The following is a 216,945-nucleotide window of genomic DNA, read 5'->3' as shown; positions in this document are numbered from 1 at the left end:
GGTCTCTTCATGACTCATTGAAAAGCACAGCTGCCCCTTTCCACTGCCCCTCAAAACTTCCTGTATCTTGGCCCTTCCATCTGGGGCCATTTCCTTTGATTTGGGTCTTCGGGGGACAGACTCTCTCAGTGTTTGGGTGAAAACTTTTTTGATTTGTAGTCTTTCAAGGATCTTATTCTAGTTTGACAGCAATGTCCTCTGAATACATTAAATATATCATTCATTCATTGTCTTCTGGTTTTCCTTCTCTGTTTTGAAGTCATCTGTTACTTTTATTGTTTCTCCTTTGAAAATCGCTTGTATTTGTTCTCTTGCTCTATTGAAGATTTCCTTAATTTTGACTTCTGTTTTCATAATTTTACTATTATGTGGTGTAGTCACACAACAGCCTAGCCAACTGTCCCCCCGTGTCTTTCCTTAAGGAAAGAAGAGCCTGTGAGGCTGTGCCTTTCTGGGTCTTTGTTCCATCCTTATGTTTACACCTTATGTCTCTGTCTGGTCCCCAAAACATGGTTTGCAGCCAAAGATGGATAAGATATCTCACAGGAGATACAACCTAAACCAGGCGGGACCGAGTGGGGACCCCCAATGAGCTGCCTTAGAAAAACATGGGAAGGGATCTTGCCTCCCCTTCTCCCTGCCTGGGAAAAGCTGTTGCCAGCTCTGGCTTTTCCCTGGCACCTGTTTGTGAGAGAAGTTACAAAAACAATAAAGATCAGTTCTCTCCACTTAACTCAACGGAACTGTTATAAAATAAGAGACTTGACCCTGAGAAGGTACATACCTTAATTAGGACATTGTGGGACCTCGTGCTTCAGCTGTTGACTGACAAAGAGTGATTGAGATAAATATTTTTCTGTTATGATGTGTGAGTTTCAGAAACCGTGTATGAAACAATGTTGCTTTCTCTTGTTTTTGTATACCTCTTCAATAAAAACCCCAATAAAAATCCTCTGAGACTGAGAGACCCCTGGCTTTCGGAGAGATTTAACTGCATTAAGTCTCTGTTTGTTTCTTTCTTAAAAACTTAACCCAAACCGCCCCTTCTCGCACCCTCACTGCCCGTGTTGCGCTGGACGCGACAATGTGGTTACCATTTTACTTATCCTGCTTTGGGTTCATTCTGCTTCTTAAATCTTTGGCTTGAAATCTTTTCTCCATTTAAAAAAGTCTCAGTTATTTCTTCTTCAAATATTGACTTCTTTGCATTCTCTTACATTTTCTTCTTATATTTCAACTACACACATTATGTTCCTAATACTGTTTTCCATGAGTCTCTTATATACTTCAATGATTTTTTAAAGAATTGTTTTATTTTTCAATTACAGTTGGCATACAGTATTATATTAGTTTCATGTGTACAACATACAACATAGTAATTAGACATTTATATAACTTATGAAGTGATCACCCCAGTAAGTCTAGTACCCATCCGACACCATACGTAGTTATTACAATATTACTGATTATATTTTTATGCTATACTATATATTCCCATAACTATTATGTAACTACTAATTTGTACTTCTTAATCCCTCTCTCTTTTTCACCCACTCCTTAACCCCCTTCCCAGCTGACAACCATCAAAATGTTCTCTGTATCTATGAGTTTTTCTTTATTTTGTTCTTTAGATTTCACATATAAGTGAAATCATATGGCATTTGTCTTTCTCTGTCTGACATATTTCACTTAGCATAATACCTTCTAGGTCCATCCATGTTGTTGCAGATGGCAAGATTTCATCAATTTTTATGGCTGAGTAATATTCCATTGTATATATGTACCACCTCTTCTTTTTTTAAAAACTTTTTTTATTAGTTTCATGTGCACAAAACAATGTAATAGTTAGACGTTTATCATTTATATCCCTCACACAGTGACAACACCCCTCTCCCCATCCACTTTCCCTCTGACATCGCACACAGCCATTACATTTCCTCTGTCTCTATTCCTAATGCGGTACTCTGCCTCTTGTAACTCTCTCTCTATATATATTAAAAATTGTAGTTGACATGCATTATTGTTCAGCTTCAGGTGTACAGTGCAGTGATCAGACATCTACATCATCCCTGAGGTGGTCTCCCTAATGAGACAAGTGTCCATTGGATACCCTATAAAACCTTTACAACATTATTGATTACCTTCCCCAAATTGACTTTCATAACCCCGTGGCAATCTTGAGTACCACCTCTTCTTTATCCATTCATCCACTGATGGACACCCATGCTACCTCCACATCTTGACCATTGTAAACAATGTTGCAATGAACATATAGATGCACACGTTCCTTCAAAGTAGCGTTTTGGGTTTCTTTTGGATAAATACCCAGAAGTGGGATTCCTGGGTCTTTCTTTGTCTCATGTTACAGTCTTTTTTTTACAGTCTATTCAGTCTGGTATAAGTATTGCTATTCCAGATTCTTTTGTTATTTCCATTTTCATGGAATATCTTTTACCATCTCTTCACTTTCAATCGGTGTGTGTCTTTCAGTCTGAAGTGAGTCTCTTGTAGGAAGCATATGCAAGGGTTTTGTTTTCTTATACATTCAGCCACCTTATCTTTTGATTGGAGCATTTAATGCATTTACATTTAAAGTAATTGTTGATAGATATGTAGCTATTGCCATTTTATTATTCACATTTTTAATCTTTTTTAAATTCTTCTTCAAAAAGTTCCTCTAACATTTTTTGTAATACTGGCTTGGTGGAAATGAACTCCTTTAGCTTTTTCTTGTCTGGGAAGCTGTTTTATCTGCCCTTCAATTCTAAATGATAGCTTTGCTGGGTAGAATAATCTTGGGTGTAGATCCTTGCTTTTCAGTACTTTGAATATTTCCTGCCAATCCCTTCTGGCCTGCAAGGTTTTTGTTGAGAAATCAGCCGAGTCTTATGGGAGCTCCCTTATAGGTAACTGACTGCTTTTCTCTTGCTGCTTTTAAGTCTTATGGGAGCTCCCTTATAGATAACTAACTGCTTTTCTCTTGCTGCTTTTAAGCTTCTCTCTTTGTCTTTAACCTTTTTCATTTTATTTATGATGTATGTTGGTGTGGGTCTCCCACTTTGGGTTCATCTTAGTTGAAACTCTCTGCACTTCCTGGCCTTGTATGTCTATTTCCTTCTCCAGGTTAGGGATGTTTTCAGTCATTATTTCTTCAAATAGGCTTTTAATTCCTTACTCTCTCTCTTCTCCTTCTGGTACCCAGATAATGCCTGGGTATCCCAGAGGCACTTTAAACTATCCTCAATTTTTTTTAAATTTTCTTTTTGTTTTACTGTTCTAATTGGGTGTTTTCTGCTACCTGATTTTCTAAATCACTGATTTGCTCCTCTGCTTCATCTAATCTACTGTTGAGTCCATCTAATGTATTGTTTATTTCAGTTATTATATTCTTTATTTCTGACTAGTTCTTTTATGTTTTTGACCTCCATTTTTATGTTTCCTGTCTCTTTGTTAAAGTTCCACTGAGTTCATCTACTCTTCCCCTAAGTTCACTGAGCATCTTTATAACCAGTATTTTGAATTCTGCATCCAGTAGATTGCTGCTCTCCATTTTGTTTAGTTCTTTTTCTGTTCTTTCATTTGGAACTAGTTTCTTTGTCTTCCCATTTTGACTGCCTCCCTGGGTTTGTTTCTATGTATTAGCTACGGCTACTATGCTCATGGTCTCAGTAAAGTGGCCTTATGTAGTAGGTGTGCTGTGGAGCCCAGTGCACAGTCTCCCTGGTCAACTGAGCTGGGTGCTCTGTGTCCCTTGTGTGGGTTGTGTGTGCCCTCCTGTTGTAGTTTAGCTTTGGTTGCATTTTACACATCAGTGGGAGAGATTAACCCTCAGCCTGATTGGTTGTGGGACTGGCTGTGACTACAGTGGAAGAGCTGTTGTGCAGGGGCTGACCATCTGGAGCAGGATTCACTTTAGCAGGGCTCTGGTGCCTGCCTAGTTTGCCCTTTGGGTGTGTTGCCTGCCAAGGGAGCTGGGTGGTTGTCCAGCTGAGTCTGAATCTAGCCACTGGGTATTCCAGCTTCAGGGATTCCTGGGAAGGGTCCCACCACAGGCCAAGTTCAGCTTCTGCCTGTGCCATGCCTGGGGCCACCTGGAAAGAGACACAAAGCAATCAGCAATGGCAGCCAACTGTGCTGGGCTTGGAGGTGCCTGAGAAAGGCCACGCCATGAACTGAGGCCAGCTGCAGCTAGTGCTGGGCTTGGAGCTGCTCAGCATGTGGTACAGGGTGCTCTGAGGACAGATACTGCTTATTTGGAGTTTGTGAACCTTTGAGAGATTTTAGGAAAGTCTGCAGGATGCGCCAAGACAGGCCATTTGTATGGAAAAGCCACTGGAAGTGATTTCAGTGGGCCATCAAGTTGGGCGGGTTGGGATCTCAATGAATCACTATGGCAGGGCAAATTGTGTTAGCCAGGTTGATGGAGACTCAGACATGGCAGCCACCTGGATATGCTGGGGTGAAGGGCTCAACAAAGAAACAATGGATTCTGCCAGCACTTCTGTCTGGGATAAGGCTGCCCCTCCAGCCGTCTCCCTCCAGCTGAACAATTAATCTCCTCCCCGTATGTCCCTGGAAGCTTTCCAGCTGCTGCCCCAGTGCTAGAGCTCAGAGTGAGTAAGTCGGTCAGTGAGTAAGTCCATGCATGAGCCCTTCAAGAGGATTGCCTGGGACTCCAGCCACCCTCATCTCACTCAGCCACAACTTCTCTTGGTTTTCACAGCCACAGTGTTGGGCACTTCTCTTCCCAGAATTGAAACCCTGGGCTGGGGAGCCCGATCTGAGGCTGGGACCACTAACTCCTCAGGAGTGACCTCTACAGATGAGACATCCTTCCCAATTTTTAACCACCACACATGGGTGTTGGGCCAGCCTTTTTCATGTCTCTGCCCTTTCTACTAGTCTTGAGATGGCTTCTTCTATGTGTCCTTAGTTGTAGGACTTCTATTCAGCTAGATTTCATGTGATTCTCAATGATGGTTGTTCTTTAGTTTAATTGTAATTTTGATGTGGTCATAGGAGGAGGCAAGCATAGCATTTACCTACTCTGCCATCTTGACTGGAAATCCAGTAGGTATTATTCTTACAATGACAAGACATGAATCATAAAAAACAGTTTTTTTCACAATATTTTTAAATCAGGTCCTAATACAGACTGCAGACAATCCACCAAAGAGGATGCAAAGACAGAAGTAATCTCACTCTTTGAAATAGCAAGGCAGTGACAACCCAGTGCACCACAACTAGTCCTCAAGTAAGAAGACCTCACCATTTATCACACATAGTTCATCTTAAATTCACCTGGTGATTGGAGTCACCACTTGTGTTTCCTAATTGACTCTATCCAAAGGAAAAATAATCTCTAATATTTTATAATAAAATGTAGGTTTGTAACTTAGAGCCAGATACCTGCTGAAGTCAGGTTCCTACTCTCCTTTGGAGACTGCAGCAAAGGGGCTCCATCTTCCTTGATTACAATTTAAAAGATATTCTGTGTAACTAGTTTGTGGAATTTCTCAATGAACATTTGATATTAAAATAACACTGTACATGAAATGTAATTTAAATTGACAGAGGTGGATCCCAGGTCTTAGGGAAAGACATTCTATATCTATGAAAAGCTGACAAAGTGTTAGATTTTTAAAAGATTATTACACCAAAGAAACAGAGAAAGAATTTATTAATACAAGTTTTCTTTCAAAATTCTCTAAAAGGTGAAAGAGGGGTAGGCTCTTTCCCATTTGGCACCATAAAATAGTTTTTTCCTTTTTCTAATTTACTCTGACATCTGAAGATGATTCAATGACACCTCTTCCTTCTGCTCTCCAATCTCACTCCTTACTTCAGCCACCTCTTCCTCCTCTTTGGTACTCTTTTCTATGATTTCCAGCTGCCTTTCTATCCTCAGTTTCTCATCCCTGTTTCCTTAACTCTGGGGACCTCCACACTGTGCCTAGATCCCCTCCTCACTGTGTTCTGGAAGCTCTCTGCAGTCTCTGAGCTGAAGCAGTTGTGGGGATGTCTCACTTAGATCCTGCCTCCAAATGCTGTCCTAGATTAGTATTTAGCATTTAAAAATTCTATTTTTAATTTCAATAATGTGATTTCTCATATTTTAACAGGTTCATGGCAAGGCATTACTGTGTTTCCCTGAAAATAAGACCTAGTCGGACAATCAGCTCTAATGCATTTTTTGAAGCAAAAATTAATATAAGACCCGATATGATATGATATGATATGATATGATATGATATGATATGATATGATATGATATGATATGATATGACATTACATTAAAGACCCGGTCTTATATTATAGTAAAATAAGATCAGGTCTTATATTAATTTTTCTCCAAAAGACACATTAGAGTTGATTGTCCAGCTAGGTCTTATTTTCAGGGAAACATGGTAATAAACAAATCATCTCATGTTAAAATAACCTTATCTTTTGAATTAGGTATCTATTGACTAAAATATAAAAATTCTAATGCAGAGGGAAAAAAAAGAAACTCAGGGTCAAGAGAAGCTTTCTGGTCACAACATTTTTATAACCACTTATCTTTTTCTCTAAACTTCCTGACCTAGCCTCAGGACCCTGGTCAGCCCTAAGTTCACTTCTTGGCCCACAGGGCAGCTCCGTGGATGATGGGTCTGTGGCTTCATATACCTGGAGCCTCTGAGTCCTGGTGAGCAGAAGGTGACCAAAGCCCATTGTAGGGACAAGTCATTTTCCCTGAAACAAAGGAAGATAGAAAATACTTCCAGGCCAGGGAATACTTAGTTAAAGTCCTTTTTGTTCTGTCAGTTTTCATATTTTGTCATTCATTGTTGAACTTGAACAATATCTAGACACAGAAATGCTACCCAGCATGTCCATGAGTACAGGGTTTGGACATTTACTTCTCCCAGTGATATTGGTCCCTGACCTCATTTAAGGTTTTATCATCTCCCACCAACAGACATAAAGGCTTTGGAAGTGTAGAGAGGGGGTCTCTGAAAAACACTTTTTTCTGTCCTTTCCAGACCAGTACTTGGAGAGACTAGGAAATTCATAGTTTGCAACAAGAATGGGGGATCCTTGGAAGTGAGCTTCATTTTGAGTCAAGGAAGAAGAATAACTTGCTGTCAAAGATAATTGCCTTGTACCCAAGCAAAGGGCCATAAAGAAGAGCTGGCAATAATGTCCCCAGATGCTGACAAGTGTACAGTGTTTATACCAGATTATTCATGAGGTCAACAAGTGAACGTTGGCCCCTCCTTATAGAGAAGACCTACAGCAGACCCTGGGCCAGAATTGGAAGGAACATACCTCTTCAAGTATATCTCTTCTATATTCTATGCCATGGTCCTTAAATGGCTGACATGAGTTAGCCCAGCCCATTACACTGTGCCATCAGATGGGTAGAGAATTATGAGACTGGTCTCTGACCATGGTCCTGTCTTCACAACACTGGAAAGGACTTAACACCCTGAATTTGCCCCTGCCTCTCTTTCCTGGTTGCACTTTTACAACTAGAACACAAAGCAATGATGCTGATAGACTCTGTTGCTGGCCTGTTTAGAGTGGCCATGGCCCCTGTGGAAGGCATATTCAGAGGTAGCGATCCAGGACAAAGGTCTGGGCCACCTAACCCAGGCTTGAAAGTGTCTGTGCCAGTCAGCTCCTCCATGTGCACATGGCAACCTCCCACTTCCCAGTATCAGCTTCAGGCCTGACCTTCTATGTTCATGAGGGTCAGCTTTGGGTCTCCCACCCAACACACAAGTGAACTATATTGAGGATACACGAGTACTGGGATGGGTTTGGCGAACATTGGGTCCTGCCTGGACATCTCTACACCCATTTCTTATACTTCTGCTGGCAGACCTTAGCCTTAGAAGCAGTAGTAGGCCCTATCTGACTCTGACCAGATTCCAGATTTAAAGACAGGACTTAAAGTCATTTAAACCTGGATCCCAATTCTGTTTGACAGACAAGAGTTGCACCTATTGAATCATAATATCAAAGACTTAACATTGTTTATGTGTGGGGCACAGTTCATTAAAATACCCCAGCCACTCATTGAAAAAATGAATAAACAAGTAAAAATAGTGATCTGCAGAGGTGGGAATTACTCATATTTGCCACATAATACTATCTAAAATGTCCAGTTTCCAAGAAAAAATTAGATATGCAGAGAAACAGGACAAAATGACCCATATACTGGAAAATAAGCAGGCACCAGAAAATACCTGGGAATAGATGCTGTATTACACATAAAAAGATTTCAAAATAGCTAAAAAGTAAAATTTAAATGAAAAATTTACTAGAGGGTCTCAACATATTTAAACTAGTAGAAGAAAGAATGAGCAAACTTGATGATAGATTGATAAATAGAAATTATGTAATCTTAAAACAGAGAGAAGAATGAGAAAAACAAAAGGAGACTCAGAGAAATGAGGGATACTGTTAAGTATACCAACATGTATAATGGGACTACCAGGAAGATGGAAGGGAAGGGACCTGAAAAAATATTTTTAGAAAATAATGACTAAAATATCCCAAATTTATTGAAAAACAATAACGCTGCACATTCAGGAAACTAAACAAGTTGCAAACATAAAAAGATCCACCATTAGATACATCATACACTGTTTCCCCCAAAATAAGACCTAGCTGGACAATCAGCTCTAATGTGCCTTTTGGAGCAAAACTTAATATAAGACCCGGTATTTTATATTATATTATATTATATTATATTATATTATATTATATTATATTATATTATATTATATTATATTATATTATATTATATTATATTACTGGGTCTTAGAGAAAAATAAGACCAGGTCTTATATTAATTTTTGCTCCAAAAGACGCATTAGAGTTGATTGTCTGGCTAGGTCTTATTTTCAGGGAAACACTGTATTAAAAATACTGAAAACCAAAAACAAAGGGATAACTTTTGTAAACAGTAAAAGAATAACCACTGCACCTGGCTTAGGTTGTCCCCCCCGTGAGGAAACTTACCCGTCATTGACTGACCAGCCATCCTTTGAGGCCAAACAGGGAGACATAAGGTGTAAGCACAAAGGTGAAGCAAAGTTCCTGAAAGGATCAGTCTCACAGACTCTCCTTTCTTTAGGGGTAGGTATGAGGGGACAGATGGTTAGGCTGCTGCGTGACAACACTGACTGGCACAGGGCTGGGTTAGATGGCCCAGACCCTTGTCCTAGATCATTTCCTCTTGTTGCTACCAGAACCAACTTGCAAGAAATATTAAAAGGAAGTTCTTCAGATGATAATTCAAATCCACATAAAAAAAAAATAGCACTGCAAGTAGTAGTTATATAATTGTAAAAGACAGTATGTATTCATATTTCTCATACCTCTTATTTGCTATAAAATGTAATTATGTAAAACAATGTGCATATAAAGTGTTGACAGGTCTAACATTTAGAAAAATGTTATAAAAGTAGTATATTTGTCAATAAGCACAAAAATGTGGGTGAAAGAAAAGCTGTATTGAGCTAAGAAAATAATTCCAGATGGTAACTGGAATCATCAGAATCAAATGAAAACAACCAAAAAATGATAAATAATGATATTAATATAATAAAGTCTATAAATATTTACTTGTTCTCCTTTTCTCAGCTTCTTTATAAATTATAACATTACATAAGATAACAATTATAACAATGTACTGTTGAGTTTATAGCATTTATAGATGTAATATGAGGTTTGCCAATTAAATTCACGAACTAATCCTAGAAAAAGTGCTACCTACCTCATTGTTGAATATCACTATGGTCACTTTCCAAGTACTCCCATTGGGAAGCTGTGCACCAAGGCCAGAGCCTAGTCCACCCTTCAAAGCAATTTTGGAACTCTTTTTCTGGAATGGCCATCAGAGCCGTTGTTATATTACCCTTGATGTCCTGAATGTCATCAAAATGTCTTACTTTCAAATTTTCCTTTCTTTGGGTAAAGAAATAAGTCATTGGGGGCCAGATCAGGTGAGTAGGGAAGGTGTTCCAATACAGTTTTTTGGTTCCTGACCAAAAACTCCCTCACAGACAGTGCCGTGTGAGCTGGTACATTGTCGTGATGCAAGATCCATGAATCAATGGCGAAAAGTTCAGGTCGTCCGTCTAACTTTTTGATGCAGCCTTTTCAGCACTTCCAAATAGTAAACTTGGTTAACTGTTTGTCCAGTTTGTTCAAATTCATAATGAATAATCCCTCTGATATAAAAAATGGTTAGCAACATCATTGCAACAAAGTTCGTGAACTTAATTGCCTGACCTCATATATGCTACTTACAGCAGAGATATGTTAGATTTAAAGATACAAATAGACTAAGTGTAAAAAGATAAAAAATATATTTCATGCAAAAATCACAATAAAACTGAAATGGCTATACTATACTAATCTCAGACAAAGTAGATTTCAAAACAAAAAATGTTATTATACATGAAGAAGTACACTGTATAGTGATAAAAGAGCCATTTCATCAAGAATACATAATAATTAAAGGTGGGTGAACCATTTTGTATTTCACCCACCAGGGTTTTAGTGTTATAATTGCATTATAATCCATATCTGCACTTGGTCTTGTCAGTCTTTGAAATTTTAGGCATTCTAGTGTGTGTGGTATTGTCTCATTATGGTTTTAATTTGCATTTCCCTAATAACTAATTTTGAATAGTTTTTCATTTACTTAATTGGCATATGTGTCTCTTCTTTGGTTGAAGGGTTCAAATCTTTCTTGGGAGGGGCGCTTTGCCTTTTTATTTAACTGTGAATGTTTTTATATATCTTGCAATAAAGCCATTAATCAGAAAACGGATATAATAATAAAACAATATATGCCTAATAGCAGAGCACCAAAAACATGAAGCAAAAATTGACAGAAATAAATGTAAAACTAAATAGTTAAACAATAATAGTTGGAGATTTTAATATCTCACTTTCAATAATGGATAGAACAACCAGGCAGAATATCAACAAAAAAATGGAAAACTTAACACTCTAAACCAATTAAACCTAACAGACATCTATAAAACAATTCTCCCAATAGCAGATTATATAACCTCAATGGCACATAGGAAATTCTCAAGGATAGACCATGAGCTAGGCAATAAAAATAAAAAAACTCAGTAAGTTAAAAGTATTGAAATAATACAGTGCATGTTCTCCAACCACAGTGGAATGAAATTGGAAATCAATAATATAGAATATGGAAAACTCACTGATATGTGGATATTAAACTACATACTCCTTAAAAAAAATCAATGGGCCAAAAAACAATTTAAAAATATTAGACAGTACTTTGAGTTGTTTGTGCTTCAAAATATACCACCAAATAAGTGAAAATATAACTCACACAATGGGAGAAAATAATTGCAAATCATGTATCTGACAAGGGATTAGTATCTAGAATATACAGAGAACTCACAATTCAATAATAAAAAGACAAATAACCCAATTAAAAATGGGCAAAGAGTGAGCTTTTTTTAGTTTAAATAAAAAATAAATTCTATTTTTCTGATATTAAAAAATTTTAAATGGGCAAAGGATTTTAACTGTCGTTTCTCCCAAGAAGTTATACAAATGGCCAACAAGCATAAGAAAAAATGCTCAGCATCATTGGCCATCAGGGAAATGCAAATCAAAACCATAATGAAATTCCACTTCATACCCACCAAGATAGCCAGAATAAAAAGTCAGAAAAGAAGTGTTGGTGAGGATGTAGAGAAATTGGATCCCTCATACTTGTACACTACTTGTGGGAATGTAAAATGTAAAAAAAACCAAAAACACCTGAAAAATAATCTGGTAGGTCCTCAAATGATAAAACAACATGAACATATGGTCCACCTTGTTCCACAACTGGTGTATAGCAAAGGTAAATGAAAACATATGTTCACACAAAAACTATGCGCAATGTTCACAGCAGCTCTATAATAGCCAAAAGGTGGAGAAAACTCAAATGCCCATCAACTGCTGAATGAGTAAACAAAATATGCTATATGCAAACAATGGAATATTCAGACATAAAAAGAAATGATATTTAAAAGGTACAAAAATGGATACAAAAAGATATTAAAATGGTACATTCCACAACATGGAATATACTTCGAAAATATTATGCTAAGTGAAAGAAGCCAGTTGTGAAAGACCACATATTACATGATTCTATTCACTTGAGATGTCCAGAATAGGTAAATACCTAGAGCCATAAGAGGTGAGTGATTGCTTAGGGTGGAGGGGAATATAGGACAGTGATAGGTAAAGAGTGTGAGGTTTCATTTTGAGGTGATGAAAATATTCTAAAATTGCCTGTGGTGATGGTTGCACATATCTGTGAATATACAAGCAACCCATATACTCTTTAAATGGGTGGATTGTATAGTATACAAACTATCTCAACAAAGCTTAAAAAAATTAATGTACAGATTTCCATGTGAACATAAGTTTTTATTACTTTGTAATAAATGCCCAGAGTGCAATTTCTAGGTCATATTATAGTTATCTCATTTTTGGTCTTTGGTGGAAATCATTCAGTCTTTCACCATTAAGTATTATGTTTGGTGGAGTTTCTTCCTACATGTTCTTTATCAAGTAGAAGAAGTTCCCCTCTATTCCTATTCTTCTGTGAGTTTTTATTATAAATGTTAGATTCTGTCAAATGCTTTATCTGCATTAATTGATATGATCATGTGATGTTTTAAGCATGTTAGTATAGAGGATTACATTGATTGGTTTTCAAGTATGAAACAACTCTTACATCCATGGTATAAACCCTACTTGTTCATGGTGTATAAATCTTTTTATACTTCATTGAATTCTATTTGCTATTATTTTGTTAAGGTCTTTTGTGACTACATTTATGACAGATATTGGTCAGTTTACTCTCTCTCTCTCTCTCTCTCTCTCTCTCTCTCTCTCTCTCTCTCTCTCTTTGTACTGTCTTTGGCTCTCAGATTAAGATAATATTATCTTATGAAATAAATTGAAAAGTGTTCCATCTTCGATTTTCTGGAAGAGAGTATATAAAATTCATGTTAATTCTTCTTTAAACATTTAGTAGAATTATTTAGTGAAATAATTTGTACCTAGGTATATTTTTTAGAAGGGTACTTTTACTTATGAGTTAAATTTACTTATTATATAGAACTATTCAGATTGCATTTCAAGGAATTGGTGTATATCATCTAAATTTTCAGACTTAAGTGTTTCAAAATGTTCAGTGTTTTGTATTCTTTTATGAGATGGTTAGATGTGACTACAAGAAGAGATTCAGGAGAGACTCAGAAAAAAACACAAGGTTTGTTATACTCATAAGTCCTATAGGCAGAAGGCATAGCATGCCATGCAGGGCCACATGGGAAAAATAACAGGATGGCCAAGAGGTAGCAGACAGGAGGGAAAGCCAGGTTTAGGTCATTGCCTTTACTGGAGTTTCTGCAGGAAAGGCAAGGCAGGGCAAAGTGAACAGTTTAAGATTGGCAGGTTTGAATAATTTCATCAGTCTTTGGGCCACAGGGGTAGTCCCTAGTTGCCTGGCACCTGGCACTAAGATGATTAAGTCAGAGAAATACTGACTCTTGTTATTTACAGGCCAGGTAGTGGAGTTATGGCTCTGTGTTGGTTCATTTGCATATCAATAGCATTCTCCCAGCTGCACCATTTGCAGTCTAAGAATTGGCCATCCCTAGGGAGGCAGTCTCTCCCTAGCCAGGAAGGTTTTTAAAGGATATCAAAACACCATAATATATAGCTTTGGTTTATCTACAAAAGTCTTAACTTCTTTATTTTTGAAGTACAGTTTTGCTGGATATAGTATTTTGGGTTGGCAGTTTATTCCTTTCAACACTTTGAATATACCATCCCACTCCCTTTTTATCTGCAAGATTTCTGCTGAGAAATCTGCTGGTAATCCCATAGGAGCTCCTTTGCACTGAGAAGTCACTATTCTCTTTCTGCATTCAAGATTCTACCTTTGCCTCTGACTTTTGAATGTTTGATTATAATGTGTCTCAGTGTGGATCTCTTTGGTTTAATCCTCGTTGGGGTTTGTTAAGCTTTCTGAATTTGTATGTCCATTTCATTACTCAAATTTAGGGAGTTTTTTACACTTATTTCATCATAGGCTCTCTGATCATTTCTCTCTCTCCTTCTGGGGCTCATATAATATGTATATTAACACTCTTACTGGTGACTCATAAGTTCACTATTCACTCTTAAATTTTTGCTCCTTTGACTCAATAATTTCAATTGACCTGTTGTCATTTGCTGATTTGTTCTTCTGTTTGATCAAGTATGTAGCTGAACTTCAGTTACTGTATTCTTCACCTCCAGAATTGGGTTCTTTTTTAAAAAAATAGATTCTATCTCTGCTGATATTGTCTTTTAAAAAAATTTTCTCCCACTCTTCCCTCCGATATTGTCATTTTGTTCATGCATCATTGTCTTAATTTTGTTTAGTTGTCTGCATTCTCTTTTAGCTCATTGAGCATCTTTAAGAAGCTTAATTTGAATTATTTTTCAGATAATTCATAAATCTCCATTTATTTAGAGTTGGTTTCTGGAGAATTAGCTTGTTCCTTTGATTAGGCCATGTTTCCTTGTTTCTTTGTAGCCTGTGACCTTTTGCTGAGATTTGGTCATTTGAAAAAAACCCTTTCTTCCAGTCTTTATGGACTGGCTTCATACAGAGGAAGACCTCCACTAATCAGCTTGACTACAGATTCTGAGGATATCTCAGATCTTTCACGGGGACTCATCTTTTCTGGAATAGCATGTGTAATTTCCAAGTTAAAGAGGTTTGCCTGTTTGTCCTCTTGAGACTTTTATCTATTGCTTTGCCTGGTGTTTGTATATGGTATTAGAGTCTCTTTGGAGCTGTAAGAAGCCACAGCACTTTCCTTTCTTCTCAGCAGCCCCTAACTTGGTGTCAAAACTGCCATTCCAGTTAGTGCTGTGGGTCAGGTGAGACAAAAAACAGTCATTCAGAACAGCCCCAAAAAGCCAGACCACCGGACACAAAGTCCATTTTTCTATTTCCCTCCTGAGGGAGAAGCTAAGAATTGGGGATTTTCTCCTGAACACACCTTGCTGTGCTGGGCAAGGGGGATGGCTAAGATGGGTAAATGTCACCAATTTCACTATCCACTCCAATGCATTTTTTATTGGCTTTGCACTCACCTGGGGTGCTGCAATCTCTTAACTGCTTTCTGGAGTCCTCCGAAAGCAATTTGATCCATATTTTGTTTCTTAGTCAAAGTGTCTGTGGGAGAATGCAGACCTGGAGCTTCCTAGTCCATCGTCTTGCTAATCTCATTCCCTTGGGTTCACAGTTGTTTTATTTCAGCTCTTGAAAAATGTTCTGCCTCTGGGGTTGCTCATGAGAAATCTGCTTTCATTTGATTTTTTTTCCTTTATTGGTATGCTGTCAATTTTTTCTCTAACCTCTTTTGATATTTTTCTTTGACTTTAGTTTTCAAAAGTTTAAGTATGATGTGTTTTGGTGTGAATTTCTTTGGTTTTATCCTTTTTTGAGTTCACTCAGATTCTTGAATCTATAGGTTTATGTCTGCTAAACTTGGAAAATTTCAATTAGTGTTTCAAAGACTTTGCATGCCCATATTTTTTCTCCTCTCCCTTCTAAACTCTGACATATGAATATTAGATCGTTTGTTATAGTCCCACAGGTACTTGAGGTTCTGTTCTTTTTTTTAGTCTCTTTTCTCTCTGTCATTAGTATTGAGTAATTTATATCACACTACCTTAAAGTTCATAGATATTATTCTCTATCCATTAAGTTCTGCTCTTGAGCTCACACAGTGAATTTTTAAATTTTAGGTTACTGTATGTTTTCAGTTCTAAAATTTCCATGTTTCTTCTTTACCTCTTCGTTTCTTTGCTGAGACTCTAGTTTTTATTTGGTTCGAACACTTTTGTAATTGCTCATTATTTTTATCATGGCCACTTTAAAAATCTTTGTCAGATTATGCTAACATCTCTGTCACCAACTTGTTGATGTTTGTTAATTGGCTTTTTTCCTGGTCCTTGATATGATAAAAGTCTTTTTTTGAATCGCAGACATTTGGGTATTATATTATGAAATTCTGGATCTTATTTGAACATTCTGTTTCATCTGGCTTGCTTTGATACTGCTCTGGCAAAGGACTAGGAGGTGTCACCTCATTGTAGCAATGTGGGGTAAAAGTCCAGCTTCCCCACTTGGCCACCCTAGACATCCAAGGAGGTAAGGGTTGCATTTTTATTGCTTGGTGGGGGTGGTATTTCTAGCTCCTCACTGGGCTTTCACCGATAAGATTCTGGCTTAGAGAGCTAAGAGTGCCTTTTTACTGCTCTCTATTTGGTCTCCAGCAATACCATGGGATGGGAATGTGGCCCAATTACAACGGAGCGGTGGTAAAAGTTATGACTGCACTAGGCCTCCTCTGATACCACCACAGCAGGGAGTGAGAGGGATGCTTTCTTCTACTACTGAATGGAAGTGGGGTATGTCCATGTTCTCCACAGTCTCCACTATTATTGCTGGGATGGTGGGGTGTTTATTACCAGTTGGCATGTCTGTATGTCCTAGCTCTTGGCCTCTGACACGACTCAGTAGGGTTTTATGACCCCTCTTTACAGTCTCACAAGGGTGAAAGTCTTGGCTGCCCACTCAACTTTTGGTGATGTGTGTAGAGATGTGATCATTTTTTTCCACATTGTTTGGCTGGAGTAGAGTAGTTATTGTCTAAGAATTTTCTGTCTTGCTAGAGTACCTCTTTCTTGGTCCTTTGGCTAAAGAAAGATGGCTTTTGTTAGGGTTTTCTAATATACCTTTGGTGTCTGTGTCTATTGGTGCTTCTGGCTTCCCAGCTTTTCAGCTCCAAGTCTGGGATATGTGAAGCAAAAAGAATCACCACATCATTCCTTGAGTCCTGAGATTCCCAGCTGGCCTATGTTCTCTTTATTGTTCAGAATCTTCTCATGTTTGTTTTATAGATAATGTACAGGGTTTTTAGACGTACTTAGTAGGGAAAGTAGGGAAAAGTATATCTGTGTACTACATCTTCTTAGAACAATTAGATTTTTAGGTTGAAAATTTTAGTTCATAATGCATAACTTAATTATTTTATCCAACAATATAGGCCAGTATTGTTACTGACAGTATGATTGATAAAAACAGAATTTCTTTGTAGTCTTTTTGTTTTGTTTTCTTTTTAAATCTCAATTCATCTTGGTGTTTTTACACAAAAATGTGTAAGAGAAACATTTAAAATTTTGAGTTGATCTGCACCATTAGGAACCATGTAGCAGGACATGAAACAACACAGTGGAATTTCTAGAGTTCAAAAGGCCAGTAGCAACTGTATAACTTGAAGTAGAATGGGGGTAGTAAAGCACACAAGTCTCTTGATTCTGTCCAATGCTCTCATAGACAGTTGTCTCTCAAAATAAAAATAAAAACATTTTTATAGCTTGTGGAAATCATATTCCTGAAACAACTGATTTTATAACCCAAAACATACTGACCTACAATACCAACTGAATTATATCTTTTTATTTTGAAAGCATAATTGCACCTTGATTTTGAAAAATATAACACTGACAGCTTTAAGAACTTTAGCATCTGTGGTATTTGGTAAAAGACCAGGACAATTGTCAGGCACCAAGATTAGAGCTATCCTGTGTGCTTTTTTAATTTCTCACTAAGAACATTTCTCACAGACCTTCCTAAGCTCCTACTCGCAAGCAAGGACCAGTCATTCAGTTTCTCAAGCCAGAAATTATCAAATCATCTTTGAACATTATGTCCCATCAGACACTCTTTCTAAAACATAGTAATCAGATTGGCCATTTTCTCCTCAGAAATATATAGTGATTTAATATCTAAAGGATCATATCCAAACTTTTATAGTCTCTGACAGCATTCAAAGTATCTGATAACCTAGTTCTAGATTATGTTCCCAATATTATTTCTTATTTTACCCTACCAGGAGCCCTCTACACCAGCAAGATTAGTTTCCCTACTGGTCCCTGCAGATGCTGTATTCACTCTCCCTCTGAGCTTTTTGCTCCTGTGGTACTCTGGTCCTTCCCTTCCCTTCCTTTCTACGAATCATGATTCCATCCATTCTTCAGATATGGATGATAAAACATTCTCTCAGTTCTTAGAACACAACCTTGGTCACTTCATCAGGATTCTATTAAGGAAGAAACCTGATCCTATACACACATATACACATATGACAATACATCATGACCAAGTAGGATTAATTACAGAAACACAACATTGGTTAAAAATTCCATCAATGTAATTCTCTATTAAAATTATAAACAGAAAAACCGTATGTTCATTTTAGTCAATGCAGAAAATGAATGACAAAATACTACCTCCATTTCTGATAAAAATTCACAGCACACTAGGAATACAAGGCAATGTACTTATATTGATAACAGATGTCCACAAATAAATTAAATATATCATGTGAAACGCAAAAAACTGAATGTCATCATTTGTACTCAAAATTGTACCGGCTTGTGCTAAGTAGAACTATAATGTAAGAAAATAAATTAGAAAAGATATTACAAGTAGAAAATAAAAATAATAAAACAGCCATTATTTACAGATAATTCTTTATGCAAAACATCCAAAATAATCTAATAACAAGTTATTAGGAAACATTGAATTTAACAAGGTTACTGGATATGAGGTCAATACATAAAAACCAATTGTATTTCTATGTACTAGTAACAAGTATTTGGAAAATGAAGTTTAAAAAATGCTATTTATACTAGTACAGTGAGTGCCTCATGTCCTCTCATGCCTCCTTGCCATTGCACAAAATTTTCCCCTTATGTGAACACCTGCTGAAGCCTACAATTTTACCCCAGTCTCTGTTCAGGCTTATGGCTCTTTTTTTTTGTGTGAAAAATTACAGTTTATTGGGGTGACAATAGTTAGTAAAGTTACATAGATTTCAGGTGTACAATTCTGTATTACATCATCTATAAATCCCATTGTGTGTTCACCACCCAGAGTCAGTTCTCCTTCCATCACCATATATTTGATCCCCCTTACCCTCTTCTCCCACCCCCTACCCCCCACCCCCCTTAACCTCTGGTAACCACTAAACTATTGTCTGTGTCTATGAGTTTCTGTTTCTCATTTGTTTGTCTTGTTCTTTTGTTGTTTTTGGTTTATATACCACATATCAGTGAAATCACATGGTTCTCTGCTTTTTCTGTCTGACTTATTTCGCTCAGCATTACACTCTCAAGATCCATCCATGTTGTCACAAATGTTCCTATATCATCTTTTCTTACCGCCGAATAGTATTCCACTGAGTATATATACCACAACTTCTTTATCTATGCATCTATCAAAGGACATTTTGGTTGTTTCCATGTCTTGGCCACCGTAAACAAAGCTGCAATGAACATTGGAGCACACGTGTCTTTATCTATAAATGTTTTCAGATTTTTTTGGTAGATACCCAGGAGAGGGATTGCTGGGTCATATGGCAATTCTCTTCGTAATTTTTTGAGGAACCTCCAAACACTGCCTTCCATAACGGCTGCACCAGTCTGCATTCCCACCACCAGTGTATGAGGGTTCCTTTTTCTCCACAGCCTCTCCAACACTTGTTACTATTTGTCTTGTTGATGATAGCCATTCTGACTGGGCTGAGGTGATATCTCATTGTGGTTTTGATTTGCATTTCTCTGATGATTAGTGATGTTGAGCATTTTTTCATATGTCTATTTGCCATTTGTATGTCCTCTTTGGAGAAATGTCTCTTCAAGTCCTCTGCCCATTTTTCAATTGGGTTGTTTGTTTTTTTGTTGTTGAGTTGCATGAGTTCCTTGTATATTCTGGATATTAACTCCTTATTGGAAACACTATTTGCAAAAATCTTCTCCCATTCAGTTGGTGGCCTCTTTATTTTGTCGATGGTTTCTTTTGTTGTGCAGAAGCTTTTAAGTTTCATATAGTCCCATTGGTTTATTTTAGCTTTTACTTCCATTGCCTTTGGGTCAAATTCATAAAATGCTCTTTGAACCCAAGGTCCATAAGTTTAGTACATATGTTTTCTTCTATGCAGTTTATTGTGTCAGGTCTTATGCTTAAGTCTTTGATCTATTTTGAGTTAACTTTGGTATATGGTGACAGATAGCAGTCCAGTTTCATTCTTTTGCACGTGGCTATCCAATTCTCCCAGCACCATTTATTGAAGAGGCTGTCTTTCCTCCATTGTACGTTTTTAGCTTCTTTGTCAAAAATTATCTGTCCATATTTATGTGGTTTTATTTCTGGGTTCTCAATTCTATTCCATTGGTCTATGTGTCTGTTTTTCTGCCAATACCATGCTGTTTTGATTATTGTAGCCCTGTAGTACAAGCCAAAGTCAGGGAGTGTGATACCTCCATTATTGTTCTTTTTTCTGAAGATTGCTTTGGCTATTTGGGGTCTTCTGTGGTTGCAAACAAATCTGGTGAGTTTTTCTTCTATTTCTTTAAAATATGCCATTGGGATTTTGATGGGAATTGCATTGAATCTGTATATTGCTTTGGGTAATATGGCCATTTTAACTATGTTGATTCTTCCAATCCATGAGCACGGAATGTCTTTCCATTTCTTTGTGTCTTCTTCAATTTCTTTCAAAAATATCTTATAGTTTTCAGCATATAGGTCTTTCACATCCTTGGTTAAGTTTGTTCCTAGGTATTTTATTCTTTTTGCTGCAATTGCAAAAGGAATTGTTTTTTTTATTTCTTTTTCTGAGATTTCATTGTTAGTGTACAGGAAAGCAATGGACTTTTGTACGTTGATTTTGTAGCCAGAAACTTTACTGTATTCGTTGATTGTTTCTAATAGCTTTTTGGTGGAGTCTTTAGGGTTTTCTATATATAGCATCATGTCATCTGCAAAGAGTGATAATTTAACTTCTTCATTCCCAATTTGGATGCCTTTTATTTCTTTCTCTTGCCTGATTGCTCTGGCAAGGACTTCCAACACTATGTTGAAAAGCAGAGGTGATAGGGGACAGCCCTGTCGTGTTCCTGAACGTAGAGCAAAGGGCTTCAGTTTTTCACCATTAATTATGAGATTAGCAGAGGGCTTGTCATACATGGCCTTTATTATATTAAGGTATTTTCCTTCTATACCTATTTTATTAAATGTTTTAATCATAAATAGATGTTGTATCTTGTCAAATGCTTTTTCTGCATCAATTGATATAATTATATGATTTTTGTACTTTATTTTGTTTATGTGATGTATCACATTGATGGATTTGCAGATGTTGAACCATCCTTGTGCCCTGGGGATGAACCCCACTTGGTCGTGATGAATAATCTTTTTAATGCATTGTTGTATTCGATTTGCCAGAATTTTATTTAGGATTTTTGCATCGGTGTTCATCAGAGATATTGGTCTGTAGTTTTCTTTTTTTGTGCTGTCCTTACCAGGTTTTGATATCAGGGTAATGTTGGTCTCATAAAATGAGTTAGGGAGTACTGTCTCTTCTTCAATTTTTTGGAAGAGTTTGAGCAGGATTGATATTAGATCCTCTTTGAAGGTTTGGTAGAATTCACTAGTGAAGCCATCTGGTCCCGGACTTTTCCTTTTGGGAAGGTTTTGAATGACTGATTCAATTTCGTTACTGGTGATCGGTCTGTTTAGATTTTCCAGTTCTTCATGGTTCAGCCTTGGAAGGCTATATGTTTCTAAGAACTTGTCCATTTCTTCTAGGTTATTGAACTTGGTGGCATATCGTCCCTCATAGTATTCTTGGATGATCCTTTGTATTTCTGTGGTGTCCGTGATAACTTGCCCTCTTTCGTTTCGGATTTTGTTAATTAGTGTCTTCTCTCTTTTTATCTTAGTAAGTCTAGCCAAGGGTTTGTCAATTTTGTTAATCTTTTCAAAGAACCAGCTCTTTGTCACATTAATTTTTTCTATTGTCTTTTTGTTCTCTATTTCATTTAGTTCTGCTCTAATTTTTGTTATTTCCTTTCTTGTGCTGACCTTGGGTTTTACTTGTTCTTCTTTTTTCTAGTTCTTTAAGGTGTAACATGAGGTTATTTATTTGGGAGTTTTCTTGTTTCTTGAGATAGGCCTGTAATTAGATAAATTTCCCTCTTAAAACTGCTTTTGCTGCATCCCAAAAATTTTAGTAGGATGCATTTTCATTGTCATTTGTTTCTATGTGTCTTTTGATCTCTCCTCTAACTTCTTCTTTGACCCAGTCGTTCTTTAAAAGTATGTTGTTTAATCTCCATGTATTTGTGTTTTTTCCTGATGTCTTTTTGCAGTTGATATCCAATTTCAAAGCCTTGTGATCAGAGAATATGCTTGGTATGATTTCAATCTTCTTAAATTTGCTGAGACTGATTTTATGTCCCAATATATGGTCAATCCTTGAGAATGTTCCGTGTACACTAGAAAAGAATGTATAGTCTGATGTTTTAGGATGAAGTGCTCTATAAATGTCAATTATGTCCATTTCATCTAATATGTCATTTAGGGCTGCTATTTCGTTATTTATTTTCTGTTTGGATGATCTAGCCATAGGCCATAGCTGTCAATGATGTATTTAAGTCCCCTAGTATAATTGTGTTTTGGTCAATTTCTCCCTTTAGTTCTGTTAGTAGTTGCTTGGTATATTTCGGTGCTCCTTGATTGGGGGCATAAATATTGATGACTGTTATGTCTTCTTGTTGTATAGTCCCCTTCACTATTATGAAATGTCCATCTTTGTCTCTTGTTATCTTTTTCACCTTGAAGTCTGTTTCATCTGATATCATTATGGCTACACCTGATTTTCTCTGGGTACCATTTGCTTGGAGTGTCAATTTCCACCCTTTCACTTTGAGTCTATGCTTGTCCTTGTAACTGAGATGTGTCTCTTGGAGACAGCATATGGTTGGGTTTAGTTTTTTGATCCAATCTGCTACTCTGTGCCTTTTTATTGGTGAGTTCAGTCCATTTACATTTAGGGTGATCATTGATACGTGAGGATTTCCTGTCATTCTACCTTCAGTTTTCTGGTAAGACTGTGTCTCCATTGTTTCTTTGCCTTTTTGTTGTTGTCTATTATTTCTGTGTGGTGGTATTCTATGATGTTTCCCTCTGGTTCTTCTTTTATTACAGTTCTGGATTTTTTTTTGAGTGGTTACCCTTAAGTTTATGTAAAAGAAAGTTTGATATTTAGAGTATTCCATTTTCTTCAGCACGCTTACTTTCTCCATTCCCGTATTCCAGTTCAGCCCTTTACTCTCCCCCTTTTTATGTTTCGGTTGCCACAAATTGTCCCTGTTGATGATGGTCGAATAGCCTCCTTTAGTATTTCTTGTAGTGCAGGTCGTGTATTAGAAAATTCCCTCAGCTTCTGTATGTCTGGAAAGGTCTTTATTCCTCCTTCATATCTAAAGGATATCTTTGCTGGATATATTATTCTTGGCTCATGATTTCTCTCTTTCAATAGTTTGAATATTTGGTTCCACTCCCTTCTGGCTTGTAGAGTTCCTTCTGAAAAATCTGATGATAATCTAATGGGCTTTCCTTTGTAAGTTACCGTCTTCTTTTCCCTGGCTGCCTTGAGGATTCTTTCTTTGTCGTTGATTTTAGACAGCTTCAATACAATGTGCCTTGGAGAAGGCCTGTTGGGATTGAGGTAATTAGGTGTTCTATTTGCTTCTTGGATTCGAGGGTCCAGTTCTGTCCACAAGTTTGGGAAGTTCTCATCGACAATTTGTTTGAATATATTCTCTGTTCCCTTCTCTCTTTCTTCTCCTTCTGGTATCCCCATTATTCTTATATTGCTCTTTCTGATGGAGTCAGAAAGTTCTTGTAGAGTTCTTTAATTTCTTTGAAGTCTCAAGTCTCTTTCTTCTTCCATCTGTGTAATTTCCAGGTTTCTATCTTCGATGTCACCGATTCTTTCCTCCATCTGGTCAACTCTACTACTTAAGCTGGTTATTTCATTCTTAATTTCTTCTATTGAGTTCTTAATCTCCAGAAATTCTATTTGGTTCTTTTTTAAAATTTCAATCTCTTTCGTAAAATGCTCATGCTGTTCTTTGATTGTGTTTCTGAGTTCATTTAACTGCCTTTCTGTGTTTTCTTGCATCTCATTGATTTTTTTCAGACTGCAATCTTGAATTCTCTGTCATATAAGTCACATATTTCTGTATCTTTAAGTGCCTTCTCTGGAGATTTTTCACTTTCTTTCTGAGCTATCTTGTTGCCTTGGTTATTCATGGCAATTACTGGTTTACTGTTTCTCTTCCTAGATATCTACAGGAGTGGCTTCTGCAACAGGTTGATAGGAAGCGGTCTTTCTTTTGTTTTCCAGTACTTGTTGGTAGAATGTTTTATTTTTTTCTCCGACTGCAGCTTATTTTTTTTCTCCCACACGGTAGTGCTATGTTTTATCTGCACTATTCCAGCTTCTCACAGAATGGGGGTATTCCCTGGGAGACATGCTTCTCCTCTGTTAATAGTTCATCTAGGTCACAGGGCGCAGTGTCTGTGTGGGTATGCGGAGAGCTTTTGATGTTCCAAAGCTCTTCCAGCTCCAGATTCAGAGCCCGTATGTTTCAGCAGTTCTGTTTACTCCTGCAGGGATCCGCCCAGATAGGTGGGGCCAGGGTCGGGGTGAGTTGTGACAGGTGGCCCAGAGCAATGGCGGCGACCACCACCACAGCCGGTCCTGCTTCCACAGCTTCCTCCCCTTTGCCGGAACTAGTTGGGCTGCGAATTTGTGTCTGCGGTCCACAGTTCTCAAAACAGCAAATTTTCTGTTGTTTTGATCTGACACTGCTACTGTTCTGCTCCTAGCACCGGGCAGGTGGGGGCGGGGCGAGCTCTGGGAGGGTAGGGAGGGGGCGGCTAGTCTCAGTGCCTAAGGCTTCCGTTCTCTGCTTGGCAGTGAGGGCTTAAACCACCTTTTTCAGCCTTCTTCCCTCAGTCTTTTCTCTGAGGTCTCTGCCGTGAGCGCTGGGTTCAGCTGTGTTATATGCTGCCCCCTCAGCCCTGTGGGCCATAAGCGGAGCCCTAGCAGTTCGAGTTCTTCCCTCTCCCGCAGCTGTGGTAGTTCCGGGAAGCAGCGAGCTCGGAGCACTGAGCTAGGTCTGCGTCCTGTGCCCACGGCTCCGTCTCTGCACTTCTCCCTTTCCTCCTCCCCCCACTCTCGCGAATCTCCCACCTGTAGGTGATTTCGGTAGTGGGCCTCTTCGTCTTGCCTGTCTGCTGTGCAGGGAGTCCTTTGTGGAGTTTTTGTTTGATTCGTTGTAAATTCCAGGGGAGCTTTACAGAGGCTCACCTCACACCGCCATTTTTCCGGAAGTATCCACTTAGGTTCTTGATGGTGTGGGCTGTTTCGACTCAACAGTTGCCATACAAAGGGGAGGGTGAAATAGGTGCAACCAGATTTAAAGCATTTACTAATTCAGCTGTGGGAGATGGTTGGGTCCCACCTGGGGAGAGTGTGGCTGATGCACAGTGTGGGTTTAGGTAGGCACAGGGGAAAGGTGGAACTCTCCTTTGCAATTCAACCCGACAAGTTTCAGAGGGGGGAGGTTTGGTGAAGTCAATGGTAAAGTTAGGGACAAATGAGAAATTGCTGACAGAAATAACTGTGGGATCATCATTTTTACCAGAGGTAGAGGCAGGCATCCAGTGGCAATCCAGCATTCAGACACCCCTCCCCCCCACCCCAGGATGCTAAGGTTTGAAAGCTTTGTATCATAATACTTCTGTGCTGAGGTTTCCCATTTACAAGGGTTAAAACAAGAAAAATCGGGAAGTACTGTATAGTGGAGGGTTAATAATATGGAATAATTAGAACATACAACCTTAAACACAGGGAAAGTGACCGGCTTGTCACAAGATAATTAAGGTCATAGCATAACTAGAAAAAAATGATAATTCTGAAGTTAACGTAAGGACTCTGTGTAGCAGGAGTTGACTTCATTGGCCCAGTCCTGGATTCTGGGAAGTGCCATCTGCTTCAAGTGCCATTTGCTTTTTGTCCAAGGGCCTCTCTGCTCTGGATAACTTTAATTTGAGGTCTCTGATAGGCTGGGGTGGTCAGTCAGTTAAATGAGGTGAAAGTGTGGGAGCCTTTTGAAATGAAAAACATAAAATTATGTATCAATACCTTTGAACGCTGCAACTCAGGCATTAGTTAGCAATGCCCATATGGTCCCTTCCCGCCAGGCTGGAGGGAGTGCTCATGGAGATGTCCTTTGTGAGCAGACAGTATCTCCAGGTCGCAGGCCCTGAAGTTCAGTGTCTTTGTCTCAGTGAGCAGGCTGTGGGAAGATTTCTCTATGAGCTTGCATTAATTTCAAGAATCTTTATAAGTTCTTTGCAATAAGTGAGGAGGTCTCCTTAATAAGGCAGGTTCGTACATTCCCTGATCTAGTCTCATAGATCTTATGATAACAATTTTAGAAGGGGACAATGGAAAGAACACAGTGCAGGCAAGTAGTTCAGTGCAGCTTCTCCTTGAAGTATTGTTTGAATGAGAGGCCCCTGTTTATAAACAGCTGTTAGGTTCTACTTGTTTAATTTGAGCCCCTCTAGCCACCAGGAGCCCTTTCCTGTAAGAATCTTCTTTCTTGGGGTCCACTCTATTTATAACAAGTAAACATTGCCCCTCCCAATAGACCAATAAGCCTTAGGGAAAAGATGTGAGAGAGGTTGGGATGATGTCCCCTCCCTCCTGACTTTCAGAGGACACCAGGAAAAGCCTCCCAATGTTCTCCTTCATTTAGAACAGAAGCAGCTGGCTCAATGCACCTGAGGGCCCAGCTGTGTCCCCACTGGTGATGGTGAGGTTGCACTGCCTGCCTGGAGACTCACTCATGCCTGATGTTCCTGGCTTTCAGTGTTCTGCTGGCCAGTTAGGACCGGGGCTCCAGCTGGCAGGACAGGCTCCAACTACAGGACAAAGTGGCACCTGTGAGCTCCCAGGAGCCACACCTCAGAAATCCCTCCCAGTGTCAGGTGGCCCGGAGTTGCCACCCAACAAGGTCTGGGACTGACCGGGAGCCATGGACACAGGTCCTCTGGACTGGTCAGCAGGGAGAGTGCGCCCTGCCTTGGGCCAGCTCCTGCCGACCTCACCGCTCGTTTTCACTGAGCCTCTTCATGTCCCGGAACCAGGCTCCAAATTGCTCCTCAGGCTCCAGTTTTTACTTCTGGTCAGCCTCCTGCAGCAGCATGATCTCTGCCATGCCTTTTTTGTTCCTGGGGCCAGAGGGAAGGACAGGGTGCCCGCAGAGCTTGAGTGGGGGGCTATAGGGTCTTTGTGGTGGGTGAGGAGTGGGGCGGGGATCGGTCCTGGGTCTGTGCACACATGGGAACACTCCCTTCCCCTAATTCCTTCCAGGCCCTACCTGTGCTCAGAGCTGGACATCAACAGCACCTTCTCCAGGAAGTTATCCTTAATGCTACCCCACTAACTTCGGCCACCAACCAGAGGGGTCTCCTACTTCTGTTATCAAAGTCTCCCATGAAAGGTAGGATGCAGGGGATAGAGCCCAGGAGCATTTTACCAGGGGTGTCTGTGATTCCCACGCCCCTACCCTGCCCCACAGGAAATGCCACAGGTGCTCACCTTCTTCTTTTTCTCAGTGTTGATTTCATTCCCCTGGAAGGCAGACAGCCAAAGTCCGTAAGAAAGAGCCCCGCAGCCATGACTAGCCCCCTGTGCCCACCCCTCCTAGTGTTACACTAGGGCCAGGACCCAGGAGGGCTAGGACACACAGAAGACAGGACTTGGACTCAGGCCAGACTCTGGGCTCCTGAGAAGAGGGGGCATGGATCCCTAAGATGGGCATCATGGCCCAGCTCCCAGGGACGACTGTGACAGAAGGAAAGCTGAGGACTCGGTACAGGGGCTGTCTCTTCCCAAAGGTCAATCCTGGTCACCCCAGCCCATGCCTCAGGTCACCCACCTCCAGATAATCCTCCATTTCAGTGTTCAGCATCTCCATGTCTGTAACAAATGTGCCAAGGAAGGGGGCACCCTGTGCCATTGGAGTGAGGGTGGGATGAGCCTCTGTGTTCAGGCGCCCAGATAGACCCTCCCCTTTAAGCATCTTGCCCTCAGCCTCCTGGCCCAACTGAGAGTTCTCAGGTGGAGCAGCCCAGGACCCTTAGAGCCTTCCCTCACTCTCCAAGAACACCAGACTCCTCCAGACCACAGCCCAGCGCTTGCTTTTGGCCAATGGCAGGGTCTGTGGTCCCGGGCCCAGCCCTACCCCATACCCATCCTGCACTCAATTCTTCCAGGCCCTCCTCCTGGTCACTTCTAGTGGAGGATTTCAGGCTCTGTGGCAACAGGAGGCAGGGCTGGAGGAGGAAGGTCCTCTTTCTTGACTTGGGGGCCTCCAGCTAGGAAAGCAGAGCCCCTGTCCTCTGACTCTGGAGTGCCCACCAGAAAGTCTCGCTAACTTTTTCTGCAGCCTCTTCTGATGAGCTCCCCGGTGGTTCCTCATCAGAGTGGCAAACTTGGAGGGCCACTTATGCCAGGGTCAAGGTTAGGATCAATGAGGCCATGCTCCCCTCACCCGTTTCCCCCAGCACCCCTTACCTCAGACCTTGGACATCTGACCCAAGTCAGCTGTACAGTGCTACTCTGACCTAAAGCATGCTCCAATTCCGGAAAAATCCCAGCTCCAACACTCACTCGGTGTGTGACTTCGGGCCTGGGGCCTGGCCTCCTGAGCCCTGTTTCCTCCTCCATCAAGTGTGAGAACTCCAGGTTGTCCAGAGGACGCAGTGTCATGTTACTATGACATTGTTCTCACCCTCACACGTCCAGGGGGAGCAGGGCAGAAAGCTGTGCACAGTGCTTTTCTCCCTGAACCCCATGACCTCCCTGTGAGGCCCACAGCACAGGATGGTCATCCCTCCACGTCCCACATGAGGGGACAGAGGTCCACAGAGGGGCAGCGGCTGGCTCAGGGTCCCACGGACGACAGGCCGCTTGCCCCTCCCATTTAGAGGCTCTGTCCCAGCTGCCCCACCCCACTGGAGTCTCTGCCCACTAGGCTCTACCCGAGGTCATGCCAAGCATTCACTTCTCCAAGGAACGCTTCCCAGACGTTCCCCTGAACAGCACTCTGTGTTCTTCCTCTCAGGAATGGGACCCCGAGGTGTCCCATTTGACTGGCAGGACAGGGCACTTCCTCATTTACATGAAACTTCTGAGGTCTGCTCAGGAAGAATCCACTAAGAATCCATCAGTTCCCCAGACACTTCTCGTAAGGCACCCAGGGACCTGTGTTATGGCTGACTGGGCACTGGGTAAGAATCCTGACTGTGACTGACTGAAAGGGGTGCTATAGAGACACAGTGGGAAGTCACAGCATGTACAAAGGTCTGTGTCTGGTCCAGCATCTGGGGCCCAAGGCCAAGCAGTCCTGTTGTTCTCCTGGCCCATGGGAATCCCCTGCAGTGCCCATCCCTGGGGTAGGCAGGGTACCCTCCGCTTGGAGATATGAAGACAGAAGGAACAGGGGGGACCTGGCTGAACAGCCTGGGCTGGTTTAGGGAAGAAAGGTACCCCACCCACATCATCCACCCAACAGCCTGGAAGAAGCTAGGGGCCAGCAGAATGGACCAGCATGGAAATTAGAGACCCGCTAAATCTGCCCAGCTCAGCATCCCCTCCTAGAATGGCTCAGCCGCCACCACTTTATGCCATGACTTGGGCTCCTGCCCCTAAAACTGCCTGTCCATGGATCCAACAGATCCCTCTTCCTGTGAATTGGGACAGATAGAGTGAAACTTTTCAGGGAAACTTTAAGTGACCAACTATCAAAGCCACATCCTGCCCTGTCCTGCTTCTCTGTCACCCCGCTCTCCTTCCAGACCTCCAGCCTCCACTCTACCTTGATGAGCTGTTCCCGGCTCAGGGAGTTGTCTTGGCTGTATAGTTTCTGAAATGTGCCCCAGCTCCTCCTGAGAAGAGGCGAAAGAGGGAAAAGAGGGAAAGACATCTTTAGGGATAATAGGAGGCAGAGAGGGTAAGTGCAAATTCCTTTAGAAAATCTCATATTTCAAATTGCCTGGGTGAGGGTTTTCACTGGGTTCCTCTGAGCTGGAAAAAACTGGGTGGGAACTCCCATGTTGGTCATCTGGACCTTTATTCCAATTTCTACTGAGCAGCTGTTTTCACCAGGTTTGGTTTCAACTGGGCATAGTGTTCTGTTGCAATTAACACTTGAAAATCTCCAATCTGGCCCAACTCAGGATCTGACATTTTAAGGAAACTAATTCCTGAAGCAAAACTGGTGGCCTGAGGTCCCAGGGAGGCTTAGAGACCCAGGCCACCAGCCCCGTCCGTCCCCAGCTTTGGCTGCCTCCCAGGACATACCAGCTGCTGAGGGAGCTATGGCACACATAGGAGAGATCCCCATCACCCTGCTCCTCCTATGGAGAGCCTACCCACCTGGACACTTTTCCCCTGTCTTCTTGAGACGGTAGATCAACACGCTCTGCAGAGCCGAGAGTATAGCATGCAGTGAGGACAAGTTCTTGAGGGTTCGGCACTCCTGGGGATGGGAAGCGATGAGCTGTAAGGTGGGGAGCTAGAGCTCTAGCTTCAGTCCCCTTCATCGTACATACCCTCTTGGGTGTGACACATGCTCAGGGAGGGCACATTTAGGACCCAAAAATCAACACCCACGGAGAGGTGGAGTTTAGCCCAACCCAAGGAAAGAGTCAGGTAGGAAGTGAGTCTCCCACCACCGGGACTGAAAGTCAAGGTCAACGTGTCCCTGGCAGAAAGGGCGTAGACACCATGCAGGGCCTTAGACCTCAGAGTTGAATCCTGAGGGCTGATGAAGGAGGAGAGACATTTTTCAAGGCTTTGAATACGGACGCCGCTGGGGCTCCCGTAACATACCCTGGCCACCTTTATCCAATACTCTACCACCCTGGCCCTTTCCTGGGCCATCATGTTTGGGTCCCCAAGGCAGGTGGTGATCACAAAGTTGGCCACACTGTTGAACTATGCGATGGTGGCCCCGACAGTGGGGGCCAGGTGCTCATTGCCAGGCTTTGTTCTCTGGGACCAGACTGAGCCCAGCCACTCATGGGGCACCACCATACTGAACAGCTCCTGGGGAGAAAGGGGAGTGTCACCCAGCCCTGTCACACTCCAGCTCAGTATCTATAATCCCCTGAAGTACCAGGCAGTGGTCACTAGTCAGAGCTGGAGCTCAGGAAGCTGAGGACGTGTCCTGAGCCTTTTGGGAGTCTCTGGAACTCATTCTCTGTCCACTGATGACCCAGGACCCAGAAACTTCTGGGGAAGGGAGAGATGCATCTTCCAGTATCCTGATCCTCTGTTCCAACTCCGCATTCAGTGTACACTTCCCTGTGGCACTACAGCCATCAGCTTTGTTTCTTTGTCTCCCTTGTGGTTAAGTACACATCCGGTGCCTAATAAGTGCTGGTGCTGCTGAGATTCATGGGCAGATGGAAGGGCCACCTATGGACCTGGCTGCACACAGTGAGCTCCATTCCCCCACCGAACAGGACAGGACCCGCCCACCTTCCTGTCTGTTCTGTCTCATGGAATTGGCCCAGCCACTCTGTCAGAAGGTCCTGTTAGTGTCCGCCTCTACTGTCCGCAGGTGGACAGCAAAGGCTTGGGGGTTAAGAAAGTGACCCATGTCCCACGGTGGTAAGTGCTGGAGTTGAGAACATAGGAGTCCAGGTCACAGAAAGGCCAGTCGGGGCAGCTGATGGCAGAGGCAAGGCCTGTCCCACCCCACCCTGAGAGCCCCACTGCTCACCATATCCATCAGTGTCAGTTCTTCTGCCACCAGTCATGGAGGGAAGGTCAGGGTGTTATGCTTCTTCCTTATCAGCTTTTTGGAGGTCACAGTCCAGGGGTAATCTGGTTCTGGTGATGACGCTGGCTCTGTTTTGGACTTTGGACCAGAGCTGGTGGTCCAGATGGCTGCTGCTCAAGAGTGGGCCCTGGAGCTGAAGGTGAAGTTGCTGCTTGCTCCAGGTCTGCAGGGTTTGATGGCAGTGACGCTGGCTCCAGCACTAGCACAGCTGGACCAGGCTCTAGTCCAAGAGCAGGCCCTTTCTCTGGCTCTGGAAGGTTCTGGAGCTCTGGAGGTGGTTGCGGAACAAGATAGAAAGACAGGCTCATGCACATGCCTGACGTTCACTGCCTTTCCAAAGACAGGAAAGGTGTCACTGCCTGTAATGGGACACAAGCCTGAGAACCTCCCCTCCCCAGATCATCTTCCCAGACTGCAGTCCCCTTACTTTTCTGCTCTGCCTCAGTCTGCTCTGAATGCCCCAGCTTGGCCCAAAGAAGATGGACGTGGCCCAGCAGGTGTGAGGAGGGAAAGTAGACCTGCACAAAGGCCTGCTTCAGCTCAGACCAGGGCAAAAGGAGGGGCTGGCCACAGTACTGCACCTGGTCCAGCCAGTTTCCCGCCGTCGAAGCAATGGCCCTCAGGGAAGGCAGTCGGGCAGCAGAGAGAGTCACCGTCCTGGTCTCCCCTTCCATGCTGCCTTCCCGTGGTCCCCTGGTTTGGGACTGGGCCTCTATGCCTGCCCCTGCCCATCTAGGGGACAGCCCCATCCCACCCCCGAACCCTGTGTGGCTGTCCTGGCCGGAACCAGGCCTGGTGATCCAAAAGGTTTAACACAGAGTCTGAGTGAGTCTCTTCTTCCCAATGACATTTCTCCTGAAGGTCCCTGACATTGGCCATCCCAACCCTCTGTGCACCTGGGCATCTGGACTGAGGATTGAGACAGACTGGTGAGCGGGCTGCTCACCAGACCTCCTGTTCTGAGCCCGTGATGGTGGTCAGAGAGAAGGGTGTAGAGAAGGGGCAGGTTGAATAGGACGGGATTGTGGTGGGGATGGGACTCTGGGGGACAACTCAGCCCAGCCTCCCTGCTAGTACTAGGGGTTCTGGGACCCCATCCACACTTCCCTTTGACTCCCATCCTCCTGTAGTGGAAGCCACCAGACCTCAGGTCTCTGTTCAGAATCAGAAGATGTGTGAGATCAGGGTTCTGCCAGGCCCTCCCCACCCACAGCCCACATTCTATAGACACAGGAAGAGGCGGTGGAGTCCACAGTACAAGCTCTCCTGGGTGAGAACATCTCCCGCATCTGTACCTTCATGGTCCTCCACCCTGCTTTCTCCAGAGAACAACAGATCATGGACCAGCTGCTTCCTAGGAGAGCACCTGCCCGTCGTCAGCACAGGGCTGCCTCTGCCCACTGGTAGCTGTGTGTCTTGACAGAGTCACGTCTCTCTGAGCTTCAGGTTCCTCCTCTGAAAACTGGGGTGGCACAGGAGAAACATCCTGGGATGCTCGTGGGACTGCTGTGGGACAAGCCATGGCAGGTGCGCACCTGCTGTTCAGCTCTGCAGAAAAGGCACTGGACGTGCTGCGCTTGTTCTCAGCAATGATTTCTCTCTCCGCCATGAAAGGTCACCTACCTCACCCATCAGTGGCCTGTGGCATTTCTGAGTTTGGAAATGCATGTGGAAAACAACCTGTCAAGGAGTTTGAGATTCTACCTAGCTGGTCCTGGCCCTTGTCCTTGGTGCAGCCAGATTAGGGATCTCTGGGGACGGCAGGGGGCCCCAGGCCTGCTCAGATATCTGGAATGGTTCTGATTGGAATTCACTTATTCAACAATGTGTATTAAGCACCTACTACAAGCAGGTACTTTTGGAGACTCTTAGCATAATGCAGTGAATGAACCAGGCAAAACCGCTGGGCCTCAGCTCTAGTCAGTGAGTCAGGCAGTCACACTAGACATCATTCGCAGGTCCTGTCCACCATCCATCAGATCCGATGCCATCAAGGTCTTGGAGGCATATTGCCATATAATGACCAGGGTAACATACTACTGGACCAAGTAAAATGTGAGTGGTTTTTGGGTCCAGAAGGAGAGCCTCCTATACACGGATATCCAACACAGGCATCCCCACATTTCCCTGGGAATGTATCAGGTTCCCAGCTTTGAGAAGAGAGCTGTGTTCAGACCTCTTTTCTTCCCAGTTCTGTGTCCTGGAGGGCCTGTCAGGACCTCCCCAGTCTCCCAACTGCACAGCAGGCCTGATGCTAGACATCACTTCCTGTGACATCATCAGGTGTAGGAGACAATACCGACAGCACCTGGGGGCTGGCATCACATGAGTCTGATGCACAAACTTTGAGGTGGAAGCATTACAAGAACGGGTGGGACGCAGCATGGGCCACCACCCAATACAGGCCTGGGGTCCAGCCATGTAAGTCACTGCCCATCTTGGCCTCATTTTCAGGCCTGAAATTGGAGGAAATTCAGACATTGTCAATCACTGTCATGAAACCCTCCAATGGTGTCCTGTTAAACTTAGAATCAGACCCTGTGCCTCACATGGCTCCCAGTGATTCCTGCGTCCTGGTACGAACGTTCCTGTGTGTTCACTAAGTGGTCTGTCACTGGCTTCTGAACAGCAGAATACAGCTGAGGTGATGGGGTATCACCTCCAAATTTAATTACATAAAGTCTGTCACTTCTGTCTTACTTGCATTCTGAAGTCCCTTCCCTTTTTCTCTCCTTCTGTTTCAATTTCTCTCTCCCTTTCTCTGTCATATCTTTGAAACTGGCAGAGCAAGTGCCAATGCTTTGAACTGCCTCATGTAGAGGCCCCATAGGAGAGAAATGAGAGAGTGCCCAGGTCAACAAGCAGAAACTCAAGATCTGAGTCCAAACTGCATCCTGACAGTAACCACACAAGTAAACTTGAGAGCAAATCTGTCCCAGTCAAGCCACATGAAATACAACCCCTGCTTCATAGAGACCTTGAGGCAGAGGAACCCAGCCAAACAAAGCCCAGATGCCTGGTTCACAGAAATTGTGATGTTAATATTTATACTTTATAGGTGCAAGGTTTGGGAGCAATGTTGTTCATACCTCAGTTTCTCCATCTGACAGTTGGCAATAATAAACATACCCTCTCTAATGTTACAGTGAGTATTAAAAAATCGATGTTTGAAAAATGGTTGGAACACTTGGCATATCACGGTTGCTGTATCTATATATTATAAGGAAGTTTTTAAATTTCTCCTTACACCTGAAGGTGGTGCCTAGCACCTGGCTGAATGTGAAAAGCGCTCTGTGACATACACTGAGTAAAGGATGACACGGTTGAGGGCCCTGCAAACGTCCAATCCTGCACTGGTCTCGCGGGGTACATGTGAGGAGCTGGGTCAGACGGTAAATGTGCAGGCGCCTTGTCATGCTTTAAGGCCAGAACTTCTCACAATCCTGGGGACTTCTGGAGCGATGAGACTCCCTGAATGGGTGGAGGTGGTTGTCAGGGTCAGCCAAGTCTTTCCAGGAATGCTGAGCTGTGGACAGAGCCTGCCTCAGCCCAGGGCCTGGAAGCTGACAAGAGGAGCAGACATGGCCCAGGAGGCTCAGACAGAACAGGCAGAGGCCAGGAGGAGAAGCTCGGGGTCCATGTAACCAGCTTCTCCTGCTGTGTGAAGGCGCTGGGCTGAGATATTTGAATGACTCCTTTTGACTCTAGAAATGCAACTTTTATTTGTTCAAAATTATACATGTGCATAATATTTAAAATAGTGAACCTCATTGCTCGGTGGGAGCTGCAGGGCTGTCTGTGCGGCCAGGACAAGGACCTTATGTCCCAGGCACTGTCTGTTCCCGGTTCCAAGACTACACTTACCTGTGTGCTGGGATCTGCTGCCTTGGAATAAACCTCAGCTTCTAAGGAAAGTTCAGAGAGAGGACAGTGGAGGGAGCTGCTGGCCACTTCACCCTCTGTAACTTAAAGCTACCTGCTGCCAGAATACTATTCAGTAAAAAAGAAGGACATTCTGACACATTACAACAAAGTGTATGAAACTTGAGGACACTGCGCTAAAGGAAATGAACCTGTCACAACACAAATATAGGATGATCCCTCTTATATGATATCCCGAGAGCAGTCACAGTCACAGAGATGAAAAGTGGAATGGAGGGTCCCAGAGGACGGGAGGAAAGGGGTATGGGGAGCAGGTGTTTCAGTTTTGTGAGATGAAAAGTTCTGGAGATGGTGGTGGTGATGGTTGTACAACAGTGTGAATGTACCTAGTACCACTGAACTGGACATTTCAAAATGATTAAGATGCTAAATTTTATGTTATGTGTACTTTACCAATTTTTAAATTTAAAAAGATTGCCTGCTTCTTCCCAGATGTTGTAGTCATTCTGACACCCATCTGGAAGGACATGTCCTGGATGTCCCTTGGGGGTTGGAGCTTGGGCAGCACAGCCCCTCCCATTGCCCTCCAAGGACACGGGAACTTCCCTGGGTGGCTCTGGGGGCAGCTGGAAACCACAGCCTGGGTTTCCAGGCTGCACTCTAACTGGGTCTGCCTCTGTGGACAGGCAGAGGACATCAGAAGGCCCTGGTCAAGCACCATGCCTTGGGTGTTAGCAGTGTGACCAGGAGAAAGCCCAAACTCAGCACCAACCATCTGTAGGACACCTGCCCCCAAGAATCAAAGGTGCACCCCAGATCTCAAGAGAATTGATGGTTTTCTCCTACTTGATGGTTCCATGGAGCACGACCATGGGATGCCAGGCAAAGGCCTTTGGAGGAAAAGCCCAGGAAGGGCCTTCCTGTCCTGGGACCTTGCTCCATTTGCTGACTTTCAGGGAATTCGGTCAGGTCATTACCTGGTCAAGACGTGGGACAGAGACAGACCCAGTCAGATCGTCCACTCGATAACCCAGTGGCCGCTTCTCCCAAGCTTCAAAGTCCGTGGGCACCTTGTGTTCATACCCTCCTCACAAGACACTGTTACTCACTCCCAAAGCAGAGCTCCTACTAATATATCCTAACACCCACCCCACTTATCCTTATACCATTGACAGAGACATTTATTTCTCTTGGTTGGACATTATGTGGAAATGAGTGATGGTGCCCATAGGACACAGATTGCTCTTTCAATGGCTTACCCACATGAAAAGGAGGGAACTCTTACTGGGTCTGAAGACTTTGCAGAAACATGTTCAGATACCAGAAGTGTGACACCTGTATCCGTGCAGTCAAAACAACCCCAACCCTACCACTACCTATCCCTACAGAACCCCCAATGGTACCCTACCCATACCTCTAATATTAACCCCTCACCTTCACTCCTAATCTCTCTCCCTAACTCTAACCCTACCCTTAATATTAACCCTTTAGCCTCACCCTTACCCTTAACCCCTTCCTACCCCTATCCTAACCCTTAACCCTATCTCTAGTCCTACCCCAAGCCCTAATATTAACCCATCATCCTCACCATCACCCTAACCCCTAAACTCTCACTCTAAAATTAACTCTAACCCTAAACCTAACCCTAATTATAAATCTAAACCTAACTCTAAGCCTAACGCTAAACCTACCCTAAAACAAATCCCTAACCTTAACCCTCTAACCCTAACCCCTGGCCCTTATCCTTAACCCTAAACCTAAGCCCCTAATCCTGAGCCTTTAACCCTGATCCTGTCCCTTAACCTTAACCCTAATTCTTATGCCCGAGCCCAAACCCCTAACCCCTATTTCTACTTCTCTACATTCTTCTCCCACATGCCCCACTCACGCACGCACACAGAAAGACTTTCTGCTAGAGACCATGAGTTGGGGGCCTGAGAAGGAACAGACAGCTGGAGTTGAGAAGAGGATCAAGAAAGTGGCTGGCGGTAGCTCTGTCATGGGGCAGGCGTGTTCACTCTCCCAGCAGCACGCTCACAGTCCCTTAGCTGGGGAGAGGGACAGATGCCAGTCTGATGGGCAGGGGGTCCCCAAGCCTCCCAAGGGCCTGCCTGGCTGGGGCCATCTGTAGAGCAGCCTGGAGAGGACAGGGTCTGGGATCCTGTGTCCACCTCTGTGGAGCTTGGAACTGGGATTAACAACCCTCCAAGTGTGGAGGGGCTAGAGGAGAGCAGGCCTCAGTGTCCTCCTCTACAAGCTGGGTGCATGGAGCGGTGACCTGAGGGTTCCACATGGTTGGAGAAGCGTCTGATGGACTTGGTCCTCCACCAATGGCCCAGTATGCCTGAGGTCCCTGGTGGACCTCCAAGCCGAGAATGGCTCAGGGACTTGTCGGACTGAGGATCTGGTATAGTTTAGAAAGTGGCTGAGCGTGGACCCTGAGTCTAGCCAGAATCCAGAACAGAATCGTCCTTGTTGAGCCTTGGGGTCCTCATTTGGAAGTAGGGCCAGGGTCATTGTCTAGGCTTGGTGAGTGAACTGGATACCCAGGCAAGGCCAGCAGGTGTAACTGGAGACAAGGGAGAATGGAAGTCCCTCTTACTGTAACTGGAGACAAAGGAGAATGGAAGTCCCTCTTACTGTCCCTGGTGCCTGCATGACCCCTCGTCTGCCTGCAGGGCCCAAGGAGCGGCTACCTGATGACACCCTGAGGTGTGTTTCCTGCCTGTGCTGCAGAGACAGCACTGACCACCAGGGGGCGGGCTGTGCCCACGGTGCTCAAGGGAGCGACTGGAGCCGGCAGGGACACCCCGGGGTCATTCTGTGCGTCCCCCTGCCTCCTACCAAACAGCACCTCTTCTCATTAGCATTCATCTCATAATATGAGCTGTTTAGAGGTGAGAAGGGGGCATCGAACCTTCTCATTTACTCATTCAGCTACTGGGCCCTAGGCACTCACTCTGTGCAGGGCTAGGGAAGGCCCTGGGGGCCACACTCCTGGGTGGTTCCTGACCTCTAGGAGCTCACAGTCTGGAGGGCAGATGGACAAAAGCAAGAAAACAAATGCATGTGAAGGAAAAGAACTAGTGCTGTGGTGAAAATAAAGTGGAAGTGAGGGGGAAGGGGGAGAGAGGGAGGATTGGGATGGAGGCAGGAGGAAAGGAGGAGAGAGGGAGGAGGGGAGAGAAGGGAAGGAAGGAAGGAGAAAGGAGAGAGAAGGAGGGAGAGATGAGGGAGGCGAGAGGAAGGAGGGAGGGAGGAGAAAGAAAGGCAATGGGAGGGAGGCAGGTGGGATCAAGGTCCCTCTCACTGCCCTTGGAGACTGCAGGCCTGCCCCTCTGCACCCCAGGGCCCAGGAAGCCCCTACCTGATGACACCCATGGGGGGGGTGTTTTGTTCTCTGGTTTCCTGCCTGGGTTTCAGTGACAGCACTGACTACCAGGGCATTAGTTGTCTGTTGTTGTATGACAAACAGCCCACACTTGGCGGCTTACAGCATTAATTACCTTAGTTTCTGTGACCAGGGGGGTCATGTGACATGAGATTTGGGAGTAGAGTTTGTGATGGAGCCAGTGCTACTAGCCAGGGCACTTGCTGAGGGCTCATCCAGGCCCCACCCTCACCAGGATGGGTTGGGGCAGCAGAGGTGGGGCCTGATCCATTCTGCTGCCCCAATTGCCTGGAAGAGGGTATTTGAGTGATTCTCCTTTCAAAGGCCAGTCTTCCTGATGCTAGGGACTGACGGGGACCACGGAGACCCCAACCCTTGAATGGAAGCAGAAGCAGGGAGACAGACCCCTCCAGTGCTCCATTCCCTAGGGAGATGCTAGCAGGTGGACAGCAGCCCTCCCAGCTCCACCATGGCCTCTCCTTGAGGGAGATTTCCTAGGCAGGGAAGGGACAGTGAGCACTTGTTTGTTTACTGCTTCAGGAGGACTTGCCCTTCTCGATGGAAGGGCTGGGCTTCCCGGTGTGGGCTGTGTGGGTGCCGCTCTGGGAACTTCTCCCTGTGGGTTCCTTTGGCTATGAGGCCTTCCTGTCTTCTCCTCCATCCTGGGCACCTAGATGGATCAGTCCTGGAGGATTTCCATCAGCTTCCATGCTTTGCGTTACAAGATGCTGAGGGACTATGTGTAGTTTAATGTGCCTGGATCGGACCTGCAGCACTGCCCACCTGGAGCCTCAGAACCCACTAAGGTAGAGCAAGAGGCCGAGGAGGACTAGGGGTGACTGCCATGACAAGGGACCAGGCTGGGCCACACAGACAGGGGCAGAGTAGCCTCAGCCCACTCAGTGGTAGCCTTCAGTCTTGGAACACTTCCTGGGATGTGGTTTTGTGGCTTCTCTTCAATGCAATGATTGTTTTCTGTCTTTGGAAAGTCACATAGAAAGGCAGTCATGTTGGTGAACATTCTTCTGCCTGTAGCTCCAGAGTTAGTGTCAGCTGCATTGCCAGCTCCAACACCAGCTCCAGCAGAAGTGCCAGAGCCATCACCAGCTCCAGAGCTAGAACCACAGCACCAGCTCGAGCAAGAGCCACCACTGGCTCCAGTGTCCCTCCCAGACTTAGAGACAGGGCCCATTCCAGAGTTACAGACTAGAACCAGCTCCAGCATGAACTCTGCCAACAAGTCCAGAACTAGCGCCAGCTCTAGCACGAGTTCTGTGCTGGTATGAGCACCAGCTCTAGTCCCAGCTTCAGCACAAATTCTAAAGCTAAAACCAGCTCTACCGCCAGCTCCAATGCTAATGCCAGCTCCATTGCCAGCTCCAGAAAAAGAGCCAAAGCCAGCTCGAGTACCAAACCCAACTCTAGGTTTGAAGCCAGCTCCAGAACCATCTCTAGGACTATCTCTGGAGCCAGAGCCAGCTCCACCAACTTTGCCAGAGCTAAAGAGAGCACCAGGTATTGAGCTAGGGCCGACTTGAACACCAGCTTTTACATCAGCTCTCAAGTTAGAGTCAGCTCTGACACCAACTCCAGAGATAGAGACTGCCATATCACCAACTCCTAAGCCAGCTCCAGCAATAGCTGTAGCACCATCTCCAAAACTAATTCCAAAGCTAGAACCAACATCAAGTTCTGAGCTAGAATCAACTCCAGCACCAACTCTAACACTAGCTCTAGAGCTAGAGTCTGCACCTGTGCCAGCTTCTGCATCAGCTCCAGAGCTAGAGGCAGCTCTGGCATGAGCTTGAGAGTGCCAGATCCTGAACTAGAACCAGCCTCAGTACCAGTTCTGGCACCTGCAGCAGTGTCAACTCCAGCACCAGCTTTATAACCAACCCCAGAGATAGATGCAGCTCTAACTAGCTAATTCCAATGGTGGCTTCAGCCCTGGCTCTAGCACCGGCTCTCACAGCAATTCCAGAGCTCCAGCACCAGATCCAAAGCTAGAGCACACTCAGCACCCACTCGGGACCTAGAGCCAGTACAGCACCAGTTCTTGCATCAGCTAAAGGTAGAACGAGACCCAGCTCCAGCTCCAGTACTTTTTAAACTTTTTCAGACAAACAACTTTTGCTTTGATTTTCTCTATTTTTTTTCTGTCCTCTAATACATTCACCTCTGCTCTAATATTTGTTTTTAAGGTTTACTTTGTTGTTTTTCTAGTTCACAAAGTGCATCTTCTAACTGACTCCTGGCAATAGCCAGCTTCAGGACCACCCTCTACAGTGTATGGCTGGCCAGGTAGCTAAACACTTAAGACAGAAGTGGCCCTAGGCAGCTGACACCTCCGTCCCAACCTGCCAGCCCAGAGGTCTCCCCACTTTACCTCTGTTCTGGCTATGCATGATGCCTGACTGTTGACAGGCTGACCTGGACTCCTGTGGTCCACCTGCTGCCTTAGGTGCCTCCTGTTCTCTGGGAATCAGAGGACTAGCTGACTTTAGCTAAGGTGCACTGCCCTCTACACTTCCGCCATCCCTTTGCAGGTATGGGTCATTGTCATCTATCCCCACAGGCAGCCAGAGGACCCACTCACCCACTTGATCTGATGACTACAATTCTCTTCTCATGTCTACAGCACTGGCCTGTGACCTTCCTAGGGGCTGTCCCCTGCCTCTCACCACTCTAGCCCTTGTTGAGCAGATGAAATCACAAAGATCCCATCAAGTGTTGCCTACCTCCCACCCCTCCCTTGGTGAGACCCACCCACCACACCTGGCTCTTCATCAGGTGAGAGGGTAGCTGAGTCCCACTGATGTTCTCTGGTGTCCCTGCAAGTGTCAGGCAGCAGGCCTTTATGAGACCACAGGCGATGGGGTCACTGGGAGGGGAGATTTCGGAGGAGGTGAGAGTGTGATTGAATTTTGTGTAAAACGCAAAAAAGAAAAAAGTTTACTGATCGTTACAATATTTGTTGTCACTAGCTGAAGCTACATTTAAATGTTAACGTACTGTTTTTACTACAGCCTGGGAACTATGGTTTTCCTCTTTCATTTCCTGTGTTAATTGAAATCAGATAGAGACTCATTCCTCATTCAGTAAAAAGTTTTTACAGGGTCATCTGCTTATTTCAGGTTGGAGAGGGAGAAGGGCCAGCTCCCCGTCCCTGGCTACTGAAGGACACCCCCAAGTCCCCCTTCCTCAGAGGACAGGTTCACTTCACTCCAGTGTTGTGAACCTGGGCCAGGAGCAGACACAGCCTCTCAGAACCCTGGGACTTAGAACTTGAAGGTACTTTCACAGGCGGAGCAACCACCACTGAAAGTGGGTGTCTTTCAAAATGGCACTTGGTAAAGCCACATCCTGACCCAGAACAGTGGTGGCCTTGCTACACTCTGGAAGAAGAGGGAATACTTTCTGCTTTTTTTATTGAGGTATCTTTGACTACCAATTGGGGAACTGTGCTTTTCAAGGTCAAACCCTGGGATTCCATCAGCACTAAGTGGGGAAAATTGTAGAAAAGATTAAAACATACAATGAGGAAAGGAAAAGCCCAGAGGAAGATTATTAGCAAAGGAACTGAGAGCAGGCAGGACTTCCCATCCTCAGTGCCCACCGAGGGCCCTGTGATTTGAATCCTCCCGGGAGACCCCACTACGACCACCCATCAGGTACACCGTGTTCACCCCTTCACCTGCCCTGATGAATGTGCTTTGGGTGTCATGGGGCATGAATCTTTCCTGTGGGGAGGGCTGAGAGATGCCGCCTGGCAGGCAGGGGAGAAGGGTGCTCGCAGGACAGATGTCCAAGGGCAGCAGGGACACAGTATTACTAGTTAAATACTGCAGTGCTTCCAACCCCAGAGGGAAACACACTGCCCTGAGCTCACCGGAGTGCCCTCTGGAGCTTCCCCCAGGATCGGGGCTCAAGGGCTAACAGCAGACTCAGCCGGGAGCCTCTGGGATACAGCCTCCAGCCAGCAGCCTGTCACTTATTTCAACAGCTCCAGAATATACAGCCTATAAAAGCAGGAGCCTGGTGACGCAGTTCCGAGTTATCTCCTCCTTCTGACAGCTACAAGTGTCACCTCTGCTGAGTGACTGTGCAGAGACACTGTTGAATGTGAGAGGGTGTGCAAGAAGCGGACATGGGATAGAGCAAAATGGAACAAGTGGTTGTTGAAACACAGTGATTGAGAAGGGGTTGATTATTGATGACTTAGTGGAACTCAGATGGTGCAGAGGTAGTGTGCAGTGCTTGTTGATTTGCACTGAGTGTGCAAGCACTGTCAAATGGCATACAGTGGCTGTGAAGAATGGGGAGCTGGAAGGAGCAGAATGGTGGAAAGAGGCTGGTAACCTGCCCAGTGTGTTCAGTGGCTTTTACACAGGGCGTGTGCAACGAGAACCTTTGAACAGCACACCAGGGTGTGAGAAGCATGTCTGACAGTGAGTCCTGAAATGCTGAGAGGCGTGTGCATTGGATGGAACAAGATGCAGATTGGTTGTTGAATTGCACATGGTGTGTAAAAGGTGACTGTGAATGGCAAACAATAGGTGTGCAAAGTGTGAGGGTGAGTGCAGAATGAGACATTGGCTTTTCAATTACACACAAATGTGCAGGAGTGATTAAATGGCAGTGGTGTGCAAATAGAAGTTGGTTGGTACAGGATGAGTGTGCAGAGGGTGGTCATTGAACCCAGGGAATGTGCAGAGTAAGTTTAGTCAGTGTGCCAAAACAGTGGTTCAAAAACAGTCAGGGGAGTGTGCAGAGGGACAAACAGCAAAACGAGGGGACAGGTGTGGATGCTAGGTGGGGCAGGTGAGTGACCCAAGGGCGGTCACTGGATTGCCCACAGCAATTGTGCAAGGAGATACTGCTGTGTCCAAGGGGGCATATAGGAATTGGGCGCTGGAGGGCAGTGGCTGCTGAGTTCCAGTGGACAAGCGTGGAGTCCTTATGTTGGTCATTTATGTACCCACACAGCCAGGCCAGGGCCGTTTGCCCAAATGCCAGTGTAGATGTTGTAGTGGTGTTTCTTACATGAGATTAACATTTAAACCAGCTCACTCTGACTAAAGCAGATGACCCTCCATAACATGGGCAGGCCTCGTGCAGTCAGCTGAGGCCTTAAGAGCAAGGACCAAGGTTTATGAAGCCATTCCACCTCTGGACGGTGACACAGAAACCCTGCCCAGTCCAGGCTTCAGACCCAAGACCGCAAGGCCTTTTCCCTTGGTCTCCAGTCTATCCTGCAGACTTCACTCAGCAGCCCCACCCCCTCTCCATACGTCTAGTGGTTCCATGGAGAACCACACCGTAACTACTGAGTGGCACACAGGTGGAGACTGCATGGTGCAAATATACGTGCAGAGGTTAAAATATAGAAGGAATAATTGATTTGCTTGGCAGAGATGTGCAAAGTTTGGGAGTTGAATGGGAGAATGGAATGTGCAGGGGTTGTTGAATCAGTTTGCAAAGTGACTCTGGATGGCCAACAGTAAGTCTGTAACTAGTGGTAGGTGGATGGTACAGAACGGGTGTGCGACGGATGGAAGAGGCCTGGGCTCCAGCTGGCCTGGGGTGGACCCTGGGCAGGGCCCTCACTGCTGGGAGCTGCGGGGGTGGCCCTGGAGTCTTGGGGGAAGGCAGTGCTGCAGCAAGCAGGAGAGAAATGCCCCAGGGCTCTCTCTGCCTTGCCAATAACAGGCAGCAGGATCCGAGTGTCCCGAGTGCAGTGCCTGTGGTGCCTGGGGCACTGACCAATGGCATCTCTGGCTCAGGATCTTGTCAGGGGGCCGCAGGCAAGTGGAGGAAAGGAGGGCTCTGGTGTGGGATACAGACACAGGCCCTGTGTATTTGGCCTGCCTTGGGCCCCAGTGTTTCCACCCTGCGTTCTGCTTCAGTGGGAGACCTGTGGACTTGGCAGGGGCATGGTGCTACTAGAGGGGCCAGCGAGACAAGCCGCTGCTCTGCGTGGGAAGTCTGTGGGCTTGGTGCTGGCCTTTGCTAAGGGAAGGCCAGGAGGCACCAGGAAAGCCCAGCTGCGTGCCGTGCCCCCACTCGAGTCCCCAGCATACTCCCAGCCTCCTTGCCGCAGGTCTGAGTTACCAACAGCTCCCCACCCACCCCGCACTGGATCCGAGTCCCCAGTGCCACTGGGCCTCATGAGGACAAGCAACCTGGACTCTCTGGACAGGTACTGAGGTCCCGGGATGCCAACAGGGTGGTACCAGACCCTTAAGAGCAGGAACCGAACCTGGGAGGCCAAGACAACAAGGCTCAGCGGGGAGGTGACATGTTCAGGCCACACAGGATGGAGCTTTATTTCTGGAAGGGACCCTGGAGCAGGGCGAATGCCTTCCACACCAGGACATGTCACGTGATCCTCACGCTACGCATTAAAGGGATGCAGTGGCGGCCACCAGCTCCTCCAGCTGCTGCAGGAGGTCCTCTGGCCGGGGGGAGAACACACTGGTGTCCAGTTTCTCAAAGTCAGGGTGGGCCACCACGGATGCCAGCACCTCAGCAATGCGGCTGATATCAAAAGCAGCCTGCTGGGGGCCCAGTCCAGTGCCCTTGTTGCCCTCCCTCTCACCAGGGCCTGTCTCTGTCGCTAGGAGGAGGAGTCTCCTTTCTGCAATGACCTTGAGAAAATGGTAAAATTCTTCAAAATTGATCCCGGAGCAGGACTTCATGATGACCTGGGACAGAGAGAAGCAGCCAATGAGCCACTGCTCACTTGCAGCTCCAGGTTTTTGCTGACTGTGGATGGTCCCACCTACAAAGGACCCCAAGCCATGGCCCTTGAGCATGGTGACAGACACCCCGGGGCTAGCCAGAGATGGATGCATCTCAGCCCCACAGCCTGGAAGCCCGTGATCTGCCTCAGCCCCAGACTGACCCTCACAGGCAGGCCTGGCCATCACCCCATCCCCTCCCCCCACTGCAGCCTTGTCCTTGGTGAGCTCCCCACCCCGTGGCCCTCTCCTGTCCCGGCAGACATCTCACCTGGCAGTGGTGGTGCCAGTCGGGCATTGTGTCCCTCCACTCGCTAACCTCCCGCTGTACGGCTCGGAGTTCCTGCTGCAGGAAATGCCACATGTTGGCCAGGTTACAGCCGTTGACCCAATTGTGGTTGATGGAGATAGTGTCCTCCTGGAAAGGACAAGTTGCAGGCTGTCCCTCAAGCCCACAGCAGGCACCGTCCCCTCCCATGTCCTGAGATCCTCCCAGCCCTCCTTGGTTTGGAAGGGTTGCTCCCACCTCCCCCTGCATGACAGCAGCGAGAGGGAGCCAAGGCTGAGATCCTGAATCCACAGCTAACCCAGAGCAGGCTCCCCGAGGGCCTAGGGGAGAAGACCAGGAAAGCAATGTGGGAGGGAGGGAATGGGGGTTGGGGGCCTTTAGCAGTGCTGTGTGTGGAAGTCAACATGCCCACACATGGCACCAGGTTTGCCATGGCCTGCCCTGTCCCACACCCAGGCTCTCCCAGAGGGAAACCTGCCCACTGTGGAGTCAGGAGGGGCGGACACAGCCCTCTCTGTGGGAAGCATGAAGGAAGGTGCCAAGGGCAGGCCGAGGGGCAGTCGGAAAGGGGTCAGGACCAGCCTGGTGGAGCCCCCTGGTGTGTCTCCCTGACTGCCTGGACTATGTCATGGGCATGTGGGGTGGGGTGGGGAGGGCCCACCCTACCAGATTGTGGACTTGGTGGTGCCACCCACTGGGCACAAACACCATCTCGCCTGCCTCCTGCGTGACCTCCAGCGGTGGGCTGCAGTGCTGGCGGCTGTCCAGGAGTGTGGAAGCAGTCACGTCGTAGGGCAGGCTGCCATAGCAGTCCCGCAAAGCTTCTTCTTGTCCTGGTGGGAAGAAGAACCACTTTTTCCTCCCGCAGATGTTGACAGACCAGCTGAAGGAGCGGAAGATGTCGGCATGGAACGGCGACCTGCGCAAGAGCCCTGCTGGTACCTTGTGGCCTGGGCATGGGCTTTGGCTCTTCCAAGTGGGCTGGCCATGCTCAGGCCTGAGGTTCCCAGCTCTCACACCTGCCTGAGAGCCACAGGGGTGAGCCAGACACCCCACCCCAGAATAGCAACAGTAACAGGAGGTGCTCAGGTTCTGGATGGAGCCACAGAGTAAAGAACGGAAGTGGGCTTGGAAATGCCAGACCTGGCAGCCAGCTCCATGGCTTGGCCAAGGGAACTGTCCCAGAGGTTCTTAGGAGAGGGGCTGGGGCCAGGGGACAGGAGGGTGGGGGAAAAGACGCGCGGTTACCAGGTGCCGGTGGGCCCCATGTAGATGAAGCGGTAGTCGTCCACATCCAGGCAGTCCCAGTACTCATTGAGCCAGTCAGACGAGAAGTACGTGGGCAGGGTGAACACGCCCTCAGCAGAGGAGTCCCTTCAGAGAGCATGTGACATGAGGATGCTGCCACCGCCACGTACCCGGGTCCAACTTGGTCACCAATGTGAGGTGACCTTACAGAGCCAGCACCAATGACCAGGCTGAGTGGGGCCACCTCACACCACCCAGCCTTAATAGGCCACCGGATGACTACAGCCCCGTGACCCCAGCTGAGCTCACCCAAATGACTGAACCAGTCACAGCAGATGAGATGGCTGTGGGGTGCTATGACAACCCATGCAGGCAGCAAACCAGGAGCTCTGGGTCCCTACCGCACCAGTTCCAGGATTTCAGACCCTGGCTGAGTTGGGATCCAAAAGTATCATCTGAATCACGCTGGTTTTCTGAAACTGTGGGCTACTTTGGCGTTTTCACCTGCACCAGTGACCTCAACTCTGCCGAGTGGATGCAAGGCCACAGGCCCAGGCACAAGGACGGCCATGACCACCAAGGTCCTTTTCACCCCCAGCCTCTCAAACCCTGGTGGGCCCCACAACCCAAGCATGGGCTCCCAAACACAGGAGCATATTAAACCAGCCCCAGGAAGAATGACAGGATGGAACAAGCTTCTGGACTCACTCGCATGGCAAGCCCGGTCAGAGGCCATGACCAGGTAAGCCCAGTGGCACCAAACCACTTGTACTTCCCCAAACACCACGCCTTTGTGCACTCAGCCTCCTGCTTACTCATCAAAACCCTGCTCAGATGGCACCTCCCCTGTGGCCACCACTGTTTGCCTGACTGGGGCTTGCTCTGCTCTTTTCATTTTAGAGTTGCTGGGAAAATACAGGACACTCAGTCAAAACCAAATTTGAAATAAACAATGAACAAGTTTCCAGCACAAGTATGTCCCATGCAATACTTGGGATATACTTTCACCAAAACACCCACTCGTTGCTTCTCTGAAGCCCATGCATGAGCATCGAGGCCTGAGTCCCTGAGGGCCAGGACGAGTGTCTGGTCACTCCTGATCCACTGGCTACGTAGCCAGCTCTGTGCTGAGCATGAAGGATTGTGGCGGGAGCACTGAGGACATGCTGTGGGTGCTGTGGGGGTGGGAGGCTAGTGCTGGTGTGGCTTGTGCACTCTAGCGCTGGTACTGGAATCAGATGGGCCTGAGTTCTAGTGTCACTTTACCTTTCTGAGCCTTAGTTTCCACATCGGCAAAAGAAGAATTCGATTGTTCACTCATTCATCCAACATTAAGTGAGCACCTAAGTGCCAGATGGTGGGAGTTGGGTTAGGATGGTCCCTGCTGATGAAAGGCACGCCCCTGGGTGGGGGAAACAGACACAAAATCTGAGGACCACCTCTGAGAGTGGGCACGACAGTGAGAGTGAGATGTTTCTGGAGTAGCATCGTTTGAGCTCCCCAGGTGGGAGTGTGCAGCAGGTAGAGACAGACTGAGAAAGCTCTCCTTAAAGAGTCAGTGTTGGCGCGGCAGTGATGAAGATTTTAGGCAGGTGGGACACAGGGCCTGCTGGAAAGAGCATTTGGACTTTACCGGCTAGCCAGGAGATTGGCAGCAGAACAGTCTGGACCTGGAGAAGTAGGGTTGGAAAAGGAAACCGGTCACAGGGGTATCTGAGAGGAGGGGCAAAGGCCGGGGTGCTGCCAGTTGGATGGGGGTGGAGCCTTCAGCTCTGGGCACATGTGACAAAGATGTAACCACAGCCCACCTGCGCCTCCACCAGGCCCACATTCCCGACAGCAGCCAACCTCGTGCAGGAACCATGAGAATGCCCACACTGCTGCAGAGAGTCAGAGTTTTTATACAGATTAGAATTCCTAAGTGGGGAAAAGGTGAGATCCTCTGTGTACACTCAGAGTTCACTCAGGTCTGGACAAAGCAGTGCTGCAGCCAGTGCCCACGCCTTTACCTGCACAAGTGCCAGTCTTTGAGGTAGAGACAGCCCCGGGAAGAGGAGTAGTCCTGTTGGATGAACTCTTTCCAGTAACTGATGTAGTCTCTGAGAGGCATGTGTTCTTTGGGGTTCGAGTTATATTCCTGGACCCCACAGTTTGCAACAGGTACAACCACATCTCCTGAAAGGGAGGGGTCAGTACAGACTTTTCTGTAAGTCCTCCAGCTTGTCCATTCTCTCTGACCCTGTCCACCCTCCAACTCATTGCTACACCATTTCCGCACGAATTCTTCTAAGGATCCACTCACGCCCAGCCTCCCCCAAGCCCTCAGTGGCTCCTCTCATTTGCGCCCTCTGTAGTCTGACCTAAGAGGCTCTAGCAGGGCGAGAGTCAGAGGAGCCTGCCTAAGTGCCGTGCTCGCGCTTGCTGTGTCCTTGCTCGAGCCCTCACGCTCAGTCCTTACCATAATTCTGAAGCAGATAATCGAAGTCGGGCTTCCCGCTGGGTGTCACCCAGTGCCTCCTGCTGCCCCAGCCCTCGGTGAAGGCGCTGGAGAAAACACAGGGAACATTGGGGAGCAGGTAACCCTTGAAGAAGTCGGCGTAGGAAAAGGAGTCTGGCTTCTCGATAAAGTCCACATGGTCCGGGGTCGGGAGGACCCTGCAGGGGAGACATCCCCGGAGGCCTCGGAAGTGGCTCTCTGCGAACATGCGCGTCTCCCTGTCCATCCCGGGCTAGGCTCCGCGTCCATGGGGTGCGGGGCAGCCAGGGACCGAGGGGGTGCCGAGGGTGGAGGGGCTGTCGGGGGTCGGGAAGGGAGGGAGGGGTCTGCCGAAGGCGGAGGGGCTGCCGGGGAGAGGAAGCTGCCTAGCGGCTGGGGGTGTCAAGTGTGTGGCCCCGCAAAGGGCGGGAGCCGGAACCGGGCCTCGGGATTCTCACCGCCTGACACTCGAACCTGGGAGGTGAAAAGGAAGTACTTTCTAAAACTACTTCCGGCGCAGACGCTGTGGCCACCTTCGCCTCAGCCTCCGCGCCGGCCGGAGCGAAACCGCGAGGCACACGTACTCAAGCGCGGTCGCTCGGACGCAAACAGTGGAACCAAGAAGCCGCGGGCGGAGTTCCTGCCGGAGCCCAAACCACAGAGCGCCGGGGCTTGAGCGCATGCGCTCAACACGGGCCCTCACCTGGCGCAGGCGCAAGCGCCGGTGCGGCACTGCACATCCGACCTAATTCTGGGCCCACCGAAGATCGTCACCCAGCGCCCGTGCCGAATCTTGCAGTCATCGCGCCTCAAGACTCAGGAAAGCGTAGTCCCTTGTCTGCGGCTGAGCCTGCGTCGCGGTGAGGACCCCTCCATTCCTGTGCCCCAGGGCCTGGGGTAGGTAGTGGGTTGTGCGCAGCAAGGACCAGAAACGGTGAAAGGCGGAGGAGGGAAGGACTATGAAGAAAATGAGTTTGGGAGAGTCCAATGTCCAGGTGGAGAGGGATCTGAGGTGGGAGAAAGGGTCAGAAGAGCCAAAGGTCGGGTACTGGGGGATGGTGGGGGCCTAGGGAGACGGTGGGGACTTGGAGGGACGTAATGGGGCCCAGGAGGGGGACCTGGAGGGGAAGCTAGGGGCCTAAAGGGATGGTGAGGACCTGGAGGGCATGGTGGGGGCCTGGGGTGATGGTGGGGACCCGGAGGGAGTGGTGGAGGAATAGGAAAGCCTGAAATGAAGGTGTGGAGATCGAGGCTGTGGATTTGAGCCAGCGTACACCGTAGGCCTAAAACGGGACATCTGAGTGGGAACGTGGTGGGGGTGACATGTCATGGTCTGAGCATATTGAAGAAGTCAGTGTCCTGCCCTCACAAACCTACCAGCATCAACATGGAAAGAAAAACACCAGATTCGTTACTGTGTGAACTTGGCAGATTACATACTTGTACGTAGGGAGTTGACAAGAAAGCAGAGTTGGGCAGAACTGCACACATCTCACCCACAGTAAAGTAGAAGAAAGAGCAAGACCTCTCTCATCACCTGAAGGGAAAGATAGATGTGGCTGTGGAGTCTGCACCTGGGGACAGACTCCTGACCCAGTCCTGGAGGTTTGAGTTTACAGCTCAGTTCCTATAGTGCTTCCCCAGAAGGAGAACAGGGAGGATCAGAAGTGGTAAAAGGCGGGGCAGGGGAGGACTAGGAGGAAAGTGAGTTTGGGAGAGTCTGAGGTCCAGTGGAGAGGGATCTAAGGTGGGAATAGGGAACAACAGAGAGATGAGATGGGACAGGACGGGGGTGGGAGTTGTTTGTGGCAAGTGGAGCAGCCAGAGGTATTATGGGATCTGTGTTCCATCAGCTCCTTTGTCTGTGTGGTCAAGGTGTGGCATTGTTCACTGGGCCAGCGTGGAGCAGAAAGTGAGAACACACTGGGAAGGCAAGATGGAGAAGCATAGCCACCCATAATCCCATCTGGAGATGAGCACATTTTACTTTCTGATGTAGAGCTCTCCTTCCAGGCATGCATTCATGTATTCATTCATTCATTCATTTCCTCTCCCTCTCTGGACACACATAGTTGTGGTGAATGCAGATCTGGGGGGGGGGGGGGTAGAAGGAAAAGTGTGGGCAAAGTGTTCATATTTATATAATTATCTAAAGATATGGGAAATATGGTCAAAGTTTGCCCCATGGGAGACATGAAATTCAGGTGGGTATTTCCTGGGAGGAGTCCAACTCCTGAAGTTGTGTGGTTGAGAGTAAATTTCTTAAGAAGGGAGGCTTGGGCCAGCAGGTCCACGTCCATATGCTCCCTGAGATTGTCATTTGGGGTGGGAGATGGGGTCTCCTTTCTTGAACACTGGCTGGCCCACGCATTTGTGCCATTTCCCCAGTCCACATGGTGGCCCTCTGGCGTTTGCAGCATCCCCACTGTATACACGGGGCTCTGACAGCAGAGTGGGAGCAGGGCTGTGTCCCTCAAAGGCCACTAGACGGCAGCCTTGGCATCACCTGAAAGCCTTGAGAATGTACACTGTTGGGCCCCACCCAGACCTCCTGCGTCACACAACCTGGGGCGGGCGCTGCTCTAAGCCCAGTCACTTCCCAGTGACACAACCCTCAGAAGGCCAAAGGGAAAACAGCAGAGGGGAGTTTAAAAGTCAGCACTTTGTAGGAAATGCAGTGAGAATTACGTAAAATCCCAGTTGTCTGCTCTGAGAAGTTAGAACGACAGTGCACACCCTGTGAATAGGCCATGTTGTTGCAACGAAACACCCCAAACAGCATGTTTGAACCTCCCAGGTCGAAAGTGGGCGCCTCTGAGGAGCAGGAGGTGAAGGTAATGGAAAAGGCGGGCCACGGCGCCTGGGCACACAGCTCCCACTGTTCTCGCTCTAAGCCTACTTGTGGTCAGGAGTTACTGGAAGGTGTGTAAAATGTTGCTGCTTCTGTCACTCTGGAAATTAACTAAAAATAGGTGTTTACTTGATATTGAGCCTCGCTGCAGGTACAGGTCTGATGCACGGGCTGAAAGAGATCCATTATACTGATTGCCGTGCATCGGCAGTGCTGTCCAGTGACCGGGAGCATCACTCTGGGGACGTCCCAGACGTCCTTGGGCCGCCCCAGCTCTGTTTGCAGTGTCCACACAGGTCTGTTAGTCTTTCACTGGGAGGTCTGGGTTCCAGATGACAGCAGGTGAGGATCGAGTAAGGACTCCAGAACTCAGCGTAGATCGGAGACCTGGGTCAGCATGTGGAAGGAAGAAAATGGTCCACGTGGCCAGTCAATGCTTCTGCTTGTGACTTGGGGACCACTCAGCACGTACTTCCTGGGTGTCTGGAATGTCCCGGCATTGTGCACAAGGCACCTTCCACGTGGTATTTGCTTCTCCAATGTGTAGACCGAGTTGGTCCGCACGTAAGCACATCCACGGGCTTCTTGGAGTGGTGACCACAGGTTTCTCCTGTTGCTTTTCCCTGATGTCAGTCAAACCTGAGTACTTTCTCAATTTTCTTACATATAGTAGTGAGAAGTGTTTGGATTCTCCTAATTTTTCTTTCCTTTTTCTTTTCTCCCATTTTGAATTTTAGAACATTTTAGAGCTGATGTTGTCCTTAGGTCTTTACTTATTTTAATGGTAAATAAACAGGCTCAGAAGGTGAAGTAACTTTTCCACAGTCATAAAGTTTGTGGCAGCTGGGGTTGGAAGGACAGCATACTCCCTTGGAGTCTGCAGTGCCAGGCTCAGTAATTCTGTGGGTATTTGTGCATAGGCTCCCTTAGTGCTCGGATGTGGTAACTTGGCTCAGGTGATTGTTAAAATTCAATTTCCATGCTAAACCCAGCTCTCAAAGTATTGGGCAGTGGTGAGCAAGGTGTGTCCCTCCCCACCCTCTTGAGGGGTGGGTGACAGTGTGTGGCCGGCACGGGGTGTCTGGGTAGTGGGGGCTGCTTTCAGCCCCGAGGACCAGGGTGTAGCCAGGTTCAGGGCTGACCAGGGCAGCGAGCACACTGCCGTAATGGAGACCCAAGGTGTTTGGCCCCCAGTGTTTGTCTTAGACTTGGAAACACTGAAAACCATGGTGACGCTGATGTCACTAGTCGTTCCCTAATTCTGAAAGTGGAGAACTTTCTCGTTTTTCACTGTCACTAGCATGGTAGGTGTGGGGGTCACGACAAGCTGGGGTCTGTCGCACCTGCTTCCTGTCCTGTGAGGCCAGCCCTGTCCAGCCGTGCTCTGCCTTGTGTCTGTGGGTGTCTCAGTGTGCTCATGTGAGTGCTTCTCACAAGGGAGGAAGGTCTGATGAAGACATGTGTGCTTTAGGGTTACCTCTGTCCCGCGTGAGCCATTGTCACAAAGGAAAGGCAGTGCCCAGCTGCTCTGCCCCACAGGGAGCACCCGCAAGGTCTGGTGTGTGCGGAGAGCTCACAGGTCAGGCCCCTCAAGAGGATGGCGCGGTCTCCTGTTCTGAAGGTCAGGGATCAGACAGCTGAGGAACTCCTCGCTGGCTTCCCAGTGTCTCGAGAGTGGGGACTTCCTGGCTCCTTCACAGAGCCTCCCAGTGAGAGTGTGAGGTTGTCGTTGGCTGCATTTTTAGTGTTGAGATTCCCCTGGGTCTGGCATTCATTGTCGTCCTGGCTAAGAAGACGATTCTTGGGGATCTGTCTCCTTGGAAAGATTTCTGACGCTGTCAGCCTCAGTTTCTCTGTGACCTGGGGCCATCATGCCCATCAAGGCCCGAGAAGGTGGCACCGGCCCTGCTGCTTCCTCATCCAGTCCTCCCACATTCTTCAAGTAGAAGGCTCACCTTCCCTTAGTCTTAATCTGCAGCAGTCTGCTTACTACATACTGCCTTTGCTCTTCAGTGTAAGTATGTGCAGTCTTACTGTTGCTTATTTCTAAGTGTTCTTCTGTCTGCTCACCCACACATACTTTTCTGGTATCTGAGCTATATTGTATTTCCTTAAATATCCAGATTCTAAGGCTGCTACTTTCTCAGAATTGACGCTCATGCAAAACACTTGACGATGTTAGTACTCTTGAAAGATTACTGGCCAGCCTGTCAGAGGACGTCTAGGGTTTATGCCACGACGTGCTGTGCGCATTCGTCCATGAAATGAAGTGAGTTGGACAGATGGTCTCTGTGGTCCCTCTAGCCCTGAAATCTTTATATATATTTATTACTTCTGAGTTCCATACCTTATTTTGCAATGGTGACGAAATTCTCACCCTTAATGTGCCAGATCTCTTTTTGGCTTGTCCTAACTTCATGTATTAGTAATCAGCCCAGCTGGTGATCTGGACTGGTTTGTGGGACCGAATAACCAGCTGTTTGGCGTGCATGCCTATCCCGGAGCTGCCGGCCTGCTCTTGATGTTTTGATGAAGGAAGTTTCCAGAATACATCCAAATATGTTAAATGTATTTGTCCTGGGGTGGAATAGAGTTGTTTTACTTTTACCTGGCACCTTAATTTTGTGTTCACTGGGCACATTCTTCTGTCTTCTCCTCTTCTTCATCGTCATGTTTGTGTATCTGCGTTTTTGTGGCCAGGTACTGTCTGTCGCTAACTCTGATCAGATGATGAAAACCAATGAGGCCAGACGATGGATTATGGACGGGTGATGTTCTAGTAATCATACGGGAAATAAAAGAGTCAGGGAAGCCGTAGACTCTTTGTATTCATACTTTGTAGGATTAAATGTGATCGTAATACTGTATGCAAGTGTATATTGGAGCCAGGTCCACTTCTGAGAGCCTTTGGTACATCAGTTCAGTTAAACCTTAGCACTGCAGTGTGGGAAAGGGGCAGTTTTGGCCCCACTGATAGATCAGGCAGTGGAGGCAAAGAGGCTAAGTAACTGGCCAGGGGTCATACACAAATGAGTGGCACCTCTTCTCGTCAGTGTGACAGCCTTGTGGTGGCTTGTTTTCTGGCTGGGCTCCTGTCTAAGGTAGTAATTTCAGGTGTTTGTGAAATTGTAGCACTCAGCCGAAATTCAGCTCTGGTATGCCTTTCATATGTACATTTATTATTAATTTGTAATAAAATTTATATTGTTAAACATTCAATGAACCTTTCATTGAAGTATTAGTACTGAAAAATGAACAAATCATACGAACAAAAAATGCACACATCTTGAATTATCACGAAATGAGTACACCCAGTACAAGAAATGGAACGTCACCAGGCACAGAGGTCCCCACAGGCCCCCTCTCTCCTACCTAATTATAACCAGCATTCTGACTTCCTATTTCTGAACTTTTCATATGCTTATTTTTTAAGTGAATTAAAAGTTGGGGAAAGTTTTGATATTCCCTAAAGTCGAGTAGAAACATCCTGGAGTGTTAGGAATTGACAGAGTGGGTTTCTGGAGTTTGCTTCTGAAATATTTCGTTTTATTAGGGAGAGATTCTGGTATGAAGACCCATACCCCAAGCAGCATGACCTTCCTGGTGCACGTCACTCAGGAACCGTGATGGCTCTGAGACTGGCAGGCTAGCAGTGAGCCCGCTGCTGCTTTTAGATATGGCGGCAGACAGGAGACCCTGGGTCAGAAAGAAAGGGTGTAACACATGGCACAGCAGGCTACATGTGTGTGTCTGTTCCCCTGTCCCCCAAGTTCCGAGGGCCTGAGCGCATGCTGCACACAGCGTCGGTTTGTGTCACAGCTCAGGAACCCTCCAATTTTTTAAGGGGGCTGCTAACAAACCTGCCTCACCCTTGCCTCCAAGCACACAGTATCCTGTTATCTAGGTGGACCAGAAGGGAGATACCATCTACAGCTACGAGAAAGGCAGTCTGCAACAGACGCTGACACTAGATGTGGAGAACTGCCTCCCAATAATGTCTGCCCCTTGTTTCCATATCATCTTGCCTTGGTGAACTTGCTTACGTCACTCCTTTAGCCACTGTAATAGTTTGGCTGGGACAAGATCTGCACAGTGTGTCTGATAGTGTCCACGCTGCCATCGGTGGGACTCCGAACAGTCGGGTGAGGCCAGCCTGCAGCCTCAGCTGGGCCAAGGGACCCTGCTGGACAAACACCATCGACCAGGAGTGTGTGTTCCGTTCATTCAGTCACAAAGTGTTCCTTGAGTTAGGATTATATGAATAAAATACTTGCCCTCTGAGAGCTTACAGTGACATAAACAAGCGGTCATCCTGCCACGTACAGGCATAGTGAATGTGCCAAGAATGCACTGCCTCACGAGGTGGGAGAAGGGAGAGGTAAGGGCTAGGTGGGCCCTCCCAGTCTGGAGAAAGAGTGGCCATGGCGATGTGGGGTGCTTTGGGGTGCCAGGTGCCATAGGCAGCAGACCCATTCGGCTGCTGCCATAGTCCTGACTGAGCCTGCAGCTCCATGAACTTTGGGGTCCCGTTTGCGTCAATTCCCTGCGTATTTGATGACACGTTGCTTTTTCTCATTCACTTATTTCTGAATAATTAGGAATCTCAGTTCTACACAAGCTCTTCGGGTGCAGGTTCCCCCTTTCTTGGTGTTCTCCCTTGTGTTGCTTGATGTCTTTAGAGTGTAGCTCTGTGAGGGGATCCGTAGGCTTCCACTGGGCTCCTAGCTCCAGGAGCCGGGGGCTGTAGCAGGCTCGGTCCTCTTGTCCTTGCAGCCCAGCATGGCATGGTGGCTTCAAACTTGTTGACCAAATGCAGAGTCCCTGTGGCCTCTAGCTCACACTTTTCAGTATTTTAAGAGATAATATTAGTTATTTGTTCTATTCTTATAAGGAAGTCACCTCATCGTTGAAGTGTGAGAGAGAGAAAGAGAGAAGTGGGAGGCGTGCCACAGGCAGGTGGACCTGCTTCGAAGAGCCTTAGCAGGCCTTGTTCAAGCCATGTCATGACCTGGGATTTGACTTTGTAGAAGGTCCTCATCCTTTCATGGCCTTGTATTCTTTATGAGAAGGTTGGACGAAATGTTCTGTAAGAGTTGTTCTGTCATTCATGACTTTTCAAACTGCATTGATAAATGCTAATTATAGATATGAATAGTACCCTTCGTTACTTATAACTATAGAAAAGAAAATATATACATATAACTACATAATTGTGTGGAACTCCGTAAGCATTATTTGTGATTACAAGAAGGGAAAAGTTTGTAGGGTTATTTTCTCTGAAATTCAGTTTACACAAGTTTCCAAAGGAGACTGTGTTAGTTTAGAAACTTGTAAAGAATGTTTTGTGACAAAGGTGATCACAGCCAAAGCGGTATCTGTGTGAAGGATCCTGGGGTGCTGGTTTCCAGCAATTTCCTTCCTTCAGTCATGTCCAGCTGTGGGCCCTGGTCTGAGTCGGGGTGCGCTGGTGGGCATAGAGCCCCGGGGGCCCTCCCCTCTCTAAATAGGACAAGGACTCTGTCCTGCCTGTCACCTGGGGATGTGTGAGCCCTTGCCAGGTAAGGACCCAGCTGCATGCCACTGTGTCTGGTGTGCTCTGAATCCAGACCATTCCCTCGCTGTTGGTGTACTAGTGTCTAATCCTAGTATGAAGACACATTTTAGCCTCACGCACCCACTAATTTGTCCCATCTTCTTTAGACGCAGAGTGACCTTGGCTGTGGTGCAAACCGACCCAGGAACCAGATGAGCAGAGACATCTGCGTGCACACCTGGCCTTGCTCCTACTATTTAGAACTCGAAAAGCGATGGATTCCTGGAAAACTTTCATTAACTTCTCTCTCACTAAAATTTATGACGGGTAAAACTGGAGATACTCTTGTCAACTTTCCCCTTTCTAGTATAATTGAGATCAAGAAAGAGGCTTCTCAGTTTATCTTCAGTTCTCTCACCATCCTGGAAAAGGACCATGTCAAGCACTGGTTCAGTTCCTTGCAGCCTGGCCGGAATGTTGTCTTTCACGTCATCGAGCACTTCTGGAGAGAGTTGCTGCTGTCTCAGCCGGGAGCTGCCATGGATGCGTCATCCTCCCACGTGACCAAGGGGCAGGCGCTGACTGGGCTAATGGCCTGTTCCCAGAAGCATCTGGAAGATGCAGCCACAGTCCTGCACCACCAGGGCGAGCAGCTGGACAGCATCGCGAGCGGCCTGGACAAGATAGAATGTGACCTGGACGTGGCTGACAGGTAGAGAAAACCGCGTCACCTTCCGTGGACCCTCGGGTGGCCGGGCTGTCTTCTGTCGTCCCGTATTTCGTGCACACCCCGCATTCTGAACACATGGGTATGCCTGTTGTGGATGGTTATGCTGGACTGGCTGCTCTGGGCATGCACCTGGTAAGGGCTGGCGTTCGACGAGGGTGCACTGTTGCCAGGTACCATTGAAGTATTCAGTGAGGGTCACCGCATTTAATCACCAGACAAGCCAAGAAGGACATGTTGTTCTTGACTTCATTTTACCAATGGGGAAACTGAGGCTGAGAGACCAGGGAATTTGTTCAAGGTCACACACGCTAAGTTTGTTAGCATAGTTTATTTTTTTCACAGCTGAAGAGCAGCCAGGTTTGAGCTGAAGTGTTCTGGTTCCAGAAGCTGCCACCTGAGCTGTTGTACCAGCCACTCTCAAACCTTCGGTCTCGGGCCCCTTCACTCTTAAAAATTGAGGACCCCAAAGAGTTTTTGTTTCTGGGGGTGATGTGTGCCAGTATTTACCATGTTTTGTTTTAAACTAAGAAATTAAAAAGTTATTCATTTAATAACTTTTAATAATTATAATAAACCCATGACATAGTAACATGAATAACTATTTTATGAAAAATAACTTTTACAAAGCAAAACATGTTTAGTGAAAAGAGTGGCACTGTTTGAGACTTTGCACATCACTCTAAAGTAAGGTTTAGTAAAAGACAGTGGATTCTCGTGACTGCTTCTGCAGCAAGTCCACTGTGCTGTCCTGTGTCACATGGCTTCTGGGGACCCCACTGTAGATTTGTGATAGGATGAGAGTGGCAAAGCCACAGTGTCACGGTGCTGTTAGGAGTAATTTCGACCTTCACACTCTGAGAAGTGCTGCCCTGGCGCTAAGACATGCAAAGTCTATCCGGGGTCTTAGAGTCTAGGAGAAATATCCTCTCCCCCACATACGGAGGGCTGCTGGGGGCTCAGGACAAGGAGGCATCCTCTTGGTGATGGGCCCTGAATGCAGCCTGCATCTCCCAGATCAGGGCTGTGTGGGTGGCATGGGTGGGAACCCTTGGCCCTGAGGGTCCCCAGTTGCACTCACCACCTGCTTCTGCTTCCTGAGCACATGCATGAAGGGCGTCCTGCAGCAGATGCAGGGGACAGAGCCCCAGATCTCAGCCTCAAGAGGGGTGCTTGTGGCAGATGACATGAAGGCACCATACCTTTGTCATTGTTCCTGTTGCTGACACAGACCATTTTCTACCTTCCTTGCACTTGGGGGCTCTTGTGACTGAGTGGTGGGCAGAGTGATGGGTCACTTCCAGGCCTGGTCCCTCCCTGTCACTTGCTTGCTGGTGCAGAAAATCCTCACAGGGGCTCTAAAGCCCGAGGGCAAAGCACAGAGACACCAGCAGAATGGAGTTGGGTCCTCAGGCGGCATCCCTGAGCGATGACAAGCCCTGGCTCCAGCCCACAAGTGGACTGGGACATGAACAAGAAACAAACCTCTCCTGGGCTAGGCCGTGAAGATTTCGGGGTTGTTCATCATGGCAGTCAGCCCTTGCAGACTAATGCGACATTCCTGCAGGAGAGGGAGGCAGCTGTCCTTGGAGAGCAGTGCATACAGAACCGACTTAGAATGTCCACTGCACTGGCGTGGAAGAATGCACACCACAGTAATGGAGCTCTAACTTTTAGTTAGCAAATTAGGAAACATTAAAATTACGTGGGAGTCCACAGAACCAACGTGCGGATAGTGAATACGCATTTTCATACATGGCTTATTAGGAACGTCGGTCGTTATAATCTTTTTGGAGGACAACTTGGCCATTTGTAAATCTTCTTTTGACAAAAGACAGAGTGAAAAGATGAACCTGAGGCTGGGAGAAAATATCTGTATACCCAGATTCCCAATAAAGGGTTAACATCCAGCTAGTTAAGGAGGTTCTATGACAAAATGAGAAAAAGACAATTCAATATAAAAATGGCAAAGGATGTTGATTGGAGTTTAGGCTAAGCTGCTATAACAGACATCCAAAAATAACTGTGCCTGTGCATGGGTGTGTGTCTCCGTCTCCACCCGCCCCCCCATTGTGTGTGTCTCCCTCTCCACCCCTAACCCACCTCATGTATGTGTCTCCCTCTCCACCCCCCCACCCCCCCTGTGTGTGTCTCCCTCTCCACCCCCCACCCCCCCCCCCGTGTGTGTGTCTCCCTCTCCACCCCACCCCCCCCACTCTCACCCCCGGCAGGTGGAGAGCTCTCTTGTGGGTCGACAGTGTCACCAGACCCTGTTACCACGTGGCTGCAGCAGGACCTGCAGGTGCCACACTGGCTCTCCCAGGGAGGCCAGGGCTGCATCTTGGAGTTGCTCATAGGCTGTGCTCACACCCTGCGGGCAGGACTTAGTCACAGCGCCACACTCCGGAGCAGGGAGGCTGGATGGTCCTGAGAGATGACCCCGTATTACACAGGGGAAGGAAGGAGAGTGACCCGGGGTCAGCAGCTATCTGTGCCTCCCAGAAGAGAAATGCCACACACCAGTGGCCTTTGAAAGGGGTCCAGCATCCTATAATTCGGGAGGCACATTAAAGAACATGTGTAGGATGCGGGATGATGCGACCCATCGTGCAGGGGTGCACAGACTCCATGGCCAAGCCTTTCCCCGTTCGGGTGTGTGTCCCTGTGGAGCTCGGGCACAAATGCACAGCATGTGTGGACACGAGCAGCCTGCAGGGTCGTGGACCAGGGTGAGCAGCTGTAGTCAGTGGCTTCTGGGGGGGCCGGGGGGGGGGGCCTCTTCAGCTCTATTTCAGGCACAAAGTGCACTAATTCTTTCATGCTAAACTGCTGTAGAGATCTGCATGTACTTTTGGATAGGCTCATTTCAAAGCAGTGCTAGAAAAACAAAAGCAAGTTGCAAATAGTTGTGTACAGCAGGATTATATAAGAGGTTTTAAGTCTGCAAAAAAGTGCCATAGGAAAACGAGAGTGAAAATAGGACACATGACCAGGCAGGGCACTGCCAGCCTGGGCTGCTGGAGGCTGTGCCACAGCCTGGGGGTCCCAAGCCCTCTGCTCTCATTTCTCCCTCACACCTGGGGAAAGTTCTGCCATTATTTCTTTGATAATTTCTTCCCCTCCGTTTTAAAATGTGTTTCTTTTGGTGGTTATCTGACTTCCGGGGCTTATCTTCTAACAGCATTCTCATTTTTCTGCCTCCTTGTCCTTTAGTTTTACTTTACATTTCTTGTATTTTATCACCTTACCCTTCTATTGTTCTTATATTTTTAATTTCCAAGAATTATTTTTTGTTCTCTAAACATTCTTGCTGCTGTTTTGGGACATCCTGTGCTTGTAGGAGGTTATGGGCAGTCTCCTGGTTTATTGTGGAGAATCCTTCTCCCCTCTCAGCACATGCCGCTCCCCTCCCGCCCCCACCCCCACCCCGATGCACAGACCCCCTCCAGTGGGCTCCCTCTTGATCTGCTTCTGGGAGAAGTGGGATCCCCGCATCACGGGTGGATCAGGTTGGGGGCCCTCACCTGCTCTTCTGTGCCCGGCCCAACCTCACCCATTTTCAGAGATTCCTGGCACCACCCATTTTCCAGCTGGGGTTCTGAAGTGCAGCCTGTCACATCTCAGCGGCTCCCAGGGCTGCCTTAACAGTTTACTTTCTTGCATTTGCTAAGTCTGTTCTTGAGTTTCCAAAATGATGCTGCTGTCTTTTCTCTTTGCGCTTGGGGAAAAATGTGTTTTCAGTTTGCCATCTGTGATATTGTGGTTTATAGTACGAAATATATATTTGGTCTTCATTCCCAGTTCCTGGCACAGAGCTCGTAAAACCCTCGGAATTTCCTGTGTTGAGAGCCTTCAAGGTGTCTTTTGTTATGTTAATGAAGGATTTTGGAAAACCCCTAACGATGGGGTCTGGTCTCCAGGGAAATCAACCAATGATTAGAGGGTGGAACTTTCAGTCCCACTCCCTGGGGGGCAAAGGGAGGCGGAGAGGGGTGGAGGTTGAACCAATCACTAATGGCCAGTGATTTAATCAACAGTGCCTGTGTAATGAAGCCTCAATAAAAACCCTAAAGGACGTATTCAGAGAGCTTCTGGGTTGGTGAACATGTGAAGATGCTGGGAGAGTGGTGGGCTTAGAGAGGACGTAGAAACCCCTCGCTCATACCTCACGCTGTGTGTCTCTTCTTTCAGGCTGTTCTGAGTTATATTCTTTATAATGAACTGTTGATCTTGTAAGTAACATGTTTCTCTGAGTTCTCTGAGCTGCTCCAGCAAATTAATGGACCTGAGGAGGAGGTTGTGGGAACCTCTTATTTATACTAGTCAGTCAGAAGCACAGGTGACACCTGGACTTGGAATTGGGGTCTGAACGGGATGGGAGTGGGATCTTGTGGGGCTCAGACCTTAACCTGTGGGGTCTGATGCTGTCTCTAGGTAGGCAGTGTGAGAACTGAGTTCATTGTTTAGAGGTGGGAAGAACCACACCTTAGAGCTGGTGTCAGAATCAGAACATCTTCAACCATTGTCAACGAAAAGCATCCAGCCTGAGAGAAAGCTTACACGTGTTTATTTGAGCCAAACTGACGACAGTTGCCAGGAAGCAAAGTCTCAACGGATTGAGAAAATGCTTCAGAAAATGGCCATTTTGCAACTTATTTTATACATTAGAATCAAAGGAGGAGGGTTTCATGAAATCCATTGGTTGTAGATTAAGGGGGTGGAAGAAAGCAAAGCAGGGAAATCTCTGGGGTTGGATAAAAAAATGGAGACACACTTCTTTTACACTGGTGGGTACAGGATAGTTAGTATTTTACAGCACATACAAATAGTATTTAGGGAACAAGATAACAATGAGGGATTTTGTAGTTTCCTGCTCTGGTGTGGTGGGTTGTGCCCCCTGGAGGGTCCGGAAAAAGGGATTACTCTGACATTCCAAGGGTATGTTATCTTAGATGGAAAAAGACGACAGACAGGCTCACTTAAGGTAAAGACTGACCTTTGTCAAGGAAGCTACAGGCCAAGCTTGTGACTTCCCGCCATGGCCCACCTTAGTTAGGAATTTTTATGTTCACACCATCCTCTGTGGTTATTTTCAGTCTCCTGAGCTTGTCAGGTTTAACGTGTGGCTTCTTTTCCACCCACCCCAGCTCTCTCTGATCATTTACATAAAGGCATATCCTTGAATATCTTTTTTTTAAGGAGAGCGCAGCTCAAAGTCGCCCATGCAGGGATCAAACTGGCAACAATGGTGTTAGTAGCAATGCGCTCTAACCAGCAGAGCTAACCGGCTGCCCGTTGAATGTCCTTTTTGAGCATACCCAGCTGAAGTTTATCAAAAATTCTGTTTTGAATTTTTATCATTATTTTTTTAAAAATAGTTTTGAGATGTGTACTTTCTGAACTTTGTCATTATTGGGAGGACACCCAAAGCAGATGCAGTAGGTAGAATGCTCAGTCTCCTCCAACACTCTCTTGGTGGTGGCAGCCCCTGCCACCCGGCTCTAAACCTGAACCCAGGGTGGTACTCATGTCTGTGTTCATGTGGTTTGCTGGGCTAAGGTCAGGCCTTCTCCTTACTAAGCCAGAGGAGTTTCTGTCAGTCTGACAGTATCACTGGGGACCTGGCAGTGCCAGGCGCTGTTCTGGGAGCTGGGAGACAGCAGAGCCCTTGGCAGACCCCAGGTTCCCTTCTGTATTTGTCAGAGTTCTCCAGAGAAACAGAACCAACAGGATGTGTATATTATACCTGTAGAGGGAGACTTACTGTAAGGAATACAGGCTTACATGATTGTGAGGCTGGCAAATCCAAACTCTGCAGGACAGGCCAGCAGCCTGGAGACTCTGCACAAGCCGGCGTCACAGCTCCAGTCGAAGGCGTCTACTGCTGAATTCCTTCTTTTTCCAGGAGGCCTGTCGTTATTCTACTAAAGCCTTCAACTGCTTGGACGAGGGACATCTGCTTTACAAAAAGTCCACTGATTGCTAATCTCATCCCCACATCTCAGAAACATCCAGAATACTGTTTGTGAAAATATCTGGGGCCCGCAGTCCAGACTCGAGATGCACCATCACACCCGCCCTCAGGAAGGATATGTGCCAGGGAACTTGGAGGCTGCTCACTACCCTCCAGCTGTTGGTGTCCAGAGCCCCTGACAGGCTTTCCATCACTGTGCTCTTCCCTGGGCTCCTGGGTCTGCCAGCTCCTGCGAGGTGTGTCCTGGGGGCTTCAGCAGAGGAGGGAATGGAAAGGGCCCTCAGTGAGGACAGCTGACTCCTCTGCTCACAGCTGCACCTGCATCGTGAGCAGAGGCTGTCCGAGGCAAGTCCAGTTTTTCCTGCCGTTTTGGAGTGCTGTCCTATTGCCGTTCACAGGGTGAAACTCAGACGTAGTCGGGGAAGGCACTTCTTCATCCGTCTGATAAGTCAAGCTGTAGCATTTGTTCTTCTGACTTGCCATGTTGTTATCAGTGTCTGCCTTTGTCTATATTTGGGTATTTTAAAGAGAAATTGGCAAACGCTAGATAAGCCTGCTTTGTCCTCTTCTATATGCTTTTGATTCCTGCTAGGAAATGATGTGAAAAACTACCTTGAACTATCTGAGCTGTTGGTCCATTTTACATATTTGTTCTTTCCCCGAAAACTTACTGATGACCCAGAGAAGTGCTGAATCAAAGAGAAACAGTGTAAATGTTGTAGGGTCAGCCCCATACGTCGTCAGTCCAGCCTTCCTGTGCCAAGGTCTCGGCTCTGCAGACGACTATCCTCCCACTTCCAGGTAGGACCTGGCAGCCCTGTGTCCCAGAAGAGCCCACGCTCTCTTTAGAAAGGCCAGTGCTGTGTCAATTGGCTGTGTCCCTGAGTACCCACCCTCACTCCTTACTGTCCTTGCCTAGGTTGTCTCCAAATACAGCCCTGTCCTGGGGCTGCTGGACTCAGCTTTTGTGACACTTCAGTCAGCACCTTCAGACTTGGAAGAAGGAGAATAAATGCTTTCCTATTAGTGCCCCCGTGCTGTGTTGCTTGCATTATTTTATTTCTTTAGTATTCATTGTCTTTCCTACTGGAAGTCTGGTTCTGCTGAAAAGGACATGGTCACAGTGGTGAGACCTCCGTGAGACATGACCTCTGCTCATGACAGCCCTTCTCACCTTCAGCAGCTGCAGTGCCTTTAACTGTCTTCACAGAGTGTGCTTTCCAGCCTCCAGAACGTGCAAGAAACTAAAGTAGATGTGAGGAAAAATCAGGATCTGAGTCAGGATTTTGAAAGGCAAGTCAGAAGAACAAAATGCCAGGGAAACAAACTGCTATTCTATAAAGACTTCAGACCTTGAATGCCAGCTGCATTGTATGGTTGGCAAAACAACCTTACCTGATCTTAATCAAGGAGTTGGTGACCCCATCCTGCTCTTTGTGGGGAAAACAAGAGTATTACATGCACATTTTAGAGGAACACTGATAAAGTGAAGAGTGAATAGGAAATTGAGGTGACTTGAAACTACCCCTGTGAGAGAATGACAGGTGTTAGCTGGAGCAGAGCAGAGATGGAAGGTGGGTCAGACGGCCTTGAAATAACTGAACGGCTATCTTGCAAAATGATGAAACATTTTCATCTGGAAAGTTAAATGAGGTCCTTTAGTTGCTAGGTATTGGGAAACAAATTTGGCTTAATAAAAGGAGCTTTTCTGACTGCACAGTTGTTGAAAACCTGTTCGTATCCAGTGTCATCCTATGAGGGGCTGGATTACAACATAAGTTGAAATCCCAGCTCTACATGGTGGCTGCTGTTAAACTCCTGAGGGCTTGATTGGAAGAAGTGGGATCCTGAAAATTGAAATGTGGGCTTATGGGAAGATCCTGATGAGGCTGGGGACATTGGACCCCTCAATTCTGATGAGTCTTCTCTGCTGGTAGAAGCAGCCATCCCACCCCTGTCTGAGGAGGTAAGCCGGGCTTTGCCAGAGGATTCTATATGGCCTCCCCTGAGGTGTCGCTTGCAGGACTCTGCTCATTCTCCTCAGGATGGACCCCCATCACCTCTTTGCTTCTAGATGTGTTGCCATTTGTCCTCAGGTCCCAGCATATCCCAAAAGATGAGACAAAAAGTGTGACCCACAAGGATGTGCGCTACACTCGAAAGAACTGCATGATTTTTCCAATTTGCACAGACGGAAATCTGGAGAATATGTGTGGGGATGCATAGCAAGTGTGAAAGAAATCGGAAGTTGGATCAGGCTGAATTTACTGCAGTGGGCCCACTAAGCAGAGATTCTGGAGTAAGTGCTATAGCTGGAGGGGTTAGAAAGGGCACTAGCAGTTTGTTCGGTTGGCTGAGATAGGGACTGCAAGGTGGCATACACTAGATGAAGTCTGAAATGTCAGGACTGCGTTGGTTACTCCAGAGAAGGAGCCAGGGCTGAGGGTGATTGGAGTGGCAGAGGGGACTTAACATTTGAGACCTGGTCACCTGCCTGGCAGGGTCCAGAGAACACACTTTTCACCGTGACTGAAGCGAGCCTCACCATCCTTGAAGAGCTGTGTGCTTGCTCCTCCGGAGGCTGGAAATTAGTGGGAACTGCTACCACTGGGGATAATTGGATCCCGGGTGTTGGGGCCAAGAGGTGGCACTGAATCACCAAAGACACGTGGGGCTGGTTACCATGATGGGGCGCAGAGTCAGGCAGCCAGCAGTGTGACTTCGAGGCCTGTCAGCTGACTGTTTGGTCATGTGCCCCAGAAGAGAAGCAAGAAGAAGTCAATTCTTACTTAACTTATGTAAGCAGAAAATTTCAGGTCAAGTGTGCATGCATCTTACTTGAATTTAAAAAAAACAAAACCAGTCATAGCCCCTCAGTCGGTTCCCAGATTTGAACCAGTGTACAGACCCAGAACCTCTTGAATGACAGGGAGCCCTTTAGGAAGGATCCCAGTATGCTACCAAAAATTGATACTGTTAATATTTCTCCCAGCCTTACCCAGAGGGACCTATGGCATTTTACCAGGTAGTTGTGTCCTAGGGGAAAAAAAAGAAGACTTCAGGGACACTGGCTCTGAACTGACACTGATTCTAGGAGACCCAAATGGTCACTGTGGCTCCCCAGGTCACTTGTGGAGGCCAGGTGATCGATGACGTCTGAGCTCAGGTCCATCTCACAGAGGGTCCCCCAAGCCCATGCTGTGGTGATTTGCCTAGTTCTAGAATACTTAACGGAAACAGACATACTCAGCAACTGACAGAATACCACAGTGGGTCTCTGACCGGTGGAGGGAGGGCTATTCTGTTGAGAAAGGCATGGGGAAGCCACTAGAACTGCCTGTAGGGAAGCAATGAACCAGAAGCAATACTGCATTCCTGGAGGGACTGCAGAGTTGAGGGCTGCCATCCAGGAATTGAGGGGTGCAGGGGCTGTGACTCCTCCATCTCTGTTCAGCTCACTTTTTTGTACAGAAAAAAGATGCGTCTTGGAGGACAGTGGATTGTCATCAGCTTAACCAGGTGCTGACTAATTGCAGTTGTTCCAGACCTGGTTTGATTGTTTGAGCAACTCCACCCATCCCCGGTGCCTGCTATGCAACAGTTGATCTGGCAAATGCCTTTTCTTCAACCCTGTTTGTAAAGACTACCAGAAGCAGTTAGCTTTCAGTCATCCCAGGAATAGGGATGTCATCGAGTTTACAAGGATTTTTTTTTTTTTATCACTTAGGTTTTTTTATTCATTACTGTGACATTAGTTAGTAAAATTATAGGTTTCAAGTGTACAATTCTGTATTACATCATCTATATATTGCGTTGTGTGTTCACCACCCCTAGTCAGTTCTCCTTCCATCACCATATATTTGGCCCCCTTTACCCACTTCTACTTCCCTCCTCCCCCTTGACTCTCTGGTAACCGCTAAACTGTTGACTCATAAGTTTTTGCTTGTTTGCTTGTCTTCTTCCTTTGTTGCTTTCAGTTTTATATCCCACGTCTGAGTGAAATCATTTGGTTCTTGCCTTTTTCTATCTGACTTATTTCTCTTAGCATACAATCTCAAGATCCATCTGTGTTATCTCAAATGGCAGTATTTCATCTATTCTTATGGCTGAGTAATATTCCATTGTATGTACCGGGGGTGCCAAAAAATTTATACAAGTGGACACTGGTCAGTGTTGCTCAAGCAGTAGTTCACTGTGATCAGAAGTGTCTGGATGCTGACGGTAACCACTTTCAGCACCTCTTGAAATTGCAGTAGTAAAATGTGACTTGCATTCATCATTTGTTATCGGTATATATTGAGTATTACAATTTTAATACAGTTTTTTCCTTTCTTAAAATGTGTATACATTTTTTTGGCATCCTCCGTATATACCACATCTAATTTATCCAATCATCTATAGAAGGACACTTTGGTTGTTTCCATGTCTTGGCCACCTTGAATAATGCTGCAGTGAACATAGAGGTACATATATCTTTATAGATAAATGATTTCAGATTTTTTGGGTAGATACCCAGAAGAGGGATTGCTGGGTCATATGGTAATTCTATTTGTAATTTTTTGAGGAACCTCCACACTGCCTTCCATAACAGCTGCACCAGTCTGCATTCCCACCAACAGTGTATGAGGGTTCCTTTTTCTCCACAGCCTCTCCAACACTTGTTATTACTTGTCTTGTTGATGATAGCCATTCTGACTGGGGTGAGGTGATATCTCATTGTGGTTTTGATTTGCATTTCCCTAATAACTAGTGAAGTTGAGCATCTTTTCATATATCTGTTGGCTGTTTTGTTTGTCTGCTTGGAAAATGTGTCTGTTCAGATCCTCTGCCCGTTTTTTCATTGGATTGTTTGTTTTTTTGTTGTTGTGTTGTAGAGTTCCTTGTATATTTTGGATATTAGCCCGTTATCAGAGGCATTGTTTGCAAATACCTTCTCCCATTCAGTTGGTTACCTCTTCATTTTGTTGATGGTTTCTTTTGCTGTGCAGAAGCTCTTCAGTTTGATGTAGTCCCATTCATTTATTTTAGCTTTTACTTCCCTTGCCTGCAAGGTGAAATTCATAAAATACTCTTTGAACCCAAGATCCATAAGTTTAGTACCTATGTTTTCTTCTATGCAGTTTGTTGTTTCAGGTCTTATGTTTAGGTCTTTGACCCATTTTGAGTTAATTTTTTGACAGGTAGCAGTCTACTTTGATTCTTTTGCACGTGGCCTTCCAATTTTCCCAGCACCATTTACTGAAGAGGCTGTCTTTTCTTCATTACATGTTTTTGGCTCCTTTGTGGAAAATTTTCTGCCCATACATAAGGTCTGACAATTAAGTTTGCGAACTTATTGCAACAATGTTCCTAACCTTTTTTTGATATCAGAGGGATTATTCTTTATGAATTTGTACCAACTGGACAAACCATTAATCAAGTTTACTATTTGGGAGTTCGGAAAAGGCTGTGTGAAAAAATTAGATGACCTGAACTTTTCACCAACAGTTCGTGGCTCTTGCATCACGACAATGCACCAGCTTACACAGCACTGTCTGAGGGAGCTTTTAGCCAGGAAACAAATAACTATTGGAACACCCTCCCTACTCACCTGATCTGCCCCCCAATGACTTCTTTCTTTACCCAAAGATAAAAGAAATATTGAAAGGAAGACATTTTGATGACATTCAGGACATCAAGGGTAATACGACGACAGCTCTGATGGCCATTCCAGAAAAAGAGTTCCAAAATTTCTTTGAAGGGTGGACTAGGCGCTGGCGATGGTGCATAGCTTCCCAAGGGGAGGACTTTCAAGGTGACCGTAGTGATATTCAGCAGTGAGGTATGTAGCACTTTTTCTAGGATGAGTTCGTGAACTTAATGTCTGATGTCGTATATGTAGGTTTGTTTCTGGGCTCGTAGTTCTGTTCCATTGGTCTGTGTTTCTTGTTTTTCTGCCAATATCATGTTGTTTTGATTATTGTCACTTTGAAGTCAGGGAGTGTATTACCTCCAACCTTGTTCTTTTTTTCTTTGTCAGGATTGCTTTGGCTATTCGGGGTCTTTTGTGATTCCGTAGAAATCTGATGAGTTTTTTGTTCTATTTCTTTTAAAAGTGACATTGTAATTTTGATGGGGGTTAGTTCACAGGGACCTTGATCACCATTCCCTTTTACAAAACAGCACACTTGTCCATTGCATTGATGACATTTTGCTAACTGTACCTAGAGAGTATGAAGTAGCAATTACTCTAGACTTAGTGGCAAGACATTTGCATTTCAGAGAGTGGGGAGTAAATCTGACAAAATTCAGAGCCTTCCTGAACCTCAGTGAAATTTCTAGGGGTCCAGTGGTGTGGGGCTCGTTGAAATGACGGATAAGTGGTTGCGTCTGGCCCCTCCTACAACAGCAAAGAAGGCACAATGCCTCGTGGCCTCTGGATTTCAGAGTTCACATGTTCCTCATTTGGGTGTGTTACTCTGGCCTGCATGACTCCAAAGCTGCTGGTTTTCGGTGGGTGCAGAACAGGAGAAGGCTCTGTAGTAGCTTCAGACTGCCACGCGAATTGCTCCGCCCTTGGGCCATGGGATCCAGCAGACCCACTGGTGTTGGGAGCTCAGTGGCAGACAGGGATGCTGTTTGGAGCCTTTGGCAGACCGCTAGGGAATTGGGATTTTGCAGCAGCCCTCCATCCTCTGTGGATAACTACTTTCCTTTTGGGAAACAGCACTTAACCATGGGCCACCAAGTTACCATGTGACCTAAGCTGTCTATCATGAAGTGGGTGTTCTCTGACCCATCAAGCCATGAAGTGGGGCACACACAGCAACACCCCATCATCAAATGGAAGTGGGGAATAGGAGATGGGGTTCAAGTAGCCCCTGCAGGCATGAGTTGGTCCCACTCCTGTTACATTGCCTTCTCTTTCCCGGTTGCACCCATGGTGTATTTCCTAAGTGGGGACTGCCCTAACGTGAGTTGACTAAGGAGGGAAAACAAGGGCCTGGTTTTACAGATGGTTTCACACAATATGCGGGCAGCACCTGGAAATGGACAGTTGCAGCACAACCGGCCCTCTCCTGGACAGCCCGGAGGACAGTGGCGAATGCAAGTACCCACAGTGGGCAGACTTCAAACAATGCACCTGGTGGCTTGCGTGTGCTGGGAATGGCAGTCTGCTGCAGGCAGTCTTCCCACCCCCTCTCAGCCGCATAAGAATGGGCCTTGGAGCTGGAGCACTTCCTCACCAGGAGAGAAGTGGGTATTCCGTGTTGTGTGTAGTCACGGAAGTTTCTCTTGCATTGTCTATCTGCATTCAGCCAGTGAATCGACAGAGATTGCCTTAAATGTCTGGCCCCCATGAAGAGAAAAAGAAATAGGTCGTATCACCTCCCGTTCCCTCTTGGTGGGGACACCGCTTCAGCTCGAGGTGGTTAAACAGCAGCCAGCTGGCTTCTCCGCGATCCAAAGCAGCCATCAGCCATCAGAACTCACAAAGTTTTGGAGGACAGGCCTTTCTTGCCCACCCTGCTTTCTGGCTCCGGCAGGCTGCACTAGGAACACCTGCTGTCCCCGTCTGCTGGCTGCAGATGTGTGGGCTGGGCGATGGTAGCTGCTACCGCTGGGAAGCCCAAGTCAATGGATAGCAACTGGCCTCTCTGTGACTCTCCCCTGGATGCTGCAAGTGTTTTCCTGGGCCCAGGCTTCAAAATAGTTGCTTCAGACCATTTCTGCTAATTGAGTCATTTTACTGGAGTAACAGATACCTGTAGCTTTCTATCCCGCCATCTTCCTTGCTGTTGCTTCCTAGATGACTTTTATAAATAGACCATTTCGTTCTTGGGCAAATTTCACAGATTCTTGCTGCTTTTCTGTACTAAGCAGTTTTCAAGATAATGAGTTTGTTTCCTATCCTCAAAAGATGTTTAATTATTATTTTTAATATCTTTATGACTTCATGGATTTTAACATATATGATGGGTTTCAATCCATTACACTTAGTATCCTTTTGAACCTTAAACTTTTCCATCTTTGAGCATGTTGTGATATTTATAATCCACTAATTTAGTGGGGAGCAGTGTCGAGGATTATAAACCTCAAACTCTATAATGTGGATTCCTGGACAGCTCATAAGTATGACTGTGTTATGGGAATATTCTGCAAATAAATTCCAGGCAAAGTGGGGAGAGGGAGGTCCAGAGTCACTGCAGAAAGTCTCATCAGTGAGGTCCACCTCCAGAGGGTTGACAGCTACCTTTTGGGAGGGAGTTAAGAGCCCTGGTTCCCTGATGGACGTTCATCAGGCATGCCCCTGTGCAACCAAGGCTTTATTTACTGTCTCCTCCCACTGGGGCAAAGTAAGGACTGCATAGTGACTTTTTAGAAAGAAAATTTATTGACATATATTAAGATGCTGGGATTATGTGCTCCTATTTTTTGGTGTTACATATCTCTGTAACTGAAAAGAAGACAAGTTGGTAACCCAATGTGACCTCAGGAGTTTGCTGGACTCTATCTCCTTGCTGAAGTGATTGGTATAGTTGTGTTTTCATTGGGGTCCATAAACGAGTAGTATTGTCTCCGTCTTTGTTTGTCGGAAAAACCTTTTTTTCACTGGCACTACTCACCATTGAGCCAAATGTAGCTCCACGTTTTGAAGATTTTTTCCATTGTCTTCTTTGCCTGTATTATTGCTAATGAGAAGTTGTTCCTTTGTGGCTAATACTCTTTTCTCCCTATTGTAGATCTTCTGATGTTTTACTCTGATGTGTCTGTGTTGAGTTTTTAGAACAGCGTTCAAGTTTACATACCATAGAATTCACTTATGTGAGCAATTCAGTGATATTTTTTAGTAAATTTAAACGTTCCAATTTTAGGACAATGCCTTGGCCCAGAAAGTTGCCTCATTCCCTTGTGCAGTCACTCTGTTGTGGCCCGAGCCCCAGGTCACCATTCATCCACTCTCTCTCAGCCCCGGTCACCATGAATCTGCTCTTTCTGTATAGATTTGTCTTTTCTGGAGAGTTACTGTAAGTCTGGTTTCCTTCACCTAGCTTCATGATTTTGAGATTCATCCCTGCTGTAGGACATGTAGAAAGTACTTTGTTACTTAGGATTTCTGAGTAATATTCTATTGAATCACATTTTGTTTATCCATTGACCAGTTCTGATGGACTTGGGGCTGTTTCTACTCTGTGGCTATGTGAACATTGTTTGTATGGACATGTTTTCATTTCCCTTGGGAGGAAAATTGCTGGATCTCGCTCACATTTTAAGAAACTCACAAACTTTTCCAAAGTGGCTGCACCATTTTCCATCCCTGCCAGTAAATGTTGTAAGGGTTTCAGTTTCTCCACATCCTCACCAACACTTGTTATGTACCCTTTTCATTGTAACTCTCCTTGTGGGTGTGAAGTGACACCTCATTTTGGTGCTGATGTTCATTTTCCTAATGATAATGCGCATCTTTTCATGTGCGTTGTGTCCATATGTATATTTTGTTTTCAAATATTCTGGCCATTTTTTTTATGTGGTTATTTGACTTTTTATGATAGAGTTGTAAGAGTTCTTTATATATTCTGTATTCAAGTCCCTTTATCAGATACAGGATTTGCAGATATCTTCTCCCAATCTGTGGGTTGTCATTTTACTTATCAGTGGTGTTGTTTGATGTGCAGAAGATTTTAATTTTGATGAAGTCCAGTGTATCTTTCTTTTGTCACTGCCTCTTAGTGTTAATGTCTAATAATTCATTGCCGAATCCAAGGTTACAGGATTTACTCGTGTGCTTTTTTTCCTAAGAGTTTTATAGTTCAGCACTGATACTTAGGTCTGTGATCCATTTTGAGTTCATTGTTTGTGAATGGCCTGAAGAACGGGTCTGACCTTTTCTGTTTGCATGTGGATATGTCCAGTTATCTCAGCAACGTTTGTTGAAAAGACTTGTTTTCCCCCCTTGAGCTGGCTTGTCATCTTTGTTGAAAATCAGTTGACTGTAAAAATGTAAAGGTTTGTTTCTGAGTTCTGAATTAGGTGTCATTGATCCATGTGTGTAACCTCAGGCCAGCAGCATACCATCTTCCTTTCTGTAGCTTTGTAGTAAGTTCTGGCGTCAGGCAGTGTGAGTCCACCAACTTGGTGCTTCTTTTTCAAGATTGTTTTGGCTATTCTGGGTTCCTTGCATTTACATATGAATTTTAGGATCAACTAGCTAACTTATGCACAAAAGCCAGATGGGATTTTGATAGAAATTGGGTTGAATCTGTAGATCATTTGGGGAGAGTTTTGATGTCTGAACAATGTCACTATTGATGTGACGTAAATAAAATGGTTCAACTCTGCTGTTTTATTTGTGTGTTGTCTGTTCCCTTTGTTGTTCATTTCCGGATTTTTCCCCCTGCCTTCCTATGGATTACTTGAATATTTTAGAATCCCATTGTGATTTATTTATAGTGTTTTGAATACAGCTCCTTATATAGATTCTTCATTGGTCATTCTAGGTATGACATTATACATACTTGTCACATACATTTCCTTTACATATTTTAAAAAAATCATCAGTATTATAATTTTTACTTTAGCCATCATCCATGTTTTAGCAAGCTCAAGAGAGTCAGGCAAGTCTCTTTTATTTCTCTATATTTTTACTCTTTCCATTTTCCTACCCTCCTTCCTGATGTTCCATGATTCCTTTGTTTATCAGTTGCTCTCTGATTCAGCAACTTCTATGAGCTGTTCTTTTAGAGCAGAGCTGTTGGCAGAAAATTCTCTGTAGTTTTCCTTTCTCTGAGAAGAACTTGATTTCTTCATTCCTGAAGGATAGTTTCACTGGATGTAGAATTTTGAGTTGATGTTTCTGTTTTTTTCAGTACTGAAAAATGTTATACCACTTCCTTCTAGCCTCCATAGTTTGTGGTGAAAAATCCACTAGACTTTCAGGAGCTTTTCTCCTACAGGTGAGGTATCCTTTCTTTTGCTGTCAAGATTTTTTGTCTACGTAATGTATCTTAATATTGATTTATTTGTTTTTATCCTGTTTGGGGGTCAATTCAGTTTTTAGAATCTATAGGTTTATGTATTTTTGCCAAATTTGGGGAATTGTCAGCCATGATTTCTTCAAACATTTTTTCAGCCCCATATTCATTTTCTTCTGGAATGCCAATGATACGAAAGTTAGATATTTTGTTTAGGCCCTCACCCTCCAAAGCTCTCTATTCTGTCTTTTTTTTAAAAAAAGTATCTTCTCTCTGTTTTTCAGATTGGGTAATTTCTATTCTTTGATCTTCAATTTAACTAATTCTTTTCTCCGACATCTCATGTTGCAGTTTTCCTCATGTAGTCAGTTTTGTGTTAATTTTTTTGTTTAAATTGGTTACTATATTTCTGAGTTCTCAAATTCCCATATGGTATAATACTTTCTGTGTCATTTATTTCTTTGCTGAGACTTTATGATTTTTTTGTTTTGTTTTGTTTTCATTGGTTTCAAACATGTTCATAATTGCTTGTTGAAGAATTTTTATGATACCTGTTTTAAAATTATTGTCACATAATTCCATCAATTTCATCTTGTTTTGGGCATCTGATGTTCTTTTTTATTCAAGTTGAGATTTTTCTGTGTCTCGGCAGGGTGAATGATTTCCATTGAATCCTAGACATTTTGAGTATTGTGTCATGAGACTCGGCATCTCATATTCTCTTTTAGCAGACCTCCACTGCCACTGACTTGTGCCACTGGGAGTAGAAGCTGGTTCAAGTCCAGCTTCCCCACGTGGCCCTTCCCCATTTCTGCCTTGGAATGAGAACAGATACATGTTGCTGCTGGAGTGGCATTTCAGGCTTCCCCGGGGCCCCTGCTAACACCGCTGGAGCTCGGAGGATGAGTGCTGTCTTGTTACCATCTCCTCCTGTCCTATCTGGACCCTGTAAGATTCCCTAGTTACTGCTGGCCTCCTCACGTGGCCTTCTCTGACCACCCCAGTTAGGTGAGGGTGACATCTAGGCTTCTCACGTGGCTTCTCTGCCACTGTTCCAGTTATGGGAGAAGACCCTTCAGTGCAGCTAGGTCAGGGTGGACATCCAGTCTTCTCACGTAGCCTTCTCTTGCACTGCCCTAGTTAGGGGGAGTACCCTTCAGGGCAACCACACGGTGCTGGACTTCTAAGCACCTCTCATGGCCTTTTCTGAGACCACCCCATTAGGGGAAGGACCACTCAGGGCAGCTAGGTGAGGGTAGATGCCTGGACTCCACACTTGAGGTTTCCTAATGAGGGTGGGAGTGGGCTGCACTTCTTTTAGGGAAATTGGCTTGTGTCGAGCAAACATTGTCTACAATTCTCAGTCGTGGCGAGCTGCTCCTTTTCTGCAACTTGGAGTAGAGAAAACAGGTTCCTTTTATTTATTTATTTATTTTTGGCTATACCCATGGCTATGCAGATTCTGGCTTCTTTAGCAATCAATCCAGGATATGTTAAATAAGAAGAAAACTCACTTCAGATTCCCTGAGTCCTGAGGGACCTAGCTAGTCTGACTTTTCTCTCTACTCATCATAGTTTTATTTTTGTTTCATTTATAATGTCCAGGGTTTTAAAGCCATAGTTCATGGAGAGAATAGGGACAAGTCTCTTGTCCTGGAACCAGAAGCCCTACGATTGATCTTCATATCTTGGTCTTGTATCAGGCTACCTTGCTGAACCTGTTTATTAGTTTTAGTGGCTTCTCTGTGGATCTATAGGATTTTCTATCTACAGAATCATGTCTTCTGTGAATAAAGACTGTATTACTTTTTGCTTCTGATCTTCATGCCTTTTATTTCTTTTTCTTGTCTAATTGAACTGACTAGACTTTGCATACAGTCTTGGCTAGAAGTGGTGAGAGTGAACATCCTTTATGTGGTGTCAGGAGAAGGCATCCAGATTTCACTAAGTTTCATGTTAGCTGTAGGTTTTTGACAGATGACTTTTATCAGGTTGCCGAAGTTCCCTTCTATTTCTAGTTTGTTTAGTGTTTTTATCAAGAATGAATACTGGGTTTTGTCAAATGCGTTTTCACCATCTGTTGAGATGGTCATGTTATTTTTGTCTTTGAGTCTCTTAATGTGCTGTAATACATTAATGGATTTTCAGATATTAAACCAACCTTTCATTCTTGAGATAAATCCCACTTGGCAATATGGTGTGTAATCCCTTTTGGGTTTGTTTTGCCAATTTTGTTGGGAATAGTGTGTCTGTAGTGATGAGCTATATTGGTCTGTAGTTTTCTTTTTGTGATTTCCTTGTCTACCTTTGGTTTTGTTTAATGCTTGCCCTTATGTTCTGGAGGAATTTGTGAAGGATTGATATTATTTCTTTAAATATTTAATGGAATTTACCAGTGAAGCCAACTGGGCCTGCTCTTTTATTTGTGTGGAATTTCTTTTTCTTTTTTTTCTTATTCTTCCTTTTCTCTGTGTGGAATATTTTTCATTATCAATTCATTTCTTTATTTGAATAGGTACATTCAGATACTCCTTTTCTTTTGAGTCAGTTTAGTAGTTTGTTGTTATAGAAATTTTTCTATTCTTTTTGAGTTTTCTAATGTTTTGGCATAAAAGTATTTGTGATTTCCATTATAATCCTTCTAATTTATGTAAGGTCAGTGTTAATGTTCCACTTTCACTCCTGATTTCAGTAATTTGTGTATTTTTTTCCTTTTTAGTCTAACTTAAAAGTTTGTCAATTTTGTTGATATTTTCAAATAACTAACTTTCGGTTTCATTGATTTTTTTTTTCTTTTGTATTTATCTTTTCCATTTCATTCATTTCCTTCCGCCTTTATTTTGTTCTGTTTTCTTGTTTCTTAATGTGGAAGCTTATGTTTTTGATTTGAGATCTTTTATAGTACAGGCATTTATAGCTATAAATTTCCTTCTAATTACTGCTGTAGCTGCATCCCATAAATTTTGGTATGCAGTGTTTTTGTTTTTATGTAACTAAGACAGTTTTCTTTTTTTAATTTAATTTAATTTTATTATTAGTTTCAGGCGTACAAAACAAGATAATGATTAGACATTTACACCCTTACAAAAGTGATAACCCCACCAAGTCTACTACCCTTTGATAGCGTACAAAGCTATTACAATACCATTGACTATATTCCTTATACTGACTTTACATCCCATGACTATATATACTCATATATATATTTAACTATAGTCGACATTCAGTATTATCTTCTATTAGTTTCATATGTACAGTGCAGTGGTTAGGCATTTATGTAATCTATGAAGTGATCCCATAATAAGTCCAGTACCCATCTGACACCCCACCTATTCTTTACAATATTATTGATTATATTCCCCATACTGTATTTTACACCCCCGTGACTATTTTGTGACTACCAATTTGTATTTTTCTAATCCCTACACCTTCTCACCCATCTCCCAACACCCCTCCTATCTAGCAACCATCAGTTTTTTCTCTGTATCTATGAGTCTATTTCTGTTTCGTTTGCTTGTTTATTCTGTTGTTTAGATTCCACAATATAAGTGAGATCATACGGTATTTGTCTGTCTCAGTCTGACTTATTTCACTTAACATGATATCCTCTAGGTTCATCCATCTTGTTGCGAATGGTACAATTCCATTCTTTTATATGGCAGAGTAATACTCCATTGTATAAATGTACAACAATTTCTTTATCCAATCGTCTATTGGTGGGCATTTCAGTTATTTCCATATCTTGGCTATTGTAAATAGCGCTGCAGTAAACATAGGGGTGCATATATTTTTTTTCGAATTAGTGTTTTGGATTTCTTTGGATAAATACCCAGGAGTGGAATTATTGGGTCCTAAGATAGTACTATTTTTAATTTTTTATGGAACCTCCATACTGTTTTTAATAGTGGCAGTACCAATCTGCAATCCCACCAACAGTGTACGAGGGTTCCCTTTTCTCCACATCCTCACCAACACTTGTTGTTTGTTGATTTATTGATATAGCCATTCTGACAGGAGTGAGGTTGTATCTCATTGTGTTTTTTATTTGCATTTCTCTGATGATTCGTGACATTGAACATCTTTTCATATGTCGATTGGCCATCTGTATGTCCTCTTTGGAGAAATGGCTCAGACCGTTTTCTAATTGTTCACGGGATTCCTTCTTTAATCTATTGGTTTAATTTCGAAATATTTGTGGTCTTCTATTTCCTTCTGTTGATTTCTATTTCATTCCATCATGGTCAGGGAACAAAGATACTTGTGTTATTTAAATATTTTTAAATTTATTGAGGCTTGTTTTAAGCCTTACAGGGGTTGGCAAACTACCACCTGTGGGCTAAATTCATCCCCACTCCTGTTCTTACAAATAAAGTTTTATTGGGACACAGCTCTGCCCAATGAATTCTGGTTGTTTTCACGCTACAATGGCAGAGTTGGGTATTTGCAAGAGACAGTTGGCCCTCAAAACCTAAAATATTTACTGTTTTGCTTTTTACAGAAAAAGTTTTCTGACCTCTAGTCTAGCATATCATCTCTGCTGGAGAATGTTCCATTTGCCCTTGAGAAGAATGTGTATTCTGCTATTGTATTTAGATGCCAGTTAGCTGGAATTGCTTGATAGAGTTGCTCAAGTGTTCTGTATCTTTGATGGTTTCCTATATGGTTGGTCCATTATTGAAGTCTCTAAGTAATATTGTTGAATTCTTTATTTCTTCTTCAGTTCTGTGCATTTTTCTGTAATGAATTTGGGGGCTCTGTTGTTTGATGTGTATACAAGATCAGACAATTAAGTTTGTGAACTGATCCTAGAAAAAGTGCTACCTACCTCATTGCTGAATATCACTATGGTCACCTTCGAAGTACTCCCCTTGGGAAGCTATGCACTGATGTCAGTGCCTAGTCCACCCTTCAGAGCAATGCTGGAGCTCTTTTTCTGGGATGTCCATCAGAGCTGTCATCATTATTACCCTTGATGTCCTGAATGTCATCAAAATGTCTTTCAATAGATCCTTTATCTTTGGGTAAAGAAAGAAGTCACTGGGGGTCAGATCAGGTGAGTAGGGAGGGTGTTCCAATACAGTTATTTGTTTACTGGCTAAAACCTCCCTCACAGACAGTGCCATGTGAGCTGGTGCATTGTCGTGATGCAAGAGCCATGAATTGTTGGCGAAAAGTTCAGGTCATTTTCGTCTAACGTTTTCACGCAGCCTTTTCAGCACTTCCAAATAGTAAACTTGGTTAACTGTTGGTCCAGTTGGTACAAATTCATAATGAATAATCCCTCTGATACCAAAAAAGGTTAGCAATATCATTGCAACAAGTTCATGAACTTAATTGACCTCGTATGTTCATAATTAGTGTTTCTTGAATTGACCCTTTTACGGTATCATTATGAAATGACTCTTTATCTGTAATAATTTTTTTAAACTCTATTCTGTCTAATATTTTTTGCGCTCCTCTGTTTCTCCTTTACCACCTTTTCTGTGTTAGATTTTTTCAAATGTACCATTTAAATTCTTTCAGTAATATTTTAATTATATTAATATTTTAAAAATTATATTCTTAATTGTCATGCTAGATAATGCAGTACACATCTTAACTTATGAGCTGCAGATTAATACTAATTTAATGTATTCTTAATAGCTATATTCCCTCCCCCACATTTATTTCATTATTGTCGTTTATATTATATCTTTATATATTTTTAAGCTTAATACAGTACTATCATTATCACTTTACTTTGTACAACCTTGTACCGTTTAAAGAGAAGAAAGAAAAATATAGAGAGAATATTTTATCCTAATCTACATGCTTACTGTTTTCAGTACACATCATTTCTGTCTGTGGAGTTACTATCTGTTGTTATTCTCCTAACCTTCATTTGTGCTATCATATATATATGTTTTATGTGTTATTAGTCCTACAGTATAATTTTTAAAGTAGTGTTTTATGTAGTTGTCTTTTAAATGAGTTAGGAATAGTAAACAAAAATATAATAGTAAACAAAAATAGTAAAACAAAAAAACACGATTCCCTTCAGCAGTGCTCTTTGTTTTTGTGTGGATTTGAGTTTACTTTTGGGTGTGTCATTTCCTTTCAGCCAAAGAATTCCCTTTAGGTTTTTTGTTTTTGGTTTTTATTTTTTATTTTTTGTTTTTTGCAGGAGACAGGCCTGCTAGCAGTGAACTTGTTTGCTTGGGGAATGTCTTTATTTTGTCTTATTTTTTGAAGGGTATTTTTCCTGGATATAGAATGCTCCACTGGCAGTTTTACTTATTCAGAACTTGCATGTGTCAACCCACTGACTTCTGGTCTCCATTATTTTAGATAGAGGTCAACTGTTAATATTATTGTGGTTCCCTTGTTCATTATAAATAATTTTTCTATTGCTGCTTTCAAATTTTTCTTTCCTTCTTTGGCTTTCAAAAGTTTGGCTAAGATGTATCTAGATGTGTATCTTTTTCTGTTTCACCTGCTTGGTGCTTATTTAGATTCTTGGGTATGTATAGGTTATTGTTTTTCCATCAAATTTGGGGTTTTTAAGAGTTTGTTTCTTAAAATAACTTTTATATCCCTTTCTTTCTCTCTTGTCTATGTTAGCCATGTTATGTGTATGTTGGTGGTGTGTACAATGGTATCTGCCAGGTCCCTGAGAGCTCTTCATTTTTATTCATTCTTTTTTCCTGATCTTCAGATGATATGATTTCTATTGCTCTGTATTCAAACACTGATTCTTTCTTTTGTCATTTCAAATCTGCTATTGAACCTCCCCAGTGAAGTTTTTATTTCCGTTATTGTACTTTTAAAATTGAGATATAATTTACATATAATACTGTATTAGTTTAGGTGTACAATATAATAATATGATGTATATATATATATATTGTGAAATGATCACAACATAAAATTTAGTTAACATCCATCACCACCCATAGTTACAGTTTGATTTTTTGTGTGTGTGTATATATGGTAACTTGTAAGATTTATTCTCTTAGCATCTTTCAAATACTATATAACACAGTATTGTTAACTATACTTACCATGCTGTACATTACAGACCCAGGACTTATTTGTCTTATACCTGTAAGTTTTGTGTCTTTTGACCATCTTCACCCATTTCACTCATCCTCCAAATCCCTGTTTCTGGCAACCACCAATTTGTTCTCTGTATGTGAGTTCAATTTTGTTGTTTTAGATTCCACATAAGTGAGATCATACAATATTTTGACTTGTTTCCCTTAAAATAATGCCCTCAGAGTCCATCCATGTTGTCTCAAATGGCGGGATTTCCCTTTTTTAATGGCTGAATAATATCTACATATCTATATCTGTATATATCACATTTCTTTATCCATTCATTCATCAATCAACACAGGGTATTTCTGTGTTTGGGCTATTGTAAATAATGCTGCTCTGAACGTGGGGCTATAGTTATCTTTTTAAGATAGTTATTTTGTTATCTTCAGATATGTAACTGAAAGTGGAATTGCTGGATTATATGGTAGTTCAGTTTTTTGAGGAACCTCCATACTGTTTTCCATAGTAGCTGCACCAATTTACATTCCCATCAACAGTGCACTGGGGTTCCCTTTTCTCCACATCCTTGCTAACACTTGTTATTTCTTGTCTTTCTGATAATAACCATTCTAACAGGTATCAGGTAATATCTCACTGTGGTTTTGATTTGCATTTCCCTGATGATCAGTGATGTTGAGCACCTTTTCATGTGCCTGTTGAGTATCTGTATATCTCCTTTGAAAAATATGTGTTTGATCCTCTTCGCCTTGTTTAATCAGATTGGTTTTTTTCCCTACTGAATTGTTTGATTTCTTTATATATTTTGGATATTAACACGTTGCGTACGGCGGGGTTTAAATCCCTCATACCCCTCTGTTCTGGCAGGTTTTTAAAAGAAACTACTTTAAAATGCACTCTTCTCTTTAAAGCGTAAATGCTTCTATGTCATTTATTATTTTTCTATGGAATTTTTTAGGATTTACTCACCTATGATGTTAGTAATCCCTCCTGGTGTGATATTGCAGAAAGCAGCTTCCTTTGTGCGGTGGGACACGGCAAAAATTGCATATGTACCGAGTTTCACTTCTCACCGAAGAGTTAAATAAAATAATTCGGTGTTTTTCCAAAAATAACATAATTCAAAATCGCCTAAGGGATACTAAGGTTCCAAATGTTATAAACAAATCACTACAGTTCTGGAAAACTCTGTTTATTCGTACATCCACTGTTGTGAATGTAACACGTGAAATGACTCATAGGTGAAAAAATGTATCCGATTCAAAATCACTATTTTTTTAGAAAAAAAAAATAATATGAATTCTAAAAAGTGTACATATGATGCAGACTTTATTCATTAACGACATTTGCCCGTTAGATATTAACGAAACAAATAATTCAATAAAATATGCAAAGTAAAAAGAGTCAACAGTAAAAACGAGAATTCTCGTTATCCATCCTTAACGCATGGCTCAGAAAAAACGAAGATTCTCGTGATCCGTACACAACGTGTTAACTCCTTATCAGTTACATGATTTGCAGATATTTTCTCCTATTCTATATGGTGCCCATATGTTTTGTTGATGGTTTGCTTTGCTGTGCAGAAGCTTTTTAGTTGGATACAGTCCCAGTTTTTCATTTTCGCTTTTGTTGCCTTTGCTTTTGTTGTCAAATCCAGTCATTGCCAAGGCAATGTCTACTGTGTTTCCCTGAAAATGAGACCTAGCCAGACCATCAGCTCTAATGTGTCTTTCGGAGCAAAAATTAATATAAGACCCGGCCTTATTTTAATATAGTATAAGATTGGGTATCATATCATATCATATCATATCATATCATATCATATCATATAATACCGGGTCTTATTTTAATATAAGACCGGGTATAATATAGTATAGTACAATAATGTAATATAATAACCTTATATTAATTTTTGTTTCAAAAGATGCATTAGAGCTCATGGTCTGGCCAGGTCTTATTTTCTGGGAAACACTGTAGGAGCTTGTTACCTCCTGTGTTCTTTTCTAGGAGTTTTATGGTTTCAGGTTTTGCACTCAAAATGGATTACACTTTAATCCATTTTGACTTGATTTTTGTGTATGATGTAAGAAAGTGGTCTAGTTTTATTTTATTTATTTATTGTTTGTATCTGTCCAGTTTTCCCAGCACCATTTATTGAAGAGACTGTCTTTTCCCCATTGTATTTTCTAGCTCCTTTGTTGTAAATCAATTGATCATATATGTGGGTTTATTTCTGGGCTCTCTATTCTGTTCCATTGATCGATGTATATGTTTTTATACCAATACTGTACGGTTTTGATTACTATACCTTTGTAATATGGTTTGAACTTAGGAAGTATGATGCCTCCATCTTTGTTCTTCTTTCTCTACGTTGCTTTGGCAATTGGGGTCTTTTGTGGTTCCAAACAAATTTTAGGATTGTTTTATTACAGGAAAAATGCCATTGGAATTTTGATAGGAATTGCATTGAATCTGTAGATTGCCGTGGTTAGTATGGACATTTTTAACAGAACATCCATGGGGGATATGTTTCAAGACCCACAGTGAATGACTGAAACCACAAATAATAATGAACCCTATATATATTGTTTTTTTCCTATGCATACATACATATGATAAAGTTTAATTTATAAAGTAGGCACCATAAGAGATCAACAACAATAATTACTAATAAAATTGAACAATTATAACAATATACTGTCATAAAAGTTATGTGAATGTGGTCTCTCTCTCAGAATATCTTACTGTACTGTACGCTTACGGTGCATTGGTGGAACCATTCCATCAACAAGATGGCTGTCACCACGCTTTCTGATTATGTTGTCAGAACACAGGGAGATAAATTTTGTTTTTGTTTTTCAGAGCACATGAGTTCTTTGCACTGTACACTATGCCTGGCTTTATCATATGTCCTGCAGTGTTGCCACCACATAGTACTAGAGTTAACCGATCCTTCCATGCTAGTGCCTCCTTTTCATTTTTATGAATCGAGGTTCTATTGGGTATCTTCTTCCTGAAGAGCTTGGTTTCACTGCAGTTGAAGACTTGCTTTGGATGGTATCCTTTCTCCTTAATCCGTTTTTCAACTCTGCCGGCAATGTGGCCGCAGCTTCTTCATTGGCCAATGCAGCCTCGCCAGTAATTTTTATATTTTCAGTCCAAACCTATTCCTGACTCTATGTAACCATCCCTTACTTGCAGTAGTAAACAGCTGGGGTTTCACTCATTTCAGGGAGTCTCTTGCCGAAGTCTTCACTGAGGCTCAGTTGCCTTCAGTTGGAACATGTTTTCTATTCATGTCTTCCACCTACAAATGTTATGCCTTTTCTATCTTAACTAAGCACTCATCACATATTGTGCTCATAACTTTTGCAGTTTGAGGTGGGACAGCAAACTAGCACAAAGTTCTTTTTTCTTTTTCACAGCTTTGTGAATAGAAGATTCGTTCTTACTGTAGTTCTTAGCAACCTCAGTATATAATTTTTTTTTCTTATTAAGTGAAAAACTTTCACCTTCTCACTTAAAGGGAGTACTTTACAGCTTCTCTTTGGCATACGCGAATTGCCAGCATCACTCCTCTTGTGCTTTTGGGGCCATTTTTAAGTAAAACTAGAGTTACTTGAATTCAAACACTACAATACCATGACAGAGGATCTGATAATCTAGACAGCTACTAAGTGACTGGCGAGCAGGTAGCGTATACAGTGTGGATATGTTAGATATAGGGATGATTCTTGTCCCAGGTGGGACAGAGTAGGATAGCTTTAGGTTTCATGACACTATTCAGGACAGCACACAATTTAAAACTTATGAATTTATTTCTGGAGTTTTCCATTTAATATTTTCTGATTGCAGTTGTCCACATGGGTAACAAACCACAGTAAGTGAAACTGGATAAGAAGGCATTGTTGTATTCTTTCAATCCATGAGCATGGAATATCTCTCCATTTAGTTATGTCTTCGGTTTCTTTTCATCACTGTCTTATAGTTTTCAGTGTGCAGGTCTTTCACTTCCTTGGTTAAGTTTATTCCGAGGTATTTTATACTTTTTGATGCAATTATAAGTGGGATTGTTTTCTTTATTTTTTTCACAGTTCATTATTAGTGTCCAGAAACAACTGATATTTGTATATTAATCTTGTATGCTGCAACATTACTGAAATAGTTTATTATAAGTTTTTTGGTGAAGTCTTTAGAGTTCTGTATATGTCATGTCATCTGCAAATAGACAGTTTTACTTCTCCTTTCCAATTTGGATGCTTTTTATTTCTTTTCCTTGTCTGATTGCTGTGGCGAGGACTCCAATACTACATAGAATAACAGTGGTGAGAGTGGTCATCCTTGTCTTGTTCCTGATCTTAGAGGGAAAGCTTTCAGCTTTTCACTGTTGTGTATGCTGTTTTAACTGTGAGTTTGTCATACGAGTATATGGCCTTTATTATGTTGAGGTATGTTCTGTCTATTCCCACTTTGTTGAGAGTTTGTCATGAATGAATGTTGAATTTTGTCAAATGCTTTTCTGCATCTATTGAGATGATCATATGATTTTTATCCTTCATTTTGTTAATAATGGTGTATCACATTGATTGGTTTTTGGATGTCAAACTATCCTTGCATCCTGGAATAAATCTCACTTGGTCTTGGTGTATGATCCCTTAGTGTATGGTTGAATTTGGTTTGCTAATATTTTGTTGAGGCTTTTGCATCAATGTTTATCTTGGATATTGGCCTAACAATTTCTTTCTTGTAGTGTCCTTGTTTGGCCTTGTAAAATGTGTTTGAAAGTGCTCTGTCCTCTTTCAGTTTTCGGTATATTTTAATAATGATTGGTATTAATTCTTCTTTAAATGTTTGGTAGAATTCACCAGTCAAGCCATCTGTTCCTGAACTTTGTTGGGTTATTGTAACTTTTTAATTTGAGGATTTTTGTTTAATTATTTTTTATATAATTTCTCTCTCTATTGAGTCTCTATTTGATGAATCATCACCATGCTTTCCTTTAATCCTTTCAAACTGGTTTCCTTTAATTCTTTGAACATTTATAATAACTTCTTTGGAATCTTTATCTGTTACAACCACATTTGAATGCTCTCAGAATGGTTTGTGTTGATTGGTTCTTCCCTGCTGTATGGGTCACATTTTGGTTTCCTTGCATACCTCACACTTTTTTGTTAGAAAACTTGGCATTTTATAATATATATTGTTGTGGTTCTGGATTTTGATCTTATGCCTCACCACAGGGTGGTGCTGTTGGTTGTTGTTTTTGTTTGTTCATTTTAGTAACTTGCCCAGAGTAATTTGGCGGAGTGTATTTCCACTTTCGTGTGCAACATTTGTTGTTTGCTCAGCCTTTTTATTTTTGTTTTTCATGTTTTAATTTTTAAGCTCGGCTTGGCTCCTATGGGTTGTCCCTGCATCAGCATAGCTTAGTGTCAGCCATTGGTTAGAGGTTATGCTTAAACATCCTGTGCTGATAAGGTTCTGCCCTTTGCCATTAGATTTGCATGTGACTTTGGGAATGCTTTCAAAATTCAGGTAGTTTAGAAATCTGCCTTTTTTTTTTTTTTTAACTTTGTTTTTGATCTTAGAAGGAAAACAATTGACTTTTCAACATTAGACATGGTGTTACTTGTAAATTTTTTATAGATGTCCTTTATCAGAGGAAATTTCCTTCTATTTCTAGCTTGCTGAAAGTTTTAATATGAGTGAATGTTGAATTTTGTCAGATTCTTTTTCTGCATCTTTTGTGATGTTCATACAGTTTTCCTTCTGTTTTTCTGCCAGTGAGATACATTGATTAATTTTCAAATGTTAAACCAACCTCAATCTCCTGGGATTAATACCTCTTAATCATAATATAGTATTTTCTATATATTGTTAGATTTGACTTGCTTATATTTTCATGTGTATTTGTGCATCTGTGTTAACTGAGGAATATTGCTATGGTCTTGTTTTCTTGTAATGTCCTTATCAGGTTTTGGAATAGGAGTTAGGGTAGTCTTGTGAACTGAATGGGCAAAGCATTCACTCCTGGCTCTATTCTTTGAAAGGGTTGGTGTACAATTTTTATTTTTTTCTTCCTTATATGTTTGGCAGAATTCATCAGTGAAGCCACTTGGACCATAGTTTTTTTCTGTGGCAAGATCTTTTCAATTTCGTTGTAAGGCTATCCATATTAAACTTTTTCTTGCCTCATTTCAGAATGTTGGGTTTTTCAAGTGTTTTGTCTGTTTCATATAAGTTGTTCAATTTACTGGTGTAATATCCTCTCTAAACCTTTCAAGGGCTGAAGGATCTATGATGATGCCCCCTTTTTTATTCTGGTATTGGTAATTTGTATTTTCTTTATTTCTTGGTCATTTCTTGGTAGGGATTTAATTTTTTAAATTACTTCAAAGAACCAACTTTTAGCATATTTTATTTATTTTCTGTTTTCAATTTCATTGATTTCTGCTTTTCCTTTCTTCTACTTACTTTGGATTTAATTTATAACTTTTTGAGATAGAAGCTTAGATCACTGATTTTTAAAACTTTCTAAAAAGTTTTCAAATATATGTATTGAGTGCAAAAATTTCCCTTTCATGACTGCTCTATTTGCTTTCCACCATTTTTTGTATCTCATTTATTCATTTCACATATTGTTTAATTTCCTTTATTTAGAATTGTGTTTAATTTCCAAATATTTGAGGATTTTCTAGTTAGCTTTTTGTTACTGATTTCTAGTTTCATTTCTTTGGAGACAGACATGCCTTGTACAGTTTCAGTACTTGAAATTTATTGAGGCTTGTTATACTCCTTTCTTTAATGTTCTGAATATACTTGAAAAGAGTGTGCATTCAGCAGTTGGATGCTGTTTCTATAAATATCAGTCAGGTTGCGTTGGTTAAATAACGTTGTTCAAAATGTCTATATTCTTACCAATTATTGTCTTCTTGCTGTATCAATCATAGAGAAATTTGTTGAAATATACAACTGATCTGTTTCTCTTTTTGGTTTTATCAATTTTTGCTTAATGAATTTTCTGTTATTAGATACTACATATTTAGCACTGTTAAGTCTTTCTGTTGGATTGACCCTCTTATTTTGCATGGTCCCTCTTTATCCCTGGTGACACTCCTTTACTTTTGGCATATGTCTTTTTTCCAATCCCTTTGCTTTTGATGTATCTGTGTCCTTATATTTCACAGTGTCTCTTGTAAACAAGATATAGCTGGGTTTTGTTTCTTTACCCGGGCTAACAACCTGCCTTTTAATTAGAGAATTCAGTCCATTTTCATTTAGTATGACTACTAATATGGTTATGTTTAATTCTACCATCTTATTTGTTTTCTGTGTATTTAATCTTTGTTCCTTTGCTTTTCCTTTCCTGCTTCTATTTTTTTCCTCTTATTGACTGTTTAGATATATCTGTTGGTATCATTAGTAGTTACTTGAGAGTTGTTTTGTGGGGTATGGTAGCCACGAGCCACATTAAAATTAAGTTTAAAATTCAGTTTCTCGTTGTATTCGATACATTTCAGGTCCCCAATAGCTACATGTGCCTATCACTGTATATTAGTCAGTACAGATTACTGCCCAAAGTTCTGTTCGTTCTCTAGAGATTAAGACCAGGATTTACTTTGAGTCAGAAGTACCCAGGGCCGAGTATGGCAAGAGTGACATTCTGGTCAGAAGATACGTGCTTTTGTTGTTCTGTGTCCACTACTCATTAGCTTTATATCTGTAGGCAAATACCCTACTGCTCATAGCCTCGGGTTTCATTTCTTAACTTGGGTATAATAAATGCTGCTCTTTCTGCTTCATGGAGTGCTTACAGAAAATTATAAAACAGTAAAGTGCTTTATAAAGACTAAAGTAGTTTTCAAAAAAAAAACCACCAGTAATCGCAGTTGATTGACCCCGTTTTTGGTGTTTCATTTGCTCTTTTAGGTTGCTGACAGAACTAGAATCTCCTTCTTGGTGGCCCTTTAGCTCCAAGCTTTGGAAGATGCCATCAGGAACAAAACCCCATGTAGACTCCTCAATGGCTAGTTCCAAAGCTCCTGGAAAAGAAGGGATAGTGATCAGAGTTCCTGCTGTTATTTTCCAAAGAACAGACTCACATGTTAAACCTGGAAGGCTCACCGTCCTTGTTTCTGGGTTGGAACTCCATGACTCAAGTTCTTCGCTCATACACCGATTTGAAAAAGAAGATGTGGATGGCATTAAGGTTCACACCCATTACGAGGTCAGCATCTACCAGCGGTTCACTGGGAAACCAGACATAGCTTTTCGTTTGATATCTGCCAAGATGCCAGAGGTTATCCCCATTTTGGAAATGCAGTTCAGCAAGAAGATTGAGTTGTTAGAAGACAACTTGATGCTCAGAAGCACTAGAACCTCTTCCCCAGAAGAGAAGGACTACTCAGTCTGGCATGCAGGTGAGTCACCATCAAAACAGCTTGTGCACAGACGGCTGAAACCCCAAACTCAGCATGCCCATGGTACACACTTAACGTGGTGCGTTATGTGGACAGCTCCTGGTTTCCGCTCACTAGCAGCCACCCACTTGTTTGTAAATAATTTTAGACTGTTTTCCTTAGTACTTGCCATCTGTGACTCTCAAATCATTCAGGTTTATCACACACTCAAGAGCTGTGTACGTTTCCAAATAGGTCACAAAAGGTTTTGGTGACTCTTTCAGAACGAAGAGAAGATCTTAGTTAGGTGTTTTCACTCTTGAGAGCCAGCACTTCAGGGTCTTGACTGGCACCCTCCCCACCTGGTCTGGTGGGTCTCCATTCCCACCAGCCCTGACTCAGCCTCATTCGTTTCCCTTGACATTTCATTGAATTCTTCCCAGTCCACCTTCCAGATGTGCGTTTGGATATTGCAGTCTATGAAGTGGTTTTTGTGGTTTGTGTTGCATCCGTAAGGTACTGTGAAGCCTTGCTTTCCCTGGCAGTGAGGCCGCAGTGTCCTGTTGAAGGTCTCCATGGGATGTGGAGGTGTCACTGGGCGTGGCCGTGGGGTCGAGTGTGGGTAGCAGGACGTGCGGATATGTCACATGTCCACACATCGTGAGGTCCTCGGGTCCCAAGCATGGGATAACTCGATGTCATCTGATTTCTCAGTTTTGCCATTCTGACAGGTGTCCTGTGGCATCTCAATGACATTTTAATTTCTTTCATTGATTATGAGATGGAGCATCTGATGCTTTTTATTTGCATTTTGGCCCCACAGGTTTTGCTCTATGGATTGCCTGTTCTGGTTTTGCTTTTTCGTTTATTTGTTTTCTGATTTGTAGGAGTTCCTTGTATATTCTAGACATCCATTCCTTTTTGACTTTAGAAGAAGCTACCAGTACTTTCCCAGACTGTTGACTTCCATTACAGAAATCTTTAATTTTGCTGTGGTCAAATTCACCACTTTTCCCCTTAAGTTTGTTTTTGAGCCCTGCTTAAGAAATCCCAGTCATAAAATATTCTGATATTTTCTAATACTAGAATTACAGGTGATATTACTCCTATACTTAATGTGATTTTTTTTGATAAGTAATAGTCTTTCTTTATTAACTTTGATTCCTCGATGTCTGTTAAAGTAAGAGATGTTTGTTACCATTCCAGTTCCTTTTTTTTTTTCTCTTAAGTGATTGATTTTAGTTCCAATATGTAACCTGTTTCCCTAACACATGGCTATGTTGATGTTATTCTAGTTGGCTTCAGTTTCAAAAAGAAATATAGTTGACAATAGATCTGGTCTCATAAGATCCAAAATGTTAGAACTGTTAATGTAAAAACTCAATATAAAACCTTATTTTCTTGGCATTTTCAGTTTTCCTTTGGCCCCTCACTCAACGCAGGACTCAGAAGCTGGCCCAGAAAAGGGCTGAGAAGGGCGGGCGGTACCACCCAATGTGATACCCTGACTGGACGCAAGGCCACGTGCAAGCCCAACTGGCAGCTGCTCTGATACCCCAAGTTTCAACTGAGTCTCCCCACTACATTTTCCCCTGGGAGGGGCCTCAGCAGCGAGAGGGGAGCCCCTGGCTGGAGGGACTAGACACAGAGCGCCATCAGTCACTGGTTCCACCAGTGCTGATCGCAAACCCCATGGTGCCAGGGCACCCAATCTGAAGACGAAACTAAATAAAACGCACAACCCTTCTTCTCATACAGCTCCACCATGTTCGTGGGTTGTTAGGCATGGTGGTTTCCAAGAGAGACTATGGCACAACATATAATGAATGAGATGGCAGATGTGTGCATGCCACGTGTGGCACAGAGGTCACACTGCACAAGCTTGCTGGGCCTGCTGTCAGGGGCCCCGTGGAAAGGGGGATGGTCGGCTGTGACCCCCCAGTATCCCGGTGGCAGACATGGCTGGAGAGGAGCAGGAGGCGAGTGCAGGGCCTGTGTGGCCATGGGCAGACTGCAGGAAACTAGGTGAGTGGGAGCTGCGCGGCTGCCCGTCATCGTCCTCTGCGAAGTCACATCTACTTTAAGGACTCGCCACTGATTGAGCCAGGCCCACCACATTAGTAGGGCAGTGTCCCGTACCTTGAGAGCCGATTATGGGCCTTCTCCGTCCACACCTACAGATACCTTCCAGACAACACCTAGATTAGGCTTGGATTGAATAGCTGTGGCCTCTCTTGTCACACTCTTCGCTCTTATGTATGTGGAATGAGCTGAGTGATGTCTGGTGTGACAGATGGGTTTTCATTTCAGTGCTAACTTTGGCCTGTGGGTGGGATCCCTGCAGGGTGTCTGAATCTGTACCGAGCAAGAAGTGCCACCCTCCCTTTGGGAGGCCACCCTGCCTTCCGTGGCAGGTGCCCCTTACAGCTGTGGGTTTTGAGAGGCTCAGGTGACAAGGAGTGATGAGTTTGGAAAAAGCCAGCATGCTGACTTTAGTGAGCAAAATGGTCCGCTACTTGCTAAGAACTTCTTGGTGTCCTGTGCAAGCCCAGCAATGAGAGCCTACTTCTCACTGTCGCCTCTGTGTCGTGTCTGCCAGCACCTCTGCCTTGACTCCCACACTGGAAACTACAGAACAGTGGAAGTGGGAACCATGGCTGACATCTCAGACATGGATTCCTCTCCTTGCTGAGGTATTTGGGTAAAATGTGTGGCCAGAAGGTGGCAGTCTAGTAACAGGGCACCAGTGTTTACCCTGAGTGAGTATCTAGAACTTTCCAGAGACCTCTATAGGAATGTGTAGTGTGGACGGTTGAGGACTGGGGAGCAGAAGCATCTCATGGGACTGGGAATCACAGGTGGGCAGTTTCCCCCTTAGGGAAGAGCACTTGCAAATTGCTGTTTTTGTGCTTAGCACCTTTTTAAAAACATTTTTCCAATTTTAGAATAGTTCCAGTCTTGCAGAAAAAGTGAGGATAGTTCAGAGTTCCCATGTCTCCCACACACACCTGCCATTAGTGCCGCTCACTGTTGTAACCAACGAACTCACGTGGATATATTGGTATTCTCGTAAGTTCAGATTTTATCCCAATTTCCTGACATTTTACTGTTCCGGGATCCAATATTAAAATTCAGAGTCATGTCTCCTTGGGCCCTTGTTGACTGTGACAGTTGTTCAGACTCTCCTTGTTTTGGTAGCCTTGATGGTTTTAGGAGCAGTGGTCAGGCTTTGTAGCATATTCCCAGGTTATCTTGTGGTCCCTGGGGTGACACGGGCGGGAGGAAGCCCCCATAACTTGTCTCTTCATCAGAGCAGGTTCCGAGCCTGGCACTGCTAAGGGTTTTGGTGCTGATTTTTGTCTTTGTTGTTTGCTGACTGTTACCTTCAGAGAGAGGCCTTCCCTGACCGCCCAGTTTAAGGGGCCTCTGTCACCCGCTCACTCACCCCATGGGAATCTTGTGTCACAGTTGTCCTCGGTGCCTCCCCAACAGCCTAGCCAGGACCCCTCAGTGGCTCCTCCTTCCTGAAAAGTGAAGTCGTCTATAAATTCCCTTGTAGTTTGAACAATGTGTGCTTGTTTTGGTTAACTGAGATAATTAATGACTTTAGAGGCAAAAACCATCTTATACTGAACCAAATTAATTTTTCTCAGAAGATATTTCAAAACCTTGAGATAACTGAGTCAGCAACACTGTCTCAACACGGAGCACTGGGGTGGGCAAAGCCCTGTGCTCAGCAGGCTCCCACTGAACCCATAGCTCGTTGTGGAAAACACCCCGACTTAGTGTTTTCCAGGAAGACGTATCCTCTATTTTGGCTTTCTGGTTGTTTAATACCCCTTTGTTAAATGTTCAGAAAGAGTATGTCTCTCTCTGCAATACTCATATAGATGGAGGTGTTGAAATGGACACCTGAGCACAGTGCTGGGCACCAGTAGGCGTGGACAGTCGCTGCTCTCAGAAGCTAGTCGGGGAGACCCCAGTTTGAGAGATGCTGAAAAAATAAACAGCAATGCAGTACCAGGCAGGTTCATATCAAAATTATGAAAACGGAATGATAGCAGGATTACTGCCGATGGAAGGGCCGAGTGGAGGACGTTCACCAGACTTGGCGCTGGGTACATCCCTCTGCATGACGCAGGGCAGATGGCTGGAGGCCAGTGTGCCTGGGACAGGAGCCAGTGTGCTGGGGATGGGGTGCCGGGGAGGAGGAACAGGAGCCCGTGGGTTCAGGGAGCGGACTGAGGAAGGGTGCAGGCTGAGCGAGGTGCTTCCTCAGCCCTTAGGCCGGGGCAACCGCTGTTCACATAGGCAAATAAAGTGCACAGCCATTGCGTCAGCATGGATAACGCTGCTTCCACGTCACGGCCTCAGCTGGCCTCTCCCTTAGGCTAATAATAACTGGTGGGACACACCCTCTGTTCTGCAGTGATAGCTTCCGGCCCAACTCTGACGGTGCTCTGCAGTTCACTGACTTTAGAGAAGGGCTTTTCATTACGTAACATCCCAGTGGGTGACACGGACCGAGAGACGCTGAGCTGCACTCCGTGGAAAGTTCCGTGCTGGTTAACAAGCCCCAGGATATTGGAGTAGGTGGGGCTTTAGCAAGTCTAGAACACACATTGTGAAATTAGGGGGTTGCAACCAGCTTTTTCATAAAGAATGGAATCGAACTGCAATCTGAGTGCATGGGGTACAGGGTATGTCTTGTCTAGTGAGACTTGCTGACTACAAGGTGCAGCTGCTCTGTAAGATGCGTCTCACAGTGCCGCAGTTAGAGACGGGCCTGGGGGAGGGGTCACAGGTCTGGGGCCCCGGGGTCTTGCCTCCAGCAGCCTTGCTCCACTGACTGGTTCCTGAGCTTACTTCATCTGTCCCAGGCCCTTTTCCCCTCAGGACTCCTAGAAACCTGCTTTCTGTCCTCATCCCAGGCAGCATTTATCCTGGCCAAAGCCAGGCACTCTCAGGGTTTGTAAGAGTTACTTTAAGACATAGAATAGAGGGGATGTTAGTATGTGTGTGTGTGTGTGTGTGTGTGTGTGTGTGTGTGTGTGTGTGTGTGTTCGGGATGGCTGGCCTCTCCTGGCTTGCACAGTCTGCGTGTCGCGGAGGCTGAGGCGACCCACTGGGCTCTGGCCTGTCAGGCCCAGTGAGAGCTTTCCCCCAGCAGATTTCCTTCTCTTCTCCTTTCCTGAGCGGGCACTTATCAGCTGCTCCAGGCGGCTCTGACAGTAGGTGGTTCTGCTCACCACCACTAGGGTCCTGGGAAGGATGTGGGTGTCACCTGTCGGCCCCTGGCGCCCCCCCATTCTGCTAGAGCAGAGAAGCCTGCTCAGAGGAGCTGGTGCTGATTCCCAGACCAGTGTGCATTTTGCCATCTGCTCTTCTCTCCAGCTTCCTACCGTGTTTCTCCGAAAATAAGACCTAATCGGAAAACAAGCCCTAGCATGATTTTTCAGGATGGCATCCCCTGAACATAAGCCCTAATGCGTCTTTTGGAGCAAAAATTAATATAAGACCTGGTCTTATTTTCGGGGAAACACGGTAATAAATAAATGTGCTGCATACCTGAGGTGGTCTGTGTAATGGAGAAGAGCCAGCAGCAGACTAATCAACACCCTTATCTGGGCCCTGCCGTGCTAGGGTGCAGGTGGAGCCAGCTCTTTAAATAAAGGACAGGTGGCCCGCCAGAGGAGGGGCCGTGAGCCACCTGATTAGCACAGTCTCTATCCAGCCTGCCCTTCTGCTCTTCGGGGAGCGTGGTCAGGCACAGGTGCTATCCAGGCAGAAACCCCATGCTCAGCAGTGCTTGGCCCTGCAGCTTTCAGACTTACCACATGTCGTGGCTCCACAATCACATTTGCGTGGCCGGGCAGCTGGCCATCCTGTGTTCCCCAGACCATGGGATTCATGAGGGTTCAACAAGTACCGTGTGAAACAACAAACCTATAGCTTTTTCTCAAAAAGAAAGTGGCGATGACTGGATGGGAGCCTTTCTTCTGAGAGCGGCTTATAGAAGCAGACCCCAGATATTTGCAGTGTTGTACTCGGATTGGTGCGGGGTTAGGAAGCCGCCCTGGACTAGGGTGGAGGGTGAGGTGTTGGCAGGCCCCCCGGCCACTCAGCTTAGCAGAGGCTCGGGGCAGGGGCCAGCATGCGCAGAGGCTGCAGACCTGCAGACTGAGAGAAGCCTGTGAGATCACTTTGTCGGCCCAGAGAGCTAGGATGGTCTTTGTAAAGTGTTCTTGTGTGGTGCACCTTCTGGAACATGTCATTGCTGTTTGACTTTCATTTCAGCATCCAGGCTGATGGACTGTGCCAGGCTCCAGGAGCCCTCAGGGAGCCAGGAAGGCGGGCCGCTTCAGCTGCAGATGAGTGAGCCACTCATTTCCCAGGGGGACACCCAGGAACTGAGACAGGTAACATGCATTTGGGGGTTTCGTCCTCCCTGCAGGTGACTCCTTTCGCTTTCCTGCCTGTAAACAACTCTCCCTGGCTTGTGCTTACCCTCATCCGCAGGAAGCTGCTGGCACACCCTCCGGGTTTGCTCTGCTCCCTGCAGCGGGAGAACAGGGGAAAAAGGCAGTGCCCATCCCACGTCCTTGTGCCGTGTGCACACAGACATGCACAGCCTTCCTGGGCTTCTACCCCTTGTACGTGTTTGTGTGCACACATGTGGCCTGTGTGTGTGCAGACATACGTACATACATGTGGACTGTGTACGTGTGTGCTGTGAGTCTACACCTGTGTGTACGTGTAAGCTGTGCATGTGCTCCGAGTCTGTGAACATGTGCTATGCCTGTACTGAGTGGACATGCGTGTACATGTGTGTTGTGTGTTGTGAGTCTGTAATATACATGTGTGTACTGTATGTGTGCTCCACATGAAGGCGCTTGCCCTGTCATCTCTCTCTCAAGTCGTCAGTTGGATTCTGAGGAGGCTTGCCACTTTGTGTCCAGGAAGTTGAAATTTAAACAATATTTTATAGAAATACTTTTAACTTGTCTTCCTGTGTTATTCCTGGACTATACAATGGCTTTTTCTTTTTCCTTTTTTAATAATTTTAAAGCAAATACATAGACATTATCTCATTCATATTTTAGTGTGTAGCTTTAAAAGATAAGAACCACTTTTAAAAACCAACATCATACCATACTCACCTTAAAAAGTAAAAAGTAACTCCCTGCTGTCCTCAGACGTCTGTCCCGGGGGTGGGTGCTCAGCTCTGCCCACCGCCGCCCCACCTAGGGAAGCGCACCACGCACGCAGCGGGCGTTCAGCAGCACCTTGGTGGCGCATGGCTTCCCTCCGTCAGCTTCTCTTCCCTTTGCAGTTTATTAGTTGAAATCGAGATTTTGCTATTTTCATCTTCCTGACTTGATTTCCCCAAGAGTGAGCACATGCACTCTGCCCCTGTACCCTGTAGGTCAGTTCGTACCTCTAAGGCACCATCAGGCCCAACTCTGCTTTGGAGAGCCTGGCTCCCTGGTGCCCTGCACATCCATGAGCATCACCTGTGAGCCTGTTTTCTGTGTCTGCCTCGGCGGACTCCTTAAGCACAGCCCTTTCCTTTTGGGGAAAAAGAGTGCTCATCTTTCCTGTGGGGTATTTTAAATGTACATAATTTGTCACTTTTTCCTCCTGGTCTAAATTAGTCACTTTTGGTAATGACAGAAACACTTTCTAGCTGCAGCTAGCAAATGCGGCAGGTTCCTAATTGCCTCCAGAACATGAGGATCTTGTCTGCTTTGGGGCTTGAGAACCCCTTTCCTATAAAGGCTAATGTACCCATGCTCCTGAGAGTGAGACATGCTTTTCTGGGCCCCATGGCTATGCTGAGGCTGAGGCAGGAACACGGCTTTGTGATGGGAAATGTAGGGATTTTATCTGTTCATTCTGGAGGTGACCATGCCCTCTGAGGGCCCTTCCCCTAAAAGCCGTTGAGGAGATGGGAGACGTCAGGCTGTGTGCGCCCGACACCGACATCCTTCTCTTGAGAGCGGGTGTCAGGTCCTGAGTATCATCAGCGAATCTCAGCCTGTAGTGTCCATGCTGGGCACAGCAGCCACTAAGAGTCAGGACTCTGGCTTCGGGGATAGAGAAGTGGTGACCCACATGGTGAGCTGGAGAACCGCTGCAGGAGGGGCCTGGCTCCCTACCAGTGCCCGCCTCACCCTCCCTAGCTTCACAAGAGATGCTCTTTCTGAGGTCAATCGCATGTTTCCTGTTTAATGAAGAAATCTTACTGTGCAGTGAAGCTCAAGCTTGTGTAGGAAAGGGTTAAATTTCTGGGAAGAACAAAATATAAGCGCACTCCCAATTCAGCTGTGGTTTCTGTTGCAGATGCTATTAAAGTCATTATGTGGAAATGGGTCTTGGTGACTTAAACTGCAGTTGGTGCTGAGAGAAGATGCGCCTGATGACCCCAGGATCCCGTGCTGCTCACCGCATGTGCGTGTGTCCGGCTCCTGGTGCGTGCGGCTCCCCGGGCGTGCAGTATGGGGCATGCAGCGGGCGTGCGTGCGTGCGGCCCCAGGCGCGGGCCCACGCCTGCCCTCGGGCTGTAGCTGGCGGCAGGTCTACATAACTGCGGTAGGGCAGGCTGTGGGGGCCGGACAGCACCGGCTTTACTAGGATGGGCTTGGCAGAGCGCCCTGACTAGCTTTTAATGTGGGATGGGCCTACTTTCCTGCCTCCCTCGGAACTGCAGCTCTTTGTTACCAAGGCTGTGGCTGTCACAGACTTGACACAGCTTTTGGAGATGACAAAACAAAGCGGCATTTGGCTTTTCCCTGAGGGCATCTGGATTCTGTGGACATTTTCTTTAGAACTTCTGAACCCCCACTTCTCTGCCTTATCCTGTGTTCGGTTTGTCTTCATCCTGCCTCCCTCTTTCACAAAAAAGGAGGCAGCTAAGAGCTGGCGTGGGTCTGTCTGGTGTGGGGGTTAGCACCGGCAGGTGCGGGGCTGGCTCCTACCCAAGAGGGTTGCAGGTCGATGGTGGGTTTGCCCTGGAGTGGCCGATCTGGGGAACAGCAGCAACAGGACACCTGAGCTGACGCCTTGTCATTCCCGGTAAAGAGGGTGCGGTATGGATTCATAAGATATTTTTAGATCATAGTGTTGTGCGGGGCGGCCTGCGGGGCCTCTGCTTCCGCTCCCCACATAAGAACACAGGACATGGTGAGGCCAAAAAGGAACACCCACGGAGCCACAGGTAGGGGAGTCATACCACTATAGTCTTACTAGAGGCTGGATTCACACGACATGCGACCTGCCGTCCGCTTTGCTGCCAACCGACCGACTCGACTCCCCTGGACTCCCTTCCCCAGCGCAGTCGCAGCAGTTATATTACTAGCCAGTGGCTCAAGGGTTACAGCTGATGGCCAACTAGCCGCAGCTGATGGCCATCTACTACCCGAGCCAGCACCTTTCCACGTGAGTCCGAGAGCCTGGAAACTGCTCTCTGGGGCTGTCCCCACACTCCACCCCTACAGAGTCTCGCCTCACAATCTACGTGACAAGCATCTTCCGTGAGGGCCCCTGTGCGAGGAACCTGGAGGTGAATGCAATATCCTGGGCACAGCCAGGGTTTCTCAGGGCACCACCAGTCCTTCTGGGCACAGCCAGACTTCCTGGACTTCTTAGGGTAGCACCAATCTCCTCCTGTCTTCCTGACAGGCGGTACTGTCGCACTGTAACCACTCACCAGGGCTGTGGCAACACTTGAGGAGGGTGGTGAGCATGCCCGCGTGTTACCGCTTTCACCACCCGGATCCGGAGACGGAACTCTCCTACCGACGTCTGTAAGCTGAGGCCATGTAGCACGTCCACCCATAGAATATACTCCGGAACGCGGGAGACATAAACCTTGTAGGTACGAGGGGGAAGCCTTCCTATACCCAGTGGTAAGGAAACGGCTTTCACAGTCACAGTTTTTCCCCCGTAGCCATCAATGCAGACTGCTGGTCCGGGGAACAGTTCTGGGTTCCCATAAACAAAACTGCAGTCTGCACCAGTGTCACCTAGGGCCAAAACCCTCTGCACATTAGAAGGGGACCAATGTATGGACAGTTCCACGTGGGGCCTCCAGTCCCTGCTCATCCCCTCTGATCAGGTACCTTGGCCCCACCCTTAAGCTGAAAGGAGTCCTGGAGGGACATGGGTTGCGCTTTCCCAGACTTCCCCTTTAGGCTTCTCCGGAATTGCTGTTCCGGACGCAACTGTTTCCAAAGTTCCAGCAGGAGTGCATTGGGTTGTCAGTCTATTTTCTTTCTATCGACCCCTGCTGCCACGAGATCACGCCACATCTGTGTGCGTGTTACTCTCTGAGGCCCACGACCTCGCCCCTTTGCTTTTGATTTGGGCTTCCAGGTCTCAACTGTGCAGACCTCCTGTCTTAACTTCCTTCGCCTCCGGCTTTCAACATCCCCTAGGGTGGCCATGGCAGTTGTAACTTCATGGATCCATCGCCCCACATAGGGTGTAAGAATAGCAACCAAGGATCCAAAAGCACTCGCAGGTGCAGTATCCAAAACCAGATCTCTCATGCTGGCTGTAAAAAGCTCGTCATCTGGCCCCCACATATTAGGATTGAAAATAGCAACTCTCATAACCTATTTCACGGATGATTTGAGTAAGTTCCATATATGACTGCCATTGACTCACAGTGTCTGGCAGTTCGCCAGCCTGTCCCCATACTGTGCGTACCGCAGCAGTGAGCCACTACATTAGAGAATGGTTGCCCTGGTCGTGGGCCAACCTATGGCAGTTCTGTAACCTTTGTCACAGGGACATATGCACTGTCACCAAGGCTAGCTTTTCCATCTTGCCTGGGGAGCAGACAATGTCTGCTCTCTCATCCCATAAACGTAACAGCCAAGCTGAGACTCACTCTCCAGGGCGCTGTCTGTACCACCTTCCCAGCTCCTGCAACTCAGTGGGAGTGTAAGGGGTGTAGGTCGTGAACTCAGTCACAGCTGGGTTGCCGGCAGCAACGCCCCTGGGGCCCAAAGGTTGCTCATGTTTTACCCTTTGCTTCAAGATTGGCAGGGCTTGGGGGTTGGGAGCTACATTGTCTCCACTTGCTTCCTCCGCCTCTGCCTCAGAGTCTCCACTGTGGGGCCCCTGTTCTAACAGGCAGACCCAGGCTTCCAGCGCTTCCAACCGGGACCCCTGGTCAGGCACCCAGGCCATTTCATTAAGCCCATTTTCCGTGTTGAGACTCAAGGCCATGAGGAACATCCAGCCCACACTGCCCGCTGTAGCCTTCTCCTCCTCCGACAACCACTCAGCCAAAACCTGTAGGGCCCTCTCCACGCTGGCCGGAGAGCCGTCCATGTCCTCCCACCCCTCCTTGGGGGTCCAATTTGGCACCACACACTGTGGGGGCCACACGTCTTCCTGCCCAGGGTCAGACTCCATTCCTACCTGGTCGGAATCTTGCTCACCGTGCCAAGTGTCTGAGTGGGTGGAGGCCTCTGTATAAGATGTCCGCACCCACGGAGCCCAAGGCCGCAGCAGATCACCAAAATGAAGGCAGCGCCGTCCATGGCCAAGAGGGTGGTGTGCCAGCTGGAGGCTTGAGTCTCTCAGGCAGACCGCGCCTCCCGTTTCCGGTGTCACTCCTCATGGGCCTCCCGAACCTGAGCTCTCACACACACAAACCGCTCCACCATGCTTCGGTAGGTTTTGGCCAGCGTCATACTCTGCTTACGAAACTGAGCTTTTATACGTATAAACTGCTCCAGCACATTCCAGAGAGTTTCGGCCCACACCACACCCTGCTCGCTGCGCCATGTGTCGTGCGGGGCGGCCTGCGGGGTCTCTGGTCCCGCTCCCCACACAAGAACGCAGGATATGGTGAGGCCAAAAAGGAACACCCACGGAGCCATAGGTAGGGGAGTCATACCACCACGGTCTCACTGGAGGCTGGGTTCACTGGACGTGCAACCTGCTGTCTGCTTTTCTGCCAACCGACCGCGTCGACTTTCCTCGACTCCCCTTGACTCCCCTCCCTAGCGTAGCCGCAGCAGTTATATTAGTGGCCAATGGCTCAAGGGCTACATCTGATGGCCAACTAGCCACAGCTGATGGCCATCTACTACCCGAGCCAGCACCTTTCCACATGAGGCCGAGAGCCTGGAAACTGCTCTCTGGGGCTCTGTCCCCACACATAGTTTTGAACTTTGTTATTGTTTATATTAGGGCTTTTAGTCTGCCTGCTGTATCTGATGTCTTTATAAATAATAAACACAAAACGCAAAAATTGAAAAAAAAGCTGAGGTCACACATTTCAGTTCAATCACTGGAAAACCTAGACCACTGGTGGGCTGGTATGAGGAGAAGCCTTTAACTGCAAAGGCTGCCCGTCCACACGTGGGGGCTGTGGGTGAGGGTGGAGCTGGGCTCTGCTTGCTGAGCAGAGCCATGTCCTGCTGAGACCCACCAGCAACTCAGGAACGTCCTGAAAAGATTCTAAGGCAGAAAGTCACTGTGGTTCCCTATGTGAAACCATCTTAAGAAATTAATGTCCTTTTCCTTCTTTTTTAGAAATTATACAGTACATTTCACCTTCCGTGACTATGGTCCTGGTCTTTTCCCCCTCTTCTCTGTTTCCTGGTACTGAAACTGGTCCTAATTCATTGGTCTCCTCTCATAGTCACACATACAAAAAAACACACACAAAAAATCAGTCAATTCTTATAGACCTGATCTGTGTAAGCAAATTATATTTAACTAGTGTTCTTCAGCCCCAAATAAATGTCTGAATAGTGAATGATTTATCCCTGGTTTAGTGGTAACTCAGCACATGGTCACACAGTGACAAGCAGGGTATCCGTGGTCCTTGCATCAACTGTGTGGCAGGCCGGGCCACGCTCCAGGACTGATGCATTAGGAAGAGAGGTGATGGGCTGGGGGCCCTCAAAGAAGACGGGCACAGGAGGGCTCGCAGCGCAGCGGCCCTGGATGATCACCTCTCTAGCACAGGCCCATGTTGCTTGTGGCAGTGGTTGGTCAGAGTGGGAGGGCCCGTCCTGGCATGTGGCTGTGTCCCCTAGAGCTAACGGAAGGCTGTGCAGGTGCACGGGACCTCCCTCACACAGAAGCCACAGCTAAACCTGGGCTGCATGGAGGGGGCCTCTGCCCTCTGGTCCAGATGCCCGTGCACGTGAGTCCTGGGGATGCGCTCTGTCCCTTCTCCTGCCCCGGATTCTGGAACATGCCAGCATTGCAGTGAGTGTCTCCTGGAGCAGGCTGTGTGTCTGTTCAGCAGGTGGGACGTGGGGACAGGAAATAGGCTCCGGCATTCTGATGGGAAGGACGACTGTTCTTGGAACATTGTCCTGTCCTCTCAGTCAGCATTTCAGTGACATTCAAGTCTTAAAATCAAGTGTCTGATGATTGTGTTACTAACTGCCTCACTGTGGAACGTTACATATATTATTATATTATAACCATGTTTTTATTGTGGTAAAATGTTTATAATACAAATTTTGCCATTTTAACCATTTTCAGTGTACAGTTCAGTGGCATTAATTACATTCAAAATGTGCAACCATCCCCACCATCCGTTTCCAAAGCTGTTCCATCACCCCAGACAGAAACTCTGAGCCACCTCCCCAGCCTCTGGATCCTCTAATGTCTTGTCTCTGAGTCTGCCCTCTGAGTAGAACCGCATATTGGTGCTACGTGTCTGGTTTTTTTCACTTAGCATGATGCATTTTGTAGCATGAATCGGTACTTCTTTCCTTTTCTGGGGTGAATAATATTCTGTTGTGTGGATGGACCACATTTTGTTTATCCATTTATCTGTTGGTTGACACCGGGTTGCTTCCACCTCTGGCTCTTGTGATTGTGCTGCCATGGACATCCACATGCAGTGTCTGCTGGAGTCGTGCTGTCAGATCTTTGGAGCGTATTTCTAGGAGTAGAATTGTTTGGTCTCAGGGTAATTCTGTGTTTAGCTTTTTGAGGAACTGCCAAACTGTTTGCAGTAGCTGCTGCACCATTTTCTGTTCCACCAGCCGTGTACGAAGATTCCAATTTTTCCGCATCCATGCCAACACTTATTTTCCCTTTTGAAAATTTTCAAATGATTCTAGCCATCCTGGTGGATGTGAAAGACTGTCTCATTGTGGTTTTGACTTGCACAGCCCTGATGACTAATGATTTCCGGGGCTTACTGGCCATTTGTATGTCTTCTTTGGAGAAACGTCTGTTCAGTTCTTTTTCCATGTATTAATTGGTTGTGTGTCTTTTTTCTTTAAGTTGTGCGAGTTCCTTATATAGTCTAGATATTAAACCCTTATCGGATCTATGATTTGCAAATACTTGTACCATTCTTTAGGTTGTCTTTTGACTTTCTTGATAATGTCCTTTGATGCAGATCTGACATGAAGTCCAAATGGTATACTGCAGTTTAGTGCTGGCACCCATTGTTAGTACACACCCACAAGTGAAAGGGCCTGGTTCCCAACAGGACTGCCGCTCCTTGAGACACCAGCTGCATTGCAGTCCCCAGGCCAGCCTGCACTTCTGACTAACTGGCTACAAAGCTGAGGGGTTCCCATGACCCCTCTCAGGTTTGATAGCTCATAAGGGTGCCTCACAGAGCTCCGGATGCGCTCCAGTTATGATGGCAAAGGATGCAGATGAGGAACAGCCAGGTGAAGAGATACATGGGCTGGAGCACACGTTCAGAGCTTGGTGCCGTCCCCTGTGGGACTGGTGTGTCACCCCCCGGCACATCAGTGTGACCACCAGCCAGGCAGCTCCACTGCGCATTGGGCGTCCAGAGTTTATACTGCGGTTCATGAAGAAGCTCTGGGTCTAGTTTTCTGAGTATCTTTATCATGAGAAGATGTTGTCGATGCCTTTTCTGCATCAATTGAGATGATTATGTGGTATTTTTATCCTTGTTCTAGAATTGTGGTTTATTACATCTATTGATTTTCTTACACTGAACCACCTTTGTATTCTGGGATAAAACCCTGTATTTGGCTTGCTAGTATTTTAGTGTGTTGTGTTTTCATTTCTCCTTAAGAATTTTACTAATATTCCTCTTTGACCCATTGGTTGAGTGTGTTAATTTATATGTATTGGTGAATTTTATAGTTTTCCAGATTGCCAGTTTCATTCCACTGTGGCCAGAGAAGGTACTTTCTATTACCTCTAAGTCTTTTTTGCGCCTGAGGCTTGTTTTGTGGCCTGCCATGTGGTCTGTCTGGAGATGTTCTGTGTGCACCTGAGAGGGGTGCGTGTTCTGCTGAGCTGGTCGGAGTGTTCTGTATACATCTGTTAGGTCCAGTTGGCATGTAGCGTTGTTCAAGTCCTCTGTTTCCTTATTGCTCTTCTGTCTGGATGTCTTACCCATTACTGACACCATTTTATTAACTTTTGTAAAAAGCAGGTATTAGGTGGTTAGGGGTTCAGGCTAGGAAGTCAGTTTTTGTGGTTTTAAGTGTGGAACTGGACTGAATGCATGAGCCAGTGTTGGGAGGCTGCTTGGTTGTGTGGCCTCAGCGATATGTCTGTCGTCCTGTCTGTAGCATGAGGGCTGGGGACTGGTTATTGGAATTTGGCTTTTGGTGGCCAGTGAGTGCCTTTGCCTCATTAGCTGTGTGGCCTTCAGCAAGCTGCGGTTCCCCAGTGTTTCTGTCGAGCGTTCCACAGGACAGGGTCCCTCCTCGAGGTTTGCATAGGGATGAGGTGAGGAGGAGGCCTAAACTTTGGGGCAGAGTTATGGCATATCGTTTAGTGAGCTGTAGACAAACGTGCCGGTGAGGCTTCGACTGGATGTGACCCTCTCAACTCTGAAGAGCCACAAACTTAATGCGTTTTCCCATTTTGTTTCATACTCTGAGAATTGTCCCACTGAGGGACTTGCACAGGTAGGAGGGATCTCCAGTTACTCGAGTGTCTCACTTAGTGGGCATTCTTTGGCTCTCCTAAAATCCTGGGTCTCTTCATGGGGAGCTGCTTAGGGTCCTCTGGTTCTGGGAGGTGCTCACTTGTGCTTTCGCTGTCTGGACCATTGGTAAGTGAGGGCCGACTGGCCCTTGCTGTGTGGACTCGGCCCTGGTGTGTCAGGCGGGTTTGTGCTCAGCTCCTCTGCCCTGTGCACTGAGGGGGATGTGAGGAGGGGAGTGCACAGGGCCCCCTAGAAGAGAACCCTGTGCCGGGCCTCAGGAATGCAGCAGAGGGGACTGGGAAAAGGGGGGACGACGCGGGGGTGGTCTGTGAGTGCTGAATGTGACAGATTGTAGCCTAGAATGTTCTTTACAGCCTCCAGAGCTTTGGCTGTGCTGGAAGCCAATTTTTCCCTCTTTACCTTCTCTGTAGCATATTAATGGCCCCAACTGGTAGAACTATTTGGAGTTGCAGACAGCTTGATTTATCCCAGCTCTGTTCTTAAATGGTTGCTAATTTCTCACTGCAAGAAAATTCACAGTTTTGCAGTGAGTCAGCTTAATAACGAGATGAGGGCAGACAGTCCAGCTAATATTAAACTCACTCGAGGTGCTTAACATTAATATAGTAGTACTCTGAAACCTGGATCTTTATCATGAGGTGGAGTGAAACATTTTCTTTTTTTTCTGACTGTAAGTTGAGACAACAGTTAGAATTTTATAAACGTTTTGGAAACATCAAGGCCGGTACTTCTGTGTCCCGTGTCCCTCCTTTTCCGCAGTGACAGACGTTTCAGGGCCCCCTTGAAGATACAGCTCACAGCAGAGCTTGGGGTCCCGATGGCTCAGGTGAGACACAAATGCTTAAAACATGTCTGTTTTGGTAAGTGGACCTACTCTGCTGGATGAGCTATTTTTCCATAATTTATTTCCTGTTTTTCTAAACAATATGAAAGGGGTTGGAAGGCTAAAATGTCCGTTCTTATGTTGACCCAGACAGCGCCGATGCCCCTGTCCTGGGGTCTGTGGTGTTGGGGGCTGGAGGACAGGGTCCTCCCTTCCAGAGAGGACAGCAATGTCTGCTCTGTCCTGGGGGCCACGTGCTGCCTCCCACTTCCTGCCTGAGTTCTGTTGGCTGCTCCCTTCCTGTCACTGATGCTGGCGAGTGGGCCCAGCACCTGCCTGTGGGACCAAGCCTCCGGTGCTGGCTCCGTGGGGTGCCTGTGACCCTCTGAGCTGAAGAGCACCAAATATTCCCGTGTTTCCTCATGGTCCTGTGCCCAGGTGACACCGGCACATGTGCTTTCGTGTCTTCTGTGCTGAGTGCACTGTCTAGTTCTTTGCAGTTTATAAAAGTTAGTTTCTTGTAAAGTTCAATGCACTTTTAATCAGGTAATTTCTAAGTAGGTACAAATGGGGCTGTTGAGAACGCTCCTAGGTTTGTTTATCAGTGTAGCAGGGACTCGGAGAAGAGCCTACTTGGAGCCTGCTCTTTGACTCGGAGCCCAGTGAGGGCTCATCTGAGAAGCCAGTTGATATTTCAGAGGCTGGCAGCGTCATCTGTTGATGACTAGACAGCTTGTCATGCTAGGCCACAGAAGTAACAACTGTTTTTAAGGTTTGGCCAGACTTCATATTCTCCATTCTTTCCATTCCATGTTATATGGAATGCACACGATGCCATTTAATTACTTCAATCCCTTTCTTAAAGGAAAAAGACACAGTATTAGTGATCTGAAGGTTTGCTCAGTGATTGTGTCTGCATACTTAATAGCTGTGAAGATCTCTCTTGTATTTTTGCAGGATTAATGTCAAGTACACTGTTGGCAGACCAGCCCAGGGTCTCAGCAGGCTGCCTGGGGTAGTGAGTGCTGTAGTTCAGGTTATCTTCTTGGACAGACTTTTCCCAAATCAAAAAATTCAGCAGGAACTGGCCCTTGTTTGGACTCTGTATTCAGTGAAATGCTCAACTTCTGTTGGCATGTCAGCTGTTCTTGCTCACAGAATAAGTTGTATGTGCCTATTATTATGTGCTTATTAAACATGGCCTCAGGAATGTAGGTATTCTTGCTTTTACCACTGTTTATTTGTAGACTGGGAAAGAGGGAGTCGATTCACCCTCCTGAGGAAGATGTAGGACATGCAGGGACTGTCACGGAAAGTGGCCCTTCGTGGGAGTGCTGTCACGTGGCCATGTGGTCCTATGCTATGTGGCACAGTAGCCACTAGCTACATGTGGCTACTGAGCACTTGAAAAGTGGCTGGTCCACGTTGAGATGTGCTATAAGTATAACATTCATACAAGCTTGCTAGGACTTCACATAAAAAAAGAATATAAAATATCTTAGTATTTGTTTATATTAATTTCATGTTTAAATGATAATATTTGGGGTTGATTGAGTTAAGTAAAATACATTATTAAAATTAATTACACTTATCATTTTTTCCTTTTTAACTTGTGAGTATTAGAAAATTAACAATCACAAGTGTGGCTCTCCGTACACTGGACATCTTCCCACAGTCTCCAAGGCTCTCTGAGCTGGCACATTCCTGGGTCCCAGCCTCCCTGGGTGTGTGAATGGGCTGCCAATCCCTGGTGGTGGCCTTTTTGCCATTTTTTAAGGGACATTTGCCATTTCTCTCAGTGTCCTGGTGATGGGACCTCTGAGTCATTGCGCCGTGACATCTGTCATCTTTGAGCACCCACCCCAGGAGATACACCCTGGGAGCTGGGGAGCCAGACAAGTCACTCAGCTCCCTCCGCCTGGTGTGTGAAGCAGAGTGAGTGTGAGGATTAACAGAAGAGCAGTTAGGGCACATCACAGGGGCCCTGTGACTCAGCCTCATCCAGGATGACTGGGGGGTGAGGACACACACGAACCTGTACATGCTTTAACCCCACTTTCACTTTCTGTGCACGAATGGGTGTTGGGATGGAAGGAAGCAGAGGGAAGCCACCACCATATCACCAACAGCGCTCATTCAACAGCCCTGGTCTGGATTTGGATTTCGGGGGACTTTCTATAAGTTCTATTTCCTGACCTGCTCTGAAGGGAACAGTTGCTGCCTGCTGAGAACCTGTCTCTTCCGTCAGCGCTGACGATTTACAGTCTGGGGCCTCGTGATCCTGAAAGACAGTTCACCTGGAAATGAACTTGACCACATTTTGACGTGATTGACAACGATATAGAGGGTGCAGAGATGCACCTCAGGGGTCTGTGCAGCCTGGTTACTCGACGCAGGAGAGAGACTTCGGGGGTGTCACATCAGGTGCAGATGTGTGGCAAAGGCCAGTCTTCCAGGGGGTTTTTGTGTCAGCTCCTGGTGGAATGGCCTTATTGTCATACCGAAAATGGGCGTAAGTTAGCAGGAAATATTGGCCAGAGAAAATGGCATGGAAGGGCCTGTCTGACGTGGTGAGCACTGACTTTTATCCTGATGTTTGGGCCTCAGCCGTGTGAGATCATAGGAATGAGAGATGGAAAGACCTCCTGTGTGAGGTCATCCAGCCTGGCCCCCCCAGAGCCGGCTGACCCCACTGCCTACTTTCCAGAGCACCATCCAGCTTTTCAAGTGACTCAACTGATGGAGTTTCCACCAACTCCCAGTGGCACAGAAAGGTGGCAGCTGAGCCTGCTGACTTGGATCACGATTCACGCGTGTTTCCTGACGAAGACCCAGTGATGTTGCCGTGTTTGGAGAAAAATGTGGGATGAGTCCTGCCTCTGCCACCAACCTGTGTGTGTGACCATGCATGGCCGACCTCAGCTCTCTTCACCTCTGTCCCCTCCACAGAGTGGGGGGTGGCACTGGGCCCCTGCGGTCCAAGTGCTCTGAGACTTGGCGCAGCCCTTCACGTAGCACTTTACAGTTTTCACAGCTTGTTCACATTTGTGATCTCATTCGAGCCTCACCGTTCCTGGGGAAGGAGCTGATCTTATTCTCCTCCTGGCAGTCATCCTGCCTTTATCCTGTTTCTTGTTAATCAGACGAAGCTGCTCTCCCAGGCAGTGGGTGGTGGCCAGGTATCAGGCATTCCTTCTGATTCCAAGTGCAGAGCTGCCATCTGACTGCACAGGCATTGTCCTGCCTACTGACACCACATGGTGAGGTCACTGCTCCCCCACGTGGTAGCATTGTCACAGGCCACCTGATGGGACCTGGGGAGATCTCCTCGTGGGGCGAGACATTATCAGTAGATTGGACTTGGGTTTCTTTGGGGTGGTCGCCCAAGCTCTTCACTGCTGACATTCATCCCTGTGTGACAAGGGACTTTGAATGTCTGTAGGTGAGCTGACACCCTGGGAGTGAGTAACAGGATTCCCGGGGCCCTTCGTGATGAATCAGTGCTGCAGTTCCTGCTTCTTGACCTAACCAGGGATCTGAAACGTTCCCTAAAAGAGGTATTAACATTTATTGCAAGTCCTTGGTCATTAAGATTTCTCTTAAAACCATTCCTTTTTGTCAACTTGAGGATATTAAATTTTTCAACCAGGCTCAGTCAGAATGTAGTTAAAGTACATTTCACAATGCAATTAGTCACAGTAGACTTGTCACAAAAGGCTGCTCTTCCTGGTCTATGAAACTATAGGAAGGACGACATGAGTCCCAGGCGTGGGGAGAGGCCGTCCAGCCTGCTTGCTCCCTCTGCTTGGCCGCGCTGCAGCAGCCTCCACCCGCGGGCGCCTGCCAGCCTCCCCTGCGGCGTTGCTGTGGTTTGTGGCATTTCTGTTCACTCCATGTGTCCACACCCCAGTCCCTTCCCCACCTCCTGGAGCCCCAGGCTCTGTGCTTCCTGGTTGGCTCCCCACATTTCTTGTGCCCAGGGTGCCGTACGGTGTGACTTGGGTTATTTGTGCTGTGTTTTGTTCTGCCTTTTGAAATATTTCAAACATACAGACAAGAAAAGGGTTTTGCTTTCCTTCTTAAATAGTGTTTCCGAGCTTCAGTCTTCCACTGGGCACCTGGGTGCAGGCAGGTAATGAAAACCACGAGTGGGCAGGAGCTGGGACTCAGGTCCCAGTGCTGGCCCCAGATGGCGGCTCCTCCTGTGCCAGCTGCCCCACTACTGCGGCCGGAATTCCTCATGGATGTGGTAAGGCATCGGCGACACAGCAAACCATGGGTTGGAACAGCAGGGACTCGTGGTCAGCCTGCCGCCTGTGGCCTGGAGCAGGCTGGTCAGGCGCACCATCTCCCGACAGCCCTCCAGTCAGCGGCCGAGCCTGGACCCAGATGCATGCTGTGGCTCGGCTGCGTCATGAGCGCAGCGTGCATCACCCCTGACTCACGGAATTCCTTAGGTATTGTAAGAATGATGGAGAGAAACACTCTGTTTTTGAGAGTTTTAAGAAAAGGCAGCCCATCCTGTCTTTGTGCTTTTCTCACAGATCCTGAAGAAGCTGAAGGGTCTTGCCTTGGATGCCCAGACCGAGCTGGAGAGACAGGACGAGGCCCTGGATGGCATTGCCACCGCCGTGGACCGGACAACCATAACCATCGACAAGCAGAATCGACGAATGAAGAAATTGACCTAGAAGGACAAGAATGTGTAGAGGTGACTGCTTTTGACGAGAATCCCTTCTCTCAGCATGTTGTCCTCACCCCCTGCTTGCTTCCTTGAGGTGAAGACCACAGGGCATCATTCCCAGGGCCCCAGGAGGTGCACCGCCTCAGGACCAAGGGCTGCTATGAAGGCCGCGGGCAGTCCCCAGCGACGCCAGGCAGGGAGCTGCAGGGGAGCAGCTCCGCCTGCAGACAGCCAGTGCATTCCGTCCCTACCCCACCCCCAGGCCCTCTGGGGCTGCTGGGGAGTCAGGAGCACCCAAGTGCTCAAATGCAGGGCTGAGCCCCACTGAGCTGTCCTTCAGAGGGTGGGCCACACCCAGTGCTCAGTGACCACTTCGCATGGCCCCTCGCAGGTCTCCAGTATGACAAGTAGCTGCATTTGCATCCTTTCCCATTTTTGCTAAGCATAGAAAGAGGGCTTAAGTCTCTATGAGAGAAACCCGCTTATTTCTGACGCTCTGCCTATCTGAGCGGCAGGCCCAGCCTGCATGGGCACAGGCCCTCCCCAGGGACCATGTGTGGCCTGAGCCTGCTCCCAGGGCCACTCTGCTTGTACCCACACCTCTGTTTGTACCATCTCTCTGGTGGATAGGTGGGTTTCTTTTTGGTGCTATTGTAATTTTCTACTAAAGCTAAGAGGCTAGTATACCTTGAGGTCATCATATAAACACCTGAAATATTATTTCACGGCCCAGTTTTTAGCCAAATGTGAAAATAGTACATACTGTACCTGTTTTAAAAAATGTTGCTTTTATGGCCCCATTTCTATCCAGAAACAAAAGAGAAATGCTAGTGTCAGAATAGTTTTTGAGCTTTTGGCGGCCGTAAAGCTTGAGAGATCCGGGCCGACCGAAGACTTAGGATCTCATCGTCCTCCCAGCCCTTCGACCCTCCCCCGAAGGTTCTCAATAAAATGGTTTGATCCCCCCCCCCAAAAAAAGAATAGTTTTTGAAGATACGCATTGCTGCATTTTGCTTGGTTTTAGGTTTCTGAGAAGGCCCCTTGGGAAGACCAGGGGAAAGTGAAGTGGGGGACCCTATTCCCTTCTCACAACAGGCGACCCCCAGACTACTTTGAAATAGTGTCCCCCCCTTAGACCTCAGGGGGTATTACTTTGAGGTGCCTTCCCTCCAGCTGCTGGGAGGGCACCCACATGTCCCACGCTGCCCACTTGCTTTTGGGGTCCTGGGGCGGGGGTTAGGGGTGAGTGCACCGGTGCAGTGTTAGATTTCTGGGCTGCCCTAACGAAGCACCACAAATGGAGGCACGAGCAACAGCAGGGTGCTCTGCAGGTCTGGAGCCACAAGTCCAAGATGAGGGCTCGCAGGGCTGCGCTCCCTCAGCAGACCCAGGGAACGTTCTCTTGCCTCTTCCAGCTGCTTGTGCCCCAGGTGTACCTGGGCTTGTGGCCTATCACCCCTCCTTCATCTCCATCCTCACGTGGCCGGCTCCCCATGTCTGTGTCTCACATCTCCCCTTCTTTTCTCTGTAAGGACCCCTGTCATTGGATTCGGGGCCCGCCTAATCCAGGGTCCTCTCATCTCCTTCCTTACCTTGATGACATGTGCCAGAGACCCCAGTTCCTCATGAGGCAACATTCTGAGGTTCCTAGTGGGAGTGGATTTCGGGTTGCCCAAGGATGCCTGCCTTATCGGAGCTGAGCTGTTTCAAGAAGACATGGGAAGTAACTTCCATGAGGGTCTTCCTGTTTTTTCCTTTCTTTAATTTGGTAAATTAAACTCCTGGTCTCTATGTGTCTTACTTGGTTTGTACATACCAACCTCCATGGTCCTTACTCTGATGCAGGCGTGTGAGCAGTAGCTCCTGGCCCTTCCTGCAGTGAGTGATGGACCTCTTACAGGGGTTCTGGGCCCCATGCATCCCCTCACCTTTTCCCCCTGTGCTCAATGCTGGGGACAGGGCAGGGATTGCACAGCGGATGTGTAAATGTGTCAGCAAGGACAGTTATTGAGAGCTTACACTGCCTGGATGCGGCGGCAGCTGGATTGTGTTCTCATGGAGCTTGAAGTCACACTGGAGGAAAGGCAGGCTGTGCTCAGATGCTTCAGCTTCTCACAGCAGCTCATGAGGAGCATGGTTCTCACCCTTAGCCACACGCTGGGCTCCCCAGGGACTCAGAATACACACACACACACACACACACACACCCTCACCTGAGGACTCAGAAAATACAGGGACAGGCATGCACTGACACCCCCCCCCCAGCCCCTCAGTCGAATCTCTGGGGTGTACACGCTCCCCAGTTGTTTCTAACAAGCAGGTGGTGGGGAGCCACAGACCAGGTGACTTTCTGCCACTACACCTGCTCCCTCTCCATGTCCAGGTCCGGAGAGTCCTGAGCAGGGGAATTGAAAACAAACCTGTCCCGCACAGACGGGTGTTGTCGGGAGCCCCACTCAGCCTGCAGTGCCATTTGGGATCTGCTTGTTCTGAAATGGGCACCACCCAACGCCCACGTGGCATCTGGCTGCATACAAGTGGGATGCTGACAGGTCTCTGGAAGCGGGCGCCAGGACTGCCAGCACCTCCTCTGTGAGCGGGCCCTGAGCTCTGCTTTTCGATCACCTGGCGATGCGTAAACTCCAGACATTGTCATGAAGGTGCATGGGACCCAAAAAATACTGTCCCACTGGAGGCTAATCCTACCTTCTCCCTCACACCAATAATTGATAGAGACTATGGTGTGTTTATATGGAGACTTAGAAAGTGTAAAAAAACGCTAGCAAGAATCATATGCTATTTTTTAACTTTGGCCCCACAGTGAACTTTTTACATCTTAAAGCCTTCCAGGAGCAGAAAATCCATCTGCCAAATTGAGTTGGTGACTGGAGTGCAAAGCACAGAAACCTACCTGTTTAAACCAGCTGTTTGTTGCCAGCTGAGACTAAAGGGCCAAGAACCAGATGAAAACAAGAACTCCCACAGTCCACTGCTCCCCATCCTGGTGCTCACCTACACCCCCTTGCTGCTCCCACCCAGGTGCACTGACTCCACTCCCACAGTGGCACCTCTGACTCCTGGGTGATCTAACCATCCACTCTACTCCCACCCCAGTTCTCTAACTTCACCTCTTACTCATGCCCTCTCGTGGTGCACTCTCTTTGCCTTACATTTGGGACCCAAGGAAAGACCTGAGGTGGAGTAGACATTCTGATGCTCTGGTGCTCGACTAGAGGAAGGAGCTGAGCAGGCAGGATGCTGATCTCGTACCACCCTCAGCATCCAGTAGTAAGTGCCATGATGGCTCATACCAAGGGATTACATCAGGTGAGTAGACCCTCTGGAGACCGCACGAGGGCTACAGTGAGTCTGCTGTCATTGTCATCAGCTGGCTATTTGGATAAGGGACTTGGTGTCTCCGGTTTTGCATTTTCCTTTCCTGATGTGGATCTTGTCATCTGGTGCTGACATTTGGTCTGCATGTTGGGTCAAGCTCTCCGTGTACTTCATTCCTGCACCAAAATCTCTGCCCTTTAACCTGTGACTAATGGGAATGGATTTTGTCACTGGTTGTCACTCCGTAAGGGTTTGCAGGTCCTAAAACATAATGCTGTGAGCTCAGTTTACACTCCGTGTGAAGGTGGGCACAGTGCAGCGCCCACATCAAATGCAGCTGTGAGCACATAGAGCCGAAATGAAAGTGCTGGTACATTTCCTCAGAAAGGGCTGGTTCTTTTGTTTGTTTAGCGAAGGGGTCGGCAGACTTGCTATAAAGTACGTGTAGTAACTACTTCATCTTTGGTGCCAGGTGCTGCCGGTCGCCGCACCTCGGCTCTATTTACATGAAGGCAGCCTGGACTTTGAGCACATGGGTGTGTTGTGTTCCAACAAAACTACTTGTGAAATCAGAATTTCAAGTGTTTCATGTGTCACAGAATGTTCTTGTTTTGATTTTCTTTCAATGTTCAAGCAGGTCCCTAGCCAGCAGGCCACAAGGCTTTGTGGTGGCTGCAACGCCGCCCAACTACCCACTGGGCGTATTCCTTACAAGGCTGTAGCTGCCGTTGTCCAACACTGTCTGTCCTGGAGGGCGACCACTACCCTCCTTGGCCCCATGCTTGAGAGTGGCCTTAGCCCTCAGCATGACACTGCGGCTGGTGCCAAAGCCAGTCCCAGGTTGCAGCTGGGAAGGCCCACCACATTCATTCCCGGGCTGTGCTCAGCTGTCCAGACCTCTGTTCCTCAAAGACAGAGCTTGCTGGAGGCACACTGTGGGAGGGGAAGGGAGTGAAATGGGGAAAGACGGTGCAGGTTTCCACAAGTGCTTTTCTCTGGATGCCCAAAATCAGCACACACACACACAGATTCTAGGAGAGAGGAAAAAACAAAAATCCATCAGCCCTAGAGACATTTTCACACACCACAAGAAACTTGTCTGTCTGTAAGCAGTTGGTTGGGGTGGGGGCTTTGGTTTGGTTTGGGGTTTTATGGAATGCCCTCTTGGAGGCAGCTGTAGTGCTTGAGGCATCAACCCTGGCGTGAGACCACATTACCAGGAGGCACCTCCAAGGCCCCACCGGCCTCGTGAGGAGCCCCGTCCCCCTCACTGCTGCCAGTTTAATTATTAGCTATGGGTTTCAGTAAAACTTGAAAGATAATACCAATTGTAGTCAGTTTTCACATTTGCAACTGATTTCCACATCTACATCCGCATAATATTTCCAGCTTTTGGCACCGATCTGTAAACTTGGAACAGCAGTGGGCTTGCCGAGGAGGCAGTTTTCCCTGATTCATTTTGAAAGTGAAAAGCCACAGGGCTGGTCCAGCAACAGCTCTTCTGAAGGCAAGGGTGGTCCTGCTTCCCAGAAGGGCTGCTCCAGCTCATCCATCCCTCAGCTTCCTCAGCGAGGAGTGAGCAGCAGGGAAAGTGGGGAAGGCATCCATCCATCTGCAGGCACCAGGAGCTGCTCACCACGCCCCCTGGGACAGCCACACAGGGACCACGTACATAGTGCAGACCGTTGGCCCAGGGCAGGGAGCCCTGGGCTGCAGCACAGGGAACTACGAGCAGGACCGGGTTGAGGCTGTTCCCTGGGGGCCAGACCACAGGTCCAGGCTCCCACGATGTGGGCAAATGTGTCCTGAAGCTGTGGTGGCCAGCCCGTCACTCGCGGCTGCTGTCCCAGGCTACTGGTGCCACTCAACCCTCCAGCACGTTGTCCCACCAGGTCTGAAGCAGCTCCCAGTCCTCAGGCCCCTTTGGATTTTACTCACCATTTTTTGTCCCCACCTCTGCCCCTTCCTCTCACCCTGGGAAAGGAACAGCTGACGGACAGGGGACTCACTTCCCCCAACTGTCCCTACTACTCAAGCAGGCCTAAGGGTCAGGGAAGGAGTGTGTCCATAGTATGGTTGTGTGGTGCAGAGGCCCAGCTGGACATAAAGGAGGGTCAGGGTCCAGCGGGTGTCCCAGGATGTGCACAGACTGCCCAAGGCGCTTCCCTTGGGGTCTCCGGCTGCCCCACCATCCTAGCAGCCACCCGTGCCTGGCATTTGCAGCTGGTGCTTGGAGATTAATGAGGCTGACCCTTGTTCACAGGAACTGGGGCAGATGCCCTGGAAAGGGGGACAGCCATCTGCAGGGTTCCCACACAGTGGGGGGAGGACAAGCAAGAAAGCCTGACCTCCTGGGGTCCTTGAGCTGCGTTTTCCAACAGAAGTGACACTCCAGAGGGTGGTTTGGTTCCAAATGGGGGACGGTGATGGCGTTGAGATGCTCCTCTTGGGAATGGAGAATATTAGGAATGAAGATGGGAGCGGGTCAGAGGGCAAGCCCAGGGCCCATTCCTAATGCTCAGTAAATGCTGCATCTGAGAATGAGATGCTCCCGTCTGCTCCAATGCTCAGAGCAACCCCACAAGGGAGCTCACAGTAAACTGGTTTCCTAACGGAGGCAGGAGCCTTCTGCTGAACTCACTGAACACCTTCTTTTCCAGTGGGCTTGTCCACGTGGATATTGCCCTGATGGGTGGGGCAATAACCGGGGGGGGGGGGGCAGACCGAGATGCCCACTGTGGCACACGGTAGCCTGATCTCACCAGCACAAACCAAAATCAGAGAAGTACCAGAACCTACAGCCTCCTCACTTTGTTCATCGCTGAAGTGTGCCAATCCCGAGGAGAGACTCCTTTGCATCTGTCCAAGCTCTGACCCCCGATCCTGCAGCCCTGCCCACTCCTGCCTGTTCAACTCTGCCTTGTCACACTGCTCAGCACTGGGATATCACCATGGATGAGGTCTCAGCATCACAGCTCTCACTGTACACCAACCTCAGAGCATAGGTGGGATCCCCCCACCACTCATCCCTCACTGCACTATCCTCAGGACTTTCCTGCCCACCCGGTAATCCCTCATGGTCATTTCATCTCAAGAAACTTGGTGCATCTGCAGAGACACTTTTTCCAAGTAAGGTGACAATTTTTGGTTCCTGCAATTAGGATTTGTACATACCTTTTGGGGGCAACAATTGTGCCTATGATAGTCCTCTATTCCTGCCAAATTCACATCCATCCCCCATTTAAATATTTTTCTCTATCCCAGCATGTCCAAAAATCTCAACCATTACACATGAGATCTTTGTCCAAAACCTCATGTAAATGTCACCAGCTTCAATCTCTAAATCCAGAACTGGTGAGAATAGAGTCCATTCTGGAGTAGAATTCCTCTCTGTCTCTGACTGTGAGACCAGAAAACAAATTAGCTGCTTCCAAAATACAGTCATGGGACAGGCATATGATAATAGTGATAGCCTGTTCCTACTTCAAAGAGAAACAATAAGGAAGTTAGGGCACCAGAGTTCCTGTTGTCTTCTGACATCAGAGGAGCTATGAAGTTGCACTCCATCCTAACAAGTTAAAAGCTGTACAGCGTGAAAATCACACTTGATATTAGCCAAAAGGCCGAGAAGTGATTGAAAATCAACAACTCTGTTTTGGTCCTTCAGAGAAGTGAGGTTGCAGAGCAAACTTCCAAAATTGGAGAGACAGAAGTGAATCCAGAGAATCACATCAGAGCAGAAACCCAGAAGCAAAAACATCCTTGGGGGCAGGAAAACCTGAACTGTGACAAATGCTGGAGGCTCAGTGTGGACAAGACTGAGAGTTAAAATCTCAGTTGGGGAGGGGCACACTTTTGTGAATTTTACACCCAGGAGCCACACCAGGTTCTCACACTGAAAATGGGAGAAAAATCCCCTTCTGCCTCAGATGAAGCTTGGGCAGAAGTAGCCATTGTAAATAGGCCAGAGCATCTGTTCTTAACAAGGCCTGTCCTCAGGAGAAATTATTCCACCAGAGCCTGACCAACCTGGAGAAGGAAATACCCACCACAGCCCCTTTACCTTTCTTGTCCCACCTAAGGAGGAGTGAGGTGCACGTATGATGGTCACAGCCCAGGGCACAGGCCCATAAATACTGCGAACTAATCATTGGACTGTAAAATGCTTCCCACCTCCACACCTCACCACCACATTACTAAAGGTCTATTTGCTGCAGTTACTTTTACTCAAAATGTCCTTCTATCAAGAAAAAATTAAAGACATATCAAAAGACACAGTTTGAAAAGACAGGCCAAGCATCAGAACCAGACATGCAGGGATGTTGGAATAATCAAAGCAGAACTTAAAACAACTGTGATTAATATGCTGAGAGCTCTAATGGATAAAGTAGACGGCATAAAGAACAGATGGTCACTGTATGCAGAGAGAGATGAAAATTCTAAGAAAAAGAAACGCCAGAGTTCAAAAGGACTGTAACAGACATGAAAAAATGCTTTTGATAGGCTCAGTAGATTGGATGTGCCTGAGAGAACAATCAGTGAGCCTGAAGGTATGTCAACAGAAACTTCCAAAGTGGAAAAACAGAGAAACAAGACTGGAAAACAACAACAACCCAGAACAGTATCCAAGGACTGTGGACAACTACAAAAGGTGACATATGCATGCAATGGGAAGACCAGGAGGAGAAGCAAGACACAAAGTACCAGAAGGACTATTTGAAGCAATAATGACTGAGTATTTCCCCCAAATTAATGTCAGGCACCAAACCACAGATCCAAGAAGCTCAAAGTACAACCCAGGAGGATAAATGCCAAAACAAAAACAAAAAAAGTACAGCTAGGTATATTCAAACTTCAGAAAATCAAGGATAAAGAAAAAATCTTGGAAGGAGATAAAGAGGGAAAAAAAATCACCTTATAGACAAGCAGATCCAATAAACATTAAAATGATAATAAAGGAATATTATGAACAACTCTATGCTGCCCACAAGTTTGATAACCTAGATGAAATGGTCCAACTCCTTGAAGTACACCATCTGCTAAAACTCACATAAGACATAATAGACAATCTGAATAGGCTTGCATCTGTTAAAAAATTGAATCAAGAATTAATAATTTCCCCAAACAGAAACCACCAGGCTTAGGTGGGTTCACTGGTGAATTTTACCAAACTTTTAAGGAAGAACTCATATTAATTCTCCAACCTCTTTTAGAAAATCAAAGGAGAGGGAATATTTCCTAACTCTTTCTGTGAGGTCAGTATTAATAAAAAACAAAGATTTTACCAGAATACTACAGACCAGTATCTGTTATGACCATAGATGTAAAAATCCTCAACAAAATATTAGCAAATCAAATCCAACAATGCATAAAATATACACAATGACCAAGTGGGATTTATCCCACGTATGCAAGGCTAGTTCAGCATTCAAAAATCAATCAACATAACCCATCAAGTCAACAGACTAAAGAAAAATCATGTGATCATATTAATAGATGCAGAAAAAGCATTTGACAAAATCCAACAGCTATTCATGATGAAAACTCCCAGCAAACTAGGAACAGAGGGGAATGTCCTTAATTTCATATCTAAAAAAAAAATCTATGGCTAACATCATACTTAACGGTGAGAAACTGGAAGCCTCCTCACTAAAATCAGGAACAAGACAAGGATGTTCCTTCTCACCATCTCTTTCAACATTGTACAGAAAGTCCTAGCTAATGCAATAAGACAAGAAAAGGAAGTAAAAAGTACACTGATTGGGAAGGAAACAATATTGCTTGCAGATGACATGATTGTCTATGTATAAAATCTGAAAAAAATCAACAAAAAAACTGCTGGAACTAACAAGTAATTAGCAAGGTTGCAGGTGCAATGTTAATATACAAAAGTCAAGAGTTTTTCTATACCATCAATGAAAATGTGGAATTTGAAATTAAAAACAATATCATTTACATTCATACCCCCCCAAAATGAAATACTTAGGTAGAAATGTAACAAAATATGTACAAGAGCTATATAGGAAAACTATAAAGCTCTGATAAAAAAAAAATATCAAAGGACAAAATAAATAAATATTCTATATTCATGAATAGGAAGACTCATACTGTCAGATGTCAGTTCCTTCCCAACTTGATCTATATAGTTTCAATGCAATCCCAATCAAAAGCCCAGCAAAGTATCCTGTGGACATCAACAAACTGATTCTAAATTTTTATATGAACAAGCAAAAGACCTGGAATAACCAACTCCAATATTAAATGAGAGAGTCAGAGCACTGACACTATCTGATTTCAAGACTACTGTAAAGCTATAGTAATCAAGACAGTGTGGTATTGGTGAAAGAATAGACAAATAGATCAGTGAAACAATAGATAGCCCAGAAATAAACCCACATAAATATAGTCAACTGATCTTTGACAAAGCAGCAAAGGCAATCCGGTGGAGGAAAGATAGTCTTTTCAACAAATGGTGCTGGAATACATATCATCATCATCATCTAGACCCAGACCTTACATCCTTCACAAAAATTAACTCAAGATGGATCATAGGCCTAAATTTAAAACACAAAACTATAAAGGTCCTAGAAGATAACATAGGAGAAAACCTACATGACCTTGGGTATGATTATGACTTTTTAGATAGAAAACTAAAGGTATAATCCATGAAAGAAAGAATTGATAAACTAGACTTTAAATTAAATTTAAATTTAAATTTTCTGCTCTGTGAAAGACACTGTCAAGAGAATGAGAAGACAAGCCAAAGTCTGGGAGAAAGTATTTGCAAAAGATACATCTGAGAAAGAACTGTTTTCCAAAGGACTGAATGAATAAACTGAGGTACATCCAGAAAATGGGATATAATTCAGTTCTAAAAAGGAATAAGCTATTGAGCCATGAAAAGACATGGAGGAACCTTAAATGCATATGACAAAGTGAAAGGAGCCAATCTGGGAAGGTCACATACTATATGATTTCAATATGGCATTCTGGAAAAGGCAGAACTATGGAGACCTTAAAAGATCAGTGGTTGCCAGGGGTTCAGGGGAGAAAGGGATGAGTTGGTGAAACACAGAGAATTTTTAGGGCAGTGAAACTACTCTGTATGATATCACTGTAGTGGTATATACATTTGTCAAAACCCATAGAATGTACATCATCAAGAGTGAACCTAATGTAAACAATGGACTATGGGTGATAATGATGCATCAGTATGGGCTCATTTTTGTACCAAATGTACCCCTATGGTAAACACTGTGTGTATGTGGAGACAAGGAGTATATGGGAAATCTCTGTACCTTCCATTCAATTTTGCTGTGAATCTAAAAATGTTTACTTTAAAAAAAAAAAGAAAAGAAAGAAAAAAAGGAAAGGATGGACTTAAAGGAAGGAAAGGAATCTCTGGGCCCAAGCAATGTTAAAACCGAGCAGGGCTAATTATATTTGGTTTCAAGGCCTGAGAAGAATCCTCTGTGACTCAAAGCTTTGCCCTTTGTACCCAGGACTCCACTCTCGGAGTCATTTTTTTCTTTTTTCTTGAAGGGTAGAACCTGTCCGCAGCTCAGTAGGTCTATCAGCCTATTTCCTTCCTGTGGAAGTTTGGAAGTCCAACAGCCCTTTTTCACTTCATCCCTTTCAGTCTAAGCCGACAGTGTTTCTGCTGATACAACATTCTCAAAAACCTTGTGTGTCTCCTGTTTGTCATGGGGATGCACACCATCAGAGAAGAGGGTCCTCCATAGATCTTTCCTGGGCAGCCCCATCCCATTCCTGGATTCTGCTGAGATAGGTGGCTAAGTGCAACCACGAGTCACACACTTAATCTCTTCTGCCACATCGGTGGCTTTCTCTCCCATGCATGCTTTGCCACACATGAATCTCCTAATGTTAGCATCTTTTGCAATCTGGACAGGCTGAGAATTTCCCAAATCATCTAGTGCTGGTTCATTTTTGCTTGACAGTTCCTTCCTCAATTTATCTCCTTCCTCTCACATTTTACCATACACAGCAAAGAGAAATCAGGCTGCACCTTCAACGTTTTGCTTAGAAATCTCCTCAGGTTCATTGTTTACAACCAATAGTAGTAGAACACAATTCAGCCAAGTTCTCTGCTGCTTTATAACAAGTTTCCTCCAGTTTCCAACAACATGTTACTCATTTCCTTCTGAGGGCTCGCTGGCAGAGTCTTTAACATCCACATTTCTACCAATAGTCTATTCGAGGCAGTCTAGGCTTTTTCTGTCCTGTGTCTCAAAATTTTCAGGCCGTTATCTAATTCCAAAGCCACTTCCACATTTTTAGGTATTTGTTGCAGTGACACCCGCATCCAGGTAACAGAATCTGTATTTGTTTCATGGGGCAGCCATAACAAATTTCCACAAACTGGGTGGCTTGAAACTAGAGAAATTCGTTCTCTCACAGTTCTGGAGGCCAAAATTCTGAAATCAGGGTGTTGGCCGGGCCGCGTCCTCGTCTGGCCTCATCTGGGGCTCTTCCAGGTTCATCCAGGCTGTTGGCAGAATTCAGCTCCCACAGCAGTAAAATCGAGATCCCCGTTTCCTTTCTGGCTGTCAGCTGGGCCACTCTGAGCTCCCAGAGGTCATCCACATTCCTTTCCCTATGGTCCCCTCCATCTTCACATCTGCAGCAACAGTCAAATCCTTCTCATGCCATGACTCTTGGACTCCCCTTTTGAGACTGACTGGAGAAAACTGCTTTTAAAGGGCCTCATGCAATCAGGCCAGGCCCACTGAGGTATCCATCTTAAACTGCTGATCTGGGACCTTGAGTCTATCTGCAGAACCCATCGGCCTTGGGACAGCACTTATTAGTATTTGATGGAATAACTGGGAGAAGCTGTGTGTACAGCAGGCAGGATGTTGGGGCATCTTTGGATCTGTTTCTCTGTTCCACCATCCAGGAAAGCTGGGGTCTGGCCCTCACTCCTCACCCACAGAGCATGGATGCATCAATCCCTGGTGCTGGCCCTCCTCACTGTCTGTAGGGCCTCAGAAAGGTACTTCCCAGCTCTGAACATTCATTTCCACATCTATAACATGGGGATCCTGAAGACCCAACGTCATAGCCACGCAGAGCCCAGGCTGTTACTGCCTCTCTGCTTGTCATCTGCGTCCTACGGTGGCTTCAGGAGCTGGGAGATAGTTAAGCCGCTGCTCTTTCAGGAGCCCCTTAGTTCTGTGGCCTTGGGAGAGTCCCCTTCCTCTGTGTGTGAAGAAACCGAGGGAGCAGATGAAACCCATCGTGAGGGCCACAGCTGTGGAGATGAGACCACCCTCGCCTCTCGGCCTGGTGTGCCAGGTGAGCGGGTGCCTCTGTTGTCTCAGCAGGAAAGTCTTGCTGTAGCTCCAGGCAAGCTGATTGCAGGGTGACAGCCAGACCAGAGTCTGCAGCAGACTAGGGAGGTGTGGCCGGGGACTTCCAGTGAAAGTGGCCGGGTGGACACCAGCCCCAACTGCAGAAATACTGATTGGTTCCACATGCTCCGCATGTTTTTAATTTAATGATTTCTATCTTGGTGCGTGGTGTTTACAGCAGTGAAGTCAGAACAGACAGGAGGTAATGTGGCTCAGGACCCCCGAGCAGCATGCGGGATGCTGCCACTCTGCCAACTAGGGGAGGGAGTCAGGGTCCAAGAGAGAACATCACAGTTTGCCCCTGTTCCTGGGTGCAGCAGTGCAGAGGGAGGGGACTGTGGGAAAGATGGAGGCATGAGGGGCTGGGCCGCAACAGAGCTCACTCTGCTCCACACAGGGTCCCTCAGCCCTCTGCACGCTGCAGATGTGTGGGTAAGACACAGGCTGGGGAGCTGGCCTGCCTGGGCAGAGAGAAAATCTGGGGCAACTCAGCCTCTGGGGTCAGAATCTTGTCTGTTTGGAAGTAGGTCTCCCGTGTTTAGTTCCTCCCCACACATTTCAGTGCAGTACACATCAAGCATTTCTGTCAGTCATCCAGCACAGGTGCTGAGCTCCCCATCACTGGAGGTGTTCCAAAAATCAGGGTGCTTCCAAATAATTACTGTGTGAGAGATGGCCTGGCGTTCACCAAGGGGACCTCTTAGGTCTTTGTAATGCTGTGATTCAAAGCCCGCCTTCCTGATTGCTTGTTATAAGAGGGCCCATGTCAAATTTTACACCTTGGGACCCGAGACAAGTCTAGCTCTCCCAGCTGGCCCTGAGGCCATCACTTTGTTCAATAAACACCTCTCAGCCCCTAGAGGGGCTCAGCATCCACAGAGAGAGGGGCTGAGGCCCAGAGGGGGTGGGGCTCCATCTGACTGAAGCAGCAGAGGAAACAAGCCAGGGGTGTCTGAAGTTCTGCAGTGTGACAAGGACTAAATACTACTGATGGGTATCATAATGGATCAAGGGATTGCATGGAGTAAAGCCAACCTGTCCAGTACCTGGGAGTCTTTCTGGAAATGGCCACCGAGTCTGGGAGATGCAGACAGAGGTGCTCAAGGTGTCAGGCTCCCAGGTCTCTTGTTTTCTCTCTTTTCTTTGCATCAAAGCTGCAGGAATCGCCTAGGAAGGGACCCCAATGCAGCACACCTGGTGAAGGAGGCCCTGTCTCTGCCCCAGCTCTTCTAGGAAGAGGGGAAGAGTGCAGGCAGGACAGAGCAGGGCAAGTGGCTGTAGGTGGCTTCAGTGCCTTCTCATCCAGAGTAAGCCCCAACCAGGCCCAGAGGTGACACTGGAGTTTCAATTAGGGTCTGGGTGTGTTGGCGAGCCCCACGTGTGGCCGGGCTCCTCCACCCTTCCGGGTGGGCCCATGGGGGTCAAGTGGTTGCCGTTTGTACCTGTAAGGTACAGTGTCAGGCACACCGTCTGCACAGGACTCCATTCAGGGCCGTGGCTGCATAAAGCCCAGGTGAATAAAGATGAAGGGCTCCTTAGGGTGTGCCTGGGGGGGGGGGGTGTCTCACAGGGTGGGAGGGGGGCGAGGAGGAAGAAGACAGAAAGCCTGGAGAGGGGTCCTGGGGAGAGCTGGGCAGTCGGCATCCTGTGGATGCCCTCCACACCTGGCCTGCCTCTGACCAGTCTCATTTTAGAAAGGGCCGGGCACTCTAGTCTGTGTGCCCGAAGTTGCAGTGCGCTGGGCATGACTAAATGGCAGACTCTCATCAAAAGTAGATGTTTATCTCCAGATGCCATCCCGGCAAGCTCACAGCCTGAATAAATAAATAAATTACTCTGCAATTTCAGAAGAAAGCATTCCTGTCAGTATTGGCTTTCCGTGATTTTCAAAGGAGAAGGTTCCCAAACAAAAATCTGCTTAGATTGGAAATGATACCTCCTTCAAGCTTAATTCTTTCCTTATGTTTAGAGCCTGATAGAAATGAGGTACAGATTGAGGCCCTGCTACCCATATGTTGCTGAAAAGGACCAAGATAAATTCTGTGCCAGAGGGAGGGTTTCGCTCATTCATTTGCTGAGCGCACTGACCTGTGAGTGTGGGCGCGCCTGCATCCCGCCCTTCTGACCCCCAAGGTGACAGCCAGCAGAAGGCCAGGTGCTGAGGGATGGAGTGGTGTGGGCCGGGGACAGAGGGACAGTAGGGAGCTGGTGCACAGCCTGGGTGGCATGTCACTGCAGCTGGAACCCAGACTGTGTGGAAGGCTGAGCCATCTTTCTTTATGAGGGAGGTCTTCAGGAAGCATCAGAGTGGGGAGAGCAAGGACCCACAGCCTCCAGGGGCCAGGCCTCAGCAGAGAGACAGGGTGGAGCCCTGATGGATGACCTGGAAACAGTAACTGAAGTAGCACAGTGCTACCTGCCGACACTGAAGCCCTCCAGTCAAGCGTGTCTGCACACGGGCCACCCACAGCCTGGGGGGACATCAGCCAACCAGGGGAGGTTCCTGGACCCTCGCCGCGGGTCCCACTTCTGACCCGATCTGTGGCCTCCTCGATCCCTAACGTCTGGCCACCGGGATTTGCACAGGAGAGTGATCAGGAGCCCTACCCAGGGCTGGCCTCTTCCCCTCCCAACTCCAGAGCTATGTTTGATCAGGGGACACATGCCTTGGTGCCATGCACAGGTGCAGTGGGGACAGCAATGTGGGGTGGGAGGGAGGGCCGGCCCAGCTCCAGGGCAAAGGAGCCAGTGGGAGAGAATGTCCTGCCCTGTAGCTCACCAGGCTCCCTGGGTGCAGTTGTCAGTGATCCCTGTGCTGGCTGGGGACACATCGCAGGACACATGGTGTGTGCGTGTGTGTGCATGTGTATAGGCTGTGTATGAATGGGTGTGGTATCAGGTGTGTGTGATGGAGGGTTGTATGTGTGAGTGCCTACATGGTGCGTGTGCATGATATGTGGGTGTTGGTTGTATACAAGTGTGTGTGGTGTCAGGTGTGTGTTGGAGGGTGTGCAGGTGGGTTTGTGTATGTACATGAAGGTGTGTGGTCGTATGTGAGGGTTTGGGTGAGGGGTTCAGTGTGTGTGTGTTTATGGGTGTGTGTGAGGGTTTGGGTGTGCACGTGTGTTTGGCTGTGTGCCTGGGTTTGTGAGTGTAGGGGAGCATATGGCAGGGTCTGGGTGGGTGGAGAGCCTGGGTGTGCTGTGCCAGGTCCCTCCTCTTGGAGACCAAGGCCAGCACATCCTGCTGTTTTGTCTGACAATGTCTCCCCATGAGGCTGTGACGCCCTGGGCAGGGCTGGTTCTGAGACCATCTGCTCCAAATGGTCCTCTCATTGCCCACAGGACATTAACTGCTAGATCTGAATCAGGAAATGTGAGTGTTCTCAGTGAGGACAGTCAGGGAATGGCGCTGGTCTGGTGGCATGTGCCCCAGCATGTAGTGCACTGCTCTGCCAGCACGTTGGCATCTGTTAGGGAGCAGGAACCTGTGAGGGCGGGAGCGATGCGGCCTCAGTGGCGCTGGAATATGATAAGCCCTCTCCTCAGCCCTGCAGACCCAGCCCCGTGCCAGCACTCAGTATGGGCTGTGCGTCCCTGTTCAGATGCAGCCCTTCCTTTGACTTGAAGCCTTCCTCCTGGTGACACCCAGTGGCACTGACCTCATCATGCTGTTTCTTCCTCCGAGCCCTCCTGAAGCAACAGTTAAATGTGCCACCTGCACACAGCAGGGACTCTGTAGCCTGGCCACAAACCATCCGAGTGGCTGCCAGCATGAGCCCAGGCCAGGTGGGCAGTAACTACAGGAGACAGGCAACCCGTACCCTGTCCACTGGACACTGGACAATGTGGCTTCCACCCGCATTGCTAAGCAGCTGGTCTTTCCCACCTGGGAAGGAGATACCCAGGACAAGGGGCTTTGGCAGGAAAACCAGGACGGTGCTTCCCAATCTTGGACCTGAGGAACCATGGTGAATGCAGGGCCACACAGTCCCACCAAAGGGGCCAGTGGTTTCCAGAGGCTCAGACCTTCCACCTGTGTTTCCCAGATGAATGAGGGCACGCACATCCTTGGGGGGGGGGGGGGGAGGAGTTCCTGTGCCCGCCCAGCCCCACCCAGCTGCGTCCTCCCTCTGCAGGAATGCTGTCATTGAGCACACCCAGGAAAACGAGGTGAGCTCTGGGTGGGTGGAAAGGGCCAGGGATGCCAGGTCAGACATGAAACAGGACCCTCTAACTCGCCCAGGGACCCAGACCCCTTCCCGCACCCTCCAAAGAATTCCTGGAAGGACAGAAGCTGTGGACCCACATTTGCCACCTCCCCCACATTGCCCCACTCTCAAGCCCACCTGCCTGCCCCCTAGGCTTCCTCTCTGAGAACCTGCCAGGTGTGTGTGGGTTGGGGTGCCGCTGGACTTGGCCTTGTGTGGAGGAGGGGAGAGGTGAAGTGGAATGGGAGACCACACCAGCTAGCTCAGGCACACGTTCCAGATGGGGACAGTCGCTCCCACAGGTGGCCAGCATCCCCACCCCCAGCCCCGAAGGGCAACAGGACTCCTCCCTGAGTGCTTGGGCCCCACTCCCCACAGCAGAACGCAGTGTTCTCACACTATAGGAAGGCTTTGGCCAGTTTTCCACACAGGAAGAACAGCTGTTGTCTGTCCTGCAGCCAGGAAGGTTTAGGAGGAGGACAGGCCCCTGGTTTAATCCCCATCTCTTATAGACAGGAGGGAAGCTGAGACCCAACCCCCAACCCCTAACTAACCCCCAAACCCCAACCCCAGCCGAGGTGAGAGTGGGGGCGGGCAGCAGGCTCTGAGAGCAGCAACTTCTGAGTCCCCCTCTGAGCACAGCTTACCTGCTCAGGAGGGTGGGCAGGGAGAAAGCTCCATAACTCCGGCCCTATGTGTCCAGGTCCTCACTGAAAGAGGTCAAACAAGTTTTAAAAAGTTTAAGAAAATCAAAATTGAAAAGGAGGAAAAGTCACAAATACAGAATCTGCAAATGAGGATCCACTGTAATTATCAAATATACCATCAACTAATGGTTTGTGCTCAAAAAGGATCATACTGGCTTAAAATTAAACATGTCCATGGAACACTTAAAATTGGAATAAAGGCTAGGGAGCTCTCACTGTCTTGTGGAGGAGACAGACCAGGGAAGTGGGCAGAGACACTGAGGGAGGCTCTTTACCAAGTCCTGGCAGAGGCCACATGTGGGCGTGTGATGTCCTTGGTCAGGGAGGAGCAGACTGTTTCCAGGAGCCTCTGCCCCGCGAGCTACTTGGGCCAATCTTTGAGGTAGGGGCGGAGCAGGTGCCCCTCAGGCTGCTGTTAGAACCCACCTGGTGCTTCTGTGACCCACAACCTTGGAACTAAATATCTGCATAGACTAGGAAGGGCTCCGGGGTCCTGACAAGCCTTGGGAGCTTCTTGATGACTTTTACTATTTATAGGTAAAAATACAAGCAGCTGTGTTAAGCTTTGCGACAGTTTTCCTTCTGAGGTCCTGGATCAGCTTAATTAATGTGTCTTAATATTGCAAGGCAACCTTAAAAGCACACCACTGAATCTCCTGTAGGTCCAACGAGGTGCACTGCAGCTGAGATTCTGGAAGGGAGTGGTGCAAACACACACGAGAGAGTATATCAAGAGTCTGGTTTGAAATCCAGTTTGAAATGCAGAGCTCCATCCTGGGGCGATTCTTCACCTGTAATCTTTATCTAATTGAAGGGTTCACAATTGAACATGGGTTTCTGTCAGGACCAGCTGGTCCTGAAGAACCATTTTCAGTAGTAACTGTGCACACACATCGTTACCGGGGCCCCTCCAGAGCTGACATCTGGGGTGACATTCCCAAAACTATAATATGTGAGTAGATATTCTTTGTGAGAGGATAGGGGGGAATTAATGCTGGAAAGTTGTTTTCTTCTCTAGCTATTTTTAATTTATAGAAGGAAAGGCAGCTTGTTCTCAGGCCCACTCTGACTTGCACACAGGGAGAGAGTGTGAGTCCGGAAGCCCATACTCCTAGAGCCATGGAAAGAGGTCCCCAGGCACGAGGCCCGGAAGCAATGCCCGCCGGGCTGCTGATGATCAGTTTCATGCCCTCCTGCGATGACAAGTTCATTTGTAATGTTTGTGTTGCCACACAAACTTCTTTCCCGTGAAACTGGGCCCAAGAGGTGGAGGCTGCGCCTCAAACATCTTTGGTGGCCACTTCATGGAAGTGAACCTTTCATCTCAGGGCTCCTGGGGCAGGCGCCTACCGACTAAAACCAATGTGGGAGAGTAACCTAGGACTTCTCCACCCCCTACCATCTCAGATGTAATTATGCAGTTATTTATGCGTGTGTGTGCACATAGAGGCACACACACACACACAAACACACACATGCAGACAGCCTCAGGCACATGCAACACACATGGAGACATACATACATTGGAAAACCTGCAGACCCACATGGAAACAAGCAGACACATGCAAACAGGCACACACACAGCATATACTCAATGCAGCTTCCAAAAAATTTTAGAACAGCTTATAAAGGACACATAAAATTTCTCTGAAAACAGGTTAGTTGCAAGGAAGAAAATGGAAAGGACAGTGACTTCAGGTGGGGCTGGAAATAAAAGCGAACAGAAAACATGACGATGACCATGTGGTGACAGCCAGCACTCCTGCATCAGTCCCCATGTGCCTGGGCTGATGGACATGATTATTCCATATGTCATAGGGGAGGAGCCATATGCAGGCATGGCTGCCTGTTCTGCCTCTTTTGATGGCCCTGAACCTTCCAACAGGAACCGCTCTGAGCCACGTTGATGACTGGCACATGTTGGGACCTCTGGGTGACAGAACAGGCCTCCCTCCTGAGGTTGTTGTGCGTGCTCTGCTGCCACAGCTGTGTCAGCATCTCTCATGCCCCAGATGAATGTTGCAGCTTTGGTATTCACAAGGGTCACCACTGGGCCACTGGGGGTTGTCTTCTCAAGGCTAAAGATTGGGGACCAGAGCAGGTGCTGTGAGAAGGAGCAGGGAGTTCATGTTTGGACACTTCTTTGTATCACCATTTCTGCCTTTTATTGGGACAGAGGAAGTCTGGGCAGACAAGAGATGGTCCCAGCTGTGCAGCTATATGGTCACAGTCATTTCCCTCCCTCGCCAGGCCCCTTCTAGATTGGCCATCTGGTCAGTGAGGGTAAGCCTGCTGCTTCTTTGGCCCTTGCAAGGGAGCATGTGGTTCTGGTCAGGCCAGCCTCTGCACTCACACAGTGGGAAGGGAAACCACAGCTGGGACATCAGTCTAGAACAGGTGCGAATGGTCGACAGATGGATGCCACTGGCAGCCAAGAAAAGCTAGAGTGGAAGAGAAGCAAACAGGGGAAAAGCCTGCCTAGCATCCAGGATGCTCATGGGGCAGGTGCAAGATCAGGACTTTACAGAGTCCCCATAGGACGCACACCACGTAAGGTTCTCTGTTGTAGAATCCTTGTCTGTCCCCGCCCAACAGATGGAAGGTAAAATCTATTAGCCTCAGGCTTTATGCAAAAGTATCTAACGAGTGAGCTGGAGGATTTACTTCATTTGACAGCCTCATTTGACAGTCTGGTGCAAGGGAGCCGCCAAGTGAGAGGAAGCAGCCATGCCAGAGGGAGCAACCTGGGTGAGATGGAACAGCCTGGGTGAGAGGGAGCAGCCTGGGTGAGAAGGAGCAGCCTGGGTGAGAGGGAGCAGCCTGGGTGAGAGGGAGCAGCCTGGGTGAGAGGGAGCAGCCTGGGTGAGAGGGAGCAGCTTGGGTGAGAAGGAGCAGCCTGGGTGAGAGGGAGCAGCCTGGGTGAGAGGGAGCAGCTTGGGTGAGAAGGAGCAGCTTGGGTGAGAGGGAGCAGCCTGGGTGAGAGGGAGCAGCTTGGGTGAGAAGGAGCAGCTTGGGTGAGAGGGAGCAGCCTGCTGAGAGGGAGCAGCCTGGGTGAGAAGGAGCAGCCTGGGTGAGAGGGAGCAGCCTGGGTGAGAGGGAGCAGCCTGGGTGAGAGGGAGCAGCCTGGGTGAGAGGGAGCAGCTTGGGTGAGAAGGAGCAGCTTGGGTGAGAGGGAGCAGCCTGCTGAGAGGGAGCAGCCTGGGTGGGAAGGAGCAGCCTGGGTGAGAGGGAGCAGCCTGGGTGAGAGGGAGCAGCCTGGGTGAGAGGGAGCAGCCTGGGTGAGAGGGAGCAGCTTGGGTGAGAAGGAGCAGCCTGGGTGAGAGGGAGCAGCCTGGGTGAGAGGGAGCAGCTTGGGTGAGAAGGAGCAGCTTGGGTGAGGGGGAGCAGCCTGCTGAGAGGGAGCAGCCTGGGTGAGAAGGAGCAGCCTGGGTGAGAGGGAGCAGCCTGGGTGAGAGGGAGCAGCCTGGGTGAGAGGGAGCAGCTTGGGTGAGAGGGAGCAGCCTGCTGAGAGGGAGCAGCCTGGGTGAGAGGGAGCAGCCTGGGTGAGAGGGAGCAGCCTGGGTGAGAGGGAGCAGCTTGGGTGAGAGGGAGCAGCCTGCTGAGAGGGAGCAGCCTGGGTGAGAGGGAGCAGCTTGGGTGAGAAGGAGCAGCTTGGGTGAGAGGGAGCAGCCTGCTGAGAGGGAGCAGCCTGGGTGAGAAGGAGCAGCCTGGGTGAGAGGGAGCAGCCTGGGTGAGAGGGAGCAGCCTGGGTGAGAGGGAGCAGCTTGGGTGAGAGGGAGCAGCCTGCTGAGAGGGAGCAGCCTGGGTGAGAGGGAGCAGCCTGGGTGAGCGGGAGCAGCCTGGGTGAGAGGGAGCAGCCTGGGTGAGAAGGAGCAGCCTGGGTGAGAGGGAGCAGCCTGGGTGAGAAGGAGCAGCCTGGGTGAGAGGGAGCAGCCTGGGTGAGAGGGAGCAGCCTGGGTGAGAGGGGGCAGCCTGGGTGAGAGGGAGCAGCCTGGGTGAGAGGGGGCAGCCTGCTGAGAGGGAGCAGCCTGGGTGAGAGGGAGCAGCTTGGGTGAGAGGGAGCAGCCTGCTGAGAGGGAGCAGCCTGGGTGAGAGGGAGCAGCCTGGGTGAGAGGGAGCAGCTTGGGTGAGAGGGAGCAGCCTGGGTAGAGGGAGCAGCCTGGGTGAGAGGGAGCAGCCTGGGTGAGCGGGAGCAGCCTGGGTGAGAGGGAGCAGCCTGGGTGAGCGGGAGCAGCCTGGGTGAGAGGGAGCAGCCTGGGTGAGAAGGAGCAGCCTGGGTGAGAGGGAGCAGCCTGGGTGAGAAGGAGCAGCCTGGGTGAGAAGGAGCAGCTTGGGTGAGAGGGAGCAGCCTGCTGAGAGGGAGCAGCCTGGGTGAGAAGGAGCAGCCTGGGTGAGAGGGAGCAGCCTGGGTGAGAGGGAGCAGCCTGGGTGAGCGGGAGCAGCCTGGGTGAGAGGGAGCATCCTGGGTGAGAAGGAGCAGCCTGGGTGAGAGGGAGCAGCCTGGGTGAGAAGGAGCAGCCTGGGTGAGAGGGAGCAGCCTGGGTGAGAGGGAGCAGCCTGGGTGAGAGGGGGCAGCCTGCTGAGAGGGAGCAGCCTGGGTGAGAAAGAGCAGCCTGGGTGAGAGGGAGCAGCCTGGGTGAGCAGGAGTAGCCTGGGTGAGAAGGAGCAGCCTTCTGAGAGGGAGCATCCTGGGTGAGAAGGAGCAGCCTGGGTGAGAGGGAGCAGCCTGGGTGAGAGGGGGCAGCCTGGGTGAGAGGGAGCAGCCTGGGTGAGAGGGGGCAGCCTGCTGAGAGGGAGCATCCTGGGTGAGAAGGAGCAGCCTGGGTGAGAAGGAGCAGCCTGGGTGAGAGGGAGCAGCCTGGGTGAGAGGGAGCAGCCTGGGTGAGAGGGAGTAGCCTGGGTGAGAGGGAGCAGCCTGGGTAGAGGGAGCAGCCTGGGTGAGAGGGAGCAGCTTGGGTGAGAAGGAGCAGCCTGGGTGAGAGGGAGCAGCCTGGGTGAGAGGGAGCAGCCTGGGTGAGAGGGAGCAGCTTGGGTGAGAAGGAGCAGCCTGGGTGAGAGGGAGCAGCCTGGGTGAGAAGGAGCAGCCTGGGTGAGAGGGAGCAGCCAGGTGAGAGGAAGAAGCCGGTTGAGAAGAAGAAGCCAGGTGAGAGGGAGACTCCCCAAATGCCCATGGAGCATTGATCAGGCTGGGACATGATAGAGCCCCCCACATGGTGGCGGGGGAGGTGCCACAGGAGCTATGTTTTGGGAAGACATTCTGTAGCTTCCCTGGGCAGAGGCGGCAGAAGAGACCTGGCCAGGGTCCAGGAGGTCACCCTGAATGCTGTTCCCCTTGGTGAAATCTAGACTCAGGACCTCAGACACTGAGAGGCATTGAGGGCCCTACTAGACAGGGCAGCCTGGGTGGGATGTTGGGTCTGGGTTGCCCACAAGGGGAAGGCAGGGGCAGTTCCACGCCATTCCCTCCTTGCCTGCTCTGACCTACTGACAGACCCAGAAACCTAATTTAGAAAATCTATGGCCTCACCAAAACTCAACTGGCCTGCTGCTTCCAGAAGGGTGGAGCCACCTTTTGGTCTGCCCACCTGGGCAGAGTGGGACCACAGGGGCCACCAGAGGTCTCACAGGAGGGCCAACGGCCAGCAGCTAGCTGTGCCTTGGGTGCTGGGTGTCCTGGACCCTGAGGACGTGCTCGGTCCAGGCAGTCAGGCCTTGGCTTGCTGGAGGGGTTTTCCTCCTGCTGAGCTGTATGGGACTTCCGGTGTCTGCGCTGGCCCTTCTCTACCACAGTGTTACCTACCGTGTTTCCCCGAAAATGAGACCTAGCTGGACCATCAGCCTTAATGCGTCTTTTGGAGCAAAAATTAATATAAGACCCAGTATATTATATTATATCATATCATATCATATCATATCATATCATATCATATCATACTATATTATATATTATATTATATTATATTATATTATATTATATTATATTATATTATATTATATTATATTATATTATATTATATTATATTATATTATATTATTATATTAAAGACTGGGTCTTATATTATAGTAAAATAAAACCGGGCCTTACACTAATTTTTGCTCCAAGAGACGCATTAGAGCTGATGGTCCGGCTAGGTCTTATTTTCCAGGAAACACGGTATGTCTGTCCTGGAGGTGACTCCACTCATGGGGGAGCACTTGTTCCTTCTCAACTCCCTCTGCCTCCATGAAAACCCACAATGGCTCTCTCCTGAGGGGCCCGGCCATGGGCCCCTTCCCCATGCTATGACCCAGAGCATTGGTCCAGCATCCCTCATCCAGGGGCTATCCTTGCTGGGAGTGCAGCCCCATCAAAGCTCTGAGGCCGCGGGGCAGCCCAGCTCCCAGCATGTGGCACTTGGTGCTGATCCTGTGTGTGCAGGTATGAAGGCTCAGCTCCAACACCCACAGCCCAGGGCTCAGATCCCAGCTCTACCACGTCTGTGGCCTGACCCTAGGCTGGCCGCCTGCCCTTGTAGTGGAGGGTAACCTAGTGCAGCAAGGGACTGAGCCTGTCTTTCCTGCTCCCACTTGAGCCTGGGCCCCTAGACTCCTTGGGACAACTGCAGCCAGGGTGAGTCACTGCCCACTCATCTGGGCAGGCATTTGCTGGGGCAGGGGTTGATGTCATGGAAGAATCCTCCCCTTAAGAAGCATACAGGCACAGATGACCACTGCCCAGGCCACTGGGTTCACCTGAGGGGCTGGGTGCTACACAGGGGAAACTCATGTGAGCTGGACCGTGAGGGTCAAGTGAGAGCTGACCAGGTGGGGAGCAGAAGGGTTAGGGACAGCTGAAACTCAAAGTCCAGAGAAGGAAAGGGGGTGAAGATGGGGACAGCCAGTGTGTCTGGAACACGTGTGCACATAAGTGCTGTGTCATTGGAAGTGTGCAAGTGTGCCAGCACTTATGCAGATGTGTGCATGTATACACTCATGCACATGTGTGAGATGTGTGAGTGTTTGTGTGTGTTTGCATGTGTGCCAGTGCATGAAAGCATGTGTGTGCAGATGTATGCGTGTGTGGACATGCCTGCATATGTGCAAGTTCATATGTGTAAGTGCATGTGTCCTATATGTGGGGCACTGTAATGAGAAGGTATCTTAAGACCAACAATGAAGCAGGCAACTCCACAGAATAGGACCGAATTTATCGTAGGGTAATTTACTTATGGGAAAATTGGGTCAGAGCCGACAGATGAGCTGGCAGTTCTGTGCAGATTATTCTCCATTCACAGACCCCTGTCACAGTACTTTTTTTTTATAGTATATTGTATATAGTATACTGTATATAGTATAGGGTACTGACAAGACAAAGGGACAAAGAATGCAATATGCACCGGGGGCCATATCTCCTCGTGGTCTTGTGATAGATGATTGTTTATAATCAATATTATCACCAGTTTGATATTCATCTCTGTTGTCATGCCATTCGGCTGTTGCTACCAAAAATATTTATGGCTACATTTTAAGGAACACAGATAATCATCAACTAGAAGGCTTTGATACGCTTGCTAAGGACAGTGGGATTGGTCCAAGGTCACAGCATAAAACTAAAGTGAAATGAAATCTGGGACACAGAGATGGAGTTTGTTCACATCTACATTTATACAGCATGTGTGCAAGTGTGACAGTGCATGTGCAATGTGTGTATATATATGCAAGTGTGCACATGTGTTCAAGTGTGAGGGTGAAAGTGTTTCTACATGTGTGTGTATGTGTGTGTGCCTGTGTGTGCATGTGCATGCATGTGTATGAGTGTGTGTGTGTGTTCCTGGTGCCTGCAGGTGTCTGGTGTGGACCAACGCCCTAGGTAGTTGACAGAGAGCAGGGTTGGCAACATCCTTGAGGTGGGCATCCTGCAGCCTCAGTGAGGCCTGCCGGGGCACGGAGCAGAACTGCCGTGAAATGCTGCAGACAGGCCCTGGTGCCAGGTGGCAGAGAGCAGGGTGGGATAGAGGCTGAGGGGCCATGGTCCAGAAAGTAAGGGGACAAGCACAGAGTACAAATGGAACAGACAGAGAGGTGGGTACCTGAGGGGAGACGGATGTCTGGGCAGAGTCCCTGGGCAGTGGTGACCCTTAGCTGAGGGTCAAGAGATTTCAGAACCTGGGAGCAGGTATTCTGGAATCACAGAACCCAGGGTCAGGCTGGACCTGGGCCCTGAGAGTCCCACTGGGGAGGGGTCCTGGCTGGCTCCCAGAGTGCGAAGCAGGGTGGGCTGAGGCCATTGCCACTTCCCAAGTGCTTGTTGGTCTCCCCTGAGGTTGGGCCACTTCTCCAGCACAACCTGGCTGACACTTGTCCCCTCAGCCCATGACTGGGACCCTCTAGGCCACAAACCACCCAACCTGTGCTGCCTTGGGGTCTCCTCTCCAATGGTGAGAGTCCCAGGACCTGAAGGTGGACTGTCCCCAGGACCTGGATCAATGTGGGGACAGTCCCAGAGAGCAGTTTCTAGGCTCTTGGCCTCACATGGAGAGGTGCTGGCTTGGGTAGTGGATGGCCATCAGCTGTGACTGGTTGGCCGTCAGCTGTAACCAGTTAGCCAATTAGCCACTGAAATAACTGCTGTGACTGCATTGGTTGGCTGGTTGGCAGGCAGAGAAGTGGACGGCGGGTTGCGGATCATGTGGATCCTACTGCATTTGTCTCGCCCAGCTGCCAGTGACAATATAGTGGTGTGACTCCCCTATCCATGGCTCCGTGGGTGTTCCTTTTTGGCCTAGCCATATCCTGCATTCTTATGTGGGGAGCAGGACCAGAGACCCCGCATGACACCCCAAATGACAATCAGTCCCCAGCTTCCTCATCAGCCAGCCCCAATACCACCTGCAGGCCCCTGGTTGGGAACACCGGGGAATGCGCCACAGTGCAGGAGGAGAGTGAGGAGGCTGGACCTGGAGCTGCAGCTCAGTGCTCCCACCCCTACCACCCTTCTCCCAGCCGTGCTCCACTGAGAGGCCGCAGACCAGGAGTGGGGCTGGGTCCCAAGGAGGAGCAGCACATCTGGCCAGGCACAAGCATCATTTCCTGTTTTAGAGAGCGAAGAGTCACGGCAGCTCCCTGCATTGTCCTAGGGGCTTGGCTGAGGCCCCAGCTCTCCAGAGGGACATGCCTAGTTAGCCTACCTTCCCCAGGGCCAGGCCAGGGACTGAGAACCAGGCTGAGGCTTTCTGGTTCCTTCATGGTGCCCCCAAGGAAAGTACACAGAGCACGACCCCCACACAACACACGGCACCCACACAGGAGTGCAGGGCAGCCACACATGGTGCCCACACACACATACACAGCATGGCCATGGTCCCAGCATGTCCCAAGGACAAGCTTGCCTGGGGGTCAGTCCTTTACTGTCGTGTGGGGAACCCTGCTCGCTTCGCCATTTGTCGTGCACGGCAGCCTGCAGGGTCTCTGCTCCCACTCCCCACATAAGAACGCAGGATATAGCTAGGCCATAAAGGAACACCCACGGAGCCATAGATAGGGGAGTCATACCACTATAATCTCACTGGAGGCTGGATCCACATGACCTGCAACCTGCTGTCTGCTTCTCTGCCTGCCAACTGACTGACTGACAAACCAACGCAGCTGAGGCAGTTATATCAGTGGCTAATTGGCTAACTGGTTACAGCTGACGGCCAACTAGCCACAGCTGACGGCCATCTACTACCCGGGCCAGCACATTTCCACGAGAGGCCAAGAGCCTGGAAACTGCTCTCTGGGACTCTGTCCCCACATTTACTGTATCTTCAACCTTCACCTGTATGATGCCAAGGAGTCTGCATGGTGGCATGGGGAGCACACAGCCATCCCCAGTCAGGGAGCCCTGTAGCAAGCAGGGACACTGGGACCTGCTCATTCCAACTAGTGTCTCCAGAGACAATGCCCCAGGGCTCTGTTAGGCTGGGGGCAGACATGACCAAGCTGGAAAGTAAGGAGAGAAGATGGGCTAGGGCAGGTGGAGACGTGGGGCCACAACAGTGCTCAGGTTATCACTCTATGGGCAGAAGCAGGGTGGGTTCCTGGGCAGTTTCCACCCACCTTCTCACTGGTGGGTCCTCAAAGGGCAAGGGGATGGGAGTGTATCTTCTGACTTCTCAGAGCCCCACCCACTGTGCCAGCATCAGAGGACAGGCTAGTGTCTGGCCCCGGAAGGGTGGCAAGCAGCCCGGCCCCACTCAGGGCCACAGCCCAAAGCCAATCTCTCTCCAAACAGCTCTCCTGATGGAGAAGGCCATATCCCAGCTCCTAGCACTGGAGCTCTCGCTAGAGCTTGTGGAGAGTGAGGGTCTCCAGGGCTGGCTGAGGAGGCAGGAGTGCTGCTCCGCCCACTCCCAGGGCTGGAATGTGAGAAAAGGGACTATCAGGTTTCCTCATTTGCCTGACAAGTTCACTTAACCAGGGGCTGAGCCCTGCTCTAATGGGAACCAGCTGTGGGAGGGGATGCTGTCTGGAAGGGGAACAGGCCACATCTCCCTGCTCACATCATCTCCCAGGGAAGACCTGGGTAGCTTTACAATTGGGGAAAGTGAGGCCCACAGCGGCCTGTACCCAGGGCTCCTCCAGGCAGACTGCAGCTGGGAATCCTTGGGCCAGCGGCACCCCTCACAGTCAATGCCCAGAGGACTGTCCTCAGGCCTAGGCAATCTACTCCGCCACCTGGCTTTCCCTGCACAGGAGCTACCCATCGGTCCCTGCACCTGGTGAGGCCTGTGCAGGTAAGCCCTCCTTTGATACAGCCACAACACCCCTCAGACCTGGGCGCTCAGGAGTGAGAAGTGATTCTCCCTACCCCAGGTCTCCCAGGGAAACAGGCTTTGTACCTTGCCAGTAATTCTCAGGCCCAGGAGCTGAGGGGTGCTTCTGGGAAGGATTATAGGGACCCATGTGAGGAGTGTCATACAGCATCCTGCCACCCAGACAGCAGAATCCAGGCTTACCCGGGCCGGATCTAACCTGCCAAACTAGCTTATCATGGGACACACTCTGCTCAACCTCTGGGTCCAGGCTCTGAGGGAGGGGAATTGTGGGGACAGAACCCCAAAAAGCAGTTTCCAGGCTCTCGGCCTCACATAGACAGGTGTTGGCTCAGGTAGTAAATGGCCATTAACTGTGATTGCATGGCCATCAGCTGTGGCTAGTTGGCCGTCAGCTGTAACCATGAGCCATTGGCCACTAATATAACTGCTGTGGCTACGCTAGCAAAAAGAAGAGAAGAGAATGGGGGCTAGCAAGAAGATGGTGGCTGGGCTGGCAAGTGTGGATGGCGGTTTGCGGACAGTGTGGATCCAGCCTCCAGTGAGAATATAGTGCCGCCAGAGAGAATATAGTGGTATGACTCCCCTACCTATGGCTCCATGGGTGTTCCTTTATGGCCTCACCATATCCTGTGTTCTTATGTGGGGAGTGGGAGCAGAGACCCCGCCTGGCACCCCGCACGACAAATGGCGCAGGGAGCAGGGTATGGTGCCAGCCAAAGCTCTCCGAAGGACGGTGGAACAGTTTGTGTGTATGAACACTCAGTCTCAGGAAGACCAGGAGGAGCAGCTGCCGGAGAGCTGGACCGCCGTGGAGGGGTGGGAGGACGTGGACGGTTCTCCCACCAGCACAGGAAAAGCCGTGCAGCTGCTGGAGAGCTGGAGCCCCGTGGAGAGGTGGAAAGATGTGGACGGTTCCCCAACCAGCACAGGCCAGAGAAAGCAAAGGTCGTTGCAGCCCTGTGGGCCGGGAAGTGCTTGCTGAGGCAGCCCGGATACGGGACTTGTCCCAGGAGGAAACGCTTGCTGAGTCCTCCATGGGAGATGAGGGTGAGGTCAAGGTCGTCCTTCACCCCCAGGACAGCTCTGGCGAATGACTATGGACTATGGGGAATTGCCGTCCATCCCTAATTTAATGGACAGCTGTCGTGCGGGGAAGCCTGCGGGGTCTCTGCTCCCGCTCCCCATACAAGAACGCAGGATATGGTGAGGCCAAAAAGGAACACCCACGGAGCCATAGGTAGGGGAGTCATACCACTATATTCTCTCTGGCGGCACTATACTCTCACTGGAGACTGGATCCACACTGTCCGCAAACCGCCATCCACGCTTGCCAGCCCAGCCGCCATCTTCTTGCTAGCCCCCATTCTTTCTCTCTCTCTCCCTCTTTTTCTCCTCGGCTCTGCTTCGTAGCCGCAGCAGTTATATTAGTGGCTAATGGCTCACTGGTTACAGCTGACGGCCAACTAGCCACAGCTGATGGCCATGCAATCACAGTTGATGGCCATTTACTACCTGAGCCAGCACCTGTCTATGTGAGGCCGAGAGCCTGGAAACTACTTTCTGGGGCTCTGCCCCCACAACAGCTTGACTGTTTGTTTGGGAACATACGACCATGTAGTGGAACTGGGGGATATTTGCTTTTGTGTCTTGACTGGCTACCATTGAGAATATGTAAGCACCTTGATTGTGAGTCGCTGTTGTTCCAGCAGGGTACCCTGAGAGGCCCAGAGAGAGTGGCAGTGCCCTGAGAGACCTGGCTGAGTCCAGGAAGTCTGGCTGAGCCCTGAAGATGCCCTGGCTGTGCCCAGGAAGTCGGGCTGTTCCCAGAGAGAGTGGCAGTGCCCTGAGAGACCTGGCTGAGTCCAGGAAGTCTGGCTGTGCCCTAAGAAACCCTGGCTGTACCCAGGAAGTCGGGCTGTTCCCAGAGAGCGTGGCAGTGCCCTGAGAGTCCTGGCTGAGTCCAGGAAGTCTGGCTGTGCCCTGAGAAACCCTGGCTGTACCCAGGAAGTTGGGCTGTTCCCAGAGAGCGTGGCAGTGCCCTGAGAGACCTGGCTGAGTCCAGGAAGTCTGGCTGTGCCCTGAGATACCCTGGCTGTGCCCAGGAAGTCAGGCTGTTCCCAGAGAGAGAGTGGCAGTGCCCTGAGAAACCCTGGCTGTGTCCGGGAAGACAGGTGGTACCCTAAGAAGTCCAGGAAGTCTGGCCGTGTCCAGAAGCACGGGTGGTGCCCTGAGAAACCCTGGCTGTGTCCAGGAAGACAGGTGGTACCCTAAGAAGTCCAGGAAGTCTGGCCGTGCCCAGAAGTACTGGTGGTGCCCTGAGAAACCCTGGCTGTGCCCAGAGAGCCTGGTTGTGTCCAGGATATTGCATTCACCTCCAGGCTCCTCGCACAGGGCCCCTTGCGGAAGACGCTTGTCGCGTAGATTGTGAGGCGAGAGCCTGTAGGGGTGGAGTGTGGGGACAGAACCCCAAAAAGCAGTTTCCAGGCTCTCGGCCTCACATAGATAGGTGCTGGCTCAGGTAGTAAATGGCCATCAACTGTGATTGCATGGCCATCAGCTGTGGCTAGTTGGCCGTCAGCTGTAACCAGTGAGCCATTGGCCACTAATATAACTGCTGTGGCTACGCTAGCAAAAAGAAGAGAAGAGAAGGGGGGCTAGCAAGAAGATGGTGGCTGGGCTGGCAAGTGTGGATGGCGGTTTGCGGACAGTGTGGATCCAGCCTCCAGTGAGAGTATAGTGCCGCCAGAGAGAATATAGTGGTATGACTCCCCTACCTATGGCTCCATGGGTGTTCCTTTTTGGCCTCACCATATCCTGCGTTCTTGTGTGGGGAGTGGGAGCAGAGACCCCGCCTGGCACCCCGCACGACAGGAATGGATCACATAGGTCAGGCCTAGGGGGCAGCAATGACCACACCGGGGCTGACGCCTATACCCAGGAACCCATGGCCTCTAACAGTCAACATGGCCTGTGGTGACCAGGCCTCCTCCCTCCTCACCTCCCAGGTACGGCCTGGCCCCACTCAGCATGGAGCTCATGGGGGAAAGGCAGCTCTCCATGGCAGGGTGAGAGACGGGGTACAGAGGAAATATGGGGTGGAAGGAACAGGCCTGTGAGGGAAAGTTGGGGTACAGGAGGGGCATGGAAGTAGAAGTCCCAGGCTAGTGAGGTGCATTTGGGGTACTGAAGGGGACATGGGAGTGGAAGGGGCCAGCCTGTGGGGGCCATTGGCATACAGGAGGGAAGATGGCAGCTGAAGGAGCTGGTCTTAAGAGCAGTTGGCATAAAGGAGGGCACGTAGTTTCTGAAGGAGCAGGCCTGTAAGGCAGTTGGATTATAGGAGTGGACTGGGGGTTGAAGTAGCAGGTCTGTGGGACTGTTGGGGTACAGGAGGGCACATGTGGGGTGGAAGGAACCGGTTTTAGGAACACTTGGGTTATAGGAAGGGACGCTAGGGTGGAAGGAGCAGGCTTGTGGAGACAGTGGGGAGTATGGGCTGGAGCAGGTCTTTGGGGGACATATGTGGTACAGGAGGGACTTGGAGATTGAAGGAACAGGTCTTAGGAACAGTGGGGTACAGAAGTGGACATGGGAGTGGAAGGAGCAGACTTACACTGGTCCCATCTTCACAACAACAGTGAGTCACCCTGTTTCAGGTTGTTCTGGGATCAGTGCAGTTTCTCTGAGGGAGAGCTCTGGCTGTACAGTCACACTTGCACCTCTGTGGTGCCTCAGCAAAACCCCAGGACGATCTGTAAACAAGTGAGCATGAGTAAATTCCAGTAAAACCCTACTCATTCTCACTGATATTTGAGTTTACAATTTTCACATGTTGGAAAATATTCAATTTTTTTCAACCATTTATAAATTTAAAAGTCTTTCTTATCTAAAAGGACACTGAAAACAGGTGCAAATATGAGTCTGCAGACTCTTGAGCTAGACTGGTGAAGCTTTTAAAAATAACATGCATTACATCATCTATAAATCCTATTGTGTGTTCACCACCCAGAGTCAGTTCTCCTTCCATCACCATATATTTGATCCCCCTTACCCTCCCTTTCCACCCCCCACCTCCCTTACCCTCTGGTAACCACTAAACTATTGTCTACATCTACGAGTTTTTGTTTCTCATTTGTTTGTCTTGTTCTTTTGTTGTTTTGGTTTATATACCACATGTCAGTGAAATCACATGGTTCTCTGCTTTTTCTGTCTGACTTATTTCGCTCAGCATTACACTTGAAATCTATGTAATTTTACTAACAATTGTCACACCAATAAATTTTAAAAATAAATTTAAAAAAAAGAAAAATAACATGCAGAAAACACTAAAATGCAATACTGAACAAGCTTTGTGCATTGCTGGTAAGTGCTGTAAATCAGCTCAGATTCTTCTAGAAAACGCAGTGGCATTGTGTTTGTGGGAGTTTAAGCTAGTATAGCCTTTTTAGGGGAATCCGTAACCTTTAACTATGCTGACACTCCCACCAGCCATTGTATTTAAAGAATGCATTCCACAGGAATACACATTGATGCCCAGAATGGGGCATTATTTGTAAGAGGGGGAAAGTGGCTATTTTATTAGGGGTTGTTGAGATAGTTGACTTCTGTGGAAGGATATGTCGGTTACGCAGAGCATCTCTCTGTGTGTTGGGTGGGTTCTCACCCATTGCCACCTGTGCTTACATGTACCATCCCCCACCCCCAGCGCTGGGCGTGAAGGGGGGCCTCGCCCTGGTCACACCTTCACTGGTCCAGGAGCGGCGGTCCTGGAGAAGCCCTGACAGTCCGCAGTGCACCGGCGGTGGGGCTGGAGTGGCAGCGGGGAGTAGGCCCACCCAGAGCTGGGCGTGGGACTGAGCTTGGGCCACCCTGGCTGGGTGAGGCTGGGAACCGCCCGCTGGTCGCAGCCTCCCCAGGCCCGTAGTTGACTCGGCTTCTCCGCGGAGGGCAGAGCGCAGCCCAGGTCAGCGCGCGCCTGGCCAAGCCAGGCTGTTGCTCAGTACTCCAGCCTAGAGCACCATCGGGGAAGGGGGTGGTACCGCCCCGGGGTCTTCAGGGACTGGGGGAGGAGAGCCGAACGACCCTCAAGGACAGTAGTCCTGACTCTCCCTGCAGCCGGGCGGGCTTCCTGGGCAAGCCAAGTGAACGCGCCGGGGGAGGTCAGCGCGGCCGGCCTCTAGGATCCCACCAGCAGACAGTTTGACCGCAGGAATCTGCCTCAAACTCGGTTTTCCCAAGTTCAAAGGCAGACGGCTGGTGTGGGCGTGTCTGTCCCTGCTCCAGGCTGGCCTGGGAGGTGAAGGGCTCAGCTCTATGCTTTCCCTTGCTCTGCTCTGCCCTCCGACCAGGGATCCTCTGCGAGCTCCTTCTTCTCATGGGGCCTCCGCGGCATATTTGAAGTACTTGCTATCGGCGCTGAGCTGAGGGGCGAGTTCAGATTCAGCTGGCCGCCAGGACGTGCAGTTCTGTGCAGACTTGGCTCCTGGCTTTCCCACATTCAGGGCCTCGGAGGGCTTCTTGGCGGATCCTCCCACAACTTCCGTGCTAACCTAGGGGTCAGAATTCAGGCCTCCACAGTCCTGCCCACACAGTGCCCCCCCACCCAGTACAGGACTTTTATCAAGTGTCCCCACGTACTGGGTACAAAGACCTACAGGCTGTGGGTTGAATGGCCTGTATTCCCCCCACGTCTTCCTTTCACTTTCTCTAAAGTCTGTTGTTGTGGGCATGTCCTGTCTGTCACCACTGCTCCCAGTGTGCTGGCCTGGGGGGGTGGCGGGGGGGTGGCTCAGCATCCAAACAGAAGCTCTAGCTGCCACCCAGGCGAGTGCTAAAGCTCCCCACCCCACAGGCCAGCCCTACAACCCTCTGTCCCCACCTGTCCTAGAACCTCCTGCCCCCTTGCCCATCTTAGAATCCTCTACACACACCCCCATCAAGACTGTCTAGAACCCTCTTCCCCTGCACAGGGCCAGGCCATCTGTCTAGAGTGTCTCCTGCCCCGTGTCAACGCAGAAGGCCACAGTCCCATTGAATTTGCTGCTCTCCATGGGGACAGGAGTGAAGTGATAGCAGGACCCTGTGTGATAGTGGAGGGTGGTCAAGGAGCCCTGGGTGGCTTTGACAACCCAGTGGACAGCTGGGTGGCCTCCCTGCTGGTGGAAGAGACTGAGAATTCAAAGTTGTGTGATTCTTCAGATGCCTGGATTCTGAGTCAGAGTTGGTTTCAATCCCCAGAATCTGTGACTGAGGTTGCTGCTCGTTGATGTCGTGAGGCTCTGTGCTGACACTGCGTGGGGTCTGTGTGAAGTCCACATAGGGTGGCTTTCTGGTGGGAGCAGATTGTGGCAGGCACTACAGGTGCAGCTGCGTGATGTTACCAAGGCAGAATGGGAGATTGCTGCAGGTTCTCCACCGGTTACAGGCGAAGCAGGTTGCAAGCACCTAACTTTCTAGAAGACTTTGGAGGTGACATGGTCACAGTCAGGATGGGGCATCATGATATGCTTGTCTGTCTTTGTGCCCGGCTGTAGGCCACTTCCCCATTCCATCAACAAGGCCGGTTGTGCTGCATGGGGCTGTGCTGTGAGCAAAGCAGGGCACAGGGCACAGGGTGGTACCCTGCAGAATACCTGTCCTCAGCTCAGGACTCAGTGGGATGATGGTGCACCACCAGACTGATGAGGCCACAGGAAATAAAGTGCATGCTCTTACCCAGGACCCCAGAGGACCTGTGTGGGGGCTTAGGGGTAGGGCTGGAGTCCAAGCTGCTGAGGAGAGACCAAGGTAGCCAGTGGCTGAGAGGTCTGTTCAGTGACCCTCAGGGATGGAATAAACCAGGTGTGGACCAGAGAATGACTGAGGAGACCACGACTCAGGCCAGGTAGGACAGAGAGGTAAGGGGCAAGACTGGGGTCTGAGGTAGTGCAGGTATTACCTGGGGCAGATGTGAATCAGGCCAGGTAAGGATGGGAAAGATTGGGGGGGCACGGGTAATGTCAGGCCCGGGTGTGGATTGGAGGGGGAGGCCTGACTCCTGGGGTCAGGCTAAGGAGTGAACCTGGAAGGTGGGAGGCAATGCAACTTTCAAAGGATTCCAGAAACTCATTTGTCCGATTTCATCAAAATTTTTAAAAATTTTGCAAGGGCATTATCAAAAGAGTGAAAAGACAACCTACAGAATGTGAGAAAATATTTGTAAATCACATATCTGATTAGGGGTTAATATCCAGGATATACTGAGAACTCCTAAAACTCAACAATCAAAAAAAAAAAAAAAAAAAAAAAGCCAAACAACCCATTTTAAAAATGAGGAAGCACTTCAATAGACATTTCTCCAAAGAAGATATATGAATGGCCAACAAGCACATGAAAACATGCTCAACATCACTAATTAGGGAAATGCAAATCAAAACCACAGTGAGATAGCACCTCACATTCATTAGGACGGCTATTTAAAAAATAAAAAAAACCACGGAAAATAACAAGTGTTGGCAAGGATGTGGAAATTGTACATCACTGTTCAGAATGTAAAATGGTGCATTTGGAAAACAGTTTGATAGTTCCTCAAAAAGTTAAACTTAGAATTATCATATGATCCAGCAATTCTACTTCCAGGCACATATTCAGAATTAAAAGCAGAGAAACAAACAGGCATTTGTACACCCATGTACATGGCAGCATTATTCACAATATAAAACATGGAAGCAACCCAAGAACCCATGAACACACGAACGGATAAGTAAAATGTGGTCTATCTATACAATGGAGTTCTATGTAGCTTTAAAAGGAAGGAAATTCTGATGCATGCTACAGCATGGATAAACCTTGAAAATATGAGGTGTGATAAAAAAACATGGAGAATGCTCAAATTAAAAAAATTATTACAGTAAAAGACACATTGCCATTAATCCTCTTCAAAATACTCCTCCTCGCTCCTCCTCGCTTCGAACACACTTATCCCATCATTCTTGCCACTTTCTGAAGCAGCTCTGCAAGTCCTCTTTCAATCTTTTGTTGTGCTATAGTGACTGCCTTGATGTCCTGAATCTATTTAAAGCATTTTCCTTTCATAGTCATTTTGCCTTTGGGGAAGAGCCAGAAATTGCACGGTGCCAGATCCGGTAAATAAGGTGGATGAGGACACACTGTAATGTTTTTTTTAATTTACAGAAATTGCGGTACCAGAAGCCATGTGTGACATGGAGCATTGTCATGATGGAGGATGAAGTAAAGACACTCACAAAACAGGACTTCCAGAACTGCTTCGGAAAGTGGCAAGAACGATGGGATAAGTGTGTTTGAAGCAAGAAGGAGTATTTTGAGGGGGATTAATGGCAATGTGTCTTTTACTGTAATAATTTTTTTTAATTTAAACATTCACCGTATCTTTTGATCACATCTCGTATGTACCACCTCTTCTTTACCCATTCATCTATTGATGGACACCCAGACTGCCTCCACATCTTGGTTATTGTAAACAATACTGCAATGAACATATGGATGCACACATCCCCTCAAAGTAGCATTTTGGGTTTCTTCGGATAAATACCCTGAAATGGAATTACTGGGTCCTTCATAGTCTCTTCTTATAGACTTTGTTTTAAAGTCTATTTTGTCTTCTATAAGTATTGCTACCCCAGCTTTTTTGTTTGTTTTTATCATTTCCATTTTCTTCCTTTTTTTTTTCATTTTAACAGTTTGTAATGAAAGCTGTATATAAGATTACTTTACTCCTGAATCCTCTTAATTGTTTCTTTCTTGTATTTGCCCTTTTCCTTTCCTATTTGGCGAGATTTGGCTTTCTGTTTAAGGATCTTTTTGCAGTCCTTGTCCAGCTTTAGTCTAGTGATAACCACCTTGCTGGGGTGAATGCCTACATGGACAGTTGTGCCATAAGCCTTCTCCTGCTGCATTTGTTCAGTGTAGATGACATATTTCTTCCTGTAAGCCTGGACTACTTTGCCAATCTGCTGCCCTTTGTAGTGTCCTCGGACAACCTGAACTTCATCACCCTTTCAGATGGGCAGGCATCAAACATTGTACTTCTGTCTCAGCTCTTTGGAAAGAGAAGACATCATCTTCCTGTGAATGTGGGAAGGTGCACTGAAATGCTTTGTATGGTCTTGCTCTGGTCTGAAGTCACAAAAGGGCACTTCAGCAATGGCCACAGAATAGAAGAGTCATTTCCATTTTCATGAAATAACTTTTTACATCCCTTTACTTTCTGTCTCTCTGTGTGTCTTTCAATCTGAAGTAAGTCTCCTATAGGCAGCATATGTAAGGGTTTTGTTTCCTTATCCATTCAGCCCTCCTGTGTCTTTTGATTGGAGCATTTAATCCATTTACATTGAAAGTAATTGTTGATACATATGTAGCTATTACCATTTTATTATTCATAACTTTGATTTTTTTCCATCTTAAATAAGTCCCTCTAATATTCCTTGTAATACTGGTTTGGTGGTGATGAACTCCGTTAGCTTTTTCTTGTCTGGGAGGCTCTTTATCTGTCCTTCAATTTTAAATGATAACCTTGTTGGGTAGAGTAGTCTTGGTTGTAGGTCCTTGCTTTTCATCATGTTGAATATTTTGTGCCCATCCCTCTGGCCTGCAAAGTTTTTATTGAGAAATCAGCTTGTAGTCTTATGGGAGCTCCCTTGTAGGTAACTAACTGCTTTTCTCTTGCTGCTTTTAGGATTCTCTCTTTGTCTTTAAACTTTGCCATTCTAATTGTAATGTGTCTTGGTATGGGCCTGTTTGGGTTCATCTTGTTTGGAACTCTCTGCCCTTCTTGGACTTATATGTCTATTTCCTTTGCCAGATTATGGAAGTTTTCAGTCATTATTTCTTCAAATAGGTTCAGCCCCTTGTTTTCTCTCTTGTCCTTCTTATACCCCAATGATGCAATTCCTGTTACTCTTGATGTTGTCCCAGAGGTCTCTTAAACTCTCCTCATGCTTTTGGATTCTTTTTTCTTTTTGTTGTTTTGAATGGGTGTTTTATGCTACCTTGTCTTCCAAATCACTGATTCGATCCTCTGCTTTAATCTGCTGGTGATTCCTTCTAGTGCATTCTTCATTTCAGGTATTGTATTCTTCACTCTGACTTGTTCTTTTTTATGGTTTCTATGTCCTTTTTATGCTTGCTATCTCTTTTTTTGAAGTTCTAAGTTCCTTGAGCATTCTTATAACCAGTGTTTTAAACTTTGCTTCTGGTAGGTTGCTTGCCTCCATTTTGTTTAGTTCTTTTTCCTGGAGTTTTCTCCTGTTCTGTCGTTTGGGACATATTTCTTTGTTGCCTCATTTTGGCTGCCTCTCTGTGTTTGTTTCTCTGTATTAAGTAGGGCTGCTATATCTTCCAGTCTTGTCAGGTGGCTTATGTAGTAGGTGCCCCCATGGAGCCTGGTCACCTGAGCCTGGTGCTCCAGGAGTGTCCTTTGTGTGGGTTGTGTGTGCTCTCCTGTTATAGGTGAGCCATGATTGCTATTGGCATGTCAGTGGGTGGTATTGACCCTCAGGTTGACTGGCTGTGGGGTTTGGCCATGTCCCCAGCTATGTGCTGCTGTGTGGGGGACTTACCCCACTGAGTGGGATTCACCCTAGTGGGCTCTGGTGCCTGTTGAGACCACCCTATATATGTGCCACTTGTGGGGCTAATTGGGTGGTGATCTGCTGTGGTCTGAAGCCAACCTCCAAGTATGTTGGTTCTGGGGCCTCTTAAGAGGGGATCCAGGGCAGCCCCAGGTCAGCCACTGCCTGTGACTAGCTGGGGAATAGCTGGTAGGAGCTACAAAGCAATCCATAGTTTGTCGCTGCTGTGCTGTTCCTGGAGGTGTGTGTGAGAGGCCACACTGTGAACTGAGGATGGCTGCCACCAGTACTGGGTCTTGGGTACCTCTGCAAAAAGTCAGGACACTCCGAGGCCTGCTGCCACCTGATGGCTCCTGTGAGGTTCAGCTGCTGATAAAGCCTCCTGCAGTATTCAAGTTGGGTGAGGCAGGGTCTTAATGAGTCAGCAGGGTGGAGCAGCAGAGCTCACAGGCCAATCAGATTCAGATTTGCCCTTTGGGTGTGGGCTCAACACAGGAAAAATGGTGCCCACCTGCCAGCTGCTTAGAAATAGGACTACCCACACAGGGAAAATAAGGAGTGTCCCTCCAGTCCTTGCCCTGAAGTTGTACAACTCAGTCTCTCCCCATATGTCTCCATTGCCCCCAGAGTCACCATCCCTCCACCAGAGCCCAGGGTGAGTGCCTATGCAGGCTGTTAAGAGGATATCTGGGTTTCCCGCAGCCTTGTGTCCCACCTGAACATTCAGAATCCCCACTGTTTTTCACAGTTGGAAGTTGTGGGGGCTCTTCTTCCCAGCACCAGTACTCCAGGCTGGGGAGCGTGGTGTGGGGGGCTGGGGTTCCTCGCTCCTCCAGGGGAAACCTCCATGGCTGAGATATCCCTCGTGGTTCTCAACTGCCACGTGGAGGTTTGGGGCCCGTAGTGTGCCTTCGCCCCTCCTACCAGTCTCAACATGGCTTTTTAATATTTTTAATCATAAGATTTCTGTTTGGCTAGACTTCAGATGGTTCTCCAGGTTGATTGTTCTATAATTTAGTTGTAATTTTAATGTGTTCACAGAAGGACACAGGCATAATGTTTATCTACTCCACCATCTTGGACCTCTCTTCTTGAAAGGCACTTAAATTTTGTTTCATTTTGAAATAATTATAGATTTGCAGGAATAATTATAGATAACTGCTAAGTACAGTTATAGAGTCCCTGGTACCTTTCATCCAAGACATCTTATATAATTGTAGTATGATGTCAAAACCAGGAAATTGATATTGGTATAATACACAGAACTAGAACACAACCCTAGTCAATTTTCACCTTTGTGAAACCTACATTCATGTGTGTGCACACACATGTATGTGTGTGTGTGTGTGTGGTTCTATGCAAATAGATGCCATGAATAGGTTCAGGTAACAACCACCATCAGGGTATAGAACTGCTCCATCACTACAAGGGAACTCTAATGCTTCCCCATTAGAATTATTCCTCCCCAAAACCCACTTCTCCATAAAGCAACTTCAAAAGTTGTCCTGATTTTGTTCATTTGAGTCTTTTTTTCATTGTCAGTCTAGCTAAAGTCTTGTCAATTTTGTTGGTACTTTCAAAGAACTTTTGGATTTGTTGATTTTCTCTATTCTATTTCATTGATTTAATCTAATTTTTATTATCTACTTCCTTCTGTTTGCTTTGAGAATAGTTTCTGCTTCTTCCTGTTACTTAAGGTGGAAGGCTAAGTTATTGACTGGAGAATTTTCTTTTTTAAAGCTATGAAGTTACTTTTAAGACCTGCTTTAGCTATATCTCTTAGTTTTGACATGTTGTGTTATTACGCTTTCATTTTGTCTCACAGTATTTTCTAACTTACCTTGTGATATTTTTTAACCTATTGGTTATTTAAGAGTGTTGTTCAATTTCCATATATTTGTGAATTTCACAGATTTTATTCATTCATTCATTTCAGATTTCATTACATTTGACTAGAGGACATAATTTGTGTGATTTCAATTATTTAAGTTCATTGAGTTTTATTTTTTGACCTAGCATATCGTCTATTTTGGAGAATATCCCATGTGTTCTGGAGAAGAATGTATATTCTGCTGTTGGGTGAGTGTTCTATAGATCATTGTTTTGTCTAGTTGGTTTATGATATCATTCCAGTCTTATTCATCATTGTTAGTCTTCATTTTAGTTGTTTTATTCATTATTGAAAGCAGGTTATTAAAGTATCCAGATTTGTGTTATTTAATTATCTATTCTGTCTTCAATTCTGTCAGTTCTTGATGCATGAATTTGGGGACTCTGAATATATGTCTATAATTATTGTAGCTTCATGATACATGATACAATTCTTGATGAATTGACCCTTTTATAATTTTTAAATGTTGTTATTTATCTCTAGTAATATTTTTTTTTGTTTTAAAGTCCTTATAATGCCCTAAGTAGAGAATTCAGCCACACCATTCTAGACTTCTGACCTATAGAACTGTAAGATAATAAATACATATTTTTATGTAAGCTGATAGCTTTCTGGTAATTTGTTATGCACAAATAGAAAACTAGTACCAATTAGTGTGAGCTGCTGTCTTAAGTACCTAAAAGTGTGATGGCTTTAGAATTTGGCAGGGGATGGTGGCTGGAAAATTTTTGAGGAACGTGATAGGAAAGGCCTAGATTGCACTGAAGAGAACAAAAGTAGAAATATGGATGTTGAGAATGCAACAGGTGACTGGCAGAAGGGGAATATTTGTTAAGTAGTGGAAGGATGCTTAGAAAAGATTGTTTCCAAACAAATATTCAAGGGGAGGCTTGGTTTCTTCTTGCTGTTACAGGAAAAATTCAAGAGGAGAATCAGGGAAGATCTGTTAAACAAAAAAGCACCAGAGCAGAGATTCTGGAAATTCTCATACATGCTGTTGCTTTTACCAGGAGTTTTCCCTTTACATTTGGCAGTGTGTTCCATTGTGTCAGTGTACCACCATTTGTTCATGTCTTCCTGTGAATTTATCTTGCCATCTGTGTGATTTCCTTACCTACTCACCACCTTTGTGCTGTTATTATCAAACATATTACATTCTTCTCTTACTGACCCCCAAAATACAATTATATGTGTATTGCTTTATGCAATTGCTTTTTAAATAAGTTAAAAGAGAGGACATATGCATTACACTGTCTTTTATACTTATTTATATAATTACCCTTACCAGAACTCTTCATTTATTTTTCAGTGAATTCAGATTGTCATCTGTTGTCACTTGCTTTCAATCCAAAGAATTTTCCTTAATAAATCTTATGAAGTAGATCTGCTAGCAGCAAATTCTCACAGCTTTTGTTTATTTGGCAATGTTTTTATTATGCCTTTCTTTTTTTTCTTTTTTTGAAGACAGTTTTACTTAATATAAGATTCTTGGTTGATAGTTTTTCTCTTTCAGCACTTTAAATATTTTATGCACTGCCTTCTGGCTACCATTGTTGGCTTCTGTGAATAATGTTTAAAATATTTTATTTTACTTTCATTTACTCCTCTAAAGTTCTCCCTTTCTTTATGTAGATTCAAGTATCTGACCTAAATCATTTTCCTTTTTGTTCCCCCAAAGAACTTCTTGCAAGTTAGATCTACTGTTGACAAAATTCCTAAATTTTTGTTTCTCTGAGGAAATCTTTATTTCTGTTTCACTTTTGAAGGATAGCTTCACTGAATACTAAAATCTAAGAAAATGGATTTTTTTCTTTCAACGTTTTAAATATTTTCCTCCACTCTCTTCTTCCTTGCATGGTTTTGAGGAGAAATTTGATGTAATTCTTACCCTTGCTCCTCTATAGGTAAGGTTTTTTTCCTCTGACTTCTTTCAAGACTTTCTCTGTCTTTAATTCTTTGCTGCATTGAATGTAATATATATAGGTGTAGACTTTTTTTGGTATTGATGTTCTTTAGGGTTCCTGGATCTGTGGTTTGGTGTCTATCATTAATTTTGGTAATTTCTCAGTCATTATTTCTTCAATTATTTCTTCTATTCTTTTTCTCTCTTTTATTTTCCTTCTGATATTCCCATTATGTGCATGTTACTTATTTTTATTATTGTTTTAAAGTTCTCATGTATTTTGTTTCTTTTCATTATTTTTCTCTTGGCATGTCAGTTTTGGAAGTTTCTGATGACGTATCTTCAGGATCACTGATTGTTACTTCAGCCATGTCAGGTCTACTAATGAGCCCATCAAAGGCAGTGTTCATTTCTGTGTTTTGATCTCTAGCGTTTCCGTTTATTCCTCTCTTAGAACTTCCATCTCTGTTTATATTGTCCATCTGTTCTTATATAATGTCTACCTTATACATTAGAGCCCTTAAAATATTAATCACAGCTATTTCAAATTCATAATTCCAACATTTTTGCACATGAGTCTGGTTCTGATGCTTTCTCTGTCTCTTCAACCTGTCTTTTTGCCCTTTAGTATGCTTTGCAGTTTTTTGTTAAAGCTGACATGATGCATGAGTAAAAGGAACAAATGTTCATTGGCCTTTAGTGTAAGGTTTGGTCATCTGGATATGTTCACTGTTTGTATCAGAGGACAAACTTTCCTATGGGGTGGGGGAGTCTTTGTTTAGTCTCTCATATTTGAGTTTCCCTAGAGACTTCTTAAATATTAGCTGAAAAGTGCACTTTTTTTCAACTATATTTCCACTATTATCCAGGAGTCCTGTCAATGTGGTGGTGAGGTATGCGGCAGGGAAGCACTCTATAGTCTTACGAGCAGGTTTCAGTATTTGTGGACCTGTGCCCTGGGCTGTGACCTTCATATGTGCTCCTCATGCCTCCTTAGGTGGGACAAGAAAGGTAAAGGGGTGGGCATTTCCTTCCCCAGGTTGGTCAGGCTCTGGTGGAATAATTTCTCCTGAGGACAGGCCTTGTTAAGAAGAACAGATGCTCTGGCCTATTTACAATGGCTACTTCTGCCCACATTCCATCTGAAGCAGAAGGGGATTTTTCTCCCATCTTCAGTGTAAGAACCTGGTGTGGCTCCTGGATGTAAAACTCACAAAAGTGTGCCTCCCTAGAATTTTTAACTCTCAGTCTTGTCTACACTGAGCCTCCAGCATTTGTCAGTTACAGTTCAGGTTTTCCTGCCCCAGCACTGGTTCCCAAGGATGATTCTGCTTGTGGGTTTCTGCTCTGGTAAGTTATGATTCTCAGGGTTCACCTCTATATCTCCAATTTTGGAGGTTTCCCTTTGATCTCACTTCTCTAAAGGACCAAAGAAGAGTTGTTGATTTTCACTTTGTACAGCTTTTGTATCATTGTGAGGATGGAGTGTGAATTCCTAGCCCCTCACATGACAGACAGGAAATAAAAAGTTACCCATATAAAAAAAATTAAAAGATGATCTGTATTCTTTTTTTCACTTTTATTGAAAAATAATTGACATACATCACTGTCTAAATTTAAGGCATACAGCATGATGGTTTTATTTACATATATTGTGAAATGATTATTACAATAGGTTCAATTAATGTCCATCATCTCATACAGATACAATAGAAAGAAAAGAAAGAAGAAAAAACTGTTCTCCTTGTGATGAAAACTCTTAGGATTTACTCTCTTAACAATTTTTTAACCACCTTCCTATAATTCCCCCATCACCCCAAACTTCAACTCTGGTAACCACAAGTCAGATCTGTTTTTCTATGATTTTTTTTTTTTTTTTTTTTTTTTAGATTTCACATATAAGTGAAATCATACAGCCTTTCTCCATCTGACTTATTTCATTTAGCATAGTGCCTTCAAGTTCCATCCATATTGTCACAAATGGTAGGATTTTTTCACTTTTTATGACTGAATAATATTGCATTATAGATGATATAGATATAGATATATTAGATGGTGCAAAAGTAATTGCAGTTTTAGCAATTATTTTTAACCTTCTAAACTGCAATTACTTTTGCACCAACCTAATATAGCTATACATATACATATAGATAGATGATATAGGTATATATCTCACAATTTCTTTATCCATTCATCTATTGATGAACACTTAGGTTGTTTCCATGTCTTGGCCATTGTAAATAAGGCTTCAGTAAACATAGGGGTGCAGGTATCTTTTTGAGTTAATGTTTTCATTTCCTTTGAATGTATTCCCAGAAGTGGAATTGCTGGAGCACATGGTAGTTCTATTTTTCATTTTTTTAGGAACTTCTTTCCATGGTGGCTGCACCAATTTACAATCTCACTAACAGTGTATGAGGGTTTCCTTTCTCCACATCTATGCCAGCATTTGCTATCTCTTGTCATTTTGAAAATGGTCATTCTAAGAGGCCTGAGGTGATATCTTATCATGGTCTGAATTTGCATTTCCCTAATGATCAGTGATGTTGAGCATCTTTACCCATTTTTAAGTTGGGTTATTTGTGTTTTGCTGTTGAGTTGTATGAATTCATATATTTTGTATATTAACCTCTTATCAGATATATGGTTTGCAAATATTTTTGTTCATTCCATATGTCATCTTGCCACTTTGTTGATAATTTCTTTTGCTGTACAGATGTTTTCCAGTTTTTTATTTTGTTTTTGTGCTTTAGGTGTTATATCTTTAAAAAAATTACAAAGACCCACGTCAAGGAGCTTTATTTCTGCTTTCTTTTAGGAGTTTCATGGTTTCAGATCTTACATTTAAGTCTTTAATCGATTTCAAGTTAATTTTTGTGAGTGGTATAAGAGAGGAGTCCAGTTTCACTCTTTTCTATGTAAATATTTGATTATCCCAGCACCATTTATTGAAGAGACTGTCTTTTCTCCATTAAGTATTCTTGGCTCCCTTGTCAAATATTAGTTGACCATATAAGGTTGGGTTTATTTCTTGGCTCTCGATTCTGTTCATTGATCTATTTGTTTTTATGCTAATATCATAGTATTTTGATGACTATAGCTTTATAGTATAGCTTAAAGTCAGGAAGTGTTTTGCCTCTGCTTTGTGCTTCTTTCTCAGGGTTTATTTGGCTATTCAGGGTCTTTTGTAGTTCCATCTAAATTTTAAGGAGTGTTTTCTTCTACTTCTATAAAAAATACCATTGGAATCTTGATAGGGATTGCACTGAATCTATAAACAACTTTTAGTAGTATTGACATTTTAACAATATTAATTCTTCCAATCCATGAACACAGGATAATTTTCCATTTATTTGTGTCTTTTTCCATTTATTTCATGAAAGTCTTATAATTTTCCCAGTAGAGATCTTTTACCTCCTTGGTTAAATTTATTCCAAAGTATTTTATTGTTTTTTTATGTTATTGTAAATACAACAGATTTTTTTTTCCAGGTAATTTGTTGTTAGTGTATAGAACCACTACTGATTTTTGTATGTTGATTTTGTATCCTGCAACTTTTCTGAATTCATTGGTTAGATCTAAAAGTTTTTGGTTAAGTCTTTAGGATTTTCTATACATGAAATCATGTCATCTGCAAATAGAGAAAAATGTACTTCTTCTTTTCCAATTCTGATACCTTTTGTTTCTTTTGCATGCCTGATTGTTCTAGCTAGGATTTGTAGTACTATATTGAATAAGAGTGATGAGAGTGGGCACCCTTGTCTTATTCGTAATCTTAGAGGAAAAGCTTTCAACCTTTCACCACTGAATATGATGTTAGTTGTTGGCTTATCATACATGGCCTTTATTTTGTTAAAATATATTCTTTCTCTGCCTTATTTGTTAAGCGATTTTATCATGAGTGGATGTTGAATTTTGTCAATTGCTTTTTCTGCACCTATTGAGATGATCATATGATTCTTTTCTTTCATTCTATTATTGTATTGTATCATATTTATTGATTTGCATATGTTGAACCATCCTTGCATTCCAGGGATAAATCTTACTTGATCATGGTTCATTCACCATGATTCTTCTAATGTGCTGCTGAATTTGATTTGCTAGTATGTTATTGAGAATGTTTGCATCTATATTCATCAGGGATATTAGCCCGTGGTTTTCTTTTCTAGTAGTCTCTTTTTAAAAAAAAATTAGCAGCTTTATTACAATATGACCCACATACTATACATATACAGCTCACCCATTTAAAGTGGGCAATTCAATGATCTTTTCTAGATTACATTATTAATTTTTAAATGTGGTAAAATATATATAACATAAATGTTGTCATTTAAATCATTTTAAGTGTATCATTCAATGGTGTTAACTATATTATGAATTCACAATGTTGTGCACCATCACCACTATCTATTTACAAAATATTTTCATAGCCCAACCAGTATCTCTGTAATTTCTTCCCCCACCCTTTTCTTCTGCCTCCCCCAGCTCCAGTTCAAGCGATTGTTTCTCAGTCTAGTTGTGTAGGACACAGCTCCCTGGCCCATGCTGGTATTATGAGCCTTGCACTCGCCCTGGCTGAGGCAGTCAGTTGCCAGCCGAGGCAGTTGCTTGCCATTCGAGGCAGTCGCTTGCCAGTCGATGGTTGGCAGCTCACGGCAGCACATGGCAGCTCATCACAACTTCCAGCTGCTTCCCGGCAGCCCAGCTCCAGGGAGAGCTGTTGTTCACAATCTTAGCTGTAGAGGGCGCAGCTCACTGGCCCATGTGGGAATTGAACCGGTGGTCTTTGGGGTTAGGAGCAGCACAGCACTTCAACAGCCTGAGCCCCCTGGCTGGCCCAGTCTCTGTAATTTCTAAGAAACAATTCCCCATTCCTCCTGCCCTCCCCGCCCCAGCCCATGGCAACCTCTATTCTACTTCTTGTCTCTATAAATTTGCTTATTCCAGGAACCTCATATAAGTGGGATCATGTAATATTGTCCTTTTGTATTGGCCTTATTTCACTGAGATAATGTTTTCAAAGCTGATCCATGTTGTAGCCTGCATTAGAACTTTGTTCTTTTTTCCCCCAATTTTTTTTGTGGTAAAATACATGGAACAGAAAATTTACTATTTTAACCATTTTTAAGTGTACGTTTCAATAGCATTAAATACATTCCCATGATTGTACAACCATCACCACCATGAACTTTTTCAATCTTGCAAAATTAAGACTCTATAGCTATTAAATAGTGTTTCCCCATTTTCCCCTGCCACCATTTCCTGGCAACCACCACAGCACTTTTTTTTTTTTTTTTTAAAGGTCTCTCTTTTTATTTTTATTTTTTTTATTGGGGAAGAGGAACAGGACTTTATTGGGGAACAGTGTGTACTTCCAGGACTTTTTTCCAAGTCCAGTTGTTGTCCTTTCAATTTTAGTTGTGGAGGGTGCCATTCAGCTTCAAGTTTGTGTCCTTTTAGTCTTACTTGTGGAGGGCACAGCCCAGCTCCAGGTCCAGTTGCCGTTACTAGTTGCAGGGGGCGCAGCCCACCATCCCTTGTGGGAGTCGAACTGGCAACCTTGTGGTTGAGAGGACGCGCTCCAACCAACTGAGCCATCCAAGAGCTCAGCGGCAGCTCAGCTCAAGGTGCCATGTTCAATCTTAGTTGCAGGGGGCACTGCCCACCATCCCTTGCGGGACTTGAGGACTTGAACTGGCAACCTTGTGGTTGAGAGCCCACTGGCCCATGTGGGAATTAAACCGACAGCCTTCGGAGTTAGGAGCACAGAGCTCCAACAGCCTGAGCCACCGGGCTGGCCCCCCACCACAGCACTTTTTGTCTTTATGATTTTGACTACTCTAGGGACCTCATATAAATAGAATCATGCAACATTTGTCTTTTTGTGACTGGCTTATTTTACTTAGCACTATGACCTCAAGGTTCATCCATGTTGTAGCATATGTTAGAATTTCCTTCCTTTTGAAGGCTGAATAATATTCCATTGTATGTATAGACCACATTTTAGTAATCCATTTATCTATCAATGGATACTCACATTGCTTCCACATTTTAGCTATTGTCAATATGCTTCTATGAACATGACTGTACAAATATCTCCTCAATATTCTGTTATCAAAACTTTTGGGTACATAGTCAGAAGTGGAAGTGCTGGATCATATGGTAATTCTATTTTTAATTTTTGAGGAACTACTGTACTGTTTTCCATCTCAGCTACACCCCTTTACATTTCCAACAACAGTGTACAAGGGTTCCAATTTCTCCACATCCTTGCCAACATTTGTCATTTTCTGTTTTTAAAAATATTATACTCATTATGGATTATGTTTTCTCACTTCTTTGCATGCCCCGTATTCTTTGAGAAGATGCCAGACATTGTGAATTTTACCTTGTTGGTGCTGGGTATTTCTGATTCCTACACATCTTTCTGAACTTTGGTCTGGGATGCATTTAAGCTACTTGAATACAAAATGTTAGATCTTTCAGGTCTTGCTTTTATGATTTGTTAGGTGGGTCTGGGGCCGTGCTCCGTTTAGTGCTAATTATTCCTTGCTGCTGAAGTGAGAATTTCATGAGTACTCTACCCTGTGCCCTGTGGATTACAAGTTTCTCATGGCTGTTGGAAATAGGCATTATTCCCAGCTCAGTATGAGCACTGGGCACTGTTCCCTCTAATACTTTTGGGAGATTCTCTATGCAGCCTTGGGCTATTTTCTCACACACTTGTGCTGGTCAGACTCTGCTGAGCACCTACAGGGCCAGAGCTCTCTCTGTGCAGCTCTTGCCTCTCTAGTCCTTTGTTCAGAGAACTGGAACCACTTTGGTCTCCTTGACTCAGGTGCTCCTGCAGGCTTCATCTGGGTTCCTGCTTCCTTGGTTGTGGCCTGGAAGCTGAAATAATCATACAGTTAATTCCATTTGTTTCTCTTTCTCAAGAATCACATCATTCATTGCCTGGTGTTCAAGTCTTGAAAAACAGTTTCCCATATTTATTCTTTTTGTATTTGGGGTTGTTTCAGATGAAAGATAAACCTGGTCCCTGTTACTCCATCTTGGCCAAAAGTAGAAGTTTTTCTCATTATTTTATTCAAAACAAAATAGTATTTTGTCTTTTAAAAATACACACATATAGCACTAAAGTAAATTCATGCTTCTATTTGGGATTTTCCTCTCTTTTCCTTCCCATTCCACGAAGTTTCTTCTGACTCATATTCTCATTCATGGAGTCTTTCTTCATCTGGGTCTAAACTGTTGTTAAAGCTATCTGATTTTTGTGTTTTTTTATTTCTGGAAGTTCTATTTGGTTCTTTTTCAAATCTCCTTTGTCAGATTTATAGTTTCCAGTTGTTTCAGAAATTTACAAGCCTGGCTTTATCCCCTTGAACATAATAAGCACATTTTTTTTACAGTTTCTGGCTGCTAATTCAAGTATTTGGATTTTTTCAGGTCTGTTTTTTTGCTGATTCTCAGTCATGGTATATTGTCTTACGCTTCTGGTCATCTTTGTTTATGTACTGGAAAGGTACTTAAGTGTTATTTTTTGAAATAATTTAATGCTAAGTGTGATATTACCATTATTCTAAAAAGATTTTTGCTCCCTTCTGCTAGGCACAGGGTGCTCTAGCAATCTGGAGTTACTTTGCACCAAGTTCAAGTTGAGATTTTCTGAGCCATCTATGTGATTCAAGGCTGGTCTGCAGTCCATAAGCAGGCTGGCTCACTGCGAACTCACTCTTGGAATGTATCCCTTCTTGTTTCAGCCCAAAGCAGGTGTGGTTTTCTATGGTTCACATCTACAATGGATCCTGGCCTCCTACTTTTGTTTCTACAACCCCCCAAAAGTGCCAAAAATGACACAAAGCCAATTAGCTGCCATTTCTGAAAGGGCAGAAACAGCCTTAGTGCCTGACTTGCCTCTGGATCTCCTTGTTCCCCTCAGTCTCGTGACTCATCACTATGTATTAGACATCTCCTGCTTCAATACAAATGGCTTTAATGAATTTTTACTTGTCTTCTTTGATAGGCCCTTATTTCAATGTTTGCAATTATTGAAAACCTGTCCATAATTTAAATGAAAAGTTTTAAAATTCTGTCTTTGTCATTTACATTTATTTTTGTATAAAGTGTGCGGTGGAGTTCTTTTCTTAATTTTCCCTCAGTGGTAACCACTTTTCCAAGAACCATTTATTGAATAGGTCCTCCTCTCCTCATTGATCTTCCATGCCAGCTCAGGTATGTATCAAAGTTCCAGGTATGTAAGAATCTAACCCGGGGCTGATTACATCATTAGTTACCCATTACCAGTCCATTTTTGGCCCTGAATATGCACCATTGCGATTTAATTACTACAGCATCATAATAATTTAGTATCTTTTAAAAACATTTTTTTTATTTTTTAATTACAGTTAACATACAATTTTATATTAGTTTCAAGTGTACAACAGTGATTAGACATTTATGTAACTTACAAAGTGATCACCCCAATAAATCTAGTACCCAAATGACACCCTACATAGTTATTACAATATCATTGACTACATTCCTTATGCCATACTTTTTATTTTAGTTTATTGGGGTGATAATAGTTAGTGAAATTACATAGATTTCAGGTGTACAATTCTGTATGACATTATCTATAAGTCCCATTGTGTGTTCACCACCCAGAGTCAGTTCTCCTTCCATCACCATATATTTGATACCCCTTACGCTCATCTCCCACCCCTCCACCGCCCTTACTCTGGTAACCACTAAACTATTGTCTGTGTCTATGAGTTTCTGTTTCTCATTTGTTTGTCTTGTTCTTTTGTTGTTTTTACAAAAACAATTCCTTTTGCAATTGCAGCAAAAAGAATAAAATACCTAGGAATAAACTTAACCAAGGATGTGAAAGAACTATATGCTGCAAAGTATAAGACTTTTTATTTTTTTATAATTTTATTTGGGAATATTGGGGAACAATGTGTTCCCCATGGCCTGTCAGCTCCAAGTCATTGTCCTTCAATCTAGTTGTGGAGGGCGCAGCTCAGCTCCAAGTCCAGTCGCGGTTTTCAATATTTAGTTGCAGGGGGCACAGCCCAGCATCCCTTGAGGGAATTGAACCAGCAACCTTGTTTTGAGAGCCCACACTCTAATCAACTGAGCCATCTGGCCACACCTCCGGAAGCTCAGCAAGGAGCTCATTGTCTTCAATCTAGTTGTGGAGAGTGCAGTTCACTGGCCCATGTGGGAATCCAACCCATAACCCTGTTGTTCAGAGCTTCCGCTCTAACCAACTGAGCCATCCGGTCACCCATATAAGACATTTTTAAAAGAAATTGAAGAAGACAGAAAGAAATGGAAAGACATTCCGTGCTCATGGATTGGAAGAATCAGCATAGTTAAAATGGCCATATTACCCAAAGCAATATACAGATTTAATGCAATCCCCATGAAAATCCCAATGACATTTTTTAAAGAAATAGAACAATAAATCATCAGATTTGTTTGGAACCAGAAAAGACCCCAAATAGCCAAAGCAATCTTAAGAAAAAAGAACAATACTGGAGGTATCACACTCCCTGACTTTAGCTTGTACTAAACAGGGCAACAATAATCAAAACAGCATGGTACTGGCAGAAAAACAGACACATAGGCCAATGGAATAGAATTGAGAACCCAGAAATTAAACCACATAAATATGGACAGATAATTTTTGACAAAGAAGCAAAAAACATACAATGGAGAAATGACCGCCTCTTCAATAAATGGTCCTGGGAGAATTGGAAAGTCATGTGCAAAAGAATGAAACTGGACTGCTATCTGTCACCATGTACCAAAATTAATTCAAAATGTATCAAAGACTTAAGCATAAGACCTGAAACAATAAACTGCATAGAAACTGCATGAAGAAACATAGGTACTAAACTTATGGACCTTGGGTTCAAAGAGCATTTTATGAATTTGACTCCAAAGGCAAGGGAAGTCAAAGCTAAAATAAACGAATGGGACTATATGAAACTTAAAAGCTTCTGCACAGCAAAAGAAACCATCAACAAAATAAAGAGGCAACCAACTGAATGGGAGAAGATTTTTGCAAGCAGTGCCTCCGATAAGGGGCTAATATCCAAAATATAGAAGGAACTCATGAAACTCAACAACAAAAAAACAAACAACCCAATTGAAAAATGGGCAGAGGACTTGAAGAGACATTTCTCCAAAGAGGACATACAAATGGCAAATAGACATATGAAAAAATGCTCAACATCACTAATCATCAGAGAAATGCAAATCAAAACCACAATGAGATATCACCTCACCCCAGTCAGAATGGCCATCATCAACAAGACAAATAGTAACAAATGTTGGAGAGGCTGTGGAGAAAAAGGAACCCTCATACACTGTTGGTGGGAATGCAGACTGGTGCAGCCGTTATGGAAGGCAGTGTGGAGGTTCCTCAAAGAATTACGAATAGAATTGCCATATGACCCAGCAATCCCTCTCCTGGGTATCTACCCAAAAAATCTGAAAACATTTATACATAAAGACACGTGTGCTCCAATGCTCACTGCAGCTTTGTTTACGGTGGCCAAGACATGCAAAACAACCAAAATGTCCTCCGATAGGTGAATGGATAAAGAAGGGGTATATATACACAATGGAATACTATTCAGCGGTAAGAAAAGATGATACAGGAACATTTGTGACAACATGGATGGATCTTGAGAGTATAATGCTAAGCTAGATAAGTTGGACAGGAAAAGCAGAGAATCATATGATTTCACTGATATGTGGTATATAAACCAAGAACAACAAAAGAACAAGACAATCAAATGAGAAACAGAAACTCATAGACACAGACAATAGTTTAGTGGTTACCAGAGGGTAAGGGGGGTGGGGGTGGGAGATGAAGGTAAGGGGGATCAAATATATGGTGATGGAAGGAGAACTGACTCTGGGTGGTGAACACACAATGGGATTTATAGATGATGTAATACAGAAGTGTACACGTGAAATGTATGTAATTTTACTAACAATTGTCACCCCAATAAATTTAAAAAAATTTGTAGTAAGATAGTTTTCATCTTTCTTCTGTTTTCAGAAGTCCTTTTAATATTTCTTGCAATGCTGGCTTGGTGGTAATAAATTCCTTTAGCTTATTCTTTTTGGGAAACTCTTTATCTCTCCTTCAATTTTAAATGATAGCCTTGCTGGATAAAGCAATCTAGGTTGTAGGCCTTTGTTTTCCATCACTTTGAATATCTCCTGCCACTCCGTCCTGTCCTGCAATGTTTCTGTAGAAAAGTCATTTGATAGTCTTATGGGAGTTCCCTTATATGTAACCCTCTGTCTTTCTCTTGCTGCTTTTAGGATTCTCTCTTTGTCTTTAACCTTTGCCATTTTAACTGTAATGTGTCTTGGTGTGAACCTGTTTGGGTTTATCCTGGTGGAACTCTCTGCACTTCCTGGGCTTGTATGTTGGTTTCCTTCACCAGGTTTGGGAAGTTTTCCGACATTATTACTTCAAATATGTTCTCAATTCCTTGCTTCCTCTCTTCACCTTCTGGTATTCCTATGATGCACATGTTATTGTGCTTGATGTTATCCCATAGGTCTCTTAAACCATCTTCATTGTTTTTTATTCTTTTTTCTTTTTGTTCTGTTTGGGTGATCTCTGCTACCTTGTCTTCTAAGTTGCTGATTCGATCCTCTGCTTCATCTAACATGCTGTTAATTCCTTCAAGTGAGTTCATTTCAGTAATTGTGTTCTTTATTTCTAACTGGTGGTTCATTATGATTTCTCTATCCTTCTTTATGTCGTCTCTAAGCTCCTTAAACATTCTTATCATCAGTGTTCTGAACTCTGTCTCTGATAGGTTGGTTACCTCTGTTTCATTTGGTTCCATTTCTGGAGGTTTCTTCTGTTTTTTTTATTTGGGACATGTTTCTTTGTTTCCCCATTCTGGCTGACTCTCTGTGTTTACTTCGTTGTATTAGGTAGATTCCCTAGAGTTCTTAGTTTTTTGCTGGGTTATCTTATGTAGTATGTGGCCTTTATATTTGACTTACACTACTTCGTTCTTCTCCTCTGCATGTGCTCCAAAGGTGACTCTTGTGTTGTGTATATTGTTCTGTTAAAGAAGATCTTTAATTGCTTTTCGCTTGCGAGTAGTTGGGGTTGACTCCTAGGCTGACTAGTTGTGAGACTTGGCTCTGCCCATAGCAGGGTGTTCTGCTGCGTAAGGGGTGACCACTTAAATGAGGTTTGGCCCCTATGGGCTCTTGTGCCTGTAGAGAATTCCCTCTGGGTGTGTCACTTGTAGGTCAAACCCGGTAGTACTCTGGTTTGGTCTGGAGTTGGCCTCTGGGTGTGTTCAATCTTGTGCCTCTTAAGCTGCGCCCTGGTAGGGCAATTTCAGAACAAAGCAAATCAAGCACAACAACAACAACAAAGGAAAAATCAAATACATTCACATGTAAAAACAATCGATAACCCACACTCAACACAGGCAAAGATATCAAAGATAGAAAAACAAAACAGAACAAAAAAAGCAGTGTCTGTGTTGGTTTAAGCCCACCAAGTAATATCCAGGTTGTCCTCTGCTGTACCAAAGAGTCCTTTGTGTATTGTGCAGGCAGAGCCGGTCTCCTGGTGCCCAGAGTGATGTTGGGACTGCAGATTTAGATGCGTGGGGCTGAGGGGTCTGGATGGTAGTTTCTACAAAGTCAGTGCAGTTTCTGCTCTTGCCTGCACATATGCACACTGAGAGTAGCACCACCAGCCCTGTGCCTAGTTCTCCAGAGTCTTAGGGCACTTCTTCAGTGTGTGTGTGTGTGTGTGTGTGTGTGGCGGGCGGGAGATTTCTGAGCTGCTGAAAGCTGGGAGCTGTGTCTGCCGCCTACTGCTGATCCCTGGGAGTGCCTCCGCAGATGTAATTGCCCTGCCCTAGGCGGGCCAGAAAGGGTGGGGGCTGGGGATGGAGGGGTCTTCTCTCTCCCAGCCCAGGCGTGTCACACTCTTCCTGCAGGCCAGAAAAGGTGGTGGCTGCGGGTGGAGGAGTTTCTTCTCTCCTAGCCCAGCAAAAATCACACTCTTCCCAGCTTCTTCCCTGGGTCAGAGCTGCACGCTGGTCTTTCCAGAGTCTGAGCACCACAGTTCCTCTTTGTAATCTGACACTGCTCCTCAGTTCAGGGGACAGTTTAAGTCTCTGGAAGGGGGGGGCGGGGGGGGGGTAGGATTGGGAGAGTGGGGGGAGGGGCCAGGAGTTTGTGTCCTTTGTCCGACCTAGGGCCCAGCTGGTGGTCTCAGCTGAGGTTACTGCCTCAAATGCTGGATATGTTGCCCCCTCGGTGAGAGAGATCAGCTGTGGGATGCAGGGAAGGAGCCTACCTCCTGGCTTTTGTGTTCTCTCTTCCGTCCTGGGATCCCCTGCATCTCTGCAGCTGCAGATGCCAGCGGCGTTTCCCCAGCCACAGGTGTGGGCCATGTCTCCGCTCCCTTCCCTCTTCCCATTTGCCCAATTTCCCCACCTCCAAGTGATCCTTGCACTAGCCTCTTAGCTGTTCTGCGTGATGAGCAGAGAGTCCTTTGATGAGTTATAGATGTCCCGTTTGTGATAAGATCCGGAGGAGAATTCAAAAAGTCCGTCCCGCTGCCACCAATGACACATTTTTATGTTTTATTGATTAGAGGTCACAGTTTCCATTGGGGCTTGAAGAAATAATAGGAAGCATTTCTTTAGTTCACTAGCCCTGAGAATTTTTCCAGGAGATTGAAATTCATATGTATCCTGGTGCTCATGTATCAGTGTTTGGTCTTCATCTAGGAAAAGTCCAAGATGACCAGTTATGTGCCAAGATGATAGAACAAAGTTTTCCTGTGAAGTAAGTGCCACCATGGAGTATCAGTGATTTTGGCAGAAATGAGAGGTGAAAGCTAATGGTTTTTAAATGTTTTAGCTTTTAAGGGAATGTCCTCACCAAATAGGAGCTTGCATTTGAGTGCAAGTATGGAACAATGGGCATTGGCTCCAAGAACACCACTCCACACTCTGGTCTGGATGATGAGAAAGCACCCACAGGGACTAGCTTGGGGCAAGGAAGCCCCCACATCCCAGCCAGTGGTGCCCAGAGTCCTGAGGCCACAGAGTTAATGAGAACAACCCAGAGCTACAAGCTTCGTTAGATCTTAATGGACCAAGGAAAGAGGAAACTGCAGTGAGGGGGCTGCTGGGCTGTGGCAGAAGGGCTTCCAAGTATCCTCTCTTCATCAGCTCTCCTGTGTCCTGTGGGACTTCAGATCTGTACGCAGAGGAACATCACTCCTGGGCTCTGTGAGCATTAGGTGAGGTGTTGGAAGGGTGAGACATGTCTCTAGAGCAGGAATGACTGGAGAACAACACCTGCATGGGCTAGCAAGATCCAGACTTTGGTCAGTTCCCGGCATAGCCAGACAGGGCACTTGGCTGTGAAATCCTGGGGACTGGGTTGTGGGTGCAGGAGACAGGCAAACTCATTCCTTTCCTAGCTCAAAGCAAACTCCTTCCTTCTTCCCAGGGTGCTGCACTTAGGGGAAAAAAAAAAAAAAAGGAGGGGGGGCTAACAAATTAGAATGATGATCTGGACCAAACTGCTTGGAGATAAATGGAAACATGCAATATAAGTTTCATCTGTATTGCCAGCAATACAGACAGGTCAGTATGACTCTGTAAGAGTTGTCACCCTGTCCACCTCCTGCACCCAACCCAAAGAGAATATAGGTCTAGGCACTGCAGGAAGCTCAGCACTTGGCAACTGCACATGTCTCTTCACCATGATGTGAGAGGAGAGGCTTACCCACCTTCCTCAAGACTCTCCTTCCCATGCCGTTTCCTCACCCCATTATGCCCTTGCCTTTTCAAATAGGGCAGCTTTCTTCTCCAAATGCTCTTTGCCTTCTGCCAATTACATGCACTGTCTGAGGGGTCAGGACCATTCAGGGCATGCGTGATCCAACCTGGGGGTCTGAGGAGGGTTCAGTTCAGGGTGTCAGACTCCCTGAAGGCAAGACATGGGTCTGACAAGCCTCAAAGGGCAGTGGTCCTGAAGTACACTGGTGGGATGTAACATATTCAGGGATTGTATGCCAAACAGAACAGTCTTATTTGATGGTAATTACCTCTGAAATACTAACAGAGTCCTTAAAAGTTTATGAAATGAGAGACCCTAGGATTCCTGCATTTCACCTGTACCAACAGGACTCCATGATTCTCTGTATATATGAATGGAGCCACAAGAGCCACGAGAGAACTGAGCGATGTAGCTTGAAATGAGAAGAGGGCTCTGTGCAGCAAACCGCAAGGACGCCAGTGTGTTAGAGCGGCAGCACTAGCCTTCCCTCACCACTTAACAGGAGGAACCAGGTATGTATTTTCTCTCCCATTGAAAGGATGAAAGAATAAATGCCAACCAAAATTTCATCACTATAGAAATAAGGATAATGAAGACATTGCATTATATGCACAATGCATTTCTCATTAAAACATTTAAAACAGGAATTTATGGATACATAACATTCATGATGAATATATATTCTCCACCCCCAAGTCATCATATTTCCTAAGGGAAAGACCCAGATTCATTCCCCATGAAGCAATTAAGCCTCCTATCACCCACTATTTAAATTATTAGCCTAACATCAGACAGGAAAAAATAACCTGAAGAACTGGGAAAGAATGGTTTCGAATGGTCTGTTGTCGATACTTTAAATATATAGTTCAACCCTAAAGATTCAACAGATTTAACTAGACTGGCCAAGAAAAACAAAAAGAGAACATTCAAATTATTAAATGCAGGAATGAAAGTGGAGTCATCACTATAAATCCTAATGAAATAAAAAGGATCATAAGGGAAACCAAGAACAACACCACCAACAGATGAGATAAATTAGACAAACTGAACAAATTCTTTAAATTGCCTCAAGAAAAAATACAAAATATGAACAGACCAACAAATAAAGAAATTGAATTAGTAATTTAGAAACTTCTTACTAGTGAATACCCAGGCCCAGGTGGCTTTGATGGTAAATTCTACCAGACATTTAAAGAAAAATTAACACCAACACTTCACAAATTCTCCCAAAGAATAGAAAAGGAGGTAATTCTTCTCAACTCATTCTTTGAGGCTAGTATTTCCCTGACACTAAAACCAGAAAAAGATGTCACAAGAAACTACAGACCATTACCTCTTATGACACAGACACAAAAATCCTTAACAAAATGCTATCAAACTGAATCCAGTAACATTAAAGTATTATACACCATGACTAACTAGGGGATTTGTCCCAGGAATGCAAGGTTGAGTTAACATCCAAAAATTAACTAATATAACTAATGTATTACTAGAATAAAGGCAAAAAAACCTACGTGATTATCTCATAGATGCAGAAAAAGCATTTGACAAAATCCAACACCCTTTCACAGTTAAAAAAAACTTCAACAAATTAGGAATATCAGGAAAGTTCCTCAGTATGATAAAAGGCATCCAGGAAAAACTCACAGCTCACATTATAGTTAAAGATGAAATACTGGAAGCTCTCCCCCTAAGATCATGAACAAGACAAGGATGGCTGTTCTTGCCACTTCTGTTCAAAATTAGGCAAGAAAAAGAAATGAAAGAAAATTAAAATTTTCATCAAAATTGGAAAGGAAGAAGTAAAATGATCTATACTTGCAGATGACATGATCTTCTACATAGAAAAATCTAAGGAATCCAGTAAAGAATGTTATAACTAATAATAGTTGTAGGACATAAGATCAATATACAGAACTCAACTATATTTCTGTACACTAGCAATAATAAACCAAATGAAATTAGGAAATTAGTCAATTTACAATAGCATCAAAAAGATAAAACACTTAGGAATAAATTTAACAAAAGAAATGCAAGATTTACAAGAAATCTGGAAAGAAATTAAAGATCTAAATAAATGAAAAGACATTCATGTTCATGGATTAGGCTTAATATTGTTGAGATTGTGTATTAGTTTCCTAAGCCTGGTCCAGAGGTCTTAGCTCATAGGGAGGAATGCTTCCAGAAGGAGACACAATAATGATGCCATCAAGCTGGAATTAAAGGCTGCCACCCAGCTAGTTTTAGCTCCTCATGCTTCTGAATCAACAGGCAAAAAAAGAGAGGAACTGTGCTATCTGGGTGATTGATCCTGACTACAAAGGGGAAATTGGGTGCTGCTCTACAGAGGAGGTAAGGAATACAGGAAATCCCTTACCATGCCTCTTAGTATCACCCTGCCCTGTGACTAATGGTTTCTTAGATATTATACCCAATGGAAAACTGCAACAACCCAATGCAAGCAGGACTGCTAATGACCCGGATCCTTCAGGAATGAAGGTTTGAGTCACCCCACAAAGCAAACAACCACAACTAGCTGAGGTGCTTGCTGAAGGCAAAGGGAATATGGAATGAGTAGTAGAAGAAGGAAGTTATAAATCCCAATAGGACCTATGACCATTTGAAGAAACTAGGACTGTAATTGTTATGAGTATTGTTTCCTCACTTTGTTATGAATATGTGTGTGCATGTGTATGTGTGTGTGCACACATGCATGCGTGTGCATGATTTACAGAATGTCAAAAAGAAGAGCACACATCCCCCAAGGACTCTTCATCCTCTCCTGGGGAAAGGGTTAGTGCATTTTTGGTTGTTCAGGATGGCTGTATAAAGTTGCACAGAAGAATGACTTTGTTACTGTCTTCATTTGGAGATTAAATATGGATTAGGAGATGTGTATGGGTACCAAGTTGACAAGGGAGGACTGTCATGCTTAATTTTATGTATCAACTTGACTAGATCATGAGGCTCAATTGTTTGTTCAGCTATCCTTTAAATATTGCTGTGAAAGTGTTTTATAGAAATAATTAACATTTACAGTTAGTTAACTTTAAGAAAAAGAGATCACCCTTGATATGTGAGTGGGCATAATCCAGTCAGTTGAAGGCCTCAAGAGCAAAAACTGAGGTTTCCTGGAGAAGAAGAAGACCTCAACTCTAACGTAGAAACACCACATGAGTTCTGGCATGCCAGCCTGCCCTACAGATTTCAGACTCAAGACTATAACTTCAGCTCTTGCCACAGTTTCCAGGCTACTTTGGACTTGCCAGACCCCATTCCTGTTAACAAAATCTATAATAGTTTCCTAGGGCTGCCATAACACAGTACCATACACTTGGTTGCTTAAAACAACAGAAATTTATTCTCTCACAGTTCAGGAAGCTAGAAGTCCAAAATCAAGGTGTCAGCAGGGTGGGCCTCCTTCTAAGGCTCTCAGAGACTATCTGTCCCATGTCTCTTTCCTAGTTTCTGTTGATTGCCAGCAATTCCTGGTATTCCTTTACTTGTAGATGCATCACTCTAATTTCTACCTCCATCTTCACATTGCACTCTCTGTATGTTCATAAGGCCATCTTCTTCCTGTATGCCTCTCTATCCTCTTCTTATAAGAACACCAATTATATTAGATTAAGGGCCCACCCTATTCCAGTTTGACCTCATCTTTCATTATATGCATATCTGCAATGATCCTATTTCAAAAAAAAAGGTCATATTTTGAGGTACTGGGATTAAGATTTAAACATATCTGTTGGGAGGGATGGTAATATTCTCCAAGTTAATCTACAGATTCATTGCAATCCTTATCAAAATTCCAGCTGGATTTCCTCCAGAAATTAATAAGCTGACCCAAAAAAATCATATGAAAAAGGACTCAAGATAGCTAAAGCAATCTTGAAAAACAACAAAGTTGGAAGGCTTACATTTCATGGTTACAAAGTTACTACAAAACTATGGTAATCAAGACAGTGTGGAACAGTCCTATATGTATTACAGAAGTTGAATTCATAGTTAAAAACCTTTCAGAAAATAAAATTCCAGGCCAAGTTGGTTTTACTGGCCATCATATGGATGAATCTCAAATGTGTTATGGTAAGTAGAGGAAGCCAAACTCAAAAGACTACATATATGACATTCTGGAAAAGGCAAAACTATGTGGGTGGAAAACGAGGTAAGTCGTTTCAAGGGGCTAGGGGTAGGAAGGCTTGACCAGAAGGGGCCATGAAGTAAGTGGGGGGCAGTGAAACTCTTCTATAGCTTGATTGTGGCAGTAACGCAACTGTAAGCATTTGTCAAAACTTGCATGATTGGATAAATTTTACTGTGTAAATTACACCTTAATAAAAAAAAGTTTTGCAGCTGGATGGCAGATCTATAAATAATAGTTAACCTAATAGAATTGAGTGGGCCATAAAGAAAACTGAAAACATCATGATCTACAGCACAGAATTCTCAAAAAGAACCAGTACATATGGATCTGACTATGGGAGGGAATGTTAAACCTAGGAGTACCAAGGGAAAACTATTCAAAAGCAATTATACCCCTAAGTCTTCTCCCCATTTCACACCTCTGGACTAAATGGCAGGGTTTTCACTGAAGGGTTCTGGCAGCTCAGATGGAAGGTGTGGGATCATTTATGAAGCTGACAAGCCCAAGAGGGATGTCACAAAGATGCTGATATCAACAGCTCCCCATGACTCACCCAGTTCTCTCACTATGAAGCTCAAAGTAAATAAGCCATGTCCACACCCTGGAGTTTCTGATCACTATCCCAACAGTCTTAATTTCAAATAGAAGACAAGGGAATGCCAGACATCTAAGGAAAGCGTCCAACATGAAAAATAAACACCAAATCAATCAAGTTGAAAATATCAGTTTGTGGGAAACAAACAGCTGGCAGAAGAAAAAATTAAAAGATATGAAGTACTTCCAATTCCTTAAGGTTTAGACAAGAATGATGAACACATTCCATTTTATTCCTGCCATTAATCACACTACCAGTAGTCACCTACCAAAAGATTCTGAAAGGTGGATTGAAGGATGTAGACTAGATAGGGACCTCAGGACTTGAAGAACAACCCAGTAGGGAGGATCCTTGGGATATTTCTTTCCTCTGTGTGTCCAACTTGGGGTCAGAGAAGCCTGCGATGCAGAAATGCAACACACACACACACACACCATAAGAAAAGCCAAAGTCCAGGAAAGGGTGGCCCAACATGACAGAAACCTTTCCACCATCCTGCCTTTTCTCGAGGCAAATATGAGGAAAGCTACATTTCTGTCTCCCAAAAGGCACTGAAAAAGCTGGCTTCATTGGTGTGGGGTTATGTATCAACCCTTTCACTTACCATAAGTTGGTCCCTGTCGAGCCTGTAGGCCAAAATATTTCAACCTCAGCATTACTAATATTTGGAGCTGGAGGATTCATTGCTCTGGAAGGTGTCCTGTCCATTGTAGAATGTTTTGCAGCATCCCTGGATAACCCACTAGATCCCAGTAGCACACTCCCCCAATTTTAATAACCAAAAAACTATCCGAACATTACCAAACATGCCCTAGGAACATCACCCCTAGTTGAGAACCAATGCTATGTGTCTTCCACACCCCTCTGTATGAAGGATGCAGGGCCAAGGTGGACACATGGTAGAGCCATGTCGTAACTTCTCTTTTCATCTGGAGTAGGAGGCAACACCCTGCCCCAGCCCAAGCCAGCACTGAGGAGACCGTGAGGTAGAGTCCTGTCATCTGGGAAAACATGCAAGCGGACAGACCAGAATAGCCCTGCAGAGACTTTATAAACTCAACAGCCACTGGCACCACAGTCCTACTAAAATGAGCCAGGATGCGCATTCTGAACCAAACAAGTTGACTGCCTGCTAAAACAGATTTAGCGGGAACCAGAGCCTCATAAAGTAATATCCCAAAATTATACAGTCCAAAATTAGTCGTCACACTGGGAACTAGGAAAATCTCAACTCCAATAAGAACAGACAATAGACATCAAGCTAACACATTGTTTGAATTATTGGACAAAGCAGACATCATAAAAATTCTCCATTGAGCAACTATGAACACACTTGAAACACATTAAAGTGCAAGTAACAGTGAATGAAGAGAGAAATTATTGGCAATACATCACAGATGCTCCTTAACTTACGATGAGGTTATATCCCAATAAACCCACTGTCAGTTGAAAATATCATAAGTCAAAAATGCATTTAATACACCTAGCCTACTGAACATCGTAGCTTAGCCTAGCCTACCTTAAACATGTTCAGGACACTTACCTTAGCCTCCATTGGGACAAAATCATCTAACACAAAGCCTATTTTATATTGAGTTGTTGAATATCTTGTAATTTATTGAATACTGACAGTGAAAAGCAGAGTGGTTGTATGGATATCACTTTCATATCATTCTAAATTCAAAAAATTCTTAAGTCAAACCATTATAAGTCAGGGTCCAGTACAGGGATTTCCCAACATCCCCTGCCCCCACACATGCATAGCTTCTGCCATTATCTTCTCCCATTATCGACCTTTGTACCTTCTAATTAATTTTGCTGTGAACCAAAAACGTCTATAAAAAATAAAATCTACTTAAATAAATACACACACACACACACACACACACACACACACACACACACATATACGAAACACAGCAGAGACTGACAAACTACCCATTTCTGTATAACTCATGAACTAAGAACCGTTTTTACGTTTTCTAATGCTTGGAGAAAAACAAAAGACTATTTTATGAGATGTAAAGACTAAATGAAATTCAAAATTCAGTGTCTGTAAATAAAGTTTTATTGCAACACAGTCCTGTTCATTTGTGTACATTTTATCACAACAGCAGAGCTCTGAACTTTTCACTGGGCTTAAGTAGTATAGTGCATCTTTTCCAACTCTTTTTTTCTCTGACAGTCATATAACTTGCTTTGTTCAATGTCACATTAGTAAATATGATCAAGATGAGGAATGAACGGTGCTTGCATATTTCCAGAATGCTATAACTGCGACATGCAAGGTAGGATAATTATAAGTTCACAAACTTATTGCAATGATGTTGCTAACCTTTTTTGATATCAAAGGGATTATTTATTATGAATTTGTCCCAACTGGACAGTTAACCAAGTTTACTATTTGGAAGTGCTGAAAAGGCTGCATGAAAATGTTAGACGACCTGAAATTTTCACCAACAATTTATGGCTCTCGCATCATGACAATGCACCAGCTCACACGGCACTGTCTGTGAGGGAGTTTTTAGCCAGTAAACAAATAACTGTATTGGAGCATCCACCCTACTCATCTGATTTGGCCCCCAATGACTTCTTTCTTTTCCTGAAAATAAAGGAAATATTGAAAGGAAGACATTTTGATGACATTCAGGACATCAAGAGTAATACAATGACATCTCTAATGGCCATTCCAGAAAAAGAGTCCCAGAATTCCCAAGGGGAGTACTTCAAAGGTGACTGAAGGTGACCAGAGTGATATTCAGCAATGAGGTATGTAGCTGAATATGAGTTTTCTAGGATGAGTTTGCAAACTTAATTGTCAGATGACTTGGTATAACCTAATCCCTACCTGCTGGCAGGATGCTGGGAGACACAAGGTGAAATTATTCCCACTCCATCAGCCAACAATCAACCAGCTGAACCCTTGAGCAAGACCACTAATCAACACCCCTCCAGGAAGCAAGACCACTGGAGACCACCGACCACAGCCACCTCCAGGCTAGGAAGTGAGTGAGCGGTGACCTGCCATGGGCTCCAGGGGTTCCTTAGTATCCAGATAGAGGGGTGGGGAGGCGGGGAGACACCGTCATATGCCTGAGGAGCAGAGGCAAAATTAGGTGTTCAGGGTTCCATCACATGCGGCACACTAACTGGGTGGTGCCGTCACATGTTGCGTGCCCTGACGCTGTCGCGCTTTAGCGCCGTCAAGTGTCGCGCTTTAGTGCCGTCAGGTGGGCGCTGTCGTGAGTCTGGCGGGCTCCCGCCCTCGCACCCCTGGGGCTTCCAGCCTCATGGCCGCCTCACTCTCCTGCCCTTGTGCTGGGCCTGAAGCTTCACAGTGCGCAGCATCCAGCCTCCTCCTGCTCCTGCTCCTTCTGCACCCCGCCCGGGGTGTGGCAATGGCCCACAGACACCCCGACATTAAGGCGATCTCCTTGAGCCGTGACGTAGGTAGGATCCCTCTGGGCGGGGTTGGAAGTGGTCCCTGCGGCAGTTCAGTACTTACTGTCTTCGCCGCCCTCCCCGCGTTGGAAACCCCTTCCCTTGCCTTCTCTCCCGTCTCCGCTCGTCCCGTCATCCTGCCCCTCCCCGATGCTACCCTTTCCTCCTTGTCCAGGGCCAGTTTCTCCCTGCCATTTGCCTGTGGCCTGCCCCTGCATGGCTGCTACTCAGACACTCTGCCCCTCTCTCCTCAGCCTGTGGCCAGCGTCACGTGCAGGGGAAGATCATCGGGGGCATGGATGCCCCTGAGAAGAAGTGGCCATGGCAGGTCAGCGTGCACTACTCGGGCTTCCATATCTGTGGTGGGTCCATAATCCATGAATACTGGATCCTGTCAGCTGCCCACTGCTTCAGCAGGTGAGTGGATGGTGCCAAATGCCATTCCCATGGATGTCTAGGTCCCATGAGGCTGATCACGCAAGACATGCCAGGCTAGGACTTCTCAGAATTTGAGAGAGAGTAGGGTCCAGCACACAGTCTCATCCTCTATAACTTCTCTTGCACAGGGCTGAGGATTCTTAGGCCATCTGCTCTTGGATCAGATAGGTGTGGAGCCAAATCATAGGATGACAAGTGAGGAAAGGAGACAGACATATCACAGGAGGATAGTGAAGAAGAGGATACACATCACAGGAGGAGAAGAGAGGAGACATCACAGGATGAGAAGGGAGAGAGGAGATACATCACAGGACAGGAGAGGAGACACATCAAAGGGTGAGAGTGGGGAGAAAAGTGACATCACGAGGAAAAAAGACATCACAGAATGAGGGATAAGGAGAGGAGAAATATCACAGGAGGAGAGGGGGGAGAGGAAACACATCACAGTATGAGGGGAGGAGACACACATCACAGGAAGAGAGGAGAGGAGACACATCATAGGATGAGAGCTGAGGAGAGAGTGGGCAGCCCACTGTACACTGACAGGCTCACTATTCTGGGCTATTGGTGGCCAGCAGGTCCTAGTGGTTCCTCAGATCCTCCATGGGCCCTGGTGTCAGGACTTATTTGGGGGCAATCCCGACTTTGCTCCTGGGGATTGCTTTTCCACGTCCTGACTGATAGCCTGATACCAGGCTGCCATGCTCCAGAACCCCCTGTGTCTGTGAACTGATGGTAGCTCCTCTCCCCAGGTCCAGGGTTCTCAACCCACCATGCCTTTGTTCTCTCTCCCCACAGGAACATGGACAGTGCAGTATTTGATATGTATGTGGGCCTTGTAAATCTCAAGGTTGCAGGCCGTCACACCCAGTGGTTTGAGGTGAATAAGGTGATCCTGCATCCCACATATGAAATGTACCACCCTATTGGAGGTGACGTCGCTCTGGTGCAGCTGAAAACCCGCATTGTATTTTCTGACTCTGTACTCCCCGTCTGCATTGCACCCCCAGACGTGAACCTTCAAAACCTCACCTGCTGGGCTACAGGATGGGGACTCAGCTCCCGAAAAGGTAAGAGAATGAAGTTCAGGGTCAATACCTTTATTGGAGCTTGTAGAAGGGATGATGGTTCTATGGTACTACAGGAAAGAAAGTGTTCTGTCAGTTACAGGGTTGCAGTTATCTAGGGACTGGAATTTCAACCCATCAATCACTATCTCTCTGTCACTGTGGGGTTTTGTGTTTTGTCCCTGGCTGGCTTTGTTGTATACAGAGTAGTTACATCTACTTTCAGTGTGGAATTAATATTTAGTATATCAAGACCACAAGCTTCAAAGAACAGATTTCCTTAAGATTTTAAATTCAACTTAGAAATAATCTTTTTTAACCTATTAAAAAGCCTATTAGTATCATTTTATCCATAAAAGCCTTGTATTTTCTTTCTAGGTTTGTGCCTGGGTACTTTAGAATTTTTATGGCTATTTAGAAGAGTCTTTTTAATTGTATTTTCTGGTCAGTAATAGCTGTTGATTTTTGCACATTGATCTTGTTTCCAGTCACCTTATAGAACTCATTTTTAATAGTTTGCCAGTTGATTATTTGACTGTTCTAGATTTTAAAAATAATATTTTTTCAAATAAAGATTGTTTCATCACTTCCTGTCCTATATTTTATCTTTTATTTCTTTTTCTTCTCTTATTGCAATGGTTTGCAATGCCAGTAGAAATGATGCTAGGTCTCCTTTTATTTATTTATTCTTTTTTATTTTAATGGAAATGCTTCTAATGGTTTACTATTAAGTTTGTGACCTGGTCTGGAGATTTTAGATATCTTACACCAGATTAAGAAAGTTTAAAATCTGGTTTACTTAATTAAAAAAAAAAAGTTATTGAAGTTAAGCTGATATAAATTCAAATTATAATGTTATAACTTTAGTATGTTAAATGTAATCTTCATGGTAACCACGAAAATAGCTACAGAATATACACAAAAGGAAATTAAGAGTGAACTTAAACATTTCACTACAGAAAACCAACTAAACACAACAGAAGACAGGAATACTGGAAATTAGGTGCAAAAAAGCTATAGGGCATATAGGAAACAAAAAGCACAATGATAGAAGTAAGTCTTTCCTTGTCAGTAATTACTTTAAATGTAAATGGATTAAACTAATCAAAAAACAGACTGGCAGGATAGATACAAAAACATGACCAACTCTATGCTGTCTACAAGAGACTCAGTTGAGATCCAAAGACACAAAAAGGTTGAAAGTGAAAGGATGGAAAAAGATATTCTATGCAAATAGTAACCAAAAGAGAGCAGGAGTGGCTATACTGATATTAAAATAGTCTATCCTTTCACTTTCAGTAGGCTATACTGATATCAAATAGTCTATACAAAATAGACTTTAAATTTAAAAAGGTTATAAGGGACAAAGAAGGATATTACATATTAATAAAAGTCTCAATCATCAATAAGATATGACAATTATAAACATTTACACACATAACAACAGACGATCATAATATATGAAATGAAACCCCACAGAATTGGAGAAATACACTGTTCTACAAAAGTATGTGGAGACTTTAATAACCTACTCACAATAATGGCTAGAACAACCGGACAGAAGATAAGTAAGGATGTCAAGGATTTAAACAGCACAATAAACCAGCTAGATATAATAAACATACAGAACACTCCACCCAACAACAGCATACAATTATCTCAAGTGCACATGGAGCATTTTCCAGGATAGACTATGATAGGCCACAAATTAAATCTCAAGAGATTTTAAAAGATAGATAACATACAAAGTATCTTCTCTAAGTTAGAAATCAATAACATAAAACTAGAAAATTCACAAAATTGTGGAAACTAAACACACTTTTAAAACATATGGTACAAGTTTTATTAATAATAAAATGCTTTGTCAAATTCTATAATCATCTCCATTCTACAAAATGATTGGAGAATAAACAACACACTTTTAAACAACCAATGTGTTGAAGAAATACATCACAAGAGAAATTGGAAAATAGTTAAGAGATAAATAAAAATTAAAATACAATGTAACAAAACTTATAGGACACAGCAAAAGTGGTGCTAAAGGGGAAACTTATAACTATAAATGCCTACGTTAAAAAACAAGAAAGATCGCAAATCAACAACCTAACTTTACAACTTAAGAAATTAGAAAAAGAACAAATTAAACCCAAAGTTAACAGAAGAAAGCAAATAATAAGATTAATAAATGAAATAGAGAATAGAAAAACAATAGAGAAAAAAATCAATGAAACCAAAGTTGGTTCTTCAAAAAGATCAACCAAATTGATAAACCTTTAGCTAGATGGACTAATTAAAAAAGTAAAAACTCAAATTACTAAAATCAGAAATGAAAGTGGGCACATTATTACCAATTTTACAGAAATAAAAATTATTATAGAGGGGACTATGAGCAATTGTACTCCACCAAGTTGGATAACCAAGGTGAAATGGACAAATTCCTAGATATGAAACCTACCAAGACTAAATCATGAAGAAATAGATAATGTGAATAGACCTGTAACTAGAATGGAGATTAAGTCAGTAATCAAAAATCTTCAAACAAACAAAGCCCTGGATCTGATGGCTCCCCATGAATTCTTACAAACATTTAAATAAGAACTAATCCTAATCCTTCTAAATTTTTTTTTTTAAATTGAAGAGGGAACACTTCCTCATTCTATGAGGCCAGCATAACCTTGAAACCAAAGCCAAACAAAGAGACTACAAGAAAATAAAACTGCAGATCAATATTTTTTATGAACATTGATGCAAAAATCCTTAACAAAATACTAGCAAACAAATCCAGCAACATATTAAAAGGATTACACACCATGACCAACTGGATTTTATTCCTGGAGTTCAAGGATGGTTCAACATATGAAAATTGATCAATGTATACACCACACTAACAAAATGAAGGGTAAAAACCACATGCTCATCATAATTATGCAGAAAATGCATGTGACAAAATTCAACACCCTTTCATGATAAAATAAATAATCAACAAGATAGGAATAGAGATACTACCTCCACATAATAAAAGCCATATATAAAAAATCCACAGCAAACATAATACTCAGTGGTGAAAGACTGAAAGCTTTTCCTTTAAGATCAGGAACAAGGCAAGGATGCTTGCTTTCAGCACTTGTATTTAGCATAGTACTGGAGGTTCTTGCAAAAGCCATTAGGCAAGAAAAAGAAACAAGTCATCCACATTGGAAAGGAAGAAGTAAAATTACCTCTGTTTGCAGATGATATGATCTTATATGTATAAGATACTAAAGACTCCTCAAAACAGCTGTTAGAACTAATAAATTAATTCAGCAAAATAGGATACAAAGTCACAAAAATCAGTTGCATTTCTACGCAGATAAGGTATCTGAAAAGAAAATTACAAAATCAATTATATTTACAATAGCATCAAAAAGAAAAAATACAGTTGACCCTTGAACTACATGGGGATTAGGGGCACTGATCTCCCGCACAGCTGAAAATCCTCATATAACTTTTGGCTTCCCCAAAACTTAACTACAGTCATTCATCGGTATCCACAGGGGATTGGTTCCAGGACTCCCATGAATACCAAAATCCATGGATGCTCGAGTCTCTTATATAAAATGGTATAGAACAATGCATACAGTCAGCCCTCCACATCTGCAAATTCCCAATTGCAGTTTGAAAATACTGTTTTTGATCTGCAATTGGTCTGAAACCCAGGGATATGTAAGGCCAACTGTATATTTATTGAAATAGATCTGTTTATGAGTGGACCCCAGTTCAAACCTCTGTTGTTCAAGGGTCAACTGTACTTAGGAATTAACCAAGGAGTTAGAAGACTTGTACAATGAAAACTACAAAACATTGCTGAAAGAAATTAAAGAAGACATAAATTAATGGAAAGACATCCCATGTTCATGAATTGAAAGACTTAATATTATTAAAATGTCAATATTACCCAAAGCAATTTACAGGTTAAATTCATTCCCTATCAAAATCCCAATGATGTGTTTTGCAGAAATAGCAAAATCCATCCTAAAATTCATGTGGAATCTCAAGGGACCACAAATAGACAAAACAATACTGAAAAAGATGAACAAAACTGGAGAACTCACATGTCATGATTTTAAATCATTCTACAAAGGTAGAGTCATCAAAATAGTGTGGTATTGGCATAAAGACAGACATATAAAAAAAATGGAATAGAATAGAGAAGCCAGAAATGCTCACATATACAGTCAAGTGATTTTTGACAAGGATGCCAAGACCACTCAATAGGGAAAACAATCTTTTTGATAAACGGTGCTGGGAAATTGGATTCCACATGCAAAAGAATGGAGTTGAACCCTTACTTAACTTAAAATGAAACAAAGACCTAAAACAATAAAACTCTTGGAAGAAAGCATAGGACTAAAGCTTCACAACATTGGACTTGACAATGATTTCCTGATTATAACAACAAAGGCACAGGAAACAACAACAAAAATAGACAAATTAGACTTCATGAAAAGTTTTAAATTTTGTGCATCAAAAGACACTATTTACAGAATAAAAAAGCACCCTACAGAATGGGAGAAAATATTTGCAAATCATATACCTGATGAAAGGATTAATATCCCAAATATATAGAGAACTTCTATAACTCAACAACAACAAAACTCCATTCAAAAATGGGCATAGGACTTGAATAGATATTTCTCCAAAGAAGATATGTGAATGGCCAATAAGCACATGAAAGATGCTCAACACCACCAACCATTAGGACAAAGCAAATTAATACTATGTGATAGCACCTCACACCCATTAGGATGGCTACTATCAAAAAACAGAAAACAAGTATTGGCAAGAATGTGGAGAAATTGAAATCCTTTGAAAACCTGCAGCATGGAGGTTCTTCAAAAAAAATTAAAAATAGAATTACCATTTGACCCAGCAATTCCTTTTCTGGATATCTACCCAAAAGATTTGAAAGCAAGGTCTTGAAGTGATATTTGTACACCCATGTTCATAGCAGCATTCATAATAGCTGAAAGATGGAAGCAAACTAAGTGTTCATTGACCAGTGACTGGATTACCAAAGTAGGACATACACATACGATGGACTATTATTCAGCCTTCAAAAGGAAGCAATATGCTACAACAAGGATGAGCCTTGAGGATCTTGTGCTAAGTGTAAGGATCAGCTTTATTATATGTTTTGACAATAATCATTCGTCCTAGACTTCCATACATTGTTAGCTTGGCTTGAAGAGTTTTTGAGAAGTGCCTACCATTTCACCAGCCTGAGTTCTGAACTAGATGAAACAGAGATGAATGCCTTGTGTCAGTTCTTCCCGTAACCCTCAGATAGATTAGGGCAGACATACAATAATTTGCAAGTAAGTTCTACTTTGCTCCTTCTGGAACCAGGGTGCCATACTGAGAACATGGGCTTCCCTCTTCAAAACTGCCACTACACTGGGGAGGGGTTAGGGAAAGGACATGTAAAAATGCCACAAAGTTTTTCTACTCTGTGGAAGATGCCTTTTTCTTGAGTCAGTGTTTGCCTGATTTCTATGAACCTTTGACTGTTTTTCCAGAGTTCTGACAAAGTTGGTTTTGACACTTTCTGCTTGTTTTTCAATGTTTCTGTGAGTAACAAACACTTAAGTCTGCCGGCTCCTGTTTTGCTCACCTCCTGAGATTTTAATAGGGATGACATTGAATCTAAATGAATTGGAGAATATTGACATCCTAACAATATTGAGTCTTCTAATCCATGAGCATTGAATGGGTCTCCATTGATTTAGATCATCTTAACTTTAGTAATATTTTATAGATTTTGTTGTATAGATCTTCTACATCTTTTGTTAAGTATATTCCTAAATATTTTATTCTTTTTAACCTATTGTGAATGGAATTGTTTTAGTAATTTTCTTTTTAATTGTTCATTGCTAATATACTGAAATACACTTCATTTTGTATATCTCATATTCTGCAACTAGTTTTAATAGTTTTATTCACTTTAAAAAACTCATTATGATTTTTTTCATATGATATTATGCTGTCTGTGAAGAAAGATAGTTTTGCTTCTCACTTTCTAGTCTGGTTCCCTTTTTCTTTCTTGCCTCATTGTACTTTAATAACCTCCAGTGCAATGTTAAATATACATAGTAAAAGTGAATATCTTTGCTTTGTTTGAGGTCTTAAGGGGGAAAACATTTAGTCTTTTCATCATTAAGAATGGTATTAGATGTAGGACTTTTGTAGATTCCCTTTAACAGATTGAATAAGGTTCCTTTTCTTCCCAGTTTGTTGAGTCTGTAGGAGTCATGAATAGGAGTCAGAATTTTTCAAATGCTTGTTACGTATCTATGAGATGTTCATGTGGATTTTGACTTCTACTTTATTAATAATTTACATTACATTTATTAATTTTGGGATGTTAAATGAATCTTGCATTCCTATGAATTCCTCTTGCTGGGATCAGTTTGCCAATAACTTGTTAAAGATTTTTGAATCTACATTTGAGAGACATTAGCTGTAATTTTCTTGTGATTTTGTCTCACTTTGGTATCATGATAATACTGGGTTTTGTAGTATTGGTATTGTTTCTTCCTTAAATATTTGATAGAATTAACTAGTGAAGCCATCTGAGCCTAGGCTTTCCTTTGTGGAAGGATATCTATCTATTTATTATTAGTAATTTTTGTCCTTATATAGGTCTATTCAAATTTCCATTTCTTCTTGAGTTAGTGTGGGTGTTTTTTAATTTAATGGCACACAATTGTTCAAAATATTCCCTCATAATCCTTTTAATTTCTAAAGAGTCAGTAGTAATGTCTCCTCTTTTTCCGGGTTTTGGTAATTTGTCTTCTTTTTATCTTGGTCATTGTAACTAATGGTTATCAATTTGGGTGGTCTTTTCAAAGAACCAACTTTTGGTTATTGATTTTCAAGTTTAGGTTTTATATTTCATTGATTCTTACTTTGATATTTATTATTTCTTTCTGATTGCATTGAGTTTAATAGTTCTTTTTCTCCTAGTTTCCTAAGATGGGAGCTTAGAATGGTTTGGTACCTTTCTTTTTCCAATATAAGCATTTAAAGATGCAAATTATCCTCTAAGCACAGCTGTATATGCATCCCATACATTTTGGTGTGTTGTCTTTTTGCTTTCATTCAGTTCAAGATATTGTCTCATTCCCTTCTTGATTTCTTCAAGTATGTTGTTTAATTTTTAAGTATTTAGTTAATTCCCAAACATATTTCTATTGTTAATTTCAACTTTAATTCTATTGTGCTCAGAAAACATATTTGGTATGATTTCATGCTTTTTGAATATATAAAGACTTGTTATAATGAGAAACATAAACTCATAGGCACAGACAAAAGTTTAGTGGTTACCAGAGGGTAAGGGGGGTGGGGGTGGGAGATGAAGGTAAGGGGGATCAAATATATGGTGATGGAAGGAGAACTGACTCTGGGTGGTGAACACACAATGGGATTTATAGATGATGTAATACAGAATTGTACACCTGAAATCTGTGTAATTTTACTAACAATTGTCACCCCAATAAATTTTAAAAAAAGACTTGTTTTATAGCCTACCATATGATCTATCCTATAAAATGTTTCATGTTTCATGTGTGTTTGAAGAGAATATATGTCTTGCTGTTTTTGGTGTGGATTTTTTTAATAAATCACAGGTCAAGTTGGATGTTAGTGTTTTCAAATCTTCTCTAGTCTTTCTGTCTATTCTATCAGTCATTTACAGTGGGGTATTAAAATCTATAACTGTGATTGTTGAATTATCTATTTCTTCTTTCAATTCTGTCAGGTTTTGCTTCATGTGTATTCAGGCAGCAACTGGGTGCATATACATTTATATCTTCATATTGCATTGGCTCTTTTATTACTATGAAATGTCTTCCTTTGTCCCTATTATTATTGCTTGTTTTGAAGTTGTTTTCTCTGGTACTGGTCCAGCCACTTATTTGGTTCTCTCACAGTTACTTTTTGCATGGTATATCTTTCTTCATCCTTTTACTTTCAACTTATATGTGTCTTTAAATCTAAAATGTGTCTTTTGCATGCAGTATATAGTTTGGCCTTCTTTTTCATCCAGTCTGGAAATTACTGCCTTTTGATTGAAGTATTAATACATTCACATTTAATATAATTATTAATATGGTTGGATTTATAAATGTAATTTTGCTAAATGTATTCTATATATAATATGTATTATCTATCTTCTATTTTTTTCTTTCATGTCTACTATAGGTTAATAAGTAAACGTTTTTAGTATACCATTTTAATTCTTCTCTTGATTTTATTTTATCTATTTATTTTTTAATTTATTTAAATTTATTGGGGTGACAATTGTTAGTAAAATTACATAAATTTCAGGTGTACAATTCTGTATTACATCATCTATAAATCCCATTGTGTGTTCACCACCCAGAGTCAGTTCTCCTTCCATCACCATATATTTGATCCCCCTTACCCTCATCTCCCACCCCCCACCCCCATTACCCTCTGGGAACCACTAAACTATTGTCTGTGTCTATGAGTCTCTGTTTCTCATTTGTTTGTCTTGTTCTTTTGTTGTTTTGGTTTATATACCACATATCAGTGAAATCACATGGTTCTCTGCTTTTTCTGTCTGACTTATTTCGCTCAGCATTACACTCTCAAGATCCATCCATGTTGTCACAAATGTTCCTATATCATCTTTTCTTACCGCCGAATAGTATTCCATTGTGTATATATACCACAACTTCTTTATCTATGCATCTATCAAAGGACATTTTGGTTGTATATGGTGTATCCTTGAGAATGTTCCATGTACACTAGAAAAAAATGTGTAGTCTGATGTTTTAGGATGAAGTGCTCTGTATATGTCAACTATGTCCATTTCATCTAATGTGTCATTTAGGGCTGCTATTTCATTATTTATTTTCTGTTTGGATGATCTAGCCATAGCTGTCAATGATGTATTTAGGTCCCCTAGTATAATTGTGTTTTGGTCAATTTCTCCCTTTAGTTCTGTTAGTAGTTGCTTGGTATATTTCGGTGCTCCCTGTTTGGGGGCATAAATATTGGGGGACTGTTATGTCTTCTTGTTGTATTTTACCATTAAGAAATGTCCATCTTTGTCTCTTGTTATCTTTTTCACCCTGAAGTCTGTTTCATCTGATATCAGTATGGCTACACCTGATTTTCTCTGGGTACCATTTGCTTGGAGTGTCAATTTCCACCTTTCACTTTGAATCTATGCTTGTCCTTGTAGCTGAGATGTGTCTCTTGGAGACAGCATATGGCTGGGCTTAGTTTTTTGATCCAATCTGCTACTCTGTGCCTTTTTATTGGAGAGTTCAGTCCGTTTACATTTAGGGTGATTATTGATATGTGAGGATTTCCTATCATTTTGTCTTTAGTTTTCTGGTAAGATTGTGTTTCCATTGTCTCTTTGCCTTTTTGTTGCTGTCTATTATTTCTGTGTGGTGGTATTCTATGATGTTTCCTTTTGTTTCTTCTTTTATTACAGTATATATTTCAGTTCAGGATTTTTTTTTTTTGAGTGGTTACCCTTAAGTTTATGTAAAAGAAAGTTTGATATTTAGAGCATTCCATTTTCTTCAGCATGCTTACTTTCTCCATTCCCATATTCAGTTTCAGGCCTTTACTCTCCCCCTTTTTATGTTTTGGTTGCCACAAATTGTCCCTGTTGATGGTGCTCGAATAGCCTCCTTTAGTATTTCTTGTAGGTTATGTATTAGAAAATTCCCTGAGCATCTGTATGTCTGGAAAGGTCTTTATTCCTCCTTCATAGCTACAGGATATCTTTACTGGGTATATTATTCTTGGCTCATAATTTCTCTCTTTCAATAGTTTGAATATTTGGTTCCACTCCCTCCTGGCTTGTAGAGTTTCTGCTGAAAAATCTGATGATAATCTAATGGGCTTTCTTTTGTAGGTTACTCTCTTCTTTTCCCTGGCTGCCTTGAGGATTCTTTCTTTGTCATTGATTTTTGACAGCTTCAATACAATGTGCCCTGGAGAAGGCCTGTTGGGGTTGAGGTAATCTATTTGCTACTTGGATTCGAGGATCCAGTTCTTTTCACAAGTTTGGGAAGTTCTCGTCGACTATTTGTTTGAATATATTCTCTGTTCCCTTCTCTCTTTCTTCTCCTTCTGGTATCCCCATTATTCTTATATTGCCCTTTCTGATGGAATCAGAAAGTTCTTGTAGAGTTCTTTCATTTCTTTTAAGTCTCTTTCTTCTTCCATCCGTGTCATTTCCAGGTTTCTATCTTTGATGTCACTGATTCTTGGATGTCACCAGTTCCTCCATCTGGTCAACTCTGCTACCTAAGCTTCATTCTTAATTTCTTCTATTGAGTTCTTAACCTCCAGAAATTCTATTTGGTTCTTTTTAAAAATTTCAATCTCTTTGATAAAATGTTCATGTTGTTTTTTTATTGTGTTCCTGAGTTCATTAAACTGCCTTTCTGTGTTGTCTTTCATTTCATTGATTTTTTTCAGAACTGCAATCTTGAATTCTCTGTCATTCAAGTCCATATTTCCATATCTTTATGTTCATTTTCTGGAGACTTTTCACTTTCTTTCTTGTTGAGATGTCTTATTGCTTTGGTTATTCATGGCAATTAGTGATTTGTTATTTCTCTTTCTAGACATCTACAGGAATGGGTTCTGCAACAGGTTGGTAAGAAGAGGTCTCGCTCTTGTTTTCCAGTATGTGTTGGTAGAATGTTTTATTTTCTCTCCGACTGCAGCCTTTTTTTCTTTCTCACACACTGTAGTGTTATGTTTGCTCTGCACTATTACAGCTTCTCACACAATGAGGGTATTCCATAGAAGGCAGGCTTCTCACATGTTAACAGTTTGCCTAGGTCACAGGGTGCAGTGTCCCTGTGGGGATGCGGAGAGCTTTGGAAGTTCCAAAGCTCTTCCTGCACCAGATTCATAGCCCGTATGTCTCAGCAGTTCTGTTTACTCCTGCAGGGTTCTGCCCAGATATGTGAGGACAGGGACGGGGTGAGTTGTGAGAGGTGGCCCAGAGCAATTGCGGTGACCACCACCACAGCCGGTCCTGCTTCCACAGCTCCCTCCCCTTTGCCGGAACTAGTTGGGCTGGGAATCTGTGACTGCAGATCACAGTTCTCAGAACAGCAAATATTCTGTTCTTTTGATCTGACACTGCTACAGTTCCGCTTCTAGCACTGGGCAGGTAGGGGCGGGGCGAGCTCTGGGAGGGTAAAGAGAGGGCAGCTAGGCTCAGTGCCTAAGATTTCTGTTCTCTGCAGCAGTGAGGGCTTAAACCACCATTTTCAGCCTTCTTCCCTCAGTCTTTGCTCCGAGTTCTCTGCCGTGAGCGTTGGGTTCAGCCATGTTATATGCTGTCTCCTCGGCCCTGTGGGTCATAAACAGAGCCCTAGCAGTTCAAGTTCTTCCCTCTCCTGCAGCTACAGTAGTTCCGGGTCACAGCAAGCTCGGAGCACTGAGCTAGGTCTGTGCCCTGTGACCGTACTGTCCCATCTCTGCACTTCTCCCTTCCATCCTCCCCTGCTTGCACAATTGGCCCACCTTTAGGTGATTTCAATAGTGAGCCTGTTTGTCTTGCCAGTCTGCTGTGCAGGGAGTCCTTTGTGGAGTTATAGTTGTTCAATTTGTTGTAAATTCCAGGGGAAATTTCCAGAGGCTCACCTTACGCCGCCATTTTGATTGATCTCTGTTTCTCTTTATTTTTAAGCTGTATTTTAAATGATATTTTCTGAGTGGTTGCTCTAGGGATCACTTAGTTAATCACAACCCACTCAGATCAATACTTACTTAATTTTCGTAAAATATAGCAGCTTTGGTTCAATATAGTTCCATTGCCCTCTTTTGTGCTAATATTGTCACTTGTACTGCATATACATGTAATCAAAATTCCAAAGCACAATTGTAACTATTTGTAATGCATATACATGTAATCAAAATTCCAAAGCACAATTGTAATTATAAAATACAGTTTTCAAAGTAAATTAAGAGATGAGAAAAATATATCAATGGATTTATTTCTGGTGCTCTTCATTTTTTTTTCCTGTGGGTTACAGTTAGCATCTTATGTCATTTCCTTTCAGCATGAAGGACTTACTTTAATATTTCATGAAACATAATTGTGTTAGCTTTATCTCAGTTTTTATTTATCTGGGAATGTGTTTATTTTGCCTTCACTTTTGAAGGATAGTTTTGTTGGATATAGAATTCTTCTCTGAACAGTTTTATTCTTTCAGCACTTTCAATCTGTCATTCCATTCCCTCTGGCTTTCATTGTTTCTGATGGGAAGTCAGCTATTTATCATACGGTTTATCTCTATGTAACTGGCTGCTTTTCTTTTATTGCTTTCAGGATTTATCTTTGGCTTCAGCAGTTTAATCATGTGTTTAGGTGTGGATCTCTTTGTGTTTGTTCTTCCTGAGGTTCGGTGTGCTTCTTAGATGTGAAGATTCTTTTTCATCAAATTCAAGAAACTTTGGGCCACATTTTCTTCAAAATTTTATGACCCTCTCCCTCTCTGTTCCACCCCTTCTCTCTTTCTGAGAGTCCTATTATATGTCTGTTGGTGTGCTTCATGTTGTCCACAGGTCTCTAGTCTCTGTTCACTTTTCTTCAATTCTTTTTGCTCTAGTCTTCAAACTGGATAACTTCTACTAATCTATTTCTAATTTTACTGATTCTGTTTTCTGCTATTTCATATCTTCTGTTGATCCAACTGACTGAATTATTAATATTGTTCATTGTACTTTTCAACTCCAGAATTTACATTTTTTCTAGTTTTTATTTGTCTAGTGAGGTTCCCTATATGTTGACTCATTATCGTGACATTTTCATTTAACTCTTACATTGTAGTTTTAAAACTTTCTTTGAACTTAATTATAACAGCTGTGTTGAATCTTTATCAACATGGGCCCACACATAGTTTCTTTATATTGATTCTTATTTTTGCGGGGGTTTTTTTGTTTTTTGTTTTTGTTTTGTTTTGTTTTGGAATGTGGGTCACTTTTTCATGTGTTTTACATAGCTTATTTTTTCTTGTTGTAGAAAATTGGACAGTAAATAATACATTGTAGGACTTCTGGTCAAGATGGCAGAGTAGGTAAATTCTGCTCACCTCCTCCCATGATCACATCAAAATTACAACTAAATTATAGAACAACCATCATTGAGAATTTCCCCTTTAGACCAGCTGAACAGAATTCCTATCACTAAGGATATAAATAAGAAGCTACGTCAAGACTGGTAGGCTGGGCAGAGACATGGACTGGGTAGGTCCCCCAACCACGGTATGCTAATTAAGAGTCAGGAGGGATATCTCAGCTGCAAAGGTCCCCCTGAGGAGCATGGGACCCTAACCCCACACCAGTTTCCTCAGCCCAAGACACAAGTGCTGGGAAGAGGAGTCCCCATAACGTCTGGCTGTGAAAACTAGCAGGGATTATGTCTCAGAGAGTCAAAAGACTGCAGGAAACCAAGATATACTGTCCTTAAAGGACAAATGTACAAACTTACTAGCTCAAAACTCACTCACTCTAAGCTCCAGTGCAGGGACAGCAGCTCAAAAAGTGCCAGGGACATATAGGGAGGAATTAATTGACTAACTTCAGGGTGAGGGCCAAAGGGTAAAGGGCCAGGACAACCTTCTTTGGGAGTGGAATCACTAGTAGGTGCCATTGTTCCTTTTTTGAGCTCTCCTTTCACCAGCTGGCCCAGTGCAGGTGAGCACCAAATCTGTGCTCTCCATTAACCTGGCTAATACCAACCGAGCACACTTGCTGGGCAGGAACCTTTTCCATCATCTCCTTCACACAAATGGCCTGGCTCATGCTGCAAATATTTTCACTTTCAAGGTATCTTTTGAGTTCTTCCTTGATCTCCTTGTTAACCCATTCATTGTTTAGTAGCATGATATTTAGCCACGATGTGTTTGTGTGTTTTTCAGTTTTCTTCTTGTAATTGATTTCTAATTTCATACCATTATGATTGGATAAGATGCTTGATGTGATTTCAGTCTTTTTAAATTTATTGAGACTTGTTTTGTGTCCTAATATGTGGTCTATCCAGTGTTACAGGTGCACTTGAAAAGAATGTATATTATGCTGCTTTGAGGTAAAATATCCTAAAAATACCAATTAAGTCAATCTGCTTTAATGTGTCATTTAAGACCATTGTTCCCTTGTTGATATTCTGACTGGATGATCAATTCATTGATGTCAGTGGGGTGTTAAGTCCCCTATGACAGCATTACTGTTGATCGCTCCCTTTATGTTCGTCAATATTTGCTTTGTATGTGTAAGTGCTCCTACATTGGCTGTGTAGATGTTTATGATAATTATATCCTCTCGTTGGAGTGATCTCTTTAACATTATGAAATTCCCCTCTTTCTAATTATAGCCTTTGTTTTAAAGTAAATTTTGACTGGTATAAGTATTGCTACCTCAGCTTTTTCTTGTTTTTTTTTTTTTTTTTTTTTTTCAATTTTCATGAAATATCTTTTCCCCATCCCTTTGCTTTCAGTCTGTGTGTGTCTTTCGATCTGAAGTGGGTCTCTTTTAGGCAGCATATGTATAGTTCTTGATTTGTTTTGTTTTATTTTTATCCATTCAACCCACCTATACTTTTTTTTTATTAGTTTCAGGTGTACAAAGAAATGTAATAGACATTTACACCCCTCAGAAACCCTCCCCCAATCTACTGCCCCTCTGACATAATATATAGCTATTACAATACCATTGACTATATTCCCTATGCTGTACTTTACATCCTGTGGATATGAATACATATAAATATATATCTGTGTATATATATATACATATATATTTAATTATAGTTGAATATAAGTATATATTATTTTAATTATAGTTGAGTATATATATATAGTTAAGTATATATATATTTATTTAATTATAGTTGACATTCAGTATTATTCTACTTCAGCTTCAGGTGTACAGTGCAGTGGTCAGACATCTACACGATCTATGAAGTGATCCCCTGATAAGTCCAGTACTCATCTGGAACCCTGCATAATCTTTACAACATTATTGATTATATTCCCCATACTGTATTTCGTATCCCCGTGCCTATATTGTGACTACTAATTTGTACTTTCTAATCCCTTCACCTTCTCTGCATCCCCACCCCCTCCCATATAGCAACCATCAGTTTTTTTCTCTATATCTCTGAATCTATTCCTGTTTTGTTTGCTAATTTATTCTGTTCTTTAGATTCCACATATAAGTGAGATCATATGGTATTTGTCTTTCTCAGTCTGACTTATTTCACTCAGCATAATATTCTCTAGGTCCATCCATGTTGTTCCAAATGGTAAGCTTTCATTCTTTTTTATGGCCTAGTAATACTCCATTGCATAAATGTACCAGTTTCTTTATCCAATCGTCTATTGATGGGCATTTTGGTTGTTTCCATATCTTGGCTATTGTGAATAGCGCTGCAATAAACAAGGAGTGCATATATTTTTTCGAATTAGTGTTTTGGATTTTTTTGGATAGATACCCAGGAATGAAGTTGCTGGGTCATAAGGTAGTTCCTTTTTTTTTTTTTTTCTTTTTTTTTTCTTTTTTTTTTTTTTAAGAAAACTCCATACTGTTTTCCATAGTAACTGCAAACTGCACTAATTTGCAATCCCACCAACAGTGCATGAGGGTTCCCTTTTCTCCACATCCTCGCCAACACTTGTTATTTGTTGATTTATTGATGATAGCCTTTCTGACAGGAGTGAGTTGCTATCTCATTGTGGTTTTTATTTGCATTTCTCTAATGATTAGTGATGTTGAGCATTTGTTCATGTCTGTTCACCATCTGTATGTCCTCTTTAGAGAAATGTCTCTTCATGTCCTCTGCCAATTTTTTAATTGGGTTGCTTGTTTTTCGGTGTTGAGTTATATGAGTTTTGTTTTGTTCTGTTTTTCTTATCAATTTTGGATATTAAACCCTTATCAGATGTATCATTGGCAGATATCTTCTCCCATTCAGTAGGATGCCTTTTTGTTTTATTGATGGTTTCCTTTGCTGTGAAAAAACGTTTTGATGTAGTCCCAAATGTTTATTTTTTCTTTTGCTTCCCTCGCCCAAGGGGATATATCAGTAAAAAATATTACTAAGGGTAACATCTATGAATTTACTTCCTATATTTTCTCCTAGGAGTTTTACGGTTTCAGGTTTTACATTTAGGTCTTTAATCCATTTTTAATTTATTTTGTGTATGGCATAAGAAGGTGGTCCAGTTTTCCCAGCACCATTTATTAAATAGACTGTCTTTACCCCAATGTAAATTCTTGCTTCCATTGTCATAGATTAACTGACCATATAGGCATGGATTTATTTCTGAGCTCTCTATTCTGTTCCATTGATCTATGTGTCTGTTTTTATGCCAGTACCATGCTGTTTTGATTCCTATAGCCTTGTAGTATAATTTGATGTCAGGTAGTGTGATACTTCTCACTTTGTTCTTATTTCACAAGATTGCTGTGGCTATTTGGGGTCTTTTATGGTTCCATATAAATTTTAGGATTATTTGTTCTAGTTCTGTGAAAAATGTCATTGGTAATTTGATAGGGATTGCGTTGAATCTATATATTGCCTTAGGTCATATGGACATTTTAACTATATTAATTCTTCCTATCCATGAGCATGGTATGTGTTTCCACTGATTTGTATCTTCTTTAATTTCTCTATTCAATGTCTTATAATTTTCTGAGTACAGATCTTTTACTTCCTTGGTTAAATTTATTCCTTAGTATTTTATTGTTTTTGAAGCAATTGTGAATGAGACTGTTTTCTTAATTTCTCCTTCTGATACTTTATTATTGGTGTATATAAATGCAACTGATTTCTGAATATTAATTTTGTATCCTGCTACTTTACTAAATTCATTTATCAGTTCTAATAGTTTTTTTTTGTTCAACCTTTATGGTTCTCTCTTTATATTGTATTATGTCATCTACAAATAATGACCGTTTTCCTTCTTCTTTTACAATTTGGATGCCTTTTATTTCTTTTTCTTGCCTGATGGCTAGGTCTTCCAATACTATGTTGAATAAAAGTGTTGAAAGGGATATCCTTGTCTTGTTCCTCATCTTAAGGAAAACACTTAGCTTTTCCTTGTTGAGTATGATGGCAGCTGTGGGTTTGCATATAGGGCCTTTATCATGTTAATGTATGTTCCCTCTATTCTCACTTTGCTGAGAGTTTTTATCATAAATGGATGCTCGATTTTGTCAAATGATTTTCTGCATCTATTGATATGACCATGTGATTTTTATTTTTCATTTTGTTAATGTGGTGTATCACATTAATTGATTTGCAGATATTGAAACAACCTTGCATACCAGGAATGAATCCCACTTGATCATTGTGTATGATCTTTTTAATGTATTGATGAATTCAGGTTGCTAATATTTTGTTGAGGATTTTTGCATCTGTGTTTATTAGGGATATTGGCCTATAGTTTTCTGTTTTTGAAATATATTTGTCTAGTTTGGGGATCAGGGTAATAGTGGCCTCATAAAATAAGCTTGGGAGCCTTCCCTCATTCTGGATTTTTTGGAATAGTTTGAGGAGAATAAGTGATAATTCTTTTTTGAATGTTTGGTAAAATTCACCTGTGAAGCCATCTGGTCCAGGACTTTTGTTTGTTTAGAGCTTGTTGATTATTGATTCAATTTCATTGGTAGTAACCAGTCTGTTCAGATTTTGTGTTTCATCTTGATTGAGCCTTGGAAGATTGTATGCTTCTAGGAATTTATCCATTTCTTCCAGATTGTCTAATTTGGTGGCATGTAGGTGCTTGTAGTATTTTCTTTAAATTTTTTGTATTTCTGTTGTCTGTTGTCACTTCTCCTCTTTCGTTTTTGATTTTATTATTTTGGGTCCTCTCTCTCTTTTTCTTGATGAGTCTGAGTAAAGATTTGTCAATTTTGTTTATCTTTTCAAAAAATCAGCTTGGTTTCATTGATTTGGGTTTTGTTTTTTTGTGTGTGTGTTGTTGTGGTTTTTTTTTTTTGTCTATATTTTGATTATTTCCACTTTGATCATTATTATTTCCTTCCTTGTACTCACTTTGGGCTTATTTTACTGTTCTTTTTCCAGTTCTTTTAGAGGTAAAGATAGACTGCTGATTTGAGATTTTTCTTGTTTCTGTAGGTAGGCCTGCATTGCTGTGAATTTCCCTCTTAGAACTGCTTTTGCTACATCCCATAGATTTTGGGTCATTGTATTTTCATTTTCTTTTGTCTCAAAATATCTTTTGATTTCTTCCTGGATCTCATTGTTGACCCATTCATTATTTAGTAGTATGTTTTTCAGTCTCCATGTGTTTGTGTGTTTTCCAGTTTTCTTCTTGTAATTGATTTCTAGTTTCATAGCACTGTGGTCAGAGAAGATGCCTGATATGATTTCAATCTTCTTAAATTTATTGAGACTTGCTTTGTGGCCTACCATGTGGCCTATCTTGGAAAATGTTCCATGTGCACTTGAAAAGAATGTGTATTCTGCTGCTTTGGGGTGAAATACTGTAAAAATATCAATTAAATCCAACTGGTCTAGTGTGTCATTGAAGGCCACTGTTTCTGTATTGATTTTCTGTTTCAAAGATCTCTCCATTGGTGTCAGTGGAATGTTGAAGTCCCCTGCTATGATTGTGTTACTATTGATCTCTGTCTTTATGTCAATTAATATCTGTTTTATATATTTAGGTGCTCCTATGTTGGGTGCATAGATGTTTACTAGGGTTATGTACTCTTGTTGGATTGATCCCTTTATTATTACGTAGTGCCCATCTTTGTCTTTTATTATGGTCTTTGTTTTAAAGTCTATTTTGTCCAATATAAGTATTGCTATGCCAGCTTTTTTCTTGTTTCCATTTGTGTGAAATATCTTATTCCATCCCTTTACTTTCAGTCTGTGTGTGTCTTTTTATCCGAGGTGGGTCTCTTGTAAACAGCATAAGCATGGATCTTGTTTTCTTAGACACCCAGCTACCCTATGTCTTTTGATTGGAGCATTTAATCCATTTACATTTAAAGTGATTATTGATAGGTACATAGTTATTGCCATTTAATTCATATTTCTGGTCTTTGTTAGTTAGTTTGTTTTCACCTTTCTTCTGCTTAGAGAAGCCCTTTTAACATTTCCTGCAATACTGGCTTGGTGGTAATGAATTCCTTTAGCTTATTCTTTTCTGAGAAGCTCTTTATCTCTCCTTAAATGATAGCCTTGCTGGGTAGAGCAATCTTGGCTGCAGGTCTTTGTTTTTTAATCACTTTTAATATTTCCTTCCACTCCCTTGTGGCCTGCAAAGTTTCTGTAGAAAAGTCATCTGATAGTCTTATGGGAGCTCCCTTGTAAGTAACTAGTTGTCTTTCTCTTGCTGCTTTTAGGATTCTTTGTCTTTAACCTTTAGCATTTTAACCATGATGTGTCTTGGTGTGGGCATGTTTGGGTTCATCTTGTTTGGGACTCGCTATGCTTCCTGGACTTGTATGTAACACCAGATTAGGGAAGTTGTCAGTTATTATTTCTTCAAATAGGTTCTCGATCCGTTGCTCCCTCTCTTCTTCTTCTGGTATTCCTATGATGCGAATGTTGTTGCACTTGATGTTGTCCCACAGTTCTCTTAAACTATTTTCATTGTTTTTTATTCTTTTTTCTTTTTATTGTTCCTACTGGGTGAATTCTGCTACCTTGTCTTCTAAATTACAGATTCAATCCTCTGCTTCATCTAATCTGCTGGTGATTCCTTTTAGTGTGTTCTTCATTTCAGTTATTGTGTTCTTTATTTCTGACTGGTTACTTTTCATGTTTTCTATATCCTTTATGCTTGCTATCTCGTTGTTGAAATCCTCACTAAGTTCCTTAAACATTCTTATAATCAGTATTTTAAACTCTGTCTTGGTAGATTGGTTGCCTCCATTTCATTTAGTTCCATTTCTGGAGGTTTCTTCTGTTCTTTTATTTGGGACATGTTTCTTTGTTCCCTCATTCTGGCTGCCACACTGTGTTTGCTTCTATGTATTAGGTAGATCACCTATGTCTCTCAGTCTTTGCTGGGTGGCCTTATGTAGTGTGTGTCCTTTGTAGTAGAATTGTGCAGTCCCCCTAATCTCTTGTGCATGTGTTCCAGAGGTGTCCCTTGTGTTGTTTGCACTCTCCTGTTGTAGTTGAACCTTGATTGCTTTTGTCTTGTCAGGGGGTGGGACTGCATCCCAGTCTGACTATGAGGATGGGCTATACCCACAGTGTATGACCTGCTGTGTAGGAGCTGACCCCTCAGAGGAGGCTTCACCCCTGTGGGCTCTTGTGTCTGTTGAGAATTCCCTTTGGATGTGCTGCTTGTAGGTCAAACCAGGTAGTACTCAGGTGTGGTCTGATGCTGGCCTCTGGGTATGTTGTTTCTGGTATCTCTTGGGTGAGGTTCTCATGCTCGGCAATTTCAGCCCTGTCTGTTACTTGCCTGTGGCTACCTGGTAGGTTCCTCAATGCTGTATGTGGTTGGCTGCTGCCTGTGCTGGCTCTGGAAGCATGTGGGGGTGGCCTTGCTGTGAACTGAGGCTGGCTGCCACCCATATTGGGCCTGAGGCAACTTATTGAAAGGCCCAGGGCCCCGTAGGCCTGTTGCCACCTGTCAGCTGCCCATAAGGCCCAGCTGTTGAAAGAGGGTCCTTAGAAGCATGTGTCTGGCTGGTTGACCTGGTGCTGAGAGTGCCCTCAGTGATACAACACTAGCTGGGTGGGATGGAGTTCAAGTGAGTCATGAGATGTGACCGGTGGTTTTCACAACTTTAATGCAGATTCAGATCTCATGCCTGTACATGGCCTGTTACCAGCTTGTACAGTGCCCCAAGGACACTGCAGCCAGCCTCCACCTCAGGCTCACAAATTCCTGAGAGCTGGTCCCGAGCGGTTGCGGTGCAGTTTTGGGATCTCTGTTCACCACCAAAATCTCCTCAGGTTGTTTCGGATTGTCCACTGTTGTAACAAACCTCCTCCATGGTTTGTTGGGGTGGGACCAGTCACCCAGGCTCCCAGAGTGCCCCTGGCAATGCAGCTGTAAGTAGACAGGACAGGGTTACAGGGGGTAAAGGGTGTGGTCAGTGGCTTCTACAAATTCAGTGTAGTCTCAGCTCTTGGACTGGTGCTGGGCCTACAACCACCCCAAAAAACAAAACAAAACAAAACAACAACACAGAAACCCAAATACACACACACAGGAACAACCAACAATCAAAGCAAACAAAAATACAGAAAACAACAAAACAAAACACAAAAAACAAAACCAAACAAACCAAAAAAACAGGGGGGAAAACGGGAAAAAAAAAGAAATTAAAAAAAGAAATAAAAGAAAAAAATGCTAAGTCCAGCCACCACCCATCTATGCCCTCCAGCAATCTCACCCGGCCATTGTGGGTTGTCCACTGCTGTAAAAAACCTTCTTCACAGCTTATGGAGGTAGGGCCGGCCACCAGGCTCCCAGAGTGGCTGTTGATAGCGCCTGTAAAGGACAGTCACCACATTTTCAGTCTATTCCTGAAAGCCAAGAGGACATTAACCCCTCGGCAGGGCTCTACGTACCTGTGTGGTACTCATGACATGAGTGGGGAACAAAGTCCCGGGACTCAGGTTCAGATAGAGTGAGTAACACAGCTTTATTTGGGAGCCAATGTCCCTCCAGAGGCCAATGCTCTGGTAAGCACAGAAGGTTACACAGAATAGAATAGGATTTAATAACGAACCAAGTCCCAGAGTCAATCAAACTGAAGAAGGTCCCTGGTCCGGGAGAGATGACTGGGCCCACGACGGGTATGAGGCAGCTGGTCTTGCAAGGAAGAGCTTCGGAGAGTCCTGGTATTGCGCCTTGCACCTCACAGAGGACTCTGTCAGATAGTGTCTGGCTCAGAGCCTCACGGAGGGTCTTAGCTGAAGTGCCCAGTGGACTACTCCTGGCATTGCTCTGGAGTTCTGCTTTTATCCTCTTTTCCTTGGACCTGTTTACCTCTTAGGTGACAACCAGAAGTTGTTTGGTAAATGTGTTTATCACTCAATTTTGTTATGCTCATGTTTCACACAAAAACATGTTTTTTACTTCACTCTTATCAGTCTCAAACATATGTGGCCATAGTTCTGTCCCTACTAGTAAACAACTGGTTTTGCAAACCTCAATCCACATATATAATACATTTTATATGCTCTATACAGTGCCCCTGGCAATGCAGCTCTAGAAGGGCAGGGCAGGCTTCCTGGATGCTATGGGGTATGATTGGTGGTTTCTACAAAGTCAGTGCAGTTTCTTCTCTAGCCTGCAAAAACTCGCTAAGAATACCATGGCCAGCCACTGTAAGGTGGGCTTCTCTTCTGTGAGCAGGTCGCCTTGGTCTCAGGGCACTGCTTCCGTGGTAGGATGTGGAGGGTGAAAGAGTTCTGAGCTTCTGAAATCCCAGTGCTGCCCCTGCAGCCTGATGCTGAGCCTGTGTGTCTCAGTGGTTCTGGTTGCCCTGCAAGGATCCTCCCAGACAGGTGGGAGCAGGGTGGGCTGTGAGAGGCGGCTAGTGCATTTGTGGCTCTGACCACCCCAGATCATTTCTTTTATAGCCCGCTTCTAACACTGGAGGGCAGAGGGTCGGGGTAGAGGGATGAGCTCTGGGAGGGTGGGGGCGGAGGTGGCCAGGCTCCATGTCTTTATTTTCTGTTTCTATTTGGCAGTGAGGGCATAAACCACAGTTCTAACTCGAGGTCTCTGCCCCAAATGCTGGGTTCAGCAGTCATATGCTGATCCCTCAGGCCAAACTCTAGGCCACAGGGAATGCTCCTGAAGCCAGGATTCTTCCCTCTCCCGAGGCTGCAGCGAGCTCTGGTGTGCGTCCTGGGGCCCCATGACCCACGTCTCTGCACTTCCCCCTTCTCTCCTCCCCCACTCGCCTAATTTGCCCACCTTCAGCTGATTTGATTTGCAGGTCTCTCAGGCACTCCTCTGTGATAAGCAGGGAGTCCTTTGTTGAATTATAGCTGTTCAATTTGTTGTAACTTCCAGGGGAGATTTCAGGAAGCACTCCTCACACTGCCATTTCTATGTTGTCATCTCTGCCACCCTATCCTTTTGATTGGAACATGTAATCCATTTACATTTAAAGTGACTATTGATAGATATGTAGTTATTTCCATTTTATTAATGGTTTTCTGATTGTTTTTGTACTTCTTTTTTCTTTTGTCATTCTCTTGATCTCTTGTATGCTGATGGCTTTCCATAGTGTTATGGATTCCTTTCTCTTTGTTTCTCGTATATCTCTTATAGGTTTTTGGTTTATGGTTACCATATGCTTTATATATACCAAGCTATATTTATATCAGTCTATTCTAAGTTGATGGTCATTTAAGTTCAAACACATTCTCAAATCACTACAAATTTTACTCACCTCCTCCACCTTTATGTTTTTGTCATTCTTTTTACTTCTTTTGTGTGAATCCCTTAATTTATTGATGTAATTACAAATGTTCCTTCCTACTTTTTTCTTTTATCCTTTGTATTAAAAAACTCCCTACAAACAAAAGTTATGGACCACATGGTTTCACAGGTGAATTTTACCAAACATTCAAAGAAGAATTAACACTTATCCTTCTCAAACTATTCCAAAAAATTCAAGAGGGTGAAAGGTTCTTAAGCTCATTTTACAAGGCCAGCATTACCCTAATTCCAAAGCCTCACAGACATTACAAAAAAAAGAAAATTATGGGCTAATATCCCTGATGAACATAGATGCAAAAATCCTCAACAAAATATTGGTAAATCAAATTCAGCAATACATTAAAAAAGATCATACACCATGATCAAGTGAGATTTATTCTTGGGATGCAAGGTTGGTTCAATAGTTGCAAATCAGTTAAGGTGAGATACACCACATAAACAAAATGAAGGATAAAAATCATGTGCTTCTATGAATAGATAAAGAAAAAGTGTTTGACAAACTCCAGTATCCATTTATGCTAAACTCTCAGCAAAGTGGGAATAGAGGGAACATACCTCAACATAATAAAGTCCATATGTGACAAACCCACAGCTAACACCATACTCAATGGGGGAAAGCTAAAAGCATTTTCCTTAAGATCAGGAACAAGACAAGGATGTCCACTTTCACCACTTTTATTCAACATAGTATTGATAGTCCTAGGCATAGCAATCAGACAAGAAAAAGAAATAAAAGGCATCCAAATTGGAAAGGAAGAAGGAAAACTGTCATTATTTGCAGATGACCTGATACTATATAGAGAACCCTAAAGATTCAACCAAAAAAACTATTAGAACTGATCAATGAATTCAGTAAAGTAGCAGGATACAAAATTAATATCCAGAAATCATTACATTTTTATACACCAATAACAATCTATCAAAAGAGAAAGTAAGGAAATAAAGGACCTAGAAGGTATTATGCTAAGTGGAATAAGTCAGACTTAGAAAGACAAATAAGTCAGACTTAGAAAGACATATGGTCTCAATTATTTGTGGAATCTAAAGAACAAAATCAATGAACAAACAAAACAGAAACAGGCTCATAGATACAGAGAACAAACTGATGATTACTAGATAGGAGGGGAGTTGGAGGCTGGGTGAGAAAGGTGTAGGGATTAAGAAGTACAAATTAGTAGTTACAGAATAGTCATGGGGATGTAAAGTACAGTATGGGGAATATAGTCAATAATATTGTAAAAACTATGTATAGTGTCAGATGGGTACCAGACTTATCGGGGGGATCACCTCATACATTACATAAATGTCTAACTCCTATGTTGTACACCTGAAACTAATATAAAATAATATTAAATAACAACTATAATTAAAAAACAGTTACAGGAATATAAAGTACAGCATAAGGGATATAGTCAATAATATTGTAATTACTATGTACAGTGTCAGATGGGTAATAGACTTATTGGGGTTATCACTGTGAAGTATATAAATATCTAATCATTATGTTGTTTTGTACACATGAAACAACAAAAAAAGAATGACAACAATCCCATTTATAATTGCATCAAAAAATACTTAGAAATAAATTTAATGAGGGAGATAAAAGATCTGTACTCAGAAAATTATAAGATATTGAAGAAAGAAATTTAAGAAGGTACAAATAAATGTAAACATATACCGTGCTTATGGATAAGGAGAATTGATATTGTTAAAATGTGCACACTACCCCAAGTGACCTACAGATTCAATTCAATCCCTATCAAAATAGAACTAGAACAAATAATCTTAAAATTTATATGGAGCTACTGAAGATTCTGAATAGCCAACTCAATCTTGAGAAAGAAGAACAAAATTGGAGGTATCATGCTCCCTGATATCAAACTATACTACAAGGCCATAGTAATTTAAACATGGTACTGGCAAGAAAACAGACTCATAGATCAATGGAACAGAATAGAAAGCCCAGAAATAAACCCACGCCTATGTGGTCATTTAATCTATGACAAAGGAGGCAAGAATGTACAATGGGGTGAAGACAGTCTCTTTCCTAAGTTATGTCTGGAAAACTGAACAGACACATGCAAAAATAAGAAACTTAACCTCTTTATTACACCATATACAAGAATAAACTCGAAATGGATTAAAGAGTTAAATGTAACACCTGAAACCATACAACTCCTAGAAGGAAACATAGGCAATGTTTTTTTTTTAATGATTTTGTCCAGTTTTATACTTGTTTATTGGGAAAGGATTTGCTGACATCTTTATTCCACCCCAGCCAGAAGTCCCATGTGTAGATTTATTTCTAAATTATTATTTTGTACTATCTGTTTACTGTTTTCTTTTAAATATTTTCCTGCCTTTCTCCATTTCCAAAAGGCTAATTGTTTGTATTACTATTTTACTCTCTACTCTTTTGTAAGTTAAATGTCCAATTTTTAATCTTGTCTCTTAAATTTTTAACATGCACACCTGAACATACTCATTTCCCAAAGGAATAAAAGGACCCTGCTCTATATATTTATAAGTATAAATATATATAATCTTATGTTTTATGTGTTATGTTTTAATATGTTATTGTTTTCCAGAATTTGAATTCCATCTTGCTGTTTTTATACAACCAAGATTAGTCATTTTACAGTTATTTTATACAGAACACGCTTATTTGGCTATGCACATGTTAATCCAATTCCGTTACTCCTTGTATTATACTTCTTTCAGTAAGGTTTACTTTCCTTATTTCAAAAAATAGCCTACAACTCTTAAACAACCAATAGATCAAAGGAGAAATCACAAATTAAATTTAAAAATATTCTGAGATGAATGAAAACACATCACCAAAACTTATGGAATTCAGTGAAAGTGGTACTCAGTGAAATTTATAGTTGTAAAAGCTTACATTTAAAAAAAAAAGTCTACCTCAAATAAATAACTTCACTTTCTGACTTAAGGAACTGTAAAAAGAAGAGCAAAGTAAACCCAAGCTGGCAGGAAGAAGGAAATAATATATTAGAGCAAAAAGAAATACAGAATGAAAAACAGTAGAGCCAATGAAACATTGTTAGTTATTTGAAAAGAACAGAATAAACAAACCTTTAGCTAGACTGACTATAAAAAAATGACAAGGTACAAATAACTAAAAACTAAAATCAGAAATGAAACAGGGAACAACCAACCTTACAGAAATAAAAAGGATTACAAGAAAATGCTACAAATAATTCTGACAACAAATTAGATAATTTACATGAAGTGAAAACATTCCTAGACACACTCAAATTACCAAATTTGACTCAAGAAAAAATTAAAATTATGAATAGATTTATAACAAGTAAAAATGTTGAGTCAGTATTCAGAAACCTTCCAACCAAGAAAAGTCCAGGAGCAGATGGCTCTCCTAGTGAATACTAACAAACATTCAAAAAAAAATTAACACCAGTTTTTCTCAAATGCTCCCAAAACTAGGAGAGGAGGGAGCACCCAACATTATACTGACACCAAAGCCAGACAAAGAAACCAAAAGAAAAAAAATCACAGACCACTATCCCTCATGAATACAGATGCAAAAATCCTGAACAAAATACCAGCAAACTGAATCTAACAGCATACTAAAAGGATTACACACAACAAAGTGAGATTTATCCATGGATAAAACGGAGGTTCAACATACACAAATTAATAATATACCACATTAAAGGAATGAAGGAAAAAAACCCACATGATCATCTCAAATGATGCATAAAAAGTATTTCACAGGATCGAACATCCTCTCATGATTTAAAAAAAAAAAAAAAAAAAAAAAACTTAGAAAACTAGGAATAGAGAAGTACTTCCTCAACAAGATTAAATGCATTTGTGGAAAACCCACAGCTAACATCATACTCAGTGGAGAAAGACTGAAAGATAAAATGCCCAATTTCACCACTGGTATTCCATATTGTAGCAGATTCTAGACAGAGAAATGGGAGAGGGAGAGGGAGAGGGAGAGGGAGAGGGAGAGGGAGAGGGAGAGGGAGAGGGAGAGGGAGAGGGAGAGGGAGAGGGAGAGGGAGAGGGAGAGGGAGAGGGAGAGGGAGAGGGAGAGGGAGAGGGAGAGGGAGAGGGAGAGGGAGAGGGAGAGGGAGAGGGAGAGGGAGAGGGAGAGGGAGAGGGAGAGGGAGAGGGAGAGGGAGAGGGAGAGGGAGAGGGAGAGGGAGAGGGAGAGGGAGAGGGAGAGGGAGAGGGAGAGGGAGAGGGAGAGGGAGAGGGAGAGGGAGAGGGAGAGGGAGAGGGAGAGGGAGAGGGAGAGGGAGAGGGAGAGGGAGAGGGAGAGGGAGAGGGAGAGGGAGAGGGAGAGGGAGAGGAGAAAGGCTTCCCGATTGACAATGAAGAACTATCTCTCTTTGCAGATGATAGGATCCTACGTGTATAAAATCCCAGTGAATCATAAAACAAAAACTACAGACAATAATAAATTCAGCAAAATTGCAGAGTACAAGATTCACACACACAAAATCAGTTGTGCTTCTATACACCTTAATGAACAATTGAGAAAACAACTCCACGTCATCCAAAAGAAAAATTACTCATGAATAAATTTACCAAAGGAGGTGAAAGACTTGTATACTGAAAACTACAAAACATTGCTGAAAGGAATTTTAAAAGATGTAAATAAATGTAAAGACAGATCATATTCCTGGATTGGAAGACTTATTGTTAAGATGCCAACACTACCAAAAGTGATCTACATATTTAATGCAATCTTTATCAAAATTCCAAAGTTTTACAGAAATGAAAAATCAGCGATCCTCAAAATCATATGGAATTGGAAGGGGCCCTGAATAGCCAAAACAATCTTGAAAAAGAAAACCAAAGATGAAGTTCTCACACTTCCTGATCTCAAAATTTACTGCAAACCTACAATAATGAAAACAATGTGGTACTGGCATAAGGACAGACATATAGAGCAATGGAATAGAATTGGAAGTCCATAAATAAACCCGTACATCTATGGCCTACTGATTTTTGACAAGGGTGCCAAGTCCATTCACTTGGGAAAGAATAGTTTGTTTAACAAATGGTGGTTGGACAACTGTACGCATATGTTCACATGCACAAGAGTGAAGTTAACACCACATACAAAAACTTAAATGGATCAACAACCTAAATGTAAGAGTTATCATAAAACTCTAAGAAGAAAACATAGGGGTAAAGCTTCATAATTTTGGATTTGGCAGTGGATTCTTAATGTTTATGAAGTTATACAGCATGGATTCCTTGTGTCTGTCTTCTTCCCCTCACCCTACTGTTTTTGAGAGTCACCCATGTTGTTCATCTTGCTTTTCTGTCTTGTAGTGTTCCAATGTATAAACATAGCAAAGTTTCTCTATCCGTATTCCTAAAGGTGGACATCTGCATTGTCTCCAGTATTTAGGTCATATGACTATGTCTGCAATAAATATTGTGGTACAAGTCTTTTGGTGAACACACACGCTTGTTTATCTTGGGAATATACTTGGAAGTAGAACATGTTGACTATAGGGTGGGAGTAAATTTAATTTTATTAGAAACTGCCAAACAGCTTTATAATCTGGCTATGTATTTTATATCCCCATTGGCAATGTATGAGACCACTACCGTGTTTCCCCAAAAATAAGACATAGCCAGACCATCAGCTCTAATGCATCTTTTGGAACAAAAATCAATATAAGACTGATATTACATTACATTATATTATATTATTATCATATTATATTATATCATATTATATTATATTATATTATATTATATTATATTATATTATATTATACCCGGTCTTATATTATATTAAAATAAGACCGGATCTTATATTAATTTTTGCTCCAAAGGACGCATTAGAGCTGATGATCTGGCTAGGTCTTATTTTCGGGGAAACACGGTAGTTGCCCCGCATCCTGGCCAACACTTGATAGTGTTAGTCTTTTTTCAGTTTAGCTATGCTGACCATTGTGTAGTGATAGCTTCTTGACATTTTATGATTTATAGGAATTCAATATACATTCTGGATACATGTACTTTGATAGCTATGCAAATATTCTCTGCTAGACTGTGGCTTTTTAAAATTTCTTAATATGACTTTTAATTGGAAAAAAGCTTTTAATTTTGACAAAGTCCAATTTATCGTGTTCTTTCTTATATACATAAGGCCTTTTTTATCGTGTTTATGAAGATTTGCCTCTTGTAAGGTCATCTACTTGATCCAACACCATTCAGCAAGAAGACCTCCTTTCCCCACTGAATTGTATTAGCACCTTTGTCAAATAGTGTGTGTGTGTGTGTGTGTGTGTGTGTGTGTGTGTGTGTGTGTCTACTTCTGAGCTTTCTGTTCCGGGGTCTCTGTGTTGCCGCAGTCCTGCAGCTATATAATGAGCCTGGTGGTGCACGGTCTCCACAGCTGTGTCTCTTCCTTAGGATCATCACTGGCATTTGGGGTCCTTTACTTTTCCATACGAATTTTAGAATCAGCTCCCCAGTTTTTACAATAAACCTGCCAAGATTTTGAATGACTCACTGTTTTCCATGGCTCTTGGCACTATTCTCTAAGACATCTTTCTTGGCTAGTTCTTAAAAGAGCCTTGAAAAATACCGCATTGAGTAACTTTCCCAGCCTCTCCTGAGGGCCCAGAGACCTCTCGACATTTTGAGCATCTCGTTACCTGTTAGCCCAGACAGGCAACACTTTTATACGTCTGTAAGTGACTTCCTGAGCTTCCCAAGCCACACCACCCCCCAGTTCTTTTTGACATCTTCGTCTCTATATCCGGTCGCTGTCTCTCTGGGCATAGGGTGCTATGGGACTGCCTCTTTAGGATTTCTAGAGTCACTTTTGTCCAGCAGGGAACATCTACTAGGCACTATCTTAATTCTTTCAAGGTTTCAACAGAGGCACTGACAGCCACGCTCTTGATTGAGACCAAGCAATTTCATTTCCAATCCAGAGGACGCAGCCTCTCACTCACACAGATCAGCAAACTACATCCCATGGGCCAAGTCCCACCCAGTGCTTTCTGTGTTGCTGGCAAGCTTCCAATGGTTTTCACATTTTTAAACAGTTGACAGAAAACCAAAAGAAGAAGATTTCATGAAACCTGAAAATTATTTAAACCTCGAAGTTCCATGTCCATAAATACAGTTTAATTTGAACACAAGCATACCCATCCATGTGCATATTGTCTGGGGATGTTTTGCTCCCATGGCAGAGTTGAATACCTGCTACTAGATGGTCCAGCCTGAACAGCCTGGTCCCATACAGGAAGTTTGCTGACCCCTTCTTTATTATGCTCCCTCTAGCCTCTGCTCAAGAATTGGCAGAGCTCAGAATAGTTCATCTTTTTTGTAGTACCTTATACTCAGCCAGAAGCAACCACTTGACTTTCATAATTCTGCCTGGAAATTATCTTGCCAAATTTCTCGAGTTCATTGAGTACATTTTTTATCTTCCAAATTACCACTGGCAACAGTTTTGCCACTTCATACCACAGGTTTCCATTTTCCCAACCTCCTTGATCCATTTCCTTTTTGTTTTTCTAGATTATATTATAGGAACCTTTTTTTTGTCCAACAGGTCCCAAAACCAATGCCACATTTTTGTTATTTTTATGGAAACCACCAATTTCTAGGTACCGATATCTATCGTTTATCTATTGCCACAATAACACTGCATTACAACAGACTATATGGTGGTAGGCGTTCATCAAGCTCACGTGGTTGTGAGCGGCCTGTGATAGACTGAGCTGGAGCACTGGACCCTGATCCATGCATCTTCCACTGCCCAGTGGCTTGCTGGGCCATGTCCAAAGGCAGTGGTGGAGAGACACAGTGCTTTTCCAAGCCTCTACTTGCAACAAGTCTGCTCAAATCCATCCCACTGACAAAGCATGTCATATGGCATAATTCAGATCTAAAGAGTGGGAAAATGCATCACACCTCCCGATGGCAGTGTCTACAGAGACACGTGGCAAAGGGCTTAGATGCAGGAAACCATAGAGAACTGGATCCATGAATGCAGTTCATGTCCTCTAAATTTGTCATTTACTACTTAACAGATGATGTAAACACTTGACATAGTATAACTCCCTTTCCCCCTTCAACTCCTTATGCTATTGTTTTCTATTTTACTTCTGCACATTATATTGGTATTACTGTTGCTTTAAACCTTCAATCCTCGAACATAGTTTTCCGTAGTCTCATTTTTAACTACATCCAAGAAACTATCAACCCAAAGCCCAAATTCAGGTCACCATGAAACCAGGACCACTCATGTCCCAGGACCAACACTCGTCCCCCAGTTTAATCTTACAACTATCTGCACTCCAGTGTCTGCGGAGGGGTGTGTGTGGTGGGTGGGAGGATGCACACCCGCTGTTTCTGCAGGCCCAGATCATACCCCCCTCCAAGGGGCTCTCATTCCAGGATCCCTTCCCTGAAGTGATCCAGCCCTCTCTCCCTCCTCAGACATCAGCATCATTCCACAAGCCTGTGCTTTGTCTCTTTCTTAGGCCCTTAGGGGCACAAAGTGGGATTCATCCTAATTCTTGGTTCAAAAAATTCTCCACTGGTTCACGTATGGTCTTCTTTTGAGTTTGTTAGTAATAATTTGATGCATTGCCATGTACACAGCTCTCAAACAGGGAGATTGGATAGTAATATTAGTTTGTGTTCACTTCATGGTCCTGTCCCATGGACCGTTTGAGAGAACTTCTCACCACAATTTTTTCCTTTTTTTTTTATTGTGTTAAAATACACACAACATAAAATTTACCATCTTAACCATTTTAAATGTCCACTTCAGTGGTATTGAGCACATTCACATCATTGTGCAGCCGTCACCACCAACAATCACTAAAATTCTTTTTATCTTGTAAAATCTGAAACTCTATACCTACTAAATTATAAATCCCCATTTTGCCCTCCTGCCAACCCCTGGCAACCACCTACTATTACACTTTCTGCATCTATGATTTTGACTGAGTACCTCATATAAGTGGAATCATACAGTATTTGTCCTTCTGTGACTGGCTTATTGCACTTAGCACAAGGTTCTCAAGGCTCATCCTTGTTGTGGCATACCTGCCTTCCTTTTGAATAACAGTCCATCGTATGTGTATGCCCTACTTTGGTAATCCATTCACTGGTCAGTGAACACTTGGTTTGCTTCCATCTTTTAGCCATTATGAATAATGCTTCTATGAACATGGGTGTACAAATATCTCTTCAAGACCCTGCTTTCAAATCTTTTGGGTAGATACCCAGAAAAGGAATTGCTGGGTCAAAGGTAATTCTGTTTTTAATTTTTTGAGGAACCTCCATTTTCCACAGTGGCTGGACCCTTTTACATTCCCACCAACAGTGCACAAGGATTTCAATTTCTCCACATCCTCGCCAACACTTGTTCTTTTCTGCTTTTTTGATAGTAACCATCCTAATGGGTGTGAGGTGCTATCTCATAGTATTAATTTCCTTTTCCCTAATGATTGGTGGTGTTGAGCATATTTTCACGTGCTTATTGGCCATTAATATGTCTTCTTTGGAAAAATGTCTATTCATGTTCTTTGCCCATTTCTAAATCAGATTGGTTGTTTTGTTGTTGAATTTTAGGAGTTCTCCATATATTTGGGGTATTAATCCCTCATCAGGTATATTATTTGCAAAGATTTCTTCCCATTTTTTGGGTTGCCTTTTTCCTTTAGTAAATAGTGTCTTTTCATATACAACATTTAAAATTGTTTGTGAAGTCCAATTTGCCGATTTTTCTTTTGTTGCCTGTGCTTTTGGTGTCATAATCAGGAAATCAGTGCCAAGAGCAATGCTGTGAAGCTTTTGTCCTATCTATCTTTTAAAATCCATAGAGCCTTAATTTGTGGCCTAACATGGTCTAGCCTAGAAAATGCCCCATGTGCACTTGACATAACATGTATGCTGTTGTTGGGTGCTCTGTATACTAGCTTTCCTGTTATACTAGCTGGTTTATAAAAATGTTTGAGTCCTCTATATCTTTATTTATCTTCTGTCTAGTTGTTCTTTCATTATTGAGAGTGGGATATTGAAGTCTCCAACTATTATTATAGAACTTTCTATTTCTCCCTTCAATTTTGTGGGGTTTTGCTTTATATATTTTAATGTTGTGTCATTAGGTGAGTAAATGTTTATAAATGTTCTATCTTCTTGCCCTCATGGCAGCAGACCTCTGTGTCTGCAGTAGACCAGGCAGACCGCTGGTGTTACCGGTTCTTGGGACCAGAGGCTTTTCAGGGACATCGGCCTTGTTTCTGCCCTTCCTGCAGAGTAATGCATCTGTGCCAGGCCCTGGGGGCAGGAATATACTGTGCCCACCCCCACACACTGATGGAAGGCTTCTGCTCTATGCAAGAAGGAAAGCAGACTGTTGTCTGGGTCTCCAGTGGCAGCTGGCCACCTCCTGAACATCTGCACTGAGGGGCCTTCTCTCTGGTCCTTTCCCTGCCCCCAATATTCCTCCTGAGCTCCCAGTGGAGACCTGAGGAAAGACCTACCCATGAGTGCCAACCTCCCTCTTCTGGTTTCCCATTATCCGGACCTGACATGCTGCCAGCATTGAAGAACTCATTGATGTTACAGTTGACTTCTTCCCACCCATCTCTGTGCTGTACCTCTTCCTTTGTGCCCTGTCAAAGGTGAGACAGCTTGTGCCAGATCATCACTGTGGTCCTCTGCATGGTTTTGTGTGCCCTTGGTGTCCATGTGAGCATGACAGGGATATTTCCCCCCATCTCTACACTGTCTTTCCCAATGTCTTGGGTATCCCATAAGACTCTCCATTGTTGATTGGTTGGAACTCACCTCCCAGCACCATATGTGCTCTTTGCACAGTGAAGTCCAACCTGGCCACTCTCTGCCCTCCCTGTGGAATTGTACCTTCTGCAGTCCTGGCTTAGGGTCCATCAGTCCCCAGTGTGCCTGCCCTCTGGGGCTCTTTCTCTCTGGAGCACTCTCCCTTTAGCATGCGCCTTACAGATTCCAGCTGTCGGTGCTCCTCCTTGCACTACACAGCCTGGAAAGTGCCCCAGGCAGGAGGTAAGGCCCTCATAGACCTGGCCTGTCCCTTTTTCTCAGGGACCATAGCCTTGCTCTGCCTCATGTCCAATGGGAAAATTATTGCTTCCTATATGGATATGTTTACTCCTTATTTATGGAGGGAGTGCCAGTCCATTCCCATTGCCTCACTGTGGCCACAGTGAAAGGCCGCAGGCAGATTTTTAGCTGGCTTGGTAGTTTCAGAGTCATTTCCTAACTGTATGTGATGGGGCAGCCCCTTTCAGCACTGCACTCTGAGTCCGTGGCCTCGTGCACATGTTCTTTGTCTCTGTGTGTGCTGTCTAAGTCTTCTGTGCCTCTTTTCCTGCTATCGCCTTGCCAATGCAGCCAGCAGCAAGCACAGGCACTGCTGACATTCTTCTTTACTTCTCTTCCCCTCAAGGTACCCATGCGTCAGCTCTAAAACAAATTCCCCAAATACAGCCCCGCTTCCACCCTGGTCAGAAGGTCTTCAGCCTATAAGAATGGCTCCTTACGGTCAAGCTGGTGTGGAGCCTTGAGACCCACTCACACATTGGTCAGGAAAACTCAAGGTTTCTGGGACCCATGACTATATCCTGTGGCATAGAGAGGACATAGGGGTGACATCCTACAAACCTCGGAGGTTCCTTGCTTGTACACACCTTGTCAGCCCAGAGTCAGCCAGGCACTGAGCTGTTAGAGCTGTGTGCACTCAAGCTGCAACAGTGGGAAGGAAATTGGCTCCAATGGGTCCTGGCTCTTCTGTCTCTCTTAGAAAGTTTCATGTGATGTTTATATTCATACTTCACTGACCAAAGCCTGACTCCTGGTGCAGAGGAGGGGGCCAGCAGAGGGCAGGAGTAAAAGAAGCCGCTGGGTGAACCCACTGAGCCGTGGGGTTGGGCTGGGTGTATCCTGGGGACAGGCTTGGGAGGACCTCTCATGGGGCCTGCACTTCTTTCCAATAGGCTCCTCAAACCATCTGCAGGAGGCACAGCTGCCTCTGATCCCATTGCGTCTGTGTCAGCAGCTATATGGATACACATCGTATCTTCTGCCAGACATGATGTGTGCCGGGGACCTCAGGAATGTGAAGACTGCGTGTGAGGTGTGTTCCACCATGTGGACGGGGACCAAGTCTGGGACTTTCATGTGTTCATCTGCTTTGAGCACCTGGGAGCACTTCTACTGAGTGGGTGGGTGGTCCCACAAGGCCTGGCCCCTGAGGGGCTTGGGAGTACATTACCATAGGCTGGGGAGGGGGGGCAGGGAGAGACCTCAGGGAGGCTTATATGCAGACAGGACACAGGCCCCAGTCAGTGCCCAATGCCACATGGACCTCAGAACTGGCCAGAGCAGCAGCCCAGGGCTCTGTGCCTGCTTGGGGGCCTTGCCTGCTGACTATTGCCCTGAGGCACTGGCAAGGTGGGGCTGTGGAGTGCAGGGGCTCTGGGACCAGCCCTGCAGGGTGAGTGCTGGGCCACCCTTGTGCAGGAGGCAGCAGCGGACCCCAGTCTCCCGGTTCACAGGCAACTCCTCTTTTCTTCCAGGGTGACTCTGGGGGCCCACTCGTCTGTGAATTCAACCGTGTCTGGGTACAAATTGGAATAGTGAGCTGGGGCCGTGGTTGTGAGTTCCCTATGTATCCTGCAGTTTATGCCCGAGTCTCCTATTTCTCAACATGGATCCGTTATCACATAGAACACACACCCCCACCTCCTCAGCCTGTCCCTGCCCTCTCCTCCTCTCTGGGGGCCACCGTCCTTGTGACCATGCTGGCTGTCCTGCCAATGCTGTGAGGAAGCCCCAGCTTACTTATACTGTATGCCTCTGTCCCTGCTAAGCCCCTCAGGTCTCTGGGTACCTGAGTGAGGTGAGTGCCACCAGCTGGGCCAAAGCAGTGTCAGGAAGGGGCTGAGACAGGGCCACACCCAGGGAGGCAGAGCCAGTCTCACCACAGAGGGGTAGAGTGCCCAGGGAGAGCAGGTGCCCTGGCTGAGTGCTCTGGCACCTTAGATTGGTTAAGATATTAAAAATTTACAAAGCGAGCATCCTGGAAGTCCTGAGTCCATCTTTCCACCCAGAATGCAGATTCCTTTCCGCCCGGAATGCAGGTTCCTTCATGCACACAGAGTGACCTTGTCAAAATGACAAGACACCAGGGTGAGAGGAGAAGTTCAAACCAAACACGGCACCTCTAGAAAGGACGGCCACACA

At 44.6% G+C, this 216,945-nt stretch overlaps 3 protein-coding genes and 1 pseudogene across 8 annotated transcripts; 2 read left to right on the top strand and 2 right to left on the bottom strand.

Annotated features, from left to right (window-relative positions):
* Positions 1 to 45,458: 45,458 nt before the first annotated feature.
* JMJD4 (jumonji domain containing 4) lies at positions 45,459 to 50,381 on the bottom strand. Of its 2 annotated transcripts, XM_088798879.1 has the most exons (7): positions 49,893 to 50,367; positions 49,444 to 49,609; positions 47,435 to 47,560; positions 46,845 to 47,105; positions 46,424 to 46,514; positions 46,169 to 46,315; positions 45,459 to 45,861 (listed from the first exon to the last, which is right to left on the bottom strand). In XM_088798879.1, the coding sequence occupies exons 1-7, from the start codon at positions 50,155 to 50,157 to the stop codon at positions 45,559 to 45,561; spliced, it is 1,359 nt and encodes a 452-aa protein (XP_088655005.1). In that variant the 5' UTR covers positions 50,158 to 50,367; the 3' UTR covers positions 45,459 to 45,558. The 2 variants fall into 2 exon arrangements, with proteins under 2 accessions (XP_088655005.1, XP_019610593.2); XM_019755034.3 differs by lacking the exon at positions 46,424 to 46,514 and having other exon boundaries at positions 46,853 to 47,105; positions 49,893 to 50,381.
* Positions 50,382 to 50,521: 140 nt separating this feature from the next.
* SNAP47 (synaptosome associated protein 47) lies at positions 50,522 to 114,613 on the top strand. 5 transcript variants are annotated; one of them, XM_074312169.2, is made up of 6 exons: positions 50,522 to 50,770; positions 58,462 to 59,006; positions 90,912 to 91,402; positions 97,679 to 97,800; positions 112,683 to 112,849; positions 114,355 to 114,613. In XM_074312169.2, exons 2-5 carry the CDS (start codon positions 58,507 to 58,509, stop codon positions 112,827 to 112,829), a joined length of 1,260 nt encoding a protein of 419 aa, XP_074168270.1. In that variant the 5' UTR covers positions 50,522 to 50,770; positions 58,462 to 58,506; the 3' UTR covers positions 112,830 to 112,849; positions 114,355 to 114,613. The 5 variants fall into 5 exon arrangements, 4 of the variants coding, with proteins under 4 accessions (XP_074168270.1, XP_019610598.2, XP_074168269.1 ...); XR_012489482.2 differs by lacking the exon at positions 114,355 to 114,613 and adding an exon at positions 99,725 to 99,852 and having other exon boundaries at positions 50,527 to 50,807; positions 112,683 to 112,817; XM_074312168.2 differs by having other exon boundaries at positions 50,527 to 50,807.
* A 35,361-nt stretch (positions 114,614 to 149,974) lies between these two features.
* On the bottom strand, positions 149,975 to 176,790 carry LOC109460025 (large ribosomal subunit protein uL24 pseudogene; annotated as a pseudogene).
* A 1,611-nt stretch (positions 176,791 to 178,401) lies between these two features.
* PRSS38 (serine protease 38) lies at positions 178,402 to 216,715 on the top strand. The gene is made up of 6 exons (XM_019755020.3): positions 178,402 to 178,465; positions 178,566 to 178,685; positions 178,931 to 179,093; positions 179,913 to 180,184; positions 215,697 to 215,836; positions 216,279 to 216,715. The coding sequence occupies exons 1-6, from the start codon at positions 178,402 to 178,404 to the stop codon at positions 216,525 to 216,527; spliced, it is 1,008 nt and encodes a 335-aa protein (XP_019610579.1). The 3' UTR covers positions 216,528 to 216,715.
* Positions 216,716 to 216,945: the final 230 nt, after the last annotated feature.

The sequence above is a fragment of the Rhinolophus sinicus genome, chromosome 5 (assembly GCF_057876585.1).
Source record: "Rhinolophus sinicus isolate RSI-liver-muscle chromosome 5, RSI-T2T, whole genome shotgun sequence".
Lineage (NCBI taxonomy): Eukaryota > Metazoa > Chordata > Mammalia > Chiroptera > Rhinolophidae > Rhinolophus > Rhinolophus sinicus.
The sequence above is the reverse complement of the archived record's forward strand: the minus strand, read 5'-3'. Positions and strand labels throughout refer to the sequence as shown.

Excerpts from the sequence above, each read along its gene's own strand:
- JMJD4 (XM_088798879.1), bottom strand. The coding sequence starts at position 50,157 with ATGGACAGGGAGACGCGCATGTTCGCAGAGAGCCACTTCCGAGGCCTC. Across the intron at positions 47,561-49,443 it reads AAAGACTGGCACTTGTGCAG|GGACTCCTCTGCTGAGGGCG; the intron begins GTAAAGGCGTGG and ends TGCTCTCTGAAG. Across the intron at positions 46,316-46,423 it reads CTGCTGTCATGCAGGGGGAG|GAGGACACTATCTCCATCAA; the intron begins GTGGGAGCAACC and ends TGTCCTTTCCAG.
- SNAP47 (XM_074312169.2), top strand. The coding sequence starts at position 58,507 with ATGAGCAGAGACATCTGCGTGCACACCTGGCCTTGCTCCTACTATTTA. Across the intron at positions 59,007-90,911 it reads GACCTGGACGTGGCTGACAG|GTTGCTGACAGAACTAGAAT; the intron begins GTAGAGAAAACC and ends TTGCTCTTTTAG. Across the intron at positions 91,403-97,678 it reads CTACTCAGTCTGGCATGCAG|CATCCAGGCTGATGGACTGT; the intron begins GTGAGTCACCAT and ends CTTTCATTTCAG.
- PRSS38 (XM_019755020.3), top strand. The coding sequence starts at position 178,402 with ATGTTGCGTGCCCTGACGCTGTCGCGCTTTAGCGCCGTCAAGTGTCGC. Across the intron at positions 179,094-179,912 it reads GCTGCCCACTGCTTCAGCAG|GAACATGGACAGTGCAGTAT; the intron begins GTGAGTGGATGG and ends CTCTCCCCACAG. Across the intron at positions 215,837-216,278 it reads ATGTGAAGACTGCGTGTGAG|GGTGACTCTGGGGGCCCACT; the intron begins GTGTGTTCCACC and ends CTTTTCTTCCAG.